Raw genomic sequence first — 285,578 nt, forward strand, 5'->3', positions numbered from 1 at the left:
CACATATTCATGCTCCTCACAGTCTGAAAAGCACGAAAACGCCTTCAATTTTCAAGTACGAGCTTTCCCTGAGAAGTTAGACCAAAGTGCATCTCAGAATTGGCAGTAGGGCGCAATTCAGCCAGAAGACGTAACTTTTGACACAGAGCTCAGATTTCCAAAAGAAACACATATTCATGCTCCTCATAGTCTGAAAAGCACAAAAACGCCTTCAAGGTTCAAGTACGAGCTTTCCCTGAGGAGTTAGACCAAAGTGGATCTCAGAATTGGCAGTAGGGCGCAATTCAGCCAGAAGACGTAACTTTTGACACAGAGCTCAGATTTGCAGAAGAAACACATATTCATGCTCCTCACAGTCTGAAAAGCACAAAAACGCCTTCAAGTTTCAAGTACGAGCTTTCCCTGAGGAGTTAGACCAAAGTGCATCTCAGAATTGGCAGTAGGGCGCAATTCAGCCAGAAAACGTAACTTTTCACACAGAGCTCAGATTTGCAGAAGAAACACATACTCATGCTCCTCATGGTCTGAAAAGCACAAAAATGCCTTCTATTTTCAAGTACGAGCTTTCCCTGAGAAGTTAGACCAAAGTGCATCTCAGAATTGGCAGTAGGGCGCAATTCAGCCAGAAAAAGTAACTTTTCACACAGAGCTCAGATTTGCAGAAGAAACACATATTCATGCTCCTCACAGTCTGAAAAGCACAAAAACGTCTTCAAAGTTTCAAGTACGAGCTTTCCCTGAGGAGTTAGACCAAAGTGCATCTCAGAATTGGCAGTAGGGCGCAATTCAGCCAGAAAACGTAACTTTTCACACAGAGCTCAGATATGCAGAAGAAACACATATTCATGCTCCTCACAGTCTGAAAAGCACGAAAACGCCTTCAATTTTCAAGTACGAGCTTTCCCTGAGAAGTTAGACCAAAGTGCATCTCAGAATTGGCAGTAGGGCGCAATTCAGCCAGAAGACGTGACTTTTGACACAGAGCTCAGATTTCCAGAAGAAACACATATTCATGCTCCTCACAGTCTGAAAAGCACAAAAACGCCTTCAAGTTTCAAGTACGAGCTTTCCCTGAGGAGTTAGACCAAAGTGCATGTCAGAATTGGCAGTAGGGCGCAATTCAGCCAGAAGACGTAACTTTTGACACAGAGCTCAGATTTCCAAAAGAAACACATATTCATGCTCCTCACAGTCTGAAAAGCACAAAAACGCCTTCAAGGTTCAAGTACGAGCTTTCCCTGAGGAGTTAGACCAAAGTGGATCTCAGAATTGGCAGTAGGGCGCAATTCAGCCAGAAGACGTAACTTTTGACACAGAGCTCAGATTTGCAGAAGAAACACATATTCATGCTCCTCACAGTCTGAAAAGCACAAAAACGCCTTCAAGTTTCAAGTACGAGCTTTCCCTGAGGAGTTAGACCAAAGTGCATCTCAGAATTGGCAGTAGGGCGCAATTCAGCCAGAAAACGTAACTTTTCACACAGAGCTCAGATTTGCAGAAGAAACACATACTCATGCTCCTCATGGTCTGAAAAGCACAAAAATGCCTTCTATTTTCAAGTACGAGCTTTCCCTGAGAAGTTAGACCAAAGTGCATCTCAGAATTGGCAGTAGGGCGCAATTCAGCCAGAAAAAGTAACTTTTCACACAGAGCTCAGATTTGCAGAAGAAACACATATTCATGCTCCTCACAGTCTGAAAAGCACAAAAACATCTTCAAAGTTTCAAGTACGAGCTTTCCCTGAGGAGTTAGACCAAAGTGCATCTCAGAATTGGCAGTAGGGTGCAATTCAGCCAAAAAACGTAACTTTTCACACAGAGCTCAGATTTGCAGAAGAAACACATATTCATTCTCTTCATGGTCTGAAAAGCACAAAAATGCCTTCTATTTTCAAGTACGAGCTTTCCCTGAGAAGTTAGACCAAAGTGCATCTCAGAATTGGCAGTAGGGCGCAATTCAGCCAGAAAAAGTAACTTTTCACAAAGAGCTCAGATTTGGAGAAGAAACACATATTCATGCTCCTCACAGTCTGAAAAGCACAAAAACGCCTTCAATTTTCAAGTACGAGCTTTCCCTGAGGAGTTAGACCAAAGTGCATCTCAGAATTGGCAGTAGGGCGCAATTCAGCCAGAAAACGTAACTTTTGACACAGAGCTCAGATTTGCAGAAGAAACACATATTCATGCTCCTCACAGTCTGAAAAGCACAAAAACGCCTTCAATTTTCAAGTACGAGCTTTCCCTGAGAAGTTAGACCAAAGTGCATCTCAGAATTGGCAGTGGGGCACAATTCAGCCAGAAAACGTAACTTTTGACACAGAGCTCAGATTGGCAGAAGAAACACATATTCATGCTCCTCACAGTCTGAAAAGCACAAAAACGCCTTCAAGTTTCAAGTATGAGCTTTCCCTGAGGAGTTAGACCAAAATGCATCTGTCAGGTATGCTTCCTTCAGTATCCAGGAAAGAAAACCCCAAACTCAAGCATTTTGAAGAATTTGGTACTTTTACTGAATATGAAAAGATTAACACCCCAGTGAAAACCTGGAAGTGATCAAAACGCGCGAAATGCATCTACTAATCTTCTTCCCCCCCCCTCGTGTTTATATTTTCTCAGCCAATCTAAAGGTCTTCCAAAGGTCAGGTGGCAACACGTCTGGCAGCGTCATCCATCAGGAATGTCGAGACATTTGGTTAGCCATCCCCTTCTGAAATCCAGTTTCGATTCCCACGAAGTCCCCTCCTACAAGGACAAACCCCCTCCTGCTCTCTTCCCCCCCCCTTTGCTCCATACCTAATCCCTCCCCGTTTCTTATGGCAGCTAAAGCAGGAAAGCTGAGGCTGACATTCGGCCCCTCTTGCAGAAGGGACGTTAGTCCTATTTAAAAGGAAAAAGAGAAAGAGAAACAGAATATATACAATGATCAAGGTTTATCAGGGTATTTGGCATAGAACTGTTGTACTTTCTTGGGAGCTCGGACATCCCGTTTATTTACCCATTCAGCCTGAGATAGTGGAAAATGTTTCCAGGCAATTAGATATTGGACTTTACCATGGTGTTTTCTAGAGTCCAAGATTTCCTTAACCTCAAAATGTTGCTCCCCTTCTATGAGGATGGGAATTGGAGAGTTGCTATGATCAACCCTTAGGGGAGATGAGTGTTCAGGTTTCAATAAACTAACATGAAATACAGGATGTATCCGTCTCAAGGTTTTTGGTAATTCTAATTCAACTGTCACTGGATTTATCAGTCTAATCACACGGAATGGTCCTACATACTTAGGCCCCAGCTTTTTAGATCTCTGGGTGGTTTGCAAGTATTTGGTAGACAAATAGACTTTATCCCCCACTTTGTAAATGTGAGCTGGGGACCTTTTCTTATCGGCTTGTGCCTTATGAGCTCGGTGTGCCTCATCTAATGCCTTCCGAGTCACTGTCCAGGTGCTCCTTAATTGTTCCATCCAATCTATCAAGGAGGGATTTTGGGGATCATCTTGAGGTAACTCGGGAATGGGTACAAAATCCTGGCCCAATGCAACGTTAAAAGGGGTGAATCCGGTGCTACTATGCACAGAATTGTTATACGCCACTTCTGCAAATGGCAACAAGCCTACCCAATTGTCCTGTTGGTAATTCACGTAACACCTAAGGTATTGTTCGAGCACCCCATTGGTTCTTTCACAAGCACCATTTGTCTGAGGGTGGTGACTGGAACTCAACCCCTGTGCGGAGCCTATCAATCTTAAAAATTCTCTCCAGAAACTGGAAGTAAATTGCACACCCCTATCAGAAATTATTCTTTTCGGAGACCCATGTAGTCGGTAAATCTGCCGAATAAATAATTTTGCGAGGGTTTTTGCTGAAGGGATCTTTGAGCAAGGTATGAAATGTACTTGTTTGGAAAACAAATCAGTCACTACCCAAATGACAGTGCAGCCCTCACTGTCGGGTAAGTCCACAATAAAATCCATAGATATTTCCTTCCATGGGGCGTTCGGTCTAGCCACACTTTGCAGTAATCCAGGGGATTTTCCTGGAGGTCTTTTAGCCGAGGCACATACTGGACAGCTAGCCACATATGCCTGTATGTCCTTGTTTAGTGCAGGCCACCAAAACTGTCTCTTAACAAGATGTAAAGTTTTGACAAACGCAAAGTGTCCTGCGGCTTTGGCATCATGTGCATATTTCAATACGGTTGGTCTTAATGTGGTCAGAACATACAATTTTGATCCAACCCAAGCTAGTCCGTCGCGAAGTGTGCATTCATTCGAGTGGATTTTAAACCACTCGTCAGCTTTTAGCGCTTCTCGTAACTTTTCGAGTAAATCCCCTGAAAGTTCTGGATCGGTTTTACTCTGCGCTCTGGTAGTGACAGGTGTTGCCAATTGCGTTAAGGGGATCATTGGTTGAACCACTTCCTTCTTTATGCTGTTGTACTGTGGTAATCTGGAAAGTGCGTCCGCCATGAAATTTCCCCCCCCAGGAAGGTAACGTAAAGTGAAATTGAAACGCTTGAAATGTTGGGCCCAGCGTGCCTGTTTGGGTGACAATTTGCGTGGTGTTTTTAATGCTTCTAGATTCTTATGGTCAGTCCACACCTCGAAAGGGTGTTTTGCCCCTTCTAAAAATTGTCTCCATGTTAACAGCGCCCATCTAACTGCAAACGCTTCCTTCTCCCATACGGCCCATCTCCTTTCTGTCTCAGATAGCTTACGGGATGTGTAAGCACAGGGTTGTAATATTCCATTCTCATTCTTTTGCAAGAGTATTGCTCCTACGGCAACGTCGCTAGCATCCGCTTGTACTACAAAAGGTTGTTCTATGTCGGGGTGTTTGAGCACAGGTTCAGCTGCAAACAACCGTTTCAGTTTTTCAAAAGCGGCCTGACAGTCCATAGTCCATTCTAGTGGTTTCGAGGGTTTGGGTTTTATTTCCCCTTTGGTTTTGAGCAAGTTTGTAATTGGCAGTGCGATTTTTGCGAAAGAGGGGATAAATTGTCTATAAAAGTTAGCAAACCCTAAGAAACTCTGTAACTGTTTACGGGTGCGTGGTGCGGCCCATTCCATTACTGCCCGGACCTTTTCCGGGTCCATCTCTATTCCCTCATGCGATATACGATATCCAAGATAGTCGATTTTGTCTTGATGGAATTCACATTTAGAAAGTTTGGCATAGAGTTCAGCTGCTCTGAGTTTATTCAAGACCGCTCGAACCAATTTTATATGGTTGGCCATGTTGTCAGAATAAATTAGAATATCGTCCAAATAGACCAACACCCCCTTATATAGATGCTCATGCAACACTTCATTGATCAACTGCATGAATACGGCCGGGGCCCCCTGTAGTCCAAAAGGGAGTACTCTAAATTGGAAACACCCCAGTGGGCAATTAAATGCTGTCTTCCATTCATCTCCCTCTTTTATTCTCACTCAGTAGTATGCCTCTCTTAAATCAAGTTTGGTAAAAAAATTTCCCTTTCCTAAATGGGCCAACATGTCTTTCATAAGTGGGAGGGGATAGACATTTTCCATGCAAATGGCGTTCATGTTTCTATAATCAACAACTAATCTGAAGGATCCATCTTTCTTTTCGCGGAACATTACTGGCGCTGCTACCTTGGGTTTGGCTCATTCGATAAATCCCCGTTCTAAGTTTTTGTCAATAAAATTCCGCAATTCCTCAAATTCTCGAGGTGTCATGGGGTATATTTTTGGTTTGGGAAGCTTCACCCCTGGGAGTATTTCAATGGTGCAGTCAGTGGCCCTGTGGGGAGGCAGAGTATCAGACGCTTTTTCGCTAAACACTTCCTTGAGGTCCCAATATTCCTTCGGAATTTTCTCTTCTCCCTCAATGTAGTTAATGACTACTGCGGCCCCTTCTGGTCTTATGTCGTCCCTTAGGGAGGGGCCTTCCTTTTCCGGAGTTGGTTCTGCCGTACGGATGCGCAGGACTCCCGTTTTCCAATTTACTCGTGGGTTCCATTTACGAAGCCAGGGCAGTCCTAGAATTAGGGGCCTTTCCATGCCAGGTGCCACGATAAAACTGAGCTTTTCTATATGATTCCCCAACTGTAGTTCAAGGGGTTCGGACATAAAACTAGCTGGGCCCCCTCCTGCAATCGACCCATCTAATTGACAAAATGCAATGGGTCTTTTTAAAGTTTTCAGTCTCAGTCCCATTTCCTCCACTACTTTGGGGCTAATTATGCACCTAGTGCACCCCGAGTCCAACAGGGCTAACAATTGCGCGTGAGTTCCTGTGGAGGGCACCCTTACTTCTACGGGGATGAGTAAGGGTTCTTCCGTGTGACTCACCCGTTCATCGGTGTCCGAGTCGGAGTCCGTCTCGCTGTCGTCATCGTTGGTCGGAGTTCCAAACTCACGCTGGTTCCGGGGAGTGAACTCAACGACTTCTCCTTTCAGGGCGGTGCCGCGGGTTTTGGCGGGTATTTTATCGCTTTTCTTTTGGCTGGCCCCGGTGGCTTTTGGCGGTGGTTTGGAGAAACATTCGGCCGCCCGGTGACCCTCCTTCCCACATTTGAAACAGGTGAAGGGCTTTGACTTGGGTTTTAATTCGGTCTTCCCGCCAGTCATCTTGGCCACCCCCTTACGGTAGAAAGAGGATGACTGGTCCCCCATCCGCCTTCCTCGGAGTTCGCTCCGTTTCAGCTCGATCTCCACATCCTCAGCTACTATGTACCATCTATCCAAATCATCGGGGACCCCCATGCTCCTGCAATCTCGATATATCTCATCATTCAATCCATCCTTGAAACTCTTCAAAAGAGCCATTTCTGACCAGCCTGTCATATAAGGTGCCAGTTCACGAAACTCTTGGATATATTCTGCCACCGGCCTCCAACCACGCTGAATGCTCTTCATTCTGAGTCTCGCCTTTCGTTCAGCTAAATGGTCTTCAAAACGTCTTCTAAGGGCCCTCATGAACTGGTTGTAATTTCTCAGCAGGAGGGAGTTGTTATTGTGGAGAGCTACCATCCACTCAGCCGCCACTCCCTCTAGGGCATTCGCAACGCTTCTGACTTTAGCCGCATCCGTTTCATAGTCCTCCCCCCAATCCTGCATGTGGTTCCATACTTGGGTCAGGAAAAATCCCAAGGTTTTAGGATTTCCATCAAACTTCCCAGGAAGGGGGGGGGATTTTTGGCTTTTTACGTCTGCGGGGGGGGCCTGCAGGGCTGGGGTTCTCTGGCCGGCTGCATCTCTTCCTCGAGCTGCCGAAGCCTGGGATGTTCCCTCCTCAAACTCTTCCTCTCCCCCGCAGGCTGTCTCTTCGGCCTCCCCCCTGGGGTCTGCTTCCCCCTTCTCCACAGGAGTTTCAAAAGACTCATGGTTTTTTCAGCTTTCTTCCACATCACGGATAAGCTGCAAGGCTTGATCTATCATGAGACGTTCCTTCTGCTGTTGCATCCACACTGCCTCCCTTTTTCGGGGTCTGGAAGTCGTCACTCCACGGGGATTCTCCCCCCAGTCCGGCAGTCTCCCCACTCCTATGGACCATCTAGCTTCCTCCGGTTCCAAACGGAGTTTTTCCAGCCATTCTGCAGTTTCTCTTTCCGACTGGAGGGCGGTTGAACTCGCTGCCCCCATCTTCCCTTCTTCATCACTCCCTCGATCTGACATACTTTGGATTTTCAGTCCCCTCGGGTTTTGTCCGGGATGACTGAGATGACTTCCAGCTTAATGTCAGGTATGCTTCCTTCAGTATCCAGGAAAGAAAACCCCAAACTCAAGCATTTTGAAGAATTTGGTACTTTTACTGAATATGAAAAGATTAACACCCCAGTGAAAAGCTGGAAGTGATCAAAACGCGCGAAATGCATCTACTAAGCTTCTTTCCCCCCCCTCGTGTTTATATTTTCTCAGCCAATCTAAAGGTCTTCCAAAGGTCAGGTGGCAACACGTCTGGCAGCGTCATCCATCAGGAATGTCGAGAAAGTTGGTCAGCCATCCCCTTCTGAAATCCAGTTTCGATTCCCACGAAGTCCCCTCCTACAAAGACAAACCCCCTCCTGCTCTCTTCCCCCCCTTTGCTCCATACCTAATCCCTCCCCGTTTCTTATGGCAGCTAAAGCAGGAAAGCTGACACAGAGCTCAGATTTGCAGAAGAAACACATATTCATGCTCCTCACAGTCTGAAAAGCACAAAAACGCCTTCAAGTTTCAAGTATGAGCTTTCCCTGAGGAGTTAGACCAAAATGCATCTCAAAATTGGCAGTAGGGCGCAATTCAGCCAGAAAACGTAACTTTTCACACAGAGCTCAGATTTGCAGAAGAAACACATATTCATGCTCCTCACAGTCTGAAAAGCACAAAAACGCCTTCAAGTTTCAAGTACGAGCTTTCCCTGAGGAGTTAGACCAAAGTGCATCTCAGAATTGGCAGTAGGGCGCAATTCAGCCAGAAAACGTAACTTTTCACACAGAGCTCAGATTTGCAGAAGAAACACATATTCATGCTCCTCACAGTCTGAAAAGCACAAAAACGCCTTCAAGTTTCAAGTACGAGCTTTCCCTGAGGAGTTAGACCAAAGTGCATCTCAGAATTGGCGGTAGGGCGCAACTCAGCCAGAAAACGTAACTTTTCACAGAGAGCTCATATTTGCAGAAGAAACACATATTCATGCTCCTCACAGTCTGAAAGGCACAAAAACGCCTTCAATTTTCAAGTACGAGCTTTCCCTGAGAAGTTAGACCAAAGTGCATCTCAGAATTGGCAGTAGGGCGCAATTCAGCCAGAAAACGTAACTTTTCACACAGAGCTCAGATTTGCAGAAGAAACACATATTCATGCTCCTCACGGTCTGAAAAGCACAAAAACGCCTTCAATTTTCAAGTACGAGCTTTCCCTGAGAAGTTAGACCAAAGTGCATCTCAGAATTGGCAGTAGGGCGCAATTCAGCCAGAAGACGTAACTTTTGACACAGAGCTCAGATTTGCAGAAGAAACACATATTCATGCTCCTCACAGTCTGAAAAGCACAAAAACGTCTTCAAGTTTCAAGTACGAGCTTTCCCTGAGAAGTTAGACCGAAGTGCATCTCAGAATTGGCAGTAGGGCGCAATTCAGCCAGAAGACATAACTTTTGACACAGAGCTCAGATTTGCAGAAGAAACACATATTCATGCTCCTCACAGTCTGAAAAGCACAAAAACGTCTTCAAGTTTCAAATACGAGCTTTCCCTGAGGAGTTAGACCAAAGTGCATCTCAGAATTGGCAGTAGGGCGCAATTCAGCCAGAAAACGTAACTTTTCACACAGAGCTCAGATTTGCAGAAGAAACACATATTCATGCTCCTCACAGTCTGAAAAGCACAAAAACGCCTTCAATTTTCAAGTATGAGCTTTCCCTGAGGAGTTAGACCAAAGTGCATCTCAGAATTGGCAGTAGGGCGAAATTCAGCCACAAAATGTAACTTTTAACACAGAGCTCAGATTTGCAGAAGAAACACATATTCATGCTCCTCACAGTCTGAAAAGCACAAAAACGCCTTCAAGTTTCAACTATGAGCTTTCCCTGATGAGTTAGACCAAAGTGCATCTCAAAATTGGCAGTATGGCGCAATTCAGCCAGAAAACGTAACTTTTGACACAGAGCTCAGATTTGCAGAAGAAACACATATTCATGCTCCTCACAGTCTGAAAAGCACAAAAACGCCTTCAAGTTTCAAGTACGAGCTTTCCCTGAGGAGTTAGACCAAAGTGCATCTCAGAATTGGCAGTAGGGCGCAATTCAGCCAGAAGACGTAACTTTTCACACAGAGCTCAGATTTGGAGAAGAAACACATATTCATGCTCCTCACAGTCTGAAAAGCACAAAAACGCCTTCAAGTTTCAAGTAGGAGCTTTCCCTGAGAAGTTAGACCAAAGTGCATCTCAGAATTGGCAGTAGGGCGCAATTCAGCCAGAAGACGTAACTTTTGACACAGAGCTCAGATTTCCAGAAGAAACACATATTCATGCTCCTCACAGTCTGAAAAGCACAAAAACGCCTTCAAGTTTCAAGTACGAGCTTTCCCTGAGGAGTTAGACCAAAGTGCATCTCAGAATTGGCAGTAGGGCGCAATTCAGCCAGAAAACGTAACTTTTCACACAGAGCTCAGATTTGCAGAAGAAACACATATTCATGCTCCTCACGGTCTGAAAAGCACAAAAACGCCTTCAATTTTCAAGTATGAGCTTTCCCTGATGAGTTAGACCAAAGTGCATCTCAAAATTGGCAGTAGGGCGCAATTCAGCCAGAAAACGTAACTTTTCACACAGAGCTCAGATTTGCAGAAGAAACACATATTCATGCTCCTCACAGTCTGAAAAGCACAAAAACGCCTTCAAGTTTCAAGTACGAGCTTTCCCTGAGGAGTTAGACCAAAGTGCATCTCAGAATTGGCAGTAGGGCGTAATTCAGCCAGAAAACGTAACTTTTCACACAGAGCTCAGATTTGCAGAAGAAACACATATTCATGCTCCTCACGGTCTGAAAAGCACAAAAACGCCTTCAATTTTCAAGTACGAGCTTTCCCTGAGAAGTTAGACCAAAGTGCATCTCAGAATTGGCAGTAGGGCGCAATTCAGCCAGAAGACGTAACTTTTGACACAGAGCTCAGATTTGCAGAACAAACACATATTCATGCTCCTCACAGTCTGAAAAGCACAAAAACGTCTTCAAGTTTCAAATACGAGCTTTCCCTGAGGAGTTAGACCAAAGTGCATCTCAGAATTGGCAGTAGGGCGCAATTCAGCCAGAAAACGTAACTTTTCACAGAGAGCTCATATTTGCAGAAGAAACACATATTCATGCTCCTCACAGTCTGAAAAGCACAAAAACGCCTTCAATTTTCAAGTACGAGCTTTCCCTGAGAAGTTAGACCAAAGTGCATCTCAGAATTGGCAGTAGGGCGCAATTCAGCCAGAAAACGTAACTTTTCACACAGAGCTCAGATTTGCAGAAGAAACACATATTCATGCTCCTCACAGTCTGAAAAGCACAGAAACGCCTTCAATTTTCAAGTATGAGCTTTCCCTGAGGAGTTAGACCAAAGTGCATCTCAGAATTGGCAGTAGGGCGAAATTCAGCCACAAAATGTAACTTTTAACACAGAGCTCAGATTTGCAGAAGAAACACATATTCATGCTCCTCACAGTCTGAAAAGCACAAAAACGCCTTCAATTTTCAAGTACGAGCTTTCCCTGAGAAGTTAGACCAAAGTGCATCTCAGAATTGGCAGTATAATTAATTGATTTGTAAGAAATTGGATGGCATGGAAATAATTGGAATATTCATGTTCATATTGATTAATATACAAAAAAGATAGTTATATAACTAATTGATTTATATTAAAATGTTGAATTCGTATTAAACAACTGTAATATTACATAATTAACCAATGTGAGGGTGGATTTAAAAATAGATGACAGTGGGAAGGGGTATAATATAGAATAGAAGGGAAAAAATGAATTTGATTAAGATTAGAGATGAGGATGAAGGGTAATATTGGTTTTTTAAAAAAATAGATGAGGAATAAATATGGCAAAAAGGAAATATAGAAATTGTAAATTTAATTGAAATGACTAAACACTGTTTAAATTTGTGAAACAGCCAAATACTCTGTTCAAAGAAAATACATTGTATGTTTTGTACATGTGTTTCTAATTATTGCTATTTATTCATATTTGTTCTCTTTTATTCTTTAAAGTTTAACAATTCATTCTTTATCTTAATATCTTTACATTTGTTTGGGGTTGGCTTTCTTCCCTTTCATCTTTTTTATTGTACAGCAATCTTTCTCCTCAAACCTACCACCTCTCTCTTTTCTTTCCTTCATACTTTCTCTTCCCCTTCTTCTTCTCCTCCCTCTTCCTTTCTCCTTCTCCTCCTCTCTTCCTCCCTCTCTTACCCTCCCTCTTACTCTAATTTCCCTTCCCTTCCTTCCTCCCTTCTCTTCCTTCCCTCTTCCATCTCTCTTCTCCTTCCTTCATCCCTCTCTATTGCTGTATTCATTTTCAATTTTATATTTTCCACTATGGAGTCCAGGCAACCCCGGTCTTCCTTTCATTTATCAAGTATATTTCTCAAAATTTCCCCTCATCTTTTTAATTATTAGCAGTATATTTCATCTTATTCCGTTTTTTCTATTGAACCCAGTGTAATCATCTTTATCTTTTTTTTCAATTATTTCCTTTTCAATATTATCTCGTTTCTCTTGCTTCTCTTTCTTTTCTCTTTCTTTTTTTGCAAGCTAACCAATTCTCTGTTTTTATTTCCCTTAAATGCCTCCTTACTTTTTGAAACATCTCCCTTAGTGTCTCAAATTCATCCTCCCAATTCTCCATATTTTCAATTTTAAAAGGCTAGGATTTTTAAGCTTATTCTTTTCATTTACATATGGGGGGGATGCTTTTCAAGGAGCCACAAGGGGGGCTGAGAGCAGAGTCATTCTGACAGTGTCTTTTAAAATTGCTTGGAAGACCCATTTTTTCCCTAACAATAATGGTTTGTATACTTTGGAATAAAACATATACCTGGAAAAAGTACTTGCAAAACTTGGACAGAAGGAAAAGAAAGGCAGGACTGGACTCATTATCAGTAGTTAGTTAGTTCATTGTTACCAGCGATTCCCACTGATTCTAAACTCAGTTTAAGACTGGGATTGGTGACTACTGAAATTTAAGTATTCACCATTGGTCTCAGAAATCTTTGATTTGCGAGGACCTGTCAGAAATCACTTTTTTCAGCCCTCTGGGTAGTCCTTTTGTGCATATGGACTACTCAGAGGGCTGAAAAAGTTATTTTTGACTGGTGCTCGCACTTTTGACCAGTCCTTGAACTTACGACTGTCCTCACATTTTACGTTTTTCTCCCTATCTTGTCACCATGGTGAAGAGAAGCAATTGTGAAATGAGTGACATGGTTGTTAAGAATGCTGCACAGGCATAAATGTGAGGATGGTCATAAGTGTGAGGACCAATCAAAAGTGCGAGGACCTGTCAGAAATGACTTTTTTCAGCCCTCTGAGTAGTCCCTATACACATAATCATGGCCACCTGGTCACATGACCTGCTAGCCACGCCCACCCAGTCACATGACATCTAAGCCACACCCACAGAACCGGTAGTAAAAAAATTTAGAACCCACCCCTGGTTGGGGGTCACTACAACATGAGGAACTGAATTAAAGGGTTGCAGCATTAGGAAGGTTGAGAACCACTAGTCTAACTCCTCAGGGAAAGCTCGTATTTGAAAATTGAATATGTTTTTGCACTTTTCAGACCGTGGGGAACATGAATATGTGTTTCTTCTGCAAATCTGACAAAGAAGAAAAAGAAGTTAATTCTGTATACACTATAGTGGGCCTCATAGCTTTACAAATTAGGTCTTGAACTAACTCCTTAGAGAAAGACTGAAACCTGACAAAAAGTGGTTTTCTTAATTCTCCAGGACTGGGGGAACATATGACAGCTTTTTCATTTCGATGTACATTTGAAAAGGGAAGCTTATTGGCTGAATTACATTTTGATATTCACTATAAAGAGATGGGGTGGCTCAGGGGCTAAGATGCTGAGCTTGTCGATCAAAAAGTCAGCAGTTCAGCGCTTCAATCCCTGAATGGGTGAATGAGCGAAATGTCAGAGCACTAAAACTTTTACAACTGTTTCACACTAAATATCCTGATAAGCCTTAGTCTTCTTACTGTAAAATCTCTTCTATATTGGGTTGTTATGTTGTTTCTATCTGGTTTCTTTTGTTTTGTTTTTTTCTCCAGGGCTAACACGTCTACTGCATTTGGGAGGGGGATGTGAACTGGAGAGAGATGCCCCGTGTGAACGAAAAGGGAAGTTTGCTCCCATGTTCTACTGCACAACTGTATGGACTTGTTTATACCCAGTCAAGGTCAACCGTTCCAGATTATCAGATGGGCGAAAACATCTGAAGATGTGCCTGGAAGGGATTGGACATTTACCCTGGGTCCTTGGGGGAGGGATTTGGGGATACTTTCAATATGTAACTTTCACGCTTTTTGTTTCAGATCTTGCTTTTCTTTCGATGTTATTTCAAACTCAGTAAAAGTATCTTTTCTCTACAAACATGGCGTTGGGGTTTTCCTTTCTTGGGTTTTGAAAGGAGGCATGCCTGACATATATACTTTTATCCTGACTTTTTTAATGAACAGATTTTGCCTTTTCTGAATTTCTTGAAATCAAATTTCCCTGCATTTACTACAGAGGAAATCAGTAATATCAGTAAAAAATAAACTGTAGAATGTAGAAAATACAGAGAATAAATAAATATTTATGTACATTATAGTGTACATTCAACGTGACAATAAAGTTCCGTTCCATTCCATTCCATTCTATTCACCTACAGATAATAATAATTCAGAAATTAGTTCTTGATTCACAATACTTGTGGCAAAAGTATGCTGTATTAAAAACCAGTACCCTTTAATTTCTTTAAAAAGACACATTATTGATGACAGAAGCATTTTATACATTTTATTGATGTTAATGTATATCATTACTGTTTTTCACATTTGCAGTAAAAAAACAGAAATTATTCTTGGTGAGAGAGTGAGAACTGTGTCCTTGAAATATTGCTGCTCCTGGTTTCTTTCCCACTGATTATGCTGGTTATACTTGCAGGGTAGTTTAAAAACATTTGAAAGTCAGAGTCACATACATTTGCTCTGTAAAACATTTACAAATCAGAGTATTTTCAATTTTTTCTAATCAGCAATATCTAGCCATTATGGTACTTTAAAAGATAGTAGAATAGTAGCAAGTTTTTATAGAAGTACTTTCTAAAACAAGTAATTTTTTTCTGCTGTTATGGAACATAAGAATAATAGAGTTGGAAGAGACTTTGGCAATCTCAACTGCTCAAGCAGGAGATCCTATACCATTTTGGACAAATGATTATATATTTTTTTATGCTTCAGATAATTTTCCATTTGGCTAGCTACACTAATTCTTAATTTTTTAAAAATTAGACAGCCACACTATTAGGAATTTGATCTGGGGAAAGATAATAATAGGGGAGTTTTTTATTCCTGTTACGTTCAGCAATGTAACTGGCAATTCCATCAAGATTCTTGCGGAATTTCCTCATGGCCTCTTTCACTGGCTTCTCTGTGAAGTGTTCATCTGGATATATTCCCAGAAACACCTGAATGGAGAAGACCGAAAACATGCAACATATTGGAAAAAGTAGACAAGGTTTTACAAATATTATAATCAGAATATAGCAAAGATTTTCATTGCAGCTCACCAAGTACTAGTTGCTAGATCCTTTGATGTAGGTGACTGAATCTAGAATACAAAAGCTATCTTACCAGTTCAATGTCATTATAAGCTTGTAGTTCTTATTGTCATTACTTTAGTACATTTAACCTTTTATATGTCCTATAGTGTTGTGCCAAATTTTAATTTAGAGATTCAATTCAAAGATAATTTGATTCAATTTCCAAATCAAATTAATTTTCTGAATAGTGGACCTATTGTTTTTGGTTTTCCTCCATCCTATATTTGGACGTTAGGTTTTTCCAATCCAGATGCAGAACTTTATATTAATTCTTATTAAATTCCATCCTATTCAGTGGTTGGTTTCAACCGGTGTTACCACCGGTTTGCTTCACGCACGCGCTTTGCGTGCGCAAAAAAATGTTAAAATGATATTATTCATTTTATCATTTCATCATTTCATCAAAACTGATAAAAATGTTGAGCAATAGCCTGTGAAGTTGTGAAGTTACTTGGAAAGAAACTACCTTCCAAGATGAAGTAGAATAATTAACAATAATTATTTTAGGTGTGTGCATTCAGCCAACTGTTAAGTCTATATAACAGTAGTATCATCTAGCCAATATTTACAAATATTTTTAGCATTTTATTTAACTTTCCTTGTTGTCCACGTACACAATACTTTCCTCTAGTCTACTAAAACACATAAACATACTTAACAGATTTCCAGGAAGAATGTGGTGTTTGGAGTTTACTTTTGTTATAAATTAAAAAAAGCATTTAAATATTGAGACAAGCCTCACTTCATTTTCCTGAAATTGACTCAAAGCCCAAACAGCACCAAGATGCCAACAAGACCGTCCCCTGTCAGGTAAACTCTTGATGATATATTCAATGGTGGTTTTCCCCTTTTCTGTAGGTGGTGGGCAGCGCATAGTTGGAGGAGCATTTGGAATCCAGGAACACCAATCATACTGAAAATCAAAGATAACAGGTAGTAAGATAAAGTATTAGGCATTATTAAGGAATTAAATTAAGAAATAACAGAACAATAATATTGCAAACTTCCATGTTGTCAGATACGTGATCTGCCCTTCTTCTGCAGAAGGGGGGGATGTTACACTTGATACATTTACTGTTTTTTCCTTTCTATGTATTCCATACCCTGCTTGTATAACCTTCTTGTATAACCTTTCACCTGATTTATAACCATTGCCTGGTGCCGTAGATGCCTAGCAGTTTCTCATCTCTTGGGATGGGCCATGTGGACTGCATCGCTGGAAGATGGCCCTGAGAAAGTTCTCTTATCTCTTTCTCAGAGCGGCCGGTACAATAATATCTTCACACCTGCGGATTGGCTGGATCCACATCGGACTGTTGGGAGGGGTCTCTAATTTCTTTTATTCTAGTTGTATGCCCTGAGGGACCCCAGAGCCTGCTTTGAATCTGCCTTGCTATCACCCCTTTTCAATAAAAGGTTCCTTTTGAAATTCTATGTTTCAAGAGTCTTTACTTTCTTGAATAAGGGGGAGAGGCTGGGCCTTTTATTTGTCTATAAAATTAAGTGACCTTAAACAAAGATAGTCAAGAATTTTTATGTTAATGGAAAATACTTCTGTTTACACAGCAACAATTGTGAGGCATTCCTGTATCTACCTCTTCATGAATTGTATTTTACACTAGAAAGGTAGAAAACTTTATATAGGAAGTTATTTTTTAGCGACTATTCACAATTAGTACTATCCTGATGAACAATGGCAGCTTTTAGTACAACAAAAGGCTTCAGTTTCAGGCAACAGAGTTCTTATCTGATTAAAATGTGGTTAATTTCAGGCAGCAGGGTTCTTATCTGATTAAAACCACAAAACTGATCTTATAAACTTCCACCTGGCATTTTTTAGGAAAGCGCTGTGCTGTGGAGAAAAGCAGCTCAGAAAGAGGTGGCTTATTTAACAAATCTCTCTGCAGTAATGGAAATCAGAGAATAAACATGGCACAGAAATGTCCAAAACCAGCAATGGGAAATAGTCATTCATACCTCTTTAAGGGGAGAGAGCTGAAACAGATTGTTACACATCTGGGGGCCTTGAGCCCCATCCTCTCAAAGGACATGCTGGCTACATCAACTTCCAGCACAATTTGTCTGAAATCTGCACTAAATGGCACATTTACCAACAAAATCCTAATTCCCCCAATTCAGGTGACCAGCTCCAAAACATGGTACAGAACATAATGAATGGCATACATTATGTTTTAAAGCCATTGGGGATCGGCAGGAGAAAGAGGTCCCTTTAAAATTCTGCCATTTCTATTTATAGTACCAGTACATAGCTGGAATAAAGCCTTCTAATAAGAGGGATGAGAGGTAAACTATGGTGACATCATGCAGTGCTCTTGGAGCAATCGGTCTTTAAAAGGAGTGTAGTTTACAGTGCACTGAGCAATCTTGGATTGGGTGAGTGGAGTAACTTACCCAGTAATCACTTTGGAAACAGATTTGCAAGAAGCAAGGAAAGTTGTTAGACAAGTTGGGGAGGAAAGTAAAGAATGTGGGGGATGTGCAAGTAATAAAAGAAAGATGGGAAAGAGACAATAGGAATAGGAATTTGTGGAGCAACCAGGGGCAGAGAATGAAGAATAGAGATGAGTGTGTGCAAATGTGGTAAAAGCTGAGAGATTTAGGAGAAAACATGGAGAGATGGGATGAGGCTTCTAGTAGGAGCTTGAAGGAGCAGATGCAACAATTGAAAAGAAATCAACAAGGAAGGCATGGATCAGAAGAGGAAAATGAAAGGAAAATTAAGGAGAAAGAGCAGCTTCTCTAACTGCTTCAATAGGAACAATTAACAAAAGCTTTAAAGAAAGTTCCAATCCTAGCTGTAAAGGGGGAAGAGTAAACTGAGAACGCAGATTCTGAGGAAACTGGTCTCAGAACACCTCCCTTTAATCAATTTCTAGGGTTGCCCCACTGCTGTGGTAGGTAAACACAAGGCAGTATGGGAGGCGACTTTGAAAAATCCTTCATGACATAGATAAGACAAAAGTTGGGCTTGAGCCCTTTCCAAATCCCATCAACAGTACACACTTGAAAATCAACAATAGCTACCAGTCTTGTGAATCAACAAAGCAAGAACTTTGGGATCCTGAAGCAAATATTGTAACCAGTAAGGTTTTGCTTTTATTTTCAATTCACTGGGTCTCCATGTATTCTAAATCACCATGTATTCTAAATTCACCATCTTTTCAGCCAGTGATTTACTTCTATCTCTGTTCCCTCATTGGATGTTGAATGTCCTCTATTCCCTCAACTGAAGGTCAAAATCCAATGAGGGAACAGAGGATTTTAAAAGTAAATTTCTGGCTCAAAGGATGGTGCCATTGTGAAAATTTTGGCTTTCTAGACCATTGGTAACATTACCAGAGATGGACTGCAGCTCATGAAGACTGGCAAGAGTACATTTGAAAAACATCTGGTTCAGCTCATCTGATGTGCTTTACACTAAAACTGGTGGGGAAGAATGAGCAACAAATAGAACTAAACACAAATCAGATAACGAGGAAGGGAAAGTTAAGTACAAATCAGGAGAAAAACTAGGGCCTCAAATTAGCACACCTCAGCTAAACAGCTGAGATGTGCAAGAAGTGCAAGATGTGGCAAATCAGGAGAAAAACTAGGGCCTCAGATTAGCACACCTCAGCTAAAGAGCTGAGATATTTTATTTATTTATATTTATTTATTTAATTTATTTATTTAGTTTGTCAAACATATATGAGATAACAGGAATAAGTATAAACATGGATATTAATACAGGAAATGGGAACAAATAAATGGGGACAGTAGGATAGGGACGGAAGGCACACTGGTGCACTTATTCACTCCCCTTACAGACCTCTTACTGGTGAGGTCAACAGTAGACAGTTTAAGGTTAAAGTTATGGCGGGTTGAGGATGTAACAACAGAGTAAGGTAGTGCATTCCAGGCATTGACCACTCTGTTGCTGAAGTCCAGGGGTGGGTTTTAAAATTTTTTATTACTAGTTCTGTGGCCTGGCTTATTTTGTGGGCATGGCTTGATGTGACAGTAACAGTAGGCGTAGCCAACTCAATGTCACTCACGTCAAGGGGTGCCTCACCTGGCCCCTCCCCTCCCAGCCATTCCTTGTCTCGCCCAGCCTCAACATATCTATAGTTCTGTAAAAATGTTCACATTTTTTCAACTTTATTATCTACATACTATAGATGCACTTTCATGGACCACTGAAAGGAGGAAATGGCTCACATGCTTTGCCCAAGAGTGTGATAGGCAACAGACTTTTAAGGGGCTGCCAGAAAGAAGGGGGGGAATGTATTTTCCAAAGCACCAGAAGGCAAAACAAGAAGCAATGGATGGAAACTGAACAAAGAACAAAGAGAGAAGCAACCTAAAACTAAGGAGAAACTTCCTACAGTGTGAACCAATATAGGTGCCGAAATATTTCAGTCATAATTTCATATATAATACAACCTGCATATTGTTCAAAACAATCATTAATATTATGGCTGATGTTTGACAGCAAGCCTAAAAGTCAAAGATTACAAGAGTGCTTCTTTCTCTTTATGTATACAAAACATCACATACCAGGCATATTAAGATGGACTTATGCAGTGGTGGGTTTCAAAATTTTTTACTGCGGGTTCTGTGGGTGTGGCTTGGTGGGCATGACAGGGGAAGGATACTGCAAAATCCCCATTCCCTCCCCACCCCACTAACCTGCTCTGGGAAGGAATCAAACTCCCCCCTCTTCATATCCCCAAATAAAATATTACTCATAATTGCCCTCATCCACAAATACCTAGGGAGAGACCGAAGCTATGGCAAAACCCCTGAGAGAGCAAAGGATTTTAGAAATGAACCATAGACTTAAAAATTGGTGTCATCAAGAGAATTTCAGTTTCCTAGACCATGGTCTGAATTACCTACATTAAGGGCTACTGACAAATGGATGGAGTGAACCTCACAAGAACTGGAAAGAATATATACAGAAAACGACTGGCTTTTCCTATCAGAACAGCTTTAAACTAAAATTGAGGGGAAGGGGGCAATCTTCAAAACCTATTTAGAACCTAATTCCATGCAAAAACCACTAGATAACCAATCATATAAGGAGGTAGGGAGTAAAGAGAAAGAAGGAAAAAAGGAAAATGAATTAAAGAGGAGGGAAAGGATGGAAAACCCATTTACAAAGTAGGAGATAAAACAAATGTACCCCAAAATACAAGATACCCAAGACCCACAAAGGACTTAAATGCTCAAAATTTAGGGAACAAACAGGGTGAACTTGAAGTACTAGTACATGAAGGTAGATATGAAATATGATATAGCTGCTATTACTGAAACATGGTGGGATGAAACTCATGACTGGAATGTGCAAGGATACAAACTATTCAAAAGAAATAGGAGGTGGAGTTACATCATTAGTAAAAGATTACTACACATCTACAGAAATCCACAAAACCTCCTAGAATCCATATAGGAAAAAAGAATGACATTGCTATAGTATACCAGAGTTCCAGAGTTCTCCAACCCTTCTGGGTTGGTGGCCCAGAGCGGAGGGAGGGGGGAAAGAGGGGATGATTTTGTGAGGGGGGCAAGCAACTGATGAACCCAACCCAGCAAGCAAAGAGACAAACCAATCTCTTAATGCAAAGCTTTATTGGGTACATCATTTCAGCACAGCATGAAAGTGAAAACCAACTCTGGGGAATTCCCAGGCAATTCAGTATAATTAAAATCCTCCCTCCTCCAATTATTAGTTAGGTCACATTGTCCAATTAGGTGTCCAAGTGTTGTTATGGAAAGATCTGGTGAACACCGGTTGAAATGTCCTTCATTCTCATGGGACCATTTCTTGTTATTGTTTGGAATGCACATTCCAATCTCTTCCCTTCTCCCTTCCCTCTGGTCTGTTGGCAAGCTGCGAGGCAGTGAAAATGAAAGCAATTTGAATACATTTCGAAGCTTGACAGGCGCCCCCACTAAAACATAGGAGGTACCTGGAAAATAGCAAACACATGTTAATAAGCATTTAAACTTCACTAAGGGGGTCCTGGTTTCTGAGGGTATTTCACATAGAACCTTTTTATTAAGCGATCTGCTTTAATATTGGGTGCCTTAATCCACCTTGCTTCCGAAATTGGATAACCCTTCCACTGCGCCAAGTATTGTAGTTTCCCTTTGTAAAGTCTAGAATCTAAGATTCATTTAACTTCATAATGCTTTTCACTATTATTGGTCCCCGACCCTCTATCTCAACTGGTTTTAGTCTAGACCCCACTGCTGGCTTGAGTAAGCTACAGTGGAATACTGGGTGCACTTTCCCCAGTATTGGAGGCAATTTCACTTCTACTGTGAATCACTGTCACAATAGGGAAAGGGCCCATGTATTTCGGACCTAGCTTTTTACGTGATAATCTTAATTTTAGATACTTTGTAGACAGATACATTTTATCTCCTATGTGAAATGTTTCTTGTGGTGCTCACCATTTATCTGCTTGTTTTTTTCTGACTGACTGTTGCTTTAGCTAGGGCCTTCCTTACATTTCCCCACACATTCTGGAGAGAGTCCACCCACTCCATTAGGGACACTGATGATGGAGGCTCCCTTGGATATTTTGGCATGGGTACAAACTCCAACCCATGGCTATCTTAAATGGGGTGAGCTCCGTGTTACTATGCATTGCGTTGTTATATGCAACCTCAGCAAATGGCATGAGTTCTGCCCAGTTTGATAGCTGATAGTTGACACAGCAATGTAGGTACTGTTCCACCATTGCATTAGTACATTCCACAGCTCCATTTGTGCTTGGATGAAATCCAGAACTGAGCCCTTGGGAGGACCCTATCAGTTTTATGAATTCCCACCAGAACTGTCTGTCTGAGATGATGAGCTTTGGCACTCCATGCACTTGATAGATCTGCTGCAGAAACATCTTGGCTAGTCTCTGGGCTGATGGGAGGCTCAAGCAGGCTATGAAGTGAGCTTGCTTGAAGAACAGATCAATTACAGTCCATATCACAGTATTTCCAACACTGTCTGGAAGTTCGACTATGAAGTTCATTGCTATCTCCTCCCAAGGCTGGGTTGGCTCTGCTACTTGCCGCAGCAATCCTGGATTCTTTCCTGGCCGTTTTTCCATAGTTGCACACACAGCACAACTCTTTACATAGCTATCTATGTCTTTTTTCATTCCTGTCCACCAAAATTGCCGTTTAGCAAGGTGTAAAGTCTTTAAGAACCCAAAGCGGCCAGCCTGTTTGGCATTGTGGCTTCACTGTAAGACCTGTATTTGTAGGCTGTCAGGGACATACAGCTTGTCCCCCTTCCAATCCATCTCCCCCCTCAGAGTCAATTCCCTTTGGTGGGCTCCGAACCATCAATTTGTAGTTCTTTTTTCACCTGCTGTATCAATGGATCACTGGGGTCCGAGGCTTTCCTTTTTCCTTGTTGCCTGGTGATTACTTGTGCTTTTGTATTGGGGTATGAGGGACAATGCATCAGCTAGGAAATTCTTCCTTCCTGGAATGTATTTCAACTCAAAGTTGAACTGGTTAAAATATTGGTCCCCACTTGTTTGGGGGAAAGCCGCCAGGACCGGAGCCGGCAGCAGCTTGTTCCTATCACTCAGCCCTTGTCTTGGGGTGACTTTTTCCACATCAGCCCTGAAGGGTAGTGGAGTCTTCCACTGTGCATATGCTCAGAGGCAGTCTGCAGTCCTCTGGATCCAAGTCTTGGTGTTGGAAGAAAAGCAAATTTCCAAAAGGAGATTGATCGGGTGCGAGGGGGCGGCAGCGGCAAGGATGGGCAGGCTGGGGCTTCCCTGTCTCCCCACCCAAGCGGGCTTCTGGTGTAGCCCCAGGTCTCTGGGGGAGGGAGGGAAGCCCCAGCCTGCTGCTCCTGCCGCCACCACTGCCTCGCCCCTGGCAACAGCGGTTCCCGTGCTGCTGTTTCCCCAGCAGCACCAGGGGAAGCTGGTGGGGCAGAGAGGGCAGTGGAAGGCTGCAGCAGCAGGCCATTCATGCCAGCTAAGAGACAGAGGAGCAGTCAGGAGAAGGAAAAGCCACTGGCAGGGAGGCGAGATGCCCCAGTAGGACTGGAGGCTGGCATGGCTGGACGCTGCCCAGAGCGTGAGGTGGGCAGGCTGTTCGTACTAACAAAGGTTGGTGCAACCCTCTCCCACCAGGGAGCATGACCGCTTTCTGGCTGGCACGTCTCTTACTGCTTACTGCAACTGTTTCCCCGCCGGTGGGTCTCCATGAGTGAGGAGCTGCGTTCTCCTCCGGTCCTCCAGTGTCCTGCTAAGAAACAGTGGCTGCTCCTGGAGCAGCCAGGAGAAGCCGCTGGCAGGGAGGCGAGCTGCCCCAGGAAGACCGGAAGAGATCGTAACTCCTCACTCATGGAGACCCACCGGTGGGGAAGCGGTCACAGTAAACTGGATTAGACCCTCAGCGCTGAACCCTGAGGATTTGGGGAAATTTTCAATCTATAACTTTCACACATTTTGAATCAGATCTTGCCTTGCTTTCGCTGCTATCATTTCAAACTCAGTAAATCTCAATGGAGTTGGGGGTTTTCTTTTTTGGTTATTGAATGGACACAGGCCTGAGAGGTTCATCACTTTCTTGAGCACCTGAAGTGGTGATCTTGCTGGCTCCAAGCTCTCACAATCTCTGCCTGCATTCTCCACATTCCATTTCCCTCCCCCCAGTTCATTGGCAAGTTGAAAAGCATTAGGTTTGAAAGAAGCAAAATAGTTCAATCTTGACACTTGGTTTTTCCTGCCCAGGTGTAAAACTTTCTCCACATTAAATTTCATTTTGTTGGCTAGGACCCATTGTTCAAGTTTGTTAAGTTCTTTTTGGATTCTGAGTTTGATTTATGAGATGCTATTTCTGCCAGGTTAGTGTTGTCTGCAAATTTGATGAGTTCCCCTTCTATTTCCTCATCTAAATCATTTATGAAAATATTGAAGAGTACTGGGCCTAAGACGGAACCTTGTGGTACCCCACTACTTATTTTCCTCCATGTAGATTTAGTACCATTAAGGACTACTCATTGAGTACAGTTTGTCAGCCACATACAAATCCACCTGTTGGTGATACTGTCTATCCCACATTTTTCTAGCTTACCAAGAAGTAGATTGTGGTCTTCTTTGTCAAATGCCTTGCTGAAGTCTAAATATACTATGTCCACAGCATTTCGCTGGTGTACTAATTTAGTCACTTTGTTGAAGAATGAAATAAGATTGGTTTGGCATGATCTGTCTTTAACAAACCCATGCTGGCTATTAGTTATAAATTTATTTGTTTTCTAGATGTTCACAGATCTGTTGTTGTGACTCCAACCCCTGAGCCTGTCCTAACAGAGGGAGAGGACTCAGAAGGTGAAGGAGAGGATTTGGCAAGGCCTCCCTCTCCAGGACCCTCCTCTCTGGCAATGCCTCAGGTTTCCTCCGAAGGCCAAGAGATATGCCAGGAGCAAGGCACTTCGGAGCAGCCGCAGATAGAGAGCGAAGGGGATGAGTTTTGGCTGGATCCCAGACAGCATCGGAAGGATAAGCACGCGCAGCAGAGAAAGAGGTGTGGGCGGGTGTGGTGTGTGGTCCAGAGTCACTGGACCACACCCCACAAGGGATAAAAGAGGGTGTGTTGGCTATTCAGGCCTTGTGACGGACAAATTGAAAAGCTCGGAAGTCATATCGTGTTTCTAGAACCCTATTAGAAGCTCTTTTTGGATTTCTTCGGACTGGACTTTGACAATTCTTTGCTTTGTGGAATTAATTTGGTACATCAGACTGAGGAGAAAAAACCTCCCTTAGTGAGTAAAATCTCTTGGCAGGCAGTTCATGGGACGCTACCAAAGCTGTAATCTTAAAGGAATTCCTGACTGTTTGATTCATTAACTCCTGGCTGTCTGTTTGTGTGTGTGCGTGCGACGGGGACAGAACATCTGTGGTCCCCCACCCCGTATCTTCCTAGGTATTGATGTTAGACTGATTGGTCTGTAGTTTCCTGGGTCTGTTCCCCCCCCCCTTTTTTTTTTTTGAAGATGGGAGCCACATCAGCTCTTTTCCAATCCTCTGGTAGTTTCCCGGTTCTCCAAGATTTTTTAAAGATATGATACAGTGGTTCTGAGGTAATATCTGCTGGCTCCTTCAAAACGCTGGGATGTAATCCATCAGATCCTGGTGATTTATATTCATCAAGATCAGACAAGTGTTCTCTTATCATTTTCTTGCTTATTTTGATTTTTATTTCTAGTCTGTCTTTTAAAGTTATGCTTTTGGTAGGTTGGGCTATTATTTCTTTTTGCGTAAAAACAGATGCAAAGAATGAGCTAAGCAGCACCGTTTTCTCTCTACTTCCTGTTACTTCCTTGCCATCATCTCTCTTTAGTGGACTGACTGTTTCCTTAACTTTTTTCTTATTATTTATATGTTGAAAGAAACTTAATATTTTCTTTGACTTTGGCATGAGCTGTTTTTAACAGATATTCACAGATCTGTTTTTGGATTACTTTTTTCAGTATCTTCCCAGGACAGTACTTTAAAATTTTAAAAGGTAAAGCTTTCTCTGTCTAGTCATGTCTAACCTAGGGTGCGATGCTCATCTCTGTTTCTTGGCTGAAGGAGCCAAAGTTATCTGAAGACATTTTTCATGATCATGCTCTGCGTTGGAGGCAAAGAAAGGGCCATCTGGGAGGTACGTGCTGCCTCCGGAGCCTCCAGAGTCGGACCTCAGTGAGGCAGAGGAACAGGGGGAGGAAGAGGGGAGCTTGTTCCCAGTGCGCACATGCACAGAGCTGCCAGAAGGCAAGAACAGCTAAAACAAAAAGGACAACTCAGGAGTAGGGTTGGGAGTCTTAAAGACTTAAAAGAGGAGCAAAGGCACATGAGCCTTTGCAGGAAGCAATGTTTGTTCATTCAGTTTAGCTTAAAGCCTGAAGCTCTGTTTGATTCTGGACTCAGTGTGGCTTTGCCAATTAGGTCTTTGCTAATGTGTCAAGGGAGATAAAGGTGGGTGATTATCCTGAAGAACTTCTTCCGAGTCCACAGATGGGACTCATCTGTGAATGAACAGAATTCATAGCTCTTGCAATAAAAGAGGTTTTTGGGACTACTCGTGTGTTTTAATGACTCAGGAAGCCTAGGTCAGAAGAGATGACACTAAACTGGCAGGAATAGCCAACAGTCCAGAACACTGGACCTATCTAACAAAATGAAATTCAATGTAGAGAAAAGTAAGGTTTTACACTGGCAAGAAAAAACAATGTACAGGTACAGATTAAGTGAAATCTGGCTCAATAGCAGTAACTATGAGAGGGATCTTGAAGTCCCAGTGGATAATCACTTAAATATGAACCAGCAGTCTGTGACAGCAGTCAAAAAAGCCAATGCAATCCTAGGCTGCAGTAGCAAGAGGGATGAAATCAAGATCATGTGAAGCAGGGGTGAAATGCTACCGGTTCGCTCTGGTTCAGGCAAACCAGTAGCAATAAAAACTACTGCGCAGTATAGACCAAAAGGAGGCTTGGGAAGGTAAGTAGAACAGCGAGGGGGGGGTCAGCTGTGGCGCGCAGTTTAGCTTTGCTAGAAAGCAGGAAATCCTGCTTTCTAGCAAAGCTAAACCGTGTGACACATATGATTGTTGGATCATAGCTTTTTTAAACTACTGGTTCGACAGTAGCTTTTTAAATAGCACATGTGTGGCCAGCAAACCGGTAGCAAACCAGTTCAGATTTAATCACTGAAGTATTACTGACATTTATAAGGCCTTGGTAAGACCACTCTTGAAATGCTGCATCCAGTTTTGGTCACCACAATATTTTTTTTAAAAAGTTGAGACTCTGGAAAGAGTGCAGAAAAGATCCACAAAGATGATTAGAGGGCTGGAGGCTAAAACATATGAAGAATTGATATGTCTAGTCCTGCGATGGCGAACCTTTGGCATGTGTGCCACAGGTGGCACATGGAGCTATATCTTTTTTTAAAAAAACAAATTTTATTGTTTTTTTCTCCTCTCCCACATTTTTTTTAATTTGATTTATATGCCGCACATATAAATTTACATTTTGATTTACTTGATTTACATTCACCCACATCTTTTTTTTTGAACAGTTGTTGACCGTTTCTTATCTTATACAATTAATCAATTTCAAATACATTTTACTCAATTACAATTTTTGCCAAAATCGTCTTCCCCCCTTTTCTTTTCTTTTTTAAACATATCTCAATATTTCTATACTTGCATACATAAACACCATCTTCATTTATCCCTAAATTCTAACTTTACTGTTTATTCATATTTATTCTCTTTTACTCTTAAAACATTCTTTATCTTAATATATTTATATTTGTTTGTTCGACATTGCCTTTCTTCCACTTCATCTTTTTTATTGTACAGAAATCTCTCTCCCTCTTCCCTATCCCTTCCTACTTTCTTTCCCGATCCTCTTCTTCTCTTCTCTACTTCCCCTTCCCGTCTCCTTCTCCTCCTCTCTTCCCCCTGTCTTACCTTCTCTCCTACTCTAATTTCCCTTTCCTTCCTTCCTCCCTACTCTTCCATCCCTCTCTCTCCTTCTTCTTCCCTTCCACCTCTCTTCTCCTCCTTCATCTCTCTCTATTGCTGTATTCATTTTCAATTTAATATTTTCCACTGTGGAGTCCATGCAGCCTTGATCCCTTTTCCTTTTAATTATTAATAGTATATTTCATCTTGTTCCCTTTTTTCCTTCAAATCTTTACTCAAACAATCTTCTAATCCTTTGTCTTTTTACTTTTACCAATTTATTTTTTTCTACTTTACTTCTTGCAAGGATAACATTTAAATCATTTTTATCATTTCAATTTCATTCAGTTTTACATTCAATTTCAATTATTGAATATATTTCTCAAAATATCTTAACAATATATTTCCACTTATTCAGATATATATTTATAAAGCGCATCTTAATCATTTCTCATTTTACCAATCCAATTAGTTCTTAAAATATTCTTAATTTGCCTTCTTTTCCCTTTTTGATTATGTTTCAGATATATAATTTGAAATATTCCAATTATTGCATTTCAACCCAACAAGTTTATTCATATTATTAAAACCTATCATTCTATAGACCTCCAATATTATTAAGCATATGACATTTATTGCATTCTCTTTTCAGTAGAGCATATTTAAAACTTAAAATATAGAGTATAAGTCTTATTCCCTTTATTTCATACAGCTCAATACTCCCCTTATTTTAAAAATCAATTAATTAATGTTACTGTTTTATCTTTTTTTCTGACATTAAACTTACCTATTAAATTTTACAGTTCTGAATATATTTTTATTTCTTTCTGTCTTTCTCCTTTTCTGCCCTATATTTCCCATTGTTTCTGCTTTTCCTTTCCTTTTTCATATCTTTTCATTGTTAATCCCAACATGATTTTATGTTTTAAAATCATGAAATCTTTGCCCTTTATTTCCCATTGTTTTCCATCCCTTTTCCCTCTTTCTTATATTTTCACTGTAAATCCCAGTGTAATCATTTATATTTTTAATATTTTTTCTTCTCTTCCACCCTCTTTTCTTTCTTTTCCTTTTCTTTTTCCTTCTTCTTTCTTTCTTTTTTATTTTAGAATTCTACACTCTCCTATTCTGCCCTATATTTCCCATTGTTTCTCCTTTCTCTTTCCTTTTTTGTGTCTTTTCATTGTTAATCCCAGTATACTTATTTTATATTTTAAAATCATAAAATCTTTTATTTTGTCCTTTATTACCTATTATTTAGTCATTTCCTTTTCATCTTCAGTGCATTCTAGCTCAGTCTCTACATCTTCAAATTTCAATTTTCCATGCAAATTAATAATCATTTCCTTTATTTCCAAACACATAAGAGAGAGAGAATCCGGAAGCGCCACGGCGTGACTGGCTGGGAAAATGCTGGGCTCTGACAAGCTTGGCGAAATCCAGCCAGACAAACTGACACCGGGGGGGGTCTTCGGACCGAAACTGTCCTGTAGGGACAGTGAAGATGGAGAGGCAGCTCAGTATCTAAAGAGAGACAGGCAAGTCCCTTGGATAGCCCGAGAAACTCTCCAAGCCAGTGACGGGGGGCAGCGATCAGGGTGAATTACCATGAAGCTGGAGCCTCTGGAGCAAGCGATGTGCAGGAGGGAAGATTTGGACAGAGTGTTGGTGTTGGGTGAGTGATTGGCCAACCCATAGACAATAAAAAGAAAATTCTAAATACTTTAAACTACTAAAATTTCCCTGGCATGGAAATAGCGGCTAAATAGTGACGGGGGGAGATGGCGGATGGAGAGAGAAAGTGGGAATGACAAGCGCGCCATAGAAGAAACCGACTAAAGAATTAAAAGTGATTGATAAATGGAAATGTAAATTTGGAACTTGGATTTAATTTGGATTGGATTACAAACTGAGTGGTGGTATATAAAGGTGAAAGAAGAATTGAAAAACTGGCTTTTTCTCTTTTTTGACTCAGTAAAAACGGATGTGGATTACAAATAAAATGGTGATTTTATTACCATTAATTAGCTGAGTGGAATGGTGGATATAGAGAGACATCTGTAGGAGAAAGAAGAGCATGACAAGGAATTGTCTGTTTTGAGAAAACCTTTGAAGAAGCGAGAAAAAAAAACCCCTGAACTTTTAAAATGATAACTGGCGAGAACCAAGGATGATATGTTTTGCCTATATGAGGATAGACTTTGATGATTAAAAAAGAAGGACCTTAATGCGACTCAAAACTGGAATAATATCAACCCGGAAAGAATAAAATGGAACAGGAAATTAATAAACTGATAAAGGCACATGGAGCTATCTCTGTGGGCATGCGAGCAGCCAGCTGATTTTTGGGCCTTCTGGGCCCACCGGAAGTCAGGAGGCTGTTTTCCCCCTCCCCAGGCTCCTAGAAAGCCTCTGGAGGCTAGGGAGAGTGAAAAACGGGCCTTCTGGTCCCACCGGAAGTCGGGAAATGGGTCATTTCCGGCCTCCGGAGGATCTCTGGTGGCAGAGGGGAAGGCTGTTTTCGCCCTCCCCGGGCTCAAAGAAAGCCTCTGGCGCTTGGGGAGGGCAAAAAATGGCCTACCATCAGTGGCCTACCATCGGTGGCCTACCCACCATCGCGTGCCAAAAGGGGGAGCATGGGTGGGTCAGACGTGCATGCATGGGGGGTCAGGGTGCATTGAATTATGGGGTGTGGGCACGTATGTGCGCTTTCCAGTGGTGGGTTTCAAATTTTTTTACAACCGGTTCTGTGGGTATGGCTTAGTGGGCGCAGCAGGGGAAGGATACTGCAAAATCCCCATTTCCTCCCGATCAGCTGGGACTTAGGAGGCAGAGAATAGATGGGGGTGGGGCCAGTCAGAATTTTTATTATCAGTTCTCCAAACTACTCAAAATTTCCACTACCGGTTCTCCAGAACTGGTCAGAACCTGCTGAAACCCACCTCTGGCGCGTTTCCCGTGCTCCCCCCACTTTTGGCACATGATAGCAAAAAGGTTAGCCATCACTGTCTATTGAAAAGGACTAGGGATGACATGATAGCAGTGTTCGAACATTTGAGGGCCTGCCACAAAGAAGATGGGATCAACATATTTTTCAAACCACACAAAGGCAAGACAAGAAGCAATAGATTGAAACTAATCAAGAAGAGAAGCAACCTAGAACTAAGGACAAAAATTTCCTAACAATGAGAACAATGGAATGGCTTGCCTTCAATTGTGGGTGCTCAATCACTGGAGGCTTTTAAGAAGCGACTAGACAGCCACTTGTCTGGAATGGTATTATGTCTCCTGGTTCACTAAGGTCCCTTCTATTAACAGGTGCCATAGATTTTATCAGTCCTTTGCCTCTTAATATTTGTGAATATACAGAGTAACAAGTCTGAAAAATTTAGCTGTGTCCAGTTTCAGGGACAGATTGTATCCTGAGGAGTGCAGGTAGTGTGCAAATTGCCCGTCTCTGATCAAAAGATAATTTTATTTCTTACCTCTCCTTTCGCTATTTCTTGCTTTTCTTCTGACACATGTGACTAATTAATTTGTTAATTTTAATGTGCCATTTGAAATCCATTCTATTCTGTCTTTCCTGTGTTTTCTGCAGAAGGAAAATATTTTCTTCCATTTTTTTTACATTTGATATTTTTGTCAATTTTAAAAGTTTATAACCCATATGATTACATCTAAATAAACTTACTTGACCAAAATTTACAGCTGCATGTTGTGCTGAACTTGTAAATATCACTATGGTAAGATATTCAGAAAGCTTTTCCCGTGTCTTAATTGCCTTAGGAAATCCTGAAAATCAGAAAAGAGAGGCAGAGAAAATATTTTTAAAACTTGAAGGAAGACAAGAGAATCTTTCCCAAGTTGTTTGAAGTGAATTTTCTGTATTCTTCTTGTTCTAAGGACAAGCCAATTACCATGTTTTCCTGAAAATACGATCCTGTCTTATATTTTTTTGAACCCCAAAATAAGCGCTTGGCCTTATTTTCAGGGAGGTCTTATTATTTTGAGGCGTGTGGAACAAGATGGGGCTCCTCCTGACATCTTACCTGATTTCCAGCTCTTGCGTTTAAATATTTTTGGGAAGGGCTTATTTTCGGGGGGAGCCTTATTTTAGCACATGCGCTCAAAAGCCTGATTGGGCTTATTATCAGGGAATGTCTTATTTTTGGGGAAACAGGGTACATTATTTTAGAGGGGGTTGTGAAAGCAAACCAATATATTGAAAAAAACCCCAATGTTTATTCCTCTAATTTGTATAGCCAATCAGAAGCAATTGATTCTGGGCATCAATACAACAGAACTAAAAGAATAAGTATCTAAAAGAATTATCATCAACAAATATTAAAGTCATCAAAGGACTACAACAACCACTAAAGCAAGAATAACACACAAAGAAATAGTGGAGCCACTTCGCTAGTTCACCCATCTCTTGGTGTCCCCAGGCCTGCTGGCATAGAATCCTCGCCTCAGGATGGAGCACAGGGACACCAGAAAAGATCTGCTGCCTAGCGCCTATTAAATGTAGCTTCCCAGACAATGGAAGCCATAACATCCTATTAGATCAGGTGGATGAAACTGGGGAGTAGCAGCCCATCAATAATCCAATCCTATGCTACCGTGTTTCCCCAAAGACAACCCACCCCAAAAATAAGCCCTAGCCTGATTTATGGGGAAGCCCTACCCCCAAAATAAGCCCTTGTGAAGTGGGTGGGCGTGGCACACAAGGCAGCCTTTCCTTCCCCAGTCAGCTCATGGAGGCTCGACCCCTTAATTGTGGCCATGGATCAGCTGAGCTGCCTCTCATTCTGTCTCTCCGGGTGCCTGGAGGTGTTTCCAGCACACTTTTGCCAGCTCCAGCCCTGCCCACAGCGCCAAGCAACCTCACAGCTGAGGGTCCCTCTCTTCTGCAGCTTACCTTGTGGCTCTGGGGCAGGCGGCGACCATGGTTTGCGCTCCACCAGGCCTGGAACTCTGGTCTTGCTCAGGCTGCTGCTATGAGGCAGAAAGCCATGTGGTGCATAGAAATTGGATCCCCTCCCCCCACCTCTGTCTAGCTGCTAGGCCTGCTGCACCTGCTGCTGCTGGCCCCATGGGGGCTCTTCGCCCTCCTGGCCCCCCTGCTGGCATGGGGCAACTCGGCCCAAATCCCACGGAGTGCAATGCTCTGCCGCAGCTTTGGAGCAAACCTCCTTTTTCCCTGTGCAGGATTGCAAGACTAAAAGCTTCGAAGGGAGGATTTTTGGGATATGCATCTGTGCAGGGCTCCCCAAGGATAGGATGATCTGCAGGGAAATGGGGGGGGGATTTTCCTGCCAATTGGAGCAAGGCAAAGCCTCCAGCCTCCAATCCTATGCAGGGAAGGTGGAGGTTTGCTCTAAAGTTGCGGCAGAGCATTGCACCAGGAGACCTCCGCAGGTAACATTTCTGAAATGTTAACCTTTACTAACATACTCAGAGGAAAATCATCCCCTCCACCACGGCTTGATTTTGTTTTCTTTGAAGCTTTGTGCCAAGAAAAGTCCATTCTTTCTCATTCCCTTCTCCCGCCCCCGCCCCCCCGGGTGTTCATCTCAGCTTTCACAAACAACAGTCAGCCAGGGTGAAGGCTCCCTCCTTGTCAGGGCCCATTGTGAGTGGCCACCAGTGGAACCATGCCTCCTCACCCGCTGCCGCCCCCCACCACCCCCACACACATCTAGAAAGAGAGTCAAGGAGTGTAGCTGTGCCCCGGCGCCTGCAGCACTAAGTAGGCGTGCAGACTGGTGCTCAGCAGGCCAAAGGCAATGGTGGATAAGGTGGTACAGGTGGCATGGCTCCACTGGTGGCCACTCACAATGGGGCCCTAGCAGGCTGGCAGTGCTCATTTTGACTGTGCGTGGGGTAGCTCCAGTGGGAGGTAGTGGAAGCTGATGGGTAGAAGCCGGGGGATTGGTTGTGGGCTGGGCCGGGCGGAAGGTGAGGTGGCTGCAAAGCCACTGCAGGTGAGGCAGACGCCAAAGGCTGTAATTACCAGTAACATGGTTGTTAAGTGAATATGGCTTTGACTTTGACTTAGCTTGTCAGGAGGTTGCCTCACTTGGACTCCTGACCAAGTTGCTGGTAAGACCATTTTTGAAGGAGGTGCAAGGCATGTGGGGCCTCCTGCTGCTCTTGCAGCCACAATCAACTGCAAAAGCGGGCGCACATCTTGGAGGCGATGGCCGGAATGGCACCTGCAAATCAGCTGTTTTGTGAACCAAGTTGCTGGTAAGACCATTAGGCAAAGAGGCAAGACCCCCACCTCCCAGTACATTGGGGGGGCGAGGAAAATAAGACCTCCCCAAAAATAAGACCTGGTGCCTTTTTTGGTGGCCCAAAAATATAAGACCCAGGCTTATTTTTGGGGAAACATGGACGGATGGAGAACTGAGGGAGCCGAGGGAATCATCTATAGTGACCCAAGCCTCCCTTCGATTTGACGGTGGCCGGAAAAAAGCTGGGCTGCCAGGGGAGGGGGGGTGCGGGAAGCGGAGGGCAATGGACCCAGCACCCGGAGGCTCGGAGGCCTGTTGGCCGCTTCAAACAGTTATGTAGCCCAGATTTGAGGCTTGGGGTGTATGGTCCAGTGGTCAGCTGCACCTGAAAACCCCCCACATGGACCGAGACCTGGGAAGATCGTGGCAGAATTTGCTCAGAGAAAACGGGCAGGATTATTGGGGGTGATTTGGCCCGGAACATCGAAGGGAGTTGGGGAGTGATAGAGGGGGATTGCCAATTACCATCTGGTTTCCCCCTTGAATTCGACCCCCCCCCTATGAAAATGGCCTCCCCCCCTTGCTACCTGGACTCTCTATTAGGTCGGCCCATTTTTCCATCACTACTGACTCTGGGACTTTATTATCACCCTCCTGGATTTTTGTTTGTTCTCTATCTCATTCTGCTGCTGGCTAGTTTATTCCTGCCGCCCGATTTCCACCTTTAGGCCTTGGCTCGGGGGAGGAGAGATTGCAGGCTGGAGGGAGAAGCTGAGAGTCCAGGTCAAGGACTGCTGCTCCATCTGCAGGGAGAGAGTGACTATTGTTGGCCTTTTACATCCAGCCGCGGTGAGAGAACGGCTGTGGCCATCTGCCTGCACTGCAACCATCTGATCTGGTCGCCCCATCACTGTGAGAGAGTGAAGGGGCCCCAGCTTCATCCTGGCCAGCCTCTTTTGCCATCTCTCACCTCAATGACTATCTTTAAATATCGCTGACATCCAAGGTTCCCCTTTTCCATCTCATCATACTTGTATCGCTTATACCTCGGCAGATTTGCTCGCGCTGCGAGATGTCCCCCTCTCGCGGCGATGGCCTTCCACTCTATCGAAGGCCTACCTTAAGGACGGGCTTTGGAGCCCCGAGAGGTGGCATGTTTTAAAGTGGGGATTGAGGGGTTTTTTAATTAGGGTTTTTAATAATCTTTTAAGGGGAACTGGGAGGGCGACCAAAGGGGATGGGGGGGGTAATCCACCTAGGTCAGGGCCCAGCCCGGCACAGGGTAACGGTTTGGAGGGCGCAGGACGAGGGATTGGGGATATCATCAGCACGGTGGATGGGAGGGGCAGATATGGCGGGAGCAGAGGACCTTATCTTGTGCCGGGGGTGTGCACTCGCTACTTGAGAGTGATTGCGCGCCCCGGTCCTCAAGGCTCCCCTCGGATACTAGGCGGCTCAGATACTCAGGACCTGGGCCTCCGGCTGATGCTGTGCAACGCCAGGTCCGTGGTAAATAAGGCCCCCCTCATTTACGATCTTATTCAAGAGGGGGGAGTGGACCTGGCAGGTATTACGGAGACCTGGTTGGGCCCAGAGGGAGGGGTCCCTCTGGTTGAGATGTGCCCACCAGGCTTTAGAGCATTCCATCAGCCGAGGGCCCAGGGGAGGGGAGGGGGGGTGGCGGTCATTATTAATGAAGGTCTGGGTCCGAGGGAGACCACTGTGCCACAGATTGCTGGATGTGAGTCCCTCTTTGTGAGATGGGGTCATGGGGTTCAGATGGGCTTGCTGCTTACGTACCTGGCTCCCTGCCACGTGGCAACGGCCCTGCCCAAGCTACTCGACGTGATAGCCACGGTGGCAGTTGATACACCCAGGCTTATGGTCATGGGTGATTTCAATCTGCCGTCCGTTGGTGAAACGTCGGAGATGGCTCGGGAGTTCATGGCTTCCATGACGGCCATGGACCTGACCCAGTCAGTTCATGGCCCCACTCACAGGGGGGGGACACACGCTGGACCTGATTTTTGTCTCTGGCCAGTGGTTGAGTGGTCTTATTATAGGGGATATAGACATGAAACCCTTGTCATGGTCAGATCACTCACTCCTTCATCTGGACCTTCGAACCGCTACACCCCGCCGCAGGGAGGCGGACCCAATTAGATGGATCCGCCCCAGGCGCCTGATGGATCCTGATAGGTTCCAGACGGAGCTTGGGCCAATTCCTGAAGATCTGGCACACGACTTGGCCGAGGACCTGGTAGCTGCCTGGGATCGGGCGGCTGGTGGGGCCTTGGATCGAGTCGTGCCTTTGCGGCCTCTGACCCGGGGTCGATCCCTCGCGGCTCCTTGGTTCACCGAGGAGCTGAGGGAGATGAAACGCCGGAAAAGACACCTAGAGAGCGGTTGGAGGGCCAGTCTTGCTGAATCTGACCGAACACTGGTAAGGTCGCATATTAAGACCTACCTAGTGGCGATAAAGACGGCAAAGTTTAACTACTTTTCCGCCTCTATTGCGTCATCAGGGAATCGTCCGGCCGTCCTGTTCAGGGTAACCCGCTCCCTACTCCATCTGGGAGCGCGGGAGGATCCCTTGGAAGGCAGGGCGGAGGATTTCGGACAATACCTGTATGACAAAATTGCTCAGATCCGGGGGGATTTGGACTCTGACTGGGTAGATCAGGGCAAGGTGACGAGGAATAGTCTTGAGAATGTTACCTGGGAGGAGTTTGGTGCTGTGACTCCCGATGATGTGGACAGGATTTTGGGGAGACTTAGTGCGGCCACATGTTTACTGGACCCGTGTCCCTCCTGGTTGGTACTGGCCTCCCGGGAGGTTACACGAGGCTGGCTCCAGGGTGTTATCAACGCTTCGTTGAGTGAGGGTCACTTCCCCGCTGCCTTGAAAGAAGCGGTGGTGAGGCCTCTCCTCAAGAAGCCGTCCCTGGATCCGGCAATATTGGCCATCTATCGTCCTGTCTCCAACCTTCGCTTCCTGGCGAAGGTTGTTGAGAGTGTGGTCGCGCAACAGTTTCCACAATTCTTGGAGGAAACATCCTACCTAGATCAGTTCCAGTCGGGTTTCAGGCCTGGACACAGCACGGAAACGGCATTGGTCGCATTGGTTGATGATCTCTGGAGGGCTCGGGACAGGGGTTACTCCTCTGTTCTGGTCCTGTTAGACCTCTCAGCGGCTTTTGATACCATCGACCATGGTATCATGCTGCACCGGTTGGAAGAGTTGGGGATGGGGGGCACCGTATTACGGTGGTTCTCCTCCTTTCTCTCCGACCGGTCGCAGTTCGTGTTGGCAGGGGGGCAGAGGTCGACCTCAAGGCCTCTCATCTGTGGAGTACCTCAGGGGTCGGTCCTCTCGCCCCTCCTGTTCAACATTTATGTGAAGCCGCTGGGCAAGATCATCCGTGGCTTTGGGGTGAGATACCACCAGTACGCTGATGACACCCAGCTGTACATCTCCACCCCAGGCCACCCCAATGATGCCCTTGAAGTGATGTCCCAGTGCCTGGAGGCTGTGCGGATCTGGATGGGGAGGAACAGGCTCAGGCTCAACCCTTCCAAGACTGAGTGGCTGTGGCTCCCAGCATCCCGATATAGTCAGTTGACTCCATCACTGACTATTGGGGGCGAGTCGTTGGCCCCCACTGAGAAGGCTCGCAGTCTGGGAGTCCTCCTGGATACGCAGCTGTCCTTGGAGGAACATCTGACGGCTGTAACCAGGGGGACCTTTTGTCAGGTTCGCCTGATCTGCCAGTTGCGGCCCTTTCTTGATCGGGATTCCCTGTGCACAGTCACTCATGCCCTCGTCACCTCTCGCCTTGACTATGGCAACGCTCTCTACATGTGGCTCCCCTTGGGGAGCACCCGGAGGCTCCAACTGGTCCAGAACGCAGCAGCGCGGGTAGTGACGGGAGCAGCATGGTGCTCCCATGTAACACCGCTCCTGCGCGAGCTGCACTGGCTCCCAGTGGTCTTCCGGGTGCGCTTCAAGCTGTTGGTTATCACCTTTAAAGCGCTCCATGGCATAGGGCCTAGCTATCTTCGAGACCGCCTGCTGCCACTGACAACCTCCCATCGACCCGTGCGCTCCCACAGAGAGGGCCTCCTCGGGGTGCCATCAGCCAAACAGTGCAGGCTGGTGACCCCCAGGGGGAGGGCCTTCTCTGTGGGGGGCACCTACCCTCTGGAATCAATTGCCTCCAGAGATAAGGAGAATCCAAGACCTCAGTGCCTTCCGCCGTGCCCTTAAAACCTTCCTTTTCCAGCAAGCTGGGCTGGCCTAATTTTTTAAGTGTTTTTAAGTGTTTTGTTTATTGTTTTTAATTAATGGGGCCAAATTTATATATATATATATTAACTGTATTTTAATATTTGTACTTGATGTTTTTACTTGGCTGAGTCCTCAGGGAGAAGGGCGGTATACAAATTCAAAAAATTTTTTTTTTAAAAAATGTAGTGTTTTAAAGGCCAACCCCAGCACTTGGTGAACTGGACCCAGAAACAAACCGGAAATCAATGCATCTTATCCAGCAGAGGTGTAACATGTGCTCTGAAGTTTCTGAGTAGTCTTTAAGGTAGACCCATATAGAACAAAGTCCAATTGAGAGGTGACCAGAGCATGAGGGGATAGAAATGGACTCGGAAAAAGTCTGGGCGGCCATGGAGTGAGTGCCTCCCCACACCCATAAGCAGCTACAAAGTTTCCTAGGCTTTGCTAACTTTTATCGACAATTCATCCCCACCTTTGCAAAAATTGTGTTACCCATTAGTAATCTCCTAAAAACAAATGGAGAAGCTAAACCAAAGCCTAGATGTTCCCTCGAGTGGACCATGGAGTGCCCAGCAGCATTTGAGAAATTGAAACGGTTGTTTGCAGCCAAACCCATCCTTAAACATCCCAACATGGAGGCCTCCTTCATAGTCCAGGCTGATGCCAGTGACGTGACTGTGGGGGCGGTACTACTACAAGCTAATGATGCTGGGATTTTACAACTCTGTGCCTACACCTCCCGGAAATTAACTGAAACTGAATGGAGATGGGCAATATGGGAGAAAGAGGCATTTGCAGTCCGATGGGCCTTGCTAACTTGGAGGCATTTCCTCGAAGGGGCGAAACAGCCTTTTGAGGTATGGACTGACCATAAAAACCTAGAGGCCTTAAAAACGCCCCAGAAATTGTTACCTAAGCAAGTTGGTTGGGCTCAAACTTTAATCGTTTTAACTTCTCTTTACGCTATCTTCCTGGGGGAAAGAACTTTATGGTGGACGCTCTATCTAGATTAAACCAATATAATAGCTGGAAGTGATCTGCCTGGTGATTCCCTCCAAGCAACTGGCTGCCCCCAGTGGTCACCAGAGTCCAGAGGAAGGTGGACCTTTATCCCACCGATTTATGTGAACAGCTAAAAGGAGCGCTTAAAACTAATGACTGGTTCTTATCCCACTCAAACGAGTGCACTATTTGTGATGGTCTAGCATGGGTGGGCGCTAAGTTGTATGTCCCCACCAGTTTTCGGGGGACTATATTACAGCAGGCCCATGACTCAAAGCTGCTGGTCACTTTGGGTTTGTCAAGACTTCATATTTAGTTAAACAGCAGTTCTGGTGGCCCTCTTTGAAAAAGAACATAGAAGCCTACGTTGCTAGTTGTCCTGTGTGTGCTTCCGCAAAGAGGCCACCTGGAAAGCTGCCTGGACTTCTCCAGAATATTGCTAGTCCTTGTGCTCCGTGGAAAGAAATATCCATGGACTTTATTGTTGAGCTGCCCGAGAGCTGGGGAAATACGGTCATTTGGGTGATCACGGACTTATTTTCCAAGCAAGTGCATTTTGTACCCTGTTCCAAGATTCCCTCTGTAAAAACGCTAGCTAAACTGTTTATTCAACATGTGTATAGGTTACACGGGGTTCCGGGATGCATTATTTCAGATGTGGGGGGGGGTACAATTCACCTCCCTCTCCTGGAGGGAGTTCCTGAAGGTGTTAGGCTCTGCCCAAGGCCTAAGTTACTCCCATCACCCTCAAACTAACGGGGCTTGTGAATGTGCTAATTTGGTTCTAGAACAGTACCTCAGATGTTACATAAATTATCAGCAATACAATTGGGCTGACTTATTGCCTTTTGCAGAGGTTGCTTATAATAATTCCATCCATAGTAGTACTGGTTTCACCCTGTTCAAAGTGGCTTCTGGTCAGGACTTTGTATCCATTCCAGAGCTGCTGCAGAATCCCCACATCCCTTCACTAGTGGAATGGATTGAGCAGCTCCAGTTTATCTGGCCTGCTACTCGTAAGGCTAGATGAGGCTCATTGAGCCCATAAGAAATATGCTGACAAGAAAAGAGCTATGCCGAAAGACTACCAGGTTGGGCATTGAGTTTTCTTGTCTACTAAGTACTTACAGACTACTCAGAAGTCAAAGAAATTGGGGCCTAAGTATGGGGGTCCTTTCCCTATTGTCAGGATTGTCAACCTGGTCATGGTACAGCTACAGTTACCAAAAACCCTTAGAAGAATTTACCCTGTGTTTCATGTTAGCTTATTGAAACCTGAACATACCTCCTCTCTCCAACCAGATCAACCTAACCCTCCTGTACCCCTGCTCATAGAAGGAGAGCAGCACTTTGAGGTCAAAGAGATCCCAGATTCCAGGAAACATAGGGGGAAAGTACAGTATTTGGTCGCCTGGAAACATTTTCCTCCTTCTCAATCTGAATGGGTGAATGAGCAAGATGTCAAAGCACCAAAACTTTTACAACTGTTTCACACTAAATACCCTGATAAGCCTTAGTCTTCTTATTGTAAAGTCTTTTGTATATTGGGTTGTTATGTTGTTTCTATCTGGTTTCTTTTGTTTTGTGTTTTCCTCCAGAGCTAACACCTTTACTGCAGGAGAGCCAAATGTCAGCCTCTATGCTTTGGCTGCCATAGTAATGGGGGGGGGAGATTGGCATTTGGGAGGGGGATGTGAGCTGGAGAGAGATGCCCTGTGTGAACGAAAAGGGAAGTTTGCTCCCATGTTCTACTGCACAGCTGAATGGACTTGTTTAACCTCAGTCAAGATCAACCGTCCCGGAATACCAGATGGGTGAAAACACCTGAAGATGTGACTGGACAGGATTGGACATTTACCCTCAGTCCTATCGGGGAGGGATTTGGGGATACTTTCAATATGTAACTTTCACGCTTTTTGCTTCAGATCTTGCTTTTCTTTCACTGCTATAATTTCAAACTCAGTAAAAGTACCTTTTCTCTACAAACATAGAGTTAGGGTTTTCCTTTCTTGGGTTTTGAAAGGATGCACACCTGACAAATACTGAAATTTAAGTTGAGAGTGCCACCTGCTGACGAAAGGAAAAATTACAAATCTGGGAATACCCATATGAAGGACTGTGAAAATATCTATTGGATTATTTTTAACTACCCCATGACTACTGGAGACCCAAATATGAAAATAAGGAAGCTATCTAATTAAAGAGACCCCCAAATGTTATGATAGAAGATTAAACTTGTAAAGGGGACACAAAAAGGCTTTTGATAGCCTCTGGGACTATCTAAATGGAACTGATTGTTTATTTATGGTATATAAAGAATTGGGATTAGTGCACTCCTTAAAGGGCAATTTAAGGACTGAATAAATAGTTCTTGGATTGCTGGACAAAAATTGAATTTTTAAAAACAAAATAAGATGCTGTATAAGGAAGAAATGTGTGGAATTTCAAAGGAGAGGGCATTACTTTTTCAAAACACAAAAGACATCATGGAGAAAGGTTTTAAGGAGACTATGGAAAAAATGGTGAATACCATACGTGGGATGATGAGTAAAGACCAAGATGCCCAGGAAAGGGAGGAGTCAACAGAAGAAATGAAGGAAGAAATAGACAAAGAGGAGACAACAATGAAAATAACAGTGACTGATGAATTAAATCAGGGGGAAAATATACTAAGAGAGTTAGAAGATAAGTTTGAAAGGGAGATAGGGGCCTAGGCAGAAATTTTGGAAAGTAGGCAGTGGAAGAGGGTAGAGGTGCGAGAAATACCTAGATTGAATAGCCAAGAAGCAGATGCAGACAGAGTTAAAGATTCAAGAGAGGAATTTGAGAGCAAGTCAAAAAAAGCACAGCAATTAAAGTATTGAAGTGGGCAAGAGAAGATGGTTTTTCTTTTTTGTTGTTGTTCTGATTTGCCTTTTCTCTTCTCTCTCTTTCTTTTCTTTTTTTTAGGTAGGTGACATGACTAGAAGTTAGTATAGGAAGGATAGAAAGGTAGGATAGAAAGAAAACGTCTTTTAATAAAGGGTGATATGAAAGTTAGAATAAATGATAGAAGCAAGAGAAGGGGGAATATTAGTGCATACACTTTTATATAATAAAATAAAAGTAATAAGAGAAAACAAGGAATAATTGAATAATGACAGATAGCAATATAAATTTGCATTATTATTAGAAATATATAAGTTTATTGAATGTAATAACCATGATTAATTCTGTTAGTTTTATTTGTATTAGAATGTATGACACCTAGCTGTTCACGCATTGATATGTTTGTAAAAAAAGAAGGGAGTTGGACCAGAAGTGGTTCAAAATCCCTTCCAACTGTGTTGGAGAACTGTGTTGCTTTATGGGTTAGAAGGAGTCTGGTAGTATATTTTTGGAATAACAAAAGGCATAAGCTTTTGTTAGTCAGAAAAGATTCTACTGGTCTCCTTCTAATATAGTAGATATCATTTTTACATCAACTTTTTATTATTATTTATTAATTAAATTTATATGTCACCCATCTCATGGTCAGGTGACTTTGGGCAACTTATAACATCACAGAATTTAAAAATTGAAATATTAAAACATTGAAACATTAAATATGAAAATTTATACAGATTAAATACCTGATAAACCAGAATACAATGGGGTGGGAATGGGATCTTCTTCCTGGTCCACTAACCACCTCCAGCATGGAATGCCTCCAGGGCATTTGGCAGAGCCAGGTTTTGAGGCTGTTTTTGAAGGCCACAAGGATGGTAGCCACAGCAGAAAAATTCTTTCTTCTGGGCCTTGCCCACCAGAATTCTTTGATTTACAGTGTTTGCAGCATGCCCCTTCTACCAGAACAAGTAGGGTAAGCCAATACCATTGGGCTGAGACAGTTTCCCAGGTGGCCTGGATCCATGTCATAAAAAGACTTTAAAGGTGATAACCTGCTTGAACTGGATTCAGAAGCAAACTCGCAATTCCCCCATCCAGACCCCCAAAGTCTCCAGCCATCACAAGAAAGCAATAACAACAACATTTAGGTCACCTGGGATAGAAATACAGTATAAAGCATACTGATGATGCCTCATCCCATGCTGGCAGAATATGTTACCCAGCAGCTTCATCTAGATATTAAAAAGAAGTGGGGAGAATATTGAACCCTGTGGCACGCCACAAATGGCTATGAACTGGAACTTTTGATCCCTATTAATCCCAATCAGAACCAGTCTTGGAGAAGAGCTGAACCAGCACAAAACTGCCACCCATCAGCAGATCTTGCAGCTGGCCCAAAAGGATACCATGGTTGATGATATCTGTCAGTGTATAAGAAATTATGAGCTGGGATAGCCATAACAACAACTCAGCCAATGGGAACTGTTTGGTGACTAAGAAACAGGATCTGTGTGAGCCAGGGAAGAAGGCTTTGAGCCTGGGTGGATTCTGAGTTCTGGTTCTGGCTTCTGCTGCATGGGTATACATGCATCATGCCTTATATTACTGTATATAAAGAAGTTTCTTTTATACATGAATCCTGCTGAATTATTTACTTGTGTGCTGGTTGGATTGCTGTAAACTCTAACAATACCAAAGGCTGATGATAAAGAGAGCAAGGATGGATGCACTATCCCCACCCTGCTATACCAGAATCATCCTCAATGCTGTCTCTGTCCCATAATCAGGCCTGAAACCAGACTGGAAAGAGTCCAGATAATCCATTTCATCCAGCTGCCAAGAGAAGATGATTATGAAAGTTGTCCAAGCAGGTAGGATCAAATGATATTTTTTTGAGGAGGGGGCAGATCAAAGCCTCTAAAAGATCCTGGGAACATCCCATCCTGTAGTGATGTATTTATCATTGCCTGAGCCCACCTGAAGGAGTGGGCTCAGGCAATGTTGTGGAGACTTTCACTCATTGTTCCTATTTCACTGTTACCAATGGAATATTTTTTAAATTTTTTCTCAGGTCTCCATTTTTGCCAGAAAAGGAAGAGATTTGTTTGTTTGTTTGAAATGTATTAAAGAAATAAGAATTAGTCAAAAGAAGGAAAGTTCTATCACATCAGCTGTGCACTGAAACAAAAACAGAACTGAACTGCAACAGAAGTTGTACATCACCTGAATCCTTGTTGCTCCTCATCCCATAGACAAAGATGTCCTTCACAAAAGCCTTGAGTTCCAAGTCTTCACACACTGCTTCTTCACTTCCATAATATATATTAATAATATCTGTCACAAAACTTCAGAAAATATAAAAAAAATTAATGAAAATGTATATTGTCACTTTAATTTTCAACCCTCCCCAATTAATAACTTTCATCTATGTGTGAAAATATGTATATCATATTTTTTGGAATATAAGATGCACCTTAATTTTTGGGGAGGAAAACAAGAAAAAAAGGATTTTGCTTCTGCCTACCAGCATCAGGATCAGCAGCGTCCTCACTTCCACTTGGATTTTGATAATAAGTAGCACAGATCTTTTTATATATATAATTTTTTTATTATAACACAAAATAAAACAATACAAGACATACAACATTTATATACAGAAACTCTTTTTACACCTCTTTCATAGTGGTCCTTCCTTATTATTTACTATTTGTACAAATATTACTTTATCTTATTCCATATTACTATCTGTCTCCATCATTTCATTTGAGTCACTATGTTGTATTTTACCAATTTTCCCCATTATTTTTATCATTTCTTTCTCTCCCCTTTATTCTTCTTCATCATTTTTCCTTTCCTCCAACCACTCATACCATCTGTACCAAATTTTATAGTATTCTATATCCTCTTTTTCCTTGAGTTCTTTTCTCTGTTTGTCCATCTCTGCACATTCTAAAAAATTTTTAATCAACTTCTCCTCTGTTGATGTGTTTTCTTTTTTCCAATTTTGGGCATAGACTATACGGGCAGCTGTTAAAATGTGTAGTATTATATATTTTATTTCCTTTGTATAGTTTTCCTTGAAGATCCCTAGCAAGAATGTCTCTGGTTCTCCTTTATTGATTGTTGCGTTATTTTCTCTAGCCACTTTTTGACTTTGGCCCAGAATTTCTTTGCCATTGGGCAAGTCCACCAGAGATGGTAATATTTTCCATAATTGCTTTTACATTTCCAGCATACTGGACTTCCGGCGGTGATGTCATTGTGCCAGGAACAAGAGAACGGTGCTCCGTTCTCAAAGTTCCAATATTTTCGATTAGGAAGCCGATCCAGGTGCTATTGACCTCGGAGGGGTCAATAGAAAAAAGAGGAAAACCCGAGGACCTCGGTGAGGACAGCAATCCCTCTGAAGGTTCAGGGGAAACCTCTTAATTCCGATTGGAAAAAAGCCAGCCATTTTGGCTGGCCTGAAATATTGACAGCTGATTAGTGGGAAGCGAAGATCAAATTAAAGAAGACATTGGTAGGAAACAGAAGGAAGAAGAACAAGAATAGAAGAAGGTACTGCTATAAAGTGTGAACAGAAACGGGTGAAAGTGAGACTCCAAGCACGCGGCAATAAGTGGCGATGGAAAAGTGAGTGGAGTGGAAAACGTAAATTGACAGTGACAGCGCAGAAAGTGACAGGTGGTGGAACCGGAGCGACTCCAAGAGAAATACCATTAAGGAGTTGTGGATTACAAAATAAAATATAAAACAAATTGATTTTGGAGAGGAAAGTGTTTGGAATTAGAACTCTAAGCGAGATGAGAGAGACCAGAGAAGATCAGAGGAAACAACATGAGGCAAGAGGTGATTTTGACAGCGGAAAGTCAAATGAATGGCGGATATTGGAAACTATAACACAAGCAAGTAGAAGGTGAATCCGGTCGAAATCTGAGTATTAAAATAAATAATTTTGTGGAAAAGGACGATATCCAGAGGAGAGAGGAAGAGGAGACAGACAGACCTTTTTATAAGTGGAGATTGTGACGAGGTGAGCGACTGGCAGCAGATACCGGAGGAGTGGAGAGAATAGCTGACTGTTATACAGAACCTTCCTGTCTGGAAATTAACGAGTGGTGGAGCTAAATTAACTTTATTAAGGTCTTTTTACTGAACACTTGGATCATATTTGGACACTTGGAATTGGACATTTTGAGTGTTGGACATTTGGATACTTAACTTAAAGGACATTGGACACAATTAACAGAGAGAAGAAAGTGGAATGATGTGTTAAGGATATTGTTGTTGTGTTACCAAGCAGCAGAGTGTAGAGCACAGAGAAACGTTGCTGAGAGCAATGAATAAGAGATGTGCAAACTGGTTTATCAAAAGTTTACTTTATAGTGAAAAACAATCTCATAGTCTTTAAATCAATCCAAGTCTTTGCCAGTTAAATCAGTCCAGTGATACAAAAATCTTCTTACCACACAAACAGTAGTTGGTTAGAATAACAAACTCACTCTGGTTCACACACCACGATGGTAGCAGATCCATCCAACAATGATAGCACAATGGTAGCAACTTCACACACTATGGTAACATAACTGAATACTTTACAGTACCCTTCTTAAATACGTTTACAACTAGTGATTATCTAATTACAGCATGACTCAGCATTACAATGAATCAGCAGGAAAACTTTAAAGTCACACAATACATATTCATATTAAACATATATTGCCTGGACAACTTGTTAGGCTCAAACCATATCCTAACATGATGCAAGACTGAAAGAAGAAGATACTATAAAAGGAGGAAGGATAACATTTAATGAAGTAAAATCCAGCTATTTAAACTTGATTATTAAATATTTAATTAATTATTAATTACTAAATATTAAGTAAAAAGTGACATATATATTGTTAGTCCAGCTTTTGGGTTTATACAGTGATTTATCTTACTATTTGGCCTTTTATTATCTTGCACACTTAGACTTATATTATAGTTAAATTAGATTGATTATATATACCGAAGAAAATACATTGTGTTCAGTAATTAAGGGTAATTGACATTAGCTAATAGTAACTTAATAGTAGAGTAATTAATTATAAAAGGAAAAATTGTTGTTATTAATGAATTGCTGAAAATTTATTCTTGAATTAATGAATTGCTGAAATCTTAAACTTTTCCCTCCTCTCCCCCCCACTACTTTTTCCTTCCCTTATTTAAGAATATTGCAAAAACATAAAGTAGGATATTTAAAACTGTGAATAAGTATACGGAAATATATATAGAGATTTTGATTGTGTGATAGAGAAATAGCAATATAGTAAATAGTAAATATTACCATACTTGGGCAGTATTTTAGGATTGTTAGACACTATAATTTGAACATTAATATAGATAGAAATACAAAGATCTAAATAACAAATCAGTATATGAAATTTTGGGGACAGATAATACAAAAAGTACAAATGGCAACTACAGGTTCATCATTGGCCGCCACAGAAAGGGCTCGCAACTTGGGCGTCCTCCTGGATTCACGGCTGTCTTTAGAAGAGCACTTGACAGCCGTGACCGGGAGGATTTTTCATCAGGTTCACCTGATCCGCCAGTTGCGTCCCTTTCTAGATCGGGACTCCCTACGCACAGTCACTCATGCCCTCGTCACCTCTCGTCTGGACTATTGTAATGCTCTCTACATGGGGCTCCTCTTGAGGTGCACTCAGAGGCTCCAACTGGCACAGAGTGCGGCCGCGCGGGTGGTTATGGGAGTGACGTGGAATTCCCATGTAACACCTCTCCTGCGCGAGCTGCACTGGCTCCCGGTGGTCTTCTGGGTGCGCTTCAAGGTTTTGGTTATCACTTTTAAAGTGCTCCATGGCATAGGACCTAGTTATCTACGGGACCGCCTGCTACCGCCAATAGCCTCCCACCGGCCAGTACGCTCCCATAGAGAGGGGCTCCTCTGGGTGCCATTGGCCAAACAATGTCGACTGGCGGCCCCTAGGGGGACAGCCTTCTCTGTGGGGGCACTACGATCTGGAACGAGCTCCCCCCGGAGATACGGAGGATCCAGGATCTGCGCACCTTCTGTTGCGCGCTCAAGACTTTCTTATTTCACCAAGCTGGCCTGGCCTAAATCTTCTCCCCTTTTAAATGTAAATTTTAATTTGTTTTTAAATTATTGGGTATTTTAAATTTGTTTCAGCCAAATTATTTAATTTGTTTTTATTCTATTTTAAATTTTTGTATTTATGTGTTTTATCTTATGACTGTTCACCGCCCTGAGTCCTTCGGGAGTAGGGCGGTATAGAAATCCAATAAAATAAATAAATAAATAAATAAATAATGATCACTAAGACAAGCAAGAAGATACCCTCAAACCAGATGACACTCTCAGCTTCTCCAGCACAGCAAAGGCCAGTTGACACTATGTCGGGGCGGAAAAAGAAAAGGTAACCTCCATCCTCAACATGCAAAACATTCAGTCGGTATTAGCAATGATTCAGGGGGGAATGAACAAAACGCAAGAGTCCATAGCTAATAACCATGAAGAAACAAGGAAAAATCATGAAGAACTCAAGACAGATGTGGGAGAAATAAAAGATAACATTAAGAAAATTGATGAGAAGATTGGAAAAATACAATAGAACATTGCGGAAAACGAGCAAAGGATCCAAAAAGTGGAGGAGAAGATAGAACAAACGGACAAGAGAATGAAAAAGATGGAGCAAAATCAAGTGTCAATCAACAAGGATCTGGAAGATTCATTAAAATACTTAGAAATGGAAAAGGCATCTTTTTTCCTCAGATTCCAGAATGTAGAGGAACAAAAAGACGAAGATCTAGGAGAACTGATGACAGAGATACTAGCAGAAGCAACCCAGAGGGATAAGGAAGACGTTCGAAGAGACATAGATGAAATCTATAGAGTCCACACCAATTATTCCCAAAGACACAAGTTGCCTAAGGAAATACATATTAGATTCACAAAAAAATCCATTAAAGAAGATATCTACAGGAAGATGAGAGAAGGGACAATTGTATATAAAGGAAGGGAAATTATGACTCTCAAACAAATCCCAAGAAGAATAAGAGACCAAAGGAAAAATTATAATTTCTTAATGACACAATTGAATAAATACAAAATATTGTTCCGATGGCTAATACTGAAAGTGTTACTGATTTCTTGGCAGGAAAAAAAATACAAGATTGACAGTCTAGAAAAAGCACAAGACTTTTTTGATCAGCATTTTGTGTTGGAAGAGGAACAGGAAAGCAGAGAAGAATTAGAGACTAGGAGTCAAGAGGTACACCAGACAGAAAAAGAAGAAAAAGATCAAGAAGAAAAAAGAAGATTGGAGAGAGAAAGAATTGAAAGAGAGGGAGCGAGGGAAAAGACACAAGTAATTACAAGAAACACAAGAAGACTAAGAACAACAAACAGATAGAAAACAATAATGGAACAAGAACTAAAGATGACCTCAATTAACATAAATGGACTAAATTCACCAACCAAAAGAACACACATATTCACAAAATTACATAAATTGGAGGTGGATGTCATAGTTTTACAAGAAGTCCATATTAAGAAACAACATCAAAAACTATTAGAAAACCAAAGATTAGGAATACTATACACATCATTAGCGGATCAGAAAAAGAGAGGAGTTGCAGTATACGTTAAGAAACATTTAAAAACAAAGCAAGTATAGATGTATAGACAAAGCAACACAGATGGATGGATTTTGATGATAGAAATACAAACAGAATAAAAAAAATGTTATTAATATCGATATATGCACCCAATGGAAATCAAAGTGAGTTTTTAAAACAAATACATAACATAACTAAGGATTTGGAATATGAGAATATTTGTATCATTGGAGATTTTAACGCAATTATGGACACTGAAAAAGATTATCAGAGCAATAAAAAGAACAAAACCAGGAAAAAAACATTACCGGATACATCCAAAGACATGGCGGATGAACTACAACTACATGATGTTTGGAGAGAGACGAATAAACAAGCAAAACAATATACATTCTATTCTGGCCCACACCAATTGTGGTCCAGAATAGATATGGCCTGGACAGCCTCAGAACTTAGGAAAGAAATAAAAGTCATAGAAATATCACCAAATACCTGGGCAGACCACAGCCCAATAACAATAATATGGAAAGGATATTGGAAACAAAAAAGGTGGATGATGGACACTGGAATGATTAAGGACAAGGAATATGCACAGATGATTAAGAAAGAAATGAATATGTTTTTTCAGATAAATACCAAAGAACAGACAACACTCCAAAACCTTTGGGATACAGCCAAAGCCTACATAAGAGGCCTTACCATTTCATATACAGCAAAGAAAAACAAGGATAAACAACAGAGAAGAAACAACCTATTAACAGAACTCAGAACACATGACTTAGAACTGCAGAAACAACCCCACAATAAAATAATTAAAGGAAAGTTAAAACTTGTTAAACGTAAGATTAATTTAATTACACAAACAGAAATTGCACAGAAAATCAAATTGACAAAACAAAAACACTTTGAGCATGCTAATAAAACAAGTTGCTGGTTAGTGTATAAATTGAAAAAGGAAAAAGAGAAGAGGAACATATACCAACTGCAAGATGAGGTAGGGGAAATATGCCACATAAATCAAGACAAAAAACGTATAGCAAAAAATTTCTTTCAGAACCTTTACAAGCAAGAAGAAATCAGGGAAGAGGAGATCAAGGAATATTTACATAAAACAAATATCCAAAAACTGGAGGAGACACACAAAGAATTATTATTATTATTTTTTATTTTAAAAAGCAAAACTTTATTCATTCTTAAAAAAAGCATTTAAAACATACAAAAGCTTGATTAAGTTAAAAGTTAACCTAATCAAGAAACAAATTTGCATATACATATACAATAATCAACTTAACTAATTTCTATTATTATATATACATATATACAAACCTACAGTGACATATTTCATTTTCTATCTATCTGACAGTGCATTTTTCTTTAATTATGATAATTTCCTCTAAATTTCATCTCAACCCATTTGGCCTCCTTTGATTTATCCACTGGTACCATCTATTCCATATTCTAAAATATTTTGAGTCCTCCTTATCCTGTAACTCTAAGGTTAATTTGTCCATTTCTGCGCATGTGTATATCTTTTGTAATAGCTCCTGATCAGTTGGCAATCTATTTGTTTTCCAAAGTTGTGCTACTGCTAGTCTGGCCGCCGTTATGTGAAGTATTAAATATTTTATATCATTCCTAATGTTCTTTTTGATCATACCTTAAGAAAATTTCGGGTTCTAATTCAATTTCATAATCTGTTATTTCTGCTATCCATGTTTTAATCTTGTTCCAATATTTCTTAATTTCTGGGCAGAGCCACCAAGCATGATAAAAAGTTCCCTGTGCTTTTTTACACTTCCAGCAAGTCGGATTTACATTTGAATACATTTTTGCTAACCGTGGGGGCTTCCGGTTGCGTCATGCTAAATGGAGGACTAGGAATTGTGTAGCTGCTTATCCTAGTTCTCCCTTTTCTGTGTCTGGCGGTTGTTCCTGCGCCATCGTGAGCCGTGGAGAGGCTTGCGAAGAAGGGGAGGCATCGGGGCATGCGAGGAGGTGGCTTTCCCGCATGCCGGCAGATTTTTTCTCAGGATACCAGCGCAGAAAGAGGGCGGCGTGGGATCGCCCCGAAATCGTGACTATACCAACTGGAGAGGGGAGCCCGCCAGCATGGTGTAAGAATTCTACTTTACTAAGTTAGCTCAGAGCTGACTGAACCTCCTGCCTAAGAAACGTATAAGATTTGCCATTTACTGGGGGAGCGGCTGAAATGGAGAAACGGCTGTCTTGTAAACTTCTTGCTGCTAGCTGTTATTTCCCCCTCAGAAGCAGTTATTGATCTCCCTTTGAACTTTGATATTATCAAAACTTCATCTTCTCCCTTTTTTTATTTGAATATATTGTCTGTTGGATGAGGAATAATTGACTGATCTTGTTGAAGACGTAGTGAGATTTTCTCTTTTACTTCTCTCTTTGTCACATTATCAGAAGAGGCGAGCTTTTTGCCACATCTTGACTTGATATTTTTTTCTTCTTTCCCCACTGCTGAAGACGGAGACTGCCCTTGGTTGGTCTTGTACTGCCACCTAGTGGTGGATTGGGATATTACAACTAAAGGAAAGGAAAAGAAAGGAAAGGAAAGGAGGCGGGAAAAAGATATATATACACTGCCTCATAGTAAACATTGAAAATAGACTAATTTGGATATATCAAGAGCTGATGGATTAACTTATTTGATTTAAAAGACTTGATTGATATATTTATTCAACAAAGAGTAGAGGAACAGTGGTTGTTTTCAGTTATGTCTACATCTTCAACTATTACCACAACAAATAAGAAAATTATCTCTCTGCCTACCGCTGTAACCCCAAATTCGACGTATTTAGCTTCTAGAAGAACATCGGAAGATATGTCGGTGACGGGGAAGACGCCCTCTATGCAGACTCTTCAAAATATGTTACAAGCCATCCAGGAATCAATGGCTAAAAACCAGGAGTCGACATCTAAGAACTTTGAGGACTTGGGAGCAGATGTGAAAGCGGAAATGAGAGGGGTTAAAGAAGAAATTAAACAGATGCGAAGTGAACTGGGAGATATACGACAGACATTAATACAACAAGAGGAAAAAATGAAGGAGATAGAGAAGAAGACGGAGAAATGCGAAGGACGGATGGATAGTTGGGAGAAGAGACAAATAACCATAAATAGAGAATTAGAAGAAGAAATAATTTTTCTGGAAATGGAACGATCTTTTTTCCTTAGAATACAGAATGTGGCGGAAGAGAAAGGAGAAAAACTGGATGACATTGTAGGAGAAATAGTTGCAGAAACTTTGGAGGCAGATAGACTCATGATCCAACGGGATATTGATGAGGCCTTTAGAGTATTCACTAGCTACGCAAAAAGGAACAATCTTCCTCGGGAAATTCATGTTCGTTTTAACAAGAAAGCTTTGTGTGAAGAATTTTATAAACGAACAAGGAATCAAACTATTACATATAAAGGCCAACCGATGATAGTTTTGAAACAAATCCCACGTCAGGTAAGGGAACAGAGACGCAGATATCAATTTTTGACGACTTTCCTGAGGAAAAATGCAATTTCGTATCGTTGGTTATTGCCTGAAGGTTTATTGATGACATGGAGGGATAAGAAGGTGAGGATTCGGAGTCTTCAAGAAGCAAGAGAATTCATGGAACAACAATTTAATTTGTTAGAATTAGATGTTGAAGGAGAAGGGGAAAGTAGAAGTTTGGAGGAATCGCAAGAGGAAGAAGAGGTAGAGGAGAGGAGAGAAGGAAAGGCGGGAAAGAAGGGTGGGGGAATATGAAAAGTCGAGGAATTAACAGCACCTCAGAGGGAGACAAGACAAACAGTTAAGAAGGCTATAACAGCGGGAAAGTAAAAACTTAGGTGAGAAAAGGAAATGGGGGAATTAGTGCGTTTGATATCTGTAAATATTAATGGTTTAAATGCTCCTAATAAACGTAGTAGGATTTTGAATAAATTAAGAAAGGCTAAGTATGATATTGTCTGCATGCAGGAGACTCATATAAAAAAAGATCAAAACCATTTGTTAGAATGCCGGGCGTTGGGTAAAACTTATACCTCATTAGCAGGTCAAAAAAAAAAGAGGGATAGTGATGTACGACATCATTTGAAATCCCAACAGGTTTTTGCTGACCAGAAGGGCCGGGTTCTCATGCTCGAAATAGAAATTGCCCAGTGGAACTCTTTATTGGTTTGTATTTATGCCCCTAATGATAATCAGAGGACTTTTTATCAAAACTTATATGTTAAATTGGGGGAACTGGAATATGAACATGTCTGTCTAGTGGGGGATTTCAATGCTGTAACGGATAGAATGCAGGATTATGTCCCGGGAAACATACAAGGAAGGTTAAAGGATATTAAGAGAACATTACCAAAAATATGTAATGATTTAAGGGAGGAATTTGGATTACAGGATATATGGAGGTTGAGAAATCCCAATAAAAATCAATATACTTATTTCTCTCCCAGACACCACTCGTGGACCTGAATAGATATGATATGGATGTCTCTTGAGTTGAGGGGACTGGTCTCGGAAGTGGAAATAAGGCCCAATCAGTGGGCGGATCATAACCCGCTAATGGTAACTTGGAAGATCCCACATTGTAGGAAGAGTAGATGGAGAATGAATATAGGTATCCTGAAAGATGAAGAATTCATGAGTAAATTTAAGAAGGAGTTATATCTTTTTTTCCAGGAAAATAAGAAAGAGGATACTTCAATATACAATACATGGGATACGGTTAAGGCAGTGATGAGGGGATGGTTAATCAAATATATGATTGACAAAGGTAGGGCGGGTAAGAAACACCGAGACAACCTCTTGAATAAATTACAATGGGTGGAAGAAAGGATGCAAAATGGATTAACCCAGACAACACTGATAGAGGAAAGGGAGTACTGGCAACACCAGATTAAATTATTAGATCAAGAGGAATTAGCAAATAAACTAAAGTGGACTAAACAAAATTTTTTTGAAAGGGCGAATAAAACAGGAAAATGGTTGGCTTAGAAAGGAGCAGGAACAACGGAGAATAGAAGGGCTGAAAGATGTAATTGGGAATTTCCATTGTACTAAGGGAGGCAAGAGAATGGTAGCTCAGGATTTTTTCACACAGCTTTATCAGAAAGGAGAGGAAAATATCTGTGAAATTCGGAAATATTTGGAAAAGACAGACTTGCCTAAAGTCTCGGAAACAATGAAGGAAATTCTTAATGCGGAATTTACGATGGAGGAAGTAGAAACAGTTATGAAAGCACAGGCGAATGGCAAAACTCCGGGTAGAGATGGCCTTCCAGTTGAATTATACAAAATAGTGTTTGACGTGATAGGAAGACACATGATGGATTTATTCAATGCGGTTATGAAAGAGGCTCAGGTTCCAGTATCTTGGACTGAGGCTTATATTTCTATTATCCCAAAAGAAGGAACTGATCTATCTCTTATTAAGAACTATAGACCAATATCATTACTAAACTCCGATTATAAGATATTTGCAGGGGTTCTTGCAGCTAGGCTTAGCTGCTTCCTTAACCAATTCATTCACTCAGACCAAAACGGCTTCCTTCCTAATAGATATCTACGAGATAATCTTAGAATTATCATGAATACACTAGAATTTTTCGAAAATCGCCCGGATAAACAATTAGCTTTAATTTTTGTTGACGCTCAAAAGGCGTTTGACAGAATCAGTTGGGAATTTATGATTTCTCAATTGGAATATATGGAGTTTGGTGGGAATTTTATTCGGGCAATTCGAGCTATCTACCGGGAGCAGACTGCAAGAGTTCTCATAGATGGAGAGGAGACGGAGAGAATTCAAATTCGTAGAGGTACAAGACAGGGATGTCCCCTTTCCCCATTGCTATTTGTATTAACTTTAGAGCCCCTGCTTAGAGAAGTGAGAGGAAACACGGAAGTAAGAGGAATGAAGATTAGGCAGGAGGAAGTTAAAGTTCAGGCTTATGCAGACGATCTTGTATTTATCTTGGATCAACCACTGGACTCGGGCCTGAAATTATTATGTTTGATTAGAGAGTATGGGAAGGTAGCGGGGTTAAAGATGAATGAAGAAAAAACTAAAATCCTAGTGAAAAATATGACTCAGATGCAAAGGCAACAGCCCCGGTAAGGTTGAATAAAGAGTTTTTTACAAATTTGGATAGGAGTATATCTAAATTTATCTGGCAGGGAAAGAGGCCGCAGATTAGACTTAAAATGTTACAAGAACCCAAAAATAGAGGAGGATTTGGACTCCCAAATTGGGAGCTCTATCACCAAGCAGCGAACTTGATTTGGGTGAAAGAATGGATGGTCCTACAAAAGAGACGACTTTTGACATTTGAGGGAGCCGGTCTTCAACATGGCTGGCACTATTTTCTATGGCCGGGAGCATCCGGCCACCCTAGACACTTTGATGATCACTATTTACGTAGGACGCTTGGGTACACTTGGGAAAAGGTTAGAAGAAGAGTATATTCAAAAGTTCCATGTTGGATTTCGGTGCAGGAAGCTCAGGTTTACCCGACATTGTATAAAGGGGAGAAAACCTTGACCTATGAAGGTTTCTTGGATGTTCAGGGTAATCCGAAGTCACGAGAATTATTAAATCTTCAAGGATATAAAATAGACTGGTGGTCTTATTCTCAAGTGCACTCCAGGTATAAAAAAGATTTACATAGTGAAGGAATCTACCGTAAAAGACAAGAATTGGATAAGATCTTATTAGAAGGAGGGAAAGGGATATTATCTAAATGTTATGCATATTTATTGTCTCTGCAGATAGGACAGGATGTAGTGAAGGATTGTATGATAGCATGGGGGCGAAATTTTGGATATCCCCTTGACTTCCAGCAATGGGAACAGATTTGGTTGAAAAATATGAAATTAACCATGGCCTCCTCATATAAAGAAAACATATATAAAATGATCTACCGGTGGCATCTACCCCCGGCGAGATTAGCTAAAATGTTTCCCGGGACATCTGCCTGCTGTTGGAAGTGCGGTTACAGCAATGGAACCTATTTTCACCAATGGTGGACCTGCCCGCAGGCGGTTAAATATTGGAAAAAAATACGGCAATGGATTTTGGAAATTACACAGATTAATTTGGAATTAAGACCTGAGACTTTCCTATTGGGGACAAAACCTTTGAATGTTAAATCAGATATATGGTTCTTGTTGATCCACATTATCACTGCAGCAAGATTAGCGTATGCGCAGGAGTGGAAAAATCAATACTTGCCGATAGATTTGAAAATAATATATAAAATTAATGAGTGTGCGGAATCAGATAGACTAACTAGATTGATCAATGGTAAAAAAGATTCAGAATTTTATAACAGTTGGAAAGTATGGTACGATTGGGTCCAGAAAAGGTGGGATAGAATAGATATATGATGATGTATATATATATGGTGGCAAATATGTATGTATAAAGGAATAATTTTATACTTATGGACAATGTAATCATATTATACCATGGTGGCAGGATTGTATATTTTATTTGTGTATTAGTGTATAGAATATATTAATAAAAATTATATATAAAAAAAAAAGAATACATTTTTGCTAACCGTGCAGGGGCCAGATACCATCGATACCACATTTTATAATCATTTTCTTTGTAAGCTACCGATTTTGTCATGGTATAGTTATTTTCCCATGCTCTTTCCCGTTCTTCTAGTTATATACTGTGTCCGATGTTCCTCGCCCAGGCTATCATCTGCCCTTTAACCAATTCTTCTGCCAGATCATATTCGAGTAAATATTTGTAAATTTTCAAAATTAACTTCCCTTCTTTGGATTCTAATAATTTGTCTAATCGGTTTCGTTTTAAATCTATTCCTCCCTCCTCCTGATCCTTCCTATATCTTATCTTTATTTGTGAGTATGGCCACCAGTCTATTGCTATTCCTTGTTCCTTTAATTCTTCTCTAGTTTTCAGATTCCCCTGTCTATCTAATATTTCTCTATATCTTAATATTTTTTGTTTAGATAGTATATTGGGATGGGTTATTGCTTCTATTGTCGATAGCCAGCCAGGAATTTTCATGTATTGTGCCGGATTTGTTGCCATGTATTAATTAAAGATTTCCTAATAGTGTGGTTATTGAAGTGTTTATATATTTTATTCCCTGTGTTCCAAATAAAGGCATGCCAACCCTTCATCAGGTCATGTCCCTCCAAGTTTAACAACCTTTGATTATCCAAGGTTATCCATTCCTTGATCCAAAGTAAACTTGCAGCCTTGTAGTATTTTTGCCATGCCGGGAAACCAAATCCACCTCTGATTTTATCATTTTGCAATATATTTAGTTTTATTCTTGATTTTTTCCCTTCCCACACAAATTTTGTGGTTATTTTATCCAAATTATCAAAAAATTTCTTGTCCAATTTTATCGGAATTGTTTGGAATAAATAAAGGAGTCTTGGCAGTATGTTTGATTTTATTGCTGTTATCCTCCCCAACAAAGATAGTCTTAATTTCCCCCATTTCTCTAAATCCTCTTTTATTTTTTGAACTAAAGGTTCATAATTATCTTGTTTTATTGTTATGGTTCTAGCCGTCAAATGTATCCCCGGATATTTCACTTTTTTAACTGCCTGTAATCCTGAAACTTTTACTAATTTCTCTACTTGTTTTGTTGTCATATTTTTTGTTATCATATTTGTCTTTTCCTTATTAATTTTTAGACCTGCTACTTTTCCAAATTCTCCAATCTCTTTTAATAATTTCGGGGTTGTTTCTGTTGGGTTTTCTATAAAGAAGACAAGGTCATCAGCGAAAGCTTGGACCTTGTACTCCTCTCTCTTGATCTTTAATCCTTGTATTTCTTTATTTGCCCTAATTCTAATTAGCAGGTTTTCCAAAGTTAAAATAAAAAGTAGGGATGATAGCAGGCATCCCTGCCTTACTCCTTTATTTATTCCAAAAAAATTTGTTGGCTCTCCATTTATCAAAATACTTGCTTTTTGGTTCTGGTATATTGATGTTATCATTTTAGTAAATTTCTCTCCAAAATTCATTGTTTTGATTTGTTGTTTCATAAATTGCCAGTTTACTTGGTCAAATGCTTTTTGTGCATCCAGAAAGATCAGAGCTACCTGTCTCTCTGGATGCACCTCGTAATATTCCAAAACATCCATTACCATCCTTAAGTTATTTCTTATCTGTCTTGTGGGCAAGAAGCCATTTTGGTCCTGTTGTATTTTGTTATGTAATATTTTTTTCAACCTATTGGCAATTATACACATGAAGATTTTGTAATCGGTATTCAACAAAGAGATCGGCCTATAGTTTTTTGTTAATGTGGTATCTGCCCCTTCTTTTGGTATTAGGGATATATACGCCTCTTTCCATGTGTTTGGTAATTTTGCCTCCATCAGCGCTTCATTGTATGTTTCTAATAAGATTCCATTTAATGATTCCCCAAATGTTTTGTAAAACTCCGTTGGAAGACCATCGGTCCCCGGAGTTTTATTATTTTTCTGTCTCTTCAGCACTTCTTTTAATTCCCCTATTGTAATCTCTTTATCTAATAGTTCTTTTTCTTCCTCTGTTAGTACTTGCACTCCCTCTCCTTTTAAATACTGTTCAATTTCCTCCGTTGTTACTATGTCCTTCTCATAGAGTTTTTGATAATATTGGACTACTATCTCCTTTTTTTTCTCTAGTCTCTGATGGATCCTTCCCTCTTCATCTTGTAACTTCTGAATTGTTTTTTTTTTTTCCTTTTCCTTCCTCAGTCTGTATGCCAACCACCTCCCTGGTTTGTTTGTGTGCTGAAAGTAGTTCTGCCTTATATATCTTAAAGTAATTGCGTATTTCCCTTGCTCTAATATGTTCAGCTTGTGTTTTGCCGCTATCCATTTTACCCTTATTTGTTCATCCCCTGGATTTCCTTGCAATTTACTTTCCCAATTTTTAATTTCTTCTCGTATTTTATTGTATTCTTTTTCTCTCTTTTCTCCTTTTTGCATTATATGCTATTGTAAGGCCTCTTACATACGCCTTAGTTGTGTCCCATAAATTTTGTAGGGAGGTGTGTTGTTTTGTGTTTTCCTTGTAAAACAATTCTAACTCCTTTTCCATATAATTCTTATACTCTTTTTCTTTCATCAACTGTGTATTCATTGTCCATCTATTTTTCCTTTTCTGCTGCCCCTTCCATGTCATCATTATTGGGTTGTGATCCGCCCAATCGTTTGATAGGATTTCTACCGCTTCTATTTCTGTCATTAATATACTGGATACCCATGCCATATCCAACCTAGACCAAGACTTATGTGGATTCAAATAATATGTAAAATTTCTAATTTCAGGGTTATAAAATCTCCAGCCATCTATCATATTTAATTCTTCCACCATATCTATAAAGGTTCTGGGCAGTACATTTTTCTTATTTTTATTTTGCTGGACACATTTATAATCTTTTCTTGCATCAAAAATCGCATTGAAGTCGCCAATCAGACACACATTTTCCATTTTTTGATCCATAATTTTCTCGTGCACTTTTTTATAGAATTCTAATTGTTTACTGTTTGGGGCATATATTACTACTAACAATATATTTTTGAAATCCAGTTTTAGCTCTATCATCACTATTCTACTTTCGGTATCCACATATATTGCTATCTATTCCTTCCTTAACGTATACCACTACTCCTTTTTTTTTCTTCTTCTGCCAATGATGAGTATGCTGTACCTAATTTCTTATATTGTATATATTTTATATCTTGTTTTCTTATGTGTACCTCCTGGAGGCACACTATATCTAATTCTTGTTTCACAATTTTTAAAAAAATTTGGTTTCATTTGGATGGCGAGTTGAGTCTATTTACATTTACTGATAGAATTTTTAGAGTTCTTTCCATTTTTTACTGACTTTCCTGTTGTTTTTTCTTTGTTTCTTCCTGTTCCTTTTTTTTGCCTCTCGTTTGCATTCCTCCTTCCTCTTGTGTCTCTCATTCGTCTTCTTTTCCTCCTTGTGGGGGAGTTTTTTCACGTTCCCGCCTCTGTTTCCTTTAATATTCCTTCCTCCCTCTTCTTTACTACCGTTTGTTGCCTCACTGCCCGTCATTTGGTCGTATAATTCCCTTGCCTTACTCTGCGAGTCCACCTTTATTTTCTTTCCCTGCCACGTTACTAACATCCCTTCCGGCGTCGTCCATCTAAAGGGTATATATCTCCTATTTAGCAATGTGGCCAGGAACCAATAGTCCTTTCGTAGGACTCTTATCCTTTTGGGAATTTGTTTTAGCATAATTATTTCTTTATTTTTATAGAACATAGGTTCGTCCTTTGTTATTTTGTATACGATATCCCTCACCTTTCTTCTTACGAATCTTATGTGCACCTCCCGGGGAAGTTTGTTTTGTCGGGCGTAATTTGTATGGACCCGGTACACTTCATCAAGTTCATTTATTATTTCGTCCTTTTCTCTTTGAAGCGCCTCAGCAATCATTTCTGCCATTATCATCGTCAAATCCTCGTCCCTCTCTTCCGCCACATTTTGGAAACGCAGGTAAAATGCCGCTTTTTCCATTTCCAGCTGCACCATTGTGTTCTCAAGTTCCTTGTTTAATCCTGTCATTCTTGTATCCAGTGCCTCCAGTTTTTCTTCTGTCAATTCCGTTTTTTGTTTTATTTCTTTTATCCTTTGGTCATTTTTTTGAATAATTTCTTGTATCAAATCCATTTTTTCGTCAATTTTTTGAATATCGTTCTTTACTTCTCTCTTTACCTCGTCCATATCCTTTCTGGATTGCTCGTGGTTTCTGGTCATACATTCTTGCATTTTGGCCATGGTTTCTTGGATTGTTATTAATGTGGCTTGCATTGTTGGCATATTGGGTGTGCTGGGTTGTTTCTCTGACGCAAACATTCCTTCCAAAGTTTTCTGTGACACTGGGGAGGCTGTTGTTCCTGCTAAGAGTGATGTTATCTTCTTCCCAGTCTTCAACGTTGCTGTGGTAGTGCTCGTCATCTCTTTCAAAATTCTATGTTGCATCAGCAATATTTTATCAACTTTCTCCCAAATCACCATCCAAATTTGGTATACTTTCTTTCTCTCTCTTTTCTTTTCTCTCATAAAAAATTCAATACAATAATCTCTCACTCACTTAATCTCTTTCCTTTAAGCGGATTTCTTTAAATAGTCTTTAAATAATTAAATAATTAATTACCTCTATAAAATACTTCATAAAAATGTGGCAGAGATGTAAATATAAATATAATATAAAATAGGAATATAAATATTACTATATGTATAAATATATATAAATATGCAACTTAATTAATCAAGGACTTATTCAATCAATCAGTTCTTAATACTTAATATTTAGTATTCAATAATTAATAATCAGTTAATAAAAATAATACTTATAGTACTTAAATTAAGAGCAGATTACGCTATAATTCTTAATTATATATAATTCTTAATTAATTCCAATAAATAAGTAAATAAATAAATAAATATCCAATAAATATCAATAGCAATTATCTATTTTATCTATAACAATCAGTAACAATTATCCAAGTCTAAATAAAAAGGGACTATATATGAGCAATATATTTCAAATGTTCTATGGGCCTCGTTTTTTATATCTTCGACGAAGGAAAAAGCAAGTCTCTCTTTTTTTTTTTACACTGGAGTCTTTTCCTGTTTCAATATGGCGACCTCTAATCTGCACAGTCACAGTTTGCAGTTTTTATTTTGCCAAACTACCTCTCTCCTTCCATTAGGGCAGCCCAAAGGGGAGGTTACAAAAAATGTCTATTCTTCTTCAAGTGTCCGCAGTTTAAATCCACTTCTTCTCACCCGTTTTCGCTGTCTTAATAGTTTTTTTTTATTCTTTCTCTGCTGATCTATGTTCTGTCCTCTTCCTTTCTGCTCACCTCTACAGTTGCCGCCCGTTCACACTCTGAGATCTTCTCTTTTCACGCTACCCCTCCGGAAAAATACTCTCTCCTCAATTTGCATCAAATTATTCCAAATTATTGGTTCTTGCTTTCTGCTCACTCTCCACGATCTTGCACTGTACTCACTCCTCCGCTCCCGATGGTTTCAATCAGCTCGTCGGGCCTCCGGGCCAGCTGCGCTCGTCGCACCCGCCGGCTTCTTCCGAGCCTGGAATGAGGGATCCTCGCGGTGCGGCGAGAGATTGCACCTCTCTTCACCTCCCCCGAAGTTTCCCCTCCTTATTCCCGATCTCTCCAAGATCGGTCGCTTGCGAAAAAAGGCACCAAACACTCAGAAATCCGACACGAGAGAGAGAGCGTTCTCTCCTGTGCCGCCACGACCCTACGTCACCGCCGGAAGTTTCCACACAAAGAATTATTAAATAGACCAATCACTATGACTGAATTGTTGGAGGCAAGGAAAAAACAAAAAAACAATTAAACTCCCGGACCAGATGGCATGCCAACAGAATTCTATAAAAAGTGTCAGAACCGAATGGATGAGTTCCTACTCCAAGTTTTCAATGATGCACTCTTAGAAGCAAAAACTCCTAATTCCTGGGCTGAAACCATAATTACACTTATCCCAAAAGAAGATACTGATCCCACACAAATCCAAAACTATAGGCCAATATCATTGTTAAATGTGGATTACAAGCTGTTCATGCTGGTCATTACGCAGAGACTGAAAACAATTATTCATAAATACATCCACTCAGACCAAAATGGTTTTGTTCCAAGAAGACAGATCAAAAATAATATGAGAACAATCATTAACGTCCTTGAATACTATGAGAAAAAATTAGACAAACAATTGGCCCTAATTTTCCTGGACGTGCAGAAGGCATTCGATAACTTACATTGGAATTTTCTTATATTACAATTGGAGGCGAAGGAATTTGGTGATAAATTTTTAAACATGATTAGGAAAATATACTCCTCCCAAACAGCCAAAATTATGATCAATGGGGATATGAGAGAAAAATTTGAGATATCAAAGGGAGTGAGACAAGGATGTCCTCTATCCCCATTATTCTTTATAATATCCCTCGAAATCTTATTAAATGAAATTAGGAAAGACAAAGAAATAAAAGGTCTGAGAATAAAAAAAGAGGAGTATAAACTGCAAGCCTTCGCTGACGATATAGTGTTTATCGTGGAACAACGAGAAACAACAGGAACCAAATTGTTAGGGAAGATAGAGGAATATGGAAGAGTGGCCGGTCTCAAAATCAATAAACAAAAAACAAAAGTATTAACGAAGAATTTGACAAAGGCACAGGAGAAAGAATTAGAGGATAATTTAAGAATACAAATAGCAAAGAAAGTAAAGTATTTGGGAATTTGGTTCACCAATAAAGCAACATCAATTAGAGAGGATAATTATACTAAATTAACAAAACAGATTAAAAAAAATTTGGAAACATGGAGCAAACTACAATTATCATTCTTAGGGAAAATTGCATCCCTTAAAATGAATATACTACCCAGACTGGTATACCTCTTCCAAGTAACTCCGATTTGGCCAGGAAAGGATTTCTTCAAAGACTTCGATAAAATGATAGCAAAGTATATTTGGCAGGGGAAGAAGGCCAGAATTAAAATAAAATGCTTGCAAGATACCCGGAAGAAAGGAGGATTAGGGTTACCGGACTGGAAACTACATGGGGCTACCCTTGAAAAGTTTTCGGAGACTACAGTTGGTCCAGAACGCAGCCGCGAGAGCTGTCGTGGGTGTACCTAGGTACACCCACATTACACCAATTCTCCGTGAGCTGCACTGGCTCCCTATTGGTCTCCGGTCACAATTCAAGGTGTTGGTTATTACCTTTAAAGCCCTACATGGCTCAGGGCCAGGGTATCTTCAAGACCGCCTTCTACCGCATAGCTCCCAGAGACCGGTACGATCCCACAGAGTTGGTCTCCTCAGGGTCCTGTCAGCTAAACAATGCCGGCTGGCGGGCCCACAGAGTTGGGCCTTCTCTGTGGCTGCCCCAGCATTCTGGAACCAGTTACCTCCTGAGGTCCGGGCCATCCCCACCCTAAAAGCCTTCCAAAAAGTGGTGAAGACCTGGCTCTTCCGGCAGGCCTGTGGCCGTTGATCTCGCTGTTGCGATCTGGCGAGATCCGGCCATGAATGGTGTGAATGGGTTTTAACTGTTTTTAATGGTTTAACTTTTAATGTTTTATATATGGTTTTTAAATGCATTGTAAGCCGCCTTGAGTCTTCGGAGAAAGGCAGCATACAAGTTGAACAAATAAATAAATATAAAAACTAAAACACATAGCTGTCAGGCATCCGTCAAATATATACCAACACAACGAAAAAAATAAGCTTTGTCACATATCCAGGACCCAAGCTGGGTCTTAAAATTAAATTTGTAAGGCCTTATGAAAGTCAATCTAATCTGAGATAGACAATCGTCCAAAGAACTCCCCTTTTGGGTCCCACCACTCAATCCTTCTTAGCTGACATTATCCATAGCATTATCCTTCTGCCTATGTATGAAGGATAAAGATAATTGGGGAACATGGTCCCGTAACTAACCTAGTCACAAGCCATCAAGATCTTTAAGGTTGGATTTCCGGTTGGCGCTGCGGTGATTCAGACAGGAAATTAGCGGGGCTCCTAGGAGCCCCGCGAAAACCCCATCTGTCAAGCCGCCGCCGGCAGGTCTATAAACCTATCCTGTCCTGTAGGGACAGGAGGTTAGAGAGGGACCCCTCAGATGGCTGAGAGGAATGGGCAGGTTCTTCAGGACCAGAGGATTGCCCTCTGCACTGGCAGCGGTGGGAGCGGCAGCCAAGGCAGCTGCCTCGAGACTGCAGCAACCAGGACAAGCGATGTGCAGGAGGAGAAGCAGAGAACAGAGCAAGGTGTTTGAAAGCTGGGTGAGTGGATTTAAACCCAGGCGGGAACAGCCTTTAAATGATGGATGTTAACAAGTGTGCCCTAGCCTTAATAGCAGCTAAGAACTATCGGGGCAAAAGGATTTAAAATAAACAATAAAAGGAAAACACCCGTTGATGGACTATAGAATTTACTGATTGCTTGGGAATCATTCTACAACAAAATTTGGCATTTTTTTTGATGTTGTTAATGAGAATGGATTACTTTTCAAGAGAGAAAAAAGAGAGGAGGAAGCAAATAGGAACTTTTCAAAGCAAGGAGAAAAGACAAACGGAGATGGACAAAATGGTTGCCAGCTGAGAAGTGAAAGTGAAAATTGTGGATTGCTTGTTGTTTGAAGGAGAAACTTTGTGTCTTGTTACTCAAACTGGATTACTTTGAGAAAAAATTTAGGATGCTTGACTTTGGAGATATATAATCTGTCTACTTGAGAATTTATTGATGTCCAGAAAGAAGAAATTGACTGAAATAATGAAAATTGAATTAATGGGCGCAGCAACAAAAGGAAAGGGCATAGCAACAGAAGAAGACATGATGATACCATATATGGAATAGTTTATTTATTTATTTATTTTATTGAATTTCTATACCGCCCTTCTCCCGAAGGACTCAGGGCAGTGTACAGCCAGAAATAAAACCATGACAATAGAAAAATTAAAAACAAGTTAAAACAATTAAATCAATTGGCTGAAAATTCTAATAAAACAACCCATTAAAAAAGTAAAAATATTATTATTATTTAGGCCAGCTCTGCTTGTTGGAATAGTAATGTTTTTAGGGCACGGCGAAAGGTACACAGGTCGGTAATCCTACGAATCTCCGAGGGCAGCTCATTCCAGAGGGTAGGGGCCCCCACAGAGAATGCTCCCCCCCTGGGGGTCGTCAGCCGGCATTGTCTAGCTGACGGCACCCGGAGGAGCCCCTCTCTGTGGGAGCCTATCAGTCAATGGGAGGCTATCGGTAGCAGAAGGCGGTCCATGCCAGGGCCCATGCCATGGAGCGCTTTAAAGGTGGCAACCAACACCTTGAATCGCACCCAGAAGACCACCAGGAGCCAGTGCAGCTTGCACAGGAGCGGTGTTACATGGGAGCGTCGGGTCACTCCCATAATTACCCACACGGACGCATTCTGGACCAGTTGGAGCCTCTGGGTGCTCTTCAAGGGGAGCCCCATGTAGGGAGTGTTACAATAGTCCAGACGGGAAGTGACGAGGGCGTGAGTGACTGTGCGTAAGGAGTCCCGATCCAGAGCCTTGATAGTACAGTGGTCTAAGCACCCTGTTATTAACACAGCTGCCTGCAATTTACTGCTGGTTCAAATGTCTCCAAGGTTCAAGGTTGACTCAGCCTTCCATCCTTTCTAAGGTAGGTGAAATGAGGACCCAGTTTGTGGGGGCAATAAGCTGACTTTGTATAAATATACAAAAGTATGAAGGCTATTGCTTAACACATTGTAAGCCGCCCTGAGTCTCCGGAGAAGGGCAGCATATAAATCAAATTAAAAAAATAAATAAATAAAATAAAAGGGATGCAACTGGTAAATCAGGCGAACCTGATAGAAAGCCCCCCTGGCCACAGCCATCAGATGATCCTCCAAGGACAGCTCCGAGTCCAGGAGGACACCCAAGTTGTGAGCCCTCTCTGAGGGGGTCAAGATCTCAGCCCCAATAGTCAGTGTTGACTCCATCCACTGACTATGACAGGACGCCAGAAACCACAGCCCCTCGGTCTTGGAAGGGTTAAGTCTGAGCTTGTTCCTCCCCATCCAGATCCGTACGGCTTCCAGGCACTGGGACATCACTTCAAGGGCATCATTGGGGTGGCCCGGGGTGGAAATGTACAGCTGAGTGTCATCAGTGTACTGATGGAAATCCACCCCGAAGCCATGGATGATCTCCCCCAGCACATAAATGTTGAACAGGAGGGGTGAGAGGACCAACCCGTGGCACCCCACAGACTAGGCACCTTGGGGTCGACCTCTGTCCCCCTGCCAACACAGATTGCGTACGGCCGGAGAGGAAGGAGGCGAACCACTGCATAACGGTGCCCCCCACTCCTAACCCCTCCAGCCGGCGCAGCATGATACCATGGTTGATGGTATCAAAAGCCACTGAGAGATCTAACAGGACCAGGACAGAGGAACAGCCCTGTCCCGAGTCCTCCAGAGATCATCGACCAATGTGACCAATGCCATTTCCATGCTATACCCAAGCCTGAAACCTGACTGGAACAGATCCAGATAATCCGCTTCATCCAGGTGCTGAGGAAGTTGTCGTGCCACCATACTCTCAACAACCTTCACCACAAAACGAAGGTTGGAGACAGGACAATAATTTGATAAAACAGCAGGGTCCAGGGAAGGCTTCTTGAAGAGGGGCCTCACCACCGCCTCTTTCAAAGTGGCGGGAAAGAAACCCTCACTCAAAGAAGTGTTAATAATCCCCAGGAGCCAGCCTCGTGTAACCTCCCGGGAAGCCAGCACCAACCAGGAGGGACACGGGTCCAGCAAACATGTGGTCGCATTCAGCCTACCCAAGACCCTGTCCACGTCCTCCGGAGTCACAAGGTCAAACTCCTCCCAGCTAACATTCTCAAGACCTGCCTCCGTCATTCCATCTGAACCCATCCAGTCAGAGTCCAAGCCCTCTCGAATCTGAGCGATTTTGTCGTGCAGATATTGCACAAAGTCCTCAGCCCTACCCTGCAAGGGGTCTTCCCGCGCTCCCGTATGGAGAAGGGAGCGGGTCACCCTAAACAGGGCGGCTGAGCGGTTATCCACAGACCCAATCAGAGCGGAAAAATAATTAAAGTTTGCCGCTTTGATTGCCACTAGGTAGGTCTTAATATGAGACCTCACCAGTGTTCGGTCAGATTTTGAACGGCTAGCCCTCCAACTGCTCTCCAGGTGTCTTTTCCGGCGCTTCAACTCTCTCAGCTCTTCGGAGAACCAAGGAGCCAATTGAGATCGGCGCTGAGTCAGAGGCCACAAAGGCACGACGCGGTCCAAAGCCCCAGTGGCCACCCTATGCCATGCAGCCACTAGTTCTTCAGTCGAGTCATGGGCCAGAGCCTCAGGAAGTGGCCCAAGCTCCACCCGGATCCTCTCCGGGTCCATCAAGCGCCTGGGACGGAACCATCTGACCGGTTCCGTCTCCCTGTGGTGAGGGGTAGCCAGTCGAAGGAGCAAATGATCAGACCATGACACGGGCTGCATAACTAAATCCCCTATTTCTAGATCATTGCCACTGACCAGAGACAAAAATCAGATCCAGAGTGTGTCCCCCTGTGTGAGTAGGGCCTCGAACTAACTGGGTCAGGTCCAAGGCCGTCATGGAAGCCATAAACTCCCTGGCTGCTATTGATGTGTCACCGACCGATGGCAGATTGAAATCCTCCATGACCATCAGCCTGGGGGTACCAACCGCCACCCCGGCTATCACATCAGGCAGCTCAGGCAGGGCCGCTGCCACATAGCAGGGAGCCAGGTACACAATCAGCAGACCCACCTGCACCCCACGGTCCCACTTCACAAGGAGGGACTCACATCCAGCTATCTGAGGAACAGTGGTCTCCCTCGGATATAGACTTTCATTAATAACAACCGCCACACCCCCGCCCCTCCCCTGGGCCCTCGGCTGATGGAATGCCCAGAAACCTGGTGGGCACATTTCTACAAGGGGCACCCCCCCTTCCGGGCCCAACCAGGTCTCCGTGATACCTACCAGGTCCGCTCCCCCCTCCTGAATAAGATCAAAAATGAGGGGGGCTTTATTTACCACAGACCTGGCGTTACATAACATCAGCCGGAGGTCCAGGGCTTGAGAATCTGAGCCACCTGGGAAACGAGAAAGGCATTGGGGACCGGAGCACGCAATTGCTCGAAGGTAGCGAGTGCGCACTCCCGAAACATGATATGGCCCCCTGCCACCCCCATATCTGCCCCTCCCACCTACAACCCTCCCTGGATCACATCCGACCCTGTATCCCTGGTGCCGTACCCCCTCGCAGGGCCCAGCCTCGACCCTGGTGGATTTCCCCCTAACCCACCCCAGTCTTCCCAGAACCCCTTAAAATTTTGATTAAAAACCCATTTAAAAAACCCCTCAATCTCTTCTTTGCCGCATGCCATCTCTCGGGGCTCCAAAACCCGTCATCAAGATAAGCCCTCAATAGCGTGGAGGGCCAGGCCTGCGAAAGGGGGGAATTTCGCAGTGCTAGCAGCTCCGCCGCTGAATACATCAAAAAACATCCAATAAACCAGGGTGGGAAAGCCAATTTGGGTAGGTTCCAAAAAGTCCTGGAGCAGAAAGATCTCAGTATAGATGGAATCTGGTCCCCACTGCCCTCTCACGGCAGTGGAAGGAGACAATGTTAATTCAGTCATTCGGAGGGAAATTTCTAGGTCACTCTCTCACGGTGACCTAGCCAGATGAACTTGGAAACTAGGATTCATTAATCCAGCTCCTCCGATAGCAGATGATTCATAAGCAATGCCATCTCACTCAGGGTCCAGGCCATTTAATCCAGGTCATCGTCTGGCAAGGGGAGTTCAGCTGGCATCACTCAGTAGAGGCAGAATCCAGATGGAATTGATCCCCCTCAATAAAAAAGAGTGATAACTGTCTTACTGAAGGAGGATGTATTTTAGGGAGGGAGAATTCCCGTCACATACAAGTAGGAGGAGGCTGGACACAAGCTGATGGTCGGGCCACACATAAAGGGGGGGGAAGGGGTGGAGAGGTCTTCCATGGAGGCCCAATAGTCCTAGGCCATCCACCGGCCCTTCAACCCCAAATCATACATGCCACCCCAGCAGTCATCCTGTCTGCCATACCTCCATCTTCCGACCCCTGGTTGCAATAGGGTATTTACGGGTCCTGCAGAGGCATGCTCCCAGAAGTCTGGGCCAACGCCCTGCGCTTCTCTAAAGCTCCACACTTTGATAATCTTTGACATTTGTACCTCCCCACCGGCATCCAATATCGCCCGTCCACGACCATCCTGCCATCCATCCAGCTTCTTCGCCAAGGCTGCCACTGCTGCCGCGGCGCTGTCACCAGTCCTCAGCTGCTCCAAGACTCCCAGCACACCCTCGGAGTCCCAGAAGGTGGTCGGAGCCGGGAGAGAGCCAGGGAAGCCCCCAAGCTCCTCGCCAATGCCGACGCGTTGCAGTTCTTCGCAGTAAGAAGTTCCTCCAGCCGGGGTTGGGGCTGCCAAATCATAGCAGCCCCAAAGGACCCCTAACACCGCCAAAAACTCCCCATTCCTGGACGCGGCTTAGGGAAGCGTCGCCATTTTGGGCATGCACAGTTATTACAAAAGAACTAATTTTATAGAATCTATAACTTTGATTATATTGAAATTAAAAAGAAATATCTTTGGACAGATTGGAGAAAGAAAAAAATTGAATATATTGTGTAGCAAGATAAGAAAAATATTACAGTTTGACTAAAACGGATGTAACGTTTTCTGTGTATTTGATGTCTGAATAATGCTAGGAGGTATCTTCCTCCTTCTCTTTGTTCTTTCTCTTTCTTTCTTTTTTTCCTTTATTTTTTTCCCCCTCTTATCTTTTCTGTTATATCTTTATTCTTTTCTTTTTTCTTTCTCTTTCTCTCTCCTTTTTATTTCTTATTGTTATTATTATCATTCTCTCTCTCTCTCTTTACCTTTATCTTAATTGAAGTTGACTATATAAACATATAAATATTAATTTGATTAGGAAACAAGAGAATAAATGATTGAAGAAAAATATGATCTTTGAATGTCCTAATGCTTACTCTAAATTTTGAATTTTTAATAAGTATTTTACGGACTTAAAAATTAGAGGAAAGTGATTTTCAAGACTGGAAAATGTGATTTCTATACATAAATTACAAAAAGTATGAAGAGAATGAATGAGCTTTGGAACATTATCTATAGACTTAACAATTATAGAAAAACAATTATAGAAAATTGATTTTAAAGTGGTTTAAAATGTTGTTTTTTATAGAAAAATAAGAAATAAGTATGAAATGGGAGAAATTTAAAGGAAATTTATAGCTTAGGAGAGAGTAGGTGAGAAGATATTTATTATAATACATTTTTATTCTAAATTAGTAGGAGACATGGAGGAGAATATGTTGAAAAATAATATAGGTAATATATTGTGAATTAGTTAAAACTAAACAGCCAAACAATGGATGCAGGAGTGGAGGAAAGCATAAAGCTGGATAATAGCTAAAATAAAATCCTATGAACTAGCTAAACAAATGAAGTTAGGAGTGGAGGAAAGCATGATCCTGGAGAACAGTTAAAGCAAAGCTGTGACCCAGTTTAATAAATAGAGGTAGGAGTGGAGGAAAGAATGATACTGGAGAACAGTTAAAGCAAAGCTGCAAACCAGCCAACAAATAGAGTTAGGAGTGGAGGAAAGCATGATGCTGGAGAACAGGTTAAAGCAAAGCTGTGAACCAGCCAAAAAATAAAAGTTAGGAGGGGAGGAAAGCATGATTCTGGAGGTCAGCTGAAATAAAGTTGTGAACCAGTCACAAATAGAGGTAGAAGTGGAGGAAAGCATTGCTGGAAAACAACTAATTGAGTTGTGAACCAGTTTAATAATAGATTTAGGAGGAGTGGAGGAGATAATGTTGAGAGCAGTTACAGCCAAACTGTGAACCAGCTAAATAAGAAAGGTTAGGAGTGGAGGAAAGCATCACTGGAAAGCAGCTAATTAAGTTGTGAACCAGCAAAAAAATAAACCTAGAAGGAAGTGGAGGAGATAATACTGGAGAATAGTTAAAGCAAAACTGTGAACCAGTTAAACAAACAGAGATAGGAGTGGAGGAAAGCATCGCTGGGAAATAGCTATCTAAGTCATGAACCAGCTAAATATTAGATTTAGCAATGGAGAGCAAGCCTGAAGTAAGCAAAAATAAAGTATTTTGGGAGTAGTAAATTATAGACGGAAATGTTGAATGAATGTTAAAATGAATTGATTTTGAAATGATTTTAAGAGAGGAGAAAAATATTTTATGTTAAGACTATGGATACTAGAGGTCATCTAAGAGAGGTAAAATATAGATTAGATTTAATGGGTTTTAGGATTAAGGAATATATATGAAATACTGATTGTTAAAATGATAAAGATCTAGAATGGTGTTTATTTGGAAATGATTGAATATAAGAATGAGCTGTGTATATTTGGACTTTAAGATTTAGGGTGATATAGTAGAATGCTTAATGATTAGAATAAGATGCTAGAATGTGCGATAAAAAACCAGGATTGGATTTTCTTTTTTTTTCTTTAAGATGTAAATGGTTGAAATCTGGAATTGAATTGGTTAAGGGAGTGTGAGCAACTGTACCTGTTTTATACCGGATCAAACCTTTGCTCTAAAAAGATGTATTTTATGTTTTATGTTTAAAAATTAATTTAAAAAAATTCAAAAAAAAAAAGATCTTTAAAGTTAACAACCACCACCATGAATTACATTTGGAAATACTGTGAAAGCCAATGCAGCTTGCAGGGCAGTGTTGTTACATGCCCTGAATAACTGGTGCCATTAACTGCATTGCTACATTGTGCACCAGTTAAAGCTTCTGAATATTCTTCAAGAGCAGCCTCATTGCAACAGTCTGGAGATTATGAGGTCATGAGCAGGGCATCCTGGTCCAGGAATAAGGCCAACTGATGCATACTTCAAAGTTGTACAAAAACCCTCTTAGCCACAGCTATCATTTGCCCCTTCTTTAGAGACACAAGTGCAGGACGATCCTCAGATTGCATACGTGTCTGTCTGAAGTGATGACATCCCATCCAGAAGTCTGAGCATTTGACTATTTGCAATCTATACTTAGATGGCTGTATGGTTACCATAGCTTGCAGAAATATAGCATCCATCCCTGCAATAATTTGAAGTTATCTAAAGTAGAGGACAAGTACAATACACATGTATTGGCTACACAAAGAATGACTTATATAAACTCATCTTTTCCAACTATGCTACATTATTTATATTACTGCTATCTAAAAACTTAATAAAATAAAAATCTTAATCAGATATTATTTCAACTTTTTACCTTTTGATTGCATCCCATACTTTAACTCCATCATCCCGATAGTAGTAGTATGGAATATCCTCATTGCTTTCCATATGTCTTGACTTGATTTCTTCAGGGAAGCAGAGAGAGCTGTAGGTAAGATGTTTCATTGCTCGCTGGACCATTTGCACATGCCCACCTCCTCCAGTGGCATTTGCCTTTAGAAACCAAAACATATAATATAGGTAATTAAGAAAAAACACAGTTGAGAAAGACCCCATTAGGAGGTCACACAGAAGGATGCAATGATGCAGCTTGGCCACATGCAGCCATGATAGAGCTAAAGACCTCTATATGTGTGCTTCTCTAGCTTCCACACAGGCTTGTTTTCATATTAAAGGTTTAGTCACTCAACTTCCCCACATTTTCCAAAGAAACCTTACACACTATTTACATTACAGAAAAAAAACAAGTAAAAAAGTATTTGTATTTAACGGGTGGGTTTTTCCCTCTTCTGTAGGAAATAAGGGCAATTATAGCTGCTCCCCAGGTCTACTAATATATGTAAATAGGGAAGCCAAAATTGGTGTCCACCAGTCAGGATGTTATGTTCAGGGGGGATTAATAGTTCCCCTGAGGCTTTTTCAAATTTCATAATGTGATATTTAAAGCAGTCAGAAAATGGGGATTGAGTGATGGAGGTCAGTTAATATAATTTAGTGGTCTATGCAGGAGCAGATGCAATGGTTTTGCCTAGGAACCATAAAGCTAGAAGCATTGATAATCTATATCATTACAAAGTGACAAAGCCAGTTGTTGTAGAATGAAACAAAGAATAGCCCATCCTGAAGAAGCTTCAACTGTTGTCAAATTCCTTAAAGAAGCTCAGTGATGAAAGCAAGATTCCCAGAGATTAGGAGAGGTAGATTTGTTAAAATGAAAAAGGGTTACAATATCTTGAAAACTGGATGTGCCTTCATTTATTAATCAGTATGTTAAGCAGGGGTGAAATGCTACCTGTTCGCTCCAGTTCAGGTGAACCAGTAGTGATAAAAACTACCAGTTCGGGTGAACCGGTAGTAAAAAAAAAAAAAGCTACCGGTTTGGTTGAACCAGCAGTTTAAAAAGCTACTGGTTCGGGCAAACCGGTAGTTAGCTACCGGTTTGGGTGACCCAGTAGTTAGCTATCGGTTCAGGAGAACTGGTAGTTTAAAAATGCTACCAGTTCCTCTGAATGGTATTTCCAACTATCAGCTGTGCAGCGGGGTTTAGCTTTGTTAGAAAGCAGGAAATCCTGCTTTCTAGCAAAGCTAAATTGCGCGCCACAGCTGATCCCCCCTTGCTGTTCTACTTACCTTCCCAAGCCTTCTTTTGGGACGTACTGCGCATGCATGCGCATGCAGCAAACACCAAAAGAAGGCTTGGGAAGGTAAATAGAACAGTGGGGGGATCAGCTGTGCAATGCAGTTTAGCTTTGCTAGAAAGCAGGAAATCCTGCTTTTTAGTGAACTAAAGCGCGCACCACAGCTGATCCCCCCCTCGCTTCTACTTACCTTTCCAAGCCTCCTTTTGGCGCATACTGTGCATGTGCACACATGCAGAGTGCGCGTTTGGTGTTCAGTGCGCATGCGGGGCCAGCAAACTGGTAGCAAACCAGTTCAGATTTCACCACTGATGTTAAGGTTTATTTCCCATTACCTTTGATCTTCTTTTTAAGTCTTGGTTTAATAGAGAAGATGTTAATTGCTTATTTGATACTATGAAAATATCCAACTGTTCTTGTTCTGCAATATTTTGAAAATGTTTTCCTTCCCTGGATCAGACAATTTTATTATAGCTCCTCTACAGTTAAAGGGAAAAGTCTTTTTTTTTTTTTTTTTTTGCTTTAATTTATATGCAGCCCTTCTCTGGAGACTCAGGGCAGCTTACAATGCGTTAAGCAATAGCCTTCATACTTTTGTATATTTATACAAAGTCAGCTTATTGTCCCCACAATCTGGGTCCTCATTTCACCTACCTTTGAAAGGATGGAAGGCTGAGTCAACCTTGAGCCTGGTGAGATTTGAACTTGCAGTAATTGCAAGCAGCAGATGTTAATCTGTTAATAACAGTGCTTTAGTCCACTGTACTACAGGCTCTGTATACCTAAAATATAATTACCCTTGCAATGTAGAGGGAAAATGAAATGGCCTTGAGGGACAAAAGGAAGACCTGCTACAATGGAATAAAAGGGGCCTGTATGTAATGTTGAGTAATCATTTCAGACAAGCCCCTCAGTTCACACAAAGATAAAGTTGTAGGGGACACATATTCAGACTTGCAAGATTTTGTTGCTATAGCATTACAATAAAAGTAGTATTGAGCTACATAGAATTGCTTTTCCAGTCTGATCTATTTTGAAGAGCTGACATGCTGCTTCAACTGGAATGTTGGCAGGTGACGTTGACTGATTTTTGCTCTCCAGAGTTCAGTGAAAGTATGGTGAATTCAAGATATTATAGGGGATTTCTAGTGAGGAAAATGATGAACTAGACATCTCTGAAACAGTGTAAATGATAATGTGGTGATAACCAGCAGCATGTTCTGTCAAATGAAACCTCTCTGGACAAGGGAGGATGAAAGATTACCCACATGCTCCTGATGGCTGCTCCTTGTGAGGAGACAGCAGGATACTGAACATGTCGTGGGTTCATCCCAGGAGATGCAGGAAGCCATTAAGCTCTCAACCAGGGTAGAGTCTTTAAGGAAATTGGGTTTGTCTGTCTTGCTTTCTAATCACTTTTGAATTTATAATTATTTTAGAGTTAAAAACAACCAGTTTGAAAAACTATTTGGTAAGCAAGGTTTCATCCCAAAATAGAAGAAAAGCTAACAGTTTAAATAATTTAAAGAATGTAAAACAAATGGAAAAAGCTAAATTAGAATTTAATTTAAGAAAGTTTTAAGCATATTGTGACCAGATGTATTTAGAAAATTCTTCTGAAAAGTTAAGTAAAAAAAATAATATTTCCATGGGATCACAAATTGTTTAATCTATTATGAATGAGACAATTGACCGAAAGTTGAAAACAAAACAACAAATAAACTTAAGACTATGAGAATATAGAAATGGGATATTAGAAGGAACTAAGGTTCCAGGCAGGAAGAAGAAATGTGAAATTTACAATATGACAAATGCATGTCACTTGAGACATTTCAAAGGCTTTTTTTGAAGAATTGGGAGATAAACCAATAATTAAATTGACAGTAAATTAATGTATTTCTAAATGTATTTTTGGAAGATTTTAAAGAAAAAGTGAAAGATGTGGCAGACATTAATATGGAAGAATTTATGGATAGATAGACAGAATGAAGAGGACATACAAACTTTAGCTGATGTTAAAAGCCAAGGAGTTACGAGCACAAATGGTATTCACTTGTATTTCCAATGAAAAATCAACATCCAATGAGGGAACAGAAACTTTTAACAGTAAACTACTGGCTTACAGGATGGTGCTTTTAAGAAAACTTCAGATTCCAAGACCACAGTCTACATTACCTACATGAAAGGCTTCTGGCAAGGGATGGTTTGTACCTCATAAGGACAGAACTACAATCAGTGGGTTAAAACTACAAGGAAGTAGGTTCAAACTGCATGTCAGGAGGAACAATCAACCAGTAGAATGGATTGCCCATGAAAGGATTACTTTTAATTTGCTGGAGGTCTTCAAACTTCTAGGCAGTTAACTGTCAAACTTATTCTAGTGGATTCTGCTCTAATTAGGTAAGACTAGACAATCTTTAAAATTATTTTCAAATTAGAGCGGTAGGTAGGTTTCAGTCTCTTTATAATGCTATCCCATCTCTCTGGACTTAACAAATATATTCCGGTAAACTGGGTGGGTGGGAAGAACTACATGGAAGATTTTTCCTTAAAGCTTGGATTAGAGTTAAGATTTCCTGTTATCCTCCAGAACTATGGAAGTGGCATCATCTTGTGAATGTGTGTGTGTGTGTGTGTGTGTTGTATGCATGTGCATTGACGCTTTCATGTCAGTCTTGATTCCTGAAAACTGCCTGGAGGGGTTAATTTTTCATGGCAAGGTTATGTGGAGGAGATTTGCCATTGACGGCTTCTTTAGGGCAGAGAGAAAATGAGGTGATTCAGCTGCTTTTGTGCCTAAGGCAGGACTAGAACTCATGGCTCTTCTGGTTTATAGCATGGTGCTTTAACCTCTAAACAAACTGGCTAATCTTACCTTGTCAAAAAGTCCATATTCACAGATAAGTTGCTCTCGAGCTTTGGTGTTTATAGCTATTGTAAACCGTACATGAGGTATCAGAAGCTAAAAATGAGAAGAGAAAAAAATAGATTACTGGATGAAAAACTTTTCATAACTTTCTAAATATTACCATAAAAGTTAGAAATGGCTATATGGTGAGCAAGGCTGAGCCTATAAGAGAGCACTTTTCTCAGGCATTTCTCCCAGAAAGCATCTAAAAGAAGCTTAGAACTTGGTAGCTCCCACTTCCAACTATCTATCTTCCAAAGAGGCATTTCATTTAGTGTCCTTCCCATTCATCTCTGGTGTGTTTGAGACAAAGAGCTCACAATTCCTACGGCTTTTCTGCTGAGTAAAAAAGGTAAAAATAAAAAAATTGAAAATACTGACTGTACCAACTACCAGCCACCTACTTCAGAACCTGTTGGGAATGATACAAGAAAAATTTGTATCACATTTGCTTCTGTACATTTATTTAACAATTTTCTAATTAAAAGTTTAAAAGAAACTACCACATTTCTTTTCTTCTATCTCTTCAATTCTGGGAATCTGGGATTTTTGAAAACAGACTTAAGTGGCACTTCCTCCTTCATTTTTCCTCATTGGAACAATGATCCCAAAGTCACCCAGCAAGCTTCTTATGTTGTTGGAGTTCTGACAAATGCCCTAGTTAACTCATGAGCCTCGGGCCAAATTTCAAAAGAAATCCAGTTATTAAGATGTCAGCAACTTCCCGAGTGAAGTCAACTCTGCCACATATAATTTACAGCTCAACTCTGACCCTGTTTCCCCTCTCCTCTCAATCTGTGTCATAAATTACATTCTCCAACGAGGTACTTTCGCACTCTGTAGAAACCACGTCTCACATGCCGGCTTTGATAATCTGAGATCCAACCTTGAAAAAGATATACATGGAATGTGCTTTTGAACATGGCTGCTGAACTGCTCCGTCAGTCCTCCCCCCTTTCCTGCCCATGGCAACTCGAGAGCAGATGAGGAATGCTTTGCGAGTTGACATATGTGTAATTTCAACTTTAACTACAGTGCTTATTTTCTTTTGGGCCCTGAAATAAGCACTGAGGCTTATTTTGGGGGGTCTTAATTTTTTTGAGTGCCACCGCTGTGAGGTGGAGCTGCCTGACGTGCACACCGGTTTACCTCAGGGCCCCCATGGCTTCACACCCCAACAACTGCCTGGTGGCAGCAGCACCAGCAGCCTTGTACAGCAGGAGCCCACATGGCCGCCAGCTCACTTTTTCCAGCACCAGCACAGCACCAGAGTAGGAGGCTGAGCAATGCAGCCAGGCAAAACACTCTGTTCCCAAGCACCCCATAAGCACCATAATACTTTTTGCCTGGACGGAGAAATGAGGGAGACTCGAAGCTTTATCTGCTTGCAAATGGAATGCTTTGAAATGGAGCGTCCCATTTGCAAGCAGACGAAGCTTTGTCTCCCTCTGGGAGAAAAGTGTGTGGTGGAGCCAGAGGCACGGGTGGGGGGGGGGAAGCAGGTGATCACAACACACCACCCATTCCATCCCATTGTCTCTTGGCTTGTCTGAGGATGTGCTGGGCAGGCGCCCACATGGGGCATCTGAATCGCCTGCCTCCCCCCTCCCCTTGCCTCTGCCTGCTGCCGGTGCTGCTGCACAAGCCTCCCGCAAGCCTCCCATGAGCCAGACAGCCACAGAGTACATCCGGATTCCCTCCCCCCCCCCGGCCTCTGCACTCACAGGTATCTGTGCTGCACCAAGGGGCTGGTGGGGCATGCCCATCTTCCAATGCTTATTTTCAGGGTAGGGCTTGCACAAAATGTAATTTAATTAGTTTAATTAGTTTAATTAATTAGTTTACTAGAACAAAAATTGAACAATCTAGAGGCACAACTAGCCACTGAGAGACCAAGATTCATTCCAAGATTCATCGGTGAACACGACAAACTTCTAATAAAGGTGGAACTCTGTACCCAAACAGAACAGAACAAAGAAGAAACAACCACCAGGAAACAGGAAAGGTGATGGCAGCATGTCACAAGGAAGGAAGGAAGGAAGGAAGGAAGGAAGGAAGGAAGGAAGGAAGGAAGGAAGGAAGGAAGGAAGGAAGGAAGGAAGGAAGGAAGGAAGGAAGGAAGGAAGGAAGGACCCCTGGAGTTGAACAATCAATTTTATACTTTCCCCTTGGAAGAAAACATCCAGACACCTAGAAAAGAGTCTCTGTCAAATGTTCCAGTGACCAGGAGCAAAGAAGCTCAGATTCCCCCCCCCCCCAAGTGTGTTCATGATAGGTGATTCACTACTCAGAGGAACAGAGTCATCAATTTGTAGACCAGATTATTTTTCAAAGGAGGTGTGTTGTCTCCCAGATGCAAAGATTAAAAATGTGACAGAGAAACTTACTCCTCTTTCATGTTGGGACAAATGATAGAACTTCCTTTTTACAAAGGATACCCCAGATTAAGGGCTTAATCTGGGATAGAGTCGAGGTGATTAGATAGAGCTGGACATTTATTGGCCAGATGCCCTTCCTGCCACCATGCATTCACAGCAGATATTTTTTCTTTGCGCCTTATTAGAAAAATATATGATGCTACTTAGGATTGAACTCTCAACCTTCCAAGTCTTCACTACAATGCCACTACACTGCTCTGTCAACCCTACAGTGAACCTGGCCTGAAGCCATCTTGGAGGCTTCAGGGTTGCCACAGAATGGTGGGAGGGGGGAAATAATTAGAAGGGGTGTTGTAGCCAAAACAATAAAGATTTCCTGTGGGAACCAAAGACATTCCCACAGGTGGCTGGTCAGAGGAGGAGCAAATAACCAAGCAACCGCAGGCACCTGGATTGGACAGCATGACCAGTGACTTGCAGGGCGAGGGAAACTTTTACTTTTAATCAGATGAAAGCCACGGGAAACTTCAGAGTTGACTTTCACCAGTTGTGACAATATGAAGTATCCAATAAATTGTTCTTTAAGAAACCTGCCTACCACAGAGTTCTGTTTTCTATGGGTGCATTACTTGGAATGCTGACATGCTTATGGTCAACTCTGCAGCTCGGTGCCCCTCTTTTCCACACTTGAAACAGGCTGAAGATCTTGGAGAGAATGCAGTTTGTGGTTTGGGGGGCCCTTGCTTCCATTGGGGTGGGGATTTCTTCCATGCTCGCCCCGCTCGATACTGGTTTCTGGCCATATCGATCTCAGCTTTTTTGGCGGTGACATACCATTCATGTAGGTGATTCGGTGCACCTCAGGCCACACAGGAATTGTATAGATCATCACTCAGTCCATCCTTGAAACAGCTCACCAAAATATCTTCTGGCCTGTGCACACGACATGTGAGATCCCGGAATTCTTCAGTATACTCTGCTACTGGCCGTCGCCCCTGCTTCACCACTTTAATGCGGTCGCGTGCTTTGCGATCTGCCAGTGGGTCCTCGAACCAACGTCGCAGGGCCATCATGAAGTGGTTGAAATCCAGCAGTTCTGGTGCATTGGCGTTATGTAGGGTCACCATCCATCTGGCCACAGCACCCTCTAGGGCTAGGGTCACAACTCGCACTCGGGATCCTTGGGTTTGGAAATCCCGTCCATACTCTTGCATGTAGGTTAGCACATGTGCCACAAAGAATCCTAATTGTTGCAGATTCCCATCAAACTTCACCCCAAAGGGGGGAGTTTCTCTTTCCAGTTGAGGAGCCCGGGTTTGGTTGGGAATAGGCGCCGGTGTGCATGCTTCCTTTGGGGGGAGGGTTTGCTGGGTCTTCTCCCACTGCTGCTGCACCATTTGCTCGATAGGCAGGCTCTGGGGGGGGTTGCCTCCCCTTGCATCATCCACGACGGCTGCCCTTTCCATGCCCTTTGGTTGTTGTCCTGGCTCCCTTCGGATGTTGAGATTTTCCAAAGTTTCCATCACCAATTGGGTTATATGCCTCTTCAGATAGTCCTCCCTCAGTGGTGCTTCGGTCAGTCCCCCCTGGTCAGTAAGGGCTTCTAGTTCCAGTTCCCACCCCGGTTTTCGGTTGCCACGGTTGAGGGTGACTCCTCTGGTTCTCTCATCCCAGCCATCTTTCTTCCTGATGCCAATTGACCAGCGGGGCTTTTCAGGATTCTCCAGGGTTACCTCATCCTCTCTGATGGGATGCATGAACCAGGCATCCGACTGGGTGGTGGTTGCTGTCTCTCCCCAGCAATCGGGGAGAGACCTCCCAGCTCTCTGCTTCGTTCAGACATGGTTTGCAAGGTCCCCTCAGTAGAGTCAAGATTGCTTCTCTGGGTTGACCATTTTGCAGATCTTGCTTTCTGTAAGGATCGCCTCTCCTTCCAACTTAAGAAAGTACAAACTCTTGAAACATGGTTGTTCAAAAGGATTCTTTTATTAAGCAGAAGTGAAAGCCATCCAGCTAAAGCAAGATCTGAATACCCTTAGGCAAAGCAGTAGGATTAAAGTGGTAGAGACCCCTCCCTTTAAGTCAGAATGCAGATTTTAGCCAATACACAAGTGTGAAGATGTCTTCTTTACTATTTCCTCTGAGAACCTGAACAAACATGCATTTCCACCATTATACTTTAAAGTGAGACAACCCACATGGCTATCATAAAAATTCCTGCAGGTAAAGGGGATCTCAGGGCTCTTTGGAGCCAGGATATAGGTTGTAAAGTATCTGTTGACTCAGGCAATGCTAGGGAATCGAATCCAAGTGTCCCCCCTCCTCCGATTGAATGGCAGTATCACTTTTAGGGATCTGACAGTTGGCCTACCGGAGGTTGAAAAGCTCAATAAATCGCATGCCGGCAGGTGTTGCACATTGGCGGTTGCGACACATATTTTGAGTGACAGGGAGCTGCAGCAGAGGGGTGAAAGAGCCACATGTGGCTCCAGAGCCGCAGGTTTCTGACCCCTGACTCAGGGAATGAAGGATTCTAGAACTAAATTGCTGGCTCAAGGGAACTTTGAATTTTTGGACTGTGGTTTACATTACTTGCAGAAAGTTTTCTGGTAAGAAATGGGTACACCTTACATGGATCAGGAAGGAAGTGGTTGGAAAACAACTAGCTTGGCTCATCTGAAGAACTTTAAACGAAAATTGAAAAGCGAGCAAGAACAATCTTTAGGGCTACCCCAAGACAACCAAACAGTCAGTAAGGAAGGGAGTGGTGAGAAGGAAAGGAACAAAACAGAACTAGGAAGCAAATGCAAGGTGAGCCATAAAGGACTCAGATACCTATATACTAATGCTCAGAGTTTCGGTAACAAACAGGGAAAACTTGAAGTCCTAGTACATGAGGGCACGTACAATAGTATTGCTATTCTGAAATTTGATGGGATGGAACCCATAACTGGAACATACTGCTAGAAGTTATAAATTGTTAAAAAAACAGAACTCAAAAAGAGAGAGAAAGCAGTAGTTTTGTATGCAAAGAATTACTACACATCTACAGAAATACACAATACTAGGGATGAAAACCTTTTTGAAGGTATTTGTGAGAATATTAAAGTAAAAAGAAATGACATTGCTATAAATGTGTACTACACGCCACCCAACCACACAGAAGAAACAGAGGAACTCTTTGTTAATCAGTTAGCTGAGGTGTGCAGGAAATACAGTGTAGTAGGGGGGACTTTAATTACCCTGACATCAACTTGGAAACCAACACTGCAACGCAATAGAGATTGAACAAATTTCTGACATATCTATCCAATAAACCTGTCACCCAAAAGATAGAGGTGGGAAGCAAGCGGTCAGTTATACTGGATTTAATCCTAACTAATGAAACAAGATTGTCAGTGTCTAAGAGTTCATGAATTGGAATAGACATGGTAACAGGTCAACCAATGGGGACTGTTTGGTGACTCAGACGGCTTGGAGGCTGGGCGTGGCTTAGCTTGACTGATTTGTATATAAGAGTTGCTTTGTCCTTACAATATAGCCTCTGTATTAAATAGCTTCTATGTTTCTGTGCTTCTGAGTTCCGGTTCTGGCTTCTGCAGCCATGGGTATTGTATACATGCATCATGCTTTATATTATTGTATATGAAGAAGTTTCTTATATAAATGAATCCTGCTGAATTATTTACTTGTGTACTGGTTGGATTGCTGCAAACTCTAACAGGTTATGGGCCCAGAGCACACAAGCACACAGTGTGAACTGTAATTAAGCTGAAGGATAGCCTGTGTTATAAGAAAAAGAGAACAAGGCTGAGAAGGATTGCAGGATAGTTGTTGAGTTCAAGGAGAGCTCTCTGCCTCAAACACTGCTGGAGGATTCTGGTCAATATGAGCAGGTCATATTGGGGTAAAGCCATATTGACTGCTAATTATTTGATCAATAGGCTGTGGAGTTCCTCAATTAATGATACTCTATATGCAGTGCTATATGGAAGAAAGCCATCTTTGGCACATTTAAGGGTGTTTGGAAGCAATGCATGGGTACATATTCCAAAAGCAATCAGGAGAAAAGATCAACCAAAGGCTAGAAAGCTTAGGTTTACAGGCTATGAGCCTGGCTCAAAGAGCTATCGCTTTAGCGATGGGAACACAAGAATAGTGATTTCCAGATCTGCTGGCTTTGCAGAGCAAAATTGGGGCAGAATTGATGCCAATTTTTGGAATGATCCACTTAGTGACAGTAACGCACTTAGTGATGATAACTCACTTAGTGACGGTGTCAGCATTCAGGGAGGAGAAACTGAAAAAGAACAAGAAAAGGAGTCAGGAGATGATGATGACTCGGATATCAAAAAAGAGAGGGTTGAAACACAAGAGTAGTCAATGCTACGCAAGTCAGAGTGATGGAACAAGGGGATTCCACCTGACAGGTATTCTGTTAGTGAAGTAAAGATGTGTAGTGTTTGGTATAAGCCAAGAAACTATAAGGAAGTATTGGCATTACCCAAAATTGAACAAGTAAAGTGGAAAGAAGCCATGGACAAAGAAATGAAATCCATGGGTGAACATAAAGTATTCTATGACTTTGCCACAAGGTTGCAAAGCCGTAGGATGTAAATGGCTGTACAAAAGAAAGTACTACCCAACAATGAGGTACAATATAAGGCACGATCGCAATCTCGTAAAGACGCTAGAGCAGCGAAAATCAGCTGTTCTAGTGGCTCAGAACTTTCCCTCGGGAGAAGAGGGGAAGGCGAGCAGGCAGGTGTGGGTAGAGCTCCCCAAGACCCCCAGGATTAATCCTGGGGTGCGGAGGGTGAGAGCTCCCCAAGCACGTGAAGAAGCTCTGGATCCAGGACGTTTCTGTTCTAAACAGAACAAGGCACCGCGACCACCCCTGCGAACTAAATGATTTTACATCGATTGGATTTTAAAGCAGGCAGAGCAAAGACAGGAGAAATCACAACTGCAAGTACTAAACTTTAACTCTAATAAATTATTACTTCCTTCAGAGCCTGAGATGGGAGAAAGCTTAAAAAAGATGGCGCTGAGTTGCTTAAGGGCGTGAAAATGAAAGTTAAAAGAGAAAGTGCTTGTTAACGCTCATTAACGCTCGTTAACGCTGTCAGTACCTTTTAAAAGACTTTGGTGGGGAATTTTGAGGATTGGAAATTAAAGAATACAATATTGACTTATCAATAAGCCATAATAATTATTAAGGACTGAGATTAAGAAGACCTGTTGGTTCTGCTGAGTGGCTGGTGGGAAAGTGCAGTTTGGAGATGGCTGCGAAGCAAAAACTGTTGTGACTAAAAGTGTGGGGACTTCTCCAGCTCAAACATCAAAAATGCAGTCTTTGTTAGCCCCACCAGATACACAAACACTGACACTAGAAGTTCTTCAGGGAGCTTTAAAGAAACTGTCTACTGATTTGGAAGAAAAAATCACACTCCGTTTTGAGGAAAAAATTAAAGAAGTGTCTGAGGAACTGCTTGAAATTAAAGAAACAATTCAAACACAAAATGATGCAATTAGAGAAGATATTGTTGAAGCATTTAAGGGACTGGTGGGTCATGTTACATCTTTGGAAGAAAGGGTGGATGAAATTGATCAGTTTAATTTGAATGTGGAAGCTAAATTGGGAGAGGCTCAAAATAAGATGGAAAAAGCGGAAGCAGAACTCATAATGACACAATACAGAGTGATGGAATGGGCAGTGAGGGTCAGAGGCTTGAAAGAAAATAACCAGGAAAATCTCAGAGAGATTTTTGCAGAAGCCTTTGCTCAGTTTACTGGAGAATCTAAAGCAGAGTGTGACTGGCAAATAGACAAAATTTATCGCATTAATTCATGGATTGCCAGACAGAGACAATTACCAAGAGATATTGTGATCTACTTTGTTAAAAGGAGAACAAGAAATGGAGTCTTACAAGTTTCTTATAAGAAGAAACTTCAAGTGGCAGGACAGGAGGTTTCACTAATGAAGGAAATTCCCCCCAAAATGCTGAGATCTCGAAAGAACTATGCATTTTTAGTTGATGAACTTAGAAGGCGTCAGTTGCAGTACAGATGGGAAGCTCCAGCCAGATTAGTGGTGAATTATTTGGGTGAGAGACATCGTCTCAACTCAGTTTGGAAGGCAAGAGACTTTTATACTACCATACTAAAGGCTGGAAACCCACCATTTCCAGAAGCCAGAAGAAGGAAAGAACCAGGAGAGGCCACAAAGGGGGAAAAGGAAATTATGCAGGCACAAGCTCAAGGAGGTGTTTTGACTACTCAACAAGAATTATTGCAACTTTCAGAGGATGTTCAAATTTTGGATTTATTTGAAAAAATGGAAGACCCCAAGGATCAAAGACAAACTCGAGCAGCAACCAGACGTAAAGAACAAGAATTAAAGAAGCAACAAAGTCAGATAATAACCCAAGAAATTGCAATTACAAATTGCTGTGGAAGCTGTGGGAGGAGCTAGACCGAAGAGGAAATTCCAGGAGGACTTCCAGTTGGTGCTCCATAAGCTTTCAGGGGCCAAGGATGGCAAATAAATTTTTGACCTGGAATGTTAATGGCATAAACTCACCACAAAAGAGGAAGAAAATATTTCATTATTTGAAACAGTTTAAAAATGATGTAATTTGATTGCAAGAAACACACATTAGAACAAGTGATCAGAAATACCTAATAAATGCTAGACTGGGCAAACATTTTGTTGCATCAGCTCCTGAGAAGAAAAATGGTATAGCTATATACCTAAGAACAGATTTAATGGCTAAATTAATTGAAGCAGACCCACAAGGAAGATATATAATGATTGAATTATTAATAGAAGGAAAGAAAATACTTTTAGTGGGAGTATATGCACCTAATCAACAAGAGAAATTTTATAAACTTTTGCATAAAAAATTAATACAAATGGATTACAAATCATGTATAATGATGGGTGACTGGAATGGTGTATTGGACACTAAAAAAGACAAAAAGACTCTTTTGCCAAATATTCAAACATGGGCTAAATTGCCTAAATCTTTTTTTGATATGATGGATGATATGGAGTTGAGAGACATATGAAATTTGTCTGAAATTTGTGAATGAAATTTTAAAGAACAGGATTTTACTTTTTTTTCTGATAGGCACCAATCTTTTTCTAGAATTGATTTTATACTAATCACAAATGATTTTCTTTCCAGGGTAAAGAAGACGAAGATATGTCCAAGAACTTTAACAGACCATAATCCGGTGTGGATGGAAGTAGAGTTTGGGGAGGGGTCTAGGAGAGATGCGAGATAGTGAAAAAGGTTAAGTACTTAGGAATCTTTATTACAATGTCAAATGGGAAATTATACAAGTATAATTATGAATTGTTATGGCATAAAATACAGATAGAGATGGATAAATGGAAAAAATTACAACTGTCTTTGTTGCAGCAGTTAAAATGAAACTTGGGCAGTTTTGCCCAAGTTTCTATTTCTCTTTCAAATGATACCAATACTTAAAAAGGATGCAAATTTGGAGGAATGGCAGAAAGGTATTAATAACTTTGTTTGGGTAGGGAAGAGACTGAGAGTTAAATTAAAAATAATGCAGGATATACGTGAAAGAGGAGGTTTGAAATTGCCCAATCTAAAATTGTACTATGAAGCAGCTGTTTTGTCAGCAATTAGTGACTGGATTAATTTAACAGATGAAAGAATACTGAATATTGAAGGGTATGATTTGCTATATGGTTGGCATGCCTACTTAGTTTATGAGAAGAAGATAGATAGGACTTTTAAAAGTCACATATTAAGGAATGCCCTCCTGCGTGTTTGGAAAAAATACCAATATAAATTGAATGGCAAGATACCCATGTGGGTAGTACCTAGACATGCGATAGAAAATATAAGTATAGAACAAAGACAGGATGTAATTACTTATAAAGAACTTCTGATTACAGAAAGAAATGTACTACAGTTAAAGCCTCTGAATGCATTAAGAGAGGAAAGGGCAATTCAAACCTGGTTTCAGTATGTACAGCTGCAGAATAGATGGAAAAAAGATCAGAAAATTGGTATTACACAAAGTGAAGAAAATTTGATAAAACAAATTAGGGACCAGAGTCAAATGCACATAAAAAGGTTGTATAATATATTGATAGAAATAGACTCGGAGACAGAGTTAGTTAAAGATTGTATGATAAAATGGGCACAAAATTTCGAGGAACCAATAATGATGGAAACATGGGAAAGGATCTGGGTAAGAAATGTAAAATTTACACAAGCTCAACATCTGAGAGAAAATTTTTATAAAATGTTTTATAGATGGCATTTGGATCCCAAAAAGTTAGCTTGTATGTACCCAAACCTACAACCCAAATGTTGGAGATGTGATTGTGTTGATGCTACCTATTTTCATGTTTGGTGGACTTGTAAAAAAGTTAAAGCATTTTGGATAAAAATACGGTGGATTATTCAAAATATTTTTTAAAAAAGGATAAAGTTTACTCCACAGTTGTTTTTGTTAGGTATAATTACAGATTGTACAGCTATAGAGACTAATTTGATTTTGAACTTAATAACTGCAGCAACTTGGTGGCGCAGCACTGGAAGAAGGAAGATTTACCTACTATTCAAGAATGGACATTAAAAGTAGTAAATTTAGCAGAAATGGCGAAAATTTCAGCATATCTAAAGGACCATTCAAATGAGAAATATATGTTAGAATGGAGAAGATGGATTGATTATATTCAAGGCAAATATCGGACTAAAAAATTTCAAATAGCTTATGAATGAACAAAGAGATTTTATAAAGTACTTAAATTTAGTTTAGTAACAGGGGAGTTAAAAGCTCAAGAGGGGGATAGGAGGCTATAGATAATTAGCTTATGTTAGCTTATGATTGTCAAATGTTATACCCTGTATTTTGCTCTGGGAAGTGGGGGGGGGGGAGAGGGAGGGGGAAGGGGAGGGTTAGAAGGGGAGGAGGGAGGGGGAAGGGGAAATGTCTGTAAAACTTTTTAAAACTTTTCAATAAAAAAAAATATATAAGGCAAGATTAGTGGCACAAGATTTTTCACAAAGGAAAAACGTGCACTATGATGAGGTATTTGCGCCAATGTTGAAGGGTAAAAGCGTAAGGTTGGCACTAGTGTTCGCAGTGGCACGTGGCCAATGCAGAATTAGAGGAAGAAATTTACATGGTTCAAGCACCAAAGTATGAAAGTAAAAAGCCTAACACTGTATAAATTGAACAAGGCCATTTATGGGCTGAAGCAGTCAGCCAAGAATTGGAATATCTGTTTAGATATGACATTGAAGGGTCTTGGGTTCAAGAGCTGCAAGGCTGATGATTGCATATACACTGGAAGGTGGGGATTGTCAACTATTAGCAGGTGATCTTTGTTTCATTGCAAAGGATGTAAATTCTCAGGTATTTGTAGGGAACTGTGAACTTGGGTCTTCAAATACAGCCAATGGGGACTGTTTGGTGACTCAGACAGCTTGAAGGCTGGGTATGGCTTATCTTGACTAATTTGTATATAAGAGTTGCTTTGTCCTTACAATATAGCTTCTGTGTTTCTGTGCTTCTGAGTTCTGATTCTGGCTTCTGCTGCTTGGGTATTGTATACATGCTTTATATTATTGTATATGATAATCTTCTGCTGTTTGGGTATTGTATACATGCTTTATATTATTGTATATGAAGAAGTTTCTTATATAAATGAATCCTGCTGAATTATTTACTTGTGTGCTGGTTGGATTGCTGCAAACTCTAACAGAGATGAAATGGTTGAAGGAGTGGAAGTCGTAGGAACTTTGGTAAAGAGTGACTATGACATACTAAAATTCATCACAATGCAGGCAGAGACTAGTGTTTAGAGTTTGAGAGCTGTCTAAACAAACTAAAAGAGAGATTAGGAAGGATTCCATGGATGGATACCCTAGAAGAAAAAACTGACAGATTTGCTGTCCTATATACATTGTTTGACTCTCAAGGGATTTACTAATTTATGCCAAGAGTTTGTTTTATTTTATTCAAGTTGGTGTTGATTTCTAGTACAGACTTCATGCCTAAAATGGGATTAGAATTCACATATAGACTCTCTAATTTTAATTTACTTTCAATTTATCTTTTAAAAAATAGCTTATACAGGTAGTCCTTGACCAGCTGTTTAGTGACTGTTTGAAGTTATGACAGTTTTATACTCTTTCTGAATATATCTCATACTGTATCAATTGTCTATTATTTTTCTTTTCTTATCAGTTTGATTTGATTTAATGAGGGCAATATTTATTCTTAGTGGTTTGATTTGCTTTAACCTAATGAGTGAAAATAGACATGTGAAGCATATTTTTCAAAAATGAGTAAAATATAACATAGCAGAGACCCTTTACAGTTTTCTTCTTATGGAAGAAATTTTTGAACCCACTGGCTCCAACATCTTCCCCCAAGTCCTTCAAAATCCACTTTTCTGAAATCCCATATGCAAGTCTGATTCTTTTATTTTTACCCAAACATTTTCAAAATATTTCCATGTTCTGGTTCCTGATCTTCTGTGCAAGTATACATTTTCTTCTTGTACAATGCAGCATTCTCACCTTTCACGTACAGCAGGGGTGTCAAACTCGATTTTATTGAGGGCCACATCAGGCTTGTGGTTGACCTTGGGGTGGGGCGAGGCATGGCTGGGGGAGTATGGCCAGAGGGCGTGGCTGGGGGCATGGCCAACTCGACATTGCTTGCGGCCGAGGGCATCTCTGATGGCCCGGGTGTGCTGGGGGGATCCATTGTCTCCAGCAAAGTTAGACCAAACCAAACCCTTGACCACCAGAGGAGCCTTGCCATCCCTCTCAGGCCACGTGGAAGATCCCTGGACAGCGGTGCAGGCTGCCTGGAGCCCTGAGCAGTAGAGGGCAAGTACCCAGCCCTGCCCAGCCTTCCCCAAGGGGCCGCCTGACTGCACTTACCTCCTCCTCAAGGCTGCTGCTTTTGTGCTAGCTCTCCTTGGCCATGTTGCTCATGGTGTGTGCAGGAGAGCAAATGTATGGGTCAGAGGGAGGCCCACTCCTCCATGCGAGGAGATCTGGCTTTGTAACTAAAGCATCCTAAGCGTAGGATGGGAGACCACCAGAAAAGGTCAGGAAGAGGAGACAAGGGAATGGCAAAAAGGCAGCAGGGCTGCTGATGGCCAAGTGCTAAGGCAGGACTTTCCTCAGACCCTCTCTCCCTCGCATTATAATTTATTTCCTTCCTTCCTTCCTTCCTTCCTTCCTTCCTTCCTGCCTGCCTGCCTGCCTGCCTGCCTGCCTTTCCTTCCTTCTTCTTTTTCCTTCCCTCTTCCCTCTTCATTCTCCTTTCTTTCTTCTTCCTTCCCCTCTTTCCTTCTTTTTCCTTCCTTGCTCTCTTCCCCTCTTCCCCTCTTTTTTCTTTGTCTTTCCTCTTTCCCTTTCTCCTTTCCTATCCCTTCTTGATGCTCAAATGCAAAAGGGGAAATATTTCTCGATGCCTCCTTGCTGTGATCAAATGCCACTTTTGCTAGTAGTTTGTGGTCATTTAAAAGACTGAGAACAAACGAGGCTCAGTTTATCCAATGCTTGCATTTAGTGCGGGCATCCACAGACTACAGTACAGCTGTGGCTGTACATAATCCTTAAAAGGGTTCTCCTGTAGGGACCCTGCCGTGGTCTAATTCAGACTGGAAATACAGCAAAGGAAAATATTTCCCCCATGCTGCTTTGTCCTGTTTTTCCCACTGGAAATGGCTGTGGGACAGAGACTTCCCATTTTGACCCCTCCTCCTCCTCATTGCCTCTGTGCCTGATGGGCCTCTATGTGGCTCTCAGCTCAACTCTCCCAGATCCGTGCACATGTTTGTGTGTGTGCATTTGCACGTTCAGGGATAGGCAACATGGCATCAGCATACGCAACCCCAGCCCCGAAACCAAAAGCAGAGCCACCAACCAGGGCATGACTGGAACGAGGCCCCAGGTGTACTACCGACATGTCCCGAAAGGCCCTCCAGGCTGCAGAGATCCCTCCCCATCCAGATGAAGGGGGGAAACTCCAGGCAATGACGGCCAGTCACTGGACTCCTACAACAGCGAGGATGAGGGCGAAAATGACCCAATGGTGAGTGAACCGGTCCACCCTTTTGTTTTCCCAATACGCCTCACAGCCCCAAAAACAGGAACCCAGGGAACTTTTCAAGCCCTAATAGACTCAGGCTGCACTAGATGCTTGATCAACCTAACCACGGTTCTGAAACTGGGGATCAGAGCGAAAAGACTGGCCCACCCAATCAGGTTCAAACAGGTCGATGGGTCCCTATTGGGGGGAGACTATGTCACCCACCTGACCGAACCAGTAAAGCTAGAGCTAGCGAATTACTGGGAAGTAATTTGATTCATGATAGCCCCCAAAATGACGGACACAGTCATACTGGGACTCTCCTGGCTAGACAAGTGGGGCCCGACCATCTGGTGGCAAGGGGGCAGCTGATGGCTGAGTATAGCAAGGGGGCCCCAACCCCCTCCACACCAGCAAATAGGAGCACTGCCCACGCAGGAAACCCACCCAAAGGGTCCACCAGAACTGGCAGCCACCTCCGACAAAACCCCAGAGGCCGAACAGATCCTGAGAGAATATCAGGACCTCGTGGAAGTATTCAGCGATGCCAAGAGCGACGTCCTACCTCCCCACCGTGAGACAGACTGTGCCATCGAAATCATCCCCGGGGTAAAACTGCCTAAACCCAAACTGTATGCCATGTAGGGAAGGTAAGTAGATTTCACCCCTGATGTGGACAGTTATGTGAAAAGTTGCACCATCTGTGCCACAATGAAGAAACGACCAGGAAAACCCCCCCAAACTGCTGCAACCGGTAGCAGAAGAGGCGTTGGACTTACCGTGAATGCTCTTTCTCCAGAGGATGCAGAGTGGGTCAGAAGTGGGATGATCCAGCTCGTCTGGCCAATCACTGAGTCGGATAATCTTGGCCACGCCTCCTTAGGCCTCCATTACTTCCAGTTTGTTCGACGAAGGCAGATCTGCAAAACAGTCTCTAGCCAAAAGAAAGAACAATCATAATCGCAGATGGGAGGGGCTGACCCACTCCGCATCCTCTGGAGAAAGAGCGTTCACAGTAAGTCCAACGCCTCTTCTCCCACTAGGCTGCGGAGTGGGTCAGAAGTGGGACATACCCAAGCTTGTCAGTCCTACGGGTGGGAAGTCTGCGATGGAGGAAGCCGAGGTGCCAGGTGTACCTGTTGGAGAACCCTCTTGCCGAAAGCCGCCTCTGCTGAGGCGAAGACGTCCAAGCGGTAATGTTTGATAAATGGGACAGGAGTAGTCCAGGTAGCAGCCCGGCAAATTTCCTCGAGGGAGGCCTGCGTGCCCCAAGCAGCGGTGGTAGCTGCACTCCGCGTGGAGTGAGAGGTAATGTGACAATGAATGGGGAGAGATCGTGATTCATAAACTTTGGCAATACAAGCACGGATCCAACAACCTATGGTGACTGAGGAAACCTTGGATCCCAGCGATGCAGGTTGAAATGAAACAAAGAGAGCCTCGGAGCGTCTTGAGGAGGCAGTCCGAGAAATATATATCTTTAAAGCCCTGCGAACATCTAGGGTGCGCCATTTGTGCTCTAGGGGATGGACGGGATTTGACAAAAATTAGGAAAGATGACCTCCTGCTCACGATGAAATCGTGAGTTAATTTTTGGCACAAAGGCAGGGTCCAATCGGAGTATTACCCTATCCGGGTGTATCACGCATAAATCTGGTCTGACTGATAGGGCTGCTAGTTCTGAAATGCGGCGAGCTGAAGTTACGGCCACCAGAAAGGCCACTTTAATGGTAAGGAACCTAAGGGTGGAAGTACGGAGAGGTTCAAATGGTGGCCCAGTCAAAGCCTTCAATACGTGCAGCAAGTCCCACGTGGGGTATCGGTGGACTACAGGTGGTCGAAGGTTTCGGACCCCACGCAGAAACCTCCGGATGGAAAGGTGATGAGACAGAGGCATGCCATCCCTGGGCAACAACACCGTGGCGAGGGCTGCAACATGGCGCTTGAGAGTATTGTGTGCCAGTCCCTTGCGATAGCCATCATGGAGAAACTCCAGCACCTGTGGGACAGAAGCTGACAATGGATTAATTTTGTGCGCAGAGCACCACGAGATAAATACCTTCCATGTGATGTTGTAGAGTCTGATGGTGGACTCCTTTTTGTCAGCCTGCATCACCCGGATGACGTCCTCAGAGTACTGCGCCTCCCTCAGGAGGAGCTCCTCAAGAGCCAAGCGGTTAGATTCAGCCACTGGGGCTCTGGATGGGCGATTGCACCCTGGCTGAGGGACACCTTCTCCAGAGGGAATCACCAGGGACGCGTCGTCGAGAGGGCCACGAGGTCGGAGAACCACGGTCTTCTTGGCCAATAAGGGGCGACGAAGACGACGTCCGCCTCCTCGGCAATGATCTTGCGACGTACCAGTGGGATTAGTGGAAGTGGCGGGAATGCATAAAGAAGTTCTCGCGGCCAGGGGCAGTGGAGCGCATTCGTGTTCTCCGTCCCCGGCGATGGGTAATGCGTGAAGAACCGTTGTAACTGCGTGTTCTCCGGGGATGCAAACAGATCCACCTGTGGTCGACCGAATCGAAGGCAAAGGTCTTGGAATAGCTCGGGGTTGAGACGCCACTCCGATGCATCTATTGTGGTGCGGCTTAGATAGTCTGCCCGGAGGTTGTCTTTCCCTGCGATGTGATCCACCCAGAGAGAAAGTAGGTGGGATTTGCCCATCTCCCCAAAAGAAGAGCCTCCTGCATCAAGGTCCTGGACCTTGTTCCCCCTTGGCGATTTATGTGGGCTTTTGCTGACATGTTGTCTGTAAGAACTAATAGATGATGTCCCTGGACAGTTTGATGAAAGGTCTGAAGGGCCAGGCGAATGGCTCTGAGTTCCAGCAGATTGATACTGGACCGCTGTTCCGTCAGAGACCAATGCCCTTGAGCCACCTGGGGACCCAGGTGCGCGCCCCATCCAGTTAGGCTGGCGTCGGTAGTCATAATCAGAGGTTGTACGTCCAAGAAGACGCACCCTTTGTCCAGGGCCAGGGATAGCCACCAGTGCAAGGATCGGCGCACCGAGAGGGGTACCCTGATCCTGGACTGGGAGGCTGCTGTCATTTTTCGTTGATGTGGGAGTAACAGCCATTGAAGGCTGCGGGCGTGTAGCTGAGCCCAGGGTACAATACCTGCGCAGGACACTAGTTTCCCCAGAAGGCGCGATAGGTCTAGCTTGGAAACAGTTGGGTCTCGTAAGAGATTGCGAATCAGGGACCTGAGACTGTCTTTCCTTTCAGTTGAAAGGAATACCTGTCCTACCTGAGTGTCTATGATCGCCCCTAGATGAGTCAGGCGAGTTTGAGGGTCCAACTGACTCTTGGGTCTGTTGACTAGGAACCCGTGATCCTGCAATATCTGCAACATGAGAAGCACGTCGGCTCTGGCTTTCTGGAGGGACGAAGCTTGTATTAAAATATCGTCCAGATAAGCCTGAATCCGGACAGGGACAGATCTTAGGTGGGCTATAAGGGCTGCCAGGATCTTGGTGAAGCTGCGCGGTGCAGATGCCAGCCCAAACGGAAGGGCACGGTATTGTAGATGGCGCCCCGCGTAGCTGAACCAAAGGTACCACCGGTGAACCGGCGCTATGGGAATATGAAGGTACGCTTCGGAGAGATCGATTGAGGCTAGGAAGTCCCCGGGCCTTATCCCCTCTAGTATAGATTTCAGTGTACTCATTTTGAATTTGCGGTACACTAAGTGAGTGTTCAGGGATTTTAGGTTTAGAATCGTCCTCCAGCTCCCAGAGCGCTTCGGTACCACGAAAAGAATCGAGTAAAATCCCTGTCTCCATTGATTGCGTGGAACTTCTTCCACCCCGTTGATCTCCAGGAGGTGTTGAATGGCAAGCTACATGAGACAACACTTGCTGGGGGAATTGGAGACAGGGCAAGGTACGAAGTGGCTTGGGGGGCTGGAGCGGAACTCCAACGGGAGGACGAATTCTATTGTATGAAGAACCCATTGGTCGGTTGTACTGCGAGCCCATTCGGAGAGAAACAGGCTCAGCCTTCCCCCAATGGGCGCTGTCAAGGGCGAGTCATTTTTAGCGGCGGAACTGGCATCCGCCAGCCCCACGAAAGGGCCGTTTCGGTGGAGCGAAAGATTTGGGTCTATCCCAAAAGGAACCCCTGTCCTGGGAACGAAAGGATCCCTGAGAGTAAGCCCTCTGACTGGTACCCTCCTGTGGAACATTGCGAGCCGTTTGCCTACGGTAGTAGGGAGTAGCTCGACTATCAGCCCTTCTAGTGATAGAAGGTAAGACCTTCCTTTTATCTCTATCCTCCACTAATAATGGTTCAAGGGGATCGCCAAATAATTTAGACCCCGAATACGGAGTGGATGCCAGGCGCCATTTGGCCTTAAGGTCAGCGGCCCAAGGTCTCAGCCATAATAGACGTCGGGAGGTAATAGAGGAAGCCATAGCCCGTGAAGCATATTTGGCCGCATTTAGGGTGGCATCTGAAGCAAATTGAGTTGCAGCAATTATCTTATTTAAGTCCTGGTGGACTCTGATATCGTGCACTGGCAAGCGGGATTGTAATTGTTGGAGCCATAGCAATGATGACCAGGAAAAGAACGAGGCCGCCGTGGCTGCCTGGATCGCCCATGCTGAGGCTTGGTGAGTTTTCTTGAAAGATGACTCAAACTTACGGTCCTCCGGCTTGAGTCCCTCCGAAGCGTCCCGAGAGAAAATGAGATGAGGAAGACAGTGCCGCTACCGGACCGTCGACAAAAGGCACTTGTAGAAGGTTGGTCAAGGAAGGATCCATGTTGTAGTTTCGGCGGTCGTATCCACTGGGAGTAGGGAGAGAAGTTGGATTAGTCCATTGTTTACGAACCACATCAGTAAAGAGTTTTGGCGCGGGAACAAAGACTTGTTCCGCGACCGGTTCAGAAAAAATGCCCTGAGGAGTGGATGCGGAAGGGGCTGCAACCTCTGAAATGGGATCTAGAAGACCTGAAGTTATCTTGGCCTTGTGAAGAAGTGATTTAAACAGTCCCTGAGGAAATAACCCCGTAAATGCCGGCACATCTGGAGCAGGTGATTCATCATCAGAGAGAGCCACTTCTCTCTGATTTTCATCCCCCAGTTCAACATCTACACTGCCCCTAGACCTGGCTGGGGAATGGTCAGGAGACCCAGTGAGACTGGCATCAGGGGAACCCCGAGATATCCTCGAGCGGAGGCTTTCTGAGACCAGGGAAGCAGAACAGTGCTCCCTGATACCGGCCTGAATGCCATGAGATATGGCCCTGGCAATTAACAGCTGAACAGATTCTGGAAGGTTCTCTAGGTCTGACTTAGGTGGCTTAGTTGCTGGAGGATCCTGAGTAGAGATGGTGCAATCAAAGGGATCCCCCTGTTGTCTATCTGAAGGACCAGGGGAATCTGAGGATATATTGTCCTGTCCCTCTGGTGATAGGGCTCTAGTTAAATCAACCTCATCCGAAGCACCCTGATCTACTCCCTTGTCCAGAGTTGGCTTAGCACTAAGTGCTTGGACAGGCCTATCAGAGCCATGCTGGTGAGATTTTTTGGAATGGCCTGATTTTGAAGAAGCCTTCCGGCCCGAATCGGACTTGCCAGAAGATTCAGCCATGGTAGAAGATCTGTGCGGAAATGGAACAAGATTATTATTAATTAGTGTATATTATTATTATTATTATTATTATTATTATTATTATTATTATTATTATTATTATTATTATTATTATTATTATTAAAGGTGCATGACAATAGCCTCAATATCCTTGCAACGCTGATAGCATTAGGCAACAGGCAGGGAGCCCAACAGAGAGCCTTAAATTAGTTGCTGGGCAGAAAAACCAGTCCAGCAAAATGGCCACCATAACTCACACGATATGACAGAAGGCATTCTGCCCTGTCATGAGGATAAAATGGCTGCCCTGCGTAGGAGAACCAGGGCTTGTCATTAATGGCCGCCAATCAATTGCAAGCTAGTCTGCACTAATTATGCTTGCGACAGAAACAAACAGCACATTGGCAAATAAGGCCCCGAATTCACAATAAAGGTCAGCGAATCGCTCACCGTTTGTGCCGGTACTTAAAACTTGGGCTCAAAGGATCGTTGCTCCAGCGACGAGGACAGAAAGGGCAGCGTCCAAATCGGAGGCGTTAGAAATGGCGGTGGCAGAAATGGCGACGGCAGAAACTGATTGCGGTGGAAAAATGGCGGGGAAGCTGAAACAACCTCCCACACCAAGCAAAGAGTCATTCCGCTGTAATCGTCGCCTTCCCTGAGCGCTGGGAAGGGCGACGGTGTCAAAGACAGCCGGAAAGGAGCGCGCTGTGTTCCGCGGCGCACCTTCACTTTCTCTGCGTCTCTCAGCTGATGAGTGCTGAGGCGGCGGCTCCCAGCAGAGCGCGGCGGCATTTCCAGCCGAAACTGGAATGGCCCGCACACACAGCGCTAAAGAAAAAAACGTAGGGGGCTGAAAAGTAGAAGCAATTCACGTCCCTCAGGTGTTTTGGAGGCAACGGAGGCAGCCGAAGTGTTGAGGCAGCGTTTCCAGCCGAAACTGCAAACTTTGCCAGCAAGCCCCAAACAGTGGAATCACGAACTCAAATCGTCAGAAGTGAGAGACTCAGCGAAGCGTCTGGTCAGAACCACTGAGTCGAATAAACTGGAAGTAATGGAGGCCTAAGGAGGCGTGGCCAAGATTATCCGACTCAGTGATTGGCCAGACAAGCTGGATCATCCCACTTCTGACCCACTCCGCAGCCTAGTGGGAGAACCAACAAGGCCATGGGAGGAAATCGCAATGGACTTTATAGTGGAGTTGCCAAAAAGTGGAGGGAACACGGTGATCTGGACTGTCTACCACCTGCATGAAGTGCCATGGAGAATTATCTCAGACAGAGGGGTCCAGTTCATGGCTAAGTTCTGAAGGGAGGGTCATCCCAAGGCCTTAGCTTGGCTTTTCATCCAAGTACTTTTCATGGAGGGTGGGCAGAAAGACTGAATGCCATGGTAGAACAGTACCTGAGGTGTTACGTGAACTATCAGCAATCCAATTGGGCAGACCTCCTGCCTTTCGCTGAGGTTGCGTACAATAATGCTGTTCACAGTAGCACGGGACTAACTCCATTCAAAGTAGTGAGCGGCATGGACTTCGTCCCAATGCCTGAATATCCAAGGGATCCCCCCCCCCACTCCTCAGTCAGCTTGACTGACTGGATGCCAACGTTGACAGCAACCTAGGAGAATGTCAAGAAAGAGCTAGCTAAAGCAGCACAAACCTATAAGAAACAGGCAGACAAACACCGAGCCCCACAACGGCCATTCCAGGTGGGTGAGAAGGTCTGTTGTTGTTGTTAGTTGCAAAGTCGTGTCTGACCCATCGCGACCCCATGGACAATGTTCCTTCAGGCCTTTCTGTCCTCTACCATCCTCTGGAGTCCATTTAAACTCACACCTATTGCTTCAGTGTCTCCATCCAGCCTCCTCATTCTCTGTCATCCCATTCTTCTTTTGCCCTCAATCTTTCCCAGCATTAGGCTCTTTTCCAGTGAGTCCTTCCTTCTCATTAGGTGGCCAAAGTATTTGAATTTCATCTTCAGGATCTGGCCTTCTAAAGAGCAGTCAGGGTTGATCTCCTCTAGGACTGATCGGTTTGATTGCCTTGCAGTCCAAGGGACTTGCAGGAGTCTTCTCCAGCACCATAGTTCAAAGGCCTTAATTCTTTGGCACTCAGCATTTTTTATGGTCCAAGTTTCACAGCCATACAATGCAACTGGGAAAACCATAGCCTTGACTATATGCACTTTCGTTGGCAGGGTGATGTCTCTGCTTTTTAGTATGCTGTCTAGATTTGCCATAGCTTTCCTCCCCAGGAGCAAGCCTCTTTTAATTTCTTGGCTGCAGTCTCCATCTGTGGTGATATTGGAGTCCAGGAAAATAAAATCTGTCAGTACCAACATTTCTTCCCCATCTATTTGCCAGGAACTGAGAGGGACGGATGCCATGACCTTAGTTTTCTTAATGTTGAGTTGCACTCTCCTTCTTCACCAGCATCAAGAGGCTCTTTAGTTCCTCTTCACTTTCTGCCATTAGAGTGGTATCATCTGCATATCTGAGGTTGTTGATATTTCTCCCGGCAATCTTAATTCCAACTTTTGATTCATCTAGTCCCGCCTTTCTCATGATGTGCTCTGCATATAAGTTAAATAGGCAGGGCAACAGTATACAGCCTTGCCGGACTCCTTTCCCAATTTTGAATCAAGTGGTTCCGTGTCCAGTTCTCCCTGTTGCTTCTTGACCCGCATATAGATTTCTCAAGAGACAAATAAGATGGTCTGGTATTCCCATCTCTTTAAGAACTTGCCACAATTTGTTGTGATCCACACAATCAAAGGTTTTAGCATAGTCAATAAAGCAGTAGATGTTTTTCTGGAACTCCCTAGCTTTCTCCATGATCCCGTGTATGTGGGCAATTTGATCTCTAGTTCTTCTACCTCTTCGAAATCCTACCTGTACTTCTGGTAGATCTCGATCCACATATTGCTGGAGCCTAGCTTGTAGGATTTTAAGCATAACCTTACTAGCATGTGAAATGAGTGCAGTGGTGCGATAGTTTGAACAGTCTTTGGCATTGCCTTTCTTTGGAATTGGAATGTAAACTAACCTTTTCCAATCCTGTGGCCCCTATTGAGTTTTCCAAATCTGCTGGCAATTTGAGTATAGCACTTTTACTGCATCGTCTTTTAAGATTTTGAATAGCTCAGCTGGAATACTGTCACCTCCACTAGCTTTGTTGTTGCTCAGATTTCCTAAGGCCCATTTGAGTTCACACTCTAGGATGTCTTGCTCGAGGTCAGTGACCACCCCATCGTGGTTATCAGGGATGTTACGCTCGTTCTTGTATAATTCTTCTGTGTAATTTTGCCATCTCTTCTTAATCTCTTCTGCCTCTGTTAGGTCCCTGCAGTTTTGGTCCTTTATCATGCCCATCTTTGCATGAAATGTTCCCTTCATATCTCCAATTTTCTTGAAGAGATCTCTGGTCTTTCCTATTCTATTGTTTTCTTCTATTTCTTTGCACTGTTCATTTAAGAAGGCATTCTTATCTCTTCTAGCTATTCCCTGGAATTCTGCATTCAATTGGGTGTATCTTTCTCTTTCTTCCTTGCCTTTCGCTTCCCTTCTTTCCTCAGCTATTTGCAAAGCTTCCTCAAACAGCCATTTTGCTTTCTTGCATTTCCTTTTCTTTGGGATGGTTTTAGTTGCTACCTCTTGTACAATGTTGTGAACCTCCGTCCACAGTTCTTCAGGCACTCTGTCTATCAGATCTAATTCCTTAAATCTATTTGTCACCTCTACTGTATATTCATCAGGGATATGATTTAGTTCATACCTGAGTGGCCTAGTGCTTTTCCCTACTTTCTTAAATTTTGCAATGAGAAGCTCATGATCTGAGCCACAGTCAGCTCCTGGTTTTGTTTTTACTGACTGTATAGAGCTTCTCCATCTTTGGCTGCAGGGCACATAGTCTGGTTTCTGTGTTGACTGTCTGGTGATGTCCATGTGTAGAGTCGTCTCTTGGGTTGTTGGAAAAGATTGTTTGCTATGACCATTGTATTATCTTGACAGAATTCTATCAGTCTGTGCCCTGCTTCATTTTGTACTTCAAGGCCAAACTTGCTTGTTATTCCAGTTATCTTTTGGCTTCCTACTTTAGCATTCCAATCCCCAATGATGATAAGGACATCATTTTTTGATATTAATTCTATAAGGTGCTGTAGGGCTTCATAAAACCGGTCAATTTCATCCTCTTCAGCACCAGTGGTTGGGGCATAGATTTGGATTACTGTGATATTGAATGGTTTGCCTTGGATTCGAACTGAGATCATTCTGTCATTTTAGGGATTGTATCCCAGTATTTCTTTTCCTACTCTTTTATTGATTATGAAGGCTACTCCATTTCTTCTGAGGAATTCTTGCCCGCAGTAGTATACCTGATGGTCATCTGAATTAAATTCACCCATTCCTGTCCATTTTAGTTTGCTGATTCCTAAGATGTTGATGTTCAGTTCTCTTGTTTGACCACGTCCAGCTTGCCTTGATTCATGGATCTTACATTCCACGTTCTTATGGAGAAAAAATCTTTACAGTATCGGATTTTCCTTTCACCACCAGATGCATCCACAGCTGAGCGTCCTTTCAGGTTTGGCCCAGTCGCTTCACTCTTTCTGGCGCTACTAGTACTAGCCCTCTGCTCTTCCCCAGTAGCAAAAAGAACCGGAGAACCGGTAGCAAAAATCCCTGCCCCCCCCTCCCATGCCCAACTGAGCTGCGTGGGCATCAGAGGCTCTTCGGCCGAAGAGGTTGTAGAAAAAACGCTTTTAAAAGGTAAAAAAAAGCTTCTGACGATCAGGCAACTCGGCTTGGATCGTCAGAGCCTTTTAAAAGCATTTTTTTTACAACCTCTTTGAAGAGGTTGTAAAACAAATGCTTTTAAAAGGTAAAAAAAAGCCTCTGACGATCACAGCTGAGCATTGCGATCATCAGAGGCTTTCTTTTTTTACTTTTAAAAGCAATGCTTTTAAAAATTAAAAAAAAGATTGCACGACAGCTGATCACCTCCCTCGCTGGTGTGCACTGTGCACACGCACCTTGCATTTGGCACATGGTGCGCACTGCACATGCGCAGCCAACAAACTGGTAGTAAACCAATTCAGATTTCACCACTGCTTCCGACCTGAGGGGCTTATCTTCCGGTGTCGTATCTTTTTTCCTTTTGGTACTGTCCATGGGATTTTCATGGCAAAGATACTGGATTGGGTTGCCATTTCCTTCTCCAGTGGATCACGTTTGGTCAGAACTCTCTGCTATGACCTGTCCATCTTGGGTGGCCCTTGTTGAGGGTAAATTGCCACTTATCTCTCTCAAGGCTGTATCCCAGGGTTACCTACAGCAGCTGGAGGGGAGTGATCTCTACAACCTGCGAAATTGCTCCGTTGGCGAATGTGATTGATGACACACCCTGGGGGGGAGGGGGGAAACAGGGTCATAATTTTGTAGTGTAAATTATGTAGGGTCAGAGCTGGCTTCACTTGGGAATGTGTTGACATGAAGCTCCTAATAAACGACTGGATTTCTTTTGAAGCTTGGCTCGAGACTCATGATTTAATTAGAGCATCCGTCAGAACCCTGACACTCAGTTTACCCGTATTTTTCGGAATATAAGACGCTCTGGAGTATAAGACGCACCTTAGTTTTTGGGGAGGAAAATAAGAAAAAAAAATCTGCCTCTGCCTACCAGCATCTATCAGTATTCATCAGGCTAGCGTCCTGTCAGTGTGTGAGAGAATTGAGGGCTGTTTGGAAATTGAAACAGTATTTGCTGTGTGAGCCACAAGGAAGGAGATAGCAAGGAGCCTGGGTGTGGCTTAGCTCAACTGTTCTGTACTAAAGGTGCATGATTTGCTGAGCTCTTAAACTAAAACTGAAACTCCTCTCCTCTGCTTGTGTTTTGCCTGTATTTACTACCATGCTGGAAAATCTGTTTTTGGTATTGTATATTTACTTCATGTGTTATATTATATATAAAGAGAAGTTATTGAATCTTGCTGTATTAGTTACTTCTGTGTGCTTTCTGGATGTGATTACTGCTGCAAACTCTGACACGTCCTTGCAGCAAATAGTGAACAGCCAGGTCAGCTTCAGCACATTATTGCAGCCTGATTCAGTATGAGCAGCTGATTGGCGGGTGGATTGGCCTCCCAGAATACCCCCAATCAGCTGTTCCAGGCTGCAGGGATTGCCACAGACCATCGGCTCCTCCGTGTCTCGCGTTTTTGGCTACATTCGGTGTATAAGACACACCCAAATTTTCACCCTCTTTTCGGGGGGGGAAGTGTGTCTTACACTCTGAAAAATATGGTATCTCATATACAGTGTGTGTATATACACACACATAGCCACCCTTCTTCTAAGAAAATACAGGGATTTGTCCAGGCAGTCACCATGAACCAGGAATGACTCATAGATACATAATACACATACACCTCTGAGTCACTGTGGTTGTTAGGTGGATATGGCTGAATGTATACGGACCTGATTTTATGATTTTTTTGTGGCACCCTTGTTTAGTGAACATTGTTAAGTGAATACATGTTTTGCTATGGGCTGGTTTTGCCAAAAAAAGGGAAGCAACTGCCAGTTTTCACCCAAAACCATCATAAAACATGGTCACATGACCATGGAACACTGCAAACAGCAGTAAATGCAGCTGCATTTCTGAATGCCATTGGAATTTCAAAACCAGGTCATAATTACCCCCAGGTAGGTCCTTTATAATGTTGAACAGTTGCTAACTGACTAGTTGAGACTACTAGTTCAATCATAACTCAATGAACTGGTATAAGCTACAATCACTGTAATGCTCGAGATGCTCGGATATAGGATTATGAAGAACATAATACACCCCCCCCCTTTTCTTGGTTTTCAGTCTACTGCCTTAACCACTATATGAAATTGGCCTTATAATATAGATTATAAAATAATGTATCTTATTTTAGTATTTTAATAACCCACCTTAAAGAGAGGATGGACTGCAGGCAATTGTCGGAACATAGCCACTGCAAAAACTTCTGAAATTAAGTGAGTCCGAAGCAGATGAGTCACAGTTTGATGTATATGGAAATCAGAAGAACGTACCCATATTTTGGCTAATAACCAATCATATTTAGCATCAGATGGAAGGAAAATAGGATTGCTTTGTTGAGGAGCTTGATTTATCTGAAAGATTTAATAAAATAGTTAATATCTTCAACAACAACCAAAATGTTATTTTAATTGGATAAAACCAAAATTACCTGAATTGCAATAGGGAGAATTTTATTCTCTAAATTCTTATACAATAAACAGATAGGAGCAGCCAAATACTGTGCTGTGCAGGGGTCTGTCTTATTGACTTCAACATCATCTAGAAGTTCATAGTCCACGATGAAAATATTTCCTAGCTGTCAAAAAAAAAGAAAGTTATGCACCTTGAGATTTAAAAATAATCCTGGAAACATTACGTATTTTATCTTTGGAGTATTTATATCACAAACAGATAAATAAAAAAATTATAATAGGTTGAACAATTTAATTACTTCGGCCAGTCTGTTTTTTATTTATTTTTATTTATACGTTTTTCTTTAACATATATAAGTATTTAGTAAACAGTGTATTGTCTGGGTCTTTTTACACATACATAATAATAGTAGTAATAATATTATTTACTTGTATAGAATAGTATTCTTCCAACTTCTAATTTCTACCTTTATTATCTAACCATTGATAAAACAAATCCCAAGTTAAAAAATATTATGTGTCTTTGTTCTTTTATTTTTAATGTTAACCTATCCATTTCTGCACAATATTTTTTTGATTATATTTTCTTTTTCATTATTATTAGTAGTAGTAGTACTATTATTATTATACAATATGACAAACACAAAACATACACACACACACACATACACACTCTTTTTACAGCTATTTCGTGGTGGCCATCTTCTAATATTTACATTCTCCCCCATTTCCCTTTATACTATTCCATTTTCTTCTTGTCCCATTCTCTTTTAATTCCATTATACCTCTTGACAATCATATTAATTTTATACATTCTATACATTGTCATATTCATTCTTTCCATTTTCAAATTTACCCCTATTTTATTATCCATTATTTCTAGTCTCTAGCCATTTATACCATTTGTTTCATATTATATAACAACCTTAAAACATGGTTATTTCGCCTGGCTGGTTTGGACTGAAGGGGTTTTAAAGGGGATTTTAATGGTCTTTTATAATCCTATCGGGTATTTTAATATTGTTTTTGCTTGTTTTTATTGTTGTGAGCCGCCCTGAGTCCTTTTGAAGATAGGGCGGCATACAAGTTTAAATAATAAATAAATAAATAAATAAATAATAAATAAATTCCGTATCTTCCTTTTCTTTGAGCTCTTTTGTTAATTTATCCATCACGGCACACGATGGATTTTTTAATCCATCTTCTTCTGTTGGTATATTTTCCCTTTTCCAATTTTGTGCGTATGATATATGTGCAGCTGTAATAATATGTAAGATCAAATATTTTATTTCTTTGGTGTATTTTTCAGTAAATATTCCTAATAAGAACGTCTCTGGTTTTCCATCCATAGGCCGCTCTGTTATTTTTTCTAACCATTCTTTAATCTTAGGCCAGAATTTTTTTGCAGTCGGACACGTCCACCAAAGATGGTAATATGTTCCGTAGCTCTTATTACATTTCCAACATACTGTAGATTTAGTCAGAAACATCTTCGCAATTCTGGCCGGAGGTAGATACCATCTATAGAACATCTTCAACTGGTTTTCCTCGTATGCCATGGACATAGTTAATTTGGTATTTATTTGCCACATTTTTCCCAACTCTCCAATTCTATTGTATGATTAATTTTTTTTGCCCATTTGATCATTGTATCTTTAACTATTTCTTCTTCCATCTTATATCGCAGTAAAAATTTGTATATCCTACTAATTAATTTCTCCTCTGTCCCTTGTATAATTTTATCCAATTCATTTTGTTCGTTCTGTACTTCATATAATTTTGTGTCTTCTTTATATTTCAACTGAATTTGCATGTATGTCCACCAATCAATTTCTCTATTAAGATCATGTTCCAATTCCTGTTTTGATTTCAAATTTCCTTGTTCTTTTAGTATATATCTATATCTTATTATCTTATCCCATTCAGTTAAATTTGAATGTTTTATTGCTTCTATAGGTGAGATCCAAATTGGTATTTTAGTGTAGTGCTGTTTTTTTTATTTTTAACCAAATTAATAGCAATGCATTCCTTAGTATATGTCTTCTAAAATAACTATGTTTTATATTTTTCGTCCCAAAGGAATGCATGCCATCCTGCTTGTAGATCATGTCCCTCAATTGCTAGTATTCTTTTTTCCCCTTAACTCAATCCACTCTTTCAGCCAAGTTATACAAGAGGCTTGATAATATATTTCCCATTCTGGGAGTGCTACTACTCCTTTATCTTTTGTATCTTGTAGAAATTTAAGTCTAATTCTTGGTCTTCTTCTAGGCCATATAAATTTGGTAACTATTTTATTTAAGATTTCAAAAAAGTTTTTCTCTAATTTTACTGGTATAACTTGGAATAGAAATAGTATTTTGGGCAAAATATTAACTTTAATCGTGGTGATCCTTCCCATAAGTGAGATCTGTAAATTTTTCCAATCTTCTAAATCTTTTTTGATTTGCTGTAGCAATTTATCATAATTGTCCTCCTTAATTGAGGAGCATCTTGCAGTAAACCAAATCCCTAAATATTTTTTTTTCTTGGTTATTTTGTATTTTTGTACTACATTCTAATTCTTTCTCTTGTTTCTTTGTAAGATTTTTGGTTCATAATTTAGATTTATTTTTGTTTATTTTGAGTCCTGCTACCTCACCAAATTCTTCTATTTTTTTAAATCAATTTTGGTCCTGATTCTAATGGTTCTTCCACAATAAACATCAGATCATCAGCAAAAGCCTGGACCTTATATTCTTCTTTCTTTATTTTTAACCCTTTTATTTCTTGATCCTATCTAACTTTCTTGAGAAGTGTTTCTCAAGTTAATATGAATAGAAGTGGAGAGAGTGGGCATCCTTGTCTCACCCCTTTTGTTATGTCAAATTGTTCTGTAATGAAAACCAACACAGATCCGCTGTTAGACCCCTTGCAATTTGCATACCGAGCAAATAGATCGACAGATGATGCTTTTAATATGGCTCTGCACTACATCCTACAACACCTTGAATCTCCAAAGACCTATGCAAGGGTCCTCTTTGTAGACTTTAGTTCAACATTCAATACCATCATTCCAGACACACTTCTAACTAAGCTACAGGTACCTGAACACACTTGTAAGTGGAACATAAACTTCCTAACAAACAGGAAGCAGCAGGTGAAGCTAAGCAGAATCGCATCAGATACCTGTACAATTAGCACAGGCCCCCCCAAGGCTGTGTGGTCTCCCCACTTCTCTTCTCTCTATATACCAATGACTGCATCTCTAATGATCCATCTGTCAAACTACTGAAGTTCGCAGATGACACAACAGTGATCGGTCTCATTTGAGACAATGATGAATCCACATACAGACGGGAGGTTGAACAACTAGCCTCGTGGTGTGACCAGAACAACCTGGAACTGAACACTCAAAACCGTAGAAATGGTGGTAGACTTTAGGAGAAATCCTTCCATACTTCCACCTCTCACAATACTAGACAACACAGTATCAACAGTAGAGACTCGGAGTGGTAAATGGTGACTGGTCCGGAGAGCAGCTGGATTTTGCTCTCTAATCCAGATGCCAAATCAGCCCCCTGCAAACTCTCGTCTCTCGAGGAGCGCTCCCTGAAGCGGGGCTGGAAACTTTGGTTGGACTGCTTGAGAGAGGAAAGCTTGGGACTGCAAAATCCAGCTGCTCCCCGGACCAGTCACCATTTACCGCTCCGAGTCCCAAGCATTAGGAGATGAGGGCTGCCGCTCTTACAGCGCTCTTACAGCGGAGAGAAAAAGCCGGATGCCGCTCTCCATTGCAGACACCAGATCGCCCCCCTGCAAGCTCTCCTCTCTCAAGCAGTCCAACCAAAGTTTCCAGCCCCGCTTCAGGGAGCGCTCCTCGAGAGACGAGAGTTTGCAGGGGGCTGATCTGGCATCCGGATTAGAGAGCAAAATCCAGCTGCTCTCCGGATCAGACGCTATTTACCGCTCTGAGTCCCAAGCAGCAGGAAACAAAGGCTGCCTTGCGCTGCAAATATAGCAAGGCAGAATCCTGATGCTGCACTTTCAGCAGAGAGATGAGGGCTGCCTTGGCCATCGGCTGGCGCAAATATACCAAGGCGAATGCTCATGCCGCACAAGTTCAAGTAGTGCTTCGCTCCCACACTTCTTTCGGCCCTCAGTCTCTCAGGGAGATGCTTGACTTCCTCTCAGCCCCAAGACACTGGCTGGCCCATGAGATGAGAGAGAGAGAGAATGAGAGAGAAAGAGAGAGAATCAGAATGAGACAGAGAGAGAAAGAGACAAAGAATGAAAGAGAGAATGAGAGAGAGAGAATCAGAGTGAGACAGAGAGAGAAAGAGAAAGACAGAATGAAAGAGAATGAGAGAAAGAGACAGAGAGAATCAGAGAGAGAGAGTGAGAGAGAGAATGAGAGACAGAGAAAGAGACAGAATCAAAGAGAATCAAAGAATCAGAGAGAGAATGAGAGAGAATCAGAGTGAGACAGAGAGAGAAAGAGAGAGAAAGACAGAATGAAAGAGAATGAGAGAAAGAGACAGAGACAGAGAGAATCAGAGAGAGAGAGAAAGAGAGAATGAGAGACAGAGAAAGAGACAGAGAATCAAAGAGAATCAAAGAATCAGAGAGAGAATGAGAGAGAGAGAGAGAAAATGAGAAAGAGGGGGGAGAAAGAGAATGAGGGGGGAGAGAGAGAAAGAGTGGGGGAAAGAAAGAATGAGAGAGGGGGAGAGAGAAAGAGAGAATGAGAAAGAGTGGGAGAGAAAGAAAGAGAGGGAGAGAGAGAGAGCGAAAATGAGAGAGAGAGAAAGAGAGAATGAGAGAGAAAGAGTGGGAGACAGAGAGAGAGAGACAGACAGGAGGGAGAGTGCCTGAAGGACCCCATCCCGTACTGGGAGTCCAGGTGCTTCAGCAAGCGGTGCACTGGATTCGTATTAGTGGTCCGCAAAATTTAAAATTATGAAGTTGGTGGTCCCTGAGGTCCAAAAGGTTGGGGACCCCTGGCCTAAGACCATCGGAAAACACATATTTTTGATGGTTTTAGGAATAACTTTATTGTTGGGGATCACCACAACATGAGGAACTGTATTAAAGGGTCGCGGCATTAGGAAGGTTGAGAACCACTGCCTTAGCTGCTTGCCTTGCTTCGCTTGCCTGAATCCATTCCATCAGCAAGCAACTCCCTGCCTGCAATCAAGCAGGCAGGGAGTTGTGGACTTCAACTCCCAGAATTCCTCAGCCAGCAAAACAAAGCTGGCTGAGGAATTCTGGGAGTTGAAGTCTACAAGTCTTAAAGTTGCCAAGGTTGGAGACCCCTGTTCTATTGGGTAAGTTTTTTTCCCCTTTGGGATCTTTAAAAAAAATAGTTAATTGGGGTTTTTTTTAGTTGTTCTTTTTTAGACCTAGCCATTTAAAGTTTAGGAAGTTTTAAATTTAGCTTTCATATAAAAATAAAAATAAAATAAAATAAAATAATATTTGTGCAGCTTTCTGAGATTTAGTGTGTTTCTGTTAGTGTTTCACTCTAACTACACAAACACACAAAATCTCACAAAGCTGTATGTGGAATTTTGTGTGTGTAAAGTGTAAAAGTTGGGTTTTTGGGCTTTTTGTGGCTGTGTGAGGTTCCTGCTTGTTGCAGGGGCCATTCTGGGTCTAGCACAGCTGCTTTTACATTGTGGATGAGCCAGTTGTGTTGTGTTGTGTTGTGTGTGTGTAAAGTGTGAAAGTTGTTTTTTGTGGCTTTTTGTGGCTGTGTGAGGTTCCTGCTTGTTTCAGGGGCCATTTTGGGTCTAGCACAGCTGCTTTTACATTGTGGGTGAGCCAGTTGATGTTTTTTTAATTTTTATTTGGTGTGCGTTGGAAGAGGGGTAGTCTTATACGGCGAGTATAGCCCAAACCCTATATTTTAACAGGAAAATTTGGGGGTCGTCTTATACGCCCAGTCGTCTTATACGCCGGAAAATACGGTACTATAGATGCACTTTCATGGACCACTGAAAGGAGGAAATGGCTCACATGCTTTGCCCAAGAGTGTGATAGGCAAGAGGTTTTTAAGGGACTGTCAGAAAGAAGGTGGGTGGGGTGGGCAATGTATTTTCCAAAGCACCAGAAGGCAAAACAAGAAATAATAATAATAATAATAATAATAATAATAATAATAATAATAATAATAATAATAATTATTATTATTATTATTATTATTATTATTATTATTATTATTATTTTATTTCTATACCGCCCTTCTCCCGAAGGACTCAGGGCGGTGTACAGCCAATTTAAAAACACAAGACACAACAATGATTAAAATTTAAAATAATTAAATAGATTTGGCCAGTTTAAAACCCCAAAAATTTAAAATACCCCAATTTAAAATCATTATGTTGATAGCCCGGCCTGGCGGAACAACAGGTTCTTCAATGCGCAACGAAACACCCGGAGGTTGGAGATCTTACGTATTTCTGGGGGCAGTTCATTCCCAAGGGCAGGGGCTCCCACAGAGAAGGCCCTCCCCCTGGGTGTCGCCAGCCGACATAACTTGGCCGATGGCACCCTGAGGAGACCCTCTCTGTGGGAGCGAACTGGCCGGTGGGAGGCTATTGGTGGCAGAAGTCGGTCTCGAAGATACCTGGGTCCTATGCCATGGAGCGCTTTAAAGGTGGTAACCAGCACCTTGAATCGCACCCGGAAGACCACTGGGAGCCAGTGCAGCTCGCGCAGGAGGGGTGTCACACGGGCACAACGAGTTGCGCCCATAACCACCCGCGCAGCTGCATTCTGGACCAGTTGTAGCCTCCGAGTGGTCTTCCAATGGATGGAAACTGAACAAAAAGAGAGAAGCAACCTAAAACTAAGGAGAAACTTCCTGACAGTGTGAAACAATATAGGTGCAGAAATATTTCAGTCATAATTTCACATATAAAATAGCCATTCGTGTAATACAACCTGCATATTGTTCAAAACAGTCATTAGTATTATGACTGATGTTTGACAGCAAGCCTAAAAGTCAAAGATTACAAGAGTGCTTCTTTGTATGTATACAAAACATCACATACCAGGAATAGCATATTAAGATGGACTTATGCAGTGGTGGGTTTCAAAATTTTTTACTACTGGTTCTGTGGGTGTGGCTTGGTAGGTGTGGCGTGGCGGGCGTGACAGGGGAAGGATAGTGCAAAATCTCCATTCCCTCCCCACCCCACTAACCTGCTCTGGGAAGGAATCAAACTCCCCCCTCTTCATTTCCCCAAATAAAATATTACTCATAAAAAAAGAAAGGAAAAACCAAGCTGCTAACAAGGAACCTGCCTGATACTCATTCCACATTCCTGCCAGCTGTATAAAGGAGAATTTGTAAGAAGAAAACAGCTACCGGTGGTTAGAGATAATTGAAAGTGGAAGCCGGAAGTTCAAGACTGGATATTTCACAATGGAAATCGCCCAAGCCTTTTTAGAAACACAAAGCCCATGTTGCACAAACCCCAAAACTTCAAAAACATAGAACCATATAAGAATCCCTCCTCTTATCCAGTTTGTTGTTCAGCTGACCCAGAAATAAACTGCTGACTGTCACTTCGCTTCTGCAAATAAAAACCTCCTTCCAGCAGCTGCTTCTTGGCTTGTCAATTTAAAGCGACGGCGTCTTTTTTTTTCTCCCCTTGCTCAGAAGGAGTCCTGATTTTTTCCTTCTAGCCGATCGGTTGGGAGGCTTCTTGGTTTCTCAATTTAAAGCGACGGTGTCTTGTTTTTTTCCTTCTCTTCTTTGTCAAGTGAGCCCTGATTTTTTTCCTTCTAGCTGATCAGCTGGGAGTCGGGAGGCAGCGAGTAGATTGGGGGTGGGGCCAGGCAGAGGTGGTATTTACCGACTCTCTGAACTACTCAAAATTTTCACTACCGGTTCTCCAGAACCGGGGAGAACCAGTAGCAACCCACCACTGTTACAGACCCCTCGCATCCTGGACATAAACTGTTTCAACTCCTATCCTCAGAACAACGCTATAGAGCACTGCACAGCAGAACAACTAGACACAAGAACAGTTTTTTCCCCGAACGCCATCACTCTGCTAAACAAATAATTCCCTCAACATTGTCAAACTATTTACTAAGTCTGCACTGCTATTAATCTTCTCATCGTTCCCACCACCCATCTCCTTCCACTTATGACTGTATGTAATTTTGTTACTTGTATCCTTACGATTTATATTGATAGTTTCCTGATTGCTTATTTGTACCCTATGACTATCATTAAGTGTTGTATCTTATGATTCTTGACAAATGTATCTTTTCTTTTTATGTACACTGAGAGCATATGCACCAAGACAAATTCCTTGTGTGTCCAATCACACTTGGCCAATAAAAAATTCTGTTCTGTTCTGTTCTGTTCTGTTCTGTTCTGTTCTGTTCTGTTCTGTTCTGTTCTGGTCTGGTCTGGTCTGGTCTGGTCTGGTCTGGTCTAGTCTAGTCTAGTCTAGTCTAGTCTAGTCTAATGTTATTTTTAATTACCCTTGCTGTTTGTTTTGTATAAATTTTTTCAATAATTTTTAAAAATTTGATTCCAAATTCCATGAATTTCAATTGGTTTATCATAAATTTCCAGTTCAAATTGTTGAATGCCTTTTGGGCATCAAGAAAAACCAGTGAAGCTTGTTTTTCCGAATGTGTTTCGTAGAATTCTAAAGTATTTATTATTGTTCTCATGTTATTTTTGATTTGTCGGCCTGGCAAAAATCCATTTTGATCTGGATGTATATATTTGTTCAAATTTTTGAACAGTGTTTAGTAATGAAATCGGTCTATAATTTTGTATTTGTTGATGGTCCTTGTCTTCTTTGGGAATAAGAGTAATTATTGCTTCTGTCCATATTTTTGGTATATTTGTCTCTTCCAGAGCCTCATTAAATATTTCCAACATCATCCCTCCCAGCATTTCTTGGGTGTTTTTGTATATCTCCACTGATAATTCATCTGGGCCAAGTGTTTTTTTGTTTTTTTGTTTTTTCAATATCATTTCAAATTCTGTCACCGTTATCAGCCTGTTTAATATTTCTTGTTGTTCCTCTGTAATTTTACTCAAATTTGTTCCCTCTATGTAATTTTTGACTTTTTCTTCTTCTATATCTTCCTGACAATATAAATTTGAGAAAAACTTTTGAATAATTTTCTTTTTATCCTCCCTGCTGTATTGCATTATCCCATTTTCATCTTTTAATTGATATATCATTCTTTTATCTTTTTCTTTTTTTAATTTATAAGCCAACCATCTCCCGGTTTGTTCACATGTTCAAAATAATTTTGTTTTGCCATCTTTATTTTCTGGGCTATTTCCTTTTGAATTGTTAAATTTATTTTATGTTTAATGATATTCCATTCCTCTTTTATTTTTTTATTTTGGGGATCTTCCTGTAATTTACTTTCTGCTTTTTAAAATTCTTCTTGTAATTTTTCTTGTTGACATTTCCTTTCCTTCTTTTTCCTCGCATTATAAGCCATTGTCAGTCCTTGGATGTATGCTTTTGTATTGAGGTATCCTCTTTTTTATTTACACTAAAGAATATATTCAACTCATTTTCTAGCATCCGTTTGTATTCTTTGTCTTTACATAAATTTTGATTCATTGTCCATCTTTTAAGCCTTTTTTGTCCTTTCCATTTTATAATTAATGGATTATGATCTGCCCATTCATTTCTACTTCTTCTAATCCTGTCCGAATTTCAGCTGTCATCCAGGCCATATCAATCCTGGACTAGGATTGATGTGGGTGTGAATAAAATGTATATTGGCTCTCTTCATTGTGCATTTCTCTCCATACATCTTGCAATTTTAATTCTGCTGCCATATTAAAGAAGTCTTTTGGTAATATATCTTTCTTCTTTTTGTTTTTCTTTTATTCTTATAATCTTTTTTAATATCCACTATTGCAGTGTTTCCCAAAGTGGGTGGTACTGCCCCCTGGGGGGCGGTGGGCTGACTTAGGGGGGCGCTAAGAGGCAAGGGGGTGGCAGGGTGGCACTAAGAGGCAAGTGGGGTGGCAGGGGGGGCGCTAAGAGGCAAGGGCGATGGCAGAGAAGTGCTGGAGGTGGGCTCACGCGGTGTCGGCCATTCCTCTTCCGGGTTCGCAACCCGAAGCTCAGATCATCAGACTAGCTGGCCAGTGTGCATACGTGCACCAGAAACTGAAAGTTTGTTTCCCACCGCGTGCATGCCCACTGGGCAGCTCCTCTTACCACACGTGCGAAGCTGAACAGTTGGATGCTTTCTTATTGCTCTCCTTGCTTGCTATCAGTCGCTGCTTGCCCGAACCACCTGGCCCAGGCCCAGCTGCTCTGCTCCTCGCCCGCTTGGCTGCCATCGCCTTCCTAATTTTTGGTAAGTTGCAGGTGGGCTGCTGTGGGGGGTGAGGGCCTGGGGGGGTGGCATGGCTGACTGGCTGCTGCTGGTGGTGCCATGCCGTACCATGCTGCTCAGGAAGAAGGGCTGCGGTGGGGGGAGGCCTGGGGAGGGTGGCAGGCCTGGCTGGCTGCCCCTGGTGCTGTGCTGCCCAGAATCAAGGTAGTCTGCCATGGGAGGGGGGCAGGCCTGGCTGGCTGGCTGGACACATACTAGCCATCCTGGGAAGGCCTCTGGTGACATCAGGGTCGGCGGCAAAGCTCCTGATTTCACTGAATGCCTCTTTCTTACCATGGTAAGGAGACGGGCTGTGGTACACAAACTTCAACAGCTCTTGCACCACCGCCTGCACAGCTTGCTTGGAGCTGGTTTGGAAAGGGAAAAAATGCAGCTGAATTAGGTGAGACACGCCCCACCCTGATCCCTCCGAACAGGTCTCCTTTTGGTAGCCTCCCCACTAAACTACATGACCCAAAAGTGATCGCCCACCCAAACGGAGCCCACTCTTCCGAGCGCCCACTCTTTCTTGCAGAGAATGAGCTGAGGGTGCGAAAACTGCTTCCTACTTCTCTGCCTGCATGCTGTTGCACCCTCCAAGACCAACAAGACGTCACTACCTAGGGCCACTGGCCGCTACCTGAGTGCAGAGCCTGTAACAGCATGCAGGTAGAGGAGAAGCGAGAAGCACTTTTCAGCGGGGAGGCTACCATAGGGAGACCCATTTGGAGGGATCTGGGTGGGGCGTGTCCCACCTAATTCGGCTGCATTTTTTCCCTTTCCAAACCAGCTCCAAGCAAGCAGTGCAGGCGGCAGTGCAATGGCTGTTAATGTTTTGCATCACAGCCCGTCCCCTTACCATGATAAGAAAGAGGCATTCATATTTTCAACTGTAGGAGTTTCCTCATTTTTCCAGTGTTGTGTAAATAAAATTCTCACTGCTGTCAAAACATGTAATATTAAATATACCTTCCCTTTGTAATATTTTTCTGGCAGTATACCTAACAAAAATATTTCTGGCTTTAAATCTATATGTTGCTTTATCATTTTCTCTAAACATGTATGTATTTTTGTCCAATTTTTTTTGCCTTTGGACACGTCTACCACATATGATAGTATGAACCTGGTATCTGATTGCATTTCCAACATTTGGCGGACATGTTTTTTTTTGTTTTTTTTTATTAAATTTGTATACTGCCCTACTCCCGAAGGACTCAGGGCGGTGAACAGCCATAAATAAAACATATAGATACAAAATTTAAAATAGAGATAAAACTAATTAAATAAATTTGGCTGAGACATTTTAAAACCCCAATAAATTAAAACCAAATTTAAAATTCCATTTAAAAAGAGGAAAAGTTTAGGTCAGGCCAGCTTGATGGAATAAAAACGTCTTAAGCGCGCGACGGAAGGTACGCAGATCCGGAATCCTCTGTATCTCCGGGGGGAGCTCGTTCCAGATCGTAGGTGCCCCCACAGAGAAGGCTCTCCCCCTGGGGGCCGCCAGTCAACATTGTTTGGCCTACGGCACCCGGAGGAGCCCCTCTCTATGGGAGCGTACTGGTCGGTGGGAGGCTATTAGTGGCAGCAGGCGGTCCCATAAATAGCCAGGTCCTAAGCCATGGAGCGCTCTGAAGGTGATAACCAAGACCTTGAAGCGCACTCGGAAGACCACCGGGAGCCAGTGCAGCTCGCACAGGAGAGGCGTTACATGGGAGCGCCACGTCGCTCCCATCACCACCCGCGCGGCCGCACTCTGCGCCAGTTGGAGCCTCCGAGTGCTCCTCAAGGGGAGCCCCATGTAGAGAGCGTTACAATAGTCCAGATGGGAGGTGACGAGGGCATGAGTGACCGTGCGTAACGAGTCCCGATCCAGAAAGGGACGCAACTGGCGAATCAGGCGGACCTGATGAAAAATCCTCCCGGTCACGGCCGTCAAGTGCTCTTCTAAAGACAGCCATGAATCCAGGAGGACACCCAAGTTGCGAACCCTCTCCGTGGGGGCCAATGCTTCGCCCCCAATAGTCAGCGATGGCACCAGATGACTATATCGGGATGTCGGAAACCACAGCCACTCGGCCTTGGATGGGTTGAGCCTGAGCCTGTTTCTCCCCATCCAGATCCGTACGGCCTCCAGGCACCGGGACATCACTTCAATGGCATCGTTGGGGTGGTCTGGGGTGGAGATGTACAGCTGGGTGTCATCAGCGTACTGATGGTACTCCACCCCGAAACCACGGATGATCTCGCCCAGCGGCTTCACATAAATGTTGAACAGAAGGGGCGAGAGGACCGATCCTTGTGGCACCCCACATATAAGGGGCCTCGGGGTCGACCTCTGCCCCCCTGTCAACACAGACTGCGACCGGTCGGAGAGAAAGGAGGAGAACCACCGTAATACGGTGCCTCCCACCCCCAACTCTTCCAACCGGTGCAGCATGATACCATGGTCGATGGTATCAAAAGCCGCTGAGAGATCTAATAGGACCAGGACAGAGGAACAACCTCTGTCCCGAGCCCTCCAGAGATCATCCACCAACGCGACCAATGCCATTTCCGTGCTGTACCCAGGCCTGAAACCCGACTGGAACGGATCTAGATACGTCGTTTCATCCAGGTACTGGGGAAGCTGTCATGCAACCACACTCTCAACAACCTTCGCCACAAAGCGAAGGTTGGAGACTGGACGATAGTTAGCCAATGTTGCCGGGTCCAGGGAAGGCTTCTTGAGGAGAGGTCTCACCACCGCCTCTTTCAAGGCGGCGGGAAAGACACCCTTGCCCAATGAAGCATTTATAATCCCCTGGAGCCAGCCTCGCGTCACCTCCCGGGAAGCCAGCACTAACCAGGAGGGGCACGGTCCAACAAACATGTGGTCGCATTCAGTCTACCCAGAATCCTGTCCACGTCCTCAGGGGTCACAGAATCAAACTCATCCCAGATAACATTCTCAGGACCTGCCCCCGTCATCCCCGCTGGATCTACCCAGTCGGAGTCCAGATCTTCCCGAATCTGAGTGATTTTGTCATACAGATACTGACTCGGCTCTTCCCTCCAAGGGGTCCTCCCTCGCTTCCTGGTGGAGCAGGGAGCGGGTCACCCTAAACAGGGCGGCCGGGCGATTATCTGATGACGCAATAAGAGCAGCAAGATAAGTGCATTTTGCTGCTTTTATTGCCACTAGGTAATTCTTAATATGAGATCTTACCAGTGTCCGGTCAGATTCAGTACGACTGGCCCTCCAACTACTCTCTAGGCGTCTTTTCCGGCGCTTCATCTCCCTCAGCTCCTCAGTAAACCAAGGAGCCAGGTGAGATCGACGCCGGGTCAGAGGCCGCAAAGGCACGACTCGATCCAGAGCTCCAGCGGCCACCCTATCCCAGGCGGCCACTAGGTCTCCAGTCGAGGCATGAGCCAGAACCTCAGGAATTGGCCCAAGCTCCATCTGGAACCTATCAGGTTCCATCAGGCACCTGGGGCGGTACCATCTCATTGGTTCCGCCTCCCTGCGGCGGGGTGCAGCGATTCGAAGGTCAAGGCGAAGGAGAGAGTGATCTGACCATGACAAGGGTTCGATGACTATGTCCCCTATCTTGAGATCACTCAGCCACTGTCCAGAGACAAAAATCAGGTCCAGTGTGTTTCCCCCCATGTGCATAGGGCCATGAATTAGTTGGGTCAGATCCATAGCCGTCATGGAAGCCATGAACTCCCGAGCCACCTCAGACATCTCACCCACGGACGGCAGGTTGAAATCCCCCATGACCATAAGTCTGGGGGTATCAACCGCCACCGCGGTGATGACGTTGAGTAGCTCGGGCAGGGCTGCTGCCACGTGGCAGGGAGCCAGGTACGTGATCAGCAAATCCCTCTGAACCCCATGACCCCACTTCACAAGGAGGGTCTCACAACCGGCCGTCTGAGGAACAGTGGCCTCCCTTGGCCTAAGGCCTTCTCTAATAATAACCGCTACTCCCCCGCCCCTCCCCTGTGACCTCGGCTGATGGAATGCCAGGAAGCCTGGTGGGCACATTTCTACCAGAGGGACCCCTCCCTCCGGGCCCAACCAGGTCTCCGTAATACCCGCCAGGTCCGCTCCCCCCTCCTGAACCAGATCACAAATGAGGGGGGCTTTATGTATTACGGACCTGGCGTTGCACAACATCAGTCGAAGGCCCGGGCCCTGAGGGTCTGTACAACCTGGAGAACGAGTGGAGCCTTGGGGGCCGGAGCATGCTACCGCTCGGAGACAGCGGGTGCGCGCTCCCTTAACATGATATGGCCCCCTGCTCCCGCCATATCTACCCCTCCCACTCACAGTACCGATGATAGAAACACAATCTGGACAAGCTCGACCCCCCCATCACCTCCGGATCCCCCATCCCCTCCGCCGTGCATAGTGGCCAGGCCTGACCCTCCCCTTGGTGGGTCTTCCCCCAAACCCACAACCCTAGTTCCAATTTTTCCCTTCCCCCCCCCCGGGACCCCATTAAAAATTTACCCAATTTACTTAAAAAACCCCTCAACCCCCTCTTCGCGGCATGCCACCTCTCTGGGTTCCAAAGCCCGTCATTGAGGTAGGCCCTCGATAATGTGGAGGGCCAGACCTGCGAGAGGGGGGAGTCTCGCAGCGCAAGAAGCTCAATGGTTGAATACATCCACCGAATGGGAAAGGGTGAAGATGGCGTTTTTAAACATCTTTGCTAGCCTTACTGGCGGCAAATGCCATCTATAAAACATTTTATATAGCTTTTGCTTGTATGTAGTTGCTATTGTCAATTTATAATTTCTATCCCAGAGTTTTTGCCATTTATCTAGTTCTATAGTATATACAAAAAATTTTGCCCATACTATCATTGTTTCTTTCACTTGTTCATCTTCCATTTTAAGGCTTAATAGATAACTATATATTTTCTTTATTAACTTTTCATCTGTTCCTAATAGTATCTGATCAAGTATTGTTGGCTTTTTATAGAAACCATATGTCTTTACATCTTTCTCATATCTTGATTGTATTTGCAAATGTGGCCACCATGCAAGGTCCACCCCTTGGTTTTGTAATTCCTGTTTAGTTTTAAGTTCCTTTTTCTCATTTAAAATATCTTTATATGATACAATTTTTTCCAAGTTTACAACATTTTGATATATCAGAGTTTCACTGGTGGGATTCAAAATTTTTTATTGCCGGTTCTGTGAGTGTGGCTTGGTGGGCATTGTGTGGCTTGGTGGGCATGGCAGGGGAAGGATACTGTAAAATCTCCATTTCCACTCCACGGGAAGGGAAGGTTACTGTAAAATCTCCATTCCCTCCCCACCCCACTAACCTGCTTTCCAACTCCATGTGCAGGGCAACAAAAGAAGACCCAGCCGATCAGCTGGGACTCGATCAGCTGGGACTTGTGAGGCAGCAAATAGATGGGGGCAGGGCCGGTCAGAGGTGGTATTTGCCAGTTCTCCGAACTACTCAAAATTTCCCCTACCGGTTCTCCAGAACCAGTCCGAACCAGCTGAATACCACCTCTGCAGTGCTTCCACTGTGGCAAACCAGACATATTTTCATATAATTTTTTGCTTTAACTTGTTCCCATATTAGGAGTAGAGCGTTCCTCACATAATGTCTTTGAAAGTATCTATGTACCATATTTTTCAGCGTATAAGACGCACCTTCTTCCCCAAAAAAAGAGGGTGAAAATCTGGGTGTGTCTTATACCCCAAATGTAGCCCTGCCCACCCACCACCCTTTTTGGCCTCCACGCGTCACATTTTCGGGCGGTTCCAGGCAGTGGGGATCTGGGTAGGGGCACAGCCTGAGGAATGAACCTCTTCAGGATAGTCTAGGGGGGGAATCTGCCCAGCGGCTTTGGCGAACAAGGCGGGCCTCACGGTTCACAGCTAGTCCCCCCTCTTGCCGCCCAGCAGGCAGCTTAGGGCAGACAATGGCCATGATTTCACTCCCCAGCAATGTGAGGAGCCACCACTGCCACAGTCCTCTCCACACCTGGGAGCCGAGCCGAGCGGGAACCCCTAAAGTGAAACATCCCTCCTTTCCAGCTACAGCCACCCATTGGTCCAATTCCCCGATGCAATTTGCAGAGCTGCGTTTCAGGCGGCGGCCGGTTCCCCTGCAATGTGCATCAGGGAACTGGGGAGGAAAGCATTTTCAGGTGGCAACGCTGGCATTTTTGGATTCAGGGAAGGGACTGCAGCGCTGCCACCTGAAAATGCTTTCCTTCCCAATTCCCCGATGCACATTGCAGAGCGACGCGCCCTCCTCCTCCTCAGCAGACTCACCTTTGTCTTTCCTCCTGGCCAGATCTGCCGCCTGAAATGTGATGCACTTTTTTGGCCTCCGCACGCCCCATTTTTGGAATAGGGAATCCCCTTTCCGAATTGGGCCAACAGGCGGTGGTGGCTGGAAAGGAGGGACGTTTCACTTTAGGGGCTCCTGCTTGGCTCGGCTCCTGGGTGTGGAGAGGGCTTAGGCTCTGGTACCAACCATCTAAAATTTACATCTTTTAATTAGTTTCATCGTCAAAAATTGGTATTGCTTCCGTAGCTCTCTTGCCCTTCTAGGGATCTGTTTGAGGACCACAATTTCTTGCCCTCTATATTGCAGTGGTTTGTCTTTTACCTTTTTGAGTATTTCATCTCTTGTTGTTTTTTTTAATAAATCTCACGTGCACCTCTCTTGGTAGTTTATGTCTCCTCGCATAGCTCATATTTAATCTAAATATTTAATCTATCTCTGCATCCATTTCTTGTTTTCCAATTTTTAAAGCACTTGCCAACAATTCTATTATCACTTCTGGGAGGTTTTCCTCTTTTCCTCTTCTCTGTTTTGGAATCTTAGAAAGTAGGCCACCTTTTCCATTATAACTCTTCCTTCCGGGTCTTTATTAACTTGTGTTAGTTTTTGATTTATCTCATCTACTTTTTTCTCAGCTTCTTCTGATTTCTCCTCTATTTTCTGGATCCTTTGTTCATTTTTTGTTATTATTTGCTGACAATTCCCTAGTCTCTCCATGTTATGAATCTGTTCCTTCATTTCTCCCAAGTCGGTTTTCATTTCATTATGATTCTTTGCCATGGCCTCCTGGATGGACTGGAGCACCATTTGTATGTCTTTTTGAAATGTATTCATTTTTTCTTGTTACAGCATAGTGTCTATTGTTCTTTGGCTTGATGGACTTGAGGCAGCCAATGTTGGTGGTGTAGAAGATGCTTTCTTGCCAGTTCTAGTTAGGCTTGAAACACTTGTCATTGTCTCTTTTTGCTCTATTCTTATCTTCTAAACATACTCATTCACCTTAATCTCCAATATCAAATCTCTTAGATACAGAAAAGACAATAATCCCAAATAGACCACTCATGTCCACCCTAACCATGATGCCCCAGTGATCCAAGGAGCCTAGGCACCAAAGAGAAAGCTCAAAAGTCCAGTTCACTCAGTCACAGAATGTTTCTTCAAGGGTTAGGGTTAATATTATAGTATTTTATGGATTTTTAATCCATAAAATTAGTCTATTGGGAGGATAGAAGGAAAAACTTCTTTGAGATCAGCAATTATATCCTTGTCTTCTGTCAGTTAGTATTTGTAATTCAGAAAAGAATGTATAATCCAAAAGGCCCACCAGATTCCCCAGTACCTCAATATCAAAATATCCAGCAAACCAAAAATCTGCTTCACCTATTCTCCAAATAGTTCCAAGCTGTTCCACTCTATCAATATTTGTAATCCATCAGAGTTCAAGGAGTTGGAATTTCCATAAACTCACTCTCTATCATCCAGCAACAAGCACCTAGCAAGATGCAATTTTACAGCTGTCCTCTTATCAGTTCCATGTACCATGTCTCAACAGACGTGGTATGTCTTCTTGCTTTTGCAATTTTGTAATTTTCCACTATTTTTAACTTGTGTAATGTCTTTTCCAGTCAGTAGATGTTGCTCTAACTATTTTTCTTAGTAAAGCTTAAGAAATTTCCATCAAAGATTTGCTGTAAAAAACAAATATAGTCCATTCCTTGAGTTAGTTTCACAATATTGTAATGTCCAGTCCAGTTTTCCCCTGTTATTTTAATTTTGGTATCTTCCCATTAAAATTGACTCTTGTTTTGGATGTCTCCTTTAGCTCCAACTTTAACTCGCCACTTTTTTGGGGGGGAGGGAAACAATCCCTTCCTCCCTGTTCTATGGAGTCCTGGTTTTCAAAAACTTTTTTTGGGGGAGCGGGGAATAGTCTCCACAGTAGAAGTTAGAAAATTCTCACCCAAATCTAGTACACTGCTCTCGGATAGTCAATTTGCGCTTCTTCGTGTCCGGTTGTCACAGCTTTGGTCTGGCCATAAAGGCAGTCTTTTCTGCCACCAGTCAGAAGGGTTCCTTTGGATCTAGCTGTCAGCCTTGGAAGCCATATTAGGCTGGAAGCTTCAATGCTGCCACCTCCTCATTTATGGGAATGTAGAAGGGGGGATTTAGGAGAGGGGAGTTAGTAGACATAATAGCGTTCTTCCTATCGGTCAAGGTCAGGGTGAGCCAGCATCTGGAGGAGGAGTGGACAGGGGCTGTCTTGAGGTGGAACGGACGATGATTGGAGCATGTGATCGATTGAGGAGAAAGGGGGTGGTTTTGGGAGCTTTGAATTACTGAAGGAAAGCCCGGGTTTTTCAGATTTGGGATTTCCCAGATGTGCCAGTTTACCTATTTCTAGTAAAGAGAACTTTGGAAAATGCCTGCTTCCGCATCTTTACTGGGAGTCGGAGGTTTTCTGGAATGCTGATACTAGCAAGGAGACTGCCATTCCCTCACGATCCACAAAGGGACCCTCCTATCTTCGTCACCCCTCCAGGGTGACTTTGGCCCTGTAGGACCTCCTGGCAGGCAGGAATCAGCTGGGTTTCGTGGTGCCCCACTATCCCAAATCCATACCGCCATGACACCAACTGGAAGCTCTACTTCTGCCAGTCTCTGAGTGCTGAGTGCTCCTCCCATCACCAGGATTCCTTGGCCTTTACTTTCCACATCATCTCTAGTTCTTCTGTTACATCTATGACCACCACTGTCTTGTGGTCCTTGTCTACTACCATGATGTCTTGTTGATTGGCCTGTACCAGCCCATCAGGATCTGGAAACTGCACAAGATGTTAGCCCTGTTATTCCCTACAACCTTCTATGGAATCTTCCATCTGGACTTAGGAGGGTCTAGCCCATACACTGTGTGCAGATGTTCCTGTACACAATGCCAACTACTTGATTCTGCAGTTCAGTGTATGCTGTTCCTGCTTGCATCTTACACACTACCACTATGTGTTGGGCGGTCTCTGAGACCTCTCTGCATAATTGTATTTCGGATCCTGTCTAGAGTGATAGACTCTTGTTTTTAGGATTGGTGCTGTCTTTTAGTTAAATCCTTTTCAACCATTGGTAGGATTTCTGCCACTTCTGTTAATGTTGTGGCCTGTCGGCCCCTCCAGCAGCTGAATCAGAGGAGGAGGAGGCGTGGGAGTCAAGGTAACATAAGAGTTCCGAAGGGGAAGAGGGAATGGAGCTGGCAGAGAGAGAGAGACAGAGGCAGAGCCTGGGCCATCTGTCAGCCCTCAGATGGAGAGTCATCAGCTCCCAGGTCTGGAGATGGCTGATGAGGAAGAGGAGGAACAGCTGGGTCCAGTGCCTGATGGGCAGATACGCAGAAGGCAGAGGAGAGCAGAGCAGTGGAAATCTGTGGGCCGATCCTTGGGAAGGTAGAGCCACACTGCTAGTGAAGCCCCCACTCTAGCTCTGGAAATAAAAGGCAGGGGGTGGAGATGAATGGATATGGTAGACAACTATTCATCTCCCAGCCAGCTGGACTTGTTAGCCTGCAGTGAGAGAAACTTTTTCCCAGGGCTGCTGGCGCTCCTAATAAAGGAATCTTTAACTTCAGAGGGTTTGTCGGGTTTGTCGAGAGCTGGGTCAGAACAGTTGAACTATCTGTTGATGGTACATCCATGCAGGGTTTTGCCTTGCTATGGCACTTCCTCTGTTTGATCTTCCACCATGTCTGCTGTTTCTCTCAGCAGCTCATCTTTGGATGCCATATTACTGATGTACTCCTGGATGCTTTGGGTTTCATGCAGGGCAATAGCTTTGACACTTGCCAGACCTAGCCTTCCCTCTTTCTGGCTTGTGTAGACTCTGGGTGTTGGGCTTGAGAGAGGAAACTTCAAGAACATTGTCAAGAGCTCCGGGTTCTTCACATCAGCAGCTTCCACATCCTTCTTTGGTCAATTCACTATATCAACATGGCAGAGCAGACATATTGATGGTATGAATTTTGTTCTTCCTATTGAACTGGTTCTTCAGGATCTGTCTTATCCTTTGGTGACACTTGGATGTTGCTGTTCTCCTTGTCATTGTGGCTCTCATGAAACTGTAGGATGCCAAGGTACATGTAGTTGCTCTGTATGTCTGCCAGGGCATCTGCTGATAGTTCCACCCAATCAGTCTTAATTATCTTCCTTCTCTTGATTACCATCTGACCACACATCTTCAGTCTGAACAACATCCCAATGTCCTTACTGTGAATATGTCAGGTGGATCAAATAGTTGATATCTCATTCATTCTTAGCATATAGCTTAAGGTCAGGAGATGGCTGGTGGTTATTTTTGAACTTGTAATCATATACAGACCTTGCAATTATCTGGCTGAGGGGCTTTAAGTCTGCATGCATTACCATGATATATGCCCCACTTCATGGCCTTGTGTGAACTAGCGCATTAACTGCCAGTCTTGTCTTCCACAGCCCCATTGTGTTTTTTGAGGAAGGTTTAGTGTCCTGTTGACCTTGTATAGTGCCAAGCATTCACAGGCTTTCTTGTAGTCAATTCAACCTGTAGATTGGTCTGTTTAGTTCTTTTTGAGTTTTGGGCAACTGCTCTATCTATGAGCAACTTGTGGTTTGAGCCTCTGGTGTTGTTTCCAATGCCCCTCTGAACTGTTCTAATATACCAGCCCATATGGTCCTTTAGCTTAGAAGCTATGAAACCTGATAGAATTTTCCATGTTGTGGGGAGGCAAGTTATGGTTGGTAGATAGACAGTGTTATTCCCTTGTGGGGGTCTTTCATGAACAGCACTGCCCTTCATGGGTTAGCCAATTTAGCTGAGAGCCTGCTGCAAGAATTTGGTTCATCTGTGTTGCTAGATGTTCATGCCAGGTGCTGTCCAACTCTTTATGTTCCTGATCCACTGTTGGATGTCTCTACTGTGATGGTGATTGTTCCTATTGTGGAGATGACTGTGGTCTGTTCTTAGATCCGGCAACAACTTTGCGTTGGCATGTTGTGCTTTCTCTTTCTCTTGTGTGAAACACACAAGAGTGTTCTTCTAAAGTTCTTCAATTTCAATTTCTGCTGTTGGTAGTTCTACTATTAGTGTTGTTGCACTACAATTGGGAGTACACCTTGGATGGTTCATTGGAGAACAGAGCATTTTTCTTTTTGGCCTCTGCTTTTCTACTATATCTTCTTAACTTTTGGTAGCCAGTCCTGTGAGCCTTTGCGCAGCAGTCTCTAGGGCTTCAGATGGAGTTATTTTAGTAATTTATCGTTAATCTTTATAACCTGTAATTCCACCAGCTGGTTAACCTTTCTCCTAGCTGCTTTGATCTTAGACTGTAACCTCATTTTCCAAGGGTGGGGGGTAGGCATATACTGTTCTTGATCCTATAGCTGAGCATCTTGAATATTACAGTAACTAGCACATATCAATTTATTGATTTACGATTGTAGTAGAGACTGTTGCAAGGGTTCTATTGGCATCTTCTAGTATATTATCTGATGGTATTTCTCCACTAAGCATTGATAATTAGTCTTGAGAGTTGACTGCAGCTAGTTTATCCATGAACTTATGCCTCATACAAGCTGCTCTGTTCTGGAATGGAGGGGGTAGCAGTGACATTCTAGCTTCAAGTATTGGCTGCACACCCACTCGTTCTTCTGTGTTTTCTTGAGTCTAGGATATGTAGTTGCTTTACCTCAGATTGCGAGATAAATTCACTATGTTGAAGTGTTGAGTAAGTAGCTGTTTTTACAGTTAGTGTGGATGCAGGTCTTCTATCCATTCATAGTTTCCCCATATATTGCATATATCCTCTCTTGTTAGGTCTACTGTTCTAGTAGCGTTCCATCAGTTTGGAGACGATGGCAAGGAAGTGATGGGCAGTAGGGAGAAAGTGGAACTGCTTAATTCATTCTTTGCATCTGTCTTTACACAAACAGAAAAAATAGTCAACTCTATCAAAACCAGTACTTTAAAATACAGAAAGGAAATACAAGTCAAGATAGGCAAGAAAATAATACAACATCTATTCACTCTAGATAAATTCAAATTACCAGGTCCTTCATAATATATTTTTATTGATTTATCAAAGTATAAAATACAAAGAGAAAATTTAAAAAGTAACAGAAAACTTGGTGAAGGGAAAAAAGAGAAAATATGGAAGGAAAAAGAAAGAAAAAGGCAACTTCCAATTCTCTTTAGCACAGTAGAAGATAACAATATTATAACCAGAGGTCGTATTCAGCCGGTTCGGGTGAACCAGTAGTGGAAATTTTGAGTAGTTCTGAGAACCAGCAAATACCACCTCTGGCTGGCCCTGCCCTCCCGCCCCCGCCGTTCCCTGTCCTATATTCCCTTGTTTTTTAGCTCAACTGATTTGCGCGGCAGAGCAGATTGCCGTGCCTCAGCTGAGCTAAACAACAGTTTAGCTCACCAGTGCTGACACCAAAGGCGGTCTTTGAGTGCTGCGCACGCAAAGAGCACTCTCATAGAACCGGTAGGAAAAGATTTGGAATACCACCACTGATTACAATCTCAACTTTTTATTTTTACACAACAATATATACAAGCTATTTCTATAGCAACAAACCTATCTAATCAGCAAAAATGAAATCAAAGCAATTCCAAATAGAAACAAAATTAAATATGTTCTCTTCTTTGGATAAAAGAATCAATTTAACCATCTCTGCTTCTCTTTGCTGTGGGGAATAGTATATACTTCTGTTTACTCATTAATCTTTATAAACTATCATAATTTATATTAAAAAAATTCCCTATTTCAAATTTTTTAACCCTAAAGGGAGAAAACACTTTTTCTAAATTTTAAAACAGTAATGTTTCTTTACTTTTTAAACTTCTTAACATACATACTTTAAAGTTCACTTTCAATGATACTTTACAAAGTTTAAAAATTGAGCATTATATATAAAGGGAAAAAAACCCTTCATTTTAAACCCCAAACTACATTAAAGCTTTCATTCAATTACATATAACACACCAATAAAAATCCAATTAACTCCAATTAGCTCATTGGATTTAAATCCCTCCCTTAAATTTATCCTCATGGAATAAAATCTTTTTCTTCTCTTATTTTCAAATTTGTTCAATAATATTTTACAAACTTTGGGAACTATTCAACATTACATAGAAGGACAGAAAATATTTACAAACTCATTTTATAAATACAAAAAAGCTACCTTAAAGCTTTCTTTCAATACATATATCAATATTACAAAAATCCTTCCTAACTGATTAACTCATTATATTAATCACTCTCTCCAGCTTCTCTTCATAGAATAAAATCTTTTTTCTTCTCAGGAATGTCTATCAAGTTTCTTTTCTTCAAGAAATTCTCAGCCTTGTCAATATCCATGATAAAAGAGTCCCAAAGTAGTTCTTAAGTTCCTGCTCCATTTTATTCTTTCTGGGTTGATATTATTCCAGTTTTAAGTCGCATTAAGAGCCTTCTTTTTTAATCATCAAAGTCTATCTTCCTGTAGGCAAAACATATCGTCTTTAGTTCTCGTCAGTTATCATTTTAAAAGTTCAAGGTTTTATTTTTTTCCTCCTCGTTTCTTCAAAGGTTTTCTCAAAACATAATTCCATGTTATGCTCTTCTTTCTCCTACAGATGTCTCTCTATAATCCACCATTCCACTCAGCTAGTTAAAAAATCGCCATTTTATTTGTAATCCACATCCGTTTTTACCAAGTCAAAAAAGAGAAAAAGCCAGTTTTCCAGTTCTTCTTTCACCTTTATATACAACCAATCAGTTTGTAATCCAATCCAAATTAAATCCAAGTTCCAAATTTACATTTCCATTTATCAATCACTTTTAATTCTTTGGTCGGGTTCTTCTATGGCACGCTTGTCATTCCCACTTTCTCTTTCCATCCGCCATCTCCCCCCATCGCTATTTAGCCGCTATTTCCATGCCGGGGTAATTTTAATAGTTTAAAATATTTAAAGTTCTTTTTATTGCCTATGGATGGCCAATCACTCACCCAGCACCAACACTGTTGAAATCTTCCCTCCTGCACATCGCTTGCTCCAGAGGCTCCAGCTTCATGGCGATTCACCCTGATCACTGCCTCCATCACCGGATCGAAGAGTTTATCGGGCTATCCAAGGGACTTGCCTGTCCCTCTTTAGACACCGAGCTGCTTCTCCTTCTTCACTGTCCCTACAGGACAGTTTCAGTCCGAAGACCTCCCAGTGACGGTTCATCTGGCTGGATTTTTCCAAGCTCGTCGGAGCCCGGCATTTTCCCAGCCAGTAACCCCGCACCGCTTCCGGATCTTTTTGTCAGAGGCTTCTAAAAGCATTTTTTTCTGCAACCTCTTAAGGTTGTAAAAAAAATGCTTTTAAAAGTAAAAAAAAAAAAAGTTGGCCACGCCCACCATCACATTACCCCCCACCAAGCCATGTCCACAAAATAAGCCATGCCCACAGAACCAGTAGTAAAAAATTTTAGAACCCACCCCTGCTTTCCACCAATCAACTAATGGATCAGCTGAAAAATTGAACTCAATGGTGGAACAATACATTAGATATTATGTAAATTATCAACAAGAAAACTGGGCAGATTTATTACCGTTTGCAGAAGTGGTTTATAATAATGCAGCACACAGCAATACTGGGTTGACTCCTTTTCAGATAACTACGGGCATGGATTTTGTGCTGATGCCTGAGTTGCCTAGAGAGCCGCCCACTTTCATGTCCCTAACAGAATGGATGACCTCATTAAAAAAGGGTTGGGAGAATACTAAGAAAGCTTTAGCTGAATCAGCGGAAAAGTATAAGGCCGACAAACACTGGTCTCTCCAACCACTTTTCCGAATAGGAGATAAGGTGTATTTGTCAACCAAATACTTAAGATTGAGGTTACCTAGCAAGAAGTTTGGACCCAAATTCATAGATCCCTTCCCTATAGTGAAAGGGATTAACCCAGTGACTGTCCAACTTAGCCTCCCTCGCATATTAGGGAAAGTACACCCAGTTTTTCACAGTAACTTATTGAAACCAGCAAGAAAATCTAACTTAAGGCCCTTACCAGCTGCTCCCCACTTCCTTTGGTACAAGGGGAGACTCATTATGAAGTTAAGAAGATCCTTGACTCTAGATTATACAGGGGTCGGTTACAATATTTGGTACAGTGGAAAGGGTACCCATTGTCTGAAGCTACTTGGGTGAAAAGTTGGGATGTGAATGCTGATACTCTAGTAAAGCAATTTCATGATAAATTCCCTGAGAAACCAAAAGGTCTGCCTGGAGGGGGGGAGAGAGGGTTAAGGGGTCCTGTGCAAGGTGTTAAGCCCTTCTTTTGTGTTTTGTCTGTTTTATTTTTCAGGGTGTGTTTTTTTCTGCAGGAGGGGACTCCTGTCAGATTTGGAAGCCATAATAGGCTGGAAACTCCCATGCTGCCATCTTCTCATGTGTGGGAAAGTAGGAGGGGGGATTTAGTAATGGGGTTGTCTATAGACATAATAGCATTCTTCCTGTCGGTCAAGATCAGGGCAATCCTGCATCTGGAAAAGGAGTGGTCGGAGTGAGGTCTTGAGATGGGATGGCGGTTGATTGGAGCATGTGATCGACTGAGGAGTGAGGGGATGGTTTTGGGGGTTTTGATTTACTGAGGGAAAACCCAGACCTCTCAGATTCGGGTTTTCCCAGATGTGCCAGTTTACCTATTCTAGTAAATAGAACTTTGAAAAATGTTTGCTTCAGAGTCTTTACTTGGGTTTTTTTCTGGAACGCTGACAATTAGTTTGTAGTGCTTGTTCTTGAGCAGCAAGTATTAAACCTTCCGTTTCTTTCTTAATGGTTCACATCTTAAGTCATGCCCATGTCAAGTTGTTATCACATTTTCCTTCAATGTTTTTCACGTGTTGTCCATGCAAAGCTTTGGTTTTCCATCTATTTAATCCAGCTGTTTTTCCTTATATTTTGTCTTTGTTTCTGTTGTTTTAATAATTCCATTTTCATAGCCTGCAACAATTTTCCTGTACTTTGGCTCACATAATCATTCAAACTTTGTTTTTCTACTTCTACAGTTTGATGGATTTGCAATAGCCCTCTTCCCCCTATTCTTCTTGGCAGGTACAACCTGTCGATGTCACTTCGTGGGTGTAAAGCATGGTACACTGAGTAATGTATCACTTGAACTGCCCATGTATTAATAGCTTTAATTATGTTTACAGCATTCAGTTTTGATTTTAATATTTTGCAGACCCTCCTGATGTATTCCTTTTTGACTTTTCCATTCAAGATGTTATCTGCTTACATTATGCCTAGGTATTTGTAACTGTTAGCTTTTGCTAATGCTTTCATGATGATTCCATTTCCCAGTTCTATTCCTTCTATTTTTTCCATTTTTCCTCGCTGCATGGATAATATAGCACATTTTTCAAGTACAAAGTTAATTCTGATGTTGCTGCTGAATAATTGAACTGTGCTGAGTACCGATTTAAGTTCAGTGAGGCTTTTTGCATACAATTTTAATTTGTCCATGTACAGTAAATGATTTATCTTGTCATGCTGGCTTGAGATTTGGTATCCCTGTTTTGTGTTTTGTAGGATTATAGTCAGTGGAATTAATGTGATGTTGAACAGTAGTGGCGAAAGTGAGTCCCATTGGAAGATTCCTCTTCTGATGTTGACTTCACCAATGTTCTCCCTATTTGCTGTTAGAACTGTTTTCCATTTTTGCATGTTTGCTTTCAAAAATGTACAAATATTTTTGCTGATTCCAAAGTTTTCCAGACAGGCGTTAATCCAGCTGTGGGGTAGTGAGTCAAATGCCTTCTTGTAATAGATCCAAGCCATATTCAAATTCGTTTTTCTTCGTCTTGCATTTTTTAGTACCATTTTGTCAATGAGCAGCTGATCTTTTCTTCCTCTTTGTTTTTTTTATAATTTCCTTTTTGTTCTACCGGATACAAGTTGTTTTCCATCAGATGATTGAATACTGAATTTGCCAATATTCTTGTGAAGTTTTGAATGGGCTGGGCACTGTCCACCCCAAACCAAGTGGCGGGAAGACAGTGCCCGCCGTCCTGGCAAAGGTGAAGCGGAAGCAGGCAGGGGCCATGCAGGGCTCTTCCAATGGCCTCCGCAGCCCTGGCACTGCTTGGGGGCTGCCCATACATGAGATGTGAGTACAGGTTGAGCTTGGCATTTCACCTTCCTGCCTTTTGTGAACTTCTTGCTGCACTCAAGGAAAGCAGAAGCAGCAGAGACCATGGCTTGTTTCTCTCCCCCAAATTCCATGCAGGAGTGGCAGCACCGCTGTGAGATTTGTCATACCGGTGCAGCCTCCTCGAGCAGGACCCTGCAAGGCTTGTTGTGGCATTGCATGCATGAATGGCAGCACCACCACGAGCTTGATCACATCGGAGCAGCCGGCATCCTGCCACTCGCGGCTGCAACGTTATATCAAACGTCGCAGTGGTGCCACCACTCATATGCGCAATGGCACAACAAGCCTTGCAGCGTCCTGCTCCAAGAGCCTGCACCAGCACAACAAGTCTCACAAAGATTCATTTCTGGCGGAGTTTAGGGGAGAGAAAGAAAAACCAGGGTGCTTCTTCTGAAAATATTTAAGAATCCAACCAGTGAGAAGGGGTGTGGATTTCCATGCCTTCCTTTATGGGAGGTCGCTTCACACCTTTGACATTGGAAGGAACCCTGCGAGGAGACACTGCCACCACCCACAGAGACACAGAGACAAACAGAGCAAAGTTCACTGAAGACGCTTTCCTCTCTTGCTGGCCCACAAGACGCTCACCCCTGGGGATGAATCAGACACCTTGCTGAAGAAACCACCCCATGCCAGCCCAGGCTTCCTAAATCTATCGCTCCCCAGATTGTCCCCCTCATGAAGAAAGCCCAACCTGACGCAAACGCCGCCTCCAGCCATCTCTTTGTCGTGGTGAAACTCCTCTTAGAAATGACAATCTGCAGGTGGGGGGGAGATTTCCTGCACGTTGGCGGTGGCGTCTCCTCGCAGGGCTCTTTCCAATGTCACAGGTGTGAAGTGACCTCCCATAAAGGAAGGCATGGAAATCCCTACCCCTTCTCTCTGGTCAGATTCGCAAATATTTTCAAGCAAAACATTGCCAAGAGAGAGAAGTATCCCTCCCTCGCCAAACTTTGCATGTAGGCATGAAATTTCAAAAAGCTCCTTAATCCGCAGCTGTTGGCTCCCTCGCTTTATGCTTTTTATACACATACTGACATACCCACCCTGCCTGGGGCTGCCATTTCCCCCTCCAAGACTCCATTTCCAAGGAAAGAAGAGAGCTGGAGTGGCACTGGACTCCCCCCCGCGACCCGGCTGCTCCTGAAAGCCTGTGGGCCACTTCTCTGGTTGAACTCCACCAGAGCTTGGTTCTGGGAGAGACCCTTGGAGAGCCAAAGGAGGGCTGAGGGCAAGGGGTGAGGCGAAGCTGATCCCTTCCCCTTTGCCTTCTCTCCCAAAGCACTCCTTGGGGGCGGCCACTTCTTCAGCAGGAAACATGTGCCTTGCACCTTGTGCTGGCCTTCCGAAGGGTAGCATCAGCTACTGGTATCCACATTTTTTTTTACTGTTATTTTGTCATGACCCACATGGCCCAGTATGGTGTTGAAAGTTAACATTTCAGAAATGTTACCGTAGCTGCGGAGGAAAGGACGATATGCAGGAAAATCTCCCACCCACCACCTGCAGATTGTTCTTTCAAAGAGGAGCCCTGCACAGACGCACATCCAAAAACGCTCCCTCCGTGGCTTTGGAGCCTCCAGTCTTGCAATCCTGTGCAGGGAAGGCAGAGGCTTGCTCTGAAGCTGTAAGGAGACCTCCGCAGCTATGATAACATTTCTGATACGTTAACTTTTAACACCATACTGGGCCACGTGGCTCAGGACAAAATAAAGATAAAAAAATTGTGGATAGCTGCTGCTACAGTACCCTTCAGAAGGCCAGTGCGAGGCGCAAGCTGCATGTTGCTTGGCCACCTGCTGCTTTTACGGCCGCAATTGGCAGCAAAAGCGGCCACACTTGTTGGAGGCAGTGGCCGGAGCAGCACCCACAAGGCAGCTGTTCTGTGGACAGAATTTCCTGCTGTGACTGCACTGTTAGGTAAGGAGGGCGCGAGGCATGTGGGGCACTTCACTTGGCCTTCTGCTGCTTTTGCAGCTGCAATCAGCTGCAAAAGAGACCACGCTTGCTGGAGGCCGTGGCCTGAGTGGCATCCACAAATCAGCTGTTTCTTGGATTGTGGGATGGCCTGGTGCAATCCTTTGGGAAGCAGGCATGAGGGGCCGCTTGCCCCACCTCCTGCCTCATACCTGTAGATGGGGGGGAAATAAGATATCTCCAAAAATAAGGCCAAGGATTTATTTCGGAGGTCAAAAGAAAATAAGACCCAATCTTATTTTCGGGGAAACATGGTAGTAATACAACCATACTACATATTATCTAAGACAGTACTGTGGGGATTTTCTCTATCAGAAATGTTTAAATGTTTGAACATATGCTAGGTGGCTTTCTGCTAGGGAATCTGTATGAGTGGATTTCTGCACTTCTGTCCTTACAGAAGGATTGGACTAGATGATCTCCAAGGTACTTTTCAACCTTTATACTCTAAAAGTTTTAACTTCATTATATCTTAGGAAACTGTGGATTATTTTTACACATATTTAAGATTGTTCTATACTTAGAAAGTAAACGATGCTAAGGTTATGCCCAGGAAAGCATGGATGATGTTATATTCTTAAAATTAGGCATTCTTATTTTGATTTGAGAGCTAGCTATCATACAATTGGAGTCTGTTAATTGTATTCTTGTATTAGAACGGAAAACATTTTTCTCCTAGACAATTTAATCAGCTTCTACAACATTTGTGAAACGCTTCATAGCTAAACACTGAAATAACTGTCTATTTTAATTAGGTACCTTTATTTCCTGCTCCAGAGTTAGATTTCTCTCCAAACTGTATTCTACCATTTCTGTGGTCACTGGGAACTTTTTTGGTAGTTCTATGCATTTTTTAATTAATACAGGATTGCAGCCATTTAGAAACTGGTATCCAAACATAAAATCTTCTTGCCAGTGCTGCATTACATATTCTAAGGAGAAAAAACAACAAATATTGTTTTAGGAGTATTCCTGAAGATTATATATTAAACAATTCAAGAAAACACAGGAGAGTGAAAATAATATTAAAAAATATATATACTATGAACTATCTTTGGTAGACATTCTATCTTTTGCAGGGCTTCTAATTTTAATATTTATAAAAACAGGCCATATGTATATTCCATGCTATTTACTATATGTTATTTACTATTATACTATATACATTAAAGGTAGTCCTGTAACAGCAATAAATGCAAGCTAATTTACTGCAAGCTAGAATATGCTCAAAATATGATTACTTGATGGTGTGCAGCCATCAGAACTTCAAAAACAGGCTGTAAGTACTTCTGGGGAGATCATAATTTCAAACACTTGCTGAGTGACTGGTCATTAAACAAGGACTGCCCATATCAAATTAAGGAGAGAGAGGTGGAAGGAATAGGAGAAAGAAGAGAAAAGAAAGGTAATGGAATGATTATTCTAAATCATCAGCAGCAACTATTACATAACATAAAGCCGCTCCCATCACCACAATAACACCATGATATCATAGAACATAGAACATCATCCGAGTTGGAAGGGACCTTGAAGATTTTCTAGTCCAACCTCCTGCTCAAGCAGGAAACTCTATACAATTTCAGACAAATGGCTATCCAGTCTCTTCTTAAAAGCCTCCAGTGATAGAGCACCCACAATTTCTGAAGGCAAGCTGTTCCACTGGTTCATTGTTCTCACTGTCAGGACATTTCTCCTTCATTCTAGATTCTTCTCTCCTTTGTTAGTTTCTACCTGTTACTTCTTGCCTTCTGGTGCTTTGGGAAATAAGTTGACCTCCTCATTTATGGCAGCCCTTCAAATATTGGAACACTGCTATCATGCTGCCTCCCTAGTCTTTTTTTTTCATTATACATACCCAATTCCTACAACTGTCCTTCATATGTTCTAGCCTCCAGCCCCCTAATTATCTTTGTTGTTCTTTTTTGTACTCTTTCCAGAGTCTCAACATCTTTTTTATATTGTGATAACCAAAATTGGGTGCAACATTCGAAATGTGATCTTACCAAAGAGCCTTGGTACTACAGTGGTTTAAAGCACCCTGTTATTAACACAGCTGCCTGCAATTTACTGCTGGTTCGAATCTCTCCAAGGCTCAAGGTTGACTCAGCCTTCCATCCTTTCTAAGGTAGGTTAAATGAGGACCCAGTTTGTGGGGGCAATAAGCTGACTTTGTATAAAATATACAAAAGTATGAAGGCTATTGCTGAATGCACTGTAAGCCGCCCTGAGTCTCCGGAGAAGGGCGGCATATAAATCAAATTTAAACAAATTTAAACAATTAAACAAACCAAGGCCTAATAAAGCAGTACTAACACCTCACATAATCTTGATTCTATCCCTCTGCTAATGCAACCTAGGATTGCATTGGTTTTTTTGGCTGCTGCAGGACACTGCTGGCTCATATTTCAGTGATTGTCTGCTAGGACTCCAAGATCCACCTCATAGTTACTGCTGTTGAGCTATGCTTCACCTAATCTGTTCCTGTACAGTTTGTTTTTCTTGCCTGAGTGTAAAACCTTGCTTTTGTCTACATTGAATTTCATTTTGTTAGAAAGAACCCAGTGTTCAAGTCTGTCAAGATCCATCTGGATCTTAAGCCTATCTTCTGGGATGTAGGCTATTCCTGGCAGCTTGGTGTCATCTGCAAATTTGTTCCCCTTCTATTCCCTCATCTAAATAGTTTATGAAGATATTGAAGAGTACTAGGCCTAAAACAGAACCTTGGGGTACCCCGCTGCTTACTTTTCTCCATGTAGATGTAGTTCCTTTAAAGATTACACATTGAGTGCAGTTTGCTAGTCAGTTACAAATAAATCTCATGGTGATGCTATCTATCCCACATTTTTCCAGTTTTACCAAGAAGTAGGTTGTAGTCTACTTTTTCAAATGCCTTACAGAAATCCAAGTATGCTAGGTCCACTGCATTTTGATGGTCCACTAATTTAGCCACTTTGTCAAAGAATGAATGAAATGATTTGTTTGGCATGATCTGTTTTGACAAACCCATGTTGGCTTCTGGTTATAACTTCGCTTGCTTATAGGTGTTCACAGATATGCTGTTTGATTATTTTTTCAGGATCATCCCTGGTATTGATGTCAGGCTGACTGATCTGCAGTTTTCTGGGTCTGTTTTTTCCCCCTTTTTTTGAAGATTGGAACAACGTCAACTCTTTCCCACTCCTCTGGTAGTTTCCCAGTGCCCCAGGATCTTTGAGAGATATGTTTCAATGGTTCCGAGATCCTATCTGCCAGCACCTTCAGAACTCTGGGATGTAATCCATCTGGACCTAGTGGTTTGAATTCATCTAGAGTGAATAGGTGTTATCTTACCATTTTTTTTGCCTATTTTAATTTGTGTTCCTAGTCTGTCTTTTAATGGTAGGTTGTCAGGGTTCCGAGTAATGCATCCACCGAAAGCAGAATTCCAAGGCAGGTAGATTCCTCAATGAACATGTTTATTGGACACATCCTATCAGCATAGCTAGTGAAAACCAACTCTAAAAGTTCCAGCGGTTCCCCCCCCCTAATTAAAAGAGCAAATATTCCCTCCACAGGTGTCACTGATCACATTGTGCAATGAAGGTAGCTAGGAGGCTGCTTGGCCACTCTTCTGCCATCTGTCGGGATGACCTTGGTTCCCACAGGAAAACTTTTTTTTTTTTTGACGGATAACCGGTCTATCTTCTTTCCCCTTCCCTTCCCCCTTTCAAAGTTTGTGGCAACTATGAGGCAGGAGAAAAATGGCATCAGCCAGGTCAGCTTCAGAGTTGATAGGCAGACCTTCCCCCTTAACTGGAGAGAGGTTTCTGGAAAATTGAAAATAGAGAATACATTAACGTTGCATCATTCCTAGTCTGGAAACTAATATTCTTTTTACCTCCTAATGTGTCTCCTCTTGCACTATGATTGGGGCTGCCCACTGGCATCAGTTGAGACCTTATTACTGACTTTAACAAACTGCTATGGAAAACCAGATGCACTTTCCCTAGGAAGCTGGGAAGTTTCAGTTCCACCATGACAGGGTTATTGATTTTCATGATAGGAAAAAGTCCTATAAACTTTGGCCCTAGCTTTTTATAGGGTAGCTTTAACCTTAGTTACTTGGTGGAAAGATAGACATTGTCCCCTATTTGGAAAGGTGTCTGGGGTGGGGCACTGATGTTTATCGGCTTGCACTTTGTGCATTTTTGCAGTTTCTCGAAGGGCTTGTTTAGTGTTTTCCCATGCTGTTCTCAATGACTCTATCCATTCGGTTAAGGTCATGGAAGAAGGTGGCTCCCTAGCAAGTTCAGGCATGGGAATGAATTCCATGCCGGTTGTGACTTTGAAGCGGGCTACTCCAGTGCTATTGTGCACGGTATTGTTATATGCTACTTCAGCAAAAGGTAGCAATTAGTTTGCTGATAATTGACATAGCACCTTAGATATTGTTCTAGCATCACGCTAGTCTGTTCATCTGCCCCATTAGTATTTGGATGAAAAACCAATCTAAGTCCCTGGGAAGACTCAATAGATCTAATAAATTCCCTCCAGAATTTGGCTGTGAATTGGACCTCCCAGTCTGAAATGATTCTTTTAGGTACCCAGTGCAGGCTATAATGTGCTTAACGAATAGTTTGGCCAGCTTGTGTGCTGATGGGAGGCTGGGGCAGGCTATAAAGTGGGCTTGTTTAGAGAAGAGCCCAATCTTCTGACCGTACTACCCCCACTCTCAGGGAGTTCTACTATGAAATCCATGGCAATTTCTTACCATGGACAGGACGGGTCAGCTACTTGTTGAAGCAGCCCTGGGGGTTTTCCTGGCTGCTTTTTCATTGCGGCACATGTTGCACAGCTTTTGACATAGCTCTCAATGTTCTTCTTCATCTTTGGCCACCAAAATTGCCTCCTTGCCAGGTGCAAGGTTTTTAGGAGCCCAAAGTGTCCTGCTTGTTTTGCGTAGAACTTGGAGGCGAAGGCTGTTGGGGACATACAGTTAGAGCCTTTCCAGGCTAGTCCATCTCTAAAGGTTAGTAGTTCTTTGTTGTCCTGGTCAGCTGGAAGCTCGGTTTGGAGCTTTTAGGTCAGACCCTCACCCTCATTGGCTCTGTGCCTTTGTGCCTGTTGTCTGGTGGTGGCTTGTGCCACTTTTTAGGTAGGAGGAGGTATCATGGACCACTTCCTCATGCTTGCTGTTGTATTGTGGCACTTGTGATAAGGCGTCTGCCAAAAGGTTTTTCCCCCTGGGATGTACTTTAAAGTGAAAGTGAATCGGTTGAAGTACTGCGCCCACCGAACCTGCTTAGGTAAAAGTTTCTGTGGGGTCCTAAGCACCACCAGGTTTTTGTGGTAGGTACTTTAAAAGGGACTTGACTTTCCTCAAGGAATGTTGCCATGTAAGCAGGGCCCAGCGGACTGCATATGCTTCCTTCTCCCATACTGCCCACCTTCTCTCGGTCTCTGTTACCTTTTGGGAGGTCTAAGCACATGCCGGCAGTTTCCCCTCGGCGATTTCTGGGAGAAGGACTGTGTCACTGGCATTCACTTAAATGATGAAGGGATGTTCGGGGTCTGGGTGTTTAAGAATTGGTTCTTTAGAGAAGAGCCTCTTGAATGTTTCTCACCGCATTAATCAGTTGCATAAATACAGCAGGGGCCCCTTGGAGACCGAACACCATCACTTTAAATTGGAAAGTCCCTAAGGGGCTTTGAATGCTGAATTGAATGCTGTTTTCCACTTGTCCCCCTCCTTAATCCTCACCCAGTAATATGCTTCTCACAGGTCTAGTTTGGTGAAGACTTTTCCTTTTGCAAGGTGGGCTAGAAAGTCTTTCATGAAGGGGAGCAAGTACATATTTTCTACACAGACATTTATTCCTCTAAAATCTATGCATAGCCTCACAGTGCCATCTTTTTTTCTCTTTGAACTGCACTGGTGCAACCACCCTTGATTTTGCTGGTTGTATGAATCCCCTAGCCAAGTCTTTATTGATGTACTCCCTTAGTTCCTTCATTTTCTTAGGGGTCATGGAGTACAGCTTCAGCTTGGGTAGTTTCGCCCCTGGCACAATCTCTACTGCACAGTAGTGGAGCAATGGGGTTGGGCAGTATATTGCATTCCACCTCACTGAAAACTTCCGCTAGGTCCCGGTATTTCTTGGGGATCTGGGAGTTGTTCTGACCCAGCTTTGGCTCTCTCACTTCCCTTAGTGTCCTTCAGCAATTGGACAGCTCCTCCTTTGGCAGGGTTTGGGGGGGGCGGAGGGCCTATTCCTAGTCTTAGCTTTCTGTCTTCCCCTTCCCACCAGATGGTGGGGGCCCAGGATCACATTTTTGGCGCCACTACAAAGCGGATGATCTCCCAGTGCCTGCCCATCTCTAGCCTCACTGGTTCTGTGAGGAGAGTGACGAGCTCCTCCTATCAACAATCCATCGACTTGCTCAAACCTTATGGGCCGGGTCAGGGGTTTTGGCCTGATTCCTAACTTCAGGACAGTTTCCAGGCTAATCAGGCAGTAAGTGCAGCCTGAGTCTATTATGGCTTCCACATATCTGCCAGCTCTATTCACCTGTAGGTTGGATTTCCCCTGATGCCCAGTATAGCTGATTTTGACCATCAATCTGAATCCCATGTTATTAATTGCGCCAAAACTGTTCCTAGACCAATTTTACTAGTACCTAGCTTTCTACCTATCTGAGTCCCTTCAAAAGGTATTCTATATATGGATACTGTGCAGTTGCCTGTGACAAGAGTTATCAGACTTTCAGTGATGGTTGCAGCGCTCTTGTGCTATGTAATCATGATTGACTTTGCTTGTGGGAGGTTAGCAAGAAAGGTTGCTAAGGTACTAGTTAGTTGCTTAAATTCCCATGGCTTTTCCCCCCAAAAGGCTTGGTTACAGTGCCCACAAGAACACACATACCCTGCTTGCAGTGAACAGCTTTGCACTCCTGGTAGCAGCCATTCCCAGCATTGTTGCACTCATGCTGCATCAGCCACCCATGCATCCTTGCACACCTAGAAGTAGCCCCCCACAGCATCACTACACTCATGCCACATCTCAACAGCCATGTGTGCAGCCTCACATCCTTGGCTGCAGACATCCCAGCCCTACTACATTTGCACTGTGCCAGCCATGCATGCACCCCTTATGCATCCCCCTCATCAAGTAGCAGCCAATTACCTTACACTGAGTTGCTTGGTTTTTTAATATTAGGTTTAAAAATATAAAGATTAAAAAACTACCGGTAATAAAAGAAAGAAAAATACAAGAAAAAGAAAAAAGTGCAGAAAAAAGTGGAGAAAGGAAGAAAAATTGTAAAAGAATATTTTATATACAGATATGACTTCCCCCTGAAAGACAAGTACAATTTCAGTAACTTATCACCTTTTCTAACATTTCAATCTAATATCTCATCTAGCAAATAATATAGCCTCATCATTTAATCTTAATCAGCAAAAGTCCATTAAGAGACACCAGAAATAACAATATATATTTAACTTTAAACAAGTGAATCTATTTAATATTCCTTTCATTTACTTTATACAATAACATCATTTTCTCTAAAAATACAAAAACCCCACTTCCTATGTTTTATCTCATATCTATAAACAAATATTTAAAGTCTCATCATTCAAAGTTAATCAAAGAAAGTTCCATTAAGACGTACCAAAAATAAATTAATCCCATCAAATAATATCCCACAAATTAATTTTCTATAATATTCTCTTCACCTTCTCTCAGAAATTAATGAGGACAAGAGTGGAAAATTGGAAATCAGGGAAGAATAGGATTAATGAAGATCAATCAAATAAATAAGGCAAATCTTAAATAATAAGATGGGGGGAACTGGAGTTCACAAACTTTTTAAAAATATAGGGAAGAAAAGGATAAATAAAACTAACATAATAGTAAGCAAGTAAAATAAAAAACAAGGTATAAAAACAAGCACAAAAAGGCAGAAAAAACGATAGAAAAAAAAAGATACAAAACTTTTTACCCTTAAAAGAATCAGCAAAAAGAAACAAACTCATGGAACAAGTGACTGATACTATTGTGGTATGCAATGTATGTTCCATGTATGTGTTTATGTGCAAAGAACACCCAAATTACACGTATTAAATGTAAGCTATGTGAACTACTAGAGGAAAAAGTAAGGAATCTAGAGGCAGCTCTAGCCAAACTCCAACCTACACAAGAAAGCTATGCCCAAATTGAACCAAATAATGAACAAATAACTCCCAGAGGATTTGACCCTGCTGTTAGACCCTTGGAGGAAGACAGATGGAGGTATGTCACACATAAAAGGAAACACAATAATCAAAGAAAGAAGCAGCATATATCTAACAAACCACTGCTGCCCAATCTAACCCAATCAGAAGCAGCCCCATTAAAACTGAGCAACCAATTTCTCCCCTCAGTTGAAAATACTCAGTCCCACAAATTAATGTTAATGGATTAACAGCTGTGTACTATAAATATTTACAATTGGAGATGGTTTTACCTCTTAAAGAATTATTCAATAGAACTCAGCTGGGTGAAGGGGTACCACCTTCATGGAAAACAGCTTTTATTTCGTTAATTCCAAAAGAAGATCAAGATTTGACACAACCCAAAAATTATAGACCTATATCCTTATTGAATACAGATTATAAAATATTTGCTAAGATATTGGCAAATAGGTTAATGCTAGTAATGCAGAAGACGATTCATGCTGACCAAACTGGTTTTATACAAGGTAGACAAATGAAAAATAATGTAAGACAAATTGTTGACATATTGGAACATTTGGAAAGGAATAACCAAATCCCTGCGGTGCTTATATTTCTGGATGCGGAAAAAGCTTTTGATCGATTAGATTGGCAATTTTTATTGAGAGTGGTCAATAGGATGCAATTTGGGAATTGCTTTATGCAGTCCATAAAAGCAATATATCAGGAACAGACAGCTCAGATAATTATTAATGGCAGTTTGACAGAAACTTTTAAAATTGAAAAAGGCACGAGGCAGGGATGTCCCTTATCGCCATTATTATTTATATTAACTTTGGAGTTGCTGTTAAATAAAATACGTAATGCAGATGGGATAAAGGGAATCAAAGTTAGAGATTATGAATATAAGATACGGGCATTTGCAGATGATTTGGTTATGACCTTAACTCATCCAGTGGAATCAGCAAAGGTTTTGATTGATATAATAAAACAGTATGGTCAAGTATCTGGGTTTAAGATAAACATTGGAAAAACAAAGATGATAGTTAAAAATATGACAGCTAATCAAAAAGAGGAGTTACAAAGGGTAACGGGATGTGAAATAGTTAAAAAAGTCAAGTATTTAGGAGTTTATATTGCATCTTCTAATGGTAAATTGTATAAGTATAATTATGAATTGATATGGCATAAAATACAAGTTGAAATGGATAATTGGAAAAAACTACAATTGTCCTTGTTGGGTAGAATAGCAGTTATAAAAATGAATGTGTTGCCTAGGTTTTTGTTCCTCTTTCAAATGATACCAATACTAAAAAAGGATGCCAACCTGGAAGAGTGGCAGAAAGGTATTAATAAGTTCGTATGGCAAGGTAAGAAACCAAGGATAAAATTGAAAATAATGCAGGACATACGAGAAAGAGGAGGACTGAAAATGCCAAATTTAAAATTGTACTATGAAGCAGCTGTTTTATCAGCAATTAGTGATTGGATTAATTTAACAAATGGAAGGATATTGAATATTGAAGGGTATGATCTGGTCTATGGTTGGCATGCTTATTTAGTGTATGAAAAAAGGGTGGACAGAGCATTTAAGAGTCATATACTGAGAAATGCTTTATCTGGAAGAAATATCAATATAAGTTAAATGAAAAAATACCTATATGGACAGCACCCAGGCACGCAATAGAGAATACGAGTATAGAATGTAGACAGGATGTAATTACGTATAAAGATATTCTCATTATGGAGGGAGGTATATTAAAATTAAAATCTGTGAATGTGTTGAAAGAGGAGAAAATAATTCAAACATGGTTTCAATATGTACAATTACAAGCCAGATGGAGAAAAGACCAGAAAACTGGTGTTATACAAAGTGATGAAAATTTAATTAAACAAATTAGAGATCAAAGCCCAATGCATATAAAAAGATTGTATAATATACTGATAGAGATGGACTCGGAAACAGAGCTAGTTAAGGACTGTATGATAAAATGGGCGCAGAATTTTGAACAGCCAATAATGATGGAAACGTGGGAGAAAATATGGGTAACAAATGTGAAATTTACCAAAGCGCAAAATTTAAGGGAGAACTTTTATAAAATGTTTTATAGATGGCATCTAGATCCAAAAAAGTTATCTCGTATGTATCCGAATGTACAACCAAAATGTTGGAGATGTAATTGTGAGGATGCTACTTATTTTCACATTTGGTGGACATGTAAAAAGGTTAAAGCGTTTTGGATTAAAATCTGGTGGATTTTACAAAATATTCTTAAAAAGAGGTTGAAATTTACACCACAGCTGTTTCTTTTGGGTATAGTTACGGATTGTACAGTTATAGAGACTAAATTGATTTTGAATTTAATAACTGCAGCAAGACTGTTGGTGGCACAATATTGGAAGAAGCAAGATTTACCTACAATCCAAGAGTGGACAATGAAAGTTATAAATCTAGCGGAAATGGCAAAAATCTCGGCGTACCTGAAGGATCATTCAAATGAAAGATATTTAAGAGACTGGAGAAGGTGGATAGATTATATTCAAAATAAATATCGGAATAAGAAATTGCAGATAGGTTATGAATGATTATATAGATATTTAGTGTGTCTTTAAGTAATAAAGCTAGGCGGGTAATTAGGGAATTGAAGAAACAAGAGATGTGAAATGTCATAATTGTTTAGATTAGGATTGATTATGATTGTTGAAGTTTATACCCTGTAATTTGTTCTGGGAACGGGAGGGGGGGAGGGGGGAGGTTGAGGTAGGGAAGGGGGGGGGAAATATGTAAACTTTTTGTAAAACTTTTCAATAAAAAAAAACAACAACTGAGCAACCAATTTCTCCCCTCAGTTGAAAATACTCAGTCCCACAAACTCCCCCTCAAAGAAAACATGCAAACACTTAGAAAAGAGACATCATCTAATATCCCTTAAAAAGTCATATCAACAAACTCACCAGGGATAAACGGAAAAGCACCCCCGACTGCATCCCCTAAAAAAGGAAGGCGATAGTTGATGATAGGAGATTCTATTCTCAAAGGAACAGAACCAGCTATCTGCAGACCGGACATACAATCTAGGAAGGTATGTTGTCTCCCTGGAGCAAAAATCAAGGATGTGGCTGAGAACCTAACCAAAATAATTAGGTTCCCAGATTACTACCCTTTTCTACTACTACATGTAGGGACGAATGACACAAAAAAGGACTTGAAAACAATATTGAGTGATTACAAGCAGCTAGGCATGAAAGTTAAGGACTTAGGTGCACAAGTAGTTTTTTCATCTATACTGCCAACAAAAGGACAACATCCGGTAAGAGAATAAAGAATTCTAGAAGTGAACCACTGGTTAAAGGGTTGGTGTCGCCAAAAAAAATTTGGATTCCTGGACCATGGTCTGTACTATCTCCATTATGGTTTTTTGGCAAGGGATGGGCTGCACCTCACAAAGACTGGGAAGAATGTTTTCAGAAAGTGACTGGCTCAACTTAACAGGAGGGCTTTAAACTAAAATTGAGGGGGGAGGGTGACCAATGTTTAGGATCTCCAGGACCTAATTCCAAGCAAAAAACCCTAGAAAGCAAGACAAATAATGAAGTGAGGAGGGATGGGAAGGAAGACAAACTCAAACACTGAATAGGAGACATAGGAAGCATATACACAGAGTCAGACATAAAGATCTCAAGTGCCTACATATAAATGCACAAAGTCTGGGGAACAAACAGGGTGAACTTGAAGTATTAATACATGAAGGTAGATATGATTAGCTGGAATAACGGAAACTTGGTGGGATGTAACCCATGACTGGCACATACTGATATAAGGATACAAACTGTTCAAAAAAACCAGATTCCATAAAAGAGGAGGTGGAGTTGCACTGTATGTAAAGGACCACTACATTGTTACAGAAATACACAAAACCAAAGATGAAAACCTCCTAGAATGCATATGGGTCAATATAAAAGAAAAAAAGAATGACATTGCCATAGGTGTATACTACAGGCCAACCAACCAAGCAGAAAAAATAGATGTACTTTTTGCTAACTAATTAACAAATAAATGTAGGAAACACACTACAATAGTAATGGGGGACTTCAATAACCCTGACATCAACTGGAAGACTAATTCTGCACCTAGTGAGAAATTGGATAGGTTCCTGATCAACCCAGCTGAAAACTTTGTTGTCCAAAAGGTAGAGGAGGAAACTAGAGGGACAGTCATACTGGACTTAATTCTCAAAAACAGAGAAGAACTGAAACTGCAAGACCCTTGGGTGAGAGTGACCATGTCATACCTGCTTCCCCATTGCCTTTGATTGTTGGAAACTAGCAGGAAGTTTTGAGAAGATCATTGCTTAATGATCTCTGATCCTTGCTTAATGAAGGGAATGGGGACTGCCAGGATGGTTAAGCAATTTTCTAACATCACACTATTTGATCATACCACTTGGTGATAGAAATTCTAGACCCAATTACTGTTAAAACTCAAGGACTACCTATATTGCAACTCTTTACAATGGTAAATGATTTGATGGGCTTCCCCAGGAGTAAAACTATTTATTTTATTAGGATTAGGCAAGAAACATACAATATAACATAGAATACACACACACACGAAACATCTATAATAAAACAACGGTAGAACTTTCCAGCTTTATAAAATAAAATAAAATATTGAATTTCACCAATTTATGTATTTCTGCAGAAATTTGTAAGATTATACATTACACAAAGCAAAGATGTGAAATACATCAATTCCTTAAGTTTATGATATATCAACAGGTGTCAATTGTTGTATTCTGTAGAATGAGTTTTGTTGATTTCATTGTGTGAAAATTGTGTGAAAATGAATTACAAAAATGTAATTGATCTTTTTTACTTTAATAGATAAATTTAAGTATTGTGTAAAATAAAGTGATATGTCTTAGAATGATATGTAGCTTGCCCATATTAGAACTATTTCAATATGGGCTTGATAAGTATTTTATTTATATATTTCAGTTTGGTAGGCTGGAGGACTCTATATTTTTATCCTGTTTTATATTAAAATTATTTGTAATGTGCATATCATTATAGGCATTTGTCTGTCCTTTTATATGTTATGATTACTTTACCAATAGGCTGATCCACACGAAAACCATTTTGTGAATTCCCATATCCATGAACTTTATGAATTGCATCCATAAGATTCACGTAAGATTCTATAACTACCCTCATACATAAAAAGTTTGGAAATAATTTAGAAATAAAACATAAATTTCTATAAATTACAGTTGTTTTTAATTGTGTTTCTCTGGGATTTGAAGTACAGTATTAAGCTAACAAAAATTGACAAACGTGTTTATCAGATCTGTAAGCATCAGATTTGGGACTGATTTTATTATATCAGTGCCTTAAAATCTGAAATATATATCTCATTTTTCATGCAAATTATCAACAATTATCAAAACTCACCAGATATTGTATTACTTATTTTGACAAAGATCTTCTCAAAATCTGCGAAGTCACTCCAGGAGGATTGGAACATATGCATGAAACGATTGATATAGAGATTTTCCATTCTAAAATCCCAAAAACAGCATACCACATGGTTATAGTTATAACATGACTTTCTTTCATGTCTCACACAATTTTTAATTGTTTAAAATATTATTTTGCATTTGTAATTCTTGGAAATCAGAATCTGGTTACAAATCAGAATGTACAGTACAACTGTTTTTATACCACACTCAGATGTACAAAAATCCTTGCATATCGTTCTATCCTGCTGCTAGTCATGGTTGATAATTGAAGGAATGCTATATGATTCTAAAGATAATTCCTATCTTTTTCTGGAATTCAGTGTTTTACAACTTTTATGTTCTAGGCCGACTCCTAGATAAAATATAATCTTCTGATACTCAATTTACTAACTATTCTAGTAGTAGAGATATAAAGCAAAATGTGTTCCTACCCATTTTGGAAGGAAAGCCTCTTTTCCAAAAGGTACATGAAACTTTTTGCAAGCAAAGGTATTTTATATTACAACTTCTATAGTTTCCACAAATGTTACCAGCAAAAAAGAGGTTAAATGAATCCTCTCCAATTTGTAGCATCTAGCATGAGTGCCCCATCCTATCTGAAATGTTATAGAGATTATCCTCAGGGGTGTGATTTTTACTTGAAAATTTCATCTAATTTTGCCCTAGTCAATTGTTAGAATGTAAAAGCTTCAAAATCTAAATAAACCAGGCAACCTTTGGCTCTTCTAAAGTTTCTATTTAACCTAAAATTTTCATGCTGATGTTAGAGAAACATTTGTGATTTCCAGTGTAAGTCAACAGGAATCATGAATTTTACTTCAGCTCTGGAACTTCAGAACGGTGCAATGACTCAGTGGTTAAGACACTGGGTTTGTTGGCTGGAAAGCCAACAGCCAGGGTTTGAAATCAGAGTGTTGTGTGACAGGGTAAGCTCCAGTCTTCACCTAGATCCTGTCCACTTAGCAGTTCAAAAACATGCAAATGTGAGTAGATATATAGGTACAAACTTTGATAGGGAGGAAACAGCACTCTGTGATGCCATGCCGGCCACATGATCACGGAAATATCTTTGGACAGCAATGTCTCAATGACCCTTGAAACTGAGATAAGGTTATGACTAGCGGAGTAAAATCCACAGGGTCTCCTTTCCTTTTCTGGAACTAAACCAAACAAGCAGCCTTAGATTTAAATCAAGGATAGGAGCCACCTAGACTTGGGTATAAAATGGGCAGCTATATTAATGTTTTAAATTAATTAAGTAAAAAGATACTCCCCCAACAAGAATTGTATTCCATTTTGGTACAATCTCAGGGGCAGCAATATGTTGGGTAGAGCTGAAGCAAAAAATAAATAAGGTCAGAAGCAAAAGTATCATAGAATCATAGGACTGGAAACAAACTTAGAGGTCTTCTAGTCCAACTTTTGCCCAAGGAAGGAGTCCCTATACCAGTGATGGTGACCCTTTTTGGCGTTGCATGCCAAAAGTCCGAGCACTCGAGGGCGTGCCAGCACCCATAATGCAATGGGCGCCCCCATTTGTGCATGCGCACATGACCCCATGCTCCTAATGCGCATGCACCTCACACTGCACATGCGCATATGCAACCCCCACTGTGCATGTGTGCACCCGCCACACATGCGCCCCCACTTTTTCCAAGAGGGCCGGCGCACCACTTACCGGAGGACGACCAGTTACCCTGGCGAGACAGCTGTTCCCAAGCCGGCAGCAGCGCTCTCGGCCCTGCCTGCGAACTCGCCAGCGCAGCAGAATGAGGAGCCAAGCCCGTCTCCGCCGGCGCACTTTCAAAATAGCCACCCGGCGCTTCCCTTGGGCGCTCAGGGCCGGCAAGAAGAAGGGGGGGAGAGGCAGGTGTGCCGGCGGAGACGGGCTTGGCTCCTCATTCTGCTGCGATCCCAAATCCTTGCTTGGGGTCCTCCCTGCTGGGTGCTGGGCTTCCTGGGAAGCCCCCTGCGCCTTTGCTGCCTCGGAAAGAGGAAAGAGAAAATGAGTCTGCGGAGGAGGAGGAGAAGGACAGGCGGCTCTGGAATGTGCATTTCCAGGGAAGAAAGGATTTTCAGGTGGCAGCGCAGGCTGGGACCAGCCACTGCCTGAAATGCAATGCACTTATCCCGTGGCTTGCATAAACCATTCCCGCCCCTTTCAAAATAGCCACCTGGCACTTCCCTTGGGCGCTCAGGGCTGGCAAGAAGAATTGGGGAGAGAGGCAGGTACCCTGGCGGAGACGGGCTTGGCTCCTCGTTCTGCTACGACCCCAAGCCCTTGCTTGGGCTCCTCCGCGCTGCCGCCTGAAAATTCTGTATCAGAACAATTGTTTAGTTTATTAGCTTCTCCAGATTTTTTCATTCAATCTCAGGCTGCTGAAACCTCCCCAAAGGTTCCTCTGAGTGGCCCTCACCAACTCCCCCGCGCTCCCTCTGCCCCACGCCAGCGAGGCCAGGAGCCGCTGTTGCTCGGGGCCCGAGCCCCCCAACCAACAGCCAGAGCCGGGCTGCCTCTCCCTGCATGTTGCTGTGGGTTTCCCCATGGAGAGGGCTGACTCCCTCAGTCGGAGGCCAAGAGCGGGTCCTCCAAGCAGAGAGCAGGTGCCGGGCCGGCCGGAGACTCCCCCCTTCACTCTCTGCTCGCCGGGCCGGGCAGCGGTCCAGCCGGGGCCGCCTCGGGAAAGAGCGCAGCATGGCCGGGGTCCTGACACTCCCTTGCTGGGTCCCTCAGAATGCAGCGCGGAGGAAACCCAGGATCTGCTGGCAGTGCGGATGATTCCCACTTGTGGCGATTGTAGGCGCCGAGCCCGATGGCGGGAGGGGGCAGCCAGGGGGAAGGGAGCCGAATGGGGTGGGGGGGGTGAGACGGCCGGCACAGCCACAACTCCAGCTCCTTCAGTCGCGGGTTGCAGGCGCCCTTTGGAACAGGGGTCCCCAACCTTGGCAACCTTAAGATTTGTGGACTTTGAGAACTCCCAGAGTTCTCAAAGTTGCCAAGGTTGAAGAGCCCAGCCCTGCCTTGGAAAGGCCCGTCGTAAGGCAGGCAGGAGGGTTTGACTCTTACGAGCCTCCGCTGCTGCAAGGCGCATTTACAGCCCGGGGGCGGAGCTGCAGTCCTGCTTGCACCATTCATTGCAAGCCTCAGCCGCCCACCAACCGGAGAAGGCAGGCGGGCCTGGCTGGCACCAACCGCGGCCTCCTCGCGTGTTTCCCCGTACCCTCTTTTGACTGGGGGAGCAGCATGGGCAAAAGGCTGCTGGTCCATCAGTGGTCCGGACTGCCTGGGACCGTGCAAGTAGCTCGCGCGGGCAGGGAGGGAGGGAATCCCTGGCTTACCTTGCTCTGCTCCTTTAGGAAGTGACCGCCAGGATTCCCTCTTTTGGCACGCGCACCAATTGCTGGTCTTTGTGTGCGCGCCAGAAATCAGACCAGCTGGCCAGTGCACATGCACAATCTGGAAACAGGAAGATCATTTTCCTGAAGTGCACATGTGCAATGGGCGGCTGCTCTTCCAATTTCCAGCATGCCTATGCACATGAAAACCAGATGACCGCCGTAGTGGAACCCAGAACAACAACGGGTGATGGCTCCGTGTGCCCGGAGAAATGGCTCTGCGTGCCACTTCTGGCACATCTGCCATAGGTTCGCCAACACGGCCCTATACTATCCTGGACAATGGTTGTCCAATCTTTTCTTGAAAACCTCCAGCGTTGGAGGACTCAGAACTCCAAGAGGCAAGTGATTTCACTGATTTATTGTTCTCACTGTCAGAAAATTCCTTCTTAGTTCCAGGTTGGATCTCTGTCTGATGAGTTTTCACCCATTGCTTCTTGTCCTTCCCTCAGTTGTATGATTTACCCACTAGATACCTTATCTTTGTTGCTCTTCTCTGCACTTTTTCTAGGGCTTCAGCATCTTTTTTGTATTGTGATGGGTGCAATATTCCTAGTGTGATCTTACTATCTTGAGATCTTGATATTGTCTGTTGATGCAGACTGCATAATTTCCTTGTTTCCTGCCTTTTTGCTCTGTGTGCTCTGTATGCGCTCTGTGATTTGCCTGATGATATTCCTGCTGTGTTGATTTATCTGACTATGTTCCTGTTTGCCTCTTTTATTTACTGTAAATATATTTATTTATATAAACCACAAGTTCTTGACAGTGTCTCTGATTCTAGTTGGATACAATTCAACTAGAATAGCTGTGCAATTCCCTGACATTACCATTCTGTTGTTTCAATTTCTAAGGGAGGAACCCTGCCCTCCAGGATTAGTTCCTTACAGAACTAGCCTCAGGGCAAACTCCTCCAATTTTGCAACATTCTCACAATACTGTAGAGTTTTTTTAAAAGGAGGCTCCATTTTTTAAGGAGGTCCCAAAACTGCACAAACAATTGGAGCCTCCTTAGAAAATGGAGCCTCCTTAAACATTGGAGGCTCCTTTAAAAAAAACAAAAAACTTTACAGGATCTGAGAATAGAACCTGTTGCAAAATCAGAGGAGTTTGTCATGAGGAGCTCTGTGAGGAACTGATCCTACAGGGCTGGGTGCCCTCTCAGAAACTGAAACAACAGAAAGTAAAGAGAGGGCTTAGAGGAGACCTGATAGCCGTTTTCCAAACCTGAAGGACTATTACAGGAAAGGGGGGGGGGATTTACTGTCTATAGTATTTGAGGGCACAATAAGAAGCTATGGGTGAAATCTCGTCAGAAAGAGATCCAACCTGGAAATAAGGAGGAGTTTCCTGACAGTGAGAACGATTAATCAATGGGACAGCCTCCCAAAGTTGTGGGTGTTCCATAGTTGGATGTTTTCAAGAAAAAATAGAATCATTTGTCCTGGATGGTATAAGAACCCTGCCTTGGGCAGGGGGTTGGACTAGAGGATCTCTGAGGTCCCTTCCAGCCCTATGATTCTATGATTCAGAACCAAACTATGGTCTGTAGGAAGTTAGCATCCACCCCTCTCCTAGAAGAATGAAATATTTTAGGAAATATTAAAAAGGCAGAATATTATATTTCCCTGGATGAGAAATGGAGAAACATGTTTTAAAGACAAAGCAGCTCCCTGCAGCTTCCTGCCTCCCCCCACCTTTGTCAATGGGCCATCATCTGCAACACAATAGGACCCATCTAGCAACAGAAACTCACTAGCAATAGAAACTCACCACATGGCAAGGCTCAAGCAAGCTTGAGAGACAATCTACAAAGTTAGCTAAGACCCCTGCCCCCTGGAAGTTTGACAACCAATCAGGAAACATTTCTTATACAGGAACAGGAAACACTATACCCAACAGAGGGTATAAACTCAGGCACTAAGCATCTTGACCCTTTCGGTTCTTCACCCAACATCTTCAAGCATGTGATTGCCTTTTCTGTTCAGTAACTCAAGCCATGTGATTCCTATCCACCATTAAACCATCTTTCCAAGCAGTCTCCATGTTTCCAGTGTCTTTTTCCCCACTTGTAACTGAACCCAGAAGGATATTTCTTCCAACAGGTCTCAACCTAATATGAGTCATTACTATACTCACGCTTTGGTGTAATTCAAGATAAAATCGACACCCTTTTCACTGTCAAATTGGATGTTGCGAGGCAATTCCTTATGAGATTTGGCATCTATGTTCAAAGGAAAACCTGGATGCCATTCTGCCCATCTAGTTAAAAATAAGAATTATTTAATAGAACTCTTTGAGTGATTTTCAGGACTAAAACAATAAAATATCTAAAAATATTAATATATTTCAGATCAAGCAAACAGTTATCAGTTCTTTGTTTATATACTGTAAATTGTTTTAAAATCCAACTTGGAGAACTCTGGGGAGGAAAAATTTGGAAATGACTGGCAACTGAGATGGATATAGATAACTATAGAAGGATGGCTATCCAATTTCTTGGAATGCATGTTGGAATGTATTTTGTATTGCAACAACTACAGAAGTGAGGGGTCCTTGGTGCTCTCTGAGCTTTCTTTTTTTTATTTGCAGATGTTTCATTATCCTAACTAGGTAACATCATCAGTGCAAGTAAGGAGTGTTGTTTGCTGTCATTTTATATTCTGTGACTTGCCTATCTATGTGGGTGGAGGTGGTCTTGGAAATTCTTTGGTTGGGTGGTTTTCTAATTAGTTCTGGACTAATTATCTGGATCTTCTGCTCCTTGAACTCCTTGCTTGGCTCTTGTTTTGCCAAATACACTTGGGATTTCTTGCTGTGCAGCTTGGGTCAGTGGTGAAATGTAAAATTTGTTACTACCGGTTCTGTGGGCGTGGCTTCGTGGGGGTGGGTAATATGACTGGGTGGGGGTGGCCAACTTTTTTTTTTTTTACTTTTAAAAGCATTTTTTCTACAACCTTAAGAGGTTGCAGAAAAAAATGCTTTTAAAAGCCTCTGACAATCCCAGCTGAGCCGCGCAATCATCAGAGGCTTTTTTTTTTAACTTTTAAAAGCATTTTTTCGGCCGAAAAGGTTGTAGAAAAAATGCTTTTAAAAGTAAAAAAAAAAAAGCCTCTGATGATCGCGTGGCTCAGCTGGGCATGGGAGGGGGAGGCTACCGGTTCTCCAAACCACCACCTGCCATCGCTACTGGACCGGGTGATCCGGTCCGAACCAGGAGCATTTCATCCCTGGCCTGGGTGCAGACAGCACTGGGCTGGAGTAATTGCAGCCAGAGGCTGTTTGAGGGTTTGTTCTCACTCTGTTTTGAAGTTTGCCAATAATGTATTTGGGGAGATTTGGAGCAATAAAGGGGCTGTTTGAACTGCCAGCTGTTTGTGTTATCTCTGTGCCATGCCCTGTGTCATCACAGTAGCTTTCCCTTATATAGTCTAGAGTTTAAGATCCTTCATACTTTCAACCATGGAAGCATTGATTCACCCAAATGTTATTAATATGGAAAATATTGTTAGATATAAAGATATTTTGAATGAAAAGGGCGTACTCAAAACTAAACAAGAAATGAGTGAGCAAGGGATCAATATATCAAACAAAGAACATCTTGAGGAGGAGGAGGGGAGAAACCAACTGAGGCGGTGAAAGGAATGTGTGGGAGAAAGAGCAGATAACCAGCAGTTCGCACATTTCAAGACCTAAAACGTCTTCTTGCCAACAAACATTGGAAAGAAAGCAGATTAGATAAATGCAACTTTGGGAAAAGAACGCCGACGGCACAACGAATACTAGCTACATCAAGGTAACTCCGTTTGCATCCCTGGGGATACTTTTTTACCTCAGAGACTGTATATTTATCAGCCATCGAAAGGAAGGGAAGAGCCTCGAGCCCTCCAAAGGCAAAAAGATTATAAGACTTGAATCTGAGACTCTTGGTTTCTAATCTGAGTCATGGAGTCACGGAGACGAATTTGCAATCTGGCTCCCAGCTGCCTGTGCTCCCCTGGGTCCTAGAGGCCTTCCCACCATCTAAGGTTGTTTATTGCCTCGTCGCCTCAGCTCTACCATGGTGGGCTAGCTAAGGCAGCTCAGGGATGAAGAAGCCAACGTCCGGAACAACCGTAAACTTGGATGACCCTTAATCTTAATCTTAATCTATGGACAAGCCCAGTTGTGGTTTACTTGAAGAGTGAATCAGAAATTTTAGGATTTGAAACACTACTAATCAAGCTGAAGGTAGACGCAGAGAAACCCACTAAGTTTATCAGCATTCTTTGCAGTGGGAGTTCCTTCCGGGAAAACTTTCAGCCAAATTGCAGGCATATTTTGTAGCATGCCCGAAGATTCCCTCCACCTGGTCCCTGGTGAAGATGTTCGTGCAGCATATCTGTCACCTGCTGGAGTCCAAAACAAATAACACCCTAACCCTAACCCTTATCCAGCAGCCCGCACTCTCAAAACAAGTGCATGCTGGGAAGCCAGACTCCATTCCCTTTAGAATTTGGAGAAGGCAGAAGCATAAAGAAGAATCCATCTTAATCTGTGGCACATGTTCATTCAAGGACAAACCCACATCCCACACACAGCATCGCTGGTGAGATTTAAATTGCTTGTATTTATTAATTGTTATGTTCAACAGTAACTTAATACTGTTTATCTTGTATTTGGTTCTCATTGTACATATCCCTATTTTCCCCAGTTTCACCATATCATGTTCTTTCAATAAAGCATCCAGATCTACACACTAGGAAATCAAGGGGATTCTAGAGTCCCAATACCGTAGGCGAAAACTGCAATATTTGGTGTTGGGGAGGGTTATCCCTTAGCCAATGCAGAATGGGTGCCTGGAATAGAAGTGAAGGTGGCTAGTTTAGTGTGCAGATTTCATGTCAAACATCCAAGTTGTCCCCAGGAGAGGAGAAGACAAATATTGTCTAATGTGATGTGTACCTTTGTGTTTATTTTCTAGGACTATCATTTCTCTGGAGGATCAGCATGTCAAAGTTGACTTGCTTTCATTGTTGCCTGTATTAAATTCCAGCACACAGTTTGCCAAACAGAAACAGAAGGGTGGTTGGTAAATTACTAGGGCAAGGGAGGGCTAAGGAATGCATGAGAGCCTCCTGCCAATGGAGAGTAGATACCCACCAAGGCCACATTCTTGGAGCTACCAGCCGACGCAGTTTTCCCACAACAAAGATATTGATTGCAATTGGTGGACAATGAACTATGGGCAGCCATTCATTTTCATGGGAAAACCTCAGAGCTGATTTTGCTTCTGCTGTGCCTAAATGGATCTTTCAGTAAAATTTTACTCTTGGTAGTTCCTATGTGCCAGGAATCTCTTTTTTTTCTATGTGCCAAATGGGACGGTTGACAGTCCAATTCATCATTCATCCAATCTGCCAATTCTAAGACTGTAAAATCCAGATCTCCTTCAGATTTCTGCAACAGCCCTTCTGTTTTCCAGCCAAACTGCTTCTTTTTCAAATTTGCCAGCAACAACATAAATTCCAGTCCATCCAATTGTAGGTCTGACTTGGCTGCATTGTTTTCATTGGGTATCCTCTTTAAGTTGATTTGAAACCCTGGCAATTTTATCAAGCTTTTTACCAAAGTTTTCAATTTTAGCTTGTAGATTAAAAACCATTTTTTTCCTGGAGGCAACCCACCAGATTTTATCTTTAAGTTGGTGCATAGTTTACATTTTTAATATAAAGCGGATGCTCCTATATCTGAGCTTACACAATCAAAGAAAACAATTCCTTTCAAAGACAAAAAAAGTTAAATGTATTGTAACAAAATAGCCACAGTGAACATTAAAATGATATTTCTCACAATGAAGATGTGAAGAAAAATATAAGTTCCATCTAAAAATTTAGACCAAAGACCAAAGTGTTTTACGAGTTAAACCCTGTTGTAAAATCCAATATAGATGTAAATCCAATCTGGTCAGTTTCACTATTCAGAAAGTTGCCAAGGAAAGCTAAAGTGATTCACAACTAATTAAGAAATAAAAGAAAGTTGACTTTAAAATCAGCAAGGGGTTAACATAAATCAGTCTTCAACCAGTCAATTAACTTTTAAAAATAAGAATCAAGGACTTCCGGCGGTGACGTCAGCGCAGCTGGATCTAGAGAACGGGGCTCCGTTCTTGAAAATCCAGGATTCCCACCTAAGAAGCTGATTTAGGCGCCCTTGATCTTGGAGAGATCAATAGAATAAGGAGGAATCTCCAAGGCCCTCGGGGGGAAGGCAACCACTCCGAAGGTTCAGGAGAAACCCCCTAATTCCGGACGGGAAAAAACCAGCCATTTTGGCTGGCCCGAGGCGTTGAAACCACACAGCAGGGAGGCGAAGATCAATCCAAGGAATCACAACTGTATCCAGTTTAATTTGGAATCGATCGAGACAGAAACGAGTGAGTAAAGCACAGCAACAAGTGTATCAGAAAACGGAAAGCAGAGAAAGTGTGACCCCAAAGAAAACAGAGAGCGGCGACTGAAGACAACAGGGCGAAGGAAATTGACAGGTGGTGACTATGCGAAAAAGAGGGAGACTGTTTAAGACGAGAAACTTTAAAAAACTTTAAGAAGAACCTACCAGACTTTGGATTTGGACTGATAAGAGAAGGAAGGCGCTTGGACTTCTTTGAATAAAGAATCGTAGAGTGACAGATGAAAGTATCCAGAAAGGAAAAGACAGGAAGACAAAACAGCGAGAGTGAAAGTGAGAGCAGCGGCGCCATTGAAGCGGCGAGAGTAAGTGAGAGTGGCGCAACAGAACGGCAAGCAGAAAAGCGGTGATTTAAGACAACAACGGAGGATTTAATATGTGGACTAACTGACTAAAAATAGTGTATGGACGGTATTAAGGAGACGAAATTTGGACTATGATTTTTGGCAACCGTGACTCTTTGGTGACTTGAAAAATCTGAGAAACATTAAGGACTTTATAATACAAGAAACCTGCCACAAGAACTTTTTGCATGTAAGAGTGGAAAAGAATTACATAGTAATTGCTGAACAACTTTATATTTATGCTTGATTAATACTTTTAGTAAGTGCAAACTCTGATTAACTTTTTTGTGATTGTGTGACTCTGAATAATTGATATTTACTTAATTAAGGATCGTTTAGGAATTAATTAAGATTAATAGAATTTTTAAGTGAACAGTAACACCTGAATAATTTAAGTAAAATAAGACTAAATATTTAATCCTTATTTACATATTTACACCAGCAACATTTGATGTGATAGATTTGACTTAACAGATTGATTATTTTATTATATTATCTATATTAAGATTTAATGAAGTGTTAAAACCCTAAGTTTTTCCCCTTATCTCCTCTACTTTATCCTTCCTATTTCCTCATTAGAATATATAAGAATATATAAATTATATCGATATATTTAAATATTTAACTATTCATTAGGGTGTTAAGTGCTGAGAATACATATAGAAACTACAGATTAATTAACTTTGGAAGATTTATATGATATAGGCTCTAGACACTATTATTGATTATTGATAAAAATACTACCACAAGTAACAAAATTGAAAAACAAAAAGACTGCTTAATTATATGAAAGTCTGGGAGAACCTATTAAAAAGAATTAACATGACAAGCACTGGTATAACCACCATAACTAAAACAACCAAAAAAATAACGCCAACCCAGTCATCCTCTACGGCTTCTCCAGCTCAACAGAGATCTATAGACACAATGTTAGGAATGGAAAAAGAAAAGACAGCTTCCATTTCTAGCATGCATAATATTCAATTAGCCCTGGCAATGATACAGGAAACGATGAGTAAGACCCAGGAAACGATCGCCAACAACCATGAGGAAACAAGACAAAATGATGATCCTCTGAAGTCTGATGTGGGAAAGATAAATGACAATATACAGAAAATGGACGACATGATAGAAAAGATCCAACAAAATATTGTCAAGAATGAACAAAGGATCCAAAAGACGGAAATTAAAATGGAACAGACGATGAAAAAAGTAGAAATGTTGGAACATCAACAGCTGGCAAGCAGCCGAGAGACGGAAGACTCACTCACATTTCTGGAAATGGAAAAAGCATCATTTTATTTAAGGTTCCAGAATATAACGGAGGCCAAAGAGGAAGACCTGGGAGAGATTATGACGGAAATCTTCGCAGAAGCATTGCAGAGAGATAAAAACGACATAAGAAGGGATATCGACGAAATCTACACGGTGCATACTAATTATGCTCATAGGAACAAACTCCCAGAAGAGGTACATGTCCAATTTACGAAGAAAACAATAAAAGAAGAGATATACAGAAAAATGAGGGAGGAGGCGATGTACCACAAAGGGAAAGAAATAATAACACTAAAGCAAATCCCGAGACGTGTGAGAGACCAGAGGAAAAACTACAGCTTCCTCACATCACAACTAAATAAGCATAAAGTGATGTTTCGTTGGCTACTACCAGATGGCATTTTGATCTCATGGCAAGATAAGAAAGTGAGGATAGACAACCTAGAGGGAGTCCAAAAATTTTTTGATCAGTATTTTGTCATGGAAGAAGAGCAAGAAACCAGAGAGGAGTCGGAAAATAAGAGCCAGGAAGAACAATTTATAGAAGGAACGGAAGAGGAACAAGAGGGAAGAGAGAAACTGGAAAGAGAAAAATTGGAGAGAGAAGGAGCAAGGGGAAAAACACAACGAATAACAAGGAACACAAGCAAACAAAAGACAACTAATAAATAAGAAGGAAGATGGAACAGGAAATAAAAATGATTTCGATAAATATAAACGGATTGAACGCCCCAATTAAAAGAACACAAACATTTGCTAAACTATATAAACTGGAGATGGATATAATTAGTCTACAAGAAGTTCACATCAAAAAAAGCCATCAAAAAATATTAGAAAACACAAGATTAGGAAACCTTTATACTTCACTATCAGATCAAAAAAAAAGAGGTATTGCGGTTTACATTAAGAAGCATCTAAAAACAAAACAGATTTATGCAGACAATGAGGGAAGAATCCTAATGATTGAAATACAAACAGAGTCCAAAACAATATTATTGATTTCGATCTACGCACCAAATGAAAACCAATGGGCCTTCTATAAAAATGTACACAATAAAGTAAAAGATTTGGACTACGAAAACATTTGCCTTGTAGGTGACTTTAATGCAATTTTGGATACTGCAAAAGATTACAAGAGCACCAAGAAAAATAAAACTAGGAAAAAAACCCTGCCAGACACTTTCATGGAAATGGCGCAAAAGCTATGCCTACAAGATGCATGGAGAGAAATAAATAAGGAAAAAAACCAGCATACGTTTTATTCTAATCCACATTTATCTTGGTCCAGGATAGACATGGCCTGGATGACAACAGACCTTAGAAAAGATTTGGAAGAAATAGAAATATCGACAAACATGGGCAGATCATAGCCCACTAAAAATAATTTGGAAAGGATATCGAAAGAAAAAGAGAAGGATGATGAATGTCGAAATCTTAAAAGAGAAAGATTATATACAAATGATAGAAAAAGAAATGAAAATTTTCTTCGAGATTAATTGTAAAGAGCAAACCTCTCTCCAAAATCTGTGGGACACGGCGAAAGCTTACATAAGAGATCTGACAATAGCATATTCGGCAAAGAAAAATAAAGATAAACAGCAGAAAAGAGATAAATTGTTCAAAGAACTTAAGGAACATGAATACAAACTACAAAATGTAACCACAAAACAAAAAAGTCAAGGAAAAAATAGGTCTGATAAAACATGAAATAAATCTGATTACACAAATAGAAATAGCTAGGAAAATTAAATTAGTGAAACAAAACTATTTCGAATATGCTAACAAGACAGGCCGATGGTTGGCATATAAATTGAAGAAAGAAAAGGAAAAACGGACCATACATCAATTACAAGACAACACTGGAGAGATACAATACAGGAATATGGACAAAAAGAATATAGCAAGAGCATTTTTCCAAAAATTATAAGAACAGGAAGAACTCCCGGAAAAAGACATTAGACAATACCTAAGAGAAGCTGAGATTAAAGAATTAACAGAGACACTTATTGGATAGGCCAATTTCAATGATAGAACTTATTGAGGTGAGGAATAAACAGAAAATAAATAAAACTCTGGGACCGGACGGAATACCAGCAGAGTTCTATAAGAACTGCCAGCATTCAATAGATGAAATCCCGCTTGAAGTATTTAATGATGCAATCATGGAAGCCAAAATTCCAAACTCTTGGACAGAGGCTATCATTACACTAATACCTAAAGAAGAAGCAGATACAGATTCAAAATTATGGACCGATATCTTTGCTGAATGTGGATTACAAACTATTCACATCAATCATCACAGAAAGAAACAAGAAAATAATTAAAGATTATATACACCCGGACCAAAATGGCTTTATTCCAAAGAGACAGTTAAAAAATAACATGAGACTAATAATTGACATATTAGAATATTATGAATTGAACATAGATAAACAAGCGGCCTTAATTTTTCTAGATGCCCAGAAGGCATTTGACAATCTTAACTGGAAATTTCTCACTCTACAATTGGAAGCCATGAAATTTGGGGATAAATTCATAAATATGATAAAAAGAATATACTCCTGCCAGACAGCGAAAATAACAATTAATGGTGACTTAACAGAACAATTCCCAATATTAAAAGGGGTGAGGCAGGGATGTCCCCTGTCCCCCCTATTATTTATACTAGCCCTGGAAACCCTCCTAAAAGAAATCAGAAGAGATAATGAAATAAAAGGCCTAAAGATCAAACGCGAAGAGTATAAACTCCAAGCCTTTGCTGATGATATTGTATTCATTACAGAACAACCAATAACAACCAGCACCAAGTTACTAGACAAGATAGAGAAATACGGGAGAGTAGCTGGGCTCAAAATTAACAAACAGAAAACAAAAATATTGACCAAGAACCTTACCAATCAACAAGAAAAACAATTAGAAGAGAAATTAGGCATACAAACGACAAAAAGAGTAAAATACCTAGGGATATGGCTGACCAATAAAAGTTCATCAATTAGAGAAGATAATTACGATAAATTAACAAAACAAATTAAGAAAGACTTAGAAATTTGGAAAAAGTTACAGCTATCTCTTTTGGGAAGGATCGCCTCGAATACTATTCTTCTTCCAAGTGATTCCAATAAAACCGGGGAAGAACTTCTTCAAGGACTTTAACAAACTAATTGCAGACTACATATGGCAAGGGAAGAAGGCAAGAATTAAACTAAAGCACCTACAGGACTCAAGAGAGAGAGGAGGATTGGCATTGCCCGATTGGGAAATATATTACAAAGCATCAGCATTAATTTGGATCAAGGAGTGGATGGAACTCAAAAACCATAGACTATTGAATTTGGAAGGATTCGACCTTCAGCGAGGATGGCATGCCTTCCTATGGGAGGCCACAGACAAAAGGCATGAATATTTTCAGAAACATACAATCAGACACGCATTATACCAAACATGGCAGAGTATCAAAAAGGCACATTATAACAAAATCCCGGAGTGGTTGTCAACGATGGAAGCCCAGATCTATCCAAATGCCATGGACTATAACAAAACAAAAACTTATAAAAGATCTGTTAAACAACAGGGGGGAACTAAGAACGAGGCAAGAACTAAAAGAGATGGGTACAGACATTGACTGGTGGCCGTATGCACAAATAAAATCAAGATACAATAAAGATTCGGCTCAACTTGAATTCCAAAAAGGTCAAACCGAATTAGATAAAATTTTGCAAGGGACACAGGACAAATTGATCAAAAAAATTTACAATTACTTACGAGGATATAAATTAGAAGAAGAGGTAGTGAAAGAAAATATGATAATTTGGGCAAAAAAATTTGGTTATAGTATTCAATTAGACAAATGGGAAAAACTATGGAAAAAAAATTATAAATTGACAATGTCTGTACCCTATAAAGAAAATCTCTATAAAATGTTTTATAGGTGGCACTTGCCACCAGCCAGATCGGCAAGAACGTTCCCCGGCACACCATCAACATGTTGGAAATGCAACCACCACAAAGGCACCTATTACCATATGTGGTGGACCTGCCCAATGGCAAAACAATATTGGCAAAGGATCAAAATACAAATAGAGAAAATAACACACCAAAAGATAGAACTAAGACCAGAAATCTTCCTACTAGGCATAGTGAATGGACACTACGAAAAAGAAACAACATATTTAATTATACATATGATAACAGCAGCACGAATACTATACGCGCAACACTGGAAGAGTAGTGATATACCAATACCAGATAAAGTAATCAATAAAACTATGGAATGTGCAGAATTAGATAGACTCACAAAGGAATTACAAAACAGGGAAGAACATGACTATTACTTAGTATGGGAAAAGTGGTATAGTTGGTTGAAAGATAGGAAAGAGATGAAGCAATAGGAAGTAAACAAAATGACCAAATATAGTATGATGGAAACAAAGAACAGACATAGGTCTGCTTTTTATTCTACAAAAAAATAAAAAAAAAATTGAGCTGCATTATCCAAAAAATAAAATTAGAGAAGTTTAATTGATCTATCTATCTATCTATCTATCTATCTATCTATCTCTCTCTCTCTCTCTCTCTCTCTCTCTCTCTCTCTCTCTCTCTCTCTCTCTCTCTCTCTCTCTCTAACTGTTCTGACCTAGGCTCCCTGAGAAAGCTTAAATCACATGCTTAGTCCCATAAAACCCTCTTTTATTTAAACAGCTATGAATTATGGTCATTCACAGCCCGTAATAATTCACAAACTGTGAAGAGACCAACAGATGTCTGCCACAGTCTTTCAAGGTAATGCTGATAAGCACCCATCTTTATCTCCCTTGAAACTCTGCCAGAAACCTAATTGCCAATTAGTTTTGCAAGGCCAAACAGAGCACAGAGTCAAATGGAGCTTCTCAGAGTTTGAACCGACCAGAATGAATAGATTGCTTCCTGCAAAGGCTCACGTCCATTTGCTCCTCTCTTATGTCTTATGGGAGGGGCCAATCATCTCCAAGCCTTACTCCCAAGTCACTCCTTTTGTCTTAACTGTTCTTGCCTCCTGGCAGCTCTGTGCATGCGCACACTGGGAACAGACTCCCCCTGTTCTTCTGCCTTGCTGATGTCAGATTCCAGAGGCTCCGGAGGCAGCACATAACTACCAGATGGCCCTGGCCCCCTCTCTGCCTCTGACGCAGAGCCCTCATCCGAGCCTTCCCCAGACTCCAGGACTGGCCCACATTCCTCCCCAACCTCCTCACTGTCCGAATCTGCTGCCAGCTCTGCTGGCCACTGGCGGAACACAACAGTACCTACCTACCAACCTACCTACCTGTACTAATCCCAAATAACCGGAGTATGTCAGTGTGCCATATAATCTGCAATATTAATTTGAAATCCACCCAATCTCTTCTCAGAGATCTGGGCAGATATCCCCATTTGTAATAGCCGATTATCATTTTGTCTCAGTGTAGTTGGCAGGTTTCCATAACAAAATGAGCAGAAGTGATTGGTGGATGTAATGGACTGTGAGTGGTCCGTAGGGAAAGGGGAAATTAACTATGCTTGCTTTTGTGTGGGAAACCCAGAGCTGGTTACACTTCTTCTGTGCCAAAGTGGTTTATTTAGTAAAGTTTATACTCTTGGTTTAATAATGTCCCAGGAGTTTCTTTTTCTGGATTCGCCAACTGGACAGTTGACATTAAACCAGCTCTCCCTGTTACAGCCTATCTGGACCCCACCAGAAGGCTGGCAGTTTTGAGATGTTGGCAGCTGACAAAGGAATGGAAGGGGGCATGGCAAAGCCAGGGGAAGCCTCCCCTCGAGAGACCCCAGTGGTGGCCCAAGCCGAAACTGGGATGCAAGCAGCCGGCACACATCCCAAACAGAGAACTGATAAGCTGGAGAAGCAACTTGTGCTCAAAGGGGAGAAAGCAATGGAAGGAGCCTATTCTGGCCTCAAGGGCCAGTGGGAGAGCCACATGGGGAAAGCAGCAGAAGCAGAGGACCAACTGGTCCCTCCTGGAGTCACAGTGACCCGGGGGAGCAAGTGGAAGGCTAGGCAAACAGCCGGGTGGGATAACCCAACCAAATGGAAGTTTGCAGCTGCAGCTCACAGTCCATCGATGGAACAGCTGAGGGAGAAGTTCAGCAGGCTGGAGGTTCGAGGAGCCACCTCACTGAGGGCAGCGATCATGGGAGTTTGGAGCTGCCTACCCCATCTCCTCCTCTCCTGCAGCCAATGGTGCTAACCCCTACTGGTGGGGCAGGGGCCAGCACACACAGCCCCAGCGGCAACCAGATACCCCCATTCAGGCACCCCTGGCAGCAGTGAGGTTTTCTGCCTCCCCTAGCAGTCCAGTTCAATGGGCAACCTGATAACTTGGCCTACTTCCTGACCTAGGTCTAGAACTACATGGAGTGCCATGGACCGAGGTACCTGGATGAGCACACCCGGATCAATGCCATTACATCTAACCAAGAGGAGAATGCAATGAGATGGCTGGTGTCTCTCTACTATAAGGAGGCTCTGGAACTGCAAGATCTGGATGCTTTCATGAAGGTTCATAGACCCTACAGCAGCCTGGCATGCAGAGGTCTGTATCTACTCCCTACGGCTGGGCAAGCAACCAGTGGCAGAGTACACCCAAGATTTCCAAAGCCTGGCACCTCCTCATCTGAGAGCCCGAGCTTATGCTGTTTTACTAATTCTGGGAGGGGCTGAACAAAGAGCTATATCATAACTGCCTGTCCTGAGGGGGTGCTCCGCGACACCTGAGCATAGTACCAGTTAGCCACAAATGTGGAGCTCTACTTCATGGAGTACCAGGAGAACACTGCACATGAGAACCGGCCCCACCAAATGCCCAAGAGATGTCCAATGTGGGAAGGAAGGCCACTAAACAGCTGATTGCCTCGTGCCATGGCCAGCATCTGCACCATGAGCCCTGGCCCAGCCAAAAACCACCCGCAAAGCCAAAAGAGAAAACACAGGCGGCTCAATAGGTCATGCTAGGTAGGTTTCTCCCCAATCCAGCAAAGGGGAAGGAATTCTGACACACGAGAAGCCCGGCTTGGTCTTCTACATGAGCAATATTGAAGAGAAAGATGACCCAATGGTAAGGGTCACCATCATCCTTATGACGACCTGGGTGGAGTATTGACCGAGTCAAAATTCATACAGCTTATTTTCCCCAAATTTAATTTATATATTTCAATTTCTGCCATTGTATTCCTTTTCTACATTTCCCTTTTTCATCTCTATTTTATATTTAATATATAATCAATATTGCCATCCGCCCTAACCTCTTAATCTTATTTAACTTCATTCTTTTATTTCTCCCTTTATCACATATATTTTTCAATATTTCTTTATTCTATTGAAACCCTTTAATTTACACTCAATCATTTTGATATTTCACACTTATTTCTTAATATTCATTGTTTTCTACAGGTGGACCAGATTATCATGTCATATTTCCTTATTAATCATTTTACCATTTTAACAATACATTTCTTCAAATTTAATAATAATAATAATAATAATAATAATAATAATAATAATAATAATAATAATAATAATAATAATAATAATAATAATAATTTTATTTCTATACTGCCCTTCTCCCGAAGGACTCAGGGCAGTGTACAGCCTGATTAAAAGCACAAAGACAGACAAAATTTAAAAATAATTAAAATTATTAAATAATTGGCTCAATTATAAAACCCCCAAATTTAAAATCCCACATTTAAAACCAATTAAAATCTTTACATTGATAGCCCGGCCTGGCGGAACAACAAGGTTTTGAGGGCACAGCGAAATACACGGAGGTCGGAGATCTTATGCATTTCTGGGGGCAGTTCATTCCAAAGGGCAGGGGCTCCCACAGAGAAGGCCCTCCCCCTGGGTGTCGCCAGCCGACATAATTTGGCCGATGACACCCTGAGGAGACCCTCTCTGTTGGAGCGGACTGGCCGGTGGGAGGCTACTGGTGGCAGAAGACAGTCTCGAAGGTACCCAGGTCCAATGCCATGGAGCACTTTAAAGATGGTAACCAACACCTTGAATCGCACCCGGAAGACCACTGGGAGCCAGTGCAGCTCGCACAGGAGGGGTGTCACGTGGGCACAATGAGTTGCGCCCATAACCACCCACGCGGCCGCATTCTGGACCAGTTGGAGCCTCCGGGTGCTTTTCAAGGGGAGCCCCATGTAGAGAGCATTACAGTAGTCCAGTTGGGAGGTGACAAGGGCGTGAGTGACCGTGCGCAAGGCGTCGCGATCCAGAAAGGGCTGCAACTGGCGAATCAGGCGAACCTGATAAAAAGCCCCCCTGGCCACGGCCATCATATGTTCTTCTAAAGACAGCCGTGTGTCCAGGAGGATGCCCAGATTGCGAGCCCTCTCTGTGGGGGGCAAAGACTCACCCCCAATAGTCAGCGATGGCACCAGCTGACTATATTGCGACGCCGGGAACCACAGCCACTCAGTCTTGGAGGGGTTGAGTCTGAGCCTATTTCTCCCCATCCAGACCCGCACGGCCTCCAGGCAGCGAGACATCACATCAAGGGCATCGTTGGGGTGGTCTGGGGTGAAGATGTACAGCTTAGTATCATCAGCGTACAGGTGGACTCTCACCCCAACACCACGGATGATCTCATCCAGAGGCTTCACATAAATGTTGAACAGAAGGGGCGAGAGGACCGACCCTTGCGGCACTCCCCATGCAAGGCACCTCGAAGTCGACCTCTGCTCCCGTCAACACGAAATGCGAGCGGTCGGAGAGGAAGGAGGAGAACCACCGCAAAACGGTGCCCCCTATTCCTAACCCCCTCAACCGCTGCAGCATGATACCATGGTCGATGGTATCAAAAGCCGCTGAGAGATCTAACAGGACCAGGACAGAGGAACAACCCCTGTCCCGAGCCCTCCAGAGATCATCCACCAACGCGACCAATGCCGTTTTCTGTGCTGTACCCCTGCCTGAAGCCCGACTAGTAAGGGGCCAGATAGATAGCTTCATCCAGGTGCCTGGGCAGTTGTCGTGCCACCACACTCTCAACAACCTTCGCCACAAAACGAAGGTTGGAGACCGGATGATAATTTGCTAATTCAGCCAGGTCCAGGAAAGGCTTCTTGAGGAGGGGCCTCACCACCGCCTCTTTCAAGGCAGCGGGAAAGGCACCCTCACTCGGAGAAGCACTTATTTGTTTTCCACATCACCATTTTTTATCTTATTCCATTTAAATTTCATTTAAATTTCCTTTCACCTTCTAAATGAATCCCTTCTGAATAAATCAATTTATATTTCACAATTTATATCATCATTTCCAATCATCTTCCCCTCTAAGTAAATAATTTCAAATTATCATTTTACATTTAAATAAACCTATCATCCATTTCCATTTCATTTAAATTTCCTTTTCTAAATAAATAATTTTATATTTCACAATGTTATCATCATTTCCAATCATCTTCCCCTCTAAATAAATAATTTCAAAATATCATTTTACATTATCTAAAGTTCATTTTTTTCCAATCCTAATATTTCAATCCTAGTATTAATACAATTCATTCAAATCTCTACATAATAATACAACCATCATTTCAATTTCATTTTACTTTCCATCTCTTAACCTCTTCTAAAAATATAATTTTATACTTCACAACCATTATTTTTCTAGATTCTACCATTCATATTACAGAATATATTTCAACTTATTCAGATATTACAATCACCAATATTAATCATGATACCATTATTACCATACTTATATATCATATTACCCTTCCTCCTTTCCACTAATTACTCCTTTTAACCATTTTCTCCTGGTCCATCTAGCAAATCACCTCTTAAAATTCCCCTCCTTTTAAATCATTCTCTCATTTCCTTTTTTTTCTCTTTGTAGTTATTATAACTTTCCCCCGGTTTCCTTCCTTTAGCTTTTAAGTCCATTACTCGCTTAGTTTACCCTATATTCCCATCTTATCAATGTCAAATAGCTGAAAACAAGTCCTCCTTAAAACTTGTCATGGCTTGTTGATCAAGGTCACTGTATTTTTTTCTCCAGATTTCAAAATGTTTAGTGTAGTACTTTTTCCCCCACCAGTAGATGTCTCTCCAATCCACAAGTTTCAATTCAACAACTTAACAAAGTATCCAATTTGTGTATTAAATCCAATTACCTAATATTTTCTAATTTCTTCTTTCTCTTCTTTTTTTTTATATATTCCAAGTCCAGATTTTACACTCCAATTCAAATCCAGTTAAAATATCTTTACAGGGCTTTTCTATTTTAATTTTTTCTTTATTCTTCCTTTAAAGTTTAAAATGTTTAAAGTTTGTATCCAATCCTTTTCAACTATTTTTTTTAGATACTATTGCCTGTGTCTGCATGTCTTCTTTAGATTGATTTGCAATTGTTACAAATTTATTAAACTTTTTATCCAATTTTGCATTTAAAACTTGTAAATTGGCAAATATATTTTCAGAAGTTTCCACAAAGACTTTAAAATCATCTGAGTCCCCTCTCTCTTTTATAACTCCTTTTGGGAGGGGGCATTAAAAGATACATAGTATAGGGGACTTCCGGTGGTGATGTGGGTCGAGGCGGCACGGGGAAAATCACTCCGTTCCCAGTGCCGATTTTCGGGCATTTTAGCAACTCCTAAGGGGAGGATCGGTCCTGGTGGGATCGATAAAAAAGAGGGGAAGCTTCGGAGGAGGTGTGAAGAGGTGCGGTCTCCCACCACACCAAGAAGGACCCTCATTCCAGACGCAGAAGAAGACGGGTCAGGTTCTTGGGACATGGCTGATCCAAGGACCTGACAACCCGATTGAGAACAGCAGGAAGCAGAAAGTGAAAAAAGTGCAGAACTCGGTGGTGAGAGCAGAAAAGTAAAAGTTTTACATTTTTGGATTATTTGAGAAAAACAGTCTGGAGGAACAGCGGATAGGAAAGAAAGGCTCCGAAAGTGAACAGGTGGCAAACGATGAGGAGAGTAAACGTGAAGAGGGCGAACCTTAGATCAGCAGAAGAGCACCAGGGGGAGCAGAAAAGGAGACGATCAGAAGATAAGTGAGTGTTCCAGAAGCTGGGAAAGAGAGACGAACTGAATAAGAGATTCTGTGTTTATCCCCACAATTGCTGCTCTAACGGAAGTAGAAGTGTGGGCAGGCAAAAGTAAAGAACGCACCAGAGTGACAGGGCAGATTGAAAATCGCCATTTTGAAAATAAGGACTAACTGATTACCACCTTTTGAGTGAGAGATTAAAACCTCAAAGGAAAGACTATATTTGAACTCTTTTTTTTTTTAGATTTTTATTACATATATAAACACACAAAAAACACATACACATACAAATGTGACAAATACGACATTAATAACATAAATGACATCTAAACATAGTGTCTGATTTTATCCGACATCAATAACCTAAATTCCTCAATATATATTCCTTCCTCTCGCCTTATATAACGATATTATTTTTTAATCTTTAATTATGGGTTGTTATATCTTATTTGGTACAGAATTTTATTTTACTCTTTTAGGATCCTCTTTTGGTTTTGTTTTTCCCCTCTAACCATTGATACCACCTTTGCCAAACCAGGTAGTAGTCAGATTCTTCCTTTCCTTGAATTTCCTTGGTGAGTCTGTCCATCTCAGCACATTCCATGACTTTAGATATTATTCTATCTTGTGTTGGGACTTCTTCCAATTTCCAATTTTGTGCATAAGTGATCCTTGAGGAAGTCAAAATATGTGTGATCAAGTATATTGTTTCTCTGTCGTAATTACTTGTAAATATGCCTAATAAATATGTTTCCGGTCTTAGTGGTACTTTTTGGGCTGTTATTTGTTCCAACTGGGTTTTGATATTATTCCAGAATTGTTTGGCTTTGGGACACGACCACCACATGTGGTAGTATGTCCCTTTTTGTGCTTTGCATTTCCAGCAGAGTGAAGATGTATTGGGGAACATTTTGGAGATTCGTGCCAGTGGGAGATGCCATCTATAAAACATCTTGTAAATATTTTCTTTGTACAGTACTGATAAGGTTAATTTACTGTTAATTTTCCATAGTTTTTCCCATTTGATTAATTCTATAGGGTATCCAAAGTTCATCGCCCACGTAATCATATTTTCCTTGACTATCTCCTCCTCTAATTTATATGCCAGTAAGAAATTATAGATTTTTGTTATTAATTTCTCATTGGGGCCCAATAAGATTTTGTCCAGTTGGTTTAGTTCTTTTTGGATTCCAAATTTCTCCATATCTGTTTTGTGTCCGGATTGTAATTGTAAGTATGGCCACCAATCCATTTCAAGCCCTTGAGTTCTTAGTTGTTCTATTGTTTTTAGTTTTCCTTCTTCATTTAAAAGATCCTGATATGTTTTCATTTTATTTGGGTCCATTGTATTTGGGTAGATTTGTGCTTTCATTGTAGAGATCCAACGTGGTATCTTATCATAGTGAATCTTTCTGATTTCGTTCCAGGTTTTGATCAGGGTATTTCTCACAATGTGTCTACGGAATTGTTCTTGTTTTGTGGGTTTGTCTTCCCATAAGTATGCATGCCATCCCTTTGTCAAGTCGAAACCTTCCAATGTTAATGTTCGTCTATTTTTCAATTCAATCCAATCCTTTTTCCATGTTAATACTGACGCTTTGTAATAAATCTGCCAATCAGAAAGTCCCATTCCTCCTCTATCTCGTTTATCCTGTAAATGCTTTAATTTGATTCTTGCCTTTTTTTTCTGCCATATGTATTTTAGTATCATCCTGTCCAAATCTTTAAAGTATGTTCTGCCCGGGTTTACTGGAATCACTCTGAATAGGTACAGCACTCTTGGTAGAATATTCATTTTGATAGTGGCAATTTTACCTAAAAAAGATAACTGGAGTTTTGTCCACTTTTCCAAGTCTTTTTCTACTTGTTTAGCCAGTTTAGTATAATTATCTTCCTTCAGCGTCGATATTTTGTTGATAAGCCATACCCCTAGGTATTTGACCTTTTTTGTTGTTTGCATTCCTAGCATATTTTCCAACTCTTTTTCTTGGTGTTTGGTGAGATTCTTTGCTAAAATTTTAGTTTTTTGTTTGTCGATTTTCAAGCCCACCACTTCTCCATATTGCTGTATTTTAGTTAGTAGACTTAATCCCGATTGTAGTGGTTTTTCTAATATAAGTACTATGTCATCAGCGAAGGCTTGCAATTTGTATTCCTGATTTTTTATTTTTAATCCCGTTATTTCTGTATCCTTTCTGATTTCTTCTAATAGTATTTCCAAAGTTAATATAAACAATATGGGGGATAGGGGGCATCCTTGTCTTACCTCTCTTTTTATATCAAATTGTCCTGTTGTCTCACCATTAATTAATATTTTTGCAGTTTCGGTACTGTATATCCTTTTAATCATCTTTACAAATCTTTCTCCAAATTTCATCTTTTCCAGTTGTGCAATGAGAAATGTCCAATTAAGGTTATCAAATGCTTTTTGAGCGTCCAGGAAGATTAAGGCTAGTTGTTTGTCCGGTCTTTGCTCATAGAATTTAAGGGTGTCCATAATTGTTCTTGTGTTATTTTGGATTTGTCGTCCGGGGATGAAGCCATTTTGGTTGGGATGTATATAATGTTTGATAAAGGTTTTCAGTCTCTGTGTTATGATGGATGTATATAGTTTGTAATCTACGTTGAGGAGGGAGATTGGTCAGTAATTTTTGATTTCAGTGGGGTCCGAATCTTGTTTTGGGATTAATGTAATTATTGTCTCGTTCCATGAATGTGGGGTTTCAGCTTCCAAAAGTGCGTCGTTGTATACTTGTAGTAGGATACCATCTAGCGATTGTTGGAAAGTCTTGTAGAACTCCGCTGGTATGCCGTCTGTTCCCGGTGTCTTATTGTTTTTTTGTTTCTTCCTTGTTTCTATTAATTCTAACATAGAAATCGGTCTGTTCAGTAATTCGATGTGATCTTGTTTTAATTCCTGTATTTTTCGTTTATTTAGGTATTCTCTCGTATCCTTCTCTCGAATTTCTTCTTCTGCGTATAAGTTTTGGAAGAATTCCTTTGCAATTCGTTTTTTATCTTGATTATTCTGGTATAAACATCTGTCCTTGTCTTTTAACTGCATCTTCTTTTCTTTTTCTGTCTTCAATTTGTAAGCTAACCACTGTCCAGTTTTATTTGCATGCTCAAATTGATTTTGTTTGGTCATTTTTATTTTCCTTGCTATCTCTGCGGTTGTGCTCAAATTCAATTGGTGTCTTATAAGGTTTATTTTCTCTTTGGTTTCTTTGTTATGCGGGTGTTCCTGTAGATCTAATTCATATTGTTGTAATGTTGTCAATAAGCTTTGTTTTATTCGTTGTTTATCTTTGTTCTTTTGTGCGGTATTGGCAATTGTTAGGCCTCTGATGTATGCCTTAGTTGTGTCCCATAAGTTTTGCAGACTGGTGTGTTCTTTAACGTTTATTTGGAAAAATAATTTCAGTTCCTTTTGGATCATTTCCACATACCTCACATAGCTGGATGTGAGTCCCTTTTTGTGAAGTGGGGTCGTGGGGTGCAGATGGGTCTGTTGATCACGTACCTGGCTCCCTGCCACGTGGCAACGACCCTGCCTGAACTCCTCAATGTTATAGCCGAGGTGGCGGCTGATACCCCCAGACTTGTGGTCATGGGGGATTTCAACCTGCCATCCATCGGTGAAACATCTGAGGTAGCTTGGGAGTTCATGGCTTCCATGACGGCCATGGACCTGACCCAAGTAATTCACAGCCCTACTCATATGGGGGGACACACTCTGGACTTAGTTTTTATCTCTGGTCAGTGGTTGAGTGGCCTTGATATAGGGGATGTAGATATTGAACCCTTGTCATGGTCTGACCACTCGCTCCTTCGACTTGACTTTCTGACCGCCGTACCCCATCGCAGGGAGGCAGAACCGACCAGGTGGTTCCGCCCCAGGCGCCTGATGGACCCTGATAGGTTCCAGATGGAGCTTGGGCCATTTCCTGAGACTCTAGCTCATGACTCGGCTGATGACCTGGTGGCCGCCTGGGATAGGGCGGCTGCCGGGGCTTTGGACCGGGTCGTGCCTTTGCGGCCTCTGACCCGGCACCGAACTCACTTAGCTCCTTGGTTTTCCGAGGAGCTGAGGGAGATGAAGCGCCGGAAAAGACACCTAGAGAGCAGTTGGAGGGCCAGTCGTTCCGAGTCTGACTTGACACTGGTAAGGTCTCATATTAAGACCTACCTAGTGGCGATAAAAGCAGTGAAATCTAGCTATATTGCCGCTCTTATCGCGTCATCAGATAACCGCCCAGCCGCCCTGTTTAGGGTCACCCGCTCCCTCCTCCATCTGGGAGCGCGGGAGGACCCCTTGCAGGGCCGAGCTGAGGATTTTGTACAGTATCTGGATGATAAAATAACTCAGATTCAGGAAGACTTGGCCGCCGACTGGGTTAGTTCAGACGAGATGACTGAGGCAGGCCTTAAGAGTGTTATCTGGGAGGAGTTCGATCCTGTGGCTCCCGAGGACGTGGACAGGATCTTGGGATGGCTGAATGCAACCACATGTTTATTGGACCCGTGTCCCTCCTGGTTGGTGCTGGCTTCCCGGGAGGTTACACGAGGCTGGCTCCAGGGGATTATTAACGCTTCTTTGAGCGAGGGTGTCCTGCCAGCCGCCTTGAAAGAGGCGGTGGTGAGGCCTCTCCTCAAGAAGCCATCCCTGGATCCGGCTGTTTTGGCTAACTATCGTCCAGTCTCCAACCTTCGCTTTATTGCGAAGGTTGTTGAGAGTGTGGTGGCGCGACAGCTTCCCCGGTACCTGGATGAAGCTGTCTATCTGGATCCGCTCCAGTCCGGCTTCAGACCTGGGTACAGCACGGAAATGGCATTGGTCGCGTTGGTGGATGATCTCTGGAGGGCCCGGGATAGGGCTTATTCCTCTATCCTGGTCCTATTAGACCTCTCAGCGGCTTTTGATACCATCGACCATGGTATCATGTTGCGCCGGCTGGAGGGACTGGGAGTGGGGGGCAGTTTTGCGGTGGTTCTCCTCCTATCTCTCCGACCGGTCGCAATCCGTGTTGACAGGGGGGCAGCGGTCGACCCCAAGGCGCCTTGTTTGTGGGGTGCCGCAAGGGTCGGTCCTCTCGCCCCTCCTGTTCAACATTTATGTGAAGCCGCTGGGTGAGATCATCCGTGGTTTTGGGGTGGAGTTCCATCAGTACGCTGATGATACTCAGCTGTACATTTCCACCCCAGACCATCCCAATGATGCCTTGGAAGTGATGTCCCAGTGCCTGGAGGCCGTGCGGGTCTGGATGGGGAGAAACAGGCTTCGACTCAACCCTTGCAAGACCGAGTGGCTGTGGCTGCCGGCGTCCCGGTATAGCCAGCTGACACCATCGCTGGTTATTGGGGGCGAATCATTGGCCCCCACAGAGAGGGCCCGCAACTTGGGTGTCCTCCTGGATGCGCTGCTGTCTTTAGAAGGGCATATGAAGCCGTGGCCAGGGGGGCTTTTTGTCAGGTTCGCCTGATACGCCAGTTGCGCCCCTTTCTGGACTGGGACTCCCTACGCACGGTCACTCAAGCACTCATCACTTCTCGTCTGGACTATTGTAACGCTCTCTACATGGGGCTCCCCTTGGGGTACACCCGGAGGCTCCAACTGGTGCAGAATACGGCTGCGCGGGGGATTATGGGAGCGACGGGGCGCTCCCATGTGATTCCTCTCCTGCGCGAGCTGCATTGGCTTCCGGTGGACTTCCGGGTGCGCTTCAAGGTGTTGGTGATCACCTTTAAAGCGCTCCATGGCTTAGGGCCAGGGTACTTACGGGACCGCCTCCCACCGGCCGGTTCGCTCCCACAGAGAGGGCCTCCTCAGGGTGCCGTTGGCCAGACAATGCTGGCTGACGACCCCCAGGAGGAGAGCCTTCTCTGTGGTGGCACCTACCCTATGGAACAATCTACCCCCAGAGATACGAGTGATCTCCGACCTCCGGATTTTTCGTCGGGCCCCTAAAAACTTATTTTTTTCAGTTAGCCAGTCTGTCTTGATTTTAGGGTTAGTTTTAAATTTTTAATATTGATTTTAATTGACAAGTTTTAAATTATGGGCCAAATTTATAAATTATTTTAACTTTATTTTTAACTGTGATGTTATGTATAGATGTTTTTTATCTTGGCTGTTCACCGTGCTGAGTCCGAAAGAAGAAGGGCGGTATAGAAATTTGAATAATAAATAAATAAATAAATAAATATTGCTTATCATTCATAAGGTCTCTATCCATCACCCATCTTCTCCTCGGTTGGTGGCCCTTCCATATTATTTCAATCGGGCTGTGGTCTGCCCATGTATTAGTTGCTATTTCTATTTTTTTTATGTCTGCTCTAAATTCTGCTGTCATCCAGGCCATGTCAATTCTGGACCACAATTGGTGCGGGTTTGAGTAGAATGTAAATTGTAGGTTATCGTAGTTAATTTCCCTTCAGGCGTCCTTTAATTGGAACTCTTGTGCCATATCATAGAATGTCTCCGGGAGTACTTTCTTCCTAGATTTATTTCGTTTGCTGGTCCGATAGTCTTTCTCTGTATTTACAATTGCATTGTAGTCTCCAATGAGACATATGTTTGAGTAGTCCAGTTCTTTGATTCTATTGTGGATCCTTTTGAAATAATCACTTTGCGTTCCATTTGGTGCATAGAGTGACACTAGCAAAAAAAAATTTGTTCCTGTTTTGATTTCGACCATCAGTGTCCTGCCCTCATCAGCGTATATTTGCTTTGCTTGTATATGGTTTTGAATATACATTGCTATACCTTTCTTTTTTTGTTCAGATAATGCTGTATAAAGTGTTCCTAGACGTTTATTTTCTAATAATCTACATTGTTGATTCTTGATATGAACTTCTTGTAGTGTGATAATGTCCATATTCAATTTTTGTAAATTCCTGAATGTGTGTGATCTCTTAGATGGAGTGTTGAGGCCATTTATGTTTTTGATATTAATCTTATTTCTTTCTCCATACCAATCTTCTATCTCCTTGTCCTGAGTTTCCTAGTGTTTTTTCCAGTAGTTCGTATTTTTTCCCTTGCCCCCTCTCTTTCCATCCTTTCTTTCTCTCCCCTTGTTCTTCCTTCCCACTGAACTTCTTCCAAATGGTCCTCCTGATTTACAGATTCTCGCTGTGTTTCGGATTCTTGTTCCTCTTCTAAGACGGAATTGCTGTCAAAAAACTGTTGCGCCTTCTGTAGCGTGTCAAGTCTATGTTTTTTGTCTTGCCAAGATACATGAATTCCCTCAGGTGTTAACCAGCGGAACATTATTTTGTGGTTATTTAATTCTGTTGTCAAAAAGCTGTAATTTTTTCTTGTTTCTCTTATTCTTCTTGGTATTTGTTTTAGTGTAATTATTTCTTTGCCCTTATAGGTAATTGGTTCCTCTCTCATTATTTTGTATATTTCCTCTTTCACAGATTTTCTTGCAAACCGAATGTGGATCTCTTTAGGTAACTTATTCCTTCGGACATAATTGGTAAATACCCTATAGACTTCATCAATTTCCGAATTTATTTCTTCCTTATTCTTTTGGGTCGCCTCTGCTAGAATTCCCACCATCAAGTCTCTAAGATCTTCTTCTTTGGTTTCCACGATATTTTGAAATCTTAAATAAAATGACGCCTTTTCCATCTCTAAGAATGAAATTGAGTCTTCCAGTTCTTTATTTGTTGTTATCTGGTCACTTTCTAGCTCCTCCAGTTTCTTTTCTGCTTGCTCCATCTTTACTTCAATGTTTTGGATTCGTTGTTCGTTCTTAGCGATGTTTTGCTGAATTTTCTCCATTTTATCGTCCATTTTTTTTAGGTTATCCTTTATTTCTGTTACATCCAACTTCAATTCTTCATGGTTTTTCTTGCTTTCTTGATGGTTATTGGCAATTGATTCCTGTGTTCTGTTCATCCCCTCTTGTATCGTTGCTAGTATTGAGTGTATATTTTGGATGTTAACTGATTGGGGAGTTTTCTTCTTTTCTGCCAATAACATTGTATCTATCGTTTTCTGTTGTGCAAGTGATGCAATAGACGATGTTTGGCTGGTGACTATTCTTTTACTAGTTTTAGTCATTGCGGATGGGCCGGTAGTTGTCATCTTGATTCTCTGGTTTAGCAATTCCCAAATTTTCATTCACAGTCTATATTGTATAATGGAATTTCTCTTCTGTTAGTAGCAGGAGCCAATTTCTGTTATTCGAATTTCAAATCCACTCTAGTTCCTCAAATTTGGCTAATATCGTTATATAAGGGATTGATTTAGTCCTTAACAGGGAGTAGGGAAAAAATACGACGTTTCAGCAGGTCATTTTCAATTACTATATTAAATATTCTATTTCAATATTCTATTAACCTTATTTAATTCTATTAAATTCTTAATTATATCTCTATTAACTCTATTAATTCTATTAACTCTTACCAACCTCAATTCCTCACTTAAATAATATAATTAATTATAAATACGATAATAGAATAATATATCAATCACTTTATCTAATGCTAAATTATAGCACAAAAGCAATCAAATAAATACGAAGAAGGTACAAGTAAACTATTTGCTATAATATTATTCTTATTCAAAATCTATGTTTCAATCAAATTACTTTCTTAATTTATATTCCACTTCCTCTTATTTTGCTTAAATTCTATATTTTAAGCTTCAACTTAAAACATTTCAAAACTATATGTTATATATACTGTAATCTTCTGTATAATATACTATTATACTATTATAATATACTATTATACTCTTATATACTATATTATACTATATACTCTTATTATACTCTTAATATACTATAAATTAAAGTATTAAGTATTGCAAATAGAGAAATTTAAAACAAGTTAGAAAAGATTTGATTGAATTAAGTCTTAAGCGCTATATTTAGTTCCTGGATTATAAACGTTGCAATCCACACTCAATGTTGCATCATTCAAGCAGTTCGTCCTGTGATTTTTATCAAAATCTTCCGTGTATCTCCCAAGGATATTACTACTATAACTCCAAAACTGCAGTATCTTTTAGAATGTTGTCTCTTTGCCGTTGATACAAAGTCTCAAAGTTCCTTCCAATCGCTCTCAACGTTAATTATTATCTGTTCTCTGTTCTCTGTCTCTCTCACCTCAACTCCACTTCCGTTTATAATAAATCCAACACTCGATCTTGTGTTCCTTCACAAATAAATTAGTCCTTGCCAATTCCAAATCCAAGCCCCAGTCAATTTCGTAACGATATATTTGATATTCGATCCACAACTCTCCAGTATCTCTTTAAATCCACCTTAAATCTGTTGTCTGTCAGCTCTGCTTAGTCACCCTCTGGTTGGTCTCGCTGATTCACTCCGTTTACTTTCACTTTGCCGCTTCCTTATGGCTCAGCCTCGCCGATCTGTTTGGAGTCTCTCTCTTAATTATACTTCCATCAATGTATGTATGTACCTTTCAGAGTCTTGTTCTTTGTTAATTTGGTGATGTCTTTATTCGATCTTCGCTTCCATATCTGAGACGGCAGTCAGCGTTCCGGCCAGCCCAGGAAGGGCTGGGTTTTTTTCGGTCGGAATTAAGGGGTTTTCCCTGAACCTTTGGGGCGATTGCTGTCACCTCCAAGATCCTCGGGATTTCCCCTTTAATCTATTGACCTCTTCGTGGTCAATAGTGCCAAAAAAGTGGCTCCCAGATTGAAAATTGGAATTTAGGGAATGGAGCACTGTCCCCTTAGTCCCTGTCACGCTGGCGTCACCGGCGGAAGTCCTACTATATTTGAACTCTTAAATATAAACTTGAACTTTAAAAATATATAAGAACTGAAAGTATTGTGTATATTTATATACTTATATATAATTTATATATTGATATATTTATTTATAGAGTAATTTTTATATTTATAAGTAATAGCAATATATTATTAACTATTTATTGTCTCTTTGACCCTGATCTTTTCTTTTCAATTTTTTCTCTTTCTCTTTTTTCTATCCCCTTCTTTGGATTAGTTTATTGAATATACAAATATATATATATATATATATATATATATAGTTAATATTTTTTCTCTTTTTTTATATGATTAAGCTGTAATAATATAATTATTGAATTAATTATTAAGTAATTAAGATAAACATTAAGTTATTTATGGATTCTTCACTTTAAAGGAAAATATAGTAATCAAGTAAGAATCACATCATAAAATTAGGTTTTTGAGATATAATATACTGTGAAAGGTAGAGGATTTTTATACAATTTAGTAGTGGGAGATAGGGAGAGAAGAGAGGGAAAGAAAGTTGAATACGAAGTGGATGGTGATCTGGGAAAAGATAGATAGGATTTTGGGAGAACAGTATAGAATATTAAAGGAAATGACCAGCACCATCACAACGGGAAAGAAAACTACCTCTACATTGATTGGACCAACAGCTTCTCCTGCAGCACAGAGAACAATAGAAGGGATATTCCTATCGGAAAAACAACTCCCCACTTTGAGTATGCAAACCATGCAGGCTACTCTTGTAACGATTCAAGAGACTATGATAAAAATGCAGGAATGCATGACTAAGAACCACGAAGAATCGAGGAGGGATATGGATGAAGTCAAAAAAGAAGTTAAAAGTGATATTCAAAAATTAGACAAAAAGATGGATTCAATACAAGAAATCATACAAAAAAATGACCAATGAATAACAGTTGTAGAAAAAAGAACAGAACAAAGAGAAGAAAAATTGGACTCTCTGGACCAGAAAATGATGGGATTAAATAAAGAACTGGAAAATACAGTGGCATATTTGGAGATGGAGAGAGCTGCATTTTACTTGCGATTTCAAAATGTGGTTGAAGATAGAGAAGAGGACTTAACATTGGTGATGGCAGAAGTGGTCGCAGAAGCTCTTCAACGAGATAAAGATGAAATAATAAACAAGTTGGACGAGGTTTATCGAGTCCACACGAACTATGCCAGACAATATAAATTACCAAGGGAGGTCCATGTAAGATTTGTATGATGAAAAGTAAGAGATATCGTTTATAAAATAACAAAAAATGAACCAATGTTTTATAGAAGCAAAGAAATAATTACGTTAAAGCAAGTCCCGAAGAGAATAAGGGAACTGAGAAAGGAATATTGGTTCCTAGCCACACTATTAAATAAATTGCATATACCGTTTAGATGGGTAACACCAGAAGGGATGTTGGTGTCGTGGCAGGGGAAAAAAATAAAAGTGGACTCACAACATAAAGCACAGAACTTACATGACCAAGTGATGGGCATAGAAGGAGCAAATAGCAACAGGGAGGAGCCGGAACGGAGAACTAAAGGGAAACAGAGGCAAGAGGAACAAGAAAAAGTACTAGAAGAGGGAGATAAAGAAGAAGAAGGAGAAATTCAAGAGGAAGAAGGAGTGAGAACAAGAGCCAACAGGACAGGAAGTAATAAGAAAGAGCGTATAGGACAACCACTAAGGAATGGAACAAAATTTAAAGATCCTATCATTGAACGTAAATGGACTTAACTCCCCAGCCAAAAGACATCAAATTTTTAGAAAAGCAGTAAAACAAAAAATGGACATTGTGTGCCTCCAAGAGGTACATATAAGAAAACAAGATGAAAAATATTTACAATACAAAAAATCATATGTAACACTAACAGAAGAAAAGAAAAGAGGAATAGTGGTGTACATCAAAGAAGGAATAGAGAATAACTTGAAGTATGCAGATTTAGTAGGAAGGATACTGATGATAGAGGTAAAATTTAAATACAAAAATATTTTATTGGTGGTTATATATGCGCTGAATAGTGGACAAACAGAATTTTACAAAAAAGTATATGAAAAAATAATAGAACAAAAAATGGAGAATGTATGTTTGATTGGTGATTTTAACGCAATTGTAGATGTAAAAAAAGATTATAGAAGTGATCAGAGCAATAAAAAAAAGAAAAATGTACTGCCTAGAACTTTTATGGATCTAATAGATGAACTAAATTTAGTAGATAGCCGGAGATTTTATAACCTTGGGGTAAAGAATTTTACATATTATTTGAATCCCCATAAGTCCTGGTCTAGAATAGACATGGCATGGATAACCAAAACACTTATACAAGAAAATATACAAATAATGCCAAACAATTGGGCGGACCACAATCCAGTAATATTGATATGGAAAGGACAACAGAGGAAAAGGAGTAGATGGATGATGAACCCACAGATATTGAAGGAAAAGGAATATATTGAACAAATGGGAAAGGAATTAAAATTATTTTTTAAAGATAATACAAAATATCACACCTTTCTTCAGAATTTATGGGATACAACCAAAGCTTACGTGAGAGGATTAACGATAGTTTATAACGTAAAACGAAAAAAGGAGAAGGAAAAAGAATATAATAAGGTACAAGAGGAGATTAAAAATTGGGAAGGAAAATTACAAGATAATCCTGGAGAAGAGCAAATTAGAGGTAAATGGATAGCAGCTAAACATAAATTGAATATATTAGAACAGGAAAATTACCGTATTTTCCGGTGTATAAGACGACTGGGTGTATAAGACGACCTCCAACTTTTCCTGTTAAAATATAGGGTTTGGGGTATACTCGCCATATAAGACTACCCCTCTTCCAATGCACACCAAATAAAAATTAAAAAACATCAACTGGCTCACCTACAATGTAAAAGCAGCTGTGCTAGTCCCAAAATGGCCTCTGCAACAAGCAGGAACCTCACACAGCCACAAAAAGCCCCCAAAAAAACTTTCACACTCTACACATACACAACACAACTGGCTCACCCACAATGTAAAAGCAGCTGTGCTAGACCCAAAATGGCCCCTGCAACAAGCAGGAACCTCACACAGCCACAAAAAGCCCCCCCAAAAAACTTTCACACTCTAAACACACACAACACAACACAACTGGCTCACCCACAATGTAAAAGCAGCTGTGCTAGACCCAAAATGGCCCCTGCAACAAGCAGGAACCTCACACAGCCACAAAAAGCCCCCCAAAAAAACTTTCACACTCTAAACACACACAACACAACACAACTGACTCACCCACAATGTAAAAGCAGCTGTGCTAGACCCAAAATGGCCCCTGCAACAAGCAGGAACCTCACACAGCCACAAAAAGTCCAAAAAACCAACTTTCACACTTTACACACACAAAATTCCACATACAGCTTTGTGAGATTTTGTGTGTTTGTGTAGTTAGAGTGAAACACTACAAAAGCACACTAAATCTCAGAAAGCTGCACAAATATTATTTTATTTTATTTTATTTTTATTTTTATATGAAAGCTAAATTTAAAACTTCCTAAACTTTAAATGGCTAGGTCTAAAAAAGAACAAATTAAAAAAACCCCAATTATAACCCCAATTGACTATTTTTTTTAAAGCTCCCAAAGGGGGAAAAAACTTACCCAATAGAACAGAGATCTTCAAACTTGGCAACTTTAAAACTTGTAGACTTCAACTCCCAGAATTCCTCAGCCAGCTTTGCTTTGCTGGCTGAGGAATTCTGGGTGTTGAAGTCCACAACTCCCTGCTTGCTTGATTGCAGGCAGGGAGTTGCTTGCTGATGGAATAGATTCAGGCAAGGAAGCAAGGCAAGCGTTGTGACTAGCAGCTGAGGTAAGCAAGCTGGAGGGGGAAAACTTCTTTCCTTTTACATGGTTTCTGGCGATCCCAGCTGAGTTGCAGGGAACTCAGCTGGGATCGTCAGAGCTGGGATCGACCGTCAGAGCTGGGACCGTCAGAGCCATGATTCTGGCGATCCCAGCTGAGTTGCAGAGAACTCAGCTGGGATTGTCAGAGCTGGGATCGTCAGAGTAAAAGGGAAAAAACTTTTTTCCTTTTACATGGTTTCTGGCGATCCCAGCTGAGTTGCAGGGAACTCAGCTGGGATCGTCAGAGCTGGGATCAACCGTCAGAGCTGGGACCGTCAGAGCCATGGTTCTGGCAATCCCAGCTGAGTTGCAGGGAACTCAGCTGGGATCGTCAGAGCTTGGATCGTCAGAGCTGGGATCGCCAGAGCCATTTAAGGCTCGTCAGAGCCTTTCGGGCTGGTCTGCCTGGTTACAGGAGAACGACACCCAGCGTATAAGACGACCCCCGACTTTTGAGAAGATTTTCATGTGTTAAAAAGTCGTCTTATACGCCGGAAAATACGGTATGTAAAGGCATTGAAATTTATAAAACAGAACCATTTTGAGCATGCAAATAAGGCAGGGAGGTGGCTTGTTTATAGATTGAGAAAAGAAAGGGAAAAAAGAACAATTCAACAACTATAGGACAAAAGAGGTAAAATGCAACATAGTGTAGAAAAGAAAAAGGAGATAGTAATTCAATTTTTTCAAGAACTTTATAAGCAAGATAAAGTGACAGCCGAAGAAATAAATCAATATCTGAGTGGGGAGGGAATGTCGGTATTAACAGAGGAAGAAAAAGAAATATTAAATAGGGATATTACTATGGAGGAACTAAAGGAAGCGATTAAGAAGCAAAAAAATAATAAAACCCCAGGGACAGATGGACTACCAATCGAATTTTACAAAGGATTAGGAGAAACATTGAATTGGATACTACTAGAAACATGTAATGAGGCATTGACAGAGGCAAAGCTACCAGACTCATGGAGAGAAGCATACATTTTGCTGATACCGAAGGAAGGAGCAGATATAACACAAATAAAAAATTATAGACCGATCTCTTTACTAAACACCGATTATAAAATTTTTATGAATATAATGGCAAATAGGATGAAAAAATTATTGAATTATAGAATACACTCAGATCAAAACGGGTTCTTACCAACGAGGCAAATAAAAAACAATATAAGAACAGTAATTAACATATTAGAATACTATGAGGTGCACCCAGAGAGGCAGGTAGCACTGGTCTTTCTGGATGCACAAAAAGCTTTCAATCAGGTCAATTGGCAATTTATGATTCAGCAAATAAAAAACATGAAATTCGGGGAGAGGTTTGAAAAAATGATAGCTTCTATATATATGAAGCAAAAAGCAAGTATACTAGTAAATGGAGATTCTACTAAATTCTTTGAAATAAAGAAAGGAGTATGGCAGGGATGTCCACTTTCACCTTTTCTTTTTATTTTAACATTGGAAAATTTACTCATAAGAATTAGATCAAATAAAAAAATAAAAGGACTAAATGTAAAACTAGAAGAATACAAGGTCCAAGCATTTGCGGATGACCTTGTATTCTTTCTAGAAGAACCATTAAGAACAGGACCAACATTAATAAAAGAGATAGAAGAATTTGGAAAAATAGCAGGTTTAAAAATTAACGAAGATAAGACTAAAATGTTAACGAAAAATATTACAGGAAAACAAATAGAAGAATTAGTTAACAAATTAGGGTTGCAGGTAGTAAAAAAGGTGAAATATTTAGGTATAAATCTGACAGCCAGATGTAAAGGAGAACAATTATGGAATTTTCGCCAAACAAATAAAAGAAGATTTAGAAAAATGGGGAAAATTGAAATTATCACTATTAGGGAGGATAGCAGTGATAAAGATGAATGTACTCCCGAGACTCCTTTATTTATTTCAAGCAATCCCGGTAAAATTGGATAAAAAATTTTTCAACAATTTGAATAAAATAACTACAAAATTTGTGTGGGATGGGAAAAAACCAAGAATCAAATTAAGTATTTTGCAAGACGATATAACCAGAGGTGGATTTGGTTTGCCAGAATGGGAAACATACTACAAAGCAACAAGCCTGTCATGGATTAGAGAATGGGTGAGCTTGAAAAATCAAAGTATTAAAATTAGAAGGACATGATTTGTTGATGGGGTGGCATGCCTTCTTATGGAACACCAGGAACAAAACATAAATATTTTAGTAATCATATACTATGAGACTCATTAATTTGTACATGGTGAGAAATCAAAAACAAACATTACATGAAAGTTCCTGGATGGTTATCCACAATGGAGGCAATAATACACCCCAACACACTAGCAATACAAAAAATGATAAGATATAATGAAATATTGGACTCCCAGGGAAGACTAAAAACACAAGAACAACTTAGAGAACAAGGAATACAGATAGATTGATGGTCCTACTTACAGATAAAAACAAGATACAAAAAAGACCAAGAGGAAGGAGGAATTGAACTAAAACCGAACAGATTAGATAAACTTTTAGAAGCCAAAGAAGAAAAATTAATTTCAAAAATTTATAAATACTTATTGGAATACGACTTAGCAGAAGAAATAGTAAAAGGACAAATGATAGCATGGGCAAGAAATATTGGACATAGCATACAATTAGAGGACTGGGAAAGAGTGTGGGAAACTAATTATACCATGACAAAATCGGCAGTTTATAAAGAGAATCAGTATAAAATGTGGTACAGATGGTATCTGGCCCCTTCGAGATTAGCAAAGATGTATCCGAATTTAAACCCAACCTGCTGGAAATTCAAACAGGCACAGGGCACTTTTTTTCATGTCTGGTGGCTTTGCCCAAAAATTAGGAAATACTGGGAAAAAATAAAATCATGGCTAACAGAAATAACAGCAGAGGAAATAGAGTTTAAACCAGAAATTTTTCTATTAGGTATGATCAAAGAAAACTATAGGAAAGAAATAAAATATTTAATATTACATATAATTACGGCAGCTAGATTGGCATTAGCTCAATATTGGAAAAGGGATCAATTGCCAACAGATCAACTAATAATCCAAAAAATTTACAATTGTGCTGAAATGGATAAATTAACATTTGAGTTAAAAGATAAGGTAGACTCAAAATATTACACGGCGTGGAATAGCTGGTACAATTGGATAAATCAAAAGGAAGGAGAGGAAATGTAAAATTAGGTAAGACAACAAAATTAACAAACAGGCATCTTCAACAAGATAAAGGATGTGATAAAGTGACAGTCACTTTCTATATTTTGTTTTACATTTTTCTTTTTCCTTTTTTTGTCCTCTTCTTTTCTTTTCTTTTCTTCTTTTTCTTTTTCTTTTTAGTTTAGTTTTGTTTTCTTTTTCTATCTTTTGCTGTGAGTAAGTAATGTTGTTTGGATTAATATAAATGTATTCTGTATATATTGTATTTTATCTTTTTAAGTTTAATACAGTTTGTTTTTTTAAAAAAAAGATACATAGTATAGACTGTTCAAAGTGTTTTATTGTTGCTTTGTTCTTGTAGTCTAGTTTTCACAGCAAAGTGTAAACACTTCCCTTTTGAGTACAAAGAAAATGGATACTCTACAACAAAAGAGGAACAAAGAAGATAAGCTAAAAACTCTCATGGAAAAGGAAAACAATTAATCGCAAATCAATCTAAAGAAAACATGCAGACACAGGCAATAGTATCTAAATCAGCTATGCAATTGGATGGACTGAAAGTTAATCTGCCGTTAACAGATTTGAAAGAGGAGCTGTTTGAAAACTGGAGATTTGTTAGAGGAGGCTGAAGGGGACATTAACGAACTTGATTTCTTCAGAAAAGTTGATAAGAGTTTGCAGAATGGAAATTTCATATGCAATAAAATGATGGCTATCAAGATACCTTGCATTCCAATTTGTGGAAAGTATTATGGAGATATTCTCAATGAAGACCTTCGTTTCAGGAGAAACAGCAGTCTGGAAGGATTCCACTCATGATTTTAAAGAAAAGCAGAGATGATAAACCTGGAGCTTTTTTTATTATCAAGAATCAATCAGTGGTATTTGATCTTGGATAGATCAGAAATAATGGTATAAATAATGGTTTATGAGAGAATACAAGCTACTTGTGGACTTTTTGTGAGTTAAATACAACGATAATTAACAGAGGGCTTTGAGGTTTAGCTTTGTGGTTGTGACTGCCAGTTATCTGGGTTTTTTTAATGGTAGATAGATGGTAGGCCGAATTAGTTGATTGATAATAGATTTCTACAATTGTGGTTGTTTTTAATGTTATATAACAGTTTTGCAAATATAGCTGCAGAAGTTTATAGATTGGCTGTTTTGCAAGTAGAGGGGGAAAAGGAATAATTCTTGTTGCTGAAATATATTTATCAGTGTTCAATCAGAGGGGACATTTTATGTATATGCTTGATAATTTGTTTTTTATACTTTTTTCTTTGTTTTTATATTGTAATTTTCTTTTTTGATTCCAAATTTTTAATCTTGGAAACAAACATTTATACAATGAGGAAGCCTTTTACTAAAAGTATGTACAATAACAAAATCTTGCAAGTCTGAACATTATATACCTCCACCACTTCTTATACTCATGTTAGCAATAGCATGTAGACTTACATACCACTTAATAGTGCTTTTACAGCTCTCTCTAAGTGGTTTACAGAGTCAGCATATTGCCCCCAACAATCTGGGTCCTCATTTTGCCCACCTAGGAAGGATGGAAGGCTGAGTCAACCTTGAGCCAGTGAGATTTGAACTGCAGAACTGCAGCTAGCAGTCAGCTGAAGTAGCCTGCAGTACTGCACTCTAACCACTGTGTGACCTCAGCTTTTAATTAGGGAAGTATCTTTTTGAGTTGCTTCTGCCAGATTTTTAGACTTTTTCCCCTCATCACTTTAGTAATGGAGCCAACCTGTCTCCATCAAGATCATCTTACTTATTCTCTACAATGTTAGGGAAAATGAAGCTTGTGTATCAGTCTCCTTGTTACACTGCAACTTCCCTGAATGCTGGATGTTAAGGATATTCTTGGCTCATAACCGATGTTGTGGGTTATTGAGCAGAGTACCCTTTGAGTAAACGCATGAAAAGCAACTGGGAATGGTTGTGAACAATCACAGTTAACATACAAACACACTGTGTTTGTATAGTCTTTTACTTTTAGACAAAAGTAAAGCAAAGTCCAAAAACAATCCAGGTCATACACAGATAAGACGAGAGTTAAAAGATCAATCCAGGGATATTTCAAGTACAAAGTCTTCTCACCAGTTGTAGTCATACACAATAAAACAGTTCTTCTTGAGTTTCAAAACAGGAACAAGTTCAATATCAAAACATTCAATAAATAGTAGAAAGCAACATGTAGCTATGATCCAAACAGTGATCATGCAGAGAGATCAGGTAGAGTTACAGCAAATAAGCAGGTAAAATGGTGAAGTATCCATACAAGCCATGATCCTGACTCCCTTAAGTACATTGGCTACAGAGCTTAGCCAATCAGGATACAGGATGATGCAATACAGTCTTAAAGCAATATAATACCTTTCTGACTGCAAACATACATTGTTGGTTTATATATGACCAACTAGTTAGACAAATAACCATTTCCTAACACCGGATTTCGTGGTTGGGTTAAGGGTACAGTTTTCTTATCTTTTTTTTTTATTTTTAAATATATATAGGTATTAAATAAATGAACAGTGTGGCTTCTGGGCTTATTTTGATACCAAATAATAATAATAAGATTGACAATTTTGATACTTACATTAATCATGCTCACATCATTATGATAGAACCAGAGGTGGATCGGGATTCCCTACGCACGGTCACTCAGGCACTCGTCACCTCTTGTCTGGACTATTGTAACGCTCTCTACATGGGGCTCCCCTTGGGGTACACCCAGAGGCTCCAACTGGTGCAGAATGCGGCCGCGCGGGGGATTATGGGAGCGACGGGGCGCTCCCATGTGACTCCTCTCCTGCACGAGCTACATTGGCTCCCGGTGGACTTCCGGGTGCACTTCAAGGTGTTGGTGATCACCTTTAAAGCCCTCCATGGCTTAGGGCCAGGGTATCTACGGGACCGCCCCCTGCCACCAATTGCCTCTCACCGGCCAGTTCGCTCCCACAGAGAGGGCCTCCTCAGGGTGCCGTCGGCCAGGCAATGTCGGCTGGCGACCCCCAGGGGGAGAGCCTTCTCTGTGGTACCACCCACCCTCTGGAACAATCTACCCCCAGAGATACGGGTGATCCCAGACCTCCGGACTTTTCGTTGGGCTCTCAAAACCTATTTTTTTCAGTTAGCCGGGCTGTCCTGATTTTATGATTGGTTTTAAATAATTTTGATATGGTTTTAATTGGAATGTTTTAAATTAATGGGCCAAATTTATTTAATTATTTTAAATTTATTTTAACTTTTGTATATAAAATGTTTTATTTTTTGGCTGTTCACCGCCCTGAGTCCAAAAGGAGAAGGGCGGTATAGAAATTTGAATAAAGATAAAGATAAAGATAACATTGTACATAACAATCATCTTTCAATTTCTAATCCTTTCATCTGTATACTAATTTTAACATATTACATAAAAATATTCATAGTAATATTGTGCTATTTCCCCCCATTCCAGTTTCTGCCTCTGTTTCATATCTTAATAATACAGATCTTATATTAATAAGTCTTCTATTTCCATCTTTCCTCTTATCTCTTTTAATACTTCAATTCTTGTAAATTTTTAAATTATATTAGCATACTTGCATCCTTGTCATAACCATATATATATATTACAATCAACGTTAATGTATTTACTCCATGTATATAATCCCTCGTTTAGTTATTCGTTATTTTATTGCTCAATACTAATAGCCATGGTAACTTTAGTAGTATTATTTAAATGTATATAATACAATCATCTTTCATTTTCTGATCTTTTTCTCTGCCTACTAATTTTAAAACATTATATTAAAATATACATAGTAATATTTCCACTCTTTCTAATTCCGGCCTCTATTCTAAATCCAAATGGCACAAATCTTATATTGGTGGATATTCTGTTTCACCCATCGTCTCTTTTTCGTTTTAGTGTGTCAATTGTTATTGATTTTTTGGCACGCTTTCCATGCTGCTCCTTTTGATGTTTTATTTCTCCATGTGTTGTTCTTATTTGGTCTAGGTGTTCCCTCTACCTCTACCTCAAGGCCAGAGCCAGGGACTGGTACGTCCCCTGACCCTAGGTGAAGGGCGAGCGGGCGGCATGCGGGCAGAGGCCCTGGGAAAGGCCAGAGCCAGGGACTGGTACGTCCCCTAACCTGAGGTGAAGGGCGAGTGGGTGGCATGCAGGTGGAAGGATGGCGAGAGCCAGGCTCAAAAGGCGCCAGAGCCTCGCCATGTTCACCCTGAGGTGGCCCTTCAGCCAAGTAGGCCAAACCTTCGAGGGCAGCCGTGGTGAGCAGAGCAGGTGAGGCACAGAGATCAGCTGGGCCACATGTTCTGAGCAAACGAGTAAAGGAGCCAGAGAGTAGCTGGGCCCAGGCATGACTCTAGCCACCAGGCAAGGTGGGCAAGGCGAGATAGGGTGGTGTGGGCAGGGCCAGCCAGTGGTGCAATTAGCCAGTTCTCCGAACTGTGCAAAATCTTAACAACTGGTTCGCCTGAACCGGTCCAAACTGGTTCACCTCTGAAGCCCTCCTCTGCAGTGTTCCTATCCTCAGAGATGTCTTTCTGCTTATCCAACTCTATTTTTAAATCTCTAAATGTATTGTGAGCTTGATCTATTTCCTCCCTTCCGATTACCTCTTCCTTCTCCTTATCTTTTGGGTTCGTTTGTTGTTTTATCTGCTCTTTCCTTTCCTCTGCTTTTTCTATTCTCTCCTCTATTTCCTGGGTTTCCTGTTCATTTTTCATTGTCGTTTGCTGCACGTTTTCTAGTTTTATGTCTACTACATGCATCAGACCCTTTATCTTCCTGTGGTTCTTTGTTACAGTTTCATAGAAGCTTTGAAGCATCAATGATATTTCTTCTTGCATTGTTTGTATTTTCCTGTTGAAGCATTTTGTCTTTAACATTTCCAAAAATTACACACAAATCTATCAAAGTCCCAAACTTGGTCCCAGAATCGTTCCTCAAGGTGCCCAATATTTGTAGTTCTTTATAGTCATCTACCAGTTAATTTACTCCTTCTAGTTTTTCCCTTGTCTTCATCAGCCACATTACCAATTCTTTCATTTCAGTGATAGTTCCAAGTGTTTGTGAACCACTCTATTTAGCAATCCTCAGAAATCTCAGAAATTTTCCCTCCTTAATTTTGAAAAGAACGTATCAAACAGTATGCAGCAAAAAACAGTCTTCCAGTCTTATCTCCACTCTGTATTCCTGATTATACCCAAGGACTTTCTCAGCTTTGTAAAAATATAGTGTATTTTCTTTCTTTCACCAATAGATGGTATCATCGCGTATAATTTCATTACATCCATTCTGGCAGCTGAAAGCCATTCCAATTTTTCTCAGATAATTTCTTTCACTTTCTTCCAATATACAGCACAATATTTCCAGCATTTTAAAATTCCTTTTCAAAGTTTGCCCATAAAATGTTGATGTTTTCTCAAAGTTTCTCAGTCACCTATCTGACTACTGCCCTGGTAACAAGGCACTTATATGTGCCTACTACAGTACTTTGTTATCCATTAGTCTTCAAGTTTTTACTAGTTGCTACCATGGCAGGGAGAAAGTCTTAATACTTACTGGTAAGAAAGGCTCATGGGAACTTTGAGGTCTGTTAAAGAATTATCCTAAGCATTTATCAGATGAAATTGCTTGTATCCACTGGGAGTTAGATTCTAGCTGTGCTGAACCTATGATTGAGCCCAGTCTAGTCCAGGTATCTGTCAGTCATCTCAGGGAACCAGATAGGAAACAGGACTAGATGAACTAATTCTATTTTATTGCAAGGTTACATTAACAGAATCTTGCACATTTGAAAGTACAAATTTTTCACTGCCATTTTTAATTGCTTAATCCATTAGAGTGAGTCTTTCCTAAGTTTCTTTTTCTGATAGTTAAACCACTGGGGGCTCTTCGCTCTCATGTCTGATCGTTTCCCAGACATTGTTTCTCCTTTCTTTCTCAAGGTCATCCACACATTCCTTTACATTATTTGGGCTGAATTTGAGCCAGTAACTCTCAAGGATCCTTGGGGTACTGAGTTCTGCTACCTGTATATTAGATCCATTTCCCCTCTGGCCAGCTAAGGCTTTTCAGGTAACATATATCTGGATCCAAGCAGAAGTGAATGCCTCACTGTAGAAGAGAATGACATTTTTGGGAAGGTGGTTAAAAAGATACTAGACTTGCAACTTCAAAGGGTTCTGGAGGAAACAGATTATCCAGACCATAAACCAGTGATACCAATTTTAAAACCAAGCAAACCAAGACAGGAGAGAAAGCTACTGTCTAATAGCCGTTTTAAGTGCCTGCTATAAACTCTTAGAACGATTATGCCTAAACAGGATCGGCTCTAGAATTGAAGAACTTGTTCCTCTGGAACAAGTAGGATTTTGACAAAACCAAAACTGAAAAGACTGATGCTGAGCCTAACAAGTCACACTGAAGCAGGATTCCGATGAGGACTTAAAACCACAACAGTTTTTGTAAAACTGACTGTAGCCAACAACACAGCCTAGAAGGAAGGTATATTATACAAACTACAACTGATCATCCCATATCAAAAGACTATCCACCTTAATAATATACTGAGCGACAGCACTTTTCAAATAATAATAATGAAGTGGGGGAAAGCAAAGTGAGAAAATTAAATAATGGCTTACCACAGAGCTCTGTGCTGGCTTCCACATTGTTCAACCTGTCCTATACATATTGACATGCCAGTTACCAAAAGATGGAAATTCACTTAAGTGGATGACATGGCCCTAGTAGCCCAAGAGAAACATATGAAGGATGCTGACAGTTCCCTTACAGAAGACATAAAAGGTCTGGGGATATTCTTTGATGACTGGAGGCTCAACTGAGCGAAAGCAGTACCCCAAATAGTCAATTTAACCAATTAAACTGCTTACCCTCCCCTTAAGAAAGACCATGTAAAATTAGCCAGGGCTGTCTTAAACAAACTCCGCTCTCCAAAACTTTATGTTAAACTTTCTAAATGTGGATTCCACCAAGAAAAAATTGACTATTTGGGGTACCACATTTCACACCAGGGTGTAGAAATGGACCCTCAAAAAGTGCAGGCTGTACTTCATTGGGAACCACCATGCCCTAAGGAACTCTCCTCGAAACAAGTAGGATGGGCTCAGTACTTTAAATGGTTTGATTTTACTCTCAAATACCTCCCGGGGGAAAAAACTTTCTGGCAGATGCACTATCCAGAAAACCGCAATACAATAGTGCGAAATCAGATGTAATCAAACCCATAGTACAAAACAATCAATTGGCCGCTAAAGTAATCACTAGATCCCAGGCAAAACAAGAGACATTGACAGACAGTGACACCACCCAAACTTTTAAACAAGCATTTGTCACTGATGAATGGTTTTTGAACCACAAATCCAGCTGTCTGATGAAAGAGGACTTAGCTTGGGTGGGAGGGAAGTTGTATGTTTCAGCCAGCCAAAGACTATGCTTAATGGTAAGGTGCCATGACTCCAAATTAGCTGGACATTTTGGTTTTACACCTAATTAAAAGACAATTTTGGTAACCATCACTAAAAAAGGACATAGAAAGCTATGTAGCTAGCTGCCCCATTTGTGTAGCAGCAAAAAGATGTCAGGAGAAAACCCCAGGACTCTTACAGAAAGTAGCTGAACCTTCAGCGCCATGGAGAGAGATTGCTATGGATTTTATTGTAGAACTGCCAGATAGTGCGGGAAATACCGTCATTTGGGTTGTGACGAACCTGTTTTCAAAATAGGCACATTTTATACTTTGCCAAAAGATCCCAACTGCTAAAAGTTTAGCCAAATTATTCCTAATACACATTTATCGGCTTCATGGAGCTCCACAAAGGATCATCTTCAACAGAGGGGTTCAATTCACCTCCAAATTTTGGAGGGCATTTTTGAGCTTACTTGGCACTGCCCACGGGTTGAGCTCATCTCATTACACATGTACTAATGGAAATTGTGAGAGGATGAACTTGATGCTAGAACAATATTTAAGATGTTTTATTAATTTTCAACAGGATAACTGGACCGAACTTTGACCTTTTGCTGAAGTTGCATTTAATAACTCTGTACACTCGAGTACTGGTTTTACCCCTTTTAGGGTAGCAACAGGCCAGGATTTCAGCCCCATGCCTGAACTACCCACAGAAGAACCCACCATCCCCTCACTTAAGGAGTGGATGAATACTTTGCAAAACACATGGCCAGTAGTTAGCTTAGCCTTAAAGGAAGCTAGAGAGGCTTTTAAAATTCAAGCTGACAAGAAAAGGATGGAACCTTTCCATGTTGGAGATAGGGTATACTTATCTACAAAATTCCTGAAATCATTACAGCCATCAAAGAAACTATGGCCAAATTTCATTGGACCTTTCCCTATCACTAGGGTCATCAATCCAGTAACTGTTGAACTACTCCTTCCAAAGACACTCAGGCAAGCCCACCCAGTATTTCAGATTAGTTTACTCAAACGAGAGGTAATCTCATCCCTCAGACCACCTGCATCTACACCACCTGTTCCCATCATGAGTAAAGGTGAACAACACTTTGAAATCAAAGAAATCCTTGACTCTAGGATCCAGAGAGGGAAAATCCAATAATTACTTGCTTGGAAACATTTACCCTCATCCCAAAATGAATGGGTCGCTATCACCATGTTAGGGCTCCTATTTTACTGAGAAAATTTCACTCCCAATACCCTAACAAATCTTGTTAATATACTATATACTTGTTTATATCTTTTCACAGGTGGACCCTTTCTTCTTCTAAGGAAGGCAGCATGTCATATCCCTATAAGTGATACTGCTATTCAGTTGGGAGAAGGGGGGGGCTTGGATTCGATTTATTAGCATTGCCTGTGTCAACAGATATTTTACAACCTATATCCTGGTGCCAAAGCACCCTGAGATCTCCTTATCTTTGGAGAATGTTTATGACAGCCATGTGGGCTGTTTCACTTTAAAGGATAACAGAGGATACAATGGGAATGCATGCTTATCCAGTTTTCAGGGCAGTTGGTAAAGAAAACATCTTCACCCTTGTGTATTGGCTAAAATCTGCATTCTGGCTAAAGGGAGGGGTCTCTATTGCTTTAATCCTACTTATCTTGCCTAAGGGTATTCAGACGTTGCTTTGAATCCATTGCTGTCACTTCTGCTTAATAAAGAGTTCCTTTTGAAATACTCCGTTTCAAGAGTTTTCACTTTCTTAAGTCAGAGGGAGAGGCAACCCTTACAGAAAGCAACATCTGAATAACCTTAGGATCTGACACTATGTATGTGTGAGACATGCTGATAAAAGAATATTACAGTGACGTCAACTTTGTTCTTTTAATGGGTTGTGTATTACTATATGTTGTAACTTTTAACTGGTTCACTGCTCAGAATTCTCACTGATAGGCAGCTATATAATCAGTGATGGGATTCAAATAATTTAACAACCAGTTCGCCCAGGATCAGGTGGGCCATTGTGGGAGGCTTGGCCCATCCCCGTCCTCCAGCTCCACCACACATGCGGGACAAGCCTCCCACGACGGCCAACCGACCCTGGGCAAACCGGCTGTTAAATTACCCCCCACTCGTTATCAAAGTGGATCCTGGGCTCTGTGCTGCAATGGAGAAACAGGAAAAGGAACTGGCGGCATGAGGGAAGGAGGAGGAGCAGGGAGAAGAAAGAGGGAAAATGGCCTCCTCCTTCCCTTGCGCGGCTGCTCCGTTTCCCATTTCTCCATTGCAGCGCCGCGCCACTTGCCCCACCCACTCCTACCCAGATGCCCTCGCTTCCCCTAAGCATTTCAGATGCCCTCAGTTCTGCCAAACATTTTTTTTCTAACCTGATTTCCAGCTCCGTCGCATTTCTCCACCACATTTCTCCCCATCATGTGCAGGGAAACAAATGTTTGTGGAACTAAAAATAAAAAAAGTTCAATCAATTCCAACTTTGTGAGATTTTTTTTTTGCAAGAAGTTGGAATTGATTGACCTTTTTTTGAAAGTCCCACAAACTTTTGTTTCCCTGCAAACAATGGCAAGAAACACAACGGAGAAACGCGATGGAGCTGGAAATCAGGTTAGCAAAAAAATGTTTGGCAGAACTGAGGGCATCTGGGTGCCAGGCACTGAAACAGGCCCGTCTCTCTCCAGCAGCTGCCCAGGCCCGCTGGAGGGAAGGCAGGCATCTACTGGCACTTTAACGCAGCAGCATATCTACATGCACGACTCAGGTTACAAACCGCCTTCCAGAAACTTTTGTCTGATGCATTTCTCCTCTAAGTTCAAGTTGTAATAACCAAGCGCTTTTCTCTATGCACCTCAAGCACGAAATTCTAACTCCACCCACTTCTATTGTAACATCTCTCAACGAAGATTTGTACTTCTGAGCATGCTGATGGATTTGAGCCTTGCAGAGTTTGAGGCTGAGAGTGAGCGAGGCCAAGAGAGTCATGGGAGGTAGCCTCAAAGTTCACATGGCTGCCTCCGGGATATACATACATACATACATACATACATACATACATACATACATACATTTATTTGTCAAACATGTACAAGATAGTAGGTATAGGTATAAATATAAACAAAGGAAGTAAGTACAGATAAATGGGGACAGTAGGACAGGGACAACAGGCATGCTGGTGTGCTTATGCATGCCCCCTCTATGGACCTCTTAGGAATGGGGTGAGGCAGGGGTGAAATGCTCCCGGTTCGGACCAGCTCAGGCGAGTAGGTAGTGATGGCGGCGGGCAGTTCGGAGAACCAGTAGCAAAAATCCCTGCCCCCGCCCCCCATGCCCAGCTGAGCTGCGCGATCATCAGAGCCTTTTTTTTCTGTTAAATCAGACAACTCAGCTTGGCTCTCCAGAGCCACTTAAAGGAAAAAAACTTTTTTTCTTTTAAATGGCTCTGACGATCCAAGCTCTGACAATCCCAGCTGAGTTGCCTGCTAATCGGTAGCAAAAATCCCTCCCCCTCCCCCCTCAGCTTGCTTACCTTAGCTGCTGGTCGCAACGCCTTGCTTTAATCCCTGCAATCCATTGCATCAGCAAGCAACTGAATCTCCCTGCCTGCAATCAAGCAGGCAGGGAGTTGTGGACTTCAACTCCCAAAATTCCTCAGCCAGCAAAGCAAAGCTGGCTGAGGAATTCTGGGAGTTGAAGTCTACAAGTCTTAGAATTGCCAAGGTTGGAGACCCCTGTACTATTTGGTAAGTTTTTTTCCCCTTTGGGAGCTTTAAAAAAATAGTTAATTGGGGGGGGGGGTTGGTTGTTCTTTTTTTAGACCTAGCCATTTAAAGTTTAGGAAGTTTTAAATTTAGCTGCTTTTATATAAAAATAAAAATAAAATAAAATAAAATAATATTTGTGCAGCTTTCTGAGATTTAGTGTGTTTCTGTAGTGTTTCACTCTAACTACACAAACACACAAAATCTCACAAAGCTGTATGTGGAATTTTGTGTGTGTGAAGTGTGAAAGTTGGTTTTTTGGGCTTTCTGTGGCTGTGTGAGGTTCCTGCTTGTTGCAGGGGCCATTTTGGGTCTAGCACAGCTGCTTTTACATTGTGGGTGAGTCAGTTGTGTTGTGTTTTGTAGATTAAAAAAGGGCAAAGAAGTGACATTGACTTGGCCATGCCCACCTGACCAACAAGCCACGCCCTCCCAGTCACCTTACCACCAAGCCTCACCCACTAATTAAGCCACACCCACAGAACCGGTAGCAAAAAAATTTAGATTTCACCCCTGGGGTGAAGTCCACGGTAGACAGTTTGAGGTTGAAGATGTGAGGGTTTGAGATTGTAACAACGGAGTCAGGTAGAGCATTCCAGGTGTTGACTACTCTGCTGCTAAAGTTGTATTTTCTGCAATCGAGTTTGGAGTGGTTTACCTTGAGTTTGTATCAATTGTTTGCCGGTGTGGTTGAAGCTGAAGAAGTCATTGACTGGTAAGATATTGTAGCAGATAATTTTGCATACTATGCTTAGATCAGATCGCAGATGGCGCAGTTCCAGATTGTCCAAGCCCAGAATTTCAAGTCTGGTGGCATATGGGATTCTATTGTGAGTAGAGGAGTGGAGTACTCTTCTCGTGAAACACCTCTGGACCTGCTCAATCGCCTTAATGTCCAATATACAGTGTGGATTCCAGGTGAATGAGCTGTATTCAAGAATTGGTCTGGCAAACCAATTGTATGTCAATACAGTTAACAGTACAATGTTACTGGAGAAGAAGCTTCGCAAGATTAGGTTAACAATTCTTAATGCCTTTTTGGCAATGCTGTTACACTGAACTCTGGGGCTTAGATCGTTTGAGATGAGTACTCCTAGGTCCTTGACAGAATGAGAGTCTTCTACGAGATCGTTTCCACCCAACTTGAATTTGTTGTTCTGATTTTTTTATGCCAATGTGCAGGACAAAGCATTTATTAGTTGAGATTTGGAATTGGCAAATGCACAACCATTCTGACACATAGTAGTCAGAAGGGCAGCAGCATTGTCAGTGGTGTTAAATAATTTTATGTCATGAGCGAAGAAAACACAGCTGCTTTTAATATAATCACATAGGTCGGTGATGGCGAACCTATGGCATGCGTGACAGAAGTGGCACACAGAGCCATCTCTCCAGGCATGCCAGCCATCACCAGTTGCTCTTCCGGGTTCCGGCGCACACATGCACACTGGCCAGCTGGACTTCATGTGCGCATGCGTGCCAGAAACTGGGCGACCATGTAACCGGCATGCATACACTTGCCGGAAAATGGAAGGTCAGTTTCCCGGCACACACATATGCACCAGGGAGCTGCTCTTCTGGTTTCTGGTGCTCCCATGCATGCGCACCAGGGAGCTGCTCTTCCGGCTTCTGGGGCTTCTCCCTGCACGCGCATGAGCGCTCCCATTTCAGCACTCGGTGCCGAAAAGGTTCGCCAACACTGACATAGGTCATTGATGTAAAGCAGAGAGTGTGTGGGACCAAAAACGCTGTCTTGGGGGACACCGCTGTTAACAGGTGCCAGATTTCATTGGGCCCACCCTATTTTGACTATTTGTTGCCTGTTGGACAGGAACGTGGCTATCCACTTGTGCAGGGATCTGGAGATGCCGTAAGAACTTAATTTCAACAGTAGTTTGTCGTGCACCACTGAGTCAAAGTCTTTACAGTAATCTATGTAAATTGCACCTATTGCTTTAGCTTGGTCAAGATGTGTGGTCCAGATGTTTCTACAGTGTAGGAGTTGCAGATTACAGGACACATTTTTTCTAAAACCAAACTGCTTGTTAGATAGCAGGTTGTTTGTGTCTAAGTGGAGGGTGATGGATTGGTTTATAATTGATACCATAACTTTACAGTTGACACCATACAGTGAGATTGGTCTGCAATTTTCTACTAGACTAGGGTCTCCCTTTTTAAAGATAGGTATAACCATGGATAATGACCATAGATCAGGCAATGAGCTGGTTCTGAAGGATACCTCATAGATTGTGCGTAGAGGTTCAGCTAGGGCACTGGCAAGCTTTTTCAAAAAGTAGGCACATAATCCATCACGACCAGTAGATAGAGATGGCTTTAGGTTACGTAGTGCCATTTCAATGTTATCTACTGTAAAATCAATATGTACTAAATAGTTACAATTTGTTATGGTACAACTAGGAAATGGGAGGCAGCAGCCATTGCTGTCGACAAAGACTGAACTGAAGAACGTATTGAAGAGGTTGGCCTTAGCTGCTTCATCGTTACAGTCTTCCCCGTTAGGCCCTTTTAGGGGTGGAATAGTTTTCCAGTCTTTAAATCTGGCATTTACGAAATTATAAACGGCTCGGGAGAAGTTTGAGTTTAGCAGCTCTTCCTCCTGTCTGCAATGGTGATTGGTACATTCAGCCTTTATCTGGCGGCATAAGGCTTTGTAGCAGTTTTTAAAGTTGGCTACATAGCTAGTTTTCTTTTCTCGCCTAAGAGATTTTTTCTTGGATTGTAACTTTCTTATTGTTATGGGTAATTTGTTTTTTTCTTGGCTTTGGGGGCTATTTTAGGTATGTATAGATTAATGACTTGATTGACTTCAAGAAATAAGGTGTTATAATGGTCTTCTGCAGTTATGCAACCTGTGAACAGAAGGTGCCAATCAAGAGATCAAGGTCGGCAGCTATAAGATCATAGTTGGCTTTTTTAAAGTTATAATTTGGAGTCCCATCATTATGACCCTCTTTGCAAGGACACAAATTGAGACAAAATCAATCATGCTGTGATCACTGTTGGAAAAAGGTTCTTTAACTTGTAGGCCATTAAATTGAGTTTTAGCTATTGCAGAAGATGAGATTTAAGCAATTGTTGAGCCTAGTGTTGTTTGTTACCAACTGTTCCAGCCCCAGAGTCATAACAACATTGTACAGGGTTGCATGTAGAGGTTCAGTTGTACATTCGTTTAAGATCCAATTAATAAGCAACAAATTGAGATCACCAAGAAAGATAAGAGGGCAGGAAGCTACCCATGTTAGTAGTGCAGTTAGCTTGTTTGTATGACCAAGGTCGTAATTGGGGGCTCTAAAACATAGTAATAAACGAACTGTGGTTTTTAGGGACAGTTCGCAGACAATAGTCTCAGGAAGAGCAAGCTCTTGTGTAACATATATCTTTTTCAGACCTAGAAACTTTTTATAGAAGATAGCAACACCACCCGCTCTACGATTATCATGGTCAGACCAGAAAACGTGATATTCACTTACTGTAATAATGGAGTCTGGAAAGGATACATTCAACCACGTCTCACAGACAAAAATAAGGTTAATCGGGTCGCACTTAGAAGTAGGAGGAACTCGGGCATTTTGTTTGCGAGGCTTCTTGCATTAAGTAGTTTGCATTTTAGGCCGGTAGGGGTGGACCTGGAGGAAGTTGGGGCGTGCATGCCTAGTTTTGATTGATGGGGGGGCAGTTGTTGGGACACGGGCCACTGATCTTGCATTTGATACAGTCAGCGCGGTAGTCTATGTACAGGTCAGTCTCTCCTTGGTACTGGTGCCTTTGAGCTCCGAGTGGAGCTCACGGGCGCTTTGCAGTATGGACAGGTTGGGCCACGAACAAAGTTTCCTATGGTTTGTGCAGCTTTTGGCGAGTGAGTTTATTGTGAAAATGGATTTGCGTTTGCTGCTTTCGCTCTTGCAAACGACTCTGCAGAAGCGTGGGGCCACCGAGCCATCACTGTTCTTGAACTCGGAGCCGTCGCAGGAAACATCGATGATTTCATCGGAAGCAATGGTTGATGCCTGGAAGTTGTTGATGATGTCACGAACCTTTGTGATGTCGTCAGATTTGTTGGTGTCATCCAGTCCAAATAAGATAGCGTTGGGACACTGCTGTTCGCGTCTTTGACAAGGACTTTTGCCTGGGAGCTGCCTCTGCTTCTCCAGAAGTTTCTGCTCGAATCCTCCATCCTGTCTCATCCTATTGCTCTCTTCTCACCCTTTCCGTATGTGTGTATGTTTCCGTGCCTTCTTCACATGACTTCCCTCTGAAATCTGTCTCGGCTTCAGTCTGCCTTTTAATCCTGCTCTTCTGCCTATCCACCACCCACCTGGCTCCCTCTATTTTCCCGGTGGGAAAAGGTTTTCCTTTCCTTTTGCCTCAGTCAGAGTCTGGGTCCTTTGAATCAGCTGCATAGGTTTACTCCTGTCGTCCCCTCCCCAAGTCCCAGGAAGGTGGGTGCCTTTCGCTTCTCCTCCAACCCCAGTTTTTAACTTCCCCATCTCTCCTGCATTGGAAGTTGAATGAAAACCAGATGTGTTTCAGAAAACAGAGATTCATCATAACTGGTTCACCAAACTCAACAAAAAATTAGTTACTGGTTCTGCTAAACCCGTGCGAACTGGCTGAATCCCACCACTGATATAAATGGGTTATAAAAATTAGGCTGAATTATTTCCTCAAAGACACTGACTATGGCTATATATTTGATTCTTACTCAAAATTCCAATGTGCCCATAGGATCAATATTGAATGTAACTCAATGTGTTCTAAAAAATTCAACATATTTTAAAAGTATGCAAAATAGATTATTCAAAGCTAAATAGTAAAATTAATCCCACCCAACAAAGTAGATATATGTTGAAAATTATAACAAAACAGGACATTTGGAGAAGTTGGAATTTCACAGAACCAGATGATTCTTGTAAGATTTTATTATTTTTATTTAATGGTGGAGGAAATTCCTGGACTCTCACACAAGACTATGAATTGTATTCAGTCCCTGAAATAGTTGCCGATTTTATGAACTCACCTATACAATTTCTGGCGTTCTTCCAATTCCTTACGTCTGTGATGCTTAAGGATTTGAGTTTTTTCATCATCAAAAAGCTTGGCTGCAGAAGTAATGCAATGATAATTTAAAAATATGAAATATACAAATGCTTTATTTTTATTTAATGTATTTTAAAATCTTTACAATAAAAAAGATTGCTGGCAGTTTATATTCTTGCTGGCAGTTTATAGGAAATTATTAGTTTTCCTCCCTGTAAAATTGATAGAGGGGCCACTTTCAATGACTCTCAGCTCCCCATGGTCTGTTCAATATTCCTCAGTATTATTTAGTTATTTATTTCTACCCTGCCTTTATTATTTTTAATAATAACTCAAGGCAGAGAACATTATCCATCCTAATTCTCAAGCATTCTAATTTCTGAAGGTAATGCTATACTGATCAGGACCATTGCAGGATCTTTTTCTATATTAATTAAAATTTCAACTAAAGCATATCATCAAGTCTTTCCAATATCTGAGTTTGACATATCTAAAATAATGCTCTTGGGCATTACTGCTAAGTGTCCTCCAAACTCTCAGTATTTGTCAATGTCTTGTTCCTGTGCAATCTAGAATAACATTAACTTTTTTATATGGCCAAGTATTTCCTTCCTAATCATCATTTTCATGGTGTTCGTTTTTTTTTTATTTATTATTATTATTATTATTATTATTATTATTATTATTATTATTATTATTATTATTATTATTTTATTTCTATACCGCCCTTCTCCCGAAGGACTCAGGGCGGTGTACAGCCTATTAAAAGCACAAAGACAGACATCAATTAAAAATAATTAAAATTATTAAATAGTTTCGGCTCAAATTTAAAACCCCAAAAATTTAAAACACCTAATTTAAAATCATTACATTGATAGCCCGGCCTGGCGGAACAGCAGGGTCTTGAGGGCACAGCAAAACACACGGAGGTCGGAGATCTTACGCATTTCTGGGGCAGTTCATTCCACAGGGCAGGGGCTCCCACAGAGAAGGCCCTCCCCCTGGGTGTCGCCAGCCGACAAAACTTGGCCGATGACACCCTGAGGAGACCCTCTGTGGGAGCGGACTAGCCGGTGGGAGGCTATTGGTGACAGAAGACGGTCTCAAAGGTACCCAGGTCCAATGCCATGGAGCGCTTTAAAGATGGTGACCAGCACCTTGAATCGCACCCGGAAGACCACTGGGAGCCAGTGCAGCTCGCGCAGGAGGGGTGTCACATGGGCACAACGGATTGCGCCCATAACCACCCGCGCGGCCACATTCTGGACCAGTTGGAGCCTCCGAGTGCTCTTCAAGGGGAGCCCCATGTAGAGAGCATTACAGTAGTCCAGCCGGGAGGTGACAAGGGCATGAGTGACCGTGCACAAGGCATCCCAGTCCAGAAAGGGCTGCAACTGGCGAATCAGGCAAACCTGATAAAAAGCCCCCCTGGCCACGGCCGTCATATTCTCTTTTAAAGACAGCCGTGCGTCCAGGAGGACATCCAGATTGCGAGCCCTCTCTGTGGGGGGCAGAGATTCACCTCCAATAGTCAGCGATGGCACCAGCTGACTATATCGGGACGCCGGAAGCCACAGCCACTCGGTCTTGGAAGGGTTGAGTCTGAGCCTATTTCTCCCCATCCAGACCCGCATGGCCTCCAGGCAGCGAGACATCACATCAAGGGCATCGTTGGGGTGATCTGGAGTGGAGATGTACAGCTGAGTGTCATCAGAGTACTGATGGACTCTCACCCCAAAACCACAGATGATCTCACCCAGTGGCTTCACATAAACAGAAGGGGCGAGAGAACCGACCCTTGTGGCACTCCCCATGCGAGGCGCCTCGAGGTCGACCTCTGCCCCCCTGCCAACACAAATTGCGAATGGTCAGAGAGGAAGGAGGAGAACCACCGCAGGACGGTGCCCCCTATTCCTAACCCCCTCAATCGCTGCAGCATGATACCATGGTCAATGGTATCAAAAGCCGCTGAGAGATCTAACAGGACCAGGACAGAGGAGCAACCCCTGTCCCAAGCCCTCCAGAGATCATCCACCAACACGACCAATGCCGTTTCTATGCTGTACCCCTGCCTGAAGCCCGACTGGTACAGGTCCAGCTAGATAGCTTCATCCAGGTGCCGGGGAAGCTGTCGTGCCACCACACTCTCAACAACCTTCGCCACAAAACGAAGGTTGGAGACCAGACGATAGTTAGCTAATTCAGCTGGATCCAGGGAAGACTTCTTGAGGAGGGGCCTCACTACCGCCTCTTTCAAGGCGGCGGGAACAGCACCCTCACTCAAAGAAGCACTTATAATCCCCTGGAGCCAGCCTCGTGTGACCTCCCAGGAGGCCAGTACCAGGAGGGACACGGGTCCAATAAACACGTGGCGGCACTAATCTTACCCAGAACCCTGTCCACATCCTCGGGAGCCACGGGATCAAACTCCTCCCAGATAATACTCTCAAGACCTACCCTTGTCTCCTCCCCTGGACTCATCCAGTCGGAGTCCAAGCCTTCCCAAATCCGAGCGACTTTATCATGCAGGAATTGCACAAAATCCTCAGCTCGACCCTGCAAGGGATCTTCCCGCACTCCCCCCCAAAGAAGGGAGTGGGTCACCCTAAACAGAGCGGCTGGGCGGTTCTCTGCAGATGCGATAAGAGCAGAAAAATGGTTAGATTTCGCCGCTTTTATCGCCACTAGGTAGGTCTTGATATAAGACCTCACCAGTGTCCGGTCAGAATCGGATTGACTAGTCTTCCAGATGCTCTCTAGGCACCTTTTCCGACGCTTCATCTCTCTCAGCTCCTCAGAGAACCAAGGAGCCAATTGAGATCGGCATCGGGTCAGAGGCCGCAAAGGCACGACGCGGTCCAAAGCTCCAGTGGCCGCACTCTCCCAGGCGGCCACCAGGTCTTTGGTCGAGTCATGTACCAGGGTTTCAGGAAACGGCCCAAGCTCCATCAGGAACCTTTCGGGGTCCATCAGGCACCTGGGACGGAACCATCTGGTTGGTTCCGTCTCCCTGCGGTGGGGGGAAGCGGCTGAAAGTCCAAGTGAAGGAGGGAATGATCTGTCCATGACAAGGGTTTAATGTCTAGGTCCCCTCTACCAAGATCATTCAACCACTGACCAGAGACGAAAATCAAGTCCAGAGTGTGTCCCCCTATGTGAGTGGGGCCTTGAACTAACTGGGTCAGGTCCATGGCCACCATGGAAGCCATGAACTCCCGAGCCACCTCTGACGCCTCACCTGCAGATGGTAGGTTGAAATCCCCCATGACAATAAGTCTGGGGGTATCAACCGCCACCCTGGCAATAACGTCAAGCAGCTCGGGCAGGGTCGCCGCCACGTGGCAGGGAGCCAGGTACGTAGTCAGCAAACCCATCTGCACCCCACGGCCCCACTTTACAAAAAGGGATTCACATCCGGCTATCTGAGGAACAGTGGTCTCCCTCGGACAAAGACTTTCCCTAATAATCGCCGCCACTCCCCTACCCCTCCCCTGAGCCCTTGGCTGATGAAATGCACGGAAACCTGGTGGGCACATTTCAACGAGGAGGATCCCGCCTCCTGGCCCAACCAGGTCTCCATAATACCTGCCAGGTCCGCATCCCCCTCCAAGATAAGATCACAAATGAGGGGGGCTTTATTAACAACCGACCTGGCATTACATAACATCAGCCGCGGACCCAGGGCCTGAGGCTCTGTGCAACCCCGGACACGAGTCGTGCATTGGGGGCCGGAATGCACAATCGCTCATAAACAGCATGTGCGCACCCCCGGAACATGATATGGCCCCCTGCGCCCGTCATATCTGCCCCTCCCACTAATAATTTTTCCTAAATTCAAGAAGGGGAGAAATTATAAATTATTCAACATGATATTGGTTTTTGTACTTTACCAATTTGCAAAATGTTTGGAGCTTAATTTCTTAATTTTTCTTTTAATTTTTGATTGAAATATCCAGAAAATATCTTTCCTGTTTCTTTTTCTATTTCTTCCCTTTGAGGAATATTATTTCAACGTTCTTTGTTGCCTGTATTTTCTTATCTATCTTTGTTAAGTTACATAGAACAACAGTGTATCAGATTACTGACAAGAAAATACGGCTGACATCTGAAAAAAAATCATTTGGTAACATGAAAGCTTGTTTAAAAAGTTTGATGAAATGATAATGGCTGCAGAAAATATTCAGATGCATATCACTCTAGATAAATTAAATTTACAAAAGGAATGTGATCTGAAAGCAGCAGATTTGCTGGAAGGAAATATGGACTTTACAGACGTAGAATTGAGTCAATTGCAACATCTCCCTGAGGTTCAAGTGCATTCTTTTACAACAGCAGAAACCTGATTGAGTGGAGTGGCAAAATAATAAATTGGTTTTCCCTAAGAGGGTTGAAGAAGATTGGGGAATGAATTTGATATTCAACGGAAAACAATTTCATCTGGACTTTTTTGGAGAAAATCGAGAGACTTTGGAGATTGGATTTGTTATATTTAACCAGGAAACAATTGATTAGAGATAGTATTAAGAAACAAATGTAGATATTTGATCCAGGACAAATCACTGTTAATTCTTGGGACAATTTGGCATAGAAAAGATACCATAGTAAATTTTCTACAAGTTGATTACAATAACAGTTTGTTAACAGAGGGTTTTCAAACCTTAATCTTGTCTCTTTCTATTATTATTTTTCTAACTATTAACTATTTTGTCATTAATATATAGATGACAGGTTAATATTTTGCAAATAGATTTAGTAGTTTAAAAATTTGGATGGCCGGTTTCGCAAGACATAGGAAACTAATATTGTTGTAGTATATTAATCAGTATCCAACTGGGGGGGGGGATAATATGTAAATATGTGTTAGGGCTTTTTTAATGTACTTTTAATGTCTTGTTTGTTCTGTGTTTTTTCTTTGTCTTTTTTTTTAAAAAATAACTTTTTTTGAATAAAATAAAAATAGAACTGCAAAAAAAGGGAGATAATAGAAAAGATTCCATGGATGGAAATCTTAGTTCAGGATGCTTGGCAAGCCCTGGAAAACAAGATAATAAATGCCCAAACAAGAGCTATACCACAGAGAAAGAAAAAGAAGAGGTTCCCGAAACCAGCATGGTTATGTAAAGAGCTGTCTGACAGACTGAGGGACAAAAAGGACAAGGATAAAAAATGGAAAGTGGGGCACATATAACTAGAACAGAATACCAGCATTTAATCCAAATCTGCAAGGACAGAGTCACGAAGGCTAAGGCTCAGAATGAATTAAGATTTGTAACAAATACCAAAAATAACCAAAAAAAGTTTATATCAATATATAATGAAGAAGAAAAAAATCAAGGAAATGACAGAAGATGACAGGTAGCAGGGAAAAAGCAGAACTGCTTAATTCCTTCTTTTCATCTATCTTTAAGCAAAAGTGGGGGGGAACCTAATCTATCAAAAGCAGCACCAAGGGTTAGGGTTAGAGCAGAAATGAAAGTCACAGTAGGCAAGGAGTTGGTAGGAGAAAACCTATCCACCTTGGACAAGTTCAAATTATCAGGACCAAATGGTTCACATTTCAGGGTTCTGAAGGAGCTGGCAGATATGATCTCAGAACCACCTTGCAGAGCTTCTGGAACTGCCAAAAAAGTGGGAAAGAACTAATATGGTTCTGATTTTCGAAAAGGGAGAAAAGAGGATCCAGGAAACTACAGACTAATCAGCTTGACATCAATATCTGGGAAAATCCTGGGAAAGATAATCAAGCAGCGAATTTGTGCGCATCTAGAAATGAACAAGGTGATTACTAGAAGCCCACATAGGTTTGTTAAAAGCAGATCATGCCATACATACCTTATTGCCTTTTTTAATAGGGTGACTAAATTTGTGGTCAAGGACATGCTGTGCATGTAGAATACTTAGACTTTAGTAAGGCATTTGACAAAATACATCACAGCCTACTTCTTGGTAAGATAGAATAATGTGGGATAGACACTACCACTACGAGATGGATTCACAATTGGCTGACCAACTGCACATGTATAATCTCAAAGATTTCATTTTCACCAGACCACAATAATCTTCCTGATTGATATATATTAGAGGAGTTAAAAGGGAAGTATCTTTGATCAAAACTATATTTCTACTCTTCCAAATTTGAAACATTGTTTTAATAAAAATGTTTTTAATCTGTTTTATACTAGAAAAATAATTTGGATGAAAAAACATTGATTTATGAAATGTATAAACTTATTTGACTCCAACACAGTATAAAATTCCTCTGTGAGGGAGGGTCCACAATGTAATAAAAATGCATACATATTATTTAGCCAAATAATTTTCTATACATCTAGCAAAATTGTTATTATTCTACATTTTAAAAATTTCATCTTTGGTATCCTAATTCATTCCTGAATTCAACTGGATAACATTCAAAACAGACTTAAAAGTTTAATTTAAACTTAAGTGTTTTTAACATATAAATTTGTATTTATATAATTATGATGTGGTGTACTATCATTAAAATCCTACTCCATATGCACTTTCTACACGTGCAGCTTCACTGTCAGGTATTTTACCCCTTTTCTATCTATTATACAGAAAGATAGAGGGAAACAGAAGTTCAATATTCTTGTTAAGAAGGTAAATACTATGCAAACAGCTATGACAGCAGAAAGGGGAATATATTGAAAGGCAGGTTTTGAAACAGGAAAATGAGCTTTAGAAAAGGGGAAGAGATAGATGAAAAGCTGCAGTGTTTCCAAATTAAGTGTAGGAGGGGAAGTTAGAATACTCAGAAAAAGAGTTGCTAGCAATTCTGAGCTGAATGAAGAACTTCATAGCAACATTTTATGTCAGATAGTGGAAGTTACTGACTTATTTAGTGTTACAATTTGTAACAAATAAGTTTTCACATACTATTGGGAAAAGGCTGAGAGACAGCTGCAGTGCATTAGGTGCAGGAGCAAATTTTGCAACGGTTGATCAGTGTTAGAAGCAAAGGTAGAAGAGGGACAGAGAGGAGGGATTGGTTATGTCACTGCAATGACATAAAAGCAACCTGGAATTAAGGAGAAACTTCCTAACAGTTAGAACAAATAACTAGTGGAACAGATTGCCTTCAGAAATTGTGGAGATTTTTAAGAAGCGACTGAACTCACTTGTCTGAAATGGTATAGTGTCCCCTGTTTGACCGGGGGATGAACTAGAAGAGGTCTCTTCCAGCTCTATTCTATTCTAAAAAGCAGTTGCAGAAAAGGGAGATCCTCTGCTCAGAGGCTGAAAATCCTAATTGGATTTTAGCAGGAAGGATTTTCATCTCCTGAGTGGAGAGAAATTTGCACATGGCCTGTGCCAGGCCTTCCAGGGCTACCTCATCCTCTGGCACCTCACACTGCTTACCTTACCATGTCCCAAAGTCTTCTGCACCCCATGAGGCTGTGCTCCTTATTTGGGATATAGTTTTAATATACTATTAATATTTCCTCCTTTTTACTGTTTCAAACCCTTTTAAGCACTGTATCATTCAGCTATGTTAATCATGGAACTTATTTCATAGCAGCTACAGAATATTATTTCTATTAATCATCACAGCGTACTGAAAAGCACTTTTTTGCCTTCAAGTCTTCAAGAGTCAATGACTAATGGCCAATGCAACCTTTATGAAGTCTCCTGGAAATGGGCCATAACTGGAAAAAATGTTTGGCAGGTGCATAATCAGTTTCAATTGGGAAATTCAAAAAGAGGAAGATGGCAAAATCCCAGAATTGTATATGCAGTCATGGACTCAAAAGCAGAATGCAAATAGAGAAGTAGGAAATCGGGCTATAGAGTTTCAAAAACAGAGACCAAGTGGTACCACTGAAACCACAGATGTTTCTATGTTGGTGCACAAGATATAAGAAAAAAAATCCAGTAAAAACTAGAGACCCTAACTTGAGAAAACAAGACTCATGTGACACTTAATTGAAACATGGTGAATGATATTCATTATTCCAACATTAACAGAAGCACAAAATTCTGCTCTGCTTCATTCCATCCTGGTCAGACCCCATTTGAAGTACTGTTTTCAGTTCTGAGTACCATAGTTCAGGATGATAAGCTGAAGTGAATTACAGAATTACAGAATAACAGTGGTGGGAGGGACGGACCTTGGGAGTGTATTCTAGTCCAAACCCTGCTCAAGCAGAGGCCCGGCCTATACTATTCTGGACAAAAGATTAAGTTAAATTAAGAATTAAGTTAAAAATTAAAAGGATACGAAAAGGATGAGCAGAGTAAAAACCAAGTCTGAAGAGGAACAATTAGAAGATTACAGAGGTTTTACAAAGAGACAGAGAAGGGGAGATATTATAGCAGTGTTCAAATATCTAAAGTTGTCTCATTGAACAGGAATGCACTTACCTTGACCATCTCGGAAAACCACCTCTTTTTCATCTGTAATCCACCTGTAACATGGAAACTCCAGGTAATCACCAACTGGTGTTTTCACAGTGATATATTTAAGGTACCAATCATCAGGAAACCAGTACTTCCGCTTTTCAATTTTTATCAGTTGGATTTCCCCCAAGTCCTCTGTCACTGTAACTTCATAAGTATCAGTCTGGGAAGGGGGGGAAAAAGACTGTGATCTGCTGGACAACCTAAATGCAGCCACCTGCAAATACTGGTAATTTAACTTCACATTTTCAGGAGTGTTCATTTCAAATTAACAAAACTTTGACAATGTGCTTTTAGTAGACTTTATCACCATTGCCCTTGCTGTATTGTGAAACATGTCCAAAACAACTGATTGTGAATCATGTCTAAAACAAGTCAGTTCATGTCTGTTTCCATCATGACAACAGAACTGTATTTCCCAACTAGGGCAATATTCAGGTGTGTAAGACTACAGCTCTCAGCTCTCAGAATTTCCCTAGCTAGCATAGCCATTGAAGTTGAAACTCTACCTCTGAAGTTTCCCAGTTTGGGAAAAGCTGCAGTAGACCAATCCTAACATGTTTCTGGCCTTATGCATGCCACAGAACACACAATGGATTTGGTATTCTGTTCAACTACTGCTGAGAATCTATAGGCAGGAATACTCTGTGTAATTCCATTGTAACTGATGTTTCAAAGTTTATACTATCCAGATTGCTAATGTTAACCTCTTTTCTTGTTGTATATGTGTGGCCTGAACAAACCTTTCGGCATATTTTGATTTAATACTGTCTTTTAGTCAATTGTTTTTGTCTGCATGTATTTTTATAACTAACCAGACATTATCAATTTAATTTTGTATATTTGAATACTAATTATCTTGTGTTGGTTAATGACTATAATAACGTTATCTCTCTCTGTAACTGATATATAACTTCTTAGTCTTAAATTGGAAGCTGGTATAGTCTTTTGCCCTGGTACAGGATTGATTGAAGGTGTTAGACCCAGGCATCTGATAGATCTAGTTGGTGTCCTATAATATACCTGGCAATTTGCTCACCTTGCTTGTGATATTACTAAAACTCTCACTTATTTATGGAATATTCCTTGAAATTACATCATGCTGATTGTTGTTTTTTCATTGTTCACTGGTAAAGGGAAATATCTGACTTAACTGAGATGGGGAAGTAGAATATTTTACAACAGAAAGTATTTTTATAACAGGAACAGAAACAGGACTTCGACTAAAAAAGCATGCATATTGAATTTATGTGTATCACATTAGCTGTAAAAGAATAGCCAATACAATCATTTTGCAAGAAAAAAATATATGACAGGGCTCTTTATCTTAAAAACTGTAGGACTATAGCATATATCACGTATGATCAGAATCTTACATTAACTTGATTTTCACAGGGATAGATCAACCCCACTCCTGTCTCATGTATGCACCTGGTAAAGAAGCCTATATGACCGTGTTGGCGAACCTATGGCACGCGTGCCGGAAGTGGCACGCAGAGCCATTTCTCCAGGCATGTGGAGCCATCACCCATTGTTCTTCTGGGTTCCGGTACGCTGGCCATCTGGTTTTCATGCACACGGGCATGCCGGAAATTGGAAGAGCAGCTGCCCATTGCACATGCGCACTCCAGGAAAACGATCTTCCTGTTTCCAGAGTGCACACCGGCCAGCTGGTCTGGTTTCTGCCACACATGCGCACGCAAAGACCAGCAACTGGCGCGTGTGCCAAAAGACGCAGAGGGAATCCTGGTGGTCACTTTCTAAGGGAGCAGAGCAAGGTAAGCCAGGGATTCCCTCCCTGCCTGCCTGCGCGAGCTATTTGCATGGTCCCAGGCGGTCCAGATCACTGGTGGACCAGCAGCTGATGAGGGTGGGGTGGTGGTGGGCTGCCTGCTCAGATGACCCCATGGCCGCCATCAAAGCGGGCCGAGACGCCCCTCTTGGCTCACTTCACCAGCTGCACGGATCGTTTGGGATGTGTTCTTCCTGTGCAGCTGCACCGCCCCAGAAGAGCAGCAGCAGCGGTTGCAGCTGCAGGGAGAAGAGCGACCAGCCGGCTCAGGTGCATGGGGCAGCATTTGCTGTCAGGGCAGGCAGCTGCCCAGTCCGTGGCTCCTTCCCTGTCGTATGGCCAGAGAGCCTGGCTCAGCTGGTGGCACAGCAGTGGGGGTTGGGTGGAGCTGCGCACTACCTGTGGTTAGGCCCATCGCTCAACCCCTACGCCTGCTGCCACCCTAAAACATTGTTGCCCCGATCTCTGCTGCCTGGAGATCTTCGCTGCCTTCCCAATTCCAAAAATGGGGTGTGGAGAGGCAAAACAAGAATATCACCGTTTCAGCCGCCGCCTGAAATGCAATGCACTTATCCCGTGGCTTGCATAAACCACTCCTGCCCCTTTCAAAATAGCCACCCAGCGCTTCCTTCAGGCGCTCAGGGCCAGCAAGAGGCTCTTCTTCTGAGAAGGGGGGTGGAGAGGCAGATGCACTTGCAGAGACAGGCTTTGGCTGCTCCTTCTGCTGCAACCCCGAACCCTTGCTTGGGCTCCTCCCTGCTGGGTGCTGGGCTTCCCGGGAAGCCCCCTGCGCCTTTGCTGCCTTGGCTGGAGCCTGATTCCAGAAGCGGCCCGGGGAAGTGTGGAGGTTGGGACTCGGTTGGCAAAGTGGGCGCTGCGCAGGGGGCATAAGGCAAGGCGCTGCCACCCGAAAACACTGTTGCCATGATCTTGGCAAGTGTTTATGGGTGGCAGATCTAGCCAAGAGACAAGAGAAAGTGAGTCTGAGGAGAAGGAGGAGAAGGGCGGGCAGCTCTGGAATGTGCATTACCAGGGAGGAAAGCATTTTCGGGCAACAGCGAGGAGGAGCCCAAGCAAGGGTTCAGGGTCGCAGCAGAATGAGCAGCCAAAGCCCGTCTCCACCGGCATGCCTGCCTCTCCCCCCCTTCTCAGAAGAAGAGCTGCTTGCTGGCCCTGAGCGCTCGAGGGAAGCGCCGGGTGGCTATTTTGAAAGGGGTGGGAGCAGTTTATGCAAGCCGCAGGATAAGTGCATTGCATTTCAGGCAGCGGCTGGTCCCAGCCCATGCTGCCACCTGAAAATTCTTTCTTCCCTGGAAATGCATATTCCAGAGCCGCCCGCCCTTCTCCTCCTTCTCCACAGACTCACTTTCTCTTTCCTCTTGAAAGAGGAAAGATCTGCCACCTGAAAACGCTTGCCAAGATCATAGCAACAGTGTTTTCGGGTGGCAGCGCCTTGCCTTACACCTCCTGCGGAGCACCCGCTTCGCCAACCGAGTCCCAATCTCCTCACTTCCCTGGGCCACTTCTGGAATCAGGCTCCAACCGAGGCAGTAAAGGCACAGGTGGCTTCCCGGGAAGCCCAGTACCCAGCAGGGAGGAGCCCAGGCAAGGGTTCAGGGTCGCAGCAGAACGAGCAGCCAAAGCCTGTCTCCGCCGGCGTGCCTGCCTCTCCCCCCATTTCTCGGAAGAAGAACTGCTTGCCGGCCCTTGGCGCCTGAGAGAAGCGCCAGGTGGATATTTTGAAAGGCTTGGGAGCAGTTTATGCAAGCCCGAGCCTCCTCGATCGGGGCGCCTCCCTGGGAATTATTGCCCGGCCTGGCCCGGGTGTTTGGAAAAACAGTACACTGTTGGAAGGGGAAGGGAAGAGGAGGAGGAGGAGGGGCATCACCCAGAGGCCAGCTGGCAGATAAAAGCTGCCGTAGTTCTTTCGGGTGAGCCGTCCTCATGCGGCTCTCAGGTCCCTGCCCAAACTGGCCTAGAAGTGGCATGTCACCTCACACCCACAAGTGAGGCAGCGGCTGCTCTCGCCAGTAACTGAGCTCACAAATTGGCATGGTGGGCTCCATTACCAGTGAGAGCAGCCGCCACCTTGCTCGCCCCTTCTCATCCAAACTTCCGGGTGTTGCTCCGGTTCTTTCCGCCATAGCCGCGCAGCCTTTTCTTCCAATTCTACCTATGCCTTGGCACTCGCAGCCGCAGCAGCCCAGCACTGCAGTTCCCCTCCCTCCAACCAGTAGCCTCTGCTCGCGTCACGGAGCTGATGGCTGGGTGGAAGGAGGACAAGCACCGGCACAAGGTGACGCGCCGCTTTCAGACCAGTCCGGCTGGCGGGTAGGTGAGCAGGCAGCCCTCAGGGAAGAGCCCTGCACTGGGTGACACATCTCCCGGTCGCGGGCTGCATGTGGGGCCCGAGGTGGAGGGGTGAGCTTCCCCAGCCGGCGCATGGCACTGCCGAGGTGGCGGGGCCGAGAGTGCTGCCACCGGCTTGGGAACAGCTGTCTCGCCAGTTACGGGCTGGTAACTGGTTGTCCTCCGGTAAGAGGTGCGCCGGCCCTCTTGGAAAAAGTGGGGGTGCATGTGTGGTGGGCGCACACATGTGCAGTGCGGGTTGCATGTGTGCATGCACAGTGTGAGGTGCATGCGCATTAGGAGCATGGTGGGGAGTCATGCGCACATGCGCAAATGGGGGCACCCATTGCATTATGAGTGCTGGCACGCAAGAGCGCACAAGGGCTCGCACGCTTGGACTTTTGGCACGCAACGCCAAAAAGGTTCATCATTGCTGCTATATGACGTTTGCATAATATTTAGATATTTATAGTAAATATGAAAATTAAGGACCATTACAATTTAAATATATTTCACAAATATAAGGAAAAACAAGGCAAGTGTGACTAATAAGAGGCTTAATTTGCACATGTGTGACAGACTAATGACTTCACTATCACCTGTGAAATTAGGAACACAATTGAAACTACGCAGGCTCAAAATCAAGGAATAAAAATCCAATTTTGTGGGATTGGGGGAATAGGAGGATCTGCTTGCAGCTGTTTAAAACTTTCATATTTCTATATTTGAGATTAAGCATAGACTATGCAAAGAAACTAGAAAGAGATTGTATACATTTTGCTCCTCTACATCACAATAAACAATTGCTCCTAGTCCCTCTTTTTATATAAAATGTTACTATTTTTCAATTCCTCCATTCTGTTTTTTTCCTTTTCTTGTCTCCTCATAATTTTTGCCAAAAACTCTAGCAGAATTTAGTACCCTTTCAGTTCTAGGATTAAAATATGAACAATGTGCCTCTAATTCTTTCCTTCAATATTGAAGAAGTTCACATAAACAGAAGAACCTTTTCATATTTAATTGCAGGCCAGGGTTCATTCAAAAATGCAAACCCTATGTGATTAAATACTGAAAATAAAATAAAATCACCTATGGATTTTTTGCTTTAATTTTTATTTGCACGCATGTCAGTTTATCGGATGGTGAGATTTGAAAGGCAGAAAAGACCACAGTGAAAATTAGAAAAGAAAGGTAGTTTTTTAAAAAAACAGTGTCCATTAATTGGGGTGGGGAGGGAGTTCTCAGAATGATGCAAGCAGTGTTGTAGCATTGTAGCCTATAGACACTGCTGACATAAACAGCATATCTTTGATATTCATCTTCATAGTGTTAGAAAAAGTTTTTCTGTTAGAAAAAGTTACTGAGATTTTCCAAACTCCTTGGCAACTTGTATCAATTTGCCTTCAACGATGCTCATGTAGATAAGATATTTAATGATTACATTTTGTAATTCAGGATATAAATCTATGCTGCACAATTTTCATATATAATTATTTAGATTCACGATGGAATAGAAAATTTATACCAGAATGTCAACAGGATTCCATACAATATTTGGTATATAAATCCTCTTAAGCCAGACATTCAACCACAGATTTAAATTACTTCAGTGAAAGAAAAAGTTATAATAATGGAGCAAATATATCATACGTGTAAGAGAGACTAAACACACAGTGAGATGAAATAAATTATAAAGAAACATGAAGGCAGTATTAATTGGTAGGGTGGATATGCATCTTTCCAATGAGGCCATGGCAGGTAGAGGCCTCATGAGTTGACCTCAGAGTTGAGGCCATGGCAGGTAGGGTGACAATGCAAGGCAGACAGAACCACAAACATACATGATGGGGGCAGGATTTTCATGAGAAAAAAAGTGATTTTTGTCTTTTCCATCCCAAAATGAAAAGTGAATTGCTATAGCAATCAGGGGGCTACCAAAAGGGGACTTGAGTAATTAATACATATCCTGGAAATACCAAACACAAAATAATAAACTAAAAAGTACAACTCTTCCAGTGCTTTCAGCAGTGTTTTGAGCAATTGAAATCCCATGTTGCACTGTATTTGAGACGTTGGCAATATTACTAATGCAATGCAAAATTAAATATCAAAATAACTGTTTCCCAAGTAATTATACTAATGTGGGTAATGCGGGTCCAGCTAAATGATCACTGAAGGGCCCTCTTTATTCATAGTATTGTAGGAAAGAAAATGTGCCTGTTTGAGAGGAGCAATTAACTATCTCCAGTTGAAAGGCAGATAATTTCTTTGAAGTAGAAACATTCAGAAAAGAGGGGCCCCTCAGTTGTCAGAGATAGAGACATTTGGTGATATACAGTTTGAAGGTTAAAACAGATCAAAGGATGACCACATGTAATATCAACAAGAGATAATTTGAATCTATGCTTCAGTGATTTACAAGAAGAATTATGACTCTTTGGCAAAGATAATGTAAAACTTAGTAATTAGGAAATGTCAATTAAATATAACAAATGTATATGACCACATAAATTGCTGTGTTAGCAGAATCCTTTGTTTGAAACTGTATAAAACTGGAATCTCATGTTCATAACTTTGCTCATATCTTGAGCAAAGTTATCTTTATTATTGCAATAATAAACTGACTCTGTCTGCCCCAAAGGGATGTCTCTTAATTCCTTCCTTCCATAACAATACCAGATACATTGTACATTTAGCTCCTAACTATAATCAATAATTTGTTTACTTTTTATATATTTATATAACTACGTTTTCTTTATATTATCTAATAGAATGTTATATTAGCAATATCTAATTATGTATGTAGCCCTCAACTTACAACAGTTCATTTAGTGATTGTTCGCAGTTTCAATGGCACTGAAAACAGTGATTTACGACAGTTTTTCCACATTTATGACCAGTGCAGCATTCCCATGATCACATGATCAAAATTTAGATGCTTGGCAACTGATTCATGTTTGCCTTCATTCATGATTCATATTCATGACAGAAGCCATTTTCACTTAACAACCATGGTACAATCTTAACAACTGCAGTGATTCACTTAACAACTATGGCAAGAAAGGTTGTAAGCTATCTTGCTTAGCAACAGAAAGTTTGGGGTTCAAATGTGGTCGTAAGTCAAGGACTACTTGTATAGGCACTGTATTTACAATAAAAATGCCTACATATTTCCCTTGTTGGAGGAAAAAGCCAACCACATAGAATTGATAGTGAGTTATATATACACTCAGTTGTGAATCTAGAGAGTAGAATCCTGTCTATTAAACAGCCCAAAGGATAAGCAAGAATAAGCATTTAGAAACAGTAAATGTTTCAATCTATAATAATCTCTTGTTCATTTCTTTCTAGAATGTCAGTCACAGTTGAGGCTAAAGAGACAAAAATAGAAATTAGGTCTAAACCTCTCTGCCACTGTAACAACCATAGAAGACACAGAAAAGTATGACTAACTGCTCCTTGCAAAAACAATTTCCTTTTTTTAATTGCTCCCCCCCCCCAACGCCTTAGCAAGTATATGGGGAAAGACTAAGCAAAGGATGGCAGCAAAGAGTATCTGCCATTATTTAATTTTGTTTAAAAATTTGAACAAAATTGTTTTTAAAAATTTCCCTTTTGAATTTTCATCCCCTTTGGGCCTAATTAGAGCTCTTAGAATAAGAAACAAAAGCCCGGATATTCTTAGAGGAACCCCTGCTTAACTGCCTCACCTCCCCAATTTGTTGCATAATGCTACAAAAGAAGTTACCAAGTACTTCTTACAAATACCATTTTGCGCACCTTCACAATCCTGATACAGCAAACCAGATATTTCTGATTAACTACACTGGAAAAAGTATGAATACTGATTTCTCCCCTCTAGATAGTGCATTACTGTATAGTCATTTTCGCCCTATGCGGTCCAGAAAAACAAACGGTTACAAGCAAATGGAGGCAGGATACTTTCCTGTAAAATAGCTCTCATATTGATCATGCAACAGAAAATTATTAAGCAGCTGCATTTCTGCGTCATAATACAGGAGGTATATTATATTTTCCGCTTTCCATGAGAAGGCAAATTAGCATTCAAAATTGTTGCTTGCTGAATAGGCAAAGATGAATTGTACTGTGGCAGAATGCAAACATCCCTCGATAACTTAGAAGAAGGGATGTAAGAGTGCAAATGGAAAGCCAATATCGATGAGGAACTATTGAGGGACAAGGAAAGAAAGGACTTTTTGTCGCTGTAAAACTTAACCTCAAATAATTTGGGTTTAGAGAGAAGCGATCGTACATAACTCGAGTGATATTCCACAGCCCGCCCACCACCTCACTCACAGCACCGCGCTCGAAGTCATTATAGAAGGGCTTGTCAAGCAGATGTCTCTCGCTCGTGCCGGCTAAGCCCACCAAGGTAAGGTAGATATAGTCGTCCGTCCCTGCGAACCACTGATTTCCCGTCGCCACTGTCACTAAGTAGGATGGCATGACTAGAGCTCAGTAGTAGTACTCCACTTTGCAAATAAATTCACAATTTATGGAAGGATGGTGGTAATTCTATGGGCGGAACAAATTGGCAGTCACAACCAGCCATCTCGCTTTTCCCGCCCAGAAGGGGAGGGGAAGTAATGGTTGTCAAGGCGTAAAGCGCGTATATTTTCATTTCTGAAATGAAATCGCGAAGTCTGATTAGGGTACCTCTAAATGATATTTATTTTGACAGTATAGTAGAAAACGTATACCATGGAACAGATGGAATTTGCAGCAAAATACAATATCGTTGTCTAAACGTTTCTGCCTGCCTAAATCATGCTTAAGTAGTAGGGAGCTAAATCAATTTAATCTTCGTTAAATCTTCGTATTGTATCCTTGATATCCCCTTTTCAACTTTTTCTACTTGACCTAAACATTATGTGGCTTTACCAGTTTTTCAGTTGTAAAAATAACCAAAGATGGTAATATTTTCTTTTATCTGTAATCAAGTTTTCGCTAAAAATATCACTTGCTGTTTTTAATTTTTATTACAGTTTTAGAGCCTGAAAACTGCTTTTGTTTGCTATTAGGCAAAGTTACTTTAAAATAACTGAGGCAACCAATTCTTAATTAACTTTGCAGGAAGACAACAGAAGCAAATTAAATCAATACTTGCAAATCAAATCGTATTTTAAATAGCTTTTAACTGTAGACAACTCTTCCATGGTGAATGTGACTACAGTATCTAAAAGTACCTAAAAGTTCAAACTGAATAAAGACTAAATATTATAGTCATAGACCAGCTTATAAACAGAAAGAAAACGAAGTGTGAGATTGCAAATACCACAGCAAAAGTATTCTATAAAAATAGCGTGGTCAAGATGTGTGATATTTACCATAATTTAGCCACATTAAGAGAAATAAACTACACTAATCATAATTAATAGCAACCGTAAATAAAATGAATCCAATGGCTCTGGAAATTTGAGTGCTATAGATGAGGTATTACTAAATGCAACTGGACATTTTTGTAGTAGTGGCAATATGAAAGAACATGAGATAGTATTTCAGAGATTCCTCCACTATTAGAACAGTGTTGTTGTTTTTTCAAATTGAATGCCCTACTGTTTCTCCTTAAATAAATTAATATTGGAAAAGATGGCTGTTTAATCAACTGGTAGGTCACAATGTCATACAAATACACTCATTATTGTGGCTTATATTGCAAAGAATCTGACTTCATAAATACATGAAAAATATAATAGATGTTGTCTTTAATGTCTGATGAGTACTGTACTGCTTGTTTTTATTTTAAAGCAAGGCAACAGCCTGAATGCATGAACCTATATATAATTATGAAATATATTCATTATATAAAACAATGTTTTGAAAATTAAGTCAGATGTATTTTCCATTATTCCAAATTCTTAAATAAAGCCAGTTTCAGAAACAAATTAAATACCAACATAAAAGTACAGTCAAATTTTGCCTGATCTATCCTGGTAGTAAACTAACATATAAATCTCTTTTGTATTTCTCTTTTGCAAATCTAGACATGGCAAAAACCTTAACTGGTGGAAAGATGTAGAGCAGGGGTGTCAAACTCACAGCCTGCGGGCTGGCTGTGTCACGTACTGGCTACACCCACCCCTGGTTTAGCAAAGAGAAAAAAATAGCAATAGCACTTAGTCTTTTATACCGCTTCACAGTGCTTTTACAGCCTTCTCTAAGCGGTTTACAGCCAGCATATTGCCCCCCACAATTTGGGTCCTTATTTTGCTCACCTTGGAAGGATGGAAGGCTGATTCAACCTTGAGCCTGGTAGGATTTGAACTGCTAAATTGCAGGCAGCCAGCAAGCAGCAGTAGTCTGCAGTACTGCACTCTAACCACTGCGCCTCCGAGGCTCTGGCAAGTCGCAATACATCATGTGATGACATGAGTTTGACACCCCTGAAGTAGAGCATGGGTACCCAACCTTTTGATTTGCCAGAGCCACAGTGAATGAAGAGAAAATATATAATATAATGTATATAAATTGTATAATGTTAGAAGCTTATGATCTTGTGAGGTCACATTGCTAGTCATCCAGAGGCATAAGGCCCATCGGCTGCAGGTTGGATACAGCTGCTGTAGAAACTATTTAGCAAATGCTGAGAAAATAAGGCTGTGTAAAAAAAAATTGAACTTAAGAATGCTGCAAATATAACAAACCCTTCTCTGAACAGGTGTAAATGCATGTAGAAACAAAGCAGACCTTAATGAGGATCATGTGAGCAATATATAGGTTCTCATATAAATTTAGGTTTCCCTGTATGGTTTTTTATTATTTTATATTTGATGCATGGTAAAATATTTTAAATACTGGTCTTTGCCTATAAGTAATTTCATATATAGAATCAAAACAAATGGGGGGGGGAATCAGAAATGTTGAAAAGGCCCTTCAGACCATGAGGCCCTAAGGCAGACCTGGGCATTTAACAACCCCCAGTCCACAGTCTACCTTTTGGCTGTCCTTGTCTGGCCCACATCAATCGGAAATTAGATATTAAATATAAACAAGCCTGCCGCAGGGGCAGGAGAACCCAGGTTGACTCCATCTTTGCACTGTGCATTCCTTCAGTTGGCTGGTGGCAGCAGAAAAGTGAGAAGTGTTTTTCTATGCCTGCATAGTGCTCACACCTTGCAGCCTGAGAAGGGGCAGTGGTCATCTTGTGAGGGGACCTGGGCTTTATCTCAATCAAAGCAGGAGCTTGTGCATGAGTAGATGGAGCAGAGTCAGGAGCTAGAGCCCATGCTCTACTTCAGTTTAGCCCTCCACAACATCCCAATTCATTGTGACCCCTTGGAAAAATTACCGTATTTTTCACACTATAAGACGCACTTTTCCTCCCAAAAAAGTGGGTGGAAATGTCTATGTTTTATAGAGTGAATATTGCAGTGGGAGGGAGGGGGGCTGGTGCAGCGGCAGCGTTCGCTGCTGCCTGTCACCCCTGCTGCCATTCACTGCCGCCAGGGATCGCTGGAGCCTTTGCTCAGTGGTTGGATCAGCCTCCCGGAATACACCCAATCAGCCTTCTAGGCTGCAGTGGCAATCCCCATCATCTAGAACAGCTGATCAGCAGTATTCTGGGAGGCCGATTCAACCGCCAATCAGCTGCTTGGCAGCGAAGGCTCCAGTGTTCCCTAGTGACGGTGGCAGCTCAGCTCAGTTGACTGGTGGTGGGCCCAACAGAGTGGAGCCCTGACAAGCTAAGTGCTGGGGCTGCGATAATGTACTGAAGCTGACCAGGCTGTTTGCTGTTTGCTGCAAGAACGCTAGCCAGATGAATACCGGATGGATGCTGGGAGGCAGATTTTTTTTTTCCTCCTCTAAAGCTAATGTGTGTCTTATGGTCCGGTGCGTCTTATAGTGCGAAAAATATGGTAATTGCTCATCCCTGGCCTAAGGTGTATCTTAATTTATATCTGGTTCTGTGGTTCAAACATTTAAAAGCCAACCATCAGGAAATTAAAACAAGTTAGTGCTAAAAGTTAGAATAAGATGAGAAATTTGTAGTCCTTCAAATTCCTGAATTACTTCAGATAATTACTTTTACCACTGGCCATTCTGCCTGGATCTGCCAGGAGCATTCAGCTGTGTATGAAATGGAAAATATGTTTTGTCTCATTCTGGATATGTCTGATGTACCATTTCAGATTAGCCAGTGTAAGAGAAGCAGAACCCAGAATATTTTGGCTATTCCAGTTTCCAATAAAGCAAAAACCAGAGAAAATGAATGGTGTTACAGGAAGAGCAGATCAAAACTGTGTACTTCTCTCTTCTCCAGGTGTTCTCAACACAACCCTGACTTGTATTTAAAACAAAACTAGAAACATTTCTGAACCAGATGTTTGATACAACACAGGGAAAACTTCCACCTATACAACTCTTGTTTTGGAAGAACAAGAAACAGCTCAATAGAGAAGATCTATATGACCACAACAAATATATCATTACTATGTAAATATCCTTTTTTAAGTGACAGATATCAAAATGTATTATCAGAGTTGTTTCAGTTTAGTATGCCTTATACAGATATCCAGCATCAATTTGTACATAAGGCAGTAGAGACATACACACAATATATAAACACATACTGTTTTCAAGAACAACTTCTGTTTTTCTTTTAGCAAACACTGAGTAGCATGAAGAGGTCTGGAGTTATTTTTTTCATTTTGTGCTGGTGGCAAAAGGATGCTTTGAATTTGGGGTGAAATGATGTTGGCCAGCACAACATACCTTCCTCATCAGGCAACCTTAACAAATGGAATCAGCTAGCTTTATATAGCAATTAGTTTAGATACAATTAATGAAATGTGGATTAGTAATAGCTGAATTGTATTACTGTAAGCCTTGAAACACAGCAGGAAGAAAATTCTGGACAGGTTTATTTGTAGACAGAGCTACCAGAGCACTCCTAATCAGACCTAATTTACTGAGTTTTGGCAATCTTATTATATCATGATGTATCAGGTGAAAGATCACTGGAAATCCTGAGGAAAAAGTGCAGATTATTAATATACTTCAGTTCCAGACCTCTACTGATGTCTATCTCTAGAGTTGTTCTGGAATTGGCAGCTTCTAAAAATAATACAACACCATCATTGAATGATAGGATTCAAAGGAGGTTCTAGTCCAACTGAATGTCCAGTACAGCAATCCTCATACAGGTAGTCCTTGCTTAATTATGCTAATTAAGACCAGAAACTCATTAAATAATGTGGCCATTAATAAAAAAAACCCACATAACCAACTACCTAACAGTGGCAATTTCAACAGCCCTATTTGCCCTGTGCAATATTTTCTTGAAGTATTATCCTCATTGTTACCTAAATTTCCAGTGGAAATCTGCATAAAACAAAACAAAAAGGAATCTTTTATATGAAATAGTAATAGATAGTAGAGTTCTTGCAATAAGAGCAGAATATGGTTAATTGGAAAACAGGTGCCTATCATTGAAAAACTCAAACTGATATCTTGAAAATATATACAAAGAAGACAGACCAGGAAACTAAATACGAGATTTACATCAAAAAGGTAATCCTCAATTTACCACCACAATTGAGCCTAAAATTTTTGTTGCTAAGCAAAACAGTTAAGTGAGTTGTACCCCATTTTATGACCTTTTTTGCCACAACTGGTAAGTGAACCACTGCAGTTGTTAAGTGAATCATCTGATGTGAATCTGACTTCCCCATTGACTTTGCTTGTCGGAAGCCAGCTGGGAAGGTTACAAATGATCCCGGGACACTGCAACTGTCATAAATACATGCCAGTTGCCAAGCATCCAAATTTTGATCACATGGCCATCGAAATGCTACAATGGTCGTAAGTGTGAAAACAGCTTATAAGTCACTTTTTTCAGTGCTGTTGTAACTTTGAACAGTTACTAAACAAATGGTTGTAAGTTGAGGACTACTTGTACATTTATTTCAATGCTGACATGTGAATGGCAAGAGACATTTAACTTTGGAGCTTAAAATTCTTTCGCCTTGTCAGAATGGAGAAGTTATTTTGTTTATTCTGCAGAATTTCTATGACATTACTGGACTCATGGAACTGAATTTATTTGCAACTAGGCAAATTCCCAAAATAGATATGTATACCTTGTGGAGAGCATTATCATCACAGAATCTGTTGCAGGGAAATTTATCTTTTGTGATACAGAAGTTGAAACAAATTTCTATGAAATAGAGGGGTAAATTTTTCAAAATATTCAGTATATTCAAGCTCTCAGGAAGAAGCCTGCTCTTCTACTCTATTTTTGCAATGAGAGATATTCAGCTAGTCGATGATCTTACAGATTGAAACATTTGTGAGGGCACTTGGCAATTCAGTGTAAGATGAGAAAGGTCATATCTGAATTAAGCCAGAGAGTAAACAAACCTTGGTGAATCTTGGTCATTCTTCCCTTCCCTTGCTTAGTCATGAAGAATTGTCCAAAAGCTTCTGCTTTTGAAACTGTATGCTTCAAAATAAAATCAAACCTGATTTGGTTCAGATGGTATGACAATCAAGTTAGAAATAAAAGCTGAAGTATTTCTCCAGCTGTACAGAAATATGTCTAACAGTGGCTGCTGTAGCTCAGTCAGAACATACACAGCTTCAGTTTAGCATGATATTCAAATATTTATAGTGAAGTGAACTCAAATTATTTCCCCATTTCACTTACCAGTCATAGAAGCCAGATGAAGCAATATTTTATGCAGTTATTAAATTAACAGGGTAATGAGTCAAGAGATTTGACAATATAAAATAAGTATTGATTGGACAAACTAAAAAAAAACCAGTATGTTATCTACACACATACACACACATATTCCACCCTTGAAACAGGAATTTCTCTTGATTAACAAGGAATACCCAATAGAATACCCATTAGAATACCCTACTAGGGCTGCACTTATTTTAGTTTGTCTGTTAACAGTAGTGTTGAACAGTAGTAGGTGGATCAAATGAGGCTACTCCTATTTGTCAGTTGGAAAAATGTTTCGTTTTTCAAGCATTTAACTGCTACAAAAGAAAATAATTAGTCTCAGCAAGTTCTGACATTTGGAAATAGCAGCAATTCTCATTATAAGGAAATGTCTAGGCAGATTCTAATATACATCCTGTGATATTAGCTACTTAATAGTGATATGCTTGCTATTATTAAATATCATTCTTGGAGGCCTATTAATCTGTTACAGCCACCAGAACCGCACATAAACAATCAGCATAATAAAAAACACAGCAATAGCAGCAAGCTTGGCATAGGTGGAACGCATGTTCAGATATTTCGCATCCTGGCGGTATTTCTTGGACAAACTGGACAGATTATTTGCCTTGGAATCCAATGCTGTTTGAAGAAAAGATAGCATGCAAACAAAAATATTATATTCATGAAATGTCAACATTATTTATAAGACAGTAGACCTAGTTCCAACCTCTATCCAAGTGTTTAAGACTGACTTTAGTCTGACATATATGATTCAATCTTTCTCACTGAAAAGCTTGCTGGATGTTATAGGTTTCCCTCAAACACGTAGGAAGTTTTGTCTTTGGTAATCAACATTTTTTATTTAGATTAGGGACAATGAATTAAAATTATTGTAAGCCACAAAAGAGAATTTCATGGAAGTCAAATTATTTCATTTCCCCTAGCAGTTATAAAACCTTTTGAAAAAGTTCTATGGAAGGCTAGCGAACTTTCATAAACAATGGGATGAGGCACTGAGTTTGCAGAAAGGAAGTTTCTTATTCCCTCTTCTCCCCATCAACTACCCCCAATCTTTACAAGAAGTTTTTTGGGATCACAGGTAGTGCAGGGAGAATGAAAGAGAATGAAAAAAGTGTATTAAATTAATTTAGAACAACATATAAAATTACAACATATAAAATTTATGCAGCCATTTCACAAATAAGTGACTCTTATAATAAGACTATAAGATTAAAAATGTTTTTGTGTGTGTTCATTGAAAAATATTCAAAAATATTTTTTTTAGAAATACAAGTGCATTTTGATGTAATTTGGTAAATTGTCTAAGAAACTGAGACTTTCTCCAGCAAAATATTTAATTCAGAAGCTGCTACCATAAACATCTTTGGATTATGGTATACAGTAGTTTTTATCTGCATAAACTATTAGTTTTGTATTCCAAAGTGTGTTTATCAATTCTTATTCCATATACAGTGGATATAAAACAAATCTGTTAAAATGCCATGTTTTTGAGATATAAAAAAAATCAGACTAAGATCAATCACTTCAGAATATTTTCCTCCTTTAATATTTAAGCTATACGATTCAATTGAAAAGCAAACTGAAAATCTTTTAGGTGGAAAAAATAACAATAAAAATGTGCCATAACATTGTTGCATAAGTGCGCACACCCTTAAACTAATACTTTGTTAAAACACTTTTTGATTTTATGACTACATTCAGTCTTTTATGACTGCATTCAGGGGTAAAAGCCTATCAGTATGGCACATCTTGCTTTGGGAAACTATGTCCTCTCTTCCCTGCAAAAGCATTTGAAATCTGTCAGATTGCAAGGGCATCTCCTGTGTACAACCAAGTAACCCCACTGTCAACTGCCCCATTGGTAAATGCAGCAAAAGAAACTCCTGGAACATTGTTTTTCCAAGAGTATAACTTTATTGGCAATTCCACAATAGGCACAGAAGCAGCAAAGCCAGTTCTGAAGTTTTTGTATGAAAAACAACATAGTTAAAATCCATTTTGTTCCCCTGGGTCACCCGCAGTCCATAGTCCACCAATCAATTACACTCATTTTGTTTTGGGAACAGTCTGCACGCCTCACAGTGTTCGACCTTGGTGTTGGAATTCTCAGGTTACAGATAGTGCACCTGCATTCTCCAATTCTCTCCCAAACCACTCGTACATTCCAATCACTCCCCTCCCCCCTCCCTGGTTTCCATTGCCTAGTTGCAAGCAGGGATGCATAGTGAGTCAGCCATGACACCCACAGATTTTCCATTGGATTCAGGTTCGGGCTCTAGATAGGCCAGTCCAAAACTTCTGTCACCTTCTGGTGAAGACATTCTTTTGTTTGGAGGTCTGCTTTGGGTCATCATGCTGAAAGGTTACATTCATGTTCAGCATTTTAGCAGAGGCATAAAAGTTTTGTGCCAAAATTGACTGATATTTGGAACTGTTCATATTTCCCTCCACATTGACTGAAGCTCCAATTCTAGCTGAAGAAAAGCAGTCCCAAGGCATAATGCTGCCGCCACCACTGTGCTTCACTGTGGGTACAGTGTACTTTTGGTGATGTGCCTTGCACCACACCATTTTGAAGTATGGCCAGAAAGTACAACCTTGCGCTCATCTTCCCAGTATGACATGCTTTTGTCATACTTTATATAGGTTTTTGCAAACTGGCTTGGATGTTTTTCTTTGTTAAGAAAAGGCTTCCGTCTTGCCACCGTATCCCACAGCCCAGACATATGAAGAATATGAGAGACTGTTGTCACCTGTAGTACACAACCAGCACTTGCCAGAAATTCCTGCAGCTCCTTTAATGTTGCTGCATGCGCCACTTGACAGCCTATCAATTCTTGGTAATGTCATTTTTGTACCATATTTTCTCTACTTATTGATGACTGTCTTCACTGTGTTCCATGGTATATCCAATACCTTGGAAATATTTTGTACTCCTCTCCTGACTATTTCCAACAATGAGATCCCCTTGATGCCTTTTAAGCTCTTTTCTTTGCAGATCATGGCTTTTGCTGTAAGAGGCGACTGAGTAAATGTCAAAAAAATCCTACAACAGCTGAACTTTATATGTGCTTGATCAGTCACTTTGAAGGCAGATGTGTACTATTTAATGTCAGTCTGAATGTTATTGGTTAATTCTGAACATAGCCACATCCCCACTTATAAAGAGGGTGTGCACTATTATGCATGTTATTGTAAGTTTTTTATTGTTCTTTTTCTCCAAGAGATTTCAGTTTGACTTTTTATATCCACTAGTTTCTACTTAGAAAGACTATGTATGGTGTGAAATAATTTTTATTTACCTGAAATATTAGCTTTTATATTCAAAAGTTTATTTAATAATTAATTCTTATTCTATATAATTTCTATTGAAAAAGCCCATATTTTTAAGTAGGGACTTTTGCACAAAGGGAAAAATTACCAGTACCTACTTGCTGTTTATCAATTACAAAGAGAACATTACCGTAGTTGCTTAATAACATTGCTACCTAACTGCATCACTTCTGGTCCTGTGTCATAATCTTCATTAAAGGAAAACTAGTATTACAGAAAAAACAAATGGGAAATCACTCTGAGAGGCAGGCAGTAACAATCTTGAATTATGTAACACTGCTTCTCCTAAATTATGCAAATATTGTGATGTTGGCAAAATTAAATTGCATGAGCACATAATAGCTGCCTTTAAAAAGTGGAGGAATCAAGATCATAGGTGTCAAACCCGCGGCATCACATTGCCATCACATGATGAATCACAACATTTTTTCCCTCTGCGGAGCTGGGGTGGGCATGGCCTGCGCATGACACATCCAGCCCATGTGCCGCCAGTTTGACACCCCTGATCAAGATCTTTAGGTACAGAGATGAAGAAAAGTGTTGTTCCACCAAATCAGGCAATGAGTGTGTAGATTGGGGGGTGGGGGGGGGGAAGTGTTAGGAATTCCTTCAAATCAGAGTTGAATCATGATGACTGCCTAAACAAGCCCTTGCAATTTTCTTGGCAAGATTTCAGTGACTTCTTCCTAGGGCTGAGCAACTGTGACTTGCCCAAAGGTCACCAGCTGCCTTTGTGACTAAGGTAGAAATAGAGCTCATACTCTCCCAGATTCTAGCCTGGTATCTTAATACCTACCTAGTTTTCAGTACAATACAGTAGGATACCAGACTAAACATTGGATTCATTACTGAAAGTTTGGAACAGAAATGTTATCAGCCAACTGCAACAAAATTCATAATTAACCTACCGTGCTTCCCTAAAAATAAGACCCTATCTTATATTTTTTTGAACCCTGAAATAAGCGCTTGGCCTTATTGCCATGCGCTCAAAAGCCCAATTGGGCTTATTATCAGGGGATGTCTTATTTTGGGGAAAACAGGGTATTATTGAGGCACATGTTCTGCCTTCCCATGCTTTATCAGCCTATGTAAAGTAAGAAGACTTTTGTTCTAAATATTTTATAATTTAAAATTGACACTGGAGAGAATATCACACCAGTTGATTGATGCAAGTAACATTAAGCATAAATGATCAAAAGAAATTACATGTATTTAGAATAATAAAGAGTAGAAATAGTGTAGAATCACAGGGCTGGAAGGTACCTTGATGGTCTTCTAGTCCACCCCTACCCAAGGGAACAGACCTAATTACATCCCAAACAAATGACTATCCAATCTTTTCTTGAAGACCTCTAGCGATAGAATAGCCACAACTCCAGGAAGTAAACTATAAACTGCTTTATTAGGGTGATCATAAAAATTTAATAGATAAGCTTTTCCATTGCCTAATATTTCTTATTGTCAGGAAATTTATCCTTAGTTTCAGGTTGGATCTCTCTTTAACAAGCTTCCATCCATTACTTCCTGCCCTGCCCTCAGGTGCTTTGGAGAATGTCAAACCCCATATCTCTGAGATTGCTCAAGCACTGAAAAACAACTATAATGTCACCTCTAATCTTATTCTTAATTAGGCTATAGACATACCTAGTTCCCTTAACTGTTCCTTGCATGAGTTAACCTCCAGTCCCCTAATCATCTTTGTTATTCTTCCCTGCACTTTTTCTATGGCTTCAGCATCTTTTTTTGTATTGTGACGACCAGAATTGGATGCGGTATTTCAAGTGTGGCCTCATGAGTTCAGTATAGAGCTGTACAATCATTTCTTGTGATAGTAATACTAACCTTCTATTGATGCAGCCCAGAACTGCATTGACTTTTTTAGCAGCTGCTACACTTCTGGTTCATATTTAAGTAATGGTCCACTAGGACATCACAATCCCTCTTGCAGTTACTATTGTTGAGCCAGTTACCACTATAGCTGTGCACTTGCTTTTTCCTACCTAAATGCAGGATCTTGCTTTTCTCTCCACTGAATTGCATTTTGTTGGCTAGGGCCAACAATGCTCAAATCTGCTCCTTTTGAATCATGAGTCTGCCTCTCAAGCTGTTGGCAATTCCCCCCCCCCATTTTGGTTTTATCCTTCTGTTCCCTCCTCTAGATAAATACTGATATGGTGAAAAGCAATAGGCCCAATAACAGAATCTTGAGGTACCCCACTGCATGCTTCCCTCCATGTGGATGTAGTTCCATTAAGGACTACACTTTGGATGCAATTGGTCACCCAACTGCAAATCCATCTGTTGGTACCACTATTCTACATGATGGTAGGAATCTACACTTTCAGAATTATTTCTAGTTTGAGAAAGATTTTTAACCAAATTAACTCTGGTGGACCTTTCCTCATGAAGGTTTTCCTCAGACTCAGAAATAATGGTTAGGAAAAAAACAAAAATTGTTTGCTCTCTGTTATGTAAGCAGAAACTTTTTCCCCTATGCCAATTATTTGTCCATAAGTCAAATAAAATGATAGAACACAGCAATAACAGACACCTGCTGCTCTTTCTAGTTTCATTCTTCAGCTAACATCAGCTTCCAGTTAGACAAGATAATTGTTTAATTACTTAATCACTGACTAAAACAGATAGGTAGTGAACAAGTAGAAGAAGGGCATGAACAGGTAAGATGAGCGGATTTCTATTAGGAAATATATATATTCTTAATTTTCTTATTGTCTTCTCTAGCAAAAAAGAAAGGTGCAAGGAGGGTAATTAGAAAGCGCAGCAGAATAAGTTATTTATTTATTTAATTTATTTAATTTTTAATTTTAATTTTAAGTTACATAATTTTAGTTGCCAAAGAATAAACTATTCCACCACAGACAAAAGAATAATGCTAAGGAAAGAATGAAAGCCACCAGAGGGCCTGAAATGTCTTAACAGATGGACACTGAGAATTAGGCAGCAGGGCAGCATCTTTTCCTGTTTTCTGCGGTCTGATTATGGGCTTTGCCATGTTGTTGACTATTTCCAATCACCCAGTGGTTCCTACCTGCCTTGGCTTGCTTTTTATTTCTCTCAAAAAAAATTGACAAGGTACAACATTTCTCAAACTGTTTCAAGCTGGAATGAACAAATGGATGAATTAAAAAATACTATTCAATAAGCAGTGCTATTGATGTATACTAATTATACATTGCCCTGATTACTCAGCATGAAGTGGTGGCATTGAAACTCAAGATTACAAATGATTTAAAACTTCTCACAAAAAATTATAATTTTCTTTTTTGAACAGAGAATTGGCCATATCTTATCTTATACAATTTATCAAATTCAAAAAAAAAAAAAAAGATGTGGGTGAATGTGGGGGGGGGAACCAATAAAACTTGATTTAAAAAAAAATAAAAATTATAATTTTCCCCATCTGCTGGTTTGTTGATTTTTACAAAATAGAACATAAATTTGCATGCTATGTACATGCAAAGTACATGCTATTAAAATACAAACAAAAATTTTAAAAGTCTTCATATGGTATCCAAAACAGCAGAGTAATTGCACATTCCATATTTGTTTTTCTCAGTATGAATCTTTTGTTGCCCTTTGAGGATTAGAATGGTCCTTCATTATCTACAGGAAGTATTTTATGCAAAGCAGTTTGCCAGTTTTATTCTGCAATCATATATTTAAACGTCTCCCAAAATGGGCAATATTTTGCAAACTGTGTTCTGTGAAACCCTAGAGCCGTGATGGTGAACCTATGGCACGCATGTCAAAGGTAGCACATGTAGCCATATCGGTGGGCACACGAGCTCAGCTCCGGTGTGCATGAGCACACTGGCCAGCTGATTTTCAGGCCTTCTGGGCCCACCAGAAGTAGGTAAACAGGCCGTTTCCTGCCTCTGGAGGGCCTCTGGGGGGTGGGGAGGCTGTTTTCACCCTCCCCAGATTCCTAGAAAGGCTCTGGAGGCTGGGGAGAGCAAAAAACGGGCCTACCGTGCCATCGTGTGCCAGGAGTGAGGGGAGCGAGGGGGGGGTCACGCACACGTGGGGGCAGGGCACATAGAATTATGGGTGTGGGCACACACATGTGACCCCTCCCCCCCGCTCCTGGCATGCAATGGCAAAAAGATTAGCCATCTCTGACCTAGAGTTACACGATAGTATGATGGGTTAGGATGATGGGATCTATAATAGCAAGGTAGAGCACAAAAAAAGTTCACAGAACAAGATCTATAGCCTGAAAAAAATTGAAAACATCTGGTTTATGGATCCCTGTACCTGAAAGGGTTTCACCTCGTTGTAAGACTTCTTCAATGTTGGCTACCATGATTCTTTGTACATCTTGTAATTCTGTATTAATAGACCCAAGATTTCTTCTTGCCCGGCTATCTATATACAGCTTCTTGGTTTTCTGAATATAAGTATCTGGAATAAAAAGTAATTGTTCATGTAAGAGTATTCTCTTTCCAAATTCTAAATCAATTTGTATTCTCAAATCATGCCGTACAGAGAAGTTATTGCAAGGAATGGAAAAAAGAGCAGGTGGAGGAGAAAGATAATTAACTGCTCTAGGAAAAAGTATAATGAACCCCTTGTCTGTTAATTTCCCTAGCAGGGTTCCGTAACTATACTGATAGCAAATATAGTCATTAACCACAATCTGATTATATCCTTGTTATCCTATATTCAATCCTATATTCAACCTATCTCTTGTTTAGTAAAATAAAATTTCTCAAGTACAGATAGTCCTTGTTTAATGAACACTCATACAGTAACTGAAGTTATGATAGCACTGAATGAGGAGACTTATGACCAGTCCTTGTCATAACAGCGGTCACATGATCATGATTCAGATATTCAGCAACTAGCTCAGTTATGATAGCTGCAGCATTCTGCAGTTACATGATCACCATTTGTACCCTTTGCTGTCAGTTTCCAACAAGCAAAGTCAATGAGGAAGCCATCAGGTCACAAATAGTGATCATGTGACATCATTCTTAACAGTCATGCAGGATTCGCATAACAATGGCGATCTGAACTGTCACAACTGCTGCCATAAGTCATGTGACAATATGTGACATTGCTCATTATAACCACACTGCTTAACAAGAGTTGCTGCAGTTTCAATTACTGTTAAGTGAGGACTAGCGATACTGCAATTAAATGTAGTCTAATAAGGCAAAACATATAGATGACATAGGAAATGGCCCTGAAGGATAGGAGGAAGAACTGCTATCAAGGCAACAATCAGGCAAGCAGGACCCGAGTCCCTTCCAAGAAATTAGTTTGAGTATATGTCTCAGATCCCTCCCTAGCTTACACCAATAAAAGTGAAGGAGGGGAGAAGCACATTTAGAACTGCAAGATTGCATTACTATAACTATTATTATAAAAGAAGTTCTAACTCATATAGCATTGGTTTCTTAGTTTGGTCTGACAGAACAATATAAGATGTGGAATATTTTAAATAATATTCACTGTTTATTGTGATATGTTATTCTATCCCTTTGAATCTTTTCATGTATATGCCATACAATTTTTTATCGCATCAGTTGAAGGAGAAATCAGAGAATTATTTAGATATGCAATTCAGAATGCTTTAGTAACCTGCTAAAAGAAAGAAGTGGAATGAGTTGATGAGGAAGGGGCATTAAGATTACCAAAGTGTTGACCCTGGATTATCCTTAAATCATTAATCTCAAGAAATAAATCTCACCAAATTCAATGAAAGAATAAGGTCTGGACACCGTTGGCACCTTTTTTCCATGTTGTTCATCAAATTCTGAGTGCAAATCTTCCAGATATGCAAACGCCATTTTTTTGGGGAAAGCAGCTTCACATAGTATCAGATAACAAACTCCTTTTTCAATAATGTAACTGTAAAGGAAGATATAAGCCAATTGTTAGCCTGGACGAAAAATGAACCCCTATCAATAGTCCAGTGGCCATATTGATTTCAGTGGCCATATTGCAAACAACATTCCAATCTATATTACAAGACACAAATTATATTTAGCCTTAAATTATACTTATTTCAGAGTTCTACTGCATTTTAGACAAGGATAATGGTGAGGAAAGCTCACACCTATGCTTCATCATGCGTGCCATCTTTAACTTTTTTGTTTTATTGATTTTATTCAATGGTCTAACCTTGAAGAGCATTTGGAAGCTTCAACTAGTGTAGAATGTGTCAGCACAGAGTGTCTTTGGGGCCCATATTACATCACTGTTCCATGAGCTGCACTGGTTGCTGGTTTGCTTTTGGATGCATTTCAAAGTGTTGGTTATTACCTATAAAGTCCTGCATAGCATGGGTCCAGGTTTCTTGAGAACCATCTCACTCCTATGAGACAGGTCTGCCCCACCCATGCTGGCAGAGGAGGCATGCTGCCCACTCCACCCATGTTGTTGATCAAGAAATTCCAGCTGGCAGGGTCCAGGAAAAGAGCCTTCTTGACTGTGGCCCTGGTCTTTGGGAACATCTTGTCCCCTGAGGGGAGATTGGTTTCCACCCTCCTGATTTTCTGAAAGAGCTTGAAGATCTGTCTCTGTCAGTTGGCTTGTAGGAATATCACACTAGAAGTGGTTGATCAAATAATAGTAGCTCCCACTTCTCCCCCTTATGTTCTGTTCCTTTCCTCCCCATCCTTTAGTTTTAGTTATAATCTATATATATTGTGTACACACACACACATATATATATAAGAATTTTTTTGAATGTTGTAAGCTGCCCAACATCATCTTGCAGCGAGATGGAGGGCAAACAAATTTAATATTAAAAATATTAAATATTATTGTAATTTATTCATTTGATTATCAGTGACCCAGAGTTGTTGAGTCAGGTAGCATCGTGTTTAATAAATTATTACATCTTTAACTTTACTCTTGATGTTCTCCTTCTATACCTCAGCAAAAAAATGTAAAATATTTTGTAATATATTTCTAAATTGGCTACAATTTTTAAAATGCAGAGAAAGAAGTGGAGAACAATTTATCTCAAATTTGATAAGATGCAGCACAAAGTCCACTTAAAAGCTTACAGTATGGTGATGTAAGCAGCTAAAGATTACACGTTTATAATCAAAGAAACGTACAATGCTTCAGCCTAGAAACATAGAAAGGCAAAGTCAAAAAAGGCTACCAAGAGAGCCAAACCCAGCAAGGTTTTCTTTAAATATGTCAATAGCAAGAAGATGACAAATGGGTGGTGGGCTCACTGCCTATTTCAGATGGAGACATTTTTAATAAATTGCAATGAAAAAAGCAAATGAACTCAACTCCTACTTTGTTACTATTTTTATACCCAAAGGAAATTGTTATTTCAGTAGCACAGATTGCAAAAGAAATATGGGGAGAAAAAATGTAGGAAACTAATATAATATGGGGAATTCATGACTTGGAAATGCTACCTCTGAAAATGACTTAAACTCATTGACAAGCTGAACATGACTCAGCAGTGTAAACATAGCAGATAGAAAGGCTAATGTAATTTCTGGCTGCCTTAGAAGCAACATTGTCTCAAAGAAATACCTTCTTTCTCTCTACTCGGCTCTAGTGGATTTTTCTGAAGTAGTGTGTATGATTCTGGGCATCACATTTCTAAAAGGATATTGACAAGTTACAATGGATTCAGAGGACAACATTATGTGATAGGCTGATGGAACTTAGGATGTTCAGAAAAGAAGACTTAGATGAGACATGATAAGCATGATCAGGTACATAAAGGAAAACTACTGGAAAAATGGGCAAGAACTATTTTCCTAAAAACAAACTAAGAATAAAGAAAATGAATTATAGTTGCCTGAATTTTATTTAGGAGAGCTAAACTGGTGTAGAGTTAAGGCTAGAAACTGGGACTCTATGAGTTCTAGTCCTGCTTTAGCACAAAGCCAGTTGGGTAACCTTGGCGTAATACTTTCACCCAGCAAACCAATTATGAAAACCTTGAAAGGAAACTGCAGGGACTTGTTCAGGCAGTCACCAGCGAATCAGACAGAATTGAACAAAATAAAAATAAGTCATTTAAACCCAAGGAAATATTTCCTAATGGAAATCTATACAAAAATGGAATGTTCTACTATAAAGTTGTGGGTTTTACAATCCCTTTTTAAGAGCAACGATTTTAAGATTTTTAAGAAAAACTGTGGATATATGATTTAGTAGGTTTTTCTGTACATTGCAGAGGATTGGACTAAATGATTCTTACAATCCATTCCAGGCCTAGAATTCCATGATTCTATGAACCTGTTGAGTTCTTCCAAACTGCGGAACTGACTCACATCCCTGAATGCTCCTTCAAAAATCCCAGACCCTCTGAGTCTTACTATAATGCTTTTAATTAATTTCTTAGAGATAACAATTAGGCCTTTCTAAATCTCATTTGGAGGGAAGAGTGCCCAATAATTCCTACATAGTTACTTGGATCAATATTTATTTGTAATAACAGGATATTGTCAAGCATTATGTCCCATTATTAGCTTGATACAAGCTAATGGGACATTATTAGTTTGCTATTTATACTTACTGAAAAGTCATTGGTCCAGCTTCTAAGGTGCATCTGGTAGGAGACTGTTCATTGAGCTTCCGAAACAATTGCTTGGCCTGGCTCTGATACTGCTGCAAATCTCTCCCCGACTATAATAAAAAAAACAATTCCCCCCCCAGAAAAATCTCCAACATGCTTCAACAAATTTAGTCCAATTATAGGGAATGATTAGAAAACAATCAGATCAAAACTTATATATTATAGCATTTTAAAACAAAAATGTGTGGGCTATTGTCCACTTTATTAAATCAACTACGTATATATCTGCTAATTCCTGTTCTCCAGTAGTATTCTTTAAGCAGGTTAAATAAAGAGAAAATCCCTAACTGTATGATCCATCTTCTTCTAAGTGGGAGTGGGGTAGAATGAACTCAATTTAAATTGGGACTCATTATCTAATGCTAAACATTAGAAGACTCCAAGGAGCTTAATTTTGCTATACACTTCAGTAACTATACTAGCAAAACTCACATGTTATTTCTAGGCTAGACAGTCTAACAAGCATTTCGTAGTAAAGAAAAATTAACCTTGTGTAACCAAATTGTTTTACTGCTAAATATCTTTCAATTTCAATGCTAGCATTTAGCGAGTGTACTTTAAATGCATAGCCCGCATTGTATATATTACTTAATCAGAAATTAAATCCTGAGTAGAAAGGAAGGGAAAAAACCGCACAGTATCTCACACTCACCTGTTCATCCTCCTGCATAGAAGCCGCTAAAGGAAGCCCATCAGCCACCCGTGCAATCATCGTTAGAAGCACCATCTTCTTGGACGATCAATACCTACGGGTTCAGAATACTACCCGCTCAAGACTAACTATACTGAGCTGGCCGGAAGCTGCAAAACCAAGTTCCGGATCCCTAATAAGAACTCTCTCGCCTGTTTCCTGTGCAATCATATTGCCGGTCGAGAGCGGAGGTCCCCAACTTTTTGGTTCCGGTAAAAATGACAAACATTTTTTTTGTTCCTCTCAGAAGAAGGGAGGAGTGGGTCTTCAACAGCTCCAGCAAGGATCTTAAGCTAGAAGGCCTAAGTATCATTCGTTTTGGCGATGGCAGTTCCACAACACAGTTACAGAGTAGTGCGGGCGTTCTAAGGACCTCCCCACTTAGAGGGGGACATCGAGCAATATGCTACCGATGCGCCAATGAACGACAAAGAAGCATAATTTGCACACTGTAGACGTGACAATTGCATAATAATATTTTACATGCAAGCCTTTTGTGAGCAACAGCTGTAAGAAGGAGTTTTAACTCACTCTGCTACTTCTAGGGCAGAATTTTTTAAAACATGATTGCTGTTTGCTATCAGGAGAAGCTGCTATGAACGTGAATAAAGCCAATGCAGTCATAGGCTGCGTCAACAGAGACGATAGTATCAAGATTAGGTGAAGTGTTAATATTGTTTTATACTGCATTGGTTAAGACTACACTTGTAATACTGCGTCCAATTTTGGCTACCACAATACAAAAAAGCTGTAGGGGTTTAGGGTGTTTAGACATGGATCCTTGGCTGGGCCTCCTTTGCCCATAGCCAGCCGCCTCAGCCCATTTACAGCCAGCTTTCCTCCTCCACTGCCCCCCCCCCCCCAGCCATTCTCCACAGCCAATGGGCCCCTGGCCCTTCGTCTCTGCCCATTCGGCCAAACACCGTTTGACCTGGGCTTTTGGCTGCACAGGACAAATAGCCACCAGCCAATTGGGTGACAGGCAGAAGCAATGGTGCTGCGGGGGCAGCATGCGATGCAAGATTTTTTTTAAAAAGTACTGCAGCTGCTTTGTAAATTTTGGGGCCTTGCAGATCTGTCACCAGGGTGGAGGGAGGGGGAGTGGTAGCAGGAGTAGCAGCCGTGGGTACTTTTTAAAAAAATCTTGCATTGTATGCTGCCCCCGCAGCACTATTGCTTCTGTCTGCCATGAAATTGGCTGGCAGCTACTTGGCCCGTGCAGGCAAAGGCCCAGGTCAAATGGTGTTTGTGCGAATGGGCAGGGACAAAGGGCCGGGGCAGAGGGCCAGGGGAGGAGGAAAGCTGACTGTAAATGGGCTGAGGCAGGTGGCTGAAGGCAAAGGAGATGCGGCCAAGAGTCCGTGTTTTTAATTTAATTTAATTTAATTTCCAATTTATATACCGCCCTTCTCCCTGAGGACTCAGGGCGGTGTACAGCCAAGATAAAAAACATAGAATACAAATATTCAAACATTTAAAAATATATATAAATTTTGGCCCGAAAGTTAAAAAATCACAGACTAGTTAAAAGAATTTAAAAATTTCTTAAGCCAACCCGGTTTGCTGGAAAAGATGGGTTTTCAGGGAACGACGGAAGGCATTGAGGTCATGGATTCTCCTTATCTCCGGGGGCAACTGATTCCAGAGGGTGGGAGCCCCCACAGAGAAGGCCCTCCCCCTGGGGGCCACCAGCCTACATTGTTTGGCTGATGGCACCCTGAGGAGGCCCTCTCTATGGGAGCGCATGGGTCGATGGGAGGTCGTCGGTAGCAGCAGGTGGTCTCGCAGATAGCTAGGCCCTATGCCATGGAGCGCTTTAAAGGTGATAACCAACACCTTGAAGCACACCCGGAAGACCACTGGGAGCCAGTGCAGCTCGCGCAGGAGCGGTGTTACATGGGAGCGCCATGTTGCTCCCATCACTACCCGCGTTCTGGACCAGCTGGAGCCTCCAGGTGCTCTTCAAGGGGAGCCCCATGTAGAGAGCATTGCAGTAGTCAAGGCGAGAGGTGACGAGGGCGTGAGTGACTGTGCACAAGGAATCCCGATCGAGAAAGGGCCGCAACTGGCGAATCAGGCGAACCTGATAAAAGGTCCCCCTGGTAACAGCCGTCAGATGTTCCTCCAAAGGCAGCTGCCTATCCAGGAGGACTCCCAGATTGCGAGCCCTTTCAGTGGGGGCCAAAGACTCGCCCTCAATAGTCAGTGATGGAGTCAACTGACTATATCGGGATGCCGGGAGCAACAGCCACTCAGTCTTGGAAGCGTTGAGCCTGAGCCTGTTCCTCCCCATCCACATCCGCACAGCCTCCAGGCACTGGGACATCACTTCAAGGGCATCATTGGGGTGGCCTGGGGTGGAGATGTACAGCTGGGTGTCATCAGCGTACTGATGGTATCTCACCCCAAAGCCATGGATGATCTCACCCAGCGGCTTCACATAAATGTTGAATAGAAGGGGCGAGAGGACCGATCCCTGCGGCACTCCACAGATGAGAGGCCTCGAGGTCGACCTCTGCCCCCCTGTCAACACAAACTGTGACCGGTCAGAGAGAAAGGAGGAGAACCACCGCAACACAGTGCCTCCCACCCCCAACTCTTCCAGCCGGTGCAGTATGATACCATGGTCGATGGTATCAAAAGCTGCTGAGAGATCTAATAGGACCAGAACAGAGGAATAACCCCTGTCCCGAGTCCTCCAGAGATCATCCACCAACGCGACCAATGCCGTTTCCGTGCTGTGCCCAGACCTGAAACCCGACTGGAACGGATCTAGATAGGATGTTTCCTCCAGGAATTGCGGAAACTGTTGCGTGACCACATTCTCAACAACCTTCGCAATGAAGTGAAGGTTGGAGACAGGACGATAGTTAGCCAATATTGCCGGATCCAGGGACGGCTTCTTGAGGAGAGGCCTCACCACCGCCTCTTTCAGGGCAGCGGGGAAGTGACCCTCACTCAACGAAGCATTAATGACGCCCTGGAGCCAGCCTCGTGTAACCTCCCAGGAAGCCAGTACCAACCAGGAGGGACATGGGTCCAGTAAACATGTGGCCGCACTACGTCTCCCCAAAATCCTGTCCACATCATTGGGAGTCACAGCATCAAACTCCTCCCAGATAACATTCTCAAGACTGTTCCTCGTCACCCTGCCCTGATCTACCCAGTCAGAGTCCAAATCCCCCCGGATCTGAGCGATTTTGTCATACAGGTATTGTCCGAAATCCTCCGCCCTGCCTTCTAAGGGATCCTCCCGCACTCCCAGATGGAGCAGGGAGCGGGTCACCCTAAACAGGGCAGCCGGACGATTCCCTGATGATGCAATAGAGGCGGAAAAGTAGTTAGACTTTGCCGTCTTTATCACCACTAGACACCTGGGGGGGTGTCTCTGGGTCTCCCTGGAGGTAACCCTTCCCCCAAGGGTCACATACTCTCCAGTCACCCCGAAATCAGATCTAAATCCACTGCTGAAGGGTCCTGTGCCATCTGTTTGGAAGTCTGTAGGCCCTTGGGAGCCGCCCCAACCTCAAGCGCCATCGCCACGGTCACCGTCACAGCCGCCGCAGTCCCCATCATCGCCATCGGCCCCCCCCTGGACGTCCCCAGCCGCCCCCTGCCTCCAAAGATCCACCTTGAGGCATCCAGGGGCGTGGGGAACCTCCGTAGGGGCCTCACAACGCCGCCATGATCGCCCGTGGCCGCCGGCGCCGGCGCCGCTCCCCTCAGAGCTGGGATGGTCCAGGGAGCCGACAAAGCTCCCAACGGGCTCCTCAGATGTTGCTTCGCCCGGGCGGGGGGTCATAGATGTTCGAAATGACCCCCCTGAGCCCCCCCCAAGCCAAGGCATCGCCCCCAAGAAGCCGAGACTCAGCGTCGGAGTGCCATCTTGGGCATGCGCAGAAGAAGATTGGAAAATTCTAGTCCATTCCAAGATGTTGTCCCATTCCAAGATGTTGAGACTCTAGAAATTGTGCAGAGAAAAGCAACAAAGATGATTAAGGGACTGAACGACAAACCATACAATGAATGATTTTTAACAGATTAACAGAACTGGAAGGAACTTTGTAGGTCTTCTAGTCCAACCCCCCTGCCCAAGCAGTACACCATTTCTGACAGATGGCAGTCCAGTCTATAATTGAAAGCTTCCAGTGATGAAACTCCCACAACTTCCGAAGGCAAGCTGTTCCATTGGTTGACTGCTCTCGTCAGAAAATTCCTCCTTATCTCTTAATCTCTCCTTGATCAATTTCCATGCATTATTCCTTGTCTGGCCTTCAGGTGCTTTGGAAAACAGATTGACCCCCTCCTCTCTGTGACAGCCCTTCAAATATTGAAACACTGCTTTCATGTCTCCCCTGGTCCTTCTCATCACTATACTAGCCATGCCAAGTACTTGCAACCATCCAGCCATGCTGGTTTCTTCTTGGGTTTCATGTTTTTCTTTTTCAGTGGTACTGTGCTGGACTGGGCTTTTATAATCATATTTTTCAGAGTTTCCCAAGCTTCAGTTGTTTTCCCCTTTAGAATTTTCATTCAAGAAATCTTTCCCAAGTTCTCTCTGAGTTTGTTAAAGTAATCTCTTTTAAAATTTAAGATTATTGTATCATTGTGTTCTATTGCTTCTGTTTGCATTATGTTGAATTCCAGTATGACATCGTCACTCTCACCCAAGTTTCCTGCAGTTTCAGCTCCCTCTATTACTTCTTTGTTCATGAGAATTAAGTCCAGTATGGCTGTCCCTCTAGTTCCCTCCTCTATCTTTTAGACAACAAAGTTGTCAACTAGGTTGGTCAGGAACCTATTCAATTTCTCATTTGATGCAGAATTAGTCTTCCAGTTGATGTCAGGGTAATTGAAGTCCCCCATAACTATTGTAGTGTGTTTCCTACATATATTTGCTAATTGGTTAGCAAAAAGTACGCCTATTTTTTCTGCTTGGTTGGTTGACCTGTAGTATACACCTATGGCAATGTCATTCTTTTTTTTTCTTTTATATTGATCCAGATGCATTGTACCACAGAATGTTTTCATTTTTGGTTTCATGTATTTCTGTAGCAATATAGTGGTCTTTTACATATAGTGTGCTCCACCTCCTCTTTTACTGGGTCTGGTTTTTTGAACAGTTTGTATCCTTCTATCAGTATGTTCCAGTCATGGGTTTCATCCGACCAAGTTTCAGTGATTCCAACTATATCATATCTACCGTCATGTATTAATAATTCAAGTTTACCCTTTTTGTTCCCCAAACTTTGTGTAATTGTATAAAAGCATTTGAGATCTTTATGTCTGGCTCTGGGTATGCTTCCTATGTGTCCTTTAACACCATCAAACATCCACATTTGCATATCCCAGGTCCTTGGGAAGGACTTGATTGGTGCATAAAAATGCCAAATTCAGTCAGAACATCTGGTTGAGTATGTCACCAACCATAATAATAATTATTATTATAATATAGTACAATTGCATTGCACTGGAGCATTATACTGTTCAAAAGCAATGGGGAAATTTCCAACCCATAGCCTGTTGATAGCTGCTGAAAGAACTGTGTTGCTGTTAATCTCTTCCTAAACTCATTGTGGGAAACAGAGCATATTGTTTTTACAGAATTGTAAGAAGACATGCTGGCTTGTGAAGAAAATACATTGTATATATTTCTAATCTCATGAGCTAGGCTGAAGCTTGAGAATTGTATGTAGGGAAGGTCTCTGCTATGCTAGAAACCGGCCTTAACCAGAATTTACTGATATGATAGTTACTCTACAGACAACACCTAAGATAAATTTGTAAGATAATTTGTAAATAAGAGCAGAGGGCAATAGAATTAGAGTAATGGGAGATGTAATCAGGGGCAGAGATAAAGTATTCTCTTTAGACACTTTGGATAGGTTGTGATGGCATGAGTACTAAGCCAATGTGGAAAAGGTGGGAGCTAAATTTGTAATGGTATTAGAAAATATAAGCAGTGGTGGGATTCAGCCGGTTCACACCAGTTCACTAGAGCTGGTTGCTAATTTTATGTGCAGTTCGGCAAACCAGTTGAATTGCCTCAGCCTGGCCCTGCCTCCTGGCCTCCCTTGCGTGGCCACCTTCCCGAGCCAGGAAGCTGCAGCACTACTGAGTGGGATGCCAGCCTCCTTTCACTTGGCACAGAGTGGGTCATTCCATAGCCTCACGCATCAAGCCAGTTCTACCAGGTTGACAGCCACCACGGGAATGGGAATGGTGCAGCAACAAAACCCACTGAACCAGCCCGGCCCGGTGCTACAGGAGCCGCAACTGGGACTATGGGGACCAAATACTCCACCCCAGCAACCGGTCTGCTGGCTATCTCCAGCAGATCAGATCCCTCCCAGATGGGCATTTTACCCCAGTCAGGAGTGCATGCAATATCAGTGGACGCCTGCTCCAGTCCTACAGTCTGCGGCCACCCATCAACCAGTGCACTTCCAATGCATATTAGAAAACAGCATTAAAAATTATTACAATACCCAAAACTAGGAGTACTATTTACATCATTGATACAACAAAGTAAAAGAGGAGTGGTATTGTATGTTAAGGACTAGAACCCAAACAATTTTTTGAAGATGTGGAAGGCAGGTTCTTGATGGTCAAAATTAAAATGAATTTCAAACAAATACTTTTGATAGCATTATATAGAACAAATGAAAAACAGGAAGAATTTTATCGGCGACTACACAGGAAAACTAAAAACAAAGAAGAGCCTTGATAGTACAGTGGTTTAATGCACCCTATTATTAACACAGCTGCCTGCAATTTCTGCTGGTTCGAATCTCTCCAAGGCTCAAGGTTGACTCAGCCTTCCATCCTTTCTAAGGTAGGTGAAATGAGGACCCAGTTTGTGGGGCCAATAAGCTGACTTTGTATAAAATATACAAAAGTATGAAGGCTATTGCTTAACGCATTGTAAGCCACCCTGAGTCTCCGGAGAAGGGCGGCATATAAATCAAATTAAAAAAAAAAAAATTGTAGAACTGGACTATGAAAATGTATGTATAATGGGTGATTTCAATGCTGTAACAGATACAGATTTAGACTACAAAATGGTAAAGACAAAAAAAACCCTAGGAAAACACTGCCAAAGACCTTCTTTACAATAGCAGAAGAACTAAGTATTCAAGATATTTGGAGACAGAAACACTTGAATGAGAGTCAATATACTTTTTACTCAAATAGACATTTATCGTGGTCAAGGATAGATATGATATGGATATGGATGTCAATTGGACTTATGGAAGCAGTGCAGGAAGTAAATATTGGCTCAAACATATGGGCAGACCACAGCCCAATAACATGGAAAGAGCAAAAGAAAAAGATAAGATGGACCCTGAATGCAACAATATTAAATGAAAAAGAATTTCAGAAATTTGTGGAAAAGGAATTGGAATTTTTTTAAAAAATAAATAAAAAGGAAGATACATCACTCCAGAATGTTTGGGATACAATGAAAGCATATAATTAGAGGCCTGGCAATAACATATTTGGGGAAAAAAGAATAAAAAGAAACGCCAGAAACAGGTAAGATTGGAAGAAGAGTATAAAAGCCTGGAAAAAGAGTTCCAGAAAAATGGTCAAAGCAATAAAAAAACCAAGAAATTGATGGAACTGAAGAAACATGAGATAATTTTAAATGAACCAGAATCATTAGCAAATCAACTGAGAACATTGAGACAGAATTTTTTTGAAAACGCAAATAAATCAGGAAGATAGTTAGCATACAAATTAAGAAAAGAGAAGGAGAAGAAATCTATAAAATATCTTCAAGATGGAGAAGGGAAATTACAATATAGAACCGAGGAAAAAAAGAAAGTAATCTAAGAATATTATCAAAAACTATTCTCAAGAGAAGATTTCAGAGGAAGAGGTACAAAGCTACCTGGAGAAATCTGACTTAATTAAAATATCAGAACAATATAAAGAAATGCTAGAAGAAAGAATAATAATGATGGAACTAACAGAAGCCATGAAAAGACAAAAAAGTGGAAAAGTACCAGGACCAGATGGTCTACCAGCTGAACTGTATAAAACACTACAAGAAACTATTAGTAATGTAATGTTGGACTTATTTAATGACTTATTATTGAAGGCTAAGATGCCAGACTCATGGAAAGAGGCATATGTGACACCTATACCTAAAGAAGATACAGATTTACAATTGATTAAAAACTATACTGATTTCATTATTAAATGTAGATAATAAGATTTTTGTCTCAATAATGGCAAATAGGTTGAAGAAACCGCTAAATGAATATATTCATACTGATCAAAATGGCTTCTTACTTCTTAGATGCACAGAAAGCTTTTGATAATGTGAATTGGCAGCTTATAATGATACAATTACAGAAAATGGATTTTGGGGAGAGATTTATAAATACCATAAAAACAATCTACGATAGACAATTTGCTAAGATAATGATGGAGAAATGACGGAAAAAAACAATATAATGAAAGGGACTAGACAAGGCTGTCCATTATCACCACTATTGTTTATTCTGACTCTAGAAGTCCTAAACAGAAATATTAGATGAAATGATGAGATAAAAGAGATGAAAATTTAAAAAGAGGAGTATAAATTACAAGTGTTTGCAGATGATTTGGTATTCATTATAGAGGAACCGCAAATAACAATCCCTAAATTATTAGAACAGATAGAAAGATATGGAAAAGTCTCCGGTTTGAAAATAAACAAAGATAAAACAAAAATCTTGGTGAAAAATACAACAGAAAAACAAAACAGAGAGATAAAAGAAAAGTTAGATATACAAGTTGTGAAGAAAGTCAAATATTTGGGAGTACATTTAACTTCAAGATGTGCAACAATAGAGGAAGAAAACTATTATAAATTAAAACAACAAATTGAAAAAGATTTGGAAAAATGGAAGAATCTCCAACTATCGCTTATGGGACGGATTGCATTGATAAAGATGAACATACTACCAAGACTGTTATTTCTATTCCAGACGGTGCCAATAAAAATTGAAAAGAGATACTTTCATCATCTGAATAAGATAATGAGGAAATTTATATGGCAAGAGAAAAAAGCAAGAATAAGTTTGAAAATGTTACAAGACACGAGGTTGCGAGAGGGATTTGGTTTTCCAAATTGGGAATTATAATACCAAGCAGCAACATTGACATGGCTGAAAGAATGGATTGAACTAAGAAATATAAGGTTGTTAACATTGGAAGGGCATGATTTGCAACTAGGTTGGCATGCTTTTTTGTGGTATGATAGAAATAAGATACATACATACTTTCATAGACATTATATAAGAAATGCATTGCTATTGGTTTGGGAAAAGGTTAGAAATAAATATTATGTGAAAATACCAATATGGTTATCAACGATGGAAGCTTTAATACACCCAAATGTTTTTAATTTTGGAAATATTGTTAGATATAATATTTGTTAACGTATTATCTGTTAAGGGGGAATTGAAAGAGAAACGAGAACTGGAAGAACAGGAGATTGAGACAGATTGGTATATGTATATGCATTGGTATAAGATATGAAAAAGACGCTAAGTTACATGGTTTTTATTTGGAAAAGACTGAGTTGGGTAGGATACTCACAGGAACGGAAGAAAATTTAATTTAAAAAATTTATAATTTTTTTCTATATATTGAATTGGAGGAGGAACAGGTAAAAAAAACAATGATAGCTCGGGGAAGAAATTTTGGACATTCAATTGAGCTTGAAAAATGGCAACAACTATGGGAAAGGAATTATAAATTAACTCTCGGCTTCCATTGGACCGCGATCACAAACACACAAGGAATACACTTGACTCAAACAGCGGAGTATCTTGGTTTAATTCGTGACGTCAGCTCTTTCTTGAAGCCGGAATGCACAGCAAAGCAAAGATGCGGCTACTGGGAGCTAAACCCAGCGTTCTTTTATAGGGCTGTACTACAAGGGTGTGTCTCTAAAACTCCAAACAGCTGGGTGGAATCGTAATTCCTGCCGCTACATCCCGGGCACACAGTAATGATGTCATCCGCGCCGACTGCTCCATCCTCGTTGGTATCGCTGCCGTCCGATCGTCGTTTCCACTAATCCCACAAGATCCCCGTAAACACCCGTGCTCCATAAACTCCCAGCCGTGGGTCCTAACCCCACCACCAGCACCCGTGATACCCGTAACCGCACCGCCACCCTGGTAAGCATGGTGTCCATGGCTCAGCGTACGTGGTGTTGAGTGCTGCTTGACGCTCGACAGGCGGTCCCCTCTACCAGGTATCCGCCTATAGGAGAAAGAAAAACAAACAGTTGTTAGTGATCACGCACCGGCCGTGGTTTTTGGGGGTTGTCTCTATGGAATTTCCTCCATAGTTGTGGGGCATTTATATCCTCTACTGGGACCCAGGAAGCCTCTATGTCTGGGTAGCCTGTCCACCGAACCAGATATTGTAGCTGGCCCCTACGGCACCTGGAATCAACAATATCCCTTATTTCGTAATGTGATCCCACTACTGGTCCTGGGGGTGTTTGTGGTGGACCATGAGGTATGGTAACTGGTTTTAATAAACTTGAATGGAAAACTGGATGGATTTTTCCGAGCAGAGGAGGTAATTTTAACATGACTGTTATTGGATTTATGATTTTTACTATGGGAAAAGGGCCTATGTATTTGGGACCTAGTTTTCTACTCGGTATCCGTAATTGTAGGTACTTGGTTGATAGGTAGACTTGGTCTCCAATTTGAAAGGGCGGACAGGTGGTTCGTTTCCTATTTGCCTGGTGTTTATATTCTTCTGATGCCTTCTCTAGGGCTTTCTTTACTTGGGGCCATATCCTCTCTATGTTACAGGACCAATCATGGGGATTAGTAGTTCCTAGGGTGTGGAGATCTAATTCGGGGATAGCTGTAAACTCTCTTCCCATGACTATTTGGAATGGGGTGTATCCAGTGCTACGATGTACTGAGTTGTTATAGGCTGTCTCAGCAAACGGTAGGAAGTCCACCCAATCCCTCTGTTGATATGAAACATAGGAACGTAAATAACATTCCACCATGGCATTGACTCACTCCGCAGCTCTATTCGTGCTGGGATGATATGCAGAACTTAGTCCCTGTGTCACCCCGATGTCATGGAGGACTCCCTTCCAGAATTTGGCTGTGAACTGTACTCCTCTGTCCGATATGATGCGCCTGGGCACCCCATGTAAACGATAAACATGTTGAAGGAATATTTTTACTAACCGTCGTGCTGATGGTAGCCCTTTACATGGAATAAAATGAGCTTGCTTTGAAAAAAGGTCAAGAACTGTCCATATCACTGTATACCCCTTACTGCCAGGAAGGTCTACAATAAAATCCATTGAGATTTCATCCCATGGCCTGTTAGGTTCGGCCACTGTTTGTAGCAATCCTAATGGTTTTCCGGGTCTCAGTTTGGAGACAGCACAAACATGACAGCCTCGGACGTACTCCTCAATCTCCTTCCACATTTTAGGCCACCAAAATTGCCTCCTGGCTAAGTGCAATGTTTTCAGGAATCCAAAATGTTTTGATGTCATGGCACTGTTTCAATATCCGTTGTCTCATTCCAATGGGGATGTACAATTTATCCCCCCACCATGCTAACCCGTCCCAATGGGTTACTGCTGACTGATTATTTAGCAACCAACTATCAGATATCAATTCCTTCTTTAGTGTAGATAGCCAGTCATGGGTTTGTCGATTTCCCACAGCACACGTCTCTGTTTGTACGGGCGGTATTAAAGCCTGTAACAATTCGTCTCTTTTACTCCTGTATTGCGGCATACGGGACAAAGCGTCGGCTAAAAACATTTTCCCTGCTGGTTTGTATTTCAGGGAAAAACGGAAGAGTTGAAAATATTGCGCCCATCTGACCTGTTTTGGGGATAATTTCCGAGGTGTCTGGAGTGCCTCTAAATTTTTGTGGTCTGTTCAGACCTCAAATGGTTATGCACTGCCTTCCAATAAATGCCTCCAAGTTTGCAACGCCCATTTCACGTCAAAAGCTTCTTTTTCCCAAATAGCCCACTTCCTTTCGGTCGATGTGAATTTACATGAGGTGTATGCACAGGGTCTTAGACTACTGGTTGTATCTTCCTGTAGGAGGACAGCACCAACAGTTACATCACTAGCGTCAGCTTGTATGACAAATGGCTGTGACGTGTCTGGATGTTTTAGAACGGGTTCTTTGGCAAACAGACGTTTGAGGTTTTCGAACGCCTCCTGGCATCCAGGAGTCCAATGTAAGACGTGTCCTGGTTTGGGTTTTACTCCGGGCGATGATGATACTTTCGTATGTAATAAATCCGTCAATGGCAATGCCGTTTTAGCGAAAGAAGGGATGAAATGCCGGTAGAAATTAGCGAGCCCTAAGAAACTCTGTAATTGCTTTCGTGTCCGTGGAGCCTGCCTTCAGAACCACTTCCCAGCACCGCGCCCCCCTGCCAATTACTAGAGGGTTCCACGTTGGGGGCCCAAGGCTGCCAGGAAGGCACATCCTGAAAACTAACCTCCCCGAACCTATCCCGCAAGACATCCATAGTGGTCGTCCCTGGGCCAATGGAGTAATTCCACTCCCCATCCTCATCCTCAATCCATTGCCTTTCCCTCCAGCCCTGGAATTGAGCGCCGGTATGGGGCGGAGTCTACTCGTGTGCCGGTCAAGGCTGAACTATGCCACCAATGTCCAGCACCGGCTAGAGTGGTTGTCCCAAGTCCATGCAACTCGTGGTCCTCAGGCCCCACCTCTTTCCGTGGTTCCGTGATCACCTCTTTCCGTGGTTCTCATTGTTTCGGTCACACCACCGGCTGGTCACTCATCTCAGGTGGTTCGGTAACTGTGTCTTCTGCCGCCTCCTCCTTTTCCAGTGTTTCCACAGGCAGCGCTTCTGCAGACAGTCCTTCAGCCATGTCTCCGCACCCTCCGGTAATGACTGGTGAGCGAGGAGTCGCGTCTTCCTCTCGGCTTCTGTTGGACTGCAATCACAAACACACAAGGAATACACTTGACTCAAACAGCGGAGTATCTTGGTTTAATTCGTGACGTCAGCTCTTTCTTGAAGCCGGAATGCACAGCAAAGCAAAGATGCGGCTACTGGGAGCTAAACCCAGCGTTCTTTTATAGGGCTGTACTACAAGGGTGTGTCTCTAAAACTCCAAACAGCTGGGTGGAATCGTAATTCCTGCCGCTACATCCCGGGCACACAGTAATGATGTCATCCGCGCCAACTGCTCCATCCTCGTTGGTATCGCTGCCGTCCGATCGTCGTTTCCACTAATCCCACAAGATCCCCGTAAACACCCGTGCTCCATAAACTCCCAGCCGTGGGTCCTAACCCCACCACCAGCACCCGTGATACCCGTAACCGCACCGCCACCCTGGTAAGCATGGTGTCCATGGCTCAGCGTACGTGGTGTCGAGTGCTGCTTGACACTCAACATTAACAATGTCCACCGCATATAAGGGAAACCAATATAAAATGTTTTATAGATGGCATATGCCACCAGAGAAGTTAGCAAAAATGTTTAAAGATAAATCAGCGAAATGTTGGAAATGTCACCAACTACCAGGATCCTATTATCATATGTGGTGGACATGCCCTGAAGCAAAAAACTATTAGAATAAAATTAAAATCTGGCTGGAAGAAATGACACAATTACGTATTGAATTCAAACCAGAGATGTTCCTATTGGGTATCCTACTTGACAAAATTAAAAAGGAATATACAGTATTTATTTGATTATACACGTAATAACAGCTGCAAGAATTGTTTATGCTCAAAATTGGAAATTAGAGAAAATACCTTTGGAAGATGAAGTAACAAAAAAGATTTTAGATTGTGCAGAAATGAACAGATTAACTTTGTTGATCAAAGATAGGGAAGAATCAGAATACTTTAGAATATGGAATTATTTCTATGGTTGGTTGGAAAAGAGATATAAATGATTAATTTTATAAATATGTGTAGAAATTTTTTTTTTATTGAAAAAGTTTTACAAACAACAATTTCCCCCCCATTTCCCCCCCATCCCTCCCTAACCCCCACAAACCCTCCCTCCCCATGACTTCCCCAAGGTGAAATCCATCCACATTGTATTATATCATACTTTACCACCCCTCTATTCTCCTCTCTATGCACTATACATTTGTACATCACAATAAGCTATTTTGCCACCTATAAACCATACATTTCTACACAACATTTAGCTAAAAACTATCTGGTACTTCCTGGTTTGGTATTTATTCTGCACATAATCTATCCAATTCTTCCACTCCCATACATAAGTCTCTTGAGTCTGATCTTTTAAGTATGCTGATATCTTCGCCATTTCTGCGAAACTGGCCATCTTCAAAGTCCATTCTTGAATTGTAGGCACATCAACGCTTTTCCAATATTGACCAATCAGTAACCTGACTGCTGTCACCATATGCAATATCAATTTTGTTTCACCCACTGAAAAACCCTTAACTATACCCAGTAAAAACAAATGTGGAGAAAATTGAATTTTTTTCTTTAAAACATTTTGCATAACCCACCAAATCTTTATCCAAAAAGCCTTGACTTTCTTGCATGTCTACCATATATGATAATATGTAGCATCTAAACAATCACATCTCCAACATTTCGATTGAACATTGGGATACATACATGACAGTTTCTTGGGATCTAAATGCCACCTATAAAACATTTTATAAAAATTTTCCCTTAAATTCTGCGATTGTGTAAACTTAACATTCTGAACCCATATTTTTTCCCATGTTTCCATCATAACTGGTTCTCCAAAATTTTGCGCCCATTTTATCATACAATCTTTAACCAATTCATTTTCTGAATCTCTTTCTAACAAGACATTATAAATTCTCTTAATATGCATTGGGCCTTTCTCTTTTATCTGTCTAACCAATTCTTCTTCATGCAACATTAAACCAGTTTTTTGATCATCTCTCCATCTCAATTGAAGTTGTAACCAAGTTAAATTAATCCCTTCTTCCAACAGTGTATTCAATGTCTTTAGTTGCCATCTGCCCCCATCATTAAAAAGTACTTCTTTATATGAAAACCCCCCGAGTGACTTTATATTTATATTCCGTGTGATGTGACCAAGATTCAACCACAACGGTATTTTGTAATCCCATTTGAATCGGTGCTTCTTCCATACTCTCATCAAGGAGCTTCTAAGTATATGGCTATTAAATACTTTGTCAACCTTGTTTTCATAAAATAAATATGCATGCCAACCAAATTCAAGATCGTGATTTTCTATATTCAATATTTCAGTCTTTGTCCTTCCAAACAAATCACTGGAAGGATTGGAAGTTTAAGACCACCCCTTTCACGAACATCTTGCATAATTTTCAATTTAACTCTTGGCTTTTTCTCATTCCAAACAAACTTGTTCACTCCTTTTTGCCATTCAGTCACTTGAATATTTATCACTTTTAAGCACCGGAATCATTTGAAACAGAAATAAAAATCTAGGTAGAACATTCATTTTAACTGCTGCTATTCTTCCAAGTAAAGACAGCTGCAGTTTTTTCCAAGTTTCCATATCCTTTTGTACCTTCCGCCACAGCACCTCATAATTATTTTGAAACAGTTTTATATTTGAATCTGCAACTTGAACTCCTAGATATCTCACTTTTGATACTATTTCAAAGCCTGCCTTCCTTTCCGGTTTCTTCTTTTGATCAACTGTCATATTTTTAACTATCATCTTGGTTTTTTTCTGATTCAGTCTAAATCCTGACACCATACCATATTCTTCTATAATGTCTTTCATCTGAATTGTTGATTCCATCGGCTGCGTTAGGGTAACAACCAGATCATCTGCAAATGCCCTTATTCTGTAATCATCTTGCCTTATCACTATTCCCTTCAAAGTGTTCAAGTCCCATATTGTATTCAACAAGACTTCTAAAGTTAGGATAAACAACAACGGGGATAACGGACAACCTTGTCTTGTGCCTTTTTCTATACTAAAGTTTGTAGTTAAGCTTCCATTAATAATAATTTGTGCTGTTTGTTCTTGATAAATTGCTGAAACCGCCTGTAGAAACTGATCCCCAAAATCCATCTTTTTTAAAGTCTTTAATAGAAAGTTCCAATTCACTCGATCAAAGGCCTTTTCCGCATCCAAAAATGCCAGCACTGCAGAGATCTGTTTATTCTTCTCAAGATATTCCAATAAGTCTATAATTTGCCTCACATTATCCTTCATATATCTGCCTTCTATGAATCCAGCTTGATCATGATGAATCACCTCTTGAATAACTGGCATTAATCTGTTGGCTAATACTTTCGCAAAGATTTTATAATCCGTATTCAGGAGAGATATTGGTCTAAAATTTTCCAGTTTTATAGAATCTGCCTCCTCTTTCGGTATCAAAGAAACAAAAGCTGCTTTCCATGAAGGGGGTACTTTTCCCCCTTGTTGTATGCTACAAAACAAGTCTTTAAGATGTTCAATCATTTCTGCTTGTAAGGTTTTATAGTACACCGCAGTTAAACCATCTGGTCCTGGAGCTTTAGCTGTTTTCAGTTGTTTAATAGCAATAATAATCTCCTCAGCTGTTATTGACAAACTCATTCTTTCCTTTTGAACATTAGAAATTTTTGTAACTCTCTTTTCTTCTAGATATTTATTTATAAGTTCATTCTGTATATCATCTTTAGCATATAGTTTGGTACAATAATCTAAGAAGGCTTCTTTAATTAGTCTTTGTTGAAATACTTCCTTCCCTTTATACTCAATACTCCCAATAGTCTGAGTACTCTGCTGTTTCCTCAATGTGTAAGCCAACCACCTGCCCGGTTTATTGGCATTACAAAATGTATTGTGTTTCGCAAATTGTAAATTAGTTGCTGCTTGTTCCGCTGTAAGCATATGGAATTGATCTTTCAAAAGTTTTATAACTCCTTGTAATTTTTCATCTGTTGGATTTTTTATAAGTAACTGCTCTTTTTTCTTTATCTCCCCTTCCAATTCTAAGCTTTCTCTTTGTCGATTTGATTTATGTTTAGAATTCATGTAAATCAGTACCCTCCGCATATAGGCCTTGCTCGCATCCCAAACAGTTTCAATAGGGGTACCCTTATTCAAGTTCATTTCAAAAAATTCCTTCATTTGTTTTTTAAGTTCATTTACATTTTTTTCATATCTAAATAAGTTTTCATTTACTCTCCAAGATCTCTCTTTCTTTCCCATTTCTATTTCTATCCATACTGGGCTGTGGTCAGATAAAATCCTCGGAAATATCTTTGTTTTCTTTGTTTTTAAAAGCAAGTCAACTGTAAGTAAAATAAAATCAATCCTAGAGAAGGATCTGTGTCTATCTGAGAAAAAAGTAAAGTCCAATTCTTTTTGGGTTATGCACTCTCCATATATCTTTCAATTCCAAGTCTTCTTTCAAATCAAAAAAAGACTGCGGTAGTTTAACACATGATTTTGCCAAACTCTTCTTATCTATTTTAGGATCTATTACTCCATTCCAATCTCCCATAAGTAAAATAGATCTGTAATCCCATTGTAGTATTTTAGAATGCAGTAATTTATAAAAAATTTCTTGTTGCTGGTTTGGAGCATAAATTTCAATCACCAAAATTGGGCCATTATCTGCAAGAAGTTCTATTGCTATATATCTTCAACAATCATCTGCTTCTATAATTTTTGTTGGCAATCTTTTATTTGTATAAATCACTACACCATTCTTTTTTTCTGAATTTGAAGCAATAAACTGTGTTCCTAATCTAGAATTTATCAAATATTTTTGATCTTGTGTTCTAATATGAGTTTCCTGTAAGCAAATAACATCATTATTAAATTGTCTCAAATAATGAAATATCTTCCTCCTTTTCTGTGGTGAATTCAATCCGTTCACATTCCAAGATAAAAACTTAATTGTCATTTGCGGGCTCTTGAAGCAATAAGAGCATTTGCTGAAGTTTCTGTTCCACATTGATAGTCTTCGGCTTGGCTCCTCCCATAGCTTCGGATTTTTGTGCTTTACCATTGACTCCCTGTTCATCTTGTGGTGACTTAGAACTCTGATGTTGTTGTTTCTCTAAAAATTGTTTGTAAACTGCTCGGGTAATACGCTGATCTTTAGCACTATGCAACATCAAATCAAGATCCGCTGCCACTTCTCTTGTACTTTTAGGGGGTTCAACTGAAAACTTTGAAGAGGAATCCAACAAGGGTAAACCCCCTACCGCTCCTTGAGTCTCTAGTGCCTCCCTCTCCATCTGTTTTCTCTGCTCTTCAAGCTCTTGTTCAAATTCCGTATCCTTCTCACCCTCCACTATGGCTAACACCGAGGAAGTACGTGGAGATGCTGCACCAGGTTTAAGAACACTGGAATAAAATTCTTCCGCTTTTTGAAGAGTATTTAATCGATATCTCTCTCCTTGATACCTCAATATTATACCAACTGGAGTGTCCCATCTGAATGGAATTTGTTATTTCTTTAATTCAGTCACCAAGAATTCAAAATCTTTTCTATCTCTCAACATCTTAGGTGGCAATTCTTTGTAGATCCCAATCTCTCTTCCATCCACTTGAATAGTAGAAACAAAAGATTTTTGCAAAATGTCATTTCTTATTCTTCTATCTGTGAAATAGATCACCACATCTCTAGGCAATTGCCTTTGTCTTGCCACCCAAGAATTCACTCTATAGACCTTATCAATTTTGCAAAAAATCTCCTCAGGATCAACCTTTAACATAACAGCCAGAGCATCAGCACAAACCCTTCTCAAGTCTTCTCTATTGTTCTCTTTTATACCTCTGAGTCTCACAGCAAACTCCATAAATCTGAATTGCATCATTGTAACTTCATTTTCAAGCCTTTGTGTTTTATTATCAACATTAGAAATTTTTTGATCAGCTTCCTTCATTTTAAACTCCACTTCTGAGCTAAGATGTTCCACTTTCTTATCAACTTGGAGCACAACTTCAGACAAACCAGTCACAGCTGTCAGTATTTCCCGTTTCATCTTGTCATACTTTTCTTGAACCATCTCTTTAAATTCCTGCTGTGATTTTTCAAATTTCTGATCTAAAGCCCCAGCAATAAATTCTTTCAGATCACTAAATCCAGATTCTTGTGTGATCTGTGCCTGTGAACTCAGAGGCTGCTCTTTTGATTTATGAGTGGGGGAGCCCCCCCCCCCATCGGCTTTAGCTGGTTTTTGTTTTGAAGCCATTTTTCCACGCAGCCTGACTCTTTCTAAAAAAGATATCCTCTCTCCCTCTCCAGTACAAAAACCTTTCAGGAATTTCCCCAGCTTTAGTCAAGTCCCAAGGGAGAGAGAACAATTCAAATCACTTTTTAAAGAACTTTTGCTCTTTCTTCAGGCCAGCACTGTTACTTTTTGTTACTTTGTAGCAGAAATAAGCTCAGACAATTCACTTTCGCTTTCAGCTTTCCTTATTGCTAAAGCCGGGCGCCATTTTAAAAGAACTTTCACTTCTTCTCAATTACTACGTTCACTCACAGGGCTAAGAAAAATACTTGCGGTTTAAATTTGAAGTCCAGATTCCACCCTGCTTATTTTTAGCAAATTTCTTGGCTTTCTCTTGTTTCGTTGGTCGCATCGCCTGGCTCTGCAATTGCAGAGACGTCCTCGGAGCTCAGAGCCTCAGCGCGCTGTATAGGGAGCCTCACCCTGCTTCCTCCCCAGACGCTAAAAAAAACAATCTGGGGGCTTCAAAGGGGGCTCTACCTGTCGCACCGGCTCTTCTCCCAATTCCTCCAGATCGTGGAGTATTCCAAGCCACCTCTCAACCGTAGAGGTGGCTCTTTACAAGCAACGGGGCTGGCGGTCTTAAAAAAGACCGTCTATCGGCTCCAACGGCTCCAACCGGAAGTCGTCTATGTGTAGAAATTTGAATGGCAAGAATATGGTTATAGGAATGAATTTTTACAGTGGTTTGGATGACGATTAAGATAGAAGAAACTATTGGAACAAGAAGAATAAAAAGAACTGAAGAAGTTAACACCAAGATGTCATAGGGGAGGGATGATTGATGTATTAAATGTTTGTTTGTCTTAAAAAATAAAAAAAACTTTTTATAAAAAAACAAACCAGTGCACTTCCAGCCACCAGCCATGGCCCAGCAGCCGGTACCAGCCCAGCCACTGCTGTAGCTCCAGCAACCAGCCGTGGTCCCACAGCAGGTTCCGACCAAGCAGCCAGCCCAGAAGCCAGTGCTGGCTCAGCAACCAGCCCTGCCAGCTGCTCCCCCTACCCGGTTCAGAGCAACGTTTGACGGGACCCCAGGAAAATAGCCTATTTCCTCAATTGAATCTGGGCTTTCATCGACCAATATAGAAATCAATACCCATCTGATCCGGAGTTGATTTCAGCTATTGCAGATGGCATGAATGGGGGAGAAACAGCAGAGTGGATAGCGGAACTTCATGATGAGGAAGCTCCTGTGTTGGTAGATGCTGATGAGTTCGTCCAACTGTTCTGAGGCCGGTTCGAGGACATGGCCCACAGAGTAGAAGTGAAGGCCCAAATTAAGGTGCTGAAGCAAGCTGTCCGGCCTCCCAAAGAGCTAGTTTGGGAGTTTCGAAGGCTGGCCGGGAAGCTGAGAGACTGGTTGGAGCACCTTCCCCATTCACCACTTCAAAGAGGCCCTCAACCCAGACCTTAGGCAAGCTTGTGGCATCAGAGAGGTTCCAGAATGTATACAGGCATGGTACAGCACAGCTGTTGCTATGGATCTGTAAATCCACCCCCACAGAAAGCCAACTACAAAAAAACTAATGAGAAGACTTGCCAATCCCCCACTTGTTCTGACCTAGGTTCCCTGAGAAAGCTTAAATCACATGCTTAGTCCCAAAAAACCCTCTTTTATTTAAATGGCTGTGAATTATGGTTATTCACAGCCCGAAATAATTCACAAACATTCTGTGAAGAGTCCGACAAATGTCTGCCACAGTCTTTCAAGGTAATGCTGATAAGCACCCACCTTTATCTCCCTTGAAACGCTGCCAGAGATCTAATTGCCAATTACTTTTGCAAGGCCAAATGGAGCACAAAGTCAAACGGAGCTTCTCAGAGTTTGAACTGACCAGAATGAACAGATTGCTTCCTGCAAAGGCTCATCCATTTGCTCCTCCCTTATGTCTTATGGGAGGGGCCAATCATCTCCAAGCCTTACTTTTGTCACCCCTTTTGTCTTAACTGTTCTTGCCTCCTGACAGCTCTGCGCATGCATGCACTGGGAACAGGCTCCCCCTGTTCTTCTCCCTCTCAAATGTCAGATTCTGGAGGCTCCGGAGGCGGCACCTAACTACCAGATGGCCCTGGCCCCCTTTCTGCCTCTGATGCAGAGCCCTCGTCCAAGCCTTCTCCAGACTCCAGGACTGGCCCACGTTCCTCCCCAATCTCCTCACTGTCCAAATCTGCTGCCAGCTCTGCTGGCCATTGGCAGACCACAACACTATCCCTCACTGCAGGGTCCTTCCCCCGGGTCTGACAATCCAGATGCGGTCATGATGGGAATTGGTTGTGGAAGGCCTTCACCAAAACGGGCATGCACAGAGGTCGCATCCTCCCAGGTGAAATCCTCTGGCCCATAACCCTTCCACTCAATGAGATACTGGAATTGTCCTTTCAGCCACCGGGAGTCCCGATTGCTGGCAACCTCGTACTCGGGCAGTCCATCTCCGTCACATGGAGATGGACCACTTGGGGATGGGCAGGTTGGCAGAGCGGAAAGGCTGGCTGTTCTGGAACGAGGGATCTATGGAAGACCAGATGGATTTGCATCGAGTGTGGCAATGTCAGGTGGTAGGCAACTGGGTTGATGACCGCTTCAGCTGAGAACAGGACAAGGTACCGGAGGTCTAGCTTCCTGACTGACTGGGTCTGACAGAAGGTGGACAACCATACCTGATCCCCCACAGCCAATGGCGGCGGCGCCTGCAAAGATCGGTCCACAACACTTTTATAATCCTCCTTGGCTTTCTCCAGATACCATCGCACCAATTGATGGATGGCCTGCAACTCAGACAGATAGTTATTAGCCGCCGGAACCAGTGAGTCGAGTTGTGTGAGGGGAAAGAACCAAGAATGATACCCCACATTGGCCAAGAAAGGGGTCATTTGCTTGGAGGTGTGCTGTGAGTTGTTGAATGCGAACTCTGCTACTGCCAAATAATCTGACCAATTGTCTTGCTGCTGGTTCACAAAGCAGTGCAGGTATTGCTTCAGGATCCCAATGACTTTCTCAATCCTGCCATTGGTTTCCGGATAATGTGCCGACGACAGGCAGATTTTCACATCTAAGGCTATCATCAGCCCTTTCCAAAACTGGGCTGTAAATTGAGCCCCTCTGTCTAAAACGACCCTATCAAGTAGGTCATGTAGCCAAAAGATATGTTGGATAAACGCAGGCGGTAGCGTGAGCTGTCGGTAACCCACGACATGGAATGAAATGTGCCATCTTCGTCAGCATGTCTGCCATCACGAACACGGTCGTGAATCCAGAAGACGGAGGCAAATCCATCAAGAAGTCCATGGAAATGGTGCCCCAGGGTTTCTCCGGTGTCAGCAATGACTGGAGCAGCCCTGGGTGGACTCCCATCACCGACTTGGCCTGTCAGCATCATACACCAGACGTGATGTAGGCTTGGACATTGTGTCACAATCAGGGCCACCAGAAGGTACGCAAAACTAGGTTCAAGGTCTTGAAGAGGCAGAAGTGCCCCACCAGAGGATTATCATGGCACTGCAAGAGGATAAGTCCTCAGAGCGGCCCCACCGGCACATATAGCCTGTCTCAGTATTGCAAGAGTTCCTCGGTGAACATCCAGGGAGAGGTGGGCCACAACTCTTCCTTCTGTTGCTCCACCCAAGCATCATGCTGCTGTGCTTCCCGTATGAGCCCATAAGTCCACTGGCTCCTGAACCATGGACAAAAGCCTCTATGGGCAGAACTGTCCAGGGCGGAAGCTGGTCTTCTATTTGGGAATACTCTGGTTTCCGCTAGAGCGCATCCACCCTTTGGTTGCAACCACTGGGGATGTAGGTAACACAGAAATTGAACCTGGCAAAGAAGAGGGACCACTGAATCTGGCGTTGGTTCAGTTTCCAGGCGATCTGAGGAACTCCAGGTTTTTGTGGTCCATCCGGACTTCAATTGGATCCCGGGCCCCCTCCAAATGATGTCTCCAGGCCTCAAACACCATCTTAATGGCTAGTAGCTCCTTCTCCCAGATGGTATAATTGCGCTCAGAAGAGTTGAGCTTCTGCGAGTAATACACACAAGGGAAGAGGGTACTGCCGGATGTGTGAGCCTGGAGTAACACCGCTCCAACAGCAATATCCAATGAATCTGCTTCCACTACAAATGGATGGTGGGGATCGAGATGTTTCAAGATGGGCTCCTTCATGAATGCCTGCTTCAAAGCCTGGAATGACTGTTGCTCGGGGGTGCCCCACTGGAATGGAACCTTTTTCTGAAGGAGCTGAGTGAGGGATGCAGTCAGGGAAGTGAAGCCGGGGATAAAGGTCTGATGGTAGTTGGTGAACCCAAGGAATCATTGGACATCCTTCACTCGCCGAGGAGGTTGACAACTACACAAAGCCTCGACCTTGCTCGGCTCCATGGCAATGCCCTCTGCAGAGATGCGATGCCCAAGGAACTCGATGGTGGACTGGAAAAACTGGCATTTTTCCAATTTCACATACAAGCAATTCTCCCAGAGCCGTTGCAAGATCAGACATAGGTGCTGTTGGTGGCTCTCTCAGGAGGGAGAGTAGATCAAAATGTCATTCAAGTAAATCATGACAAACTGGTCCAAGAGGTCCTGGAAAATGTTGTTCATAAAATGTTGGAAGATGGCAGGAGCCCAAATGGCATGACCGTATACTCGAAATGTCCATACCTGGTGCCGAACGCCATCTTCCTTTCATCCTCAGGCTGGATCCGAACAAGATTATAAGCTCCATGCAGGTCCAATTTGGTGAACACAGTAGCCTCCTGAAGCCATTCCATCAGTTCGGGAATAAGGGGCAGAGGATACTGGTTGCGCACCGTGATGGCGTTTAATTTGCAGTAGTCACAACAAAGCCTCAAGCCTCCAGTCTTCTTTTTCACAAACAAGACCGGGGCGGACAGTGGCAACAAAGAGGGCTGGATAAAACCTTGAGCCAGGTTTATGTCCATGAAGTCCCGCAATGCGGCCAACTCCAGATCCAACATCGAGTACAAACGCCCCACTGGGAGCAGCGTGTCTGGAATCAAATCAATGGGACAATTGTATGGCCAGTGCAGGGGTAATTCGTCCACCTCATGCTCGCTGAAGACATCCACGAAGTCTGCTAGGTCGGACGGCAAAGACACCCCGGGTGGACTGTGCCTGTGCAGACTTGGCGGGTGTGGTCCACGCATTGCAAGCTTGGGAAAGTGATGAGGTTCTGGGACCAGTAGATTTGTGGATTGTGTGTCCAGAGCCAAGCCCAAGACCATGGGGAAATGCAGGCCAGAGATAATATAAAACTGGATGGTTTCCTTATGAGAGCCGATGATCAGGTGCAAGGATTGCATGGCAGCCTTAATCAGCCCAGACGAAAGCACCTGGCCATCAATGGTCTCCACGAGCAAAGGAGGATCCACTGGATAATGAGGGACTGCATATTTGGCTGCAAATGCCGCATCCATAAAGTTTGTTGTGGCTCCAGAGTTGACCAAGGCGTTGCCAGAATCCCCTGCGAACCACTGGACAAGAATACTTGGGCTGCCAGGATCAAGTACCGGGGGGGTCCAGGATCCACATCAGCTGGGGATGAATTAGTGTTGGTGCACGCCAGACCAAGGGTCTCCCCTAGATCAAACTTGGGGCATTTCCCGACAGGGTTTTATGTAGCTGTGGGGCAAGCCCAGGGGCCAACGCCCCTCGTTGCTTCTTGGGGCAAAAGGCGGCCATGTGCCCAGGTTTCCCACAATACAAACACAATCCCCCTGAGCACCATCTGTTTTTCTTGGCCACTGACAGATGGGATCTGGCTGCACCTAATTCCATGGGCATCTCCCACGGAGCCAGGGTCTCATGCATGACCAGGACTACCCGGGTCTCCTGGGAGGCACAGCAACTTCCTCGTCTCTGCAACCGCACATCAATAGCACAGATGGACCAGCGTGTTGAGAGTCGGAGGAATATCAACCCAGACCAGTTCATCCTGCACTTCCTCTGACAACCCGTCCTGGATTGGGGCGTCTTCCTCTGACAACCCATCCTGGATGAGGGCATCTTCGTTCTAAGTCGAATCCTGGCTAAGCAGCCTAAACTCACTGATACATTCCTGCAGCAGTTGCCGCCCTTGCTTCTGGGTCTTCAGATGTCAGGTTGTAGTCTGCGACTTGATGAGGTCCTCATACATTAGCTGGTAGTGATCACAAAACCCCCTGAAATCATCCAACAAAAGGCTAGCCTGGATCAGCAGGAGTGTGGTCCAGCGAGCCGCATTTCCAGAAGTGGAAGCCATCATAGACACTGGCTGCACCAGATGCCTAATCAGCCTTCCCATAGTCGAGCAGCTAGGCATATGCATAAGATCCCTAGCACGCCCCATCCACCTTGAGCAGGTTGATGTGACACTCATCAGCGATGCCTCTGCCACACTAGTCACAGAACTTGTCAGACTAGAAATGGGCCGTCACAAAGAACTTATCCGATTCGTCATAGCTCTAAAAATGACTGAATCAATCATATTAGGACTTGCATGGCTAGACAAATGGGGGCCAACCATCACCTGGGAGGATGGTTATAGGAAACTAAATAAAGGCATTGGACCACTACCACCCATAAAGCCAGAGTGAGGCCAAGATGCCACAGACCCCAATGACACCAGCAAGCCGGAAACCACAGCCCCCACCACAGATGGACTGCCTGGCAGCCTGCAGGTACCAAAAGAGTACCAAGACCTATGGGAGTCTTTAGTGAGGAAGATTGAAACTTCCTCCCCCCTCACCATGTGACAGATTGCGCAATCAAATTAGTGTTGGGAGCCAAGCTACCCAAATGAAAGATGTACTCCATGACTCCCAAAGAGATGGAAGAGCTGAGAAAATACATCGATGCCAACCTAGCACGGGGCTTCATCCAACCTGCAAAAATCCAGAGTTGCAGCCCCAGTACTATTTTTTTTAAAAAAGATGGGGGGTGAGGCTTTGCATTGATTTTCGCAGAATTAATGTCATGTGCATGGAGAACACCTACCCCCTCCCCCTCATAAAGGACATGCTAAGCCACTTAGCCAAGGGCAAGGTATTCACCAAACTGGATTTAAGAGAAGCCTACTATCGCATAAGAATCAGAGGAGGAGATGAGTGGAAGACAGCCTTTAACTGCCTGCTTGGCAGTTTCCAATTCAAAGTCATACCATTTGGCCTGCAGGGAGCCCCAGCAGTCTTCATGCAATTAATTAATGAAGTGCTGTATGAGCACCTATACAAAGGAGTCCTAGTTTACTGGAATGACATTCTCATATTCAGCAAAACTCTCAAGGAGTGTGTAAAACTGGTGCAGCAAGTGCTGAAAAAACTCCTCACTGCAAAGCTGTCAAAATGTGAATTCCATCAAACCTCCCTAGATTATCTAGCCAGTGGTCACCAACTGGTGGTCCGCGGACCACTGGTGGTCTGCGAGAAAATTTTGGTGGTCCACAAAGAAATTTTCGTATTTTTGCATTTTTTATATTGCACTCATCCTCAAGCTATGGCCCCTGGCTGGATATGGCCCCTGAGAGCAATTAATCTGGCCCGCGCGTGGAAACACACAGCTCCACTGCCCACATCACCCCGCCCACACGCTAGCCCCCACTCTTAAGGCCAAGCGCAAACCTCACCTTGAGTAGAGCGGTCCAAGCCACACAAATTGGAAATGGAAGGTAAGACCAAGAGCTTGCCGTGCTCAACTGAAAGGCTGCCTGGGGGGGGGGGAGATTCAGCCGCCTTTCAGGCCTACATCTCTCCTTCTGCAAGGCCTCTGGGTGGGACTGTAGTAGTCAAAGGACTGGCCGGTTGGTCATCCCGAAGCAGCTCCTCCACCCGGGTGCACCAACCTGCTGGGGAGCTGCCTGCTCCCCGGCAGGCCAGTGCACCCGGGTGGAGGAGCTGCTCCAGGATGACCAATGGGCTAGTCCTGTGAGTGAGATGGGACTGGCCATGACGGGGCTGGAAATCTCTGCCCTGGGGTGGGATGTGCAATGTTCAACTTTGCAGGTGGTGCAATACGGAAAAAGGAGTGCAGCCCTCGCCATCCAGAATGAAATAATGGTGCTGTTGTGGTGGTGGGGAAGGGGGCAGCACAAGCGGGCAGAAGCGGCAGTTGCGATGGCTGGAAGCTGCGGGAGCGAAGCACTACTTTCATTTGCGCAGCAACAGCATTACACCTCGGTATATTTGCACCAGCCGGTGGCAAAATCTAGCTTGTTCTCTCTGCTGTAGTATGGCATCAGGATTCCACCTTGGTATATTTGTGGTGCAAGGCAGCCCTCGTTTCCTGCCGCTTGGGACTTGGAATGGTAAACAGCCTCTAGTTCGGGGAGCAGCCAGATTTTGCTCTCCATTGCGGACGCCAGATCGGCCCCCTGCAAGCTCTCGTCTCTCGAGGAGCCCAACCAAAGTTTCCTGTGCCACTTCAGGGAGCGCTCCTCGAGAGACAAGGGCTTGCAAGTGGCTGATCTGGCATCCGCAATGGAGAACAAAATCCAGCTGCTCCCCGGACCAGTCGTCATTTACTGCTCCGAGTCTCAAGTGGCAGGAGATGAGGGCTGCTTTGCGCCACCGGCTGGCACAAGTATACCGAGGCAAATGCTCATGCTGTACAAGTTCAAGTAGTGCTTCACTCCCGCACTTCTTCCAGCCCTTGTTGGTGCTCCACGCACCTCAGTCTCTCAGGGAGATGCTTGACTTCCTCTCAGCCCCAAGACACTGGCTGGCCCATGGGATGAGAGAGAGAGAATCAGAGAGAGAATGAAAGAGAGAGAGAAAGAGACAAAGAGAGAGAATCAGAATGAGAAAGAGACAGATAATGAAAGAGAGAGAGTGTGAGAGAGAATCAGAGAAAGAATCAGAGAATGAGAGACAGAGAAAGAGGGAATGAAAGAGAATCAGAGAGAATGAGAGAGAGAGAGACAACATCAGAGAGAGAGAATAGGAATGAGAAAATCAGAATGAGAGAAGGGGAAAGAGATAGAAAGAGAGAGGGGGAAGAGGGGGGAGAGAGAAAGAGAGAATGAGAGAGAAAGAGGGAGAGAGGGGAGAGAGAGAGAGGAGGGAGAGTGCCTGAAGGACCCCATCCCGTCATTGGGAATCCAGATGCTTCAGCAAGCGGCGCGCTGGATATGTATTAGCGGTCCACAAAATTTAAAATTATGAACTTGGTGGTCCCTGAGGTCCAAAAGGTTGGAGACCCCTGATCTAGGCTACTGAATACCCAGCCTTCGCAGAAGTCACCCTGTCCCTAACAGAACTGTTAAAAATGGGGCCTCCTCCTGTGGCACCATGGCCAAATAAGCCACTCGCCTGGTCAATGGACTGTCAAAGAGCCTTCAAAAAATTAAAACGGCTCTTTGCCAAGGAGCCAATCCTCCAGCACCTAAGGACCCAGAATGACAGTTCATCATCCAAGTGAACACCACTGATGTAGCTGTGGCAGCCATGCTCCTACAGAAGGACCCACAAGGACAGCTCCTGCCCTGTGCCTATGTGTCCAAACAGCTTACCAAGACCGAAAGGAGGTGGGCCATTTGGGAGAAAGAAGCCTACGCAGTCTGCTGGGTTCTCCTCTACTGGAGGCATTTCCTAGAAGGGGGCAAAGTGTCTTTCAAGGTCTGGACTGATCATAAAAACCTCAAAGCTCTAAAAAACCCCAGGAAACTGTCTCCCAAACAAATCTGCTGGGCACAGTACTTCATGTGGTTTAAATTCAAGCTGAAGTACATCCCAGCGGGAAAAAATCTTACTAGCTGATGCCCTACCAGAAAACCCCAATTTGATAGCCGCAGGGAAGAAGTGATCCAAGCCATCATTCCCCCCTCACAATCAGCCACATAAATCACCACCAGGGGCCAAACCAGATGACAACCCGATCCCAGCCAGGACAAGCTGACTTCTTCTTGTGTCATATCTGTCATTGGACATTGGCAATCATGTTGGCAATCCTACTTTTGTCAACAGCCGCATGAAAAAGTGCTGCTGAGTTTTGTCCAAACCAGTCCCTTAGGTTTTGGAGCCATGATGTTCTTCTTCTGCCTGAACCTCATTTGCCTTCAATTTTTCCCTGGAGGATTAAGTGAAAGATGCCGTATTTTTCTGGGTGTCCAAAATATTCTAACTTTCGCTTTTTAACGGCTTTGATTATTTCCCTTTGCTTTCCCAGGCAGCATATCACCTCCTCATTTGTGATTTTGTTAACCCAGTTTATACGTAACAGCCATCTGTAAATCCACATTTCAAATGCTTCTAGTTTCTCCAAGTGGTTTTCTGTCAGAGACCAAGTCTCTACTCCATAAAGCAGGATAGAAAAGATGTAACATCTGACAAGCCTGATTTTCAGATTTAGGCTTATGTCGTGATTGCAGAAGACCTTTTTCATTTTGAAGAATGCTGTTCGAGCTTTCTCTATCCTTGTCTTTCCTTCACTGATCATGTTCCAGCTTTCATGTAAATTAAAACAGAAGTACATGATCCTTTCAACTTTTTCTAGTAGTATTCCTTCCAAATTTATCAGTGGTAAATTAATGGGTTGTTTGCTGACAATAAAGATCTTGGTTTTTGAGGTGTTAAGCTTCAAGGCATATTTTTCAGATATTTCTGAGTCTGTTGATGAGGAGCTGAAGGTCTTCATGCTTACTGGCAAGCAGAACTGTATCATTAGCATATCTTAAATTGTTGATCTGAACACCATTTACTTTGAGGCCCGCATCAGTGTTTTCCAGTGCTTCGTGAAAATTGACTCAGAGTAGATATTAAACAACAGAGGAGACAGAATACCGCCCTGTCTGACCCCTCTTCATATTTCTGCATCATCTGAGTATTTTTGGCCTAGTCTCACATTTGCTACCTGATGCCAATATTTTATTTTATTTTATTTTATTTTTTTAATTTGATTTATATGCCGCCCTTCTCCGAAGACTCAGGGCAGCTTACAATGTGCTCAGCAATAGCCTTCATCCTTTTGTATATTTATACAAAGTCAGCTTATTGCCCCCACAAACTGGGTCCTCATTTCACCTACCTTAGAAAGGATGGAAGGCTGAGTCAACCTTGAGCCTTGGCGAGATTCGAACCCTGCAGTAATTGCAGGCAGCTGGTCTTAAGCAGCTTAATAACAGGGTGCCTTAAACCCTTGTACTACCAAGGCTCTTATAGATTCTTTATGATTTATATTTATATTTCCCAGGAAAATCATGTTAATGGGACAAGCTGACAGCAGCACTGAAAGCAGCTCTCCCAACTGACCCATGGTTCATAGATAATAGAGATATCCTGACCATGAGAGATGGGCTGGCTTGGAAGGGTTTGAAACTATATGTTCCTGCCAGCTTGAGACCGGAAGTACTACAGCGCAATCATGATTCCAGATTGGCCGGCCATTTCAGATTCTTAAAAACCCTGCATTTGGCCAGGAGGCAGTTTTGGTGGCCAAAAATGAAAGCTGATATGGAGGACTGCATGAAAAGCTGTGCCACCTGTGCTGCCATGAAAATGAGACCAGGGAAACCTCCTGGGCTCCTCCAGTAAGTAGCCAGCCCCAGCCAACCCTGGGAGGAGATTGCAATGGTCTTTATAGTTGAACTCCCAGAGAGTGGGGGAAATACAGTCATTTGGACAGTAATTGACTTATATTCAAAGCAAGCTAACTTCACAGCCTGTTCCAGATTGCCATCAGCAAAATAAACTGGCAAAAATGTTCATCAAACAGATTTACTGTCTGCATGGAATACCCCACCGGGTCATCTCAGACTGCGGAGTCCAATTCATGGCTATGTTTTGGGGAGAGTTCCTGAGATTAGCCTGATCCACACAAGGATTTAGCTCGGCTTTCCATCTGAGTACAAATTGAGCTGTGGAACGAGAAAACCTAATGGTGGAACAATATATAACAGTTATGGCTAACCTTTTCCTCGTTGTGTGCCGAAAGGGCGCGTGTGCACATGCCTGCATGTGCCTGCGTGCTGGCACCCATAATCCAATGCATGATCCCCCTGCATATGCACACACGACCCCCACGCTCCCCCATCCCCCTGCACATGCGACTCCCACAAACCCCATTTTTTTACCTAGCAGGCCTCCCTGCAGCCTCCTGGGCCTAAACCCGGGCCGTGGGGGCAGGCCACACCCCCACACCCCATTTTGGGCCTAGCAGGCCTCCCTGAAGCCTACTGAGCCCAAAAACGGGCTGGGGGATGCACAGCACCCCCACTTTGCTCCTCCCCACCCCCACACATGCATGCAACACTGCACATGTGCCCCCCTGCACATCTCAAAAATCAGCTGGCTGGCAGGAGGCACATGCAAGCATGCGCAGTAGAGCTGAGCTGGGCAACGGCTCGTGTGCCCACAGAGATGGCTCTGCATGTCAGCTGTGGCACACATGCCATAGATCCATCATCATGTATATATAAGATGCTATGTGGATTACTAACAAGAGAAATGGGCAGACCTGTTGCCGTTTGCAGAAGTGGCTTAGAACAACGCCATGTACAGTAGCACAGGATTAACCCCCTTCCAGGTCACCAGCAGCATGGACTTTGTACCCATGCCCAAACTGCCCAGAGAACCCCCTCCTCCATGACCCTGATCGAGTGGATGGAGTCACTGAGGAAGAGCTGGAAGAACACTAAAATGGTGCTAGCGGAAGCCGCTGAGGCATATAAAAAGCAAGCGGACAAACACCCATCTCTTCAACCTCCCTTCCATGTGGGAGATCGGGTTTATCTATCAACCAAATACATAAGACTAAAGCTGCCAAGTAAAAAGCTGGGACCTATGTTTTTAGGTCCATTCCCAATAGTGAAAGTAATTAACCCAGTGACAGTTCAGCTTAACCTCCCCTGCATTCTAGGGAAAGTGCATCCTGTTTTTCACTGTAGTCTGCTGAAGCCAGCCATAGGGTCTAGATCAGTGGTTCTCAACCTTCCTAATGCCGCGACCCTTTAATAAGTTCCTCATGTTGTGGTGACCCCCAACCAGGGGTGGGTTCTAAATTTTTTTACTACCGGTTTTGTGGGCGTAGCTTATTTTGGGGGGGCTTGGAGGTCATGTGACTGGGTGGACGTGGCTAGCTGGTCATGTGACCGGGTGGCCATGGCTATGTGTATAGGGACTACTCAGAGGGCTGAAAAAAGTCATTTCTGACAGGTCCTCGCACTTTTGACTGGTCCTCACACTTATGACCATCCTCACATTTATGTCCGTGCAGCATTCTTAACAACAATGTCACTCATTTCACAACTGCTTCTTTTCACCATGGTGATAAGATAGGGCAAAAAACGTAAAATGTGAGGACAGTCGTAAATTCGAGAACTGGTCAAAAGTGCGAGGACCAGTCAAAAATAACTTTTTCAGCCCTCTGAGTAGTCCATATGCACAAAAGGACTACCCAGAGGCAGGGCCGGATTTAGATGAAAAGAGGCCCTAGGCTATTCCACTTATGAGGCCCTTTCACCTATAGTGAAAGTGTAATTTTAATTTTGTTAACAATTTGAATGTAGGCCCCTCTTGATCTTGAGGCCCTAGGCTAAAGCCTAGTTAGCCTATAGGAAAATCCGGCCCTGCCCAGAGGGCTGAAAAAAGTGATTTCTGACAGGTCCTCGCACTTTTGATTGGTCTTCACACTTATGACTGGTCATCATTTATGCCCATTGTAGCATTCTTAACAACCATGTCACTCATTTCACAACTGCTTCTCTTCACCATGGTGACAAGATAGGGCAAAAATGTAAAATGTGAGGACAGTCGTAAGTTTGAGGACTGGTCAAAAGTGTGAGGACCAGTCAGAAATAACTTTTTCAGCCCTCTGAGTAGTCCATATGCATAAAAGGATACAGCAATAGAGAGGGATGAAGGAAGGGAAGGGAAATTAGAGTAGGAGTGAGGGTAAGAGAGGGAGGAAGAGAGGAGAAGGAGAAAGGAAGAGGAAGTAGGGAGGAGAAGAAGAGGGGGAGGAAGAGAAAGTAAGAAGGAAAGAAAAGAGAGAGGTGGTAGGTTTGAGGAGAAAGATTGCTGTACAATAAAAAAGATAAAAGGGAAGAAAGCCAACCCCAAACAAATGTAAAGATATTAAGATAAAGAATGAATTGTTAAACTTTAAAGAATAAAAGAGAACAAATATGAATAAATAACAATAATTAGAAACACACACACAAACATACAATGTATTTTCTTTGAACAGAGTATTTGGCCGGTTCACAAATTTAAACAGTGTTTAGTCATTTCAATTAAATTTACAATTTCTATATTTCCTTTTTGCCATATTTATTCCTCATCTATTTTTGTAAAAAACCAATATTACCCTTCATCCTCATCTCTAATGTTAATCAAATTCAATTTTTCCCTTCTATTCTATATTATACCCCTTCGCATTGTCATCTATTTTTATATCCATCCTCACATTGGTTAATTATGTAATATTACAGTTGTTTAATATAAATTCAACATTTTAATATAAATCAATTAGTTATATAACTACCTTTTTTGTATATTAATCAATATGAACATGACTATTCCAATTATTTCCATGCAATCCAATTTCTTACAAATCAATTAATTATATTTACCAATAATAATAAACCAAATAATTTCCCCCATTTCCCTCCAAACCACAACTTAACCATTTCTGCTTTCAACACAATATACAATTAATAGTATCTCAATTATTACAATTCCCTAGTTAAATAGAGCTTTTCTTCTTTTGTGTTTTAAAATCTTGAACTCTCCTCTTTTTACCTAAATTTCCCATTGTTTGCACCTACCTTTTTTGGTGAGGAAAAAGAAAAGAAATCTGCCTGGCTAATTTTCCAACATTGCAGCAACAGCAAAGCCAACAGCCTGCTTTACTTTCAGCTTCGTTTTTCAGCATAGCTAGGGGAAAAAAAATCTGTTCCAGCAAGCAGCAGAGCCCTGAGCAAAACAGCTGAGAGCAAATCAGCTGAGAGTCGGGAGCCCATCTAATCAAGGGCTAATTAGCCTATGCTGAAGCTCCGCGGGCCAATAAAATTACCAAAAAACACCAAACCATTTGTTAAATTGCTGGCTTGCCCGCCCCTCGCCCACCACTATTAATTGGCAATAAATAGTGGTGCGGAGGGGTGGGGCGAGCCAGCAATTTAACACAGCCCCGCGACAAGAATTTAAGCAGTTTTTTTTCCTCTAGCCATCAGCTGGGACTCAGGAGGCAGCAATAGATTGGGAGTGGGCGGGGTAAGCGAACGGCCCGCGATCCAACAGAGCAGAGAGTGAGGGTGAGTAAAGGCGTGGGGGGAGCAAGAGAGGGCTTTGGTGATCCCTGTGAAATGGCCGTTCGACCCCCAAAGGGGTCGCGACCCCCAGGTTGAGAACCGCTGGTCTAGATTAAGACCGCAGGCCACTTAAGACCACCTTCCAAATCTATGGTGGTGCAAGGAGAAACCCATTACGAAGTTTAAAAGATTTTAGACTCTAGATCAGTGTTGACGAACCTATGGCACGCGTACCAGAAGTGGCACGCAGAGCCATGTTGCCTGGTACGCGTGACGTCGCCCATTCCTCTTCCGGGTTTCCAGGGTATGCATGCGCACCAGCCAGCTAGTCTGTGGGTTACTGGTGCGCATGCGTGCATGACAATCAGCTGGCCTTTAATGCGGGTGCGCACCGGCCATGCCATCGTTGCCCACATACAGCCCCGGGATCACCCCTTGCCAGCCAGGAGCACTGCCACCAGTCACTCCTCTATGCCCAGCTGCCTGCTTGCCTCATCACGCCATCGCCACTGCGAGGAAAGGCCCTGCAGTTGTGCTGCCTGGAATCCACGTGGGCTGGCGCAGTGGGAGGACAGATATGGCTGCCTGGACGCTGCCTGGGGCGCGAGGGTGGCAGGAGGAGGAGCCGCTGATGCCTTGTAGCCAGCGCGACCAGCCTACTGCTGCAGCCTGCCACCACCCTCTCTCCCCCCCCCCCCCGCCAACTGCTCCTGCCATCGCTGGGGAAGGGGAGCGCAAGAACCGCCGCCGCCGGGTGCAAGGGGGTGGTGGGAAGGATCTGTGATCTGTGGCTTCCCTGTCTCCGCACCCAAGCAGGCTGTCCAGGGAAAGGGATTGAAGCCCCAGCCCGCTGCTTCTGGCGCTGGCACGCCCTCATCCCCGGCAACAGCGGTTCTTGTGGTGCCAGAAGCAGCAATTGCCGGCTTCAATCCCTGCCCCTGGACAGTCTGCTCGGCTGGGGAGAAGGGAAGCCCCAAAGCAGATCTTTCCCCCACCCTCTTTTCCCCAGCGGAGCTGGTTCTTGTGCTGCCAGAAGCAGCAATTGGGAGCTTCAATCCCTGCCCCTGGACAGGTCTGGAGCTCAGCTGGGGAGAAGGGAAACCCCAAAGCAGATCTTTCCCCCACCCCCTTTTTCCCAGCAGAGCCGGTTCTTGCGCTGCCAGAAGCAGCAATTGGGGACTTCAATCCCTGCTCCTGGACAGGTCTGGAGCTCGGCTGGGGAGAAGGGAAGCCCCAAAGCAGATCTTTCCCCCACCCCCTTTTTCCCAGCCGAGCCGGTTCTTGCGCTGCCAGAAGCAGCAATTGGGGACTTCAATCCCTGCCCCTGGACAGGTCTGGAGCTCGGCTGGGGAGAAGGAAAGCCTCAAAGCAGATCTTTCCCCCACCCCCTTTTTCCCAGCCGAGCCGGTTCTTGCACTGCTTCTGGCGCAATTGGGAGCTTCGATCCCTGCCCCTGGACAGGTCTGGAGCTCGGCTGGGGAGAAGGGAAGCCCCAAAGCAGATCTTTTCCCCAGCCGAGCCGGTTCTTGTGCTGCCAGAAGCAGCAATTGGGGACTTCAATGCCTACCCCTGGACAGGTCTGGAGCTCGGCTGGGGAGAAGGGAAGCCCCAAAGCAGATCTTTCTCCCACCCCCTTTTTCCCAGCCGAGCCGGTTCTTGCACTGCTTCTGGCGTAATTGGGAGCTTCGATCCCTGCCCCTGGACAGGTCTGGAGCTCGGCTGGGGAGAAGGGAAGCCCCAAAGCAGATCTTTTCCCCAGCCGAGCCGGTTCTTGTGCTGCCAGAAGCAGCAATTGGGGACTTCAATGCCTACCCCTGGACAGGTCTGGAGCTCGGCTGGGGAGAAGGAAAGCCTCAAAGCAGATCTTTCCCCCACCCCCTTTTTCCCAGCCGAGCCGGTTCTTGCACTGCTTCTGGCGCAATTGGGAGCTTCGATCCCTGCCCCTGGACAGGTCTGGAGCTCGGCTGGGGAGAAGGGAAGCCCCAAAGCAGATCTTTTCCCCAGCCGAGCCGGTTCTTGTGCTGCCAGAAGCAGCAATTGGGGACTTCAATGCCTACCCCTGGACAGGTCTGGAGCTCGGCTGGGGAGAAGGAAAGCCTCAAAGCAGATCTTTCCCCCACCCCCTTTTTCCCAGCCGAGCCGGTTCTTGCACTGCTTCTGGCGCAATTGGGAGCTTCGATCCCTGCCCCTGGACAGGTCTGGAGCTCGGCTGGGGAGAAGGGAAGCCCCAAAGCAGATCTTTTCCCCAGCCGAGCCGGTTCTTGTGCTGCCAGAAGCAGCAATTGGGGACTTCAATGCCTACCCCTGGACAGGTCTGGAGCTCGGCTGGGGAGAAGGGAAGCCCCAAAGCAGATCTTTCTCCCACCCCCTTTTTCCCAGCCGAGCCGGTTCTTGCACTGCTTCTGGCGTAATTGGGAGCTTCAATCCCTGCCCCTGGACAGGTCTGGAGCTCGGCTGGGGAGAAGGGAAGCCCCAAAGCAGATCTTTCCCCCACCCCCTTTTTCCCAGCCGAGCCAGTTCTTGCGCTTCAATCCCTGCTCCCCAAAACCCAAAACAAGTCGCGGTGGGGGGGCACGAAGTGCATGTGGGAGACTGCGCATGCGCAATGCAGAACGTATGCATGGGGGAGTGTGCGCAATGTGTGGTGCATGCGTGGGGTGTCACATGTGTATGTGTATGCCTGGGGGGTCGCATTGCATTATGGGTGCTGGCACGCGCGGGCGTTATCGCGCGCACACACACACTTCCGGCATGCAACGAGAAAAAGGTTCGCCATCACTGCTCTAGATTATATACAGGTCGATTGCAATATTTAGTTCATTGGAAAAGGTACCCTTTGTCTGAAGCTACTTGGGTTAAAAACTGGGATGTGAAAACAGACAGGCTAGTAAAACAATTCCATGATAAATACCCTGATAAGCTAAAGGGTCCCCCGGGGGGGGGGGAGATCTTTTGCTGGGAAGGGACTTGGACTTTCCTTTGGGTGGGAAAAACCTGGAAACTTTCAGATTTGGGTTTCCCAGATGTGCCAATATGACATCTCTTAATAAAATGGAACTTTGAGGAACTTTGAGCCTTGGAGTCTTCCTTCGTTGAGGGTGTTACTTGGAATGCTGACAGCCAGATTCTCCCACTCGTCCAGCATTTGTTTTTCTTGGAAAGAGAGGTCTGCTGTTGTGGGTCAGCCTCCTCCTCCCATTGCGTTTGCTCTCTGGAAACAAGCAAGTCCCCTGGGACTGCAGCCTAAAGAACTGGCCTTAGCTTTACCATTAGTATTTCGCTGAAAGTCACCATTTCCGTTTAAATAGGAGCATCCAAAAATTGGCCAGAGTTGCTCCCTCTCTATCCTTCAGGCAGGTCGGTGCTGTGCAAAGGATCCTTCCACTTTCCGGAGCGGCCAGACCAACTGCTTTTGAAAAGATTCTAGTGCTTCCTCGGCAGCTGTGCTGTGCAGCAAAGCAAAGGGAAAAGCCTCCCTTTTCTTCTCCAGAATTTGATGCGTGGGCGGGTCTGTGATAGATTTAGCCCTCTTCAGCACCTACTGCAGCGCAATTTGATATGTGAACCCCAGTTTTGAAGAGAAGCCATCCTTGATATTCTATCGAACCCACCTCCCTTAAGTGCTCTTCAACAGTTGATATCTTAGATGGGGAAGAACTACACTTGCCCGTCCTATTTTGTCTCCACCCTACCCTTTCTTTTTCTGTAGTGCGCGCACCAACACACCAATGATGGTTGGTAAACTTTATATTTGCATCTGATCCTCTTGTGAGGGTCTCTAAGATTCATATCCTAACCCCACACATCTTGGGGAAGGTGGATACTCACTGCCTCTGCAAGTCTGGCTCCTCAGCAGCATGGTGTAAAATTACCTTGTAATTAGTTTTCATTGCTACTGACCTTTTTAAGATTTCACTCCCAAGCACACAATAGTTAAGCTCACCGAGCGCCACAAGTCTTTGTAGCTGGCCTGTAAATCAAATAGTTTTTAAGCAGAGTTTCTAAGCGGTGTTATTCAGAAATAAGTTATCTGCACAGAATCAGATAAAACACCTTACGCAAGAAAGCTCAGGAATTTTTTATTATTATTCCCAGTCATGTGTATTTAGAATTGGAATTTAAATATGCCCAGAATCAGATTGAGATTGATACATTCAGGAGACGCTACTTTACATCACAGGTAATAATCCATAAAATGTTGAGAAGGAATCTATGTGTGTGTGAGGTCTCAGAAGTTTCCTTGAGCCACTGAGATGTCAAAGAGAGTAAGACTCGAAATGAGGCTCTTTTTAGCAACATGGGTATTGGTCTGATGTAACCCTGCCAGGTTACATCATAACAGAAGCTAGATCACTGGTAGAAGCAAATGGCAAAGGCAATTCCAATTCTTAATAAAGCAATTCTTACAGAAGCAAAACAGCAAGTCAAACTAATTCTACTGACTCTGCTATTATGTCCCACTAATTCTACCTATTCTATTATTATTATGTCCCTTCATTCCTTCCTTTTCTTTTAGAACAGGATGCGTCCTGTCAGTGGTAGATTAGGGGAGTATATGTAATGGGGATGGTGTTGAGGACCTGTTGTGGTCCGTCAGCGACCTGTGCTGGAACTCGAGTCAGACAATGAGGAGGCTAGAGAAGATGTGGTGCCAGAGGCAGGGATTCACCCAGGGCCTTCAGAACCTCCAGAAGCTCCTTTAAGTGAAGAGGATGAAGAGGAGGAGCCTCTTCTCGATGCACGGGCGCGCAGAGCAGCCAAAAGGTAGGAGTGGCTCCTCAGGAGGAGATCTCCTCGAGAGTAAGGCTTGGGGCTAATTGGCCACTCCCTTAGCCTATTTAAGGAGGAACGCCAACTGAAGCAAGTTGTAGGGAACAACTTTAGTTCATTCTCCTTCGCGTCTGGATTCTCTGCAAAATTTCTTCTGGGCTTTCTGCCAACCTTAGTAAGATTGTGATTACTTTATCTTTGGTTTCTTGTAGGCTGTTAAGAAGTTTATTAACAGCCTTTGTTTGGAAAAGACTGAGTTATTTTAGTAAATTTAAGTTTTGTATAGACTGTGTGTGCTGTGTTCTTTGGGGTCCGTAGCTGGGGCAGAACAGGACCATGATATTTGCTGGTTTATCAGGAGGGGTAGCAGACACAGAGGAAGCTATAACTATCATCCCAGTGAAGGTTGATTTAACTATGCGCTGGATTAAAGGGATGAAACGGGAGGAGGAGGAGACCTCCAAAGGTTAACAATACTAGAAATCCAATCCTTTTCCAATCAGAGAAGAGACTGCCAAAGCAGATGAAGTCAACTATTCCAGTGCAAGGTTGTGTGGGGTGTTACCTTCCCCACTTTGGCAGTTATCTCTGCTAAAGTTTGTCCTTTATCATCTATTTGCAAACAACAATTTATGATATTAAATTTTTCACACACACCTCTTTCTTTTGCTAACAAATAGTGTTTTAAACTGAGTAGGCTGTTTAGGTATTAAATTAAAAGCAATAGCAGTTTTATTATTTACTATTGGAAGCATTGCCTGTAACCTTATAATTCTATTCAGTATATAAATGGGAGTTCTATAACCATACATTCCATCTTCTGCCCAGGTGGCTGGTCCTGAATTATTCTGTCATACAGGTACAGGTACACCTAGTCTGCCACCTTGTTGTATGGGCAGTAGAAAAAAAAAAGAAAAAAATAGGTTTCACAGTTCCTAATACACATGCTCCACTATCATCTAGGCAATTGCACATAGACAAACTTTCCACATATCCAATAAAAACCATATACTGTAAGCCATCTGGAGCATGCCAGTTAAGAATTTCAGTAGCCACATTCGTCCATAACCCACTCAGTCTAGTTATATTTTCAAATGGGTTATTAGATTGTGTCAGGTTAATTCCAGACTGAAAGTTTACATGAAGCAAAGAAAACATCCTTGATTGTAATATATGGTTTTTTACACTTATCATTGCCTTACATTTTCTTCCTATTATTCCTACCCATAAGTAAATTAGTCCCAAATATTGAACCATTGCATCAAATCAATCCATTCTACATCTTCAGGGATTATGATATCACTAACTCCTAGGACTACTGTGTTCATGTCAGGTTGATCTGATTCAATGCCCCAATATATAGAGTTTATATGGGGAGCAATTCTTTGCACATTTCCGCAATCAAAGTGTCCCCACTATTCCCCACAGGCATGTATCATTTCACAATCCTAACAATAATAACAACAACATTCAGTGATACAGAACCAACACAATCTGTAGAGTGCGAAGTTGCACAGCTGCTTTTGGAATCTTCAGATGGAATAAGAGAGGCCACCACTCAGGCCGGAAAGACCAAAAAGTTGCTACTTCTGCAACAAGAAAAATCACAAACAAAACCCATTCATACCACAATGACCACATCAGTTTTGGGGAATGTTTCTTCTCAGCGGGTCTTCTCCAGTGGGTCTTCTCCACTTTCCACTCCTTCCACTGGTCCTTTTACACGTGTCTAGTGGTCCATCCTTTGTCTTTAATTTGGACTGCTGTTTCAGTGGTCAGCAGGACTTGGTAGGACCTGTCCCAGGCTTGGGTAAGTTTTTCCTCATGTCAGGTTTTATCAGGACCCAATCACCAGGTTGGAATTTATGAACAGCAAAATTGAGAGGCAGGGATCCAGCTAGTAGTCCTTTGTTTCTGAGGCAAGATAAAGAAGAGGAGAGGCCAAGTATACAGTTCTTTACAGACATATATTTAGTTTCATATTGTGGAATTTCCCCCATTCTGTCCAAATGTGGAAATCCAAACATCATTTCATAAGGCAAGGCCAAGGGTAAAGATTTGGCTCACGGCATAGACAATTTTGCATTCCATGGAACATGACATTCCCACTGAATTCCCACTGCCTCCATGATTGATTGAAGCACTTTTGCAGTAAAATGAGGCCCTTGGTTGTTGTCTATAGCTTCTACTACTCCATATCTAGGTATAATCTATTCCAATATAATGTTGGTGACTATTGCTGCAGTGGCTCTCATGGCTTGATAAGCCTCAACCCATCCAGTCAAGTGACCCATTATAATATTTAAGTCTCCCCACTTAAGGTAGTTTAATAAAATCAATTTGAATGCATTGAAATGGTCTCACGCTAAAGTTGACCTCTCTTTTCTTTATGTGCAGAACTTGTTTACTAACTCTTTTACATAGTAGTCACATCATACCTTAGTCCCCAATGATTACCCTGATGTAGTACTTCCAAAATCAACATTTGCGGAGGCGTAGCCAGCGTCGCGGCAATACGATGGGCTCTTTGAGGGCTCTCAGGGACTCATCGATATCTCCGCTGTCTGGTGGTCCCCAGTGACCTAAGTCATCCTGTAGGGATGACAAACAAGAGGAGCATGGACTGGTCAGTACAGGGAGATCACAAACTCCCTGGCTGGACCGGAAGAAGCTCCTCAAACCGGGCAGTGCAGAAAGCGACCATAGAAGTCGCTAGGAAGCTGGGGCAGCCGCAACAGAAGAGGAAGTAAAGAGACAGCGTGTGACATTGAAGTGAGAGTGATTTGACTATTTTTCTTTCTTTCTTTTTTTTTTGAGAGTTTCCCTTTAAACACACCTGAAAGATCAATAGGGTAGAAAAAAACTTGCTGAGAGTGAGGAGTGAGAGCAGGTGTGTATTTGCTCTCACATGTCTACCTGTCATACTTGTCTACCCTACAGGATCGCCACAAATGGAAGACCAAAGAGCCTAGCCTCAAGGAAGGAGATTTTGTCTTGTTAAAAGACAAGGACGTGCATCGGAACTCATGGCCAATGGGACTTGTGCACCAAGTCTTACCCAGCTCTGATGGACTAGTTCGCCAAGTCAAAGTTCAGATCATGAAGCCACAAGAGTCAGGCCACGACCCACTGACTTCCACCAAGAAGCTCTACACGAGGCCAATCACTGACTTGGTACTGCTGCAAAGGAAAGCCAAACTTAAGAACTTACAGATTGAACCTCAGACTTTGCATGCTTTGTGTCTACCTCATTGTTTGCATTGTTTGATGGTATACCTTTGTTTACTCAATTAGATAGTTAAGTTTGTATTGTTTGATGCTATACCTTTGTTTACTTTAGTCAATTAGATAGTTAAGTTCAGGGGTGAAATCTAAAATTTGTTACTACCGGTTCTGTGGGCATGGCTTGGTGGTGGTGGGGTAATGTGACTGGGTGGGCGTGGCCAACTTTTTTTTTTTATTTTTAAAAGCATTTTTTCTACAACCTTAAGAGGTTGCAGAAAAAAATGCTTTTAGAAAGCTCTGACGATCAGGCAACTCAGTTGGGATCGTCAGAGGCTTTTAAAGGCATTTTTTTTTCTACAACCCCCTTGGCCGAAGAGGTTGCAGAAAAAAATGCTTTTAGAAACCTCTGACTGGAGTCAAAACAATATCAGGTATATTCTATAAGTTGGACATAGTGACAATTGTGTTTGATTTATAGTATTATTATTGATTGTTGAGTTATTGATTGGTTGTCTCTGTTAAATAATAATAATTATCTAAAATATTTGACTATTTTATACTATCAAAATTACAAGTAATATAAATTCAAGTAAAACAGGGAGGTAAAAACCATCATCTGTGCCATCATCAGGTGTATCATCCACAGCATCGAGCCCGGCAATTCAGTGCTCTATAGACACCATGTTGCAGAATGAAAAATTTAACACTTTTCAGTTAGAGATAAAAAATGTGATTCAATCATTACAAGAATCACTACAAGGAGCCATGGCTAAGAATCATGAGGATATGGCAGATAGGAATTGAAAAGACGGAACAAAAAATGCAAGATAAAATAGACAATATCCAGCAAATAATTACTAAAAATGAACAATTGATCCAGAAAGTGGAAGAAAAGGCAAACAGATAAGAATGTAGAAGAGATGGAGAATAAACTATCTAAAGTAGATAATGACCTTGAACAAACCATAATCATGTCGGAAATGGATAAGGCAAAATATTTTCTAAGATTCCAGAATGTTGAGGAGGAAAAAGGGGAAAACCTTGCCAAGAAAATGGCAGAATTATTGGCAGAGGCGATGGAAATAGACAAACAGGAAGCTCGCTATGGAATGGAAGAAGTATTCAGAGTATATACAAGTTATGTGAGAAGAAACAAGCTTCCCAGAGAGGTACACATGAAATTTTCAAAGAAGGCAACAAGAGAAGCAAACGGGACATGAGTTTTTGCAGGAAGCAATTAGTTCATCTGACCGATTCAAGATTTGAAAATTCTGTTTGTGACTCTGTGCCAAGTTTAGCCTTGCGCTGCATCTGGAAATTAGCTCTTTGGCAGCATTCCATGTGAGATACATGGTTGTTGATAACCTTCCTCTGAAAGACTGTTTATCAAGCCTTGTGAACTGTAAATGAAAGTAATTTACAGCCGTATGAATTAAAGAGGTTTGCTGGGACTAAGTTTGTGCATAGTCTAGGGAAGCCTAGGACAGAACAGGTGATTTGGAGGGAAAAAAGACACAGACTCAACCTGGTGGAGAGTGCACAACAATTATATGATCAGTATTTCACAGCACATGAAGTAGAAGAGAAAAGGGAGCAAGCAAAGATGTTGGAGGTGACAGCAGAAGGAAACATACAACAAGAAGAAACCAAAACAGAGGAAAAAGATAGAAGAGAAAGAGAAGGAACAAGACAGAAAGAACAGAGAGAAATAAGATCAACTAGGAAAACAAAACCTATCTATATTAAACAAAGAAGAAGAAACAAAACTACTATCAATTAATATAAATGGACTAAATTCACCAATAAAAAGAAAAAGAATTTTCAATAAATTAGAAAAATTAAAATTAAATTTAATCTGCCTTCAAGAAGTCCACATTAAAAACAAGATAGTAAGCTATTAGAGTACCCCAAAATTGGGAAACTATACTTTTCATTAGCGCAGCAAAAGAAAAGGGGGGTGGCTCTGTACATTAAAGAAAGATAAAGGTGAGACAAATCTTTGAAGATGAAGAAAGGAGAATATTTATAGTGGAGGAACAATAAATCAAAAACAAATATTGTTGATAGGGATATATGCACCTAATAATAAGCAAGATGAGTTTTATGGAAAACTACACAAGAAAATTATAGAACTGGAATATGAAAATATTTGTGTAGTAGGAGATTTTAATGCAATTGTAGATGTAGAATTTGACTATATGAGCAGCAAAATAAGTAAAAAAGCCAGGAAAACACTTTCAAAAACCTTTTTTTAAAATGATGGAAGAAATAGGAATGCAAGATGTATGGAGAGAGACCCATCCTAAGAAAAATCAATATACATTCCATTCAAGTAGGCATAAATCTTGATCCAGAATAGATATGGTATGGATGACATACCATGCACATACTCTTGCATGTGTGCAAGAGATAGAAATAGAACCTAATGTTTGGGCAGATCATAATCCGATGAAAGTTGTATGGAAAGGACAAACAAGAAAATGGAGATGGACGTTAAGTCAAGCAATACTGTAAGAAAAAGAATTTATACAAAAGATGAAAAAAGAATTGGGGGTTTTTGTTCAAAGAGAAAAAGAAGGAAGAGACTTTCCTACAAATTGTATGGGATACTGTTAAACCAAGGAGGAGAAACTGGTATTCCATTTTATGAAATGATGTTTGGGTTACCATACTTGGGCAGAGTGGGGGAGATTTCACAATATGAAACAAATATGATAGGTTTGTAAAGAACTGTATACTGGGGCTGTCTTTGTCTTACCTCAGGAACAAAGGAC

General features: G+C 42.0%; 3 protein-coding genes and 2 long non-coding RNA genes across 9 annotated transcripts; 2 read left to right on the top strand and 3 right to left on the bottom strand.

The window, feature by feature from the left end:
- Positions 1 to 14,489: 14,489 nt before the first annotated feature.
- On the bottom strand, positions 14,490 to 221,630 carry ALOX5 (arachidonate 5-lipoxygenase). Of its 5 annotated transcripts, XM_034409894.3 has the most exons (15): positions 221,325 to 221,630; positions 212,831 to 213,029; positions 204,429 to 204,510; positions 154,384 to 154,506; positions 148,781 to 148,887; positions 135,898 to 136,070; positions 105,304 to 105,450; positions 105,023 to 105,226; positions 97,116 to 97,259; positions 77,951 to 78,037; positions 73,752 to 73,930; positions 44,409 to 44,530; positions 31,483 to 31,583; positions 16,051 to 16,221; positions 14,490 to 15,173 (listed from the first exon to the last, which is right to left on the bottom strand). In XM_034409894.3, exons 1-15 carry the CDS (start codon positions 221,472 to 221,474, stop codon positions 14,994 to 14,996), a joined length of 2,169 nt encoding a protein of 722 aa, XP_034265785.1. In that variant the 5' UTR covers positions 221,475 to 221,630; the 3' UTR covers positions 14,490 to 14,993. The 5 variants fall into 5 exon arrangements, with proteins under 5 accessions (XP_034265785.1, XP_034265786.1, XP_060546165.1 ...); XM_034409895.3 differs by lacking the exon at positions 97,116 to 97,259; XM_060690182.2 differs by lacking the exons at positions 204,429 to 204,510; positions 212,831 to 213,029 and having other exon boundaries at positions 221,325 to 221,543.
- On the top strand, positions 34,000 to 36,436 carry LOC148114762 (uncharacterized). The gene is made up of 2 exons (XM_087888837.1): positions 34,000 to 34,040; positions 35,239 to 36,436. Exons 1-2 carry the CDS (start codon positions 34,000 to 34,002, stop codon positions 36,188 to 36,190), a joined length of 993 nt encoding a protein of 330 aa, XP_087744963.1. The 3' UTR covers positions 36,191 to 36,436.
- Positions 221,631 to 224,796: 3,166 nt separating the features above from the next.
- On the top strand, positions 224,797 to 225,613 carry LOC117661249 (uncharacterized). The gene is made up of 2 exons (XR_004589928.3): positions 224,797 to 224,884; positions 225,289 to 225,613. It is a non-coding gene; the product is annotated as an uncharacterized LOC117661249 (long non-coding RNA).
- Positions 225,614 to 227,685: 2,072 nt separating this feature from the next.
- On the bottom strand, positions 227,686 to 240,705 carry LOC117661248 (vesicle-trafficking protein SEC22b). The gene is made up of 5 exons (XM_034409899.3): positions 240,288 to 240,705; positions 239,576 to 239,685; positions 236,768 to 236,928; positions 235,330 to 235,476; positions 227,686 to 228,339 (listed from the first exon to the last, which is right to left on the bottom strand). Exons 1-5 carry the CDS (start codon positions 240,360 to 240,362, stop codon positions 228,185 to 228,187), a joined length of 648 nt encoding a protein of 215 aa, XP_034265790.1. The 5' UTR covers positions 240,363 to 240,705; the 3' UTR covers positions 227,686 to 228,184.
- A 9,435-nt stretch (positions 240,706 to 250,140) lies between these two features.
- LOC148114763 (uncharacterized) lies at positions 250,141 to 261,164 on the bottom strand. Its single transcript, XR_015733520.1, has 2 exons — positions 260,669 to 261,164; positions 250,141 to 250,589 (listed from the first exon to the last, which is right to left on the bottom strand). It is a non-coding gene; the product is annotated as an uncharacterized LOC148114763 (long non-coding RNA).
- Between the last annotated feature and the right edge of the window lie 24,414 nt (positions 261,165 to 285,578).

The sequence above is a fragment of the Pantherophis guttatus genome, chromosome 3 (genome assembly GCF_059756535.1).
Source record: "Pantherophis guttatus breed Tessera chromosome 3, ASM5975653v1, whole genome shotgun sequence".
Taxonomy (NCBI): domain Eukaryota; kingdom Metazoa; phylum Chordata; class Lepidosauria; order Squamata; family Colubridae; genus Pantherophis; species Pantherophis guttatus.

Excerpts from the sequence above, each read along its gene's own strand:
- LOC148114762 (XM_087888837.1), top strand. The coding sequence starts at position 34,000 with ATGGCACCTGCAAATCAGCTGTTTTGTGAACCAAGTTGCTG. Across the intron at positions 34,041-35,238 it reads TTTTGTGAACCAAGTTGCTG|GGGAACTGGGAGGGCGACCA; the intron begins GTAAGACCATTA and ends TAATCTTTTAAG.
- ALOX5 (XM_034409894.3), bottom strand. The coding sequence starts at position 221,474 with ATGCCATCCTACTTAGTGACAGTGGCGACGGGAAATCAGTGGTTCGCA. Across the intron at positions 136,071-148,780 it reads AATAAGTAATACAATATCTG|AATATGTAATGCAGCACTGG; the intron begins GTGAGTTTTGAT and ends TTTTCTCCTTAG. Across the intron at positions 44,531-73,751 it reads GTATGGGATGCAATCAAAAG|TTTTGTGACAGATATTATTA; the intron begins GTAAAAAGTTGA and ends TATTTTCTGAAG.
- LOC117661248 (XM_034409899.3), bottom strand. The coding sequence starts at position 240,362 with ATGGTGCTTCTAACGATGATTGCACGGGTGGCTGATGGGCTTCCTTTA. Across the intron at positions 236,929-239,575 it reads GCTGGACCAATGACTTTTCA|TTACATTATTGAAAAAGGAG; the intron begins GTAAGTATAAAT and ends CTTCCTTTACAG. Across the intron at positions 228,340-235,329 it reads ACGAGGTGAAACCCTTTCAG|CATTGGATTCCAAGGCAAAT; the intron begins GTACAGGGATCC and ends TTCTTCAAACAG.